At 36.3% G+C, this 288,358-nt stretch overlaps 1 protein-coding gene and 1 pseudogene across 1 annotated transcript; one reads left to right on the top strand and one right to left on the bottom strand.

The window, feature by feature from the left end:
- Positions 1 to 65,292: 65,292 nt before the first annotated feature.
- On the top strand, positions 65,293 to 271,902 carry CFAP47 (cilia and flagella associated protein 47). The gene is made up of 64 exons (XM_058658984.1): positions 65,293 to 65,551; positions 72,726 to 72,877; positions 77,176 to 77,291; positions 78,611 to 78,749; positions 81,012 to 81,240; positions 81,694 to 81,854; positions 83,821 to 83,948; positions 86,393 to 86,628; positions 87,907 to 88,096; positions 88,820 to 89,033; positions 91,221 to 91,373; positions 92,055 to 92,244; positions 92,334 to 92,430; positions 95,380 to 95,596; positions 96,037 to 96,278; positions 99,229 to 99,359; positions 101,310 to 101,432; positions 102,831 to 102,962; positions 104,073 to 104,150; positions 107,490 to 107,634; positions 108,420 to 108,514; positions 115,437 to 115,575; positions 116,610 to 116,704; positions 119,440 to 119,599; positions 122,290 to 122,485; positions 124,081 to 124,299; positions 128,446 to 128,546; positions 131,981 to 132,127; positions 132,557 to 132,788; positions 136,112 to 136,330; positions 140,060 to 140,141; positions 141,300 to 141,431; positions 145,189 to 145,381; positions 148,285 to 148,382; positions 148,676 to 148,792; positions 152,765 to 152,899; positions 156,306 to 156,421; positions 163,581 to 163,731; positions 165,460 to 165,548; positions 171,064 to 171,141; positions 179,292 to 179,362; positions 180,886 to 181,031; positions 188,512 to 188,623; positions 189,245 to 189,471; positions 191,717 to 191,891; positions 198,445 to 198,641; positions 202,328 to 202,471; positions 203,561 to 203,734; positions 208,436 to 208,547; positions 212,814 to 212,942; positions 218,169 to 218,266; positions 219,788 to 219,963; positions 220,281 to 220,388; positions 222,360 to 222,471; positions 223,645 to 223,749; positions 229,399 to 229,555; positions 235,169 to 235,267; positions 243,928 to 244,087; positions 245,950 to 246,044; positions 249,704 to 249,856; positions 255,964 to 256,135; positions 259,331 to 259,492; positions 269,236 to 269,404; positions 271,683 to 271,902. The coding sequence occupies exons 1-64, from the start codon at positions 65,342 to 65,344 to the stop codon at positions 271,893 to 271,895; spliced, it is 9,543 nt and encodes a 3,180-aa protein (XP_058514967.1). The 5' UTR covers positions 65,293 to 65,341; the 3' UTR covers positions 271,896 to 271,902.
- On the bottom strand, positions 162,195 to 162,916 carry LOC118760577 (spermine synthase-like; annotated as a pseudogene).
- Positions 271,903 to 288,358: the final 16,456 nt, after the last annotated feature.

Raw genomic sequence — 288,358 nt, 5'->3', positions numbered from 1 at the left:
ATATCTTCTCTTCCGTTAAGTTCTATATATCGAGCAATTCTCCTAATAACTCACAGAGCATATTTTCCACATAATGTATAAACGCAAATGCATTCTTCTTTGTAGAACTATAACTATTTGGCTACTTCCCCCTTACTTCTGATACATTATTTTTTTTATAATATTTCTTTTTTAAAAAAAACATTTATTTATTTCATTGGAAAGGCAGATGTACAGAGAGGAAGATCTTCTGTCCGATGATTCACTCCCCAAGTGGCCCGAACGGCCGGTGCTGTGCCGATCCGAAGCCAGAAGTCAGGAACCTCTTTCCAGGTCTCCCACGTGGGTGCAGGGTCCCAAGGCTTTAGGCCGTCCTTGACTGCTTTCCCAGGTCACAAGCAGGGAGCTGGATGGGAAGTGGAGCTGCTGGGACTAGAACTGGCGCCCATAAGGGATCCCGGTGCGTTCAAGGCGAGGATGTTAACCACTACGCTATCGTGCCAGGCCCTCTGTTACATTATTGACCCATTAATCTAACTTTCTTGTAACAAAAAAGTGCTTGAAGTACCTCCTCATATTTATATTCATTTGTTGCATAAATACATAAAAACATTGTGGGCAAAAATAGAAAATCACTACTTTTGGAAATTAAGAGTACAGATGATTATTTGATATTTTCTTTTATGGTTTATTTATTAGAAAGCCAGAGATTGAGAGATAGACAGAGAAAGAAGTCTTCTGTCTGTTGGTTCACTTTCCATGTGTAGCCAAAAACGGTCATGCTTGAGCCAGGACAAAGCCAGGAGCCTATAACTTGATTTGAATCTCCCACAGGGGTAACAGATGCTCAAGTGTTTGGGCCATCTTCTAATTTTCTGATTATTAGCAGGGAGCTGAATTAGAAGTAAAGCAGCAATCCATGATTTTTTTGTTACTGCAGCATGACTTAGTCTATGTGGTATTCCTTTCTAGAGTAACCAGGTTATGCATCCAACAAGAAAAATTTGCACTTATATGGCTGTGTTTTTTCAGCTTTATCCTAGTGCATTGGCAAGCAGCCAGATTGGAAGTGGAGCATACAAGATCTAATTGGTGCCGCTATGGGATGCCAACACTACAGGTGATTGTGCTACAGGGCTGGAGCCGAGTTCTGTCTTTTCAATACTTTTTAGTAGTTTGAAAAATATCTTCAAATGTTGCGTAGAATTTAGTTGTATAGCCATCAAGTCCTGGACTTTTCTTTGATGGGAGAATTAATTACTGCTTTAATCTCATTACTTGTTACTGAATTTTAGCTTCTGTAATTTCTGACAGTTGTTAGAAGGATGTGAAGGACCAATCTTGAAACTGCAGACTACAGTAGGGTTTGTATCTAGGACTTACTTGGCTAGTTCAGATGATGTAGGTGGTTTTAAACCAACCAGCAGCTGCAATACAGAAGCAGAGAAATGCAAATAGGGTCATTCAGGTTCCTCTGGGGGATGTGAGTCACTCCAAGAATTGGAGCACCAACAGCCACAATCCAAGAGTTTCAGGACACAGAAGGAAATTCTGCCAGTTCCCATAGGGAATACAAGGGTGGGACTGTGATGTGTGCCCTGACTACTGAGAACCCCTGAACTAAGCGATGTCAAAGGGTGTTTTTCCATGTCTAGTACTCTAGGTTTGTGTATGTGGTGTTGCCAGGGCAAAGTCCCAAGAAGCAGATGGGAACTTCCCTAGACAATGTTGAGTGAGGAAGCATGGCTCTGGGGCCATCAATGTTTCCAATGCAGAGGGACCTGGTTTCTGACTTTGGAAGTGCCCTGGCTCTGGAGGTGCAGTTTATGGAAAGGCCTTCTAATGGCAACAGGGTTGCCTGCTGTCCTGTAATTCATAATGGAGTTTAAAGGTGCCCACACTGCAACAGCTCCAGTCTGGGTCTTGGGGATGAGGAAAGGTAATATGGGTCCCTTTCTGGAGCAGCAGAGCAGTCACTCAAATTCATCAGCTTTCTACACTGGATTTAAAGGCTAGAAAGATAATGGAATTCTGTAGTAAGGGCTGTAATGATGATCCAGGTCACGGAATTTTCCATTTACCTTTCCTTGGCAAGATTGAGTCTCCTAGCTTGGAAACTGAGGCAAGAGCTGCACCATGCTCTTCGGTGTAATGGCATTCTGAGTGTCTCTGTGGTTCAGACTTCCCATCACCTCTTTCTGAAGTTTCCTCTGGAATCAGATCTCATGGAAATGTGGTCCTTTCTTTGTTGTTTTGTTTCTTCTGTGTTGGCGGCAAGTGTAGAGTCTATCAATTCAGTCATCTTGGATCCACTCAAACATCTTTTAGATCCATTTTCCACACACTTTCTAAAACACCCTAATACATATCCACCACTGATGAATAATATCCACCCAGGGACCCATGTTGAGAGAGGTTCGATTACCTCTGCAGCCATTCTGGCAGAAGGTAACATGAAAAATTCTTCATTGGGGCCAGGCGGCATGGCCTAGCAGCTAAAGTCCTCGCCTTGAACGCACCAGGATCCCATATGGGCGACAGTTCTAATCCCGGCAGCTCCACTTCCCATCCAGCTCCCTGCTTGTGGCTTGGGAAAGCAGTTGAGGATGGCCCAAAGCTTTGGGACCCTGCACCCATGTGGGAGACCTGGAAGAGGTTCCTGGTTCCTGGCATTGGATCGGCACAGCACCGGCCGTTGCGGCTCACTTGGGGAGTGAATCATCGGACGGAAGATCTTTCTCTCTGTCTCTCCTCCTCTCTGTATATCCAGCTTTCCAATAAAAATAAATAAATCTTGAAAAAAAAAAGAAAAAAAAAGAAAAATTCTTCATTGGCTTTTAAATTTTAAAATAATACATAGTACTTTTCTCCCCTCGTTCTTCACCAATTAATTTATATGTTCACACATCACTTGTACATTGTTGAGAAAGCACAATAGCATCATGTCCCTACAAAGAAAAGAACATAAAATATGTGAATAGCACTTAAAATAATTCAGTCTGTACATGAACTATTTAACTTCTTCTCGCCTTGTATTACTCTGTTGATGAAAACTAGAGGCTAGACTGGAGTTTCTACTGAAGAAAGGTAATTGCTAGCACATGTTAGATTCCTTGAACTAGTTAGTCATAGAGATATTGTGATATTTTATTCTGGTTATGGTTTAAATTATGCTTTCTTAACATTTTGTTCTTGCCTGGAACTCAGTTCAAAGACAAACATCAAGTGAAACTTTGTGAAAATGTCATGACATTTATAAGTATTATTTTATTATGAAGTATTTAAAGTATACTATGAAGTCACATTGGCAAAATAACTGTCACTTGCAATAAAAACAATTTCTGTGTGCCCTTACAGAGGTCATGTTTTGATTGACTGATTATCCCAACAATCATATAACCTTCCCTATTCGTTTACAAACCCTTAATTTCATTCAGTCATGGGATGAGTGAGGAGGTTTCTCAGAGTTTCACCTGATTTTGGTCAATTGCTTAAAATTTAACCAGTGGGGTATAAACAGAAGTAGTGTGTAGTGCTTCTGGGAAGATGTTCAAAATGGAGAGAACATTCTCATATTTCTCTCTCTCTCTCTTTCTCTCTCTCTTCCTCTCTTTGTGTGTGTGTGGTCTGGTATCATGTACGGAGTCCTGAGAAGAGAGTTCTGAGTTCTGGGAATTCTAGCTGAGCCTTGAACAAGTGCTACATGATCCAGATACTGGAGATGTCATACAGCAAGCATCAGAACCTAAGAAAAGAATATCTTTAACATTACCAGGGGAAAAAAATCCTTTGGGCAAGCTTGTTCAATCTTAACTCAACATATTGTATAGGGCTCAAAGTTACCCCATGACAGCTCCCAAAAGACAAACCAAGAATTTGTATAAACTCACTGACCCTGGTGCTACAGAAATTCTGTGACTTTTGACTTTTCTAAGTACTGTCCTTTCCTTTCTTTGCTCTTCCAGTCTTCACAGAGACACGTAGGAGTAAATCCTCAGTTCTTTACATGAATGGCTCAGAGTTATTCTTTGATATTTAATCTGCAGGACTCCAACTGTTCTTTTTTGGATCATGTTCTCCTTGATCCAACACTCAGTGTTTCAGTATCTTTAAGTTTCTTTTATCACAAGAAAGCAGGGGAGAAGAACTGAGAAAATTCAGTATTTTAAATGTAAATGTAAGAGGGTTTATGGGAAAGAATAATCAATAATGCTTGAGACCACTGTACACTTAGCTGTACATCACGCTGAGTGGGTAATTATTTCAGACGATGACTTCCAAGGTTCCCTTTTTTGCCAAAATTAAATTATAACTGCTTTTGTACTTGTGCCTTACACTTTGTTTTTGGCTTGCCAAACTCAGTAGAAAAAAAAAATACTTTTACCTGTTACTTTGGAGCATATGGTTTCAACAATTTTGAAAGTTTACATCTAATTAAACACTTTTCAGAACACTAAAAGAAATGCTGAAACTAGGTGAGACAAGATTATTATACTGCATCCCCAAATTTGTGAAAATAGACTCGATTTTCTATTACAATGAGTCATTTTCTTATTACTGATGCTTTTAGATACCTACAGCACTACTTTGAAGTTTGACTCTGATTTAATAAGTGCTACTGTGAATTATTGAAAATAAAGAATGTTTCTTGAGGCAATTCAGGCAAAAGCTACACCACAAAGCAAGCATTTAGTCAACAAAATGCAAGAAGTACAACAGTTAAAGAATATCTTCAAATAAACTGGTTTAAAGTATCTGCAATCACCTATGTTTATGCAAGATACATTGCCCCTTAAAGCTCAACAAAGTAACTCACAGTATTAACCTAAAGCCAAAGAAAGCAAGCGTTTGGAATCCCACTAAAGCACAATGCAAGCATTCAATAAAAACCAATGCAGTGAGTCAAAATGGTATCTGTTCTAGTAACTTTTCTCAATGAACAATTAAACTGAAATTGAGTATCTTATACAACCTTCATAATTTCTTAAAACTGTTGATAAGCACAATTCAGTTTTGAAATCAAAATAAAACACACATAATATTAACATGGTTGTCACAAACGTCAAAATAAATTATTCATTTTTAATGAATCTTTAAATCTTTTTAAAAAATTGATATTCATTTTTGTTGAGGAATAAAAGAATTTTAAAATGGACATAATACAAAAAACCTACACTGAAAAAAAGATTTTATGACCCTCTACTGGAGTCTCTTGAAATACATTATATAATATATTGTCCTTTTCTTTTTGATTTATGATTTTTGATTAATATAACAAGAAAGCTCTCCTGTACGTCATATTTCATATAACTTCAAGAAAATAGCCATAATTCCCTCCATCCACAACATCCCTTGCCTCTCTCAACCTCCCATCTTTCATTCCTTTTTTGCTTTAACTTTTTCAACAATATAAATTTAGTTTGCCTCATAATCACATAATGCATCACTAAACAGAATATTTAACAAAAGACCACTGTTCCACAGGAATATCGACAAGGGCTTATAGAGAATAATCAAATCATGAGAGAAGAGTTTCATTCTTGTTTTTATTCCATATTAACTAGCACATATCAGGGAAACATGACTTTGGTCATTTTTTTGGATTGGCTTGTTTCACTAAGCATAATGGCCTCCAATTACATTTATTTTGTTGCAAGAGACCAAATTTCATTATTTTTATAGCTGACTAGTATTCCAATGTGTATATACACACTTTATTCATCCAGTCATAAGTTGATCCTATCTAGATTGAGTCTATATCTTAGCTGTTATGAATTGAATTGATATAAACAAAGGATACAAATAACTGATATGCTGATTTAATTCTACTTGGATAAATACCAAAGACTGTAATAGCTGGGTCATATGATAGATCTGTTTTCAAATTTATGAAGAATCTCCATATTGTCTTCGTAATGGTTATACTAATTTATAATTAGCTTATAATTAGACATCGATTAGATCCATTTGGTGGATAGTTTGGTGGATAGATTAGTTCTATTATTTCTTTGCTGATTTTTTTACCTATTGATCTCCACATTATGAAAGCAGGGTGCTGAATTCTCTCATTATTATTATTATTATTATTATTATTATTATTATTATTATTATATTGGAGCATATGTTTCTATTCCAAATATTTTTACAGCTGGATACTTTAGCAGTGGTTGCATACGCATTTACTATAGTCACATCTTCCTGTTAAATTGATGCCCTAATCATTACATAATGGTGGCTGGTGTAGAATCAAGATTAGGGCTTGATTCATTACAGCAATTTCTTTTCCACTTTTAAAAAAAACATAGCCATATTGAATCATGCAAATGACAAGTTTCATTACTGAGGATATCAGATAGTTCAGAATAAAATAAGTCATTCATTTCTGGTAAGTGTCTTAGGTCTTCAGGTATTTACAACATAATTACAGACTACATCTTAATTTTAATTTATTCAGATTTGGCTCCAGTTGTGTTTACTTCATTTAAAATTAAATCCCTCCACAGCTGTCGGCAACTGCCTATGGTACCTTGTACCTAGGCAAGCCATTCTGCACCTGGTTAATGCCAAATTTGTGTTTAACTATACCAGTATGCCAGCATGGTTGCCAATTCTGGTTTTTTGTTGTTGTTGTTGTTGTTTGTTTTGTTTTGTTTTTGTTTTTTTAAGATATGCAGGAAAGGCAGGGAACACCAGGCCAGGACATGCCACCCTAGCGCCCAGATTGGGAGGCTGTAGATTGCCCAGGGTGGGAGACCTGGGGATGTACTGGAATGGCAGCAACTGTTTGAGGGGAGGAATGACTTCCAGAATTTTCCACAGACTGGGCTAATGCACTTGCAAGTAGGAAAGGGAGCTGAGATAGAGTGGTTTTGAGAGGAAAAAACAGAGGATATGCCTCAGTCAAGCTAAGGCACCCACCCATGTGGGAACAGACCATTTCAGACCGGATCTCAGCACCCACTGGCATGTACAAGATCCAGAGCTAGGAGCAGGTCTAGTAGGGGAAGCTCCAGGAGTTTCCCCTGCTGGGCCGCTGCTTCCTTGGGTGAGTGTGAGAGCTGAGAATAGAGGATGAGCCATGCTGGGCTAGGCTGCTGTACCTGCTGGAGTGAGAGAGCCAGAATGGGTGTGCGCCAGCCTGGCTAGACCTAGGTCGCAGCACCAGCTGGCAAGTGCCAGGCTGAGTGCGACTCATGTCAGCCTGTACCACAGTACCCCATGGCAGGTGCAAGATCTACAGCTGGAGGTATGCCTGACAGGGGAACTGTGGGCACTCCCTTGATAAACTGCTCCTTCTGCTGGTGGGCATGAGAAGCAGGGCTGGGGCCAACCAGGCTAGACAAAGCAGCAGAATCTGCAAGCATACATGAAGGCCATGTCCAGGAGCGAGTACAGTTGAGCTAAGTCACAGCAACAATGGATGTGCACAGGTGCCAGATGGGATGTGGGCTGAGCCAGGATATGCTGCAGCAGAGGCTGGCATGAGCAAAAGCTGGGGGTATTGAGGGTCGCTCAGAACAGGCTATGTTGGTATGCATGAGAACTGGGTCTTTGGTGGGCTGACTGGATTAGGCTACAGTACCCATCAGTTCATGTGAGATGGGACAGAGCTGACCAGGCAGCTGCACCCACCAAAGTGTGCATTGGCTGGTGCACACAAGAATTCAGTCTGGGGTCACTCTAGGCGAAGTTTCATGAGGGACTCCATGACTAGACTACTGTACACAGACCCTGGACACAAGGAAAAGAACAGGATGTGTGGTCCAAACTTGGAGAGCATGTATCAGGACTGGGGCTCCTCAGTTGCTGATGCCTGTGCAATGCACAGTATGCCCATGTGCATAAGGTGGACATCACAGTTGGCTAATCTGAGGCATGCAGTGCCTCTTCAGAGTACAGAGAACAGAACAGGTAAACCAGTCTTCTGGCCAAGCTTTGTAGGATGTTCCTTGGTCTGCAGATTCACTAAGATGGATTTGGTCTACGAATAGACCTTGGAAAGATTTTCTCAACCTTGAAGCCATGAAACTAATGATTTCTCAGAACAATCAAAACCACTCGAGGACCCGGCAGCGTGGCCTAGCGGCTAAGTCCTCGCCTTGAACGCCCCGGGATCCCATATGGGCGCCGGTTCTTATCCCGGCAGCTCCACTTCCCATCCAGCTCCCTGCTTGTGGCCTGGGAAAGCAGTCGAGGATGGCCCAAAGCTTTGGGACCCTGCACCCATGTGGGAGACCTGGAAGAGGTTCCTGGTTCCTGGCATTGGATCGGCGCAGCACCGGTCATTGCGGCTCACTTGGGGAGTGAATCATCGGACAGAAGATCTTCCTCTCTGTCTCTCCTCTCTGTATATCTGACTTTGTAATGAAATAAATAAATCTTAAAAAAAAAAACACTCGAGTAACACCCTTGGAACACTCTTCCCCACATTGGGATCTATAGGGCATCATCAAATGACTGTTCCCCATCCCCAGGTGCTGAAGTGGTCTGACACCAAGGAGAAACTCCCCTCTTCCCTCCCCTGTGCAAAAAAAGAAACAAAACTAAAACATTTGTCCCACTCACCTTCTTCCATACCTTGACCCTCCCTACTCTAATTCAGAGGCCCACATGGGCCTGCACCCCTCTCATCAATGTAAACAACATTGAAAAGAAAACTAACATTTTTAAAAAAAAAACAAAATACATAAAAAATAAATCAAAATGAAAAGTAAAATGAGATTTCTTCGGTCTTATTTACATTACTCCACAACAAATTTCAAGATGGCTTTAAAAAGATTTAGAATAAATATGTAACCCATCAAGGTCAGGGTGTATATATTGCTCAATGAGAATAAAAAAGAGACAGAATGGTTTACTAAAAACATACTCTCACTTTTATGACAGTCGTTTTATGTTTATAGCTAAATTTAGGCACTAAGTCAGAAGGAGACATAAATATTCCCATGCATATGCTGTTAAAGCTATTTAATCTTTTTTATATAAACATTAACTCTTAGGATATAACTTCACAGCTGGCAAAAAAGAGCCACTATTAATTGTGATTTGGACACAATTTAAGACAGGAAATGGTATGAGCTGATAATGTTTTCTGATAATGATAAACCACAGAATTGCTGTTTCCTCATTTTAAAAACTAAATATTTTCCAGTTGCTTATCTAGGTGAATAAAAGCAAATAATCAAAGGACTACTTAATAATACAGATCAAGTCTCTATAGCAGAATTTAACTAGAAGGTATGAATCATTTTCTTCTACACACATATTGTTAACCATTAGTCTTCTCTGAATCTACCCATTGCTTTCTCCAATAACACTCAAGTGTTTCTTTTTCCATTTCACTCTGAATATATCACATGTAAAACCATAATCAAGTTATATCCTCACTGTATATTTGCTTGTCTGCTGTCCTGCTACATTGTAAACACTTTAAGTAACATTGATGTATTTTCATCTTTGCACAGATTCCAGAGGATATTGGTGAAACCTTCCTGTTCTTGATCATCTTTTCTGGTATTCTAGAGCATTGGAGAGAATTCTACTCAGACATTCAGTATCCTCCAAAGTCTTCAGAAAGCCTCTTTCATTGCCATCTGTCACATCATTGAGCAAATCAGTAAGGTTTCTAGCTGCCAAGAAGAGGCAGAAAATCCAATGCCACATACAGAAATCCCTACCACACAGAGAGAATTTGCCCATAGACAGAAATTTTCTTTCTAGGTGCAAAGATAGATGTGTTAGTAAGTATCTCACTCTTCATTTAGTAAATAGATGGAACCATAACAAAGGCAGTAATGGTAAAGACTGCATTAGAAAGAAAGCACAAAGGTCACTTTGCTGTGTTTCTCAGGAGGGTCGAAGCACTTGAAGATCGCTTTTGACACTGATGCGAAAGCATTGCACCCCACTAGCCCCTGCCACGCTCTTGCTGGGTCTCACCTGTGACAGGGTGCTAAGCAGGGAGGAGGGCTTGTTGAAAACAGGTGTTTGTCAACAAAAAGTAGGGCTTGGATTCTGACAGGAAAGAGCTGGTGTGGATTTGCTCATGCCTCGCTGGGTGGGACACAAAGATTAGTCACTCCTCACCATGGTGTTGAAGATTTCTCTGCACACCTCCCCCCCCCCAAAAAAAAACAACAGTTCTGCACCTTAATTGTCGACAAATGTCTTGTTAGAGTTACAAGCCAGTCTAGATTATCCTAAAATCTGCCAAGTTCAGCAAAACTATACTTCAACACAACAAACAGCTACATACTAAAATGAAATAGACACGAGACAGCTGAATAGTACCCTACAGCCATTTTAAGGTATATAGCAGCCGGTTCTGTATATAAACTAAAATTGAAATGTCAATGAGCTAATCATAGGATGTGGTTAAAAACTTGCATTTTTTTTAACATACTGGTTACTCAAAACCATGTCAATTCCATAAGGTTGTAAATTGTTGTTGATGTTATGTTGGGACTCTGAACTGATTGGGATGATATTCTACCAGCTCTACCTTCAGACCAGAAATGGTCTCCCCAAGAAACTGTTCAACCCATCTGGACAATAAGTAGCTGGACTCTATGCTTGGTATATGTTTGTAAAGAAAGAATCTTGATTGAATTTGAACTGTGATACTGCATCAAGGTGGAGGAATCCACCAGGGGGGAGGGGCATGGGGAGGGGTGGGGGGATTCCCAGAGCCTATGAAACTGTCACATATTGCCAATTAATTAATAAAAAAATATAAAAATATGTAAAATAATAAAAAAAGAACAGGTGTTTGTTATTCTTGCTGATTGTGTAATCTTCACAGAATGCAACTATACCAGAGAGGGAGAAGTCTAAAAAGTGCTAAATATGATATAGAAACATAGTCTTAGGGGAAGAACTTTATCCTTGGAGATCTGGAAAGTGAATTGCCAAAGATTTAATGGAAAAAAAAAAGCAGTAGGAGTGCTGGCCGGTGATTAAACGTAATCCTGCACAGGATGAATGGAGTTCAGGAGCCCACACCCGAGCCAGCAGGATAAAACTAGAGTTCCATGCTAAAGTTTCTGGCTAAGATTGATGGGTGCGGCCTTTGTTCCTTCCTACTCAAGTTCATGGAGGTTTCAAAAGATGGAGAGAGAGCTGAAGTCAACGTTGCAAGGAGGGCTAGTTACACTGCAATAACCAATTCAAGTTTGAGTGCTAAGTTCAGTAGCTTCTTCTGCCTCTTACAAATGCTGAGGCAGATTCTTTACTTCCTTTTTTAATAAGGCAGTTACAGTTCTAAGTAGCTGAGGGCTAGAATGACACTGGAAAAAGAAAGTTTTTTTATCTTGTTTTACATGGATGAAATGAGGATTTGTCATCTAGGGAACAATTCAAATGTTCTCAATATAAAACTTAGCCACATAACTTATACTTATGAATGATATCATTCATACACATTGGTTGTATTTATTAAAATTAACTTATGAATTCTACTAATTGTTACTTAGGTCATTTTCCATTTATTAATATGATTTATAGAACTAAAATCAATATTTTGGAGATGAATTATAAAAAAAGAGAAATTCAGATACAGTGGATGGGAAAACTGTGCATCTTAATAAATAAACCATAATTACACATTTTAATGAATATTATAAAAATGGAGTTCCAGGATTTTTCTTCTAGTTCTCACTATCACAAAGTAATGTATGTTAATATCCCATGCATCTACATACTATTCTCTTAGTATGTTAAATTGTAGTCAAACAAGGGTGAGAAAACAGTTGATCACTGCCACCTACTTAGTATTTCCTGTTGTTTAATTAAACAGAAAATCTATGACAACCTCACTCATATGTAGATAGATTTACACAATGATATCCTGAGTAACAGTATATTTCTGGGAATGCTTTAAAATTCTGTTGTGTCAATACAACATTTCGTCTTAACTTACAAAGCAATGATTCCGACACAATTGCCAGGTGTGAAGAAATAGGGCCAAGAGAAGAAAATCTTAGCTAGGAGAAAAATATTGTCCAGAGTCTATAAAAGAAACAACAAACATGCAAAACCAAGTCTGGAGACCCCAGTACAGGATGGCTGCCAGGATTTTATATCTGGAGTTCAACATCATATGGAAAAACACCAAATAGTGAGATGAAAGGCAGAGAGGGAGAATCTAGTGAAAGGTCCAGAGCAGATTTATATGAATATTTTTGGAGAAATATCTGAATCACAATTTTGAACTGACTAGTAGGGACATTTTAGCAGGTAGATCTACTGAATGAAAGGAACAGAGACACATAGCTACCTACCCTACTTTAGAATCCTATTACTTGGGCCTAGCGCGATAGCATAGCAGTTAAAGTCCTGGCCTTGAATGCGCCAGGATCCCATACGGGAGCTGGATCTAATCCTGGCGGCCCGCTTCCCTTCCAGCTCCCTGCCTGTGGCCTGGGAAAGCAGTCAAGGATGGTCCAAAGCCTTGGGACCCTGCACCCACATGGGAGACCCAGAAGAGCTCCTGGCTCCTGGCTTCAGATTGGCTCAGCTTCAGCCGTTGCGGCTGACTTGGGGAGTGAATCATTTGACGGAAGATCTTCCTCTCTGTCTCTCCTCCTCTCTGTATATCTGACTTTGTAATAAAAATAAATAAATCTTAAAAAAAAAAAGGAATCCCATTACTTACCAATAGGTGAGGTATAACTACATCCCTGGTATTACTCAATGATATTAAAGACAGGTTCTTGGAGAGTTATGCATCTTGACTACTCAGAGAATTCAGTGCACCCTCATCAAAGGTCTATGATTAGGAGTATCTTGATGCCTGTTGAAGATTAGTATTTCTTTCTTTGTGGATAGTGGCCCTTCTTGCTAGAGGTGGGGGCCATGTGAACAATTGATATCGGTGAATGGTAACAAACAGTACACAGGCCAAGAGTATAATCAGTAGTAGAAGTGGGTATGCATTTTTGAGAAAGTATTGCTTTCATACTGTAAACCTCCAAGATAATGCTTTTAGGACCTGGGGTAGGAGTTTTAGCAAAGAGTTAAACCCAGATTTCATATCCAACTGCCTGATTCTAATTGCCAATACTGTGATTCTGGTTCAGATTTCTGTTAAATCACCTGCAAGGCAGCCGATGGTGATTCAAGCACTCAAGTCCTTGCCATCCAGATGTAATTCCTGGCTCCTGGTTTTGGCTAATTTAGGTGAACACTTAGCACTTTAAGTTGCGTATTTACCAGAAGTATGGTTTCACATTTTGAGTTGGAGAACATGACTTTTTAGCACTTTGATTCATCCATTCATTAACTAGCAAACACCAAATACAGGCGGAGCAGAATTCAAATGCACGAGAACTCTGGTAAATACTCAAAAAAGTATGCTATTGTTGAAATCTCTGTTTTCATTTTCTCTAAGGATTTGGGCTTCACAGGCTGTTTACCTACCTGCACGTATCACTAAACATGAGGGTAAGACTCTGCCAGCAGATTCCTTTCAATCAACGCATTTTTTTCTGGTGTTCACTGAGACCAGGTAGTTTTAAGTCAGGGATATTTAACTATAACATTAGATAGGTGGCTCATTTCCACTCTCGGGAGGTTTTGGAAATCATGCCAGACTCAATGTGAGTGGTTCTTGGTCACTAATCTATAATTAGCCTTGAGACTAGGTTTTTGTGTTCATTGATTATCAAAGTATTATATAACATTTTAAATTGTGTTCCTGGTAAAAATTCAGTTGAAATAATTACTGACTTGGCTTACTCTAACATTTTCTATTTCCACTAATGACATATATTTACAGAAATATTTTCAATTATATTAGCTATTTCTTGAGGATTTTTTTTTAAGAAATGAAAGACTTCAAAAGACTCAGGAAAAATGATTTTATGAGAAAACTGCACTTATTTTAAACATCACACAAAAGTAAACTTGATATTTAATTCTATCACCCCAAAACATTCTGAATCACCCTCATATTTTGAGTGTTTGAATGAATTGGTAAGAATGATATTCTATGACAGGCACTGTTAATTTAGGGATTATACACAAGGAGTAAGCTACGCCAGAGAATCTCAGTGATTCCAAATTAGTTATTTTCTTTGGTAAAATTGAATAACAAATGTTACTATAATTTATATTCTTTTTTTTAAAGATTGATTTATTTTTATGGGGAAGTCGAATATACAGAGAGGAGGAGAGATAGAGAGTAAGATCTTCTGTCTGATGGCTCACCCCCCAAGCAGCTACAATGGCTGAAGCTGAGCCAATCCAAAGCCAGGAGTCTGGAGCCTTCTGGGTCTCCCATTCGGGTGCAGGATCACAAGACTTTGTGCCGTCCTTCACTGCTTTTCCCAGGCCACAGGTGGGGAGCTGGAAGGGAAGCGGGGCCGCCAGGATTAGATCCGGCTCCCGTATGGGATCCTGGCGCATTCAAGGCCAGGACTTTAACTGCTATGCTATCGCAGCAGGCCCATAGTTGGTATGCTATATTAGATCTATATCTGATATTGTCTGTATAATCTTCTTTATACCTGAACATTATTTCCAGTAAAAAGCTCAATAAAGCATGTCTCAGTAAATTGTTTTGACTTCCCTATTGCATAATAATTAAATTTGTGTTTAAAATTAGCTAGTGTTGATATTCAGTCTTTTTAAATAATGAAAATGTAATTATATATATTTACATATATACACATATATAAACATGCAGATGGAATTAGGAAACTAGCAATTATGCTTAACTATAATATATTACTGCCTAATCTAATTCAGACTTTTCTAATTACCTGTGTATATTAAATAAAATATGTCTTTTACATCTGAAATTTTATCTTGGCATCAAAAGTTACTACAAGGGGCCCAGTGCGATGGCTCAATTGGCTAAATCCTCATCTTGCCAGCACCAGCATCCCATATAGGCACCAGTTTGGGTCCCAGCTGCTCCACTTCCCAACCAGATCCCTGCTTGTGACGTGGAAAAGCAATACAGAATTGGCCAAAGTGTTGGGACCTTGCACCCACGAGGGACCAGGAGAGGCTCAAGGCCCCTGATTTGTTGGCTCTGGTTGTTATGACCCTTTGGAGAGTGAACAAAATGGAAGATCTTGCCTCTGTCTCTTTCTCTCAGTGAATCTGATCTGCCTTTATAATGAAGACGAATAAATGTTTTTAAAGAGTTACTGCAAAAAATGTTGCTGCTCAACCAGTTAGCATCCAAAGTCTTTGAATATGATTGGGATTTGGGTATTATAAAAAATGCTGCAAAATTTTTCTTATAAGTATTCTATCTCATCAATCTTATCAGTCAAAAATGAAAAAAATATGTATGCTAGCAGAGTTTCATGTCCTCCTTTGGGGGAAAAAAAAAAGAGAGACAGAGAATACCTGATTTAAATGTCTAAAGGAAAACTGAATACATTCAGATTACTAGATTGTACTGTAAGTGTCAAACCCCTCATGCATGAAATAGTCCTCAAGTGGCCTGGAAAGAAGGGATCTTAAAAAGTACTTCACCCTCATTTTTAGTCTCCTGACTCCAATTCTTTCATGAAATGCCGCCACAATGTAGTAATGAAAAGGAAATCTATCACTTCAAAATTATTCATTCCACTGGATACTTTAGAGTACAAATGTTTCATTAAGAACAGAAAAATAAGTAAGGAATATACAGAATTACTTCCTGTGACTCTAAATCTAAATGTTAGTTTTCTTTTTTGTTGAGCCAATGTCACAACATGTAGAGCAAGCATATGGAAAGGTGGGCTGACTTGGAATAAATAAGATGAATCATATGGCTTTAGGAAGACAGGATTTTTAGCTTACAAAAAAACAAAGTAAGATGAAGAAATAATAAAGGAAATTCCCATAATCTCATTTCTTGAGTACGTATTATGTTTTGAAAAGTATGTGAGACACAATAGTGGAAAATCTTTTTTTTTTTTCTTCTTCCAAGAGCCATTTGGCTACTTATAACATCATTTGCTGGCCATACAAAAGTATCCGCTTCAAAATAAGCCTGCTATAGATTTACTGAATTTCAAGTCCTATCTGTGATTTCCTTGGTAGAGCCAGAACAAATGACTTCACTGCTCTAGAACTATGAACAATGGTCTGAGTCCTCAACTTGCATATAGACTAGAGGAGAAGATGGACAAGCAGAGAATTACTGTATTTGTGTCAATTCTGAATGACTTGATAAATGCCCCACAGAAGCAGAGTGGTGATGTGTCTGAACTTGGCTTCATTTTTGTCATTGTTGGTTATTTAGAGCTGTGAAAAAGTGTGCAAATTTGGAAAATTGACACAATACAGTATCTGATAGCTTTCACAAATAGGCAGTCCAGACAACACTTGGATGAATCATCTGCTGTCGGCCTTACGTTTTGATCCAAAGCATTGGCCAGATTTAGCAAATATATATAAGTATAGGCTAATTTACACATGAAAAAGAATACAGAACATAAAATACGTACAATAAAATTTTATTTTCCGCATAAAATTATGTGTAGAATGATGTACAAGTCTTTTCTAATTTCTCTTTTCCTTTAAAGTAACATTTGGAGTTTGGCCTTGTGGTTATAAGTCCAGTTAAGACACCTGCACTTCGTATCAGAATTCCTGAATTTGATCCCTGACTTAGCTTCCTGCCAATGCAGACCCTGAGAAGCAGTAAGGATTGTTCAAGTGAATGTGTTCCTATCACTTGTGTGGTAGATCTGGATTGAGCTTGCAATTCCTAATTTTGGCTTAAGTCTCAGTCCAACCCCAACCATCACGGGAATTTGGAGAATACACTAGCATTTTGGGTAATTCTATAACTCTCTATCTCTAACTCTGCCTATAAAATTAACAATAATTATGTAGAAAATTTAAAGAAAAAATGATTTAACTGCATTCTCCAATATAAAAACGTGAAAAATAGAAACTACAATACTGTCACTAGTTGGTGAAATACTTCTGAATCCTCTTATTAATATGCACTTATAGATTTATAAAAATGATATTGTTAATTTATAATAACAAAATAATTAAGCCAATTATTTTATTAGAATTAAAATAATAGGAATGTGGCATTCTAATCTATAACTAATCATTTTAAATAGAATAGCACTTAATTTGGCACCTAAATTGATTAAAACAAGACTTTTTCTTGATAGAGACAGGATTAGAAAGCAAATCATAGAATTACTTTACTGTCAAAGAAATTACATAGTTCTTGCGTTAATGGACTACGTCAATTAAAAATCCTTGTGTTGCAAATGGATCTATTAACAGGTACATGTAGTTAGGGTAAGTGTGTTGAAAAGTTCAATTATAACCCAGCCTAGCTGCAAGCCTACCTATTTGGCTTCTGCTTTAACTGATGGTACTGTAACAACTTTGCTATTAAAAACCACACACTGAAACCTATAAAGTAATTAGATCTTTATTTGTTAGCCTAACCTACATACAACAGAAAAATTTTCTAGTAATGTTACTATCAAGGAAAGGTCATTTGTTTCATTTTAGCTGTATAACTTGAAGTTTGCAATAATGTTGAAATGATTTAGTTAAAAGCTCCCTGTTAGGGAAACACTTCTAAAATGTTGGTGCACAAGACATAAAAATTCTAAAGTTAGTGGGGGAAACCTACAGAAGTCATAAAACTCCATGCTATCAAATGCTAGAAATCCAAAGAAATGTCCATTCCCCAGGAGAATTATGACTTAGTAGCTGAGAAAATATACCTTCTGGAAGGAAAGGTTGATGGACTCCTATACAAATGCTATCAAAACAAAATTATTCCATTTGCCCAAGTGCAACAGAAAGCCAAAATACTAAAGCAAATCTTTTTTTTTTTCCAGAAATAAATTGTATTACAATGTGGTCAAGTAAAGATCAGGAATACAAAGATCATTTTTATAGAATAGGTAGCAGAGAGATAGTATGCAGAAATCATACTGAGACAAGTTCCGATTGAAGAGTCCTGGAATCAGGCCAGCACAGTGTATCAGGTTTTTTTTTTTTAATTAATTATTTTGCATTATGTGACAGTTTCATAGGCTCTGGGAATCCCCCCACCCCTCTCCCTCCCCTCATCCTGGTGGATTCCTCCACCTTGATGCAGTATTACAGTTCAAATTCAATCAAGTTTCTTTCCTTGTAAACATATACCAAGCTTTCCTGGGCCTGGTGTGATTCTCCTCCTTGCAAGCACCTAGATCTCCTGTAGATGCAGGTTCTGTCCTGGCTCTTCCACTTCCCATCCAGCTCCCTGCTTGTGACCTGGGAAAGCAGTAGAGGATGGCCCAAAGCTTTGGGACCCTGCACACAAGTAGGAGAACTTGAAGAAGCTCCTGGCTCCTGGCTTCGGGTCAGTTCAGCTCTGTCTGTTGCTGCAGTTGGAGAGTGAACCAGTAGATGGAAGATCTTTGTCTTCTCTGTCTCTCCTTTCTATAAATCTACCTTCCCAATAAAAATAATTTTTTAAAAAAACAAAAATAGCTTTCCTAATGTAGCAGAAACTTAACAACAACAACAAAGCATGACTAGAGCAATTTTTAAAGCATAGGACTGGGAAACCTGCAAAAGAATGTAGGAATCTAACAAGAAGTTTCTGTCTTTGGGGCATCATGAGGTCATTTGATAAAAATGTCAGTCTGATATCAAATATCGCAATGCATACAGCAATTCGTTGGCCTGACCCTGGGCTCTATCTTCAGTTTGATACTCAGTATGTGAAATATTTTTCAGTCTTTTGTCACAAAGTAGGAAGTCAATAAAACATTACTAAACTCACCTGAGAGAGAGAAAATGAGTATGAAATATGAGCGTTAGTATGAAATCCTGGACTTTGGGCCTGAGTTAAAATCAGGTTCTATTCAGCTGTCTCCCATCAAACCTTGAGCATTTTTTGAGATAACTTAGATTTCTACATAGTGATAGATTGCTCTCCCAGGACTTTGTTGGAATTTTCTGCCTACAACTTTGGTCAGAAATAACTAAGCACAGGCTATACTGATTTCAGAAAGCATGCATGGGAGTCAGCATCTTTGAGAAAATTTGTCTAACTCTACCCAAAGTCAGCTTTGCCATTTCAAATAAATGAATAAATAAATGTAAGTACTACAGCTGCCTAGAAGGACCTATAAGTCTTTCTTGGTGTTTATATCATGAAACAATTTGGTCTAACGGTACGACAGGTCAGCTGTTAAATATATTGACCTCTATTGTGGCCTTATGCCTTATAAGTATCCATTTTACATGATGAATCAAGTTTTTATTTCTATATACAACTAATAATATTTAATTTTATAGATTATACTACATTGCCATTCATTCTTTAGTTGATGGATTTTGGCTTATTTCTACCTTTCGGCTATTTTGAATAGTGCTGCTAAAAACATTTGTGTAGTTTTTGCTCATTGATTTTCTCTGTTGAGAGTATGTATGAGAATTGCTAGGTCCTAGCTTCTCCAAGTGTTTTCTGAATGTGCATCTAACTCTGAATGTGAATACATCCTTCTAGAGTCCCCAACTTTTCTAAGTCTTCTTTACTCCAAGTGTTTCATTTCTCAGCTCATTCTTTTCCTGCCTCTTCATTCCATCTATGGTTTACATCAATTTGTGTTCTTTGCCTCAGTGTGCTGCAGCTAAAACAGTTGCATTTTGTATTTGCTTGCAACCAGTGATGTTCAGGAAGCTGCTTTAGCTCTGGCAGTGTGCTTCATGCAGATGAAACAAACACAAGCCCTTTAGCTGATATTTTAGGAAACCACTAGATACATTAAATCACACAGCCCATTGTCATTAAGAATGAAGTCTGTATGGTTTCTCTAACACACCAGAAACTTTGCCAGTAATGTGCACTGTTGTGTTCATGACTGCCTTTAAGCTACAGACAGTGAGTTCTCAAAGTAGTAAATTTCACAAAAATCACATATGTGGGCCTCCTCCACATTCCTTGACTTTCTCTCGTTTTAATCCCCTTTTTCCTCTATTATCACAAAATCATCATCCTAAAATGAGAGACTTTTTGCTCTTTAAAGTAAGTGTGAGCAGAAAATCTAGAAGTGGTAAATCTGTACCCACTTAGTAATTATTTAACACTGCAGTTTCCTATGAGTTTCTTGTTGGTAATACTACTATTTAGTTTATATTGGTTCCTTTTATTTTTAGTGTGCTAATATTTTAACACCAGAAGAAATCACCTCACGTGGTATATACCAGATGAAGAAATAATAATTCCCATACCCATGGTACTCTTACATACATATTGCTCTTTTTATAACTATTATTTATTTTCTTTGAAAGGCAAACACACACAAAGAAATATAGAGAGTTAGTCCATTTAATGGTTCACTCCCCAAAAGCCACAACAGGTGGGTCATGAGCAGGCTGAAGCCAGGAACCTAACACTCATAGTAGTTCCTCCCCACAGATGGCAGGAACTCAAGTAGTTCAGTTATCCCCTGCTGCTTCTCAGGGTGTGTATTATCAGGAAGCTGAGTTGGAAGTCAAGCCCAGGCACTCCAATATGAGATGTGAGTCTCCCAAATGATGGGTTTCACAACTGTGTTAAATGCAACCCCCCCATCTACTTATTTCAGAAGAACACAATAGAGATTTGTGTTGTTGTTTACATGGTACCATACATGTGACAATTCAAGTCTTAGCTGTAACAATTTGATACAGCTCCCTGCTGTTGCACCAGCAGAGACTGACCCAGGCCCATGCACCCCACACTCTTATGGATGACCTAGAAGAAGCTTCTGGCTCTTGGCTTCAGTCTCGCCAAGCTCTTATGGCTATTTAGGAAGTGAACCAGTTAAAGGAAGAGCTCTCTCTGTGACTCTGCCTTTCAAATAAAAAAAAATCTAAATCTCAATAATGGCACTATAAAATATGGGGAAAAAATACTGCAGTTTTTAAAGTTTACCACTTTCAAGATGGATTCTCAATATCTTCAATTTTTTGTTTTGTCCACTACTCCTTAAAGTTTAATTCAATAATAGCATAATGTGAACTTAGTAGGCTTTGGATGCAAAAAAAATATCAAACAAGATACTTTTGTATCCAAAGTAGTCTTATCCAAGTGAGGGATGTAACCTTGCACAGGCCTGGCCCAAGCAGGTGCCCCCTTGCGGGTGGGTGAGAAAATATTGCAGAGCACTTATTATATTCATAAGAACAAGAATGTATCTCTTGCTTAAGTTGGTTTAACCTTTTGCTGAGACAACCTTGCACTTAAGATGTTCCTTGCAAGGCATAATCTTTCCTAATACAGATGGTATCCTAGAACATGTTCACTACTTTCTATAACATAATTATGAAAACTAAGAAAATTTTTAGAATGTAAAGATGGAGAATGAATTTTTCATAATGATAAAGACAGAGATAATTGATAAACAGGTGAGCTTGGTCAAGACATACGACAGAAAACAATAAGACAGAACTGCACTAAGAAGACTGTAAAGAAAGAAAAATTAGGACCGAGCGCAATGGCCTAGTGGCTAAATCCCAGCCTTGTGTTTGCCGGGATCCCATATGGGCACCAGTTCGTGTCCCAGCTGCTCCACTCCCCATCCAGTTCCCTGCTTGTGGCCTGAGAAAGCAGTAGAGGATGGTTCAAAACCTTGGGACTCTGCACACACACACAGGAGACCCAGAACAAGCTCCTGGATCTTGGTTCCAGGTTAGCTCAACTCCATCTGTTGTTGCCACTTGGGAAATAAAACCAGTGGACGAAAAAACTTTCTTTCCTCCCCTCTGTAAATCTGACCTATCATTAAAAATAATAAATAAGCCTTATAAAAGAAAGGTAAAGTATCTAAGTATGAAATTTATGGACACTTGAGCAGTCAATTCTGAGAGTATTTGGCGAAAAATGGTAGTGAATTGGTTGCATGGGTAAGATACAATGATATTGAGGAGGGCAGTAAATTTTAAGCTGAACAACATAGGGTTTGCTTAATTGAGGGCAATTACTCAATGAAAGGTATTGAGTGTAGACATATTCTGATTTCAACTTTGTTTTAGAGGCTCTTTAACCAATGAAAATGTACTAAAAGTTGTGAATAAAAACTAGAGTGGGGAGACAAGGTAAGGGGCTTTTGAAACATATTTTTCAATGTTTTGAATTTTCCTTCTGTGATTCTGGCAAAGGATATCTAAGAATCAAAGTTTCTCAATTACAGCCAAAAGGTATAAAAAGATGTAAGAATTAGTGATAAGTGAAGAAGTGAAAATATTGGACTTGAGGGACTGAAGAGAAAGACATGGAGAACAAGGAAAAACCATTCAGACAAATCAAGATGCAAAAATCAACCTTGATGATGGTTTATAAATGATGTACACATTTGAAAGAAGACAAAATTTAATTCAACTGGCATAAAATCTTTGAACAGAATTTTTTTTCAAGAAATATGGTAATGATAGGGGAGCATAGGATTGTTAACTTTATTCCATAGGAACTTTTTGAGTCTACTCCAACTTCTTGGTATCTGCTGAGAGAATGTCATATACTCTATGGCTTCATTAAGCAATCCATTTGTACATTATCTTCTCAACAAATTTGTGGAATAATATTACAGACATATATTGTGTAAAAATGAATTTTCAAAATGCTCATCCAAATATTTTTGTGAGTCTTTATTTTACCCTCACTGGATCTTCTAGCATAATTATTCAGTGGAAACATGTTATTTGAAAAAGACAGTAATTATTTTGTCCTAGTCAGGTTTATTATATAATTTTGGGAAAGTCAAACAACCTTGAAAGATTAATGGTCCAGTTCTAGGGAATGCAACTTAACATTTTATAAATTCAGCTTTACTTTCATTTGCCTATCTAACCATCAAACTGATGCATTATGCCTCACAATTCAAACAAATAAATTACAAAAGTTGGCAAGATGCAGGCTCAAGATAAGCACATAAGTATATTTAATCTCTAAAGAAAACATGGATGCTATCTATCTAGGCCATGACTTTTGAAAGAATGATGTTATTTGTATCTAGAGAGCATTCATGACACGTCCAAGGTTACCTACCATTTGTGTTCTAGGTTAGGGCCCAATATTGATTTTCTATGGTTCCTGCCTCTAACTTACAAAGCCATTTAAGCACTGGCACCAACACAGCTTAAGAAAATGGTAAGGTTTACTCAGAAGATGAGGAATACAGATACACGCCAGCCATGTTCAGGGATGTGGGTCAGGAAGGGAAAAGGTGAGGCAGAGAGAGGTTCCTATCTTCTGTCGTTTGAGTCAGTCCCCAGAAAGAGAAGATGGAGCTCCTCCACAATACATGGGCTCTTGAAAAGGGACTTGAAAAGGGAAGTGGTTATAGGATGCCACCACCTCAAGTGTTTGGTAAGGAGAGGTGTTCACAGGAAAGGCATCATTTCTGATAGGTGAGCAGATACGATTGCAGAGGTGGGAGAATTGTAGCTTCCAAACTCATGAACCTGAACTAGCTGCCAGCCTATGTCCACAACACACCTAGTGACAAAACTGGCATTAGAGCTTTCCTGCTGATCAGAGTTTTGGCCCCTTATTTCTGGATCAGTAATAGTTTCTGACAAAGTTGCTCACATTCCTACTATTTTGAAAGTGCAACTAACTGGATACATAGAATGAACAAAGTATTTACTGTGTTTCTTAGCATTTATCTTGCAAATAATGTGCTTTTAGAAATATGAAATTAAAAGAAAGCAAGTGCTAAGAAAAAATCTCCAAAACGGGTTTTGTTATGGAACAAATCATCAGGCCTGTGCTACTCACCTCTTGGCTAGTCAGTTCACCAGACAGGAGATTATTGGTAAGAGGAGAGTTTATTTCAAGGACCAGTATCTTAGAAAAACAGATTTCTTGATTCCCAATGCACTCTTTACAAGCAGGTAACAAGGCAGCAAGAGGGGTATTCAAAGGGATAGGGATCCTAGCAGGATGAGGTTAAATTAAACCATGTCAATTCAACTGATAATTTATACAAAGCCTCAGGTTTTGTTCTGCTGAAGGTCCATCTAGCTCACAGTGGGAAATCCAAGGCAAATCAGGTGGAGGCCATTAGCCAAGGCATAAGCCTTGACACTGACACCCAGCAGCATTGGGTGGAGGCACTCTCGTTTGGTAGGTCAAAGTCAGCTATTCTAAATCATCTCATCCAAGGAGGCTCGTAAAATTCATACGAAAATTTTACTATTCACTACACTAGGCACAGGTAATTTACAATATCAGTAACTGGGTTTTTTTTTAACATATAAAATATGACAAGCAGGGCAAGAAAAAGAAGATGCCTTTGTTACGGTTAGTTTCTCAAGATAAGACTGAACATCGAGATACTATATATGGAGCAAAATGATTGCCTGGCTTCATGACAAATAAGTAGTCCCAAATTTTGGTGATTCTACAAATGTGCTAGGCCGAACATGGTGGTTCATTTAAAACAAATCCCAATCATCACATAATTTGCCCAGAGACAATTCAATACCTGTGAAAGACATTTTTTGACATGTCCGTGATGTCATTAATACTGAAAATGTTTTTAAATTAGCTCTTAAAATCATCAATCCTCCAGGCAATGTTTATCTTTCCTTGATTCTCTCATAGTAGTGTATGCATTTTACTATTTCTTTTAAAAATACCTTTATTTTAATTATATTTGAAAGGCAGAAACTCAGAGAAACAGAAAGACAAATGGAGAGAAAGGAAAAGAAAATCTGAGAGCTCTTTTATCCATTGGCTCACTCACAACAGCCATAGCTGGGCCAGGCTGAAGAAAGGAGCCTGGAATTTCGCCTGGGTCTTCCTTGTGGGTGGCAGGGTACAAGAACTAGTCACAGGATGTGGTTAAGAACCTGCATTTTTTTTTAACATATTGGTTATTCAATACCATGTCAATTAATTCCATAATGCTGTAAATTGTTGTTGATGTTATGTTGGGGCTTTTAATTGGTCGGGATAATATTCTGCCAGCTCTACCTTCAGACCAGAGATGGTCTCCCCAAGAAACCGTTGAATTTATCTAGACAACAAGATGCTGGACTCTATGCTTGGTATATGCTTGCGAAGAAAGAATCTTGACTGAATTTGAACTGTAATACTGCAACACGGTGGAGGAATCCACCATGGGGGGAGAGTACAGGGAGGGGTGGGGGGAATCCCAGAACCTATGAAACTATCACATAATGCAATGTAATTAAAAAAAAAAGTCATCCTCTACTGCCTCCCATGGTGAGGCTTAGCTGGATTCTGAACTGCAAGTAGAAGGTTAAGACCTAAACCACACACTCTGTTATGGGATGTGGATGTAGGCCTCCCAAACAGAAAACTTGTCCATTGCCCCCAAAAGGCAAGCCCCTGTCATTACTGTTTGAGTATCAATAATCAACATTTGAATAAGTGTCATCCTTTGTGACTGCATCACATGGCTTTAGTTTCTTCTTTCTTTCACACACACAAATAACTAGCTTTTTACAAATCAAAGTAGTACTCATCTTTTTTTAAAGAGAAAGAAGCTGGCATTCAAAATTGAATAAATTTGTTCAAGGCCAAGTAGCTAGTAAACATTGTCAAACTGAACCAGTCTTGTCTGCTCCATTGATTCTTCCCTACATCATGTTAATATCTTAAATTTTTTCCACTTTTAGTTCTTCATTTTAGTTTATTGATTTTCTGCCTTCTTATCTATTCTAAAAGATGTTCATCCATGTCCATACTATTTGATACCACACAATTTGCACACCAGACCACTGAGGAGTGAGGCACACATGAACATGTTTGTACCCTTCCATGGAAGGTTAATGAATAATGGAAAATTATTTTTATCTTGCTTGCTTGATAACACAAACCCTTCACTGAAATTTTTGAGCAAAGATTGGTTGTATGGATTTCATAGCAAAGGTTCAGTCACTCACCTTGCATGAGCCAGGATCCTTTATGGGCACTAGTTCATATTCCAGTTGCTCCACTTCCCTTCCAGTTCCCTGCTTGTGGCCTGGGAAAGCAGTAAAACACACTCCAAGGTTGCTGGACAATCTTTCTCTCTCTGTATCTCTTTCTCTCTGTAAATGTGACTTTCCAATACATAAATAAATAAATAAATCTTTTTTTTAAAGGTTCAGACACTTCATTGCTACAAACAGATTGAAGAACTCTTTGTAATTCTTGAGGCTATCACAGAGTAGTCAGTCTGGTTTCTGGGATCTAGATGCCAAAATTCCCTTCCATCCTCTCAAAGAAAGAGCAGAGACAAAATGCAGCATGTTCCCACGAAACAGCAATTCTAAAAACAGAAAGCACTAAGGTTTGTTTCTTTGGAAATAAGAAATAGTAGCTCAAATGATCACATCAAAAGTAATCTCTTTTACATACAGCCTTTCTTTTAACCAACCATAATTCTATATGATTTTTGGCAACAGCTGTCAGAATTGCTTTACTAAGAGCATTTTATCATAGAATTCTGGTGAAATATGCACAGATGATTTTTCAGTCTGTTTTCAAATAGAATTGTTTTAAGCCCTCCTAGCATTCTAGCCTATTTATTCTTTTTATTCTCATTTTATGTTAGAATGAGTAGAAAAGTAGTCCTTCAGAGTGTACATATTAGACAAGTTATCACCATGCCTATTTAAGGAATATCTATGTTCATAGTAAGCTTGAGGATACCTTAAAAAGTTAGTGAAAATTGAGTTAAAATATATTAATTTTGCTGCAAAACTTTTAAAACTCATATCTATTTTTTTCAAAAAGCAATTTATGTAAAGTATGCATTATGAAAAAAGGATATATATATATATATATATTTCTTATTTTTTGCACTAAAATAAACTTACCTTTAATTTCATTTTGCCACAAAAAAATTGCAGATCCTTTATGTAACCTACAAAGCTAGGACAGAGTTTACAAAGAATTCTCAAGTTTAATACTGGTTACTCAAAACCATGTCAATTCTATAATGTTTTAAATTGCTGTTGATGTTATAGTGGGACTCTCAATTGACTGGGATGATATTCTACCAGCTCTAACCTTGGACCAGAAATGGTCTCCCCAAGAAGCTGTTCAACCCATCTGGACAATAAGTAGCTGGACTCTATGCTTGGTATACGTTTGCAAGGAAAGAATCTTGATTGAATTTGAACTGTGATACTGCATCAAGGTGGAGGAATCCACCAGGGGGGAGGGGCGTAGGGAGGGCTGGGGGAATTCCCAGAGCCTATGAAACTGTCACATAATGCAAATAATTAATAAAAAAATAAAAAAAAAAGAATTCTCAAGTTTAAGATACAAGATCGGCGCAAAATGCTATTTGGGTGGACTTTCTTTCAGGTCAAGCTGAAGTACACCAATACATGCATCTTTCTCTTGCCTTTCTTCATAATGGTAGAGTTTCAACTTTAACATAAACTTGCTGGCGGGCTTACACTGTTTGCATATCCATCCCAAGAGGCTACCTTGGAGGAATTGTACAGACCTTAAGAGCTCTCTTTTCAGGATATAACGGCACATAAAATGACCACATCTGGAAACCATAGCCTTCTTGAACCAGTGAAGAGGGATGACAAAAATTAGTAGACTTGAGAAATTACTTAATTTTAATTTGATCAGCTTTTGGAATTGGTCCAGTCATCAAAAAGGCCTGTATGGTGGCAACTTTATAGAAGCTGACCTTTGCTGCGACTGACATAAATCCGTGATTTAGAGCTGTTTCCTTATTAGTTGAGGTATCTCTAAGTTCCAGATCCTGCACATCAGTTACAATGCTGAAACTGAGTTGCTGTGCCTGATCAATGTGTTCTACTTAACTAAACACAATTCAAAAATACTTGAAAAATCTTCAGAAAGTTCCAAAAAGCAAAGCTTAAATTTGACTAATACTACACAAAATAAATGTGAATGAAGTAACAAGGCTCCTGCAGACTAATCCCCCTCCCCTCTTGCATCCTTGTAAGGAACCTGAGGGATTGAAGAGATGAGGGAACTACATAGGGGGAGTTGGGGGAGGCAATGGAAATGGGCACTGGCACCAGAAAGCTGTAGATCTAGTTCCTAGAACTGGCTTCTGGGGCAACAGGGGAGGCTCTCAGCCAGTCAGGTTCACAGACTTGACTCTTTTATCCAGTTTTTAGAGGGTCTGGATCTGGATTCCAGGGACAGGACCAGGTATCTGCCTTTCAGTCTCAGTGTGTGGGGGGAAAGAGGTAGGAGGTAGTGCCCAACGTCTGGTTTGGTGGACCTACACAGTCATTTTACTGCTCTCCTCATTCCCCACCAATGAGGAGGCTTTAGCCATCAGGTTTGCTGGCCTGTCTAAGGTACGCACTCTGCATCTCTTTTAGACCATGTCAGTTATTCTGAGTCCAGAGAACCTGCTCACTCATTAGCTGCGTGCTGCAGGAAACCCTGTGCCCAACTTCATGGGCCTGACTGACTGCACTGACTGCACCAATGTTCCATTTAGCAAGGAGATGCCACTGTTTTGTCTTAAGCTGGGGATTGCTGTCTCCCACGACCTAAACCCCTGCTTCCTCATCATTTAACCTTGAATCTTAAACCCCAGATATGGTTGAGTCTACCTGGGCTTAATCCAAGGATCCTAAGCACCTATGAGCAGAGGATTGAGCTTTCTAGGGTCTGAGCAGCACAAATGTGATGGAAAAGCTCCCAGAAATGACCCAGAGCAGGGCAGTTGGATGGGAGATCTGGAATAAGACCTCATATTTAGATCAACCTGCACAGAGTGCCGCCCCTGGAAGGCTGTGGGGCAGGGTAACTTTATCCAGGTATTCATTCTGCAGGGAGCCCCATTACACGGAAGGAAAAGGATATTCTGAGATGATGCATCTCTCCTAAAATTGGGATCCTAAAATTCCTGAACATGACAAAGCTCTTTTAGAGTCATGCCTTCCTTTTCCCTTTTTGGATCACAAAGAGACTTTTAACTATGAAAAAACCTTAGGTCCATTGCTTTGAACCTACCTACTCAGAAACTGGGAAGCTTAAGAAACTGGTCCTGGAACCCAAGAATCCAATGAGTCAAATGTTAAATATAACATTTGGGTGTTTATAAAACCAACCAGGCCCGGCGCAATAGCCTTGCACGCGCCAGGATCCCATATGGGAGCCGGTTCTTATCCCGGCGGCCCTGCTTCCCATCCAGCTCCTTGCTTGTGGCCTGGGAAGGCAGTCAAGGAGGGCCCAAAGCCTTGGGACCCTGCACCTGTGTGGGAGACCTGGAGGAAGTTACTGGCTCCTGGCTTCGGATCAGCACAGCACCAGGCATTGGGGTCACTTGGGGAGTGAACCATTGGACAGAAGATCTTCCTCTCTGTCTCTCCTCCCCTCTGTATATCTGACTTTGTAATAAATAAATAAATCTTAAAAAAAAAAGAGGAAATAATACTCCAATGTGACAGGCAACCCAGACAACATGGGGCAGCAGTTGCTATAACCAGCACCCAGCAGATTCAGGCACAATCCAGGGGATGTCCTACCATGGCTGGTAGGCCCAAACCAAAGGTGCTACTGTAGCAAGCTGGGAAGCTGAAACAAGGAGTGTCTCTACCTGTGACGTCCGCTTGGTCCTTGCCCTCCACATAACACAGTAGAGCACAGGAAACACGATTGCCGTTGGCTATAAAAGAAAGATGAGGTCTTCAAATTCCCTCACCAGCCTGTATGTGGATGAACCATACCCAGGAACTCAGGCAGATATAAACTTCTTATGCTTAGATCTCCTGGTGACTTTAGATGTTGGAAGTAAAATATCTTCTAATTGAGGTCAGAGCCACTTACTCTATAATAAACTCCCATGCCAGACCCACTATGGTCAAAGAGCTGTGTCACCATGGGAATTGATAGTCAGGATAGATGGGATAATGCCCTTGACTAAGCAAGAACATGTGTAAGGTGGACCTTCCTCTGTCAACCTCTAATAAATAGTAAGGAACAAATATCTTTGAGGGTGATATGGGTTAAGTGGGGAGCAAGCTAATGTGCTAACAATCGAGGAATCTACATCAGTTGTTATTTGCCGTATTCCTGTGCTAATAAAAGCTCCACCCTCTTCTGTTCCTAATTCAGCACAGCCACTTTCCATGGTGCATCTGAGTAAGCCACACTCCTCTATCATGCAGAAGACAACATGAAGAACACGTATGCTGAGCTTTCACATGGAGATGCCCCGAACACTCTCAGAAAGTATTTGATTTATCAGATAAAGAGGTAAATATCAGATTATATAAGGAACTTTCATAGCTTATAATAAAAAACCAAATTTAAAAAAAAAGCAGAAGACTTGGATGAACAATTCTGCATGAACAATATTACAAATGACTGACAATCATATGAAAAGTTGTTCAAGTTTACTAATCATAAAAGAAAAAAAATCAAAACCTCCATGAGCTATCACATCCTAACTATTAAGATTATAACTATCAAAACAATAGAAAATAATAAGCTTGGTGAGGATGTGAAGTAACTGAATGCCTTATACACCACTAATAGGAATGTTAAATTCTGAAATCACTACAAAGAATTCAACAGAGTCTCCGCAATAGATTGAAAGTGGAAATCACATTTGTGAATATTCTGGTAGGTTTTGAATGAGAATGTTAAACTATCTCCAACTGTCTTGACATGCATGTACCTCTCATTCTACATATTTAGCGAAAACTTTCAAGTACCTTTTATGCACTGCATGCTGTAGTGACAGTGAGACTCCAAAATCCTACTTGTCATCTTGTAGAACTCTCCAGGAAATTAATTGTTTCATATTGTCATTTGTATTTCTCTTTCTCTCACTTTCACTCCAGTATTTTCTTCATTACTATTACCTTCAGGTTTTACTATGTTTTAAGGTTTTAATTTCTTTTTTTAAAAAAAGGATTTATTTATTTTTATTGGAAAGGCAGATATACAGAGAGGAGGAGAGACAGAGAGGAAGATCTTCCTTCCGATGGTTCACTCCCCAAGTGGGCGCAATGGCTGAAGCTGAGCCAATCTGAAGCCAGGAGCCAGGAGCTCTTCCAGGTCTCCCATGCGGGTGCAAGGTCCCAAGACATTGGGCCATCCTCAATTGCTTTCCCAGGCCACAAGCAGGGAGCTTGGATGGGAAGCAGGGCTGCCGGGATAAGAACCGGCTCCCATATGGGATCCTGGCGCATGCAAGGCTATTGCGCCGGGCCTGGTTGGTTTTATTTTCTAATTTCTAAATACAACAGTAAAATTTAGTTCATGATCTTAAATAACATACCCTATTAACTGTGTCAATCTCCAAATGAACTTTATAACCACTGATGTTTGCAAACAATCAAACCTGACCTTTTCCAGTACCTTCCTAGACACAGTGCTTTCATGTTACCACTGAAAAAGTCAAAAAGAAGCATCAACAGCAGGAAGTTGAATTAATTTCTCCTTTTGCTGAAATGCCAAAAATATTTTAGAATTTTATTTTGAGAGGTTGAAGTGACACCTGTTTTCTGCACAATCTAAATGTTCCTGTATGTAAATTTTGCAAAACTAATGAAATCCTGTCTTTGCCATATTCAACATGAAGAACAGTGAGTGGTTTCACATTTTTTGAATAGTGAAAATTATCTTTAAACCATTTGATAAAAACTGAACATACATATACAAGAGTCCTTCAACAATTGTGAGAAACAGCATTAAAAGCTAAGTCCATTTTGGTGAAAAAGGCTTGAAACCAATGTATACAGGCAATCTTTAATAAAACATTTAATGGATAACTCCTATTAATGATTTGAACAGTTTTGTACAAAAATAAACTTAATTCTCTATTACAGTTTGTCATAAACCTGCACAGTAACTGTTACTTACATTTTGTCCCCAGTTTTTTGATGTTACATTAGGTTTTCTTTTTCTGGAGAAGGGGGAGGAACATAATACCAAAAATTATTCTAAATTTAGCAACACTTTAAAGCAAATTTTCCTGGTTAACAAAAGTATGCACTGATATCCACAAGACAATGTTTATAAACATACGTTTGCCAGATTATTTAACTGTTTGTTACATATAAATACATATGAAATCTTATTTTTTCTTAGATTTGCATGCCCTTTCAGGAGTTCACAACCAAGAGATGGACAAAGATTTTGTAAGATGATGGAAACGTGTTGAAAAGTTTACCATCACAAGCTTATTGATAGTAACGAGCAAAGATGTTTTAGATAGATTTCACTGGAGTTCATACTCAAAATGAACAAAACAAAAGAACAAATAGAAGCATACCTCAGTTTGTGGGAAATGAAATTCAAAGAGGTTTCGCCAGTGGGAGTGACAAGCACTCAGATTAGCATTTAGCATGCCCACTCTCTGCCTTCAGTGTCTGGGTTTCACACCTTCCTCCAGCTCCTGACTCTGGCTTCCTGTTCTTCCACACCCCGAGAGGCAGCAGTGACAGCCCAAGCAGTAGTTCTTGCCACACACATGAAAAACTTAGGTTAAACTCTTGACCCCACTTTAGCCCCCTGGCCATTGCTGGCTTTTGGGATGAGTAAAACAGTGGATGCGAGTTCCTTCTCTGTTTCTTTCTCTATTTCTCTGTATCTCTCTGCCAAGCAAATAGTTTAATTTTTTTTAAAGATGCTTATTTCAGGGAAAAATGGTTTTGAAAATCATGCTTAATATTTTCATAATATGCATTTCATGAACTATTTTAAGGCATCCATAAATTTTAATCTATCTTCATATCACAGGACTTATATCCAGTGGGAATATTCTGAAAGAGGCCATCTATTTTTGAAAATTAATGAGATACAGTAGATTTATGTTATACTGGAACATCATAAAATTTTATTTTTTATTTCCCTTCTGAGACATTTTCAAATGATCATGGGTTCCCAGATAATCCTTCCTTTGCAATCACATTCTCTCTGAAAATGATCCCAGGTATCACCTGGTTTTACAGCCCAGTTGAACATTTCAAAATGACATTTTTGAGCTAGTTACTGTTCACTTATTTAAGCACTAAGATTAACTTTTAGGTTCCTAATTTATAACCAACAAATACTTTTCTTTCACCTTGCTCTAAACAATGAGAATTAACTTATTGTGGTATGATTTTGGGATTTGATGACTAGGGAAATAGGGCACTTCAAAAAGTCATAAGAATATATCTTATGAAAAAAAATCACAGCATGGTTTTCAAAAGATTTTTGCACCAAAATAAATTTATCTCTTAATTTCTTTTTCCTACAAAGCCTTTGTGCCTCCTAATATGGTAGATTCCTCTACTGATGTGATCAGCCGTAAAATACCTAAGATGGCTACATCTAAAACTTATTTGTAATTATATGAACCCTTTCTTTTCTTTATATCCCTATGCTTTTAATGATTAATACTGAAGAATCGTGAGCAGAGTTAGAAAAGAAAACCCCACGTTTAATATACCATGTGAATCAACATCTCTGTCTTGCTGGCAGAGAAATGCTAAAATTCCCATTGTGATGACAAACACAAATGAACTTGAACTATTCTTTCAAATTTCTTTTTTTTTTTAAAGTTCTTTTTTTTTAAGATTTACTTTATTTTTATTACAAAGTCAGATATACTGAGAGGAGGAGAGATAGAGAGGAAATGGAGCCGTCGGGATTAGAACCAGCGGCCATATGGGATCAAGGCGAGGACCTTAGCCACCAGGCCACGCTGCCGAGCCCTCTTTCAAATTTCTTAATGCTCTTAAGACAGCCATTATCCACTGTGGTTTAGTGAGTAAAGCTGCAGCGTGCGAGTCTCAGTTATTGTTTCCCTGTTAAGTTGCCTGGAAAAGCAACAGCGGTTGGCTGAAATGCTTAGCCAGTGCCCACTTGTAGGAGACCTGGAAGAAACTGCTGGCTTCAGACCAGCACAGCTCCAGTAGTTGCAGCTATTTGGAGAGTGAAGCAGTGGATATAAGGTCTCTCCCCATCTCCCCTGCCCTCTCTGTAACTGCCATTTAAATAAACAAATGAATCTTTTAAAGAGGGAATCATGACTTAGTTATCCAATGCATTCTATGATATTTAAAAATAATCCTCATTTTGTCTCTTAGAAGACTCCAGGATTTTCTAATGAACCTAACCAAAAAAAGACATAGTTATTCATGAAATAGCTGGAACCAAACTATTCTACTGAAGGTATTTTTTTTCTTTTTTTAAAAAATATTATTTTTAGTTTTGATGATTTTTACATAGTTGATTAGGGTGATTAGGGTCAAGGGCTACAGGATGGTGGGTGAGATCACCATTTCCACATTCTCTTTTTCTCCTTCCTGTATGTGGGGGAAGGTGAGAGACAAAGAGAGAAGTTACACCTAGCATCCCAAATGCCTGTACCCTGGGATGGAGGGCAGCCAGGTAATTTTATAAACATACAGTAACACAAAGTTCAAAGTTTGCCTTACAAGTTATTAAAGAAGTTATCAATTCAGTGTCATCTTAGAATTTCTTCTGTGAAAACCTCTCTTACTGAGTTGAAGAGTGCCATTGGAAGAGCAAAGAGCTGTTTCCCATTCGGACGGAGAGTATCAAACTTACAGTCAACAAAGAATTGAATAACTATTTCCAGAAAAACCACACAGAAGATCCCAGTAAAACTGGAAAGCCCAACCAACATTTTGGGGCCAGAGAAAAGCTGAGTTCCACAGAGAAACCCCTTATGTTGCAAGGTGACATGAACAATAGGGGCATCCCCCGTGGTAAGGTCACTGAGCTCAGGTCAGAAACGGCCACCCAGACCCAGCAACTGAAATTTATGAAATAGCAGGTGAATGCAAAGTACTAGGGTTCTGACTTCATAAGAATGGTTACCTTAGAGAACCCACATGTCTTCATGGGTTCAGCAATCCTTGTGACTCGCTTACCTCCAGAGCATCATACCACTCTGGCCCTACGTGGAATACCAGTTTTCCAACAATGGCCTGGAGAACAGGGCACTGTCATGTCCCTAGCTGTGAAACACATGTTGAACAAGTGGTTGGTGAGAGTAGCACTGCCTCAGGCTCACATGCTTAAGGGTATACTACCACAAAGCCAGTAACGAGCTTTAGGAAGATGTGGAATTGAAGGCCAGCACAAGGATACAGCATACTAATGTCTCCACTGGGTATTGGCTGGACAACAAAGCCAACTTCCTCTTCAACTGCATCATAGAAGGCAGCTAGATTACAGGAACAGGTTGAAAAAGTAGTTTCTTTTCTTGTCCCCGAAGCTGACACCTCAGGACTTTCTTAATTAGCACAAGAACAAGTTCCAGAAGGATTTGGCCTCACCTTCGGATAAGCCACCCCCAGTCCATCCTCTAGATGGCACCTCTACTTCCTTGTCTGCTGAGAGGAGAACTGAGTCCCTTTCTCCTCTCTTCAATCCCTACAGGAGAATTAGAGGCAACAGAAATGAGGGGACTTACCATCCTGAGGAGGTCATTCTTAAACCAAAGGACACATCAGGATTCCCAGTACCAAGGGTAGCATGCCAAGAGCTGGGTTACAAGAGGGAATTCGGGAATAGAAAGACACAGGATTCTTTTTTTTTTTTTAAAGATGTATTTTATTTTTATTGGAAAGTCAGATATACAGACAGGAGAAGAGACAGAGAGGAAGATCTTCCTTCCGATGGTTCACTCCCCAAGTGGCCGCAATGGCTGGAGCTGAGCCAATCCGAAGCCAGGAGACTCCTCTGGGTCTACCACATGGGTGCAGGGTCCCAAAGCTTTGGGCCATCCTTGACTGCTTTCCCAGGCCACAAGCAGGGAGCTGGATGGGAAGCAGGGCTGCCGGGATTAGATCCAGCGACCATATAGTATCCCAGGCATGCAAGGCGAGGACCTTAACCACTATGCTATCACGCCAGGCCCAAGACACAAGATTCTGAGTATCAAGGGGCAAGTCAGCCAAACAATCTCAGGGGGTCACATAATGGTATCCACATCCTCCAAAAAGGTCGTGTTCAGCTGCTTTCTCATTTACCCCTCCGTATATATAAATAAATACATATAACATATGCACTTAACATATGTATTTAACATATACATTTAACAGAAAACCGAACAAAAATCAACAAAATATAAGAGGGGAAGAGATGAAAATGAAAGAAATTAACAAATATTTAATATGAAACCTCAAATTTTCAAACTTCATTTAGAAAGACAAGGATAAGAGCTGTTTACATTCAATAATATGGCAGGGAAAGAATTCAAGGTGTGATGACATTAGAGTTTTGTTATTGCCCTTTTAATGCCCACAGAGATAAATGGTAAGACCTTCTACATCTTTTGTAATATTATAAAATTATAATATTTACCATGACATATAACGTAATTACCAGGGCATTCCACTTAAAAATTATGATGCTTATGTGTTGGCGTTTTGTATAGCAGTTGCAATGCCAGTATTATGGTTCCTGGCTTTGAGATCTGAATCTGCTTCAGATTTCAGTTGTCTGTTAATGCGGTCCGTGGGAGACAACAGGCAGTGGCTCAAGGAGTTGGGGCCTTGCCATTCATGCTGGGGACACAGACTGAGTTTGGAATCCTGGATTTCACCTGGGGATTCCATCCCCAGCTTTTGCACACGTTTCTAGATGGACTCAGCAGATGAGAGATGTCTGCCTGCCTGTCTTAGCCTCTTGCCTTTCAAATAAATAAGCATTAATTTCAAATAATTTTAAAATTATGGAGCTTAAAATCATCATTTGCACTTTATTGGTTATTATCTGCTGTGAATTTAAAAATTCTTGAATATTTATGCTTTTGGTTTTTAAAATATATTTGGTTTGCATCCCCTTTTACATGAATAAAGCATGATTTTGCTGCTACAGTCCAGCAGTGACAAATGAAAAAGAGAATTAAAACACTGATGTATGTTTGGGCCTGAGAAAAGGAATACAGTCCTTGTGTGTTCATGGAAGTCTCTCTATGTGTGTTACCCTTACACTGGGATAGACAATTAGGCTAAATCACTTGAAACTGGTTATTTGTATTGCTAGTGATATTATGTGGTTCAATCCAATATTCAGAGAAGCTTTTGACACTCAGCCCTTGTAGTGATCTATTAATTGTTAATGCATCTTCAGCCATAATTCTACATTTAGCATCCCAAAGCATCTTAATAAATACATGCATATGTATATATACATATGAATATATACACTATGCGTGCATATATATATATACATACATATAGATGTGTATACATATATACATACATGAGAAAATTGAAGAGAGATAGAACCAGGTCTATCCCCTGGTTTGCACCTCAAATGGTTGAAGCAACCAGGATTGCACCAGGCCAAATCCAGGAGCCTGGAACTCCAGCCAGGTCCCTGTCATGGGTGGCAAGGGCCCAAGGACTTGGGTGTGTTTTCATAGAGAGCTGGATCAGAAATGGAGTAACTAGGACTCACGTAAGACGCTGGTGTTGGCAGCAGTGATCTAACCCTTTGCATTATTGAGTTCTTTTTTTAGATTAGTTACAGAAATGAGATAATGCATGCTATGTATTCAACACAGTATCCACTACAAATATCCCAAGGCCATTATCTGATTTCATTAACATTCATATCACATAATCCTTTTGGTTTTCACCAGGGATGTCCTTCCTGATTTATGCCTTGGAGACCATTCTAAATCATTTATGCCAGAAGATTGTTATTTAAATTCAGGAAAGAAATTGAAATCCATAATGTCAGAATGTCTTGTCATTTCACACTTCTTGTAACACTAAGTGCTTTTAGAGTAAGTATTCTACAACTATAAATTGGCATAGGGAATCCACGAATATTAAATTGCTTCCTGATGTGGCACCATAAATTGCCCTGTTTTCCAGGAAACAGTCTCATATTTATAATTAAATGTATAAAATATAGAATATTCAGTTTAGCCATGGAAATTCACTTTTCTGCTTCAATGTAAGTTTTAAAATATTGTTTATTTGAGTTCCAGGCACTATTGCTGGGTTGCTAAATCCATGCCTTGCACATGGCTAGAATCCCATATGGGTGCTGGTTCATGTTCTGGTTGCTCCTTTTCCCATCCAGCTCTCTGCTTGTGGCCTGGGAGAGCAGTCTCTGACAGGCCAAAGCCTTGGGACCCTGCACCCATGTGGTAGATCTGGAAGAAGCTCCTGGCTTGTGGCTTTGGATAGGCTCAGCTTTGGCCATGTTGGCCGCTTGGGGAGTGAGCCAGCAGACAGAAGAGCTTTCTCTCTGTATCTCCTTCTCTCAGTAAGTCTGTCTTTCAAATAAAAACAAATAAATAATTTAAAATACATACTGTTTATTTTTAATTAATGTGTGAGGCAAAGAAGAGACACAGAGAACTCTCATTCCTAATTTACTCCTGAAACATCTGCAAAGGCCCCTAGGTGGAGTTGAAGTCAGGAGCTAGGAGTTCAATGAAGGTCTTAGAACTGCATGGCAGGAACCAAGCTGCTTTCCAGAGCATCCATTACCAAGAAGCTAGGAATAGGAATCAAGCCAGAGATGAAACCCAACCACTCTTATATGTGATGCATGCATTCAAGCTGGTATATTAGCTGTGAGGCCAAATGCCCACCTCTGTTTCAATGTAGTTTTAATAACAATATTACCAGTGTATCAACTGACAATATCATCAGGCTGCACAACTTGTTAAATTTTGATTTCTTGTGCTACATGGAGGAATAAATAATACATGGGCCAAATAAATTTTGTGTTTACTAGTTATTCTTTATTTTGTTTAGCATCTGAAGTTAAATGTTATGTTTATTAGCAAAAACTGGTTTTATGAAAATGATACTAATATCTGTATACTCCTATTTGGTACAGAGCATAATTCTACTTTCAACTTTACCTTTTCTTTACTTGATACTGCTTTTTTAACTAATTGGGTATTGTAGAAAACTGTGGATACTCCTTAAGCTGACGAACAGATGAGATTTCACAGGTATGCTAATTTTTTAAAAAAATAGTTCTCCCAGAAAAAGCAATGGCAGAAGGGAAAGCTTGACAGAAAATTAGTAACTCCAAATAAACATGGCATTTCACTCAAGGCATAAGATTTAGTCTGATATTGTAGGATTTAATTCCACTATATATGATCATGGTGTAGTGGTGAATCAAATATTTTATGTGACCTAGATAATCATTAGTTAAAAATAAATCAATCAAGATTTTGATTCATAATTATGCTTAACATATATTGTGAGTAAAAATAATAATTACTGATATCAAGGCATGTTAACTTTCATTTACAAGTACAATCACACATAAAACACCTACACATATGTGTTAGCTCTGAATTGCTACCATACCAAATTATCATGAACTCAATGACTTAAAACAGTTATTTGCTGATTATCTTATAATTTTGTATTTCATAAGTCAGTGTGACATGGCTGAGTTCTCTTTTAAGGCCCTTCAGGCTGAATTCAAGTCAGCTAGGCTACTATGGCCATTGTGCCCTTTCACAAATGTAGTATTGAGACCACATTTTCCTTGTTCTTGGTAGGCAGGCACCCACTAAGCTCTTGAACACTTCATACTCACAGAACACATCACAATGTGGCACTTCATCTATACTTCCTTGATGTCAGTAAGAGCTCATCTCTTTCTCATTTCAGCACGTCCCCCGCCCCCAAAAAAACAAGACAAAACAAAAACCTACTGTTCAGCCATTTACTTGATCGAGTCAAGTCTCCCCAGAAAAATCTCGATATCTTAACAGTGGAATAAACAGTGAATTTAATCACATCTGTAAAATATCTCTAGAAGATTGACATCAACATTTGATTAAAAAACCAGGAGGTTTGAGTCTTGGGGGAATCATCTTCAGGATTTTTCCTACCAGAGCACAAAATGCAAAACAGTAAGTCAGAAAACCAGATGTATGTACTTAGGGTGAACAGTGAAGAATGATTGGCTTATAGAGAATAAATTTTAAAAGAAAACTGCATTTTCAGATTTTTCACAAAAAATTTAAAGCATTCAAATACAAAAAATAAACAGATAGTAAATTCTACAAGGAAGCAATATCCCATGCAGGACCAAAAAAGGTAACAAGTCAGTTACATGGGGCCGAAGTATTAATGTAGTATCCTTTATAAGTTCCATATCTGAGCTAAGATATTTCTCCTAATTTTATAATAGATGAGTAAATGTAAGTAAGAAGTTTGTGAGACTACTGTAGTCTTAAAAATCAATTCATAAAATGAGTTTATATCATTTTCCTTCTAGATGAACTGACTCTGCTCCTCCTTTTTCTCCAGACAGACCAATTATGTACACATGTGTACATAAATGTGAATACATTTGAATGCAATCGCACACACATCTATATATATTAACTGGAAGACAAAAGACTTTCATCATAGCCCATTGATTGATTACACAGCTATAGCAAAGTATCTAGTTGCAGAATCACTGAACGAATTATTTTAATTGGCACAGTATTTTCAAAAATTGCTTATTTGCTCAATTAAAAAAAATCTGTCGCCTAAAATTTTTTTTAGATGGCTGGTATGATCTAGAATAGGAAGTTAAATTACATATCTCTGGGGAAAAGAGGGAAAATTAGGCATCAAAAAATGTGCTAAAAGAGCACTACGAACAGAGTTTAAAATTTTTCAGCTCAGCAACATCATTCAATGATGCCTCAGTCAGTCTAGCAAAAAGTAGTAGGGTCACTCAAAGACTTCAGTTGGAATATACTCTGCCTCTAAATTAAGAAGGAAAATGCCACAAAAAGAAACCATTGATTTAATTAGAGGTCAATGTGATCACTAAAGCCTCAGTGGATTACTTCATTCAAATAATTATCATAGTAGAAATAAGTGTTTTGTATTCTGTGTTCAAATGCAATTAATGGATTGATAACTGTTAAAATCAACAGACCAACAGCAATTGTAGAAGACAGGAAGACCATGGTGATTCAAGCATATTAAACAATTATTACAAGTTTTTAAAAGGCATAGAAGAAACTTGAATTTAGGTTGTTCAATTAGTCCAAGGGAAACAAATGAGGAACCTCAGAATCAGAATCCCAACCATTTGTTCATTGCTCATTGCTAATTGCAGTATTTTCTGCCTTTGTAATTTCTGTTTTGCCTGCTGAGCTAAGAAACTGTGTGAGCTAGCAGGCAAAGCGACCTGCATAAGACAAGTCATCATGACAGAGCCTTCCTCAAGGCAAAGACCCCTGGTGTGCCTTTTAGGTAAGACTTGCTCACTCATAACATGCCCCCATAGCTGTTTCCCCGTAGTTTCCCGCCAATTTGCCTGTTTGAAATCTGTTTGCTGCACCAAGAGAAACCTTCCAACTTGCTATTTTTAAAAGTCAACAGTTGAACTGACCAGTCATGACTGTATAATTGTGTGGAATCGACCTGAAGTATATAAAAACCCCATGTTGTCCAATCTCGAGGTTTCCCAGTCCTGAACCGCTGCGTTGGCGACTGCTGGAAGCCCAGGCTAGCCTGAATAAACTGCCCTTATGCGACTGCATGGACGTTTGACTTCTGGTGTTTTATTTGGGGAACTCAAGACCCAATCATCCAGCATCTCAGCAGAGCTGTCATTGTGGCTATCACCACAGACCCTGGGACAGCAGATAACATTGTCACTGCTGTCCCTGTCACAGCAGATCTAAAGCTGTCGCTGCTACTGCTGCCGTGGTCACGGCAGGACTGTCACAGTCACTCCTGATCCGGGTACAACAGTGAGGCAAGAATGAGTAAATATTTTCACACTAAAATAAAAAGTTAATATTACATGGAATATAAGAATACAGGTATTTTACGATGCAATTACTTCTAGATATTGTTAGATAGTAAAAGCCAGAAATAACAAGTGTCTTATTCTAGGCTAATTCTACCATAAATACCATTAAATGATAGGGATAGGCATGGTGGTATAACAAGCTAATCCTCTGATCTAACACTGCTAATCCAGCAGTGCCAGCATCCCAAATGGATGCTGGTTCAACTCCTGCCTGCTTTACTCTCTGATTCAGTTCCCTTGTTTACGGCCTGGAAAAGCAGTGGAAAATGGCCCAAAGCCTTGGGCACCCATGAACTAGACCAGGAAGAAGCTCCAAGCTCCTGACTTTAGAAGAGCTCCGTTCTGACCATTGGAGCCATTTGGGAGTGAGTCAACAGATGGAAGATCTTTATGTCTCTGTCTTTCTTTTTCTCTGTGACTCTGCTTTTCAAATAAAAATAAAATAAAAATCTTTTAAAAAGAAAATTTAAATCATCAAGGTTTGTGGAAATTTGGAGTATACAAACAAATGAATTGGGTTAGCCAAAGATGTAAAAAAAACCTATCATTTATTTGTTTATATGAATAACAAATATAATATGTTCTTGGGTAATTTAAAATATCATACAGATTTGTTCTCTTTGGATGGCATTTATCATCCATTCTTACATACTAATACGAACATGATGTGTTCTGAACCAGAAACAGAGTCTCACTCATTTAAAATGCAGTCAATATTGTTTGTCAAATTTGATCTAAATGTTCTATATTTATAAAATTTGAAGTCACTATAGCATATATATTTTTTCAATCTAGGTCTTTCTTTTTTCCCTGGAAATGCAAATACATTCATCAGGTTTAGTTCAATGTTGCTGGAGTTCTATCACTGTCAATACAGTCACAATTAATATTCTATGGTTTCTTCTTCTTATCCCAGTATCCCACGTAAGAAATATTTTTTTCCTATAACTCCAACTGAACAGAAAAAAAGCATTTTCTCTATCTTCTTTTATTTACAGTATGCAACACACAATATTAAGTCATTACAAATACACCAAGAATGAGTAAAGTTACAAAGAGTTACAATAGCATGAAACATGATTGTATGTAAATGATGTGCCTTAAAAGAATACATGGAAATATGGAAATAAGCCATATTGACCATTTCTGGGAATAAATTTGGAACATGAAGAATCCTTTGCACAAAGCAAGGGTAGCAGGTGTGAAGTAAACACTAATGCCTTGGATCTGGGAGTATTTTCAGAACAACCAGTTCACTATTCGCTCCAGCAAGGACGTTACAGTCGTAAGAGGGAATGAGAAACAAGCAAGTTGGGTCTTCATTATGTTTCCAAATTCAGCTTATTACTAACGCAGGCCCTGTGAGACTGCAGATGATGAATCAAGTACTTGTGTCCTTGCCATCTATGTGGCTGACTCAGACTGAGGTCCCGGGTTCCAGGCTTCAGGTTGGCCCAACCCTGGCCAATGCAGGCATTTTAGGGAAAAGGCAGTTGAAGAAAGATCTTTCTCTTTTTTCTTTCTCCTCTCTCTCTCTCTCTCTCTCTCTCTCTCTTTCCCTCTTTCTCTATAATTCTGATTTTCAAGTAAAATAAATAAATCTTTCAAAATAAATAAATAAACAGATAAATAATAAATCAATTTAGTTGTTTACCAATAGTTATGCATAGTCATGTTTCAGGTAGATGCAGTCATGTTTTAAGTACAGTACCCAATACATTCTACTTGATGACTGTACGTAGATATAAGACAGAGGTTAGGAATGGAAGTTGGTCTCTTTTTATGTCTTTTATTTTCTGGGAAATGTAGTTATTGCTTTGTTCATTAAGGCTTGTTTCAATGCCTCTAGTCCACTGGAAATGGTTTCTATTTTTGTCCTCACATTCATTTTGTCTCCTTGGCACCTCTCTGAATTTAGTGCTGAGCTTCACACTATTCATACTATCCACCTTTAGTCACACTCTTGAAATACAACAATGTAAACATAATCATGGGAGATTACTCTTGTCCATGTGCATTCCAATCTTGTAATATTGGTGACAAATACATAATACTGAAACCCAGGAAGGAAAAATTTTACATTCTAAGGAATATATAAAATACTTATTAAGTACTCATTACTTTCTGGTTCAGTGAAATTGAAGCTTAAACTCATTTGAAAATTCAATGCTTACAAATTTGAGGCTTAAATATCAGACTAATTTTAAGAACACATTAAATTACTAAAAGATCATCACAATGTCTAAAACACTTATTAAATGTTCCTTATCAAGGTACTACAAAATGAACGCTTTTAATTTCATTCCAAAACTCATGTGTATAAAGAAAAATATAAATGTTATCAACTATATTCAAGCTCTAGTCAACTGAAAATGTAATAACAGTGATATTTTATTTTTTTTAATTTCAACTATCTCACCAAAAATGTTGAAATAGCAGAGTTTTATTTTGTAGAAATGTAGTTCTTTAAACAGACAATTTCAAATGCCCCAATTGCCGGATGTTTTCAAAGGAAAATGCTTATTCTTAGCAGAAATTCCAGTTAACATTATAAAATGTTATTTGCTGCCTTCAGAACTACCAGGTGATAAGAGATTGATAAAATTTCCATTAGCAATGCAGTGTAGCAACTGAAGTAAAGGGTTCAAAGGAATTGCACAGACAGCTATGATCTATTGAAGCTGCCTTCACCAAGGTATAAAGATGTTAACTACAATGGTAATGCTAAAAGTGCTTTAAGCATATAGAATGCAATGAGGTATAGGGAAAACAAGATTGGGTATATACGAGCAAGCACTGTCAAACAATTACAAATGCCCTTATTAATGTGAGCAAGTATATACTAAATGGAATACTTTTTTATAATGTTTGCCATATTTAGAACAAAAGACCTCATGTTATAGATTTTCTTTTTTTTATTAATTATTTTGCATTATGTGACAGTTTCATAGGCTCTGGAAATCCCCCCACCCCTCCCCACGCCCAACAAGCTACCATTCAAAATAACAGAGAAAAGCATGAAATATCTGGGAATAAATTTAACCAAAAGCGTAGAAGACCTTTATGAAGAAAATTACAAAACACTCAAAAAACAAATAGAACAAGACCTCAAAAGATGGAACAACATCCCATGCTCCTGGATAGGCAAAATTAATATCATCAAAATGTCTATACTACCAAAAGCAATATATACATTCAATGCAATCCCAATCAAATTACCCACAGCATTCTTTATTGAACTGGAAAAAATGATACACAGATTCATCTGGAAACACAAAAAAACCCATGAATATCCAGAACCACTCTGAAGAACAGGAATGTTATAGATTTTCAAACAAAACGTATATCTCTTTTTGTTGCGGTTTCTATTCATTACTTATTAATAAGTGACTCTCAACTACTACCTGTCATTAAGAAAGCAAGTTTCTCCAAACCATGATTAATTGCCTGCTATCTTGCACTATGGAAAATTTCTGCGGGAGGCTAAGGTCTAAGACATTTCAGCCAGCTCTCAGCACTGCTGTCAAGCTAAATGCTTATTTTATCATGCAGTCCCCAGTTCATTCATCTCCCATGACTCTTTATAGAATGAAGTTCTAAGACATCTGCCCAGAATAGGTGGTCACTGAGCCAGCTATTCATTACTCACTGCTCCAGTACTTAGCATTGTTCTCCAATATGCCTTTCTCTAGCAAGCTAGCCCCTCATTTGTCATATTTCCTTGTTCCATCCTCGATAAGAAATTTGAATTAGGAGACATATTAAACATGTTATGCAATGCAGAAAACAACTTGTCATGTTGGCTCCATTACTAAACTTTCAAAATTTCCATAAGGGACTCAAAAATAGCTGATTGGGTGTTTCATTTGGCCCAGTCAAGAGTAGAATATTCAGAAACATGATTTTGCCAGCTGCCAACTTAACAGTTAACTCAAATATTTTGCAAACACAACATTTTTGAGAAGCATATTATCTCTTGTTACTGCTCTGTTTTTAAGTGATTCCTGTTTCTGCCAGTGTTAGATGAAATCCGTCTATTGATTTTCCTTGTGTATGAGTAAATAGCTTGCTGAAAATAAACTGCCGGTCTCTGAGTTATTCTTTGTCGTCCCAAATTTTATCTGCTTTCCATTTTCTTACAGTTTTAGAGCCACTCCCTAACTCATCTTTCAAGAGACACTTTCAAAAACTTCCCATCCATGTTGAACTCCTTATTTTACGGATTTTTAAGCACTTACATTTCTACTACTCACTTTGAAGACTTCACAAATAGTCTTACATGACCACCTAGCTGTTTTCTGAAAAAAAAAGGGTCACCATAATGTTAAATGCTGCTCAATTATCAAGAGCATACTGAAGAAATGTTTATCCATCCCTGATGCTCCATCTCTCTTGCAAAGAACTAAGACATTTTAATTGCCTAGTTTCCTCTGTTCCTTTCCTCCTTCTCCATTGGAAATGATTTATCTCATTGGTAAATTTTCTTTCTAATTTTTAAAAACATTTATTTATTTTTATTGGAAAGGCAGATATATATAGAGAGAAGGAAAGACAGAGAGGAAGACCCTCTGTGAAATGATTCACTCCCCAAGTGATTGCAATGGCCGGAGCTATGCTGATCTGAAGGCAGGAACCAGGAGCTGTTCCGGGTCGAACACATGGATGCAGGGTCCCAAGGCTTTGGGCCATCTTTGACTGCTTTCGCAGGCCACAAGCAGGGAGCTGGATGGGAAGTGGGGTTGCTGGGATTAGAATCAGTGCCCATATGGAATTCAGGTGTGTGCAAGGCAATATGACTTTAGCCGCTAGGCTAAATTTTCAAAGAATAAAACAAGTATGCTTTGAAGTGGTTTATATCATTGGCAAATTTTCAAAGAACAAATTATGTATGTTTTGGATATTAAGAGTCTTTGTATTTATTGTACTCATAAAAACAATATAAAAAGTCCTCTTCTGAGATAGAGGCAAAACAGCCTAAAATAGGCTCCATAATAGTAAATATTAAAAAGAAACAAGGTGAGATAAAGAAAATTGAAAAAAATGCAGACAAGATCCTAATTAACATTTAAAATGAAGACTTCGACAATCTTCCATCAGTATGATTTTCTACACTTTCCTAATACATTGATCCGAGGATGGATGCTTGGGTTGTTTCCATTTGCTAGGCTGCTACAAACAGTGCTACAATAAACATGAAGAGTGAAGAGTCTCTTCATCAGACCAATTTTATTTTTCTTGGAAATACATATCGAGTAATAGGATATCTGGATTACATGGTGGTTCTAATTTGCAGAAACTCATATTGTTTTCCACAATTGTTGTACTAGCTTACATTCCCAACAACAGTGTCTAAAGGTCTTTCTCCACACCCCCATCAACTCCTGTTTTCTTGCATCTTTTTGGATATGTACTATTTTAAATTTAGAAAACGGAGACCAGCTTTTTACATTTTATGAGTGTCCATAGTGAGAGCATGAGCATGACTAGTTATTTATCTTTGCCTTAACTAAAGAAGCAGCACTGGAGTTGTACACAGATTTCATGAAAATAAGCACCATACAAACAGAATAAGTTAATGTATGTCTGCAAAATACTTCAGGAATACATTATGTTTAGTATTTTTAATTACAAACTGACTCAATTGAATCCTCTGTTTAAACTTCAGCATCCCAAGTCTTTGAAGATTTAAAAATGCTAAAAAATCATTCAAGCATTAAGTATGACAAGTATACTTGATGTTTACAAAAACATTTTTCATTTTTTATGAACGTTAGGATGGAGATGGTGATGCTCTGTAATTAATGAAAATTACTCATTAAACTTAATCTATGTTGTAATTGTCTTCGGTGTACTTGGGTGCTAATGAACATAACTTTAGAGAATTAACTCAGAAATTGAAAAATGTGCTACGGATGGCCTGGCCCTGCCTCATCTGTGCCCCTCCATAACCAGCCCACACACTTGCCACTGGGTAGAACACCTTGCCCAGCCTGAGCAACACCCTGACCTGGATCACATGCTCATCAGCAGGAGCTACGGTCCACCAAGAAAATTCCCAAGTTCCCCCACCAGGCCCACTCCCAGACCCATATCTCACACATGCCAGCAGGTGCCAGGCCCTTACCCAGCATAGTCTGCCTTCTCTGTCCCAGCCTATGCATGAGCTAGTGCATGTTGTGGCCTGGCCTGCCTCATACTCTATTCTTCGGTGTGTCTGTGGGTGCTTCAGCCTGGACTAGCCTGGTCTGTACCCAACCCCAGTACCCATGATAGTCATCACCCATGGTGATGACTAGTTCAGCTTGTCACCACTCCCAAGCTCCTAAGCAAACCAGCAGAAATTGCAGTTGCACAGGGTTGGGCCCATATACCCCCCTAGAATCTGCTTCCCAGCCCAATTCTTTCTCATGCTGGTTAGTATCATGGCCCAACCTAACCTTATCTATCCCCTGTTTCAACTATCACTGGTGGGTACTGTGGTCTGGCACTTCCAAGTAGATCCCCAGCTTTATTGTATACCAGTGAGTGGTAGTTGGGAACGTTGATGCTAACTAGCTCAGACAACTAGCTCCCATATGGGCTGGTACATTGCTCTGATCCTTAAAAGTGTTCCAGTTCCTCCCTCTAAACTGCTAATTCTCAGCCCCCTTGCTTACGGCAGGTACAGTGGTTTTGTTGATGTATGTCCCTCAGAGGTTATTGCTCACCTGGACGTGAGCCCCAAGGTCTCTGAATGCCCCTACCTATGCCAATCCCTGGCCCCCCTGCAAGCCCACGGCCCCAAGCCCCAATGAGGGAACCACCGGACAGCTCATGAGCTCCGCCCAGTGCCATTAGTGGCTCAAGCTGCCTGACAACCCAAGCTGCTCCCTATCCTTCCAGGGCTCAGGGGCCTGGCTTTCACCATGCATGTGGGCCAAACAACCCAGGCCGCTTGATCTGAGCCACAAGACTGATTTATTTTTATTGGAAAGGCAGGTTTATTGACAGAAGGAGAGACAGAAAGATCTTCTGTCCACTGGTTCACTCCCCAAATGGCCACAATGGTCAGAGCTTATATGATCCGAAGCTAAAGTCAGGAGCTTCTTCTGGGTCTGCCATGTGAGTACAGAGCCCGTTTTGGGCCATCCTCCACTGCTTTCCCAGGTCAGCTGTATCAGATGTGGAACAGCAAGGACATGAACCAGCACCTTGATGGGATGTTGGCACTTGCAAGGGGAAGATTAGCCAATTGAACAAACGTGCAGGGCCCTGGGAATTTTCTTAAGCCATATTTTGCAACACAGTACATCACTTCTAATAGTTTTTAAATGGATAATATTACACTGTAAAAGATTAATTTATATAATAGAAACTGTCCTATTATAAAAATAGTTTCTAACAAAACATAGTTAAAGCCACTGCTATTTTTTGTTTGGTCAACAAAAACTAGTATCCATTTATTAAGGTAGGATCTTAAAAGAATTACAAACCTCAAAGCTGTTAAGTTAATGTTGAATAACTGCACTCCCTTGCAAACTGCGAGACATTTAGAACTAGTCCTCATGGCAGAATTTTGCAATCATTTTGTCACACAGGCCAATGTTAGAAACTCAACATTGCACTATGCTCTTCAACTTGTATAATTTATTTTCATCTATAACATCACACTTGAAATGCATCTCAGACTTTTTCTAACTATAGAATAAGAACAGTGCAAGATATAGGAATCTATGAAAGTATGCTTATAGTAAATTGATGTTGGTATAGAAATCCTTGAAATACATCTTCTTTTAAACTTGTAAGTCAACTACTCTGCTTTTAAAAATTGATATTTGTATACATTTTGCAGCAGAAAATTAACTCGTCAATTTAAAAGACTTAAATTTTATTTTTAAATTTTACTGATGTTTCCCATATTTGCCATCATTTCTAAATAGCTTTTAAAATATTAATCTATCTAAGAGTTTCAGAGAGAGAGGAAGAGACAGTGAGAGATCTTCCATCCTATGATTGATTTGCGAGATGACTCAATTGACAAGGCTGAGCCAGGCTGAAGCTAGGAGCCAGGAGCCAGTAACTTCATCAGAGTCTTGGGTGAGAGTGGCAGGAGCCCAAACTTGGACCATTTCTGCTGCTTTTCCCAAGCCATTAACAGAGAGCTAGATTGGAAATGGAGCAGCCAGGACACGAACCAACGTCCCTAAGGGATGCCAGAGGGTGTCACAGGCAGTGACTTTACCTGCTATGTCACAATACCAGCCCTGTCATTTCTAAAATTTTGTTGCTTATTTATATATATAAATAATATATGAACATATATTTGAGTGAAATGGTGTAGTAATTTGAGTATCCATAGATGCATTATCAACTGAATTAAATAATATTCCCAGTACTTCCTCATTTCTTACCAGGTGCTCTTGCTCTATTCCATTTGCTTATACTTCTTAATGCCACCATTCAGACTTTTTGAGTAATCATGCTTTTATTTTCACTTAGCTATATCATTATGTGGGTATATATATATATAAATCAATATGACGATCTTTGGGAGTTTTATAAAACATTATTAATAACATATCCTAATATACATACTCTGTGAATCAAGTTTTAATGATTGTTATGTTGCTAAAATTCATTGCATAGTTGTTCATTAACTTTCACAGGTATATAAGATCCAATTGTACATTAATATAAATAATTTATTTCTTCTGTGCTTCTAGATTTTATATTTTGAGCAATACTACTGTGAATGAAATTGGACACGACTTGTGCACGTGCCGGGAGCTTTGTTCAAATATACTTAAAAGAGTAAATATTGTAGGATAGATGTACACCACACTTTTCACTGTATTTCCCAGTGTGATTGTATACATTGAGAATATGATGAATGGCCAAAAACATCTGGTATTTTCAGAATTACTTTCTACTAATTAAGGGCAGTTAAAAATAACATGTCATCATGAGAGAGGAGTTAGACGGGTAGTAGGCAGTTAGGGTATTCTGGGTCCCCAAGTCATCATTTTTTTCTCAAATATAAAGGGGTATTTTCCCCACCATGTCTTGGATTCACTTGTCTCCCGAGATAAGTGCATATTTTAACATATCAGGAACACACTTCTCCAAGAGACAAGGGAAGCAATAATAATCAATTTCCCACTTGAAGCTTCAGCCATTGTCTCTGACCATTGTGTGGGAGGGCCTCAGGCTAGTCTCCTTATCATTGAAAAGGGACCAAGGAAGTAGCATGTCTGACACCTTTCTGGGCCTTTTGTCTCAAAGCCAGGTACCATGGCGACCAGGAATTTCCTTTTGTCTTTGGAGAAATCCCTTTGAAGCAAACCTTTAAAAGGTGCTTTCCCCATCAGGTTTCCTCCTGCCACTATGGCAGAGGGTAAGAGTCCTTTCTGTCTCAGAGCCCCCTCCTGTCACTAGGACAGGAGCCTCCTTTCTCAGCTTTTCTAATAAATCTTGTTTTAAAACTCTTCTTTCCTGCGAGACAAGAATTGAGGTTGCCGGGCCTGGCGGCGGGGCCTAGCGGCTAAAGTCCTCGCCTTGAATGCGCCTAGATCCCATATGGGTGCCGGTTCTAATCCCGGCAGCTCCACTTCCCTTCCAGCTCCCTGCTTGTGGCCTGGGAAAGCAGTACAGGACTGCCCAATGCTTTGGGACCCTGCACCCGTGTGGGAGACTTGGAACAGGCTCCTGGCTTTGGATCAGCACAGCACTGGCCGTTGCGGCTCACTTGGGGAGTGAATCATCAGACGGAAGATCTTCGTGTTTAATCTCTTCTCCTCTCTGTATATCTGACTTTGTAATAAAAATAATTAAATCTTTAAAAAAAAAAAAAGAATTGAGGTTGCTACCGTATTCAGGTTAAAAACCCTACAACAATCATAGTCTCAATTTATAGTTTTACAAGCTTATGTTTTCACATATTTATTTTACATACCTGTTTATGTTTTTGGCAAATTTTTCTGTAGAATTGCTTGGTTTCTTTTTCTGATTGCTTCTTATTAGTTAGTTACTTTATAATTAGCACTTTATAATGACTGCTTAAGGAATTCTTCCTATTTATTCCATGAGAAAATGTGGTGTAAGAGGTGTGATGCACAGATCCTGAGGTAGTAGTGGTGACACGAAAACTTAAGTCTGAGGCACCTTCCTTCAGCTGAGAATAATTCTCTGGAAAAAGGGTCAGACATACCCTGTCAGGAGCTGATATATTGTAACTGACAGATGGATATAAAAACCTACTAATGGACAGATAAAAAAGATTGTAAAAGTAACTTCACTTTATAAGTAAGGCTAGCAGTGAATAACAAATAGGCTGGTATAAAACTTCTTTAAAAAGAAAAAAAAAATGTAAGGAGCTTTAGTGGTTAAGATGCTCATGACCCACATAATAATGCCTGTGTTGAACTTCCAACCTTGGTTCCAGTCTGCAGATTCTTATCAATGTAGCCTCTCCCAAAGAGTCAGTGTGGCTTGCCCAAGTAACTGGGTTTCATTGAAGACCTGGATTTCTTACATTTCCAGATCCTGGCTCCATCTCCAACACAACTTTGGTCATTGTGGGCACTTGTGCAGTGGCCCAGCAGAAGTGAACTCTTTCCTTATGTAGGTCCAGCTCCCTCATCTCTCTGGGGGTCTCTTTCTCTATGTCTATAATTTTTTCTTAATTAATGGGAAAAATGGTGTGAAAATAATATTTAAATATGTTTTGCCTGATATGATTTATGAACTGTTAAAGTACTGAACCAGATGATTAAGATCAAAGACAAAAATTAGTACAGAATTTTTCAAAAACAAGGAAGGCATCTTACTAGAAGTGTTTTTGTACTCCTTCTTGCTTTTCTTTTACTGCCATCTTTGCTTAAAGAAGCTAGTTTTCAATGCCCTCACTCTCTGAATTTCATCAAAAGAAAACGTCTGTACTTTACATAGGAGCGGATCTCAGTTTGAAAATTTTCTAATCTGTGTGCACCTAGGGTATCAGGCCTGTCTAACACTGAGATTATTTACATGAGAAATAAGAAAATTACAAAGGCAAACTTATCTAAGAGGAATGAGTACTGAGCAACAGAAAAACTCAGCATCAACATTATTAATGATAATTGTTAGTAAAAACATTAATCAACACTATATGGTAGGTCTCTCCCACATGACAGATATTCTAGTAAGTATTTTAAATAAACTATATCTAATCTTCATATCAACTCCTTAAGGTAAGTATTATTATGATTGCCTTCATATTGCATATGGGGAAATTCAAACTCCAAGACTTTTAATACTTTGCAAGTATTAAATTCAGCATAATTGTAATAGGTATCAGTATAATTCAGCTTAAAAGCATATGGGGAGAAATTTTGGAGGATAATTTTTTTGTTTGTTTTCTAAGATTTGTTTATTTTTACTGGAAAGCCAAATGTACAGAGAGGAGGAGAGACAGAGAGGAAGATCTTCTGTCAGATGATTCACTCCCCAAGCGGCCACAATGGCTGGAGCTGAGCCATTCCAAAGCCAGGAGCCAGGAGCCTTTTCCAGGTTTCCCACATGGGTGAAGGATCCTAAGGCTTTGGGCCGTCCTCAACTGCTTTTTCAGGCCACAAGCAGGGAGCTGAATGGGAAGCAGGGTTGCCGGGATTAGAACCAGTGCCGATATGGGATTCTGGTATGTTCAAGGCGAGAACTTTAGCTACTAAAGTACTGTGCCAGGCCTGAGGATAATTTTATAATGTTCAAGTAAGGAGAATCTTTTGGGAACATTGAAATTTTCCATAAATTTTAAAGAAAATACCCATAACTCTCCCAATTTGTTAGGTGAAAATTGGAACTCTTAAAAGTGGAATTCTAAAATTTGGAATAGAGAACATTGGTTGAGTCCAGATGAAACTTACATTCTTGAACCCTAGTCTTCAACATTTTAAAATATTTTAGCACAAAAATTATGACTAACCAAGATCATAATAGGGCTTACTTACATATTTTTACTTGTAGTGCTTTTGCACATATTCAGACACCATAATTATCACCTTATATATTCAATTCCAGAAAACTGTGAGTGGGAAAGAAAGCCCTAAAGAAGAGTAACTTGTGAAAAGAAAAGAAAGCTTCTACTGTGAAAGATGAATGAAGGAGTGATTAAAGTTGACTAGTGGGTCAAAAGTATATCAATAATTTGAGATCTCCTAGGAGGCCAAAGAATCAGTTAATGACTTAATACTATTTGCTAAAGTTGCCAAAATTTTCAGAGTGACTCAGAACTGCTTTATGCTTTGGCTCTTCTATGAGGTCTTAGCTGTTAGGCAGAGCTGTGATCAACTGAAGGTTTGAGTAAGACTGAAAGATCAGATTCCAAGGCAGCTCAATCACATGACTGGTTTCTAAGGAAAAGAACACCATGCGTCGTCCTACCATGGCTTCCAAGAACAGAAGCACTGATGGTTTCAGATGCACATATATTTGTATATCTAATTCTATATTATTAAATAAAATTTCAATGAAATGAAAGCTAAATAACATAAAGGCTATACTTTGAACTCCTGCCCTGTGTATTTTTCTGCTAATATGTAGTTGATTATTATTATTTAACATGAACTGGTCATAACAGTGCCAATTCCAGCTCATGTCACAAAATATTTAGGATATACGGATACTTTTCGTAGAATTACAAAATCATGAACTAGCAAAGAAATTATTACTGATTCTGATTATTATGCACTAGGTGTAAGGGTACTGTGAAGACATTAACTTTTTTCACTCATTTTAATTAATTGAAATTTTAATTTAAATAACCACATATTTAGTTTAGTGGCTACTAAACAGAACAACAATATGGAACAACTCCACACACTGGCCAAGAAGACATGTGAGTGGCCCACAAAGAAAGGAGAGGTTTGAACGACTTAGAGTATATAAACCATTCTAGATAAGGATGCTGAGTACAGCTGAAAATGCCTACTAGCACTTTTGATCATCCCAAAACCTGATGCAGCATAGGAGAGGAAGGGTTACAACTAAAAATAAATCAGGCCTTTATAGCTGACTTCACACTTCCCTCTTACTTGGGTCAACTAAAACAGCATCCATCAGCAATTTACATTTGCACAAGAAAACAACAGACAACTTACAGCTACCTATAAATACAATGGAGGACATTTAAAATGATGGAATATCAGATAGTCAATCTTCCTGGTTGGCACAAATTTATTTAGCAGATTCTTCCAGGGTCCACTGTCTCTGCAGGATTTTATACGGTTTTCTCATTGTCTGGGTGAATTATAGTCCTATACAAGAAGTAAATTTCTCTTTAAATGCTCAACAAAAGTGAAATGATTTAAAATGTTAGGCAAAGTATTACACTTGCTATCCAGTGATTGTGTAAACATAATGAGGTTTTTGCTTCATTTTATTAACTTATTTTTCAGAGACTCCAGTGTCAATATTTTAGAGGCAAAGAGGATACCATATAAATGTTATTCATTTGAATAAAATTTTATTTAAATTTTGTTTTTATTAAGCTATTTATGGATTTACATGGAGTTCTAAGAAGCAATATAGAGATTCCTTGTGTAAAATTTTCCATGAAAAATAGCATTTTTCAAAACTACTATTTAATATCAAAACCAGAACACCAACAGTGATATATGATTGAGATTATCAGTAAATTTGTACATGTTTTTCTGTGTATACTTAGTTCTGTTTAATGTTATCAAGTTTGCAGGCTCCTATATTCACAACCTCAGTCAAGATAATATTTCCAAAATCACAACAATTCCTTGTCTAGCCCTGTTATAAACACATCCAATTCTCCTCCACTTTACCATAGCCACACCATGTCATTTCCAATACGTTGTCATTTTAAACTGCTACATACAGGAATCTTAAGGTATGCTACCTTTTGAAAAGAGTTGTGATCTTTTTTTCTTTTTTTTTTTTCTAAGTCACCATAAATCTCCCAAGACTCACCTATATTAGTTCTTTTTTTTTTTAATTGCTGAATAGTATTTCCTGTTTGGGATGTATTGCAGTTAAACTATTTCTTTGTTAAAGAACACTAAATTGTTTCCCAGTTTTAGCTATCATGTATAAAGCTTCTATGAATACTCAGATTTTGAGTGAACATAAGTTTATGTCTTTCTAGGAAGATTGTCCATGAATGCATGGTGTATTGGGTTATAGTTACTTACTTAGTTTAGTAACAAAGTGTGACACTGCTTTAAAGAGTGGTTGTAAAAATTTACATTCCTTACATAAATTGGCAAATTTTCAACTTGTACTACATCCCCATCTGCATTTGGTATCTATTTTATTTTAGAAGAAGGTAACAATTTAGTGTTTCTTTACCAACTAGTTTACCATCATATACACACATTCCCAATGTTACAGGGTGTGAGCGAGATGACACCAGAAGTTGTGAGAGGAGTCAGACTGGGTAGTGGGGTATTCTGGGTCCCCAAGTCATCTTTTCTCAAATGGTATTTTCTCCACCAAGTCTTGCATTCACCAGAGATCATTTATCCCAAGAGACAAGCGCATATTTAACATATCAAGAACATGCTTTCCCCAAGAGACAAGGGCGACATTAACATAGTTCTCCACCTGAAGCACCCAATTCCAGCTCCATGCCATTGCCAAGGGGTTAGTGTCAGAATGGTCTCTTATCATTACAAAGACTGAGGAAGTTGACTAGTAACACCTTTTTGGGCCTTTTGTCCCAAGGCCAGGTACCATGGAAACCAGGAATTTTCCTTTGTTTATGGAGACACTCCTTTGAAGTGAAGTTTTAAAAGACACTATCCTTACTATTAACTTGGGTTTTTTTTATTCTTTCTTTCTCTGTGGCAGAGGTTTAAGGTTTTTTCTTCTTTCCTCCTGCCCCCATGGCAGGAGGTAAGGGTCTCTTCTCTCTTGAATCCCCCTCCTGTCACTAGCATGGGAGCTTCTTTTCGGAAACTCGTTCCTGTGAGACAAGAATTGAGATTGCTGCCTTATTCTGGCTTGAAAACCCTACAAACAACAACAACAAAATATCCTGCCATTTACAACAAAATGAATGTAACTGGAGGACACAGTGCCTTAGCCAGGCATGGCAAGACAAATTCAATAATGTTCTCATATGGGAGGTTGAGGAGCAATAAAATTGACCTAAATGAAGATAGAATAGTAATTAGCAGAGGTGCCTAAAGAGTTAGCAAGATAAGCAGGAAGTTTAGATAATGATTGCCAAAATAGTAAGCCAAAATAGTTAACTAGGAGCAAGTTCTATTGAACTACAAGGAAAAGGGTTGACTGAACTTCACAATAACCTACATCATGCAGGACCAGAAGAGAGATGCTTTAAGGTAAATACAGAAATGTTAAGGAGATGGAAATGCATATTATTAAGATTTTGTCAGTTCATGCAGTACAAGCATCTTGAAACATCCACAAATATGTATAATGATTACATGCTAATCAAAAATGCTTAAAAACAATGTAGGAAACCAAGAACACCTCAATCTTCAGCATGCAGATAACCAAATTCCCCCTGAAGGAGCCTTTGCTGAACTGTTTTACTAGTTAAATATCTAATTTGTGCATTTGTAAGAATACATGTCTAGTTTTCACTGGACTTATTATTTTATGAATTTTCTAATTTGTATCCTTTTATAGCAAACTATACTATTTTGTTAGAGTAAGAATGTCTCTGGCCTGCTTTTATACATTTTTTCATCACTGTTTAACAGAGTATTAGAATACACAGTTTTGAGTTACTGAATGACAAGTTGCTGATAAAATCCTGTAGCCTGTTATTATGCATAGTAGTGATCACAGCAATGTAATGCAAACAATTAGATGAGGGTCACAGCTAACTTGTCAGTATTCTTTAGTTGGGCAATTGTAAACAGTGTATTCAATGCCTGTGTTCTTCCTGGTATTGATTGGACATGTTTTCTAATACAAATAACATAAATACATGGACAGGAATATATACAAATGAAGCTTTTCCCCCCACACAGCATAATCTCTGCAGATAATCCATTACTGACTTCAATTCACCTGTAAAATAATATATCAGAGATTCATGCAATTTGTTACTATTTGCATTTATCTTTTTCCTTACTGGTTGCTTTTTTGTGACTGAAAGACTTCTATTGTTATCTTTAGTCATTGCATTCTATTTCAAAGCAGAGAAAATGAAGGTATGTGAATTAGGCCTTGGCATTTTAGCAAAACTTTCCCCAAAGCTGTTATACTCCTCATGGACTTATTCTTAGATGGTATTAATCAACACTGAGTCACAAACAAGCATGGATTCCAAGTTGGCTGGAAAGTCGATGCTCTATTAAAGAACAGGATTTTCATGGTCATCTAATGTAGGACCAATATCTATATCATGGGCCTGGCCACTTTGTTGACAAAAAAGGATTGCTAAATTCCATATTTTATCAAATTAAAACGTATCAGTAAAAAACTACATTGCCAATAAATAATGATCAAGTAAGCAAATTACAGCAAGGACATAAAAGTAAAACTAGACCAACGGTGTTATATCAAGCTCCTAAGCTTTTGCACAGAAAAGGAAACAACAAAAGAGCCATCTAATATAATTGGAGAAAACATTTGTAAGTTATTTCTCTGACAAAGTATGAAAGTCCAGAATATATAAGTAATTCAAAAACTCGGCAGCAAAACATAACCAATTTAATTAAGAAATGAGCAAACATATGGGAAAATGTTCAATATCAATAATCAAAGAGAAATACAAATGACATCACAGTGAAATATCACATCTTTTCTGTCAGAATGCCTATTATGTAAAAGGCGCAGGACAACGAATGCTGGTAAGCATGTGCAGCAAGGGGAACACTTATGCATTCTTGGTGGGAATGTAATTAAGTGCACTCAATGCAGAAAATCGTATTAAAATTTCTTATAGGGCCTGGCGCCATGGCCTAGTGGCTAAAGTCCTCGCCTTGAACACGCTGGGATCTCATATGGTTGCTGGTTCTAATCCTGGCGGCCCCGCTTCCCATCCTGCTCCCTGCTTGTGGCCTGGGAAAGCAGTTGCAGACAGCCCAAAGCCTTGGGACCCTGCATCTGCGTGGGAGACCTGGAAGAGCTGCTGGCTCCTGGCTTCAGATAGGCGCAGTACCGGCCCTTGCGCTCACTTGGGGAGTGAATTGTTGGTTGGAAGATCTTCCTCTCTGTCTCTCCTCCTCTCTGTATATCTGACTTTGCAATAAAAATAAATAATAATAATAATAAAGATTTCTTATAAACTGGAAATGCAAGTTTCATACAATCCAGCAATCCCACTACTGGTATATACCCAAAAGATAAACATTCATTGTATTCAAAAGATATCTGCTCTACCATATTTATGGAGTCAGCCAAGGTACCCATCATCAGATGAATAAAGAAAATGTTATACATACACATATCAATATACAAAGTAATATTATTAAGCTGTGAAAAAGAAGACTATTACATCAGAAATGCATTTATTAGCATAAAAATAGAACAAAAATTTGAATAGCACTGCTTTGGATAACAATTTAGGATGACTTCTTTGTGAAGCTTTTCAGAAAAGCAGATGCCAAGCTTCCACTGCCAATTTACAGAATAGCTGAGGGCATTTACAACACAAGCAAAATAAATGAAATTCTGCTAGTTGCAGCAAAGTGGTTGGAAGTAGCGGACATCAAGTTCAGTGGTTCTAGCCAGACACAGAAAGACAAATACCAACTTGTTCTCCTTAACATGAGGGAGCCAAAATTAAAAAGAAAAACCTGCATGTACAGCTTTACTGCAAATATGTCTCGTCATTTTTAAAATCTTTGTCAAACAATTTGATAGGAATTATTATAGTTTCAATGATTTTGTGACTATTCTAAAATTTACTTTAAATGCATCATTTTGACGATACTTTCATTTGATCATTGTGTATAGCCTATGCATATTTTACTGCACGGCATACAGTACATTTACATTTTATTTGTTAGACTCTTATTTAGCAGAGCCAATAAGCCCTTGACTATATTGTAAATTTAAAATGTTATCTAGAAAGTAATAAAATATTTTAAAAATATACTTAACATATGGAAATATTAAAAACTGAGTATAGTGAGTTCGCTGCCATGTTCCTATAATATAATGGGAATTTAGATGAATAACTTGTAGTTCATTTCAATCACATTTCCCACACTTTTGTGGATAATTGCTTTACTTATTACCAAGATATCAACTTGTAACTGGAAAAATCCTAGTTAGACAGTCCTTTTGAGTAGATGACTGAAAAATTTTATGAGATAAGAGGGTAAAGGAAGAGATAAAATGTGGGATTCTAAGTAGAATGATTAGCTCAAGACAAATAAAATGCTATTGATGTTCTCCCTAATGAATAGTGGAAATAATAGAAGTGATGAAAACGTATATGAATACTACTCTCATAATTTCTAACTTTCTTTTTAAAGGGTTTGTTCATGATGGAGAGTGAGAGAGAGTCAGAGAAAGAAAGATCTTCCATTTGCTAGTTCACTCCCCAGATGTTTACATCAGCTGGTGCTAAGCCAGGCTGTATAGCCAGAGGCCTGGAACTTTCTGCAGTTTTCGCACACGGTACTTAGGCCATCAACCACGGCCTTCTCAGGCTTGTTGCCATGTGGCTGATCTGGAAGCAGTGTAGCTGGGACTTGAACCCGCACTCCAGGATGGGCTACTCTCCAACATGAGACAATCATCCAAGCAGCGCCATGACTTACTGTGCAACAATGTTGGCTCCTATTTTTTATAATTTAAAAACGAATATTGTTATCCTAAAGTCAGAGAGGCACATACAGAGATATCTAGTATCCGTAATTTACTTCCCAAGTCCTTGCCCAACAAAATCACTATATCATAAACATACATGGATGCAGGTGCCAATACAAATCCAGTATTTGAAATACATCCCATACAAAACATGGAGGGGAGAACCTCAGACAACCTCTCTTAAAAATGCTCGCTTTTGGGCCCAGCGCAGTAGCCTAGTGGCTGAAGTCCTAGCCTTGTAAGCACTAGGATCTCATACGGGCTTTGGTTCTAATCCTAGTGTTCCACTTCCCACCTGGCTCCCTGCTTGTGACCTGGGAAAGCAGTCAAGGATGGCCCAAAGCCTTAGAATTCTGTACCTTTCTGGGAGACCCCGAAAAAGCTCCTGGCTCCTGGCTTCAGATTGGCTCACCTCCGGCCATTGCAGCCGCTTGGGGAGTGAATCATCAGGTGGAAGACTTTCCTCTCTGTATGTCTGACTTTCCAATAAAAATAAATAGATCGTAAAAAATGTTCCCTTTTCAGGACTAACATTTGAAAGAGTAATACTGGAGTGCCATTGTTCTAGTGCTAGGTATGTTTCTTATTCCAGATTCCTGGTAATGCAGACCCTCAACGGTAAAAGGTGATGGCTCAACCTGGGAAAACTGGATTACACTTCAGGCTTCCGGGGTCCTGACCCATCTTGGGCTTTTGCTGGCGCTTGCAGTGGATGGAGAATCCTTTCACTCTCTCTCTCTCTGTTGTGTATGTGCCTGCTTCTCTGCCTTTCAGGTAATTCTTATTTTTAAGATATTCCCTCTCCAATTTTTTTTCTCTGAATTTCAAAGTGTGCTGCCTCCCATTCTCCAAAATAACTTTTCAGTTTCTTTTTCCAAGGCTTTGCTTCCATATTTTGGTCGAAGCTGTGGATACTCTTTCAAAACACACATACACCACAGATTCTCCAAAAGCAAACATTTTTTTTCAGGGAAAAGGAAATTTATATAGGAAAATTCCAGGAAAGGGGCAGGGGAGGTAAATCCATCTAATTCATCATTAACCAAAGAACATCTCAGTCTGAAGCACTATTTTATTGTTTCTGAATTTCCCTAAAACCAACGCTTTTCATTGTAGTTTTATATCTTGGCAGATATTGGTAATAATACCTGTCACTTTGAGGCATGATAATCTGGTTGAATAATCTTGTCATTTGATAATTCACCTTTCTCTTGTATATGCAACACACATATATATTTCTGTTGAACATCAGACATTGAATGAGAAGCTGAATTCTAATATGTCTGAATCCAACGATTTCCTTTCTCATCAAACACTACAAACAATTGCCCTTCTGCATGTATATATAATAACATCTTCTCACAGTTCTATCCATATTTTTAAAATAAAAATTTTAAAAATATCATATTTGGAGTCGACTTTTGATGTAGTGGTTTAATTATTGCTTGGGAGGCCCAGATTCATTATCAGTGCTCTCAGACACTCTCTTTCTAAATCAGCCTCCTGGGAATTCACATCCTGGGAGGTAGCAGATGACATTTGGATCCCAGACACCCACATAGGAGACCAGCTGTAGTTGCAGGCACCTGGCTTGGCCCAGCCTTGGCTTTAGCAGGTGTTAGGGGCATGAGTTAGTGGATGGAAGCTCTTTCTTGGTCTATTTGTTACTTTCTGTTTTTTAAATGATATAGAATATATAAATATAATTAAAAGAATGGAAATCTATGCCATTGTAGAAATCATGTTAGTTTGCGTGTAACAAATCATTAATGATTAATCTGAAAAAAGAAAACCTAGGAATTAGGAGGAGAAAGCAAAACAGGAAGGAGGGAGACAGGAATAGGAAGAGACTTCCTGCTAAATAAGGAAACTTCTGACAGTTCCTTCAAAGGAAGGAAGAAGGTGAGAGTTTCTGTTGTATGATAATAAGGGTGGAATGAACTTGAACACATTACAAGTTATATTCTCCTCAAACATTGAGCAGTATAAAAACCTTCCTATTTTTATGTCACTTTACCACCTATCATTCCAAAACTTAATTACTGGGATTCCTGAAACTCTTTGTTTCAAATATCAACACCCCCCATTTCTTTAAAAAAAAAAAAAAAAAAAAAAAGAGAGAGATTTTTTTTTTTTAATTGGAAAGGCAGATTTATAGAGAGAAGGAGAGACAGAGAAAAAGGTCTTCCATCCACTGGTTCACTCCCCAAGTGGTCAAACAGCTAGAGCTGAGCCCTTCTGAAGCCATGAACCAGGCACCTCTTCCAGGTCTCCCACTTGCTTACAGGGTTCCAAGGCTCTGGGCCATTCTCTAGTACTTTCCCAGGCCACTAGGAGTGATCTGGATGGGAAATCGGGCAGCTGGGACAGGAACTGGTGCCCATAAAAGATCCTGGCGGTTGTAAGACAAGGATTTAACCACTAGGCCACTGTTCCGGGCCCAATACCAACATTCTTTAAACAATTGTTATTTATTATGAATAGTCAGCTGCTTACACATTTATGAATAAAAAAACATTCTCAAAATGAATACATTACATTCTTTCAAGGTATGCAATAGGCTAATTCATTACCACCTAGTTTAAAGGTTTTATTTTTTACTTTTCTTTGGTTACAGGATGTATTTTTAAATTGTCTGGTTTACTTTGGCTCTTTCACAAGTCCTGGAGAAATAGATTTTTAATTTTTTACTTCATATGAGTGGCACAAAAGGAGTTCCGAGGTGCACTGAGGTCAAATGAAAAACACAATTAAAGTATTTTATTATTTTTATAACACATTTCAATTTACAATATAGCCAAAGGCTATATTATTAATTGAGAGTACAATGGCAAGTCTATCTGGGACATTCAATATATTATCTTTTGTTTTTTAAAGATTTATTTTATTTTTGTTAGAAAGTCAGATATACAGGGAGGAGGAGAGACAGAGTGGAAGATCTGCTGTCCCATGGTTCACTTTCCAAGTGGCCACAATAACTAGAGCTCAGCTAATCAAAGCCAGGAGCCAGGAATATCTTCCAGGTCTCCCACGCGGGTGCAGGGCCCCAAGGTTTTGGACCCTCCTTGACTGCCTTCCCAGGCCACAAGCAAGGAGCTGGATGGGAAGTGGAGCTGCCGGGATTAGAACCAGTGCCCATGTGGGATCTTGGCGTGTTCAAGACGAGACTTTAGCCACTATGCCACCGCGCTGGACCCTCCCTATTTATCTTAACCTCAACGTCTCTGTAAGACTCTAGTTCATCATTCATTATAATAAAGAGTATTAACTTTATTTATAAAACATAAATTATTCCACTTTGACCATTTTCTTAGACTTTCACATGCGTCCTTGCCAACAATACTGTGAAACTCTGAATAAAGATGAACAGAAACACTTCACACATTTGATCCATAGCATGTAACAATATTTTCTATGAATTCTCCAGATAGTACATATATTAACGATTAATATTTTAATTTAACATTATGTAAAATATCATTTCATTATAGGTTACTGGAAAAAACATTAAAACAATTGCGTACTCATGTATCGTTGAAAATGTTGGCTAGGGCCTGGCAGCGTGGCCTAGCTGCTAAAGCCCTTGCCTTGAACGCCCCGGGATCCCATATGGGCGCCGGTTCTAATCCCGGCAGCTCCACTTCCCATCCAGCTCCCTGCTTGTGGCCTGGGAAGGCAGTCGAGGACGGCCCAAAGCTTTGGGACCCTGAACCCGTGTGGGAGACCCAGAAGAGGTTCCTGGTTCCCGGCATCGGATCGGCGCATATCGGCCCTTTGCGGCTCACTTGGGGAGTGAATCATCGGACGGAAGATCTTCCTCTCTGTCTCTCCTCTCTGTATATCTGACTTTGTAATAAAAATAAAATCTTTAAAAAAAAAAAAAAACGAAAATGTTGGCTAAAGACACACACGTCAATAAAAAAAAAAATCCATATGGCCATTATCCAACAATAGAAATTGGAAATTTGAACGCAAAACATATGATGCAGATGTTGAAATACACGTAACATGTATGTTGTTTGGTCAATTTTTAATATTTAATATTATCTAATGGATATTTTGTATGTAAACGCACACAGGTCTATATAGCATTCATTATATTATATTTCATTCATGCCTCCTGATTATTCATATTAGCCCAATATTATGGTTTTGTAGTATTCTGCAGAATGCTGCCCTGCCTGAGGGCCACCGAGCAGAAACCTGGAAAGCTCTGACTCTATTTCCCCTGAATTCCTCCCTTTTCCGTTATGCCTTGTTTTTGCTGACGTAATAAGCGGACTTAATAGACACCCCCACCACACCATTTCAAACACACACACACCAAAGTCATTACTTTGTAAAGCGAGGTCCTCGGCTAAGATAAAGTGCTTCTGAGGTTGGGCTGCCCAACCCCGTTTTCCAGTTAGTATTCTGATAACATCTACCAGGCCTCAGTTATCGTCCCTCTTGCCTTCCCTTCTTTCATTCCTTCCTTCCTTATTTTTTTCTCTGAAGATTTGTCTGAAAGTGTTACATAGCAAGAATTTTCCAGTTACGTTTCACTTTCCGAATGTACTTACCCAGAGCCAGGAGCTGCTTCAGAGCCTTACACATGGATGTAGGGGCCCGAGGACCTGGGTCATCCTCTGAGGCTTTCTCAGACATGTTAGCAGCGAGCTCGGTGGGAAGAAGGCCAGCTGGGATTCGAACCCACAAGCACGAGGCCCTGGTTCACTGCGTCAGGTCGCGCGTCCCTTCACCCGGAAGGCAAAGCCAAAGTGGGCGTGGCCAAAGTGTGTTGTTCTCGCGAGACGAGATTTGAGACAGAAGGTTGCGGGTCGCCGCGGCGTTCATTGTCCACACTAGTTCCTGGTGGGTGAGGCAGAGTACGGTCGGCCTGCCATGCACAGGGCAAGTATGGACATACAGAGGGCCTCCCTTGTCCCTCCAGACCCAGAGAGTCTGAAAAGGGAACTTCAGCTACAGGTCATCCCAACTGAATTAAAGTTTCTTGACACTTCGGCCGGGAAGGTGTACCGGCTTCCCATTATGCTGCACAACCTTGGCCGGACCAACCAGAAGATACGCTTTCAGGAGCCACTTAAGCCACAGGTGACACACTGAAGGATGTGGGGAACAGAATCTCCACAACTGGGCTCGGGGGAGAGGGAGCGGGTTTCTCAGAAAGCCTAACGACCCTGGTACTTAATTTCTTCTGGGAGGGAGCAGGGGAAGGATGGTACGCGTGCTTTGTGATTTAGACAGGTGGGGTGCCTCTGCCCTCTGCTGTGTCTTCCTTTGTTTTGTTGTTTTCCCTTTTGTTAGAAGTGGGGAGATGAGTAGCACAAGGTGAAGAAAAGCTCATATGGAACTTTCCTGTTTCCTCATCCTATGTTTGGAAATAAGGGTTTCCAGGATCATCTGTGACAACCCCAAATATCTTCCTGAATCTGTAGTTCCTTAACTAAAATGAGAACAAATGGTTGTTAACCAGCCATGAAGTGTATCGTAACTGCATCACTGTAGGATTAGTAGAAAGATTTATTATTTTATGTTTTACCAACTATTTTTTGAGCACCTACTATGTAAACATCAATAGATGTGAGGAATACCAGGACGTTTATACCTTGGCTTGATAGGACTTGAACTCTTAATGAGGGCATTTATTACGGGTCTGATCCTCATCAAAAGAATGTTTTTAGTTGCTGAACTTACCTTACAACTTTAAAACTTTTTATTCTGTCATTTTATGGTTCTGTGTATGAATGGACGGAAATTAATTAGTTCATTACAACCTGTTCTCAGGGACACTTTTAATTTAGGAACTATGATATGTAAGCAGCAAATGAAGTTTCCTGAGGCGATATTGCTAATGCTAAATTGCATTGAACACAGCTAGAATAATATGTGCAGAAATAAAACAATGTCATAGTATTTTAATATTTAAATTACAGATTTATATATGTACATAGAAAAGACTGGTAATGATTAATAGGGCAATGAATAAAGAAATTTCATGTTTTGTTTTCTGCTTTTAAAAAAATAATGTACTATGCCTGTACCAAAGTGCACACACATCAGAAGTAAAGCTTGACAAATGCACACATGGAAACACATCAAGGAAGCTGCATTGTGCATCAAATCAGAAAATAAATGTCACCATTCTCCCTGCCCTGCAGTTCCTGGAGTGATTCCGCCGTGGAAGTCAGCACTATTTTGATTTAGAACACTAGAGGCTACTGTTACCTGTTCATGACTGTCATATAAGTGAAATGATTTTGTTTTTGAATTCTTTTACAAAAGGTTCTTTTTTCCTTTTGATTTTTTTATAAAAAGGTTTCTAACTGTTCTTTACTTGCAAAAGACCTTTTATTCTCCTGGGTAACTGTAAAACTAGGGGAAAATCTATTATTTTGCTGCTTTATCAAGTATGTGATGAATAATTTCATGTCTATCTGAAAACGTTTTCTTTTGCAGTTCAAACTGTCAGAAATTAAAGCAAGTATACAGAAATTCCTGGATGTGTAAAAACACTATTTTATGGATATCCACAGCACACCTGTATATATGATTTCAGTAGGATAAGAAAAAAATAATAGTTTGGTTTGTAGTTAGGGTTGAATGGGAAAAGAAACAGACTACAAATCTTGACCGTGATAAGACAATTGCTAAATATCTTCACTTAATTAGAAACCAATATCATTGTGAAGTCTTCTATGTTGAAAGACCTTGATATACAGTCTTAATCCTTTATTGGCATAAGGGGAATCAAGGCAAAATGGATTTTAAAAAGTTCATCAGTTATCTTGCAGGAAGTAAAAAGTAAACAGGAGCGACCATGTTAGGATATTGTCATCATCATTATTCTAAGTAATTAGAATATTCTTTTTTTTTTTAAAGATTTATTCATTTTATTACAGCCAGATATACAGAGAGGAGGAGAGACAGAGAGGAAGATCTTCCGTCCGATGATTCACTCCCAAGTGAGCCGCAACGGCCAGTGCTGCGCCGATCCGGAGCCAGGAACCTGGAACCTCTTCTGGGTCTCCCACGTGGGTTTAGGGTCCCAATGCATTGGGCTGTCCTCGACTGCTTTCCCAGGCCACAAGCAGGGAGCTGGATGGGAAGTGGAGCTGCCGGGATTAGAACCGGCGCCCATATGGGATCCCGGGGCTTTCAAGGCAAGGACTTTAGCCGCTAGGCCACGCTGCCGGGCCCTAGAATATTATTCTTTTATAAAATTTATTTTTTATTTGAAAGGTAGAGAGGAGACAGAGACATCTTCCATCTGGTAGTTTGTGCCCCAAATGGTTGCAAAGGCCGGAGCTGAGCAGATCTAAAGCCAGGAGTTTGGAGCTTCTTTCTAGTCTCCCATGAGAGACCCAAGGACTTGAGCCATCCTCTGTTGCTTTGCCAGGTCGTAAGTAGGGAGCTACATCAAAAGTGGAAGATGCAGGACATGAATTGTTGGCCCTATAGGATGCCAGCACTGCAGGCTGAAACTTAGCGTGCTATGCCACAGCACAGGCTTCTAAATGAATTATTCTTTTAGCATAAAACAATGCACTGCTGCGCTACTTCCCAGTGGAGATTTGTTCATTACGTAGTATACATAGCCAAACTAGGATGGCTGCAACATCAGGAGTTGATAGAATCTTATGGAACCACCATGTTATATATGGTACATCATGGACCAAAACATTATGTGACACTTGACTGATTTCTTTTTCCCCTCTGCCTCAAAAACCTGCATTAATCATATGTATTAAGTACCTACTACATTTGATCTTAGCCAAAAGGCCGAGAAGCAATATTATTAAGCACCTACTGTGTTTGATGTGCACCATTTATAAAATCTGCTATGGGTTGATGGTAGAAAATTATGGAGATACAGTTGTTATATGCAAGGAAGGTGGAGCCAAGAGTCCTATGCTGGATTTCCAGTGCCATTCTTCAGGCTTGCCAACACTATCCATCCAATTGTGTTTTTTTTTTAAAGATTTATTTTATTTTTATTACAAAGTCAGATATACTGAGAGGAGGAGAGATAGAGAGGAAGCGGAGCTGCCGGGATTAGAACCAGCGGCCATATGGGATCAAGGCGAGGACCTCAGCCACTAGGCCACGCTGCTGAGCCCCATCCAATTGTGTTTTGCAGATTGATGTGTTCCCCACTTTGGTGATGCCACTCTCAATCATAATTTCTGTCTCTGAAAGCCCAGCCTCGTTTAACTTTTCAATTCATATTTTCATCCTATTGACCTGCTAGAATCACCACTTTCAAATCCCATCTATCTCTTAAGGTTAACATTTTCTCTGACAAGTTTTATCATGTTACTCCAAACTATTTCTGCCTTACTTAATACCAGTTTATCTGCAGACTTTTCTTATACTTTGGATTTGTGCTCCTGATGACTCTTGGTAGAAAATTAGTTTTGCCTAAAACATCAGTTCATAAAATGGCTAAAAGTAGTGTAGAAATCACCTGTCATTAGAATCCCTGAATAATTGATTTCAGCATAGCCAATATTATTATTGATTGAGAACTCTTTGCTCAGTGGGTCTTATGTATTAACTGTCTTTTGGAAAGCTGTTTTGCTAATTTTTGCTTATGTTCGTGTCTGAGAAATTCCCACACCGATTCTGATCACCTCATTTGTTTCTTCTTCATTGTACGCATCCCTCTTCTAATGGAAGCACAACTACACATCTTTCACAAATTTTTAATCTACTTAAATCTGCATCATTCACACAGCACTCGTGGGGTATGTAGCCTGCTTCCTTAAGAGAGATCATATATTCCAGGCAGAGACACTTTCCAGTTTCTTTGGTATTGGCTTTCACATTTCCTTTTTCTCCTCTGGTTTCATTAACTTAGGTCTTCTTTTTTTAGATTAGTTAGGTCAATGTCTTACCAATTTTGTATATTTTTTCAAAACCAAACTTTTCATTTCACTGATTTTTTTAATAGATTTTAATTATTGATATTCTATTTAGTTCTCAGTTTTTCAATTAGTTCTTAATATTAGTTTTGGATTTGGTTTGTTCTTGTTTTTCTAGCTCCTTGAGATGTATTGTTATATTATTTGATGCCTTTCCACTTTTTTGATATATGTACTTATTGTTAAAAACTTTCATCTTGACAATACGTTTTTTTTTGTATCCCTTAAATTTTGATATGTAGAATTTTATTTTTCATTTCTTTCAATTTTTTTTAAGATTTACTTTTTTTGGAAAGGCAGGTTTGCAGAGAGAAGCAGAGACAAAGAGAATGATCTTCCATCTGCTGGTTCACAGAGCGCTGCAATGAGCAGAACCGAGACAGTCTGAAGCCAGAAGCCAAGAACCTCCACCTTTCCTCCACATGGTGCAGGGTCCTAGGGTTTGGGACATCCTCCATTGCTTCCCCAGGGTATAAGCAGGCAGCTAGATGGGAAGTGGAACAGCTGGGTCACAAACTGGCACTTGTATGGAATCCTGGCACATGCAAGGCAAAGATTTAGCCACTGAGCCATCAGGCCAGGCCCTGAAGGAGTTTTAAATTTTCATGTTGACTTTTTCTATGACTCACTTTTCATTCAGAAACAAAACCATGCATTTATATATTTTCTAGAGTTTCTTTTATACTAATTCTCACCTTCTTTCCTTTGCTGTCAGAAAAGATCTATGATATGACTTCAAACTTTGAAAAAATTTATTGAGACTTGTTTTATGGCATATTATATGATCTATCCTAGAGAATGTTCCATGCACTAGAAAAAAGGATTTGTATTCTGCAGCTGTGTGATGACATAGTCTATAGATACTTATTAGGTCCATTTGATTTATAATGTAGACTAGCTGTGTTGTTTATTTTTTTTAAGCTGTGTTGTTGCTTTGTTGATATTTTGTCATGCATGATCAGTCCATTGGTGAAAGTGGGGTATTGAAGCCCACAATTATTATTGTATTAGAGCTTATGTCTGCCTTTATATCCACCAGCATTTGTAGTATAAAATGTGGTGCGTATACATTTACTATAGTCACATCTTCTTGCAAATTGATCTCAGTAATTATCTAATGATCTTCTTTGTCTCTTTTAACAGCTTTTTTTCTAAAGTCTGTTTTGTCTGATGTAGCCTTCTCACTGTTCACTTTTGATTTCTATATGATTAGAATATTTTTTCCATTTTTTCACTTTCAGTATGTGTATTTTTTTTAATCTGTGAAGTGTGTGTCTTGTAGGCAGTAAAAAGATTGCTCTTTTTTCTTTTTTATCCATTCAAGCACTCTATACCTTTTAATTGAAGAATTTAGTTCACTTATATTCAAGGTTATTATTAATAAGCAATGACTTAGCCCAGCCGTTTTCCTATAAATATCTCCATTGTTTGTTTTGAATCTCCTTTGTTCTTTTATTGCAGAATTTCTGCTTTTACATTCTTTAATGATGTTGATTATCTTTCTCTGTTTCTATGTTTAGTATATCAAGTATCATTTTGTAAATCTGGCTGAGTGGTGGCAGATTATTAGTTTTTGCTTGTCTTTATTTCACCTTCATTTGTGAATGAGGGCTTCTCTGGTAAGATATTCTAGGTTTGCAGTTTTTTTGTTTTGTTTTGTTTTACTGTATCTTTCCATTTTTTCCTAGCCTATAGATTTTCTGTTGAGAATTGTGATGTCAATTTGAGACAGTTCCTTTAAATGTTATCTGGTATTGCTCTTTTAGAAATGTTAAGATATTTATGTTCTATTTTTCAAGTTTGACTATAATGTGTTGTGAACATGCTTATTTGTGGGTTCTATGTACTTTCTGAATTTGTAGCCCATTTCTCCAAATTTGGACATTTTCTGTTATTACACTGAATGAATTTTCTCAGCCATCAGAAATTCCTAAGACTTACGTCTTTGGTCACTTAATGGTATATCATACATCCTGAACACTATTCTTTCTATTTCCTCTGCCTCCTCCTGCTTCCTCTTTTCCTTCTCTCTCCTTTTCCTTCTCCTCCTCCTCTTCACTCATTCATTCTTCTTCTTCTGACTTTGATCCTGGTTAAGACTGTATTCTATACTGGATATTATTTCTTCTATACTGGATATTATACTGGATATATACTGGATATTATTTCTTCTGTCTTATCAACTCTGTTATAGCTTTTCACTGCTTTTTTCATTTGACTTGTTGAATACTTCATTTCTATATTTCTATCTCTGCATAATTTAATATCCATGTCACGAACTGATTTTCTTTTTCATTTGTTTTTCTGTGTTTAGTACCTTCACAATAGCTCTTTTTAACTCTTTTTCAAGCATGTCATCAGTTCCTCCATTGTCATAATCAATGTTAACATTTTATTGTATTTCTTTTAGGGAGTCATTACCTTCATTGCTCATTTTTGTGTGTATGTTTCTATGTTGATTTTTGTGTTTCTGGAGAATCTGATGTTACTATCTTCTCTGGGGATTTTTTTTTTTGAAAAAAAAAACATTATTTAAGAATGTTTTTGGAATTGTGCCTTGGGGCTCAGAGAAATTGAGTTACTTAAAAAAAAAAATTGAGTTACCTGTATAATGATGGGTCAGGGAGCTCTGGACACCGTCTATGGATAGGGCCGAGTCCATGGTGACACCTAGAATGGATGTGTTGGAGTGTTTCTAGCTGCAGACAGTGTTGAGAGTGATGTTGGAGCTAGTTAGTGTGTTCACAGTTCCAATCCTTTTCCATGCTATGGCAAACCAACTGATTCACAGCTTAGAATGACTTCATGGTGATAGTATGCCTCACCATCACAGTTGCGTGAATGGTACAGATCAACCAAGTCACTCCACAATGCATACCTTACCTTTCCCAAAATATGTCTTCAGCATTTAGGTATCTGCCATCAGATTGAGCAGGTACATGGGACCCCAACCATAAGCAGCAAACCTATTAATTAGAGGACCTGCACCCAGAACTCCCATAGTCACAGGGTACAAGAATCTGCGTTCTGTTCTGCAGGCTGCCCTATCCCTAACCCCAGGGTCCTCTGGCAGCAGTGGTGCTCTCAGCTGTTTCCTGAGTCAGGACGGTGTTCAAGTGTTACTCTACCACAGAAAATTGAGACTGAAGCCAGTGGGAACCATGGAATTATCTCTCACTCAAGGTGCCAATGGAGGGAACTGTGGCCGCCTCCTCTCAATTTACCTAGATAAGATGATATTTCCCAGCCCAAAACGACTTGTTTTAATAACATACAGTCTTATCTACAATATTTTCTTATAAGAAATCAAGATGTATAATTGAAACCTTTCTCTCCCCTTGAAGTTCAAACTGATTTTGAACAGTCTGGACAAAGAACTTGCATCTGGCCTTCAGATGACAGCTACGGTGGAATATCATCCGGATAAAAATATAGACATTTCTGATCAACTACATATTACAATAGGAAATAAAACAATAACAATTCCTCTGATTGGGTATGTATATGTTATATATCATGGTGACATTTTGAACACTTTTTTCAAGAAAAAAAGTCAAAGTAATGTTCTGTATGTTTTTTTTTACTTGTATCTACAGTTCCATTACAATTGAATCCAAAGGACAAATTTTTAGAATATTATAGTATTTGTAACAAATGAAAATATTGTTCTTTTTCTCTTGAGTAAGATAACTTAGAAGCATTGCACAATTATTTCGCACTATACATTTCAAGTATTATGTTAACTTCCCTATGTTTTAAATGAAGGATATGTTTGGCTTCAAAAAAATAAAATACCACTATTTTGTGTTTGGGTGAAAAATAGGATGGTAATGTGAGAATAATATGAAACAAGTGAATGTCTTAGAAATTTATTGAGACAGGGGCTCGGCAGCGTGGCCTAGTGGCTAAGGTCCTCGCCTTGATCCCATATGGCCGCTGGTTCTAATCCCGCCGGCTCCACTTCCTCTCTATCTCTCCTCCTCTCAGTATATCTGACTTTGTAATAAAAATAAAAAAATAAATCTTTAAAAACAAAAAAGAAATTTATTGAGACGAATTATTCATTTGAACAGGATGAATGATGATTCATTTGAGTTTTTTTATAGTAAGAAAAAAATACACATTTCTGTTTATAGTGAAATTGATTATTAAAATTAAAGTCAAAATTTATATTCATATATATATATAAATTTATAAAATATATGTGCTTTGCTTACCTCAGGAAAAAAATTGTTTTGCTGATGCTATTATTTTCTCTATTTGTCCATCACCTACGGAATTAATATTGGAATATTTCTGCTTATTACATGGTACACTAACCATATGCCTTTTTATAATTTCTCCCATGTCATTCCATTTATGTAACCTTATTCAAATCTGCAATTATTTTGGCTGTGTTAAGAGTTTCTAATTTTCCTTTTTGTCACTCATGTGTTGGTTACTCAGTGGCACATTTTTTCATGTTGCTGTAATTTGTTGTTGATATTGTTGTTGTGGCTGTTTTAACTCATACTAGTTGTTGACCTGGTTTTCTGGCTTCTCAGTTATGGAAATGAACAGTGATGGAGTACTGGGGTCTATCATATACAGATGTGGGGGTATAATGCAACATTCATCCCTGCTTCCAGACAAAAGATAGATTCCCAATGAAACTGTTGGACATGTGTAGACAATGGGATGCTGGACTGCCTGGCATTGTCTGTACCAGCAATGTCGGGGCACACTTAAGTAAGAGACTAATATAATTATGACTCCTTATGAAGGACTACACTATTGTAGTAAAATGGGAGAAAATCTGTCGGAGGTGGGAGTTTGGGGGGGGACTCCCAGCCTATACGAAATTGTACCACATAATTCAGAATTTGAAATAAAAATATATTTTAAAAAGTTTCTAATATGTTAGACCATAAACTCTACATAGGAATCAAACAGTTGACTCCATGATAGGGGAGAAATAAGCACATTACACATATTCAATATGCATTTAGAATTGTTACTAGAGCTATTTTTTTGGTGCATTTTACACTTGAAACATCCATGACTGACACTGAAATTTACTTTCTAAAAAAATCAGATATGCAGAGAAGAATTTAAAGTGTTTAAACAGAAATTTTGTCTTATTCCCAGAATGTGTGCCCTTTCTCATCTATTCTCACTTTTTACAGCACTCTTTATTTGTGATGGGCAGTACTGAAGGAAGAAATAGTTGTGGGAGGTGGGCAGGGAGTTGATGGTATGTCATTCTGAAGAAAATTCGGATGATTAAAGATTCACATGCATTTTTAAGAAAGGAAACAGATCCTTTGTGAGTTTGCCCCAGCAGTAATATTTTGCAAAAGCTACAGACTAAGATTGACATTGATACCATCCAGTAATTTTATTAAGATTGCCACAAGTTTAGCTAGATGTGTGTGTGTGTGTGTGTGTGTGTATGTTTATGTGAGTCCACATGTCAATGTTGTTGAATTTTCATGTATTATTAAATTCTATATACTTTTATCAGTTAAGTATATTCTTGTATACACCATCATAGTTAAGACGCATAACACTCCAGTGTCACCTGTTACTTTGTTGTAGCTGCATGTGTCTCCCTTCTGCCTTAAATCTATCAACTCTAAACTGTGGGAGTTGATTATCTGCTTCCCATCTCTGATACCTTATCTTCTCAAATGCATTGTAGAAATTGAATCATAATAGGTCACCTGTTAAAATTGGTTTTTATTTTGTACTTTGAAGAATAATGAGAATCTTTACATCTACCTCCCTGCCTCATGCACACTGACACCCAGGTAGCTATCATCTATGTATCTGTCATCTTTCATCATCTTTAATCATTATCTTCAGTTGCATATATATATATATATATATATAAAAAGAGGTCCTTTCAAATTTTTAAAGTTTTTTTTTTATTTTTAAAATTTTTAGTCAGATATACAGAGAAGAGGAGAGACAGAGAGGAAGATCTTCCATCCGATGATTCACTCCCCAACAGAGCCAGGAGCCAGGAGCTTCTTCCAGGTCTCCCAAACAGGTGCAGGGTCCCAAAACCTTGGGCTGTCCTCGACTGCATTCCCAGGCCACAAGCAGGGAGGTGAATGGGAAGCTGGGCTGCCGGGAATAGAACCGGCATCCATATGGGATCCCAGGCCTGCAAGGCGAGGGCTTTAACCACAACGCTATTGCGCCGGGCCCTCTAATTTTAAAGGGGAATTGATACTATGAAAAAACTGTACATGAATTTAAAACTTTTTGTGCTAAAATAAACTTGTTTTAATTTTGTTTTCCACGAACTTTATGAAATACCCTTCTTTTTTTTTTTTTTTTAAGATTTATTTATTTTTATTGCAAAGTCAGATGTACAGAGAGGAGGAGAGACAGAGAGGAAGATCTTCCGTCCGATGATTCACTCCCCAAGTGAGCCGCAACGGCCAGTGCTGCGCCGATCCAATGCCGAGAACCAGGAACCTCTTCCGGGTCTCCCACATGGGTGCAGGGTCCCAAAGCCTTGGCTGTCCTCCACTGCTTTCCCAGGCCACAAGCAGGGAGCTGGATGGGAAGTGGAGCTGCTGGGATTAGAACCAGCGCCCATATGGGATCCCGAGGCGTTCAAGGCGAGGACTTTAGCCACTAGGCCACGCCGCTGGGCCCTGAAATACCCTTCTAGACAAAAGTATACATGGTGTTTGTTTGTCCAAGTAGTATTAAAATTCATTTATGCTTCCAGCCAGAAATAATAACTTGAAAAAAATGGGAGTAGAGATACATAGTACAATGTATCTTCATTTCTCCAGTGATAATCTCCATTTCTACTCCCACATGAAAAATGGACTCCCAATTAAACTATTAAATACATCTTGACTATAGGATGTTAGACTAGCTAGGATTGTCTATAGCTACAATGTGACGATGCACCTAAATAACAGAATGATGGATTTGTGACTGTTTTTGAAGTACTATGCAGTAAGTTTATAAGAATAATTCTTTGAAGCTTAGGAAAATAAGCTAGTCTCTCCAACATCAAATTCAGATGATTTAAGTTTTTTTGAATTCTTGACTTTTCATTTGTAATATAGAAATGATAATGACATTTCCATAGGTTCTGAGAAATTTTTAGTAACAGACATAATAATATACTGGGAAGTAGTCTGTAAACTATTAATTACTCTCTACATATAAAATGGATGTACCCTTTGAGAAGTACATAAAAGATGATAAAGGATTCTTTAAAAACATGTATGATAACAGATGCTATAATATGTTACAGTGTATCCTTCAAACTAAGAAAATATATGAAAGGTGAATTGTATTATATTTTTACATAGATTTGTTTTAGATACCAAATAGTGCGGTATTGTAGCATTATCTTTAAATCCTTCAGATTCTGCATCATTCAATCCTTTATTTTTTTAAATTCATCATTAATTTTTAAAGAGTATGGAAAGAGGTTAATGTTTAGATGGCGATTCCAAGAAAACTCCATGTTCTAATGGATACAAATGTATAGATAAATAGGAAGCATTTCAAAGTACATATTGAAGAAAAAGTACGTATTTACTCAGCTGCATAAAGTAAGATTTCCTTGTTAAAAATGTGTCTCATAGTTTTTCTTTCATGTGTTTGTTTCATAATTCTTTTGATCAGAAAATTTATCATCAACATTTCTATAAGGAGACAGCGCTATCTTTTAAGGACTTAAAAGAAAAGTGCCTATAGATATGTTTCTCTGTAGATTTTATTATGACATTTTCATAGTTTCTGAAATTAATTACATGGTTCTCATTTCTCCTTCCCTAGGTTAACTCCAACCTGTCAGTTGGAAGTTCAGTCTGAAGTTCATTTTGGCACATTGGTTGCAAATAGTAAAGTATATACTAAAGAGATTAATATCTTCAACCGTGGCAGAGCTGCAGGTAAATACTTTCTATACACTCACAATTTTAGAAGAAATAGTATTATTTAAAATGTATAATGCCATGTAATTCATAGATTCTCTGACTCATCAAAACTTTCTACTCTGGAAGTAAGTCAAAACCCAAGGGAATTTGAAAGTGTAACTGCAAAGTAGTCACATGAACCTATCTTGCTCATGATCCTGATTAACACAGTTTGAGTCTCAGAAGACTGGTGTTCTCCTTGAGGTTAAATGTAATATGGCATCACAGAAGTGGGAATCCTTGGGAGTCTTTTATTAGGGAGTGGAGCCTGGTGCATCTTGTTGGCGTTACACTCAATGAAACTTTAGAAAACAAAGGAAGAAAAAAATGCCATAGATATGTGATATTTTGTTTTCTATAGCATCCTAGTAAACTACAGACTCTAGTCACCCTGGCTTTATCTTATAGATGCTTTAAATCAAAATTCTCCTTCATAGATAATCTATGAAGTTTTGTGGGGGAGGCAATGGGCAACATAAATATGTGTCCTTCATCCAATATCTCTGTTACTTCTCTCGAGAAAGTAGAAAAACCAAATTCAAAAAGCACACAGACTTGTGCAAAGCACTATTCTTGTCATTCATAGTTGTAGGTAACATTACATCTCATTTGCTCTCTGAGAGTTTATCATTGTACAAGTCAATTTATTTTACATGATTTATTAACAACATTTTTTATGTCAATGCTATCTTCTTGGGAAGAAAAAACAAAAAAACAAAACAACATTTTAATTTTTCTGTGGCCCTCCTTCATTATTGTAAATTGAGAGGTGATTAATAACCTCAGGTTCTGGAGTGATGTTGGCCAGGAGCCAAATCTAGCCTGTACCTTTTACTAGCTAAGAGATTCTGAACAAAGAATTTATTCTTTACTAAATATTCATGCTTCACATGTTAGAGAAAAATATAATTTCTTCCTCCTTGAATAAAATGTTGAACACTGATTATTGTTAGAGTTACTATTTTTTCTGCCACATCTCTTCTATTTCCTTTTGTGTACTGCTGTCCTGTACATATATGGTGCTTTAAATCTAAGTGTTCTAAGTTTTGCTCACTAGATTTCCTTCCCTCCTCCCTCCCATACTGTCCCCTTTCCTATTATTCATTGAGTGTCACTGTTAGGGTTCTTGGTAAATCAGGAACCTGGCTAAATCTTTGGCATCTGTCTTTTACACAATGATTGGTGTTATTCTTAATCAGAACAGGCATTCTGCAATGTAGATTTGTCTTTCACTAAAAGTATGAATTCAAAATCATAATAATATAAATATAGCTTATTAACTTTGTTCTCTTTAGGTAAATTTAACATACAATACAATGGAGAATTACCCATCGTTATCCTTCCAACCATTGGCATCGTGCAGCCTAAGTCATCAATGACTATCAAAGTTGATTTCTGTGCAGATAAGGCCAGAAATGTAGATGAAATTGCAATGTGAGTGTGTACTGTTTTTGTTAACTCTGATATGAATTTCCATGTTTTTATGTTTCATATTCCATGTGCATTTTTGCTACCTTCTTCGTTCTTTCATTCAAAATTAATTGATTCTCTGTTTGCCAAACACTGGGGTCTTAGAAAAGGGAAGAACAGGATGATGGCATATGGGTACACATACCGCGTGCAAGGGGGTATTATTAATAATGTATGAAAACAGTGATTTCTGCTAGATCAGGTAACAGAATTGGACTTTTAGAGGTAAAAGGGCAATATTGTATCATTGAGGGAGACATGATACATGGTAGATGCAAAGAGACAGAGGTAAGGAATGATGGGGAATGAGCAGAAAAAATAGAAAGCACAGTATCCAGTAAGGGACATTGTAGGGCAGTGTTGTTGTTGTTGTATACCTCAGTTCATTAAAAGAATGTGCGATAAATATACTGTGTCAAAAGTATTTTAAAATTGAAATGGAATATATCAAAATCTGTCTTACATATTAAGGTTAAATGATGTGTTGTAAAACTGCTTTCAATTTTATCTCTGTATGTGTGTTCCTACTTTGCAATGTAAAATAAATTTCCTATTGAAGGTCACAGTCATAAATGTATTAGAAATTGTTGCAAATCCTAATGGTAGTAAAGTCTCAAGAAAGTTTTAACATTGGAATATCTTGAGTGGTTTACATTTCAGATAGTTCATGCATGTAATACTCTGCAAATCAGATTAGGGGAGTACAAAGATGGCATAAGCAGCCTGGCTGGAAATTGTAGCAGTGAAGCAATATGAAAATGATTAAGTCCTGAGTTAAGGTAAAAAATAGGAAAATTGGGGGAAGTGTGAAGACTGAAGATATATTAAGGAGGAGGTATAATTAGATTTGGTGACTGTAGTAAAGGAAGTTCAGAGAAGACACAGGTCTGTGTTGGGATTAATTTGCACTTTAGGATCCCTGGTGAAGCTAATTAGAGCCTATGAGATGTATGAGATGCATTTGTTTTGAGCCCTAGAATGAAATTTCATTTATGTGTTAAGTGGAGGATCATCAGTGTGTAAGTAGCGGATGAAACAAGTAAATGTTGATAGTAACTGTAAGGGAGGAGAGTAAAAAATGGAAGACTAGGAGAGAAGCATTACTGTGCAGTTTACAAAAGAGCCAAGTTTTAGAAAAATGGGAAGGACCTGAGTGGGTTAAAAGGTAAATCAAAAAAGAATATTTTAAAGGAAGTTTAAAAAAAAAGTAGAATAAACACATGGCATCAAGAGTGGCCAGGGTTACAGGATATACTATGAAATGAAAGCTTAGGTAGTTGTTTGGGGGAGGTGATTGTTTTTTGTATCTCTTGGGACTATATTGAAAATGTCACAGGAAGGATAAATTTAGGAAAGTCACTGAAAAACAGGATTGGAATTCATCTGAGAAGTGGTACTTTTTTTCTGAGAAGTAGTGTTTTATGGGAAGATACTTATTTCATCAGATATGGGTCTTTGCTGTGATGCCTTACACTGTTCAGAATTGAATCACTAGAAGGAGATTGGTTACTTAATTGGAAGGCACAATGAGTTAGGAAAAAAGCTCAAGGGGCTAATGGTATGGCATAGTATATAAATTTATGCCTGTGATCCTGGCATCCTTTAAGGGGTCTGTTTGGGTACTGGCTGTTTCACTTTTGATCCAGCTCTCTGCTGTGGCCTGGGAAAGTAATGGAGGATGGCCAAAGTCTTTTTGCCCTTGCACCCACATGGCTTCTGGCTTTGGATTGGCTCAGCTCTGGCCACTGCAGCCATCTGGGGAGTGAATCAGCAGATGAAGGAAGGTTCTCTCTCTCTCTGCCTCTCTATTTCTCTCTCAATCTCGCTTCTCTCTGTAACTGCTTTACAAATAGAAATAAATAATAAAAAACCCTCAAACTCATAAAACTAAAGTTAATCACTTGCGTCATTTATCTGGCATAATTAATGATATAGACATAGAATTGAATTCTTACTGAAGTCTCTTCATGAGACTGTTTTTCCAACTTTATGAATTTCTATAGATTATAAATTAGGTTACACAAATATTTCACTATGTAGTTTGAGACACTCTGAAGGACTTAATAACTTAATAACCACTTATATGAAGGAAATTACTGTCACTGCTGGATTTTAATTATGTGATTTTACAAAATTTCTGTTTATTCAGATTTATTATTATTAGAAGAAAGTAAATAGAATTCTTATTCAAATATATGAGTATATGTGTATAACATTATCTTGCAGACTGAATTTAGATCGTCGTCCTGCTGCAGTCTTAAATATCAAAGCTCATGTGGTTGAACAGATTATTGAATTGTTAAATATAAATGATGGCTCAAAGTTGGAATGTATACAATTTGGCTCTATTTTCTTTGGAACATCAAAAATAGAACATGCAGTTTTATTCAATAATAGTCCAGAACCCATAAATTGGGTGGCCATAATGCAAGATGACTCCGTTGGAGAAGAGTTGGTAAGTAAATAGGATGGCAGAGTTAGATCAACTATTATGCTCTCAAACACATGATGTTGAATCTTCAAAAAATCACTTTTAATAACCAACCACTTTCAATAACCACTAAGCTGTTTATTCTGAATGTATTTTAACGTTGGTAGATAAAATTTATTCCATGTATATCCAAAGGTAGTAAATAAAGCTAAAATTTATACTAAGACATTTGAGACAAGTAAGATAAGTCCTCCTTATGGATCAGTGGCTGATTGTTGGGGTTTCTCTTCTCATCAGTCTTTGAGTACCTCTTTAAAGTCTATGATTTGGTCAGATTCACTCATATGTGTACTTTTTATTGAAGCACAGATGTTCTCTAGTTTTTAGATTATGAAATTTCAGTAATTATTTTGCAATCTCTTCTTAAAATATTTTGGTTTGCCTGAACAGTCTTTTGTTTATGATTTTATGTTACAGGGTACAAATATTCTACAAAGAACCGATGTGGCTTTGAACAATCTCACCTACTTACGCAAAATAAAGGATATAGATGTTACAGATTTTATCTCCTGTGTTCCTAATGAAGGAAATTTACAACCTTATGAAAAGATTATAATTACACTTTGTTTCAGCCCAAAGTAAGCAAAATTTATCCCGTTGTGTATAAATTATTAATAGAAAGCCTATTCACCACATGTTATTCAGATTTGCTATAATATTGTCAGTAAAACTGCCAGAAGGCACATATTAGATGCTTCTTGTTATGGTTCAATGTATTTTTCATATGGTTAATATTTTGCAGTGTCTCTAAACTTGGTTCTAAACACTTAAATTAAACATTTCTATAGATCCTTTTGAAAATACGCTTTGATGAAGTGCAAGTTTGGAATTGTTTTGAATACTAGCCCCAAACCAACTTGTGGAGTCAACACCTTATTTGTCCCTGCAGGAATAGTCAGGTGCCTTCAGCACAAGATGTCTTTAAAAAGTTTATATTCAGCACTCAAACTTCTCTTCAATCCATTTTCTACAAACTTCTTGACGTACCCTGTTATATTCTAGATGACTCTGTATAAGATGTAGTTCTCCTGGCAATGCAAACTCCTTGCTGGCAGAATATTATGAATATTAAACTTACAGTACCTGCTGGGATCAACTAAACTTGATTGTAGCAATTTTGCCAAAATATTTTTATATATTTCTGTGTACTTGAGTTTGTTATTTAGTTTGATATTAAACTTCAAATATATAATAACACAAGGACACCTTGGTGTGTTGCAGCATGAATAAATGATCAATCAAACTGCAGATAGACTTATCTTTCCTGGAGGGTAATGCTTAATGTACTTTTGTACCAACAGTTAATTGTTTTGCTTAGTTATGTTTTCATTTATGAGGTTAATTAGTCAAGTAATTGTTCTATTCATGCAATCTATAATTGTCTTTTGAAAAATACATTTGTTTGCAAGAGGGAAAGAGAGGAGCGAGCACTGGCATCTACCGGTTCACTCCTCAGATGCCTGCAGTGGCTGGGATTGGGCAGTGCTGAAGCTAGAAGCTGGAAATTCAATCCAGACCTCCCAAATGGGATGCAGGGATTCATATAGTTGAGTCCTCAATACTGCCTCCCTGGGGTTTGAATTAGCATGAAACTAGAATCCTGAGCCAGAGTTGGAGTTGAACTCAGGTTCCCTAAGGTGGAACTTGGGCTTCACAACCAGTGTATTAACTGCTAGAGTTAAGTCCACCCCAACAACTGCCTTTGTAGTAACAGTTTCTTTCAGGAAGTTTTTTTTTTTTTTTTTGATGGACTTAAAATGTTTCATTTAATAGACAAGATTAGAATATTTCAGATATTCTTTTCCATGGCAGCATGTTAGTTATTTTATTTAAGCGTCTATCCTGAGCTCACTGGTACATGGTTTGAAGTTCTAAATGTATATTGAACCATCATTTGTATTCCTATTTAATATAAAAATTCAGTGTTTAGCAAACGTATTTGAGTGTCCATTGCGAGCAGAGCTGATTTACTGGTCAGGCAAGTAAAGATGTTCAAAAGGCATGCCAATAGTGTGAGTCATCTCTCTTTGATCATAACTCCCTTCTTCCTATCTTTCCCTCCCTTCTCTCCTTTGATAAGATTTAAGTATTACCAAATCTTGTTCTCTGAATTAATTCTTTTCCGTGAAGAAGAATGCATATGGTGATATGCACTTAGAGCACTTGGGGTAGACAAATATGTATGTACCTCAGTTGCTCCAGGGTTAAGATGGACTAACACAGAGAGTTGAATAGAGTCCCTTATCAGCAATGAATTTTGCTTTGAAAGAATCCTTTATGGAAAAAATTCCATTTGAGCTAGATCTTGATGACTTGGGATATTTAAATCACTCATATTGAGATGAACTGCTTTTCTGAGCTTTACACTCTGAAATTCTCTGGGAAAATCTCATTGTTAAGTAATGTTAGAAAATGGATCGGAGTTACATGTTTATCTCTTTTATTTACTTGCATAGATCTAAAGATTGAGTTGATGCTTTCCATTTAAGAGGTGACAAGATGTATCATCTCTGCTTTAAAAATAACTGACCATATTTTATGCAGGCTAATCATTGATGGCAAAAAGAATGTTGATCCTTCACACAGGCAGGACTATGCTGTCTTTTTGAGATTTGAGTTTGTAGGAAGTAAAGACGGATTTTTGAGAGATGATAACTATAAAATATTCAAAAGTAAGTACAAAATCATGAAATTAATAGCACCCTGAATAATTTAACATTTTGAATATAAGTATATGTAGAGGCAATTTAATAAAAGCATATAAATCGTTAAATGAAGATGCAAACATTCAACAGACATGTCATCTATAACGTACTAAAATGAAATCAACAATAGGATCATTTATACAATAATCATTTTAAATTTTATTTTATTATTTTTATTTGAAAGGCAAGTGCATCCACACACAGAAAGGGAGAGGGAGATGGGTAGTAGCAAGAGCACTGGGTAATTATCTGTTGCCTCCCAGGATATCTTAGTACGAAGCTAGATCAGAAGCTGAGTAGCTTGGACTCAAATAGGTACTCTGATATGGGATGCAAATGTCCCAAGAAATGACATAATAATCCATGCACTACAGTATTTGCCTCTGAATTTACAATTTTTAAATGCCAATAGATGAATATGATGTAGAGGTTAAAGAACGGGGAAAAGCTGTTTTTCTGGGCATGCCTAGCTTTTCTATTAAGGGATGATATAGGACAAATGATACATTTTATTTCTATCAGACTGTCAGCCATCTTAGACCTTACATATAGAAACAGTCAAAGAACAAGAGCTAGAGTTATGGTAAACAGGGTGAAAAACACCATAATAGAATTACGAAAAGATGTTTGGTAGGCCAAATGTCAAGAAGCATTATACTTTTTACATTCTCAGATAATATCAGGTTGATTGAGATGAGGAAATAGTGATAGAGCATTTGGAGTTCAGTTTAAAAAGACAGGTCAAAGAAGAAATAAAGAAATTACAGATGAGAGATCAATACAGAAAAAGGAGCTGCTGCAAAGAGGAGTAGGTGTTCCCTGGATGCTTCTGAAATTAAGAATCACAAAAATTTTCATGTCAGCACAAGTGACACATTAAGCAAAACTTAATTGTGTTCCTAGGGTAGAAATTCATTTTATTACTGTTACGGTCATAGTTTATGGCACTGAACTATTTCTGATGAACCTTACGTTCATATAATGGACATGTGTGTGGATCTCACAGGTTAATCTAGCTGGGGTAACTAAAGATATAGGTACTAGTTATGCCTTGAAGGTAATTTAGACTATAGAATTGGCCAATGAGAGCTTCAGTGAAGAAATGTGACCCCTCAGAGGCAGGGGTAGAGCGGGGCAATTGTTTCACTCAGTTGGAGCCTATACACAGTTCCTAGTTTATTTCTGATGCATCAAAACCTTCATGCTCTTATTCTTGCTCAGCTTATTTCTATTGTCCATTATTATTTCACTCATTTTTTTTTCCATGTACACCTGAATCTCGGCCCATTTCCCTAGTTCCTTTAGGGAACAATTTCTAGTACTATTAAATTCATCTTTCACTATATGCTGGGTTACCAACAGGAAGTCTATTGTGTTGGGGAAAAAATATAAAACCATGCTAAAAGATTTTGCTTTACCTCTATAACCACTAAGCCAAGTGATTCAAGATGTTTAACATTCTTACTGTATTCTTTCAGTTTCTCCCAATTCTGATGACTTACACACTTTCCATGCACTTCGCTAGCCTCCAATCTATACTCCTTCCTGTTCATTATGAGCTGTCACATTGAATGTTTAGTAGACATTTTCATTAGCACATTTTCTAGATATCTGAAACTAACATATCCAAGACAGAATTCCTGGTTTTCCACAGCATTTCACTCATACAGTCTTTTCTTCCTTAAGAACTGTAATTCTATCACTTCAGAATAAAGAGCTTAGTTTCATCCTTTATCATTAGTTCACTTTCCTGTACTTTATACAATTTATCAGTAAACTTTAACTTTACCAAATAATTTAGATACCTAAATTGTATCTATAAATTCCACAATGTTTTCACCACTTTTTCTGCTACTCTCCTGTAACCATATTTGCTTCCTCAGGATTTTTTTTTTTTTTTTGGATGTCAGGGAGTCCCCACCTTGGAATTTTTGTACCTGCTATTCACTTTGCCTAGAAGACACTTTTAACAGATTTCACATGATTTTTATTCTAGTTTCCCTTTAAATATTTGCTCAAATAACTCCCAATAGGAGACCTCTTTTTGAACATTTCTGCATAAAATAGCCTCCTCAAGACCTTGTGCTGCAGCTATCCTACTCTGCTTACCTTTACTCAGAACATTTATCTTTTTTGAAATGCTGTATGTTTTTTTACTTATAGGTTTATTATCAATGTCATCTTACTAGCATGTGAATTCCATGAGAGGGTGGTCTCTGATTAATGTATAGCTAAGGCCTAGAAGAGTACTTGGCATAGAGAAGGTACTTAGTAACGATTTTTTATATAAGAAGAATAAATAAGCTACTCAGTTCCTATATGCTCTTTCATATGACACTCTTTGGGCTAAGGAAATGTATTCTGGATTTGCCAAACACTTTTTCCATTCAGTAGATACCACCATTTTGCAGGTGATCGGTTTCAGAAAGTGGAATTAGCATTGACAGGCACAGGATTTCCTGTTGCTTTACACTTTGATCCAGCAAGAATCCTTGATTTTGAACCTTGTTTATTGGGTGAACATTCAGATATTCTCTGTGTTATGCAAAATCAATCCAAATTACTTCCTGTAAAGTACCTCTTTGAAAAAGTCGCGCATTTCAAAGTTGATCCAGAAAAGGGTAAGCTTGATCAAGGCTGTATTCAGGTAAGATCATTTTTTGCTTTCGCATTGTTTCAAAGATTTTAAGGCTTGCTTAAATGAAATGCAGAGGACTAAAACTACATTTGTTCTACCAAAATTTATGAATTGTATGTCTTCAGTAGTCTATCTACGAATACTTTTCTATTACTACTGATGTGGAATTCATAATGGTTTCTTATAAATTCTTTTCATAACATCAGGGAAAGCGTTTGTCACTGTAGGGAATTAAAAAATACAGAACAGCTCTAAACATACTTTAAAAAAGCAGATTTGTTTATTTCAAATACAGAGTTAGAGAGAGAGTGCTACTCTGTAAGTTTTTCAGCATATGTCTTGGTGTTCTGGCAGGCAGTTAACAGGTGTTTATCATTATCAAAGTCAGAAGGAGAGATTAGAACTCTCCCAAGTCTTTATTCAGCAAATAGAAAATCGTTCAAATATGTTTAATAATATCAGTTCCGTGAATGTGTCAGAGAATAGCATATGATTATCTTATTGTCTGATGTTTTTATTTTTATTTTATTTATTTTAATTTTATTTATTTATTTATCTATTTTTATTGGAAAGTCAGATATATAGAGAGGAGGAGAGACAGAGAGGAAGATCTACCATCCCCTGATTCACTCCCCAAGTGGCAACAATGGCTGGAACTGAGCTGATCCGATGCCAGGAGCCAGAAACCTCTTCTGTGTCTCCCAGGCGGGTGCAGGGTCCCAAGGCTTTGGGCCGTCCTCTACTGCTTTCCCAGGCCATAAGGAGGGAGCTGGATGGGAAGCAGAGCTGCTGGAATTAGAACCGGCGACCATATGGGATCCCGGTGCGTTCAAGGCGAGGACATTAGCTGCTGGGCTACCACGTGGGGTCCTTATTTTTGTATACTAATTTATTAAATCATTTTATTAACTTTTTAGCCTTAAATTATAATGCCACCTCAGATTGTTGTGATGTTCAACAGGGGCTGCATTTGTATCTATATTTATATTTACATCTGTATCTAATGTATATTTCTATATATTTTTTTAAAAGCTTGAGAAGGTTGTTTATACAGAAGGGTGTTTGAATCAATTCAAGGAAATACTTGACCTCATTAGGCTCTGCAGCTAGTTATCAAACCAAATAAATCAATAATAAATGAACAAATCAGTGCTTTGTGTTTGTAAAATACTTTCATATCACTGTGATACACTAGCTTTCCTTGAAATTTTGTATTTTTTCAGATTTGATTTTTTCTCTAGCACTACCATATTATTTTTCCTTTTTTTCTTTCCTTTTTTTTTTTAGAATATCAAGTGTTCATTTGTCCCACATCAGATCGGAATCTTTAAAGTGAAGCAGCCAATAGCAATTATTGGTCCAGTTGTAGATGAAAATTCAAAGACAATATCGATGAAAATTTTTCATCATATATATTTAGATTTCAGCAGCATTTGTAAAGCTTCCACAAAGAATGTAGTGATGAAAATGAATCCTGGTATGCTATTTTGTGATACTCATCTAATTTTGATGTTGTTGTTATAAATTTAGGGTTATTTTAACATGCTAAGATAATTCACTCATTTTCAACTTTTAGCATGGATAAAGTCATCTGGAAGGCTTGTTCAAACAGGTATCAGTGAACTACAGCTCAATATTAATTACTACAATGTCTATTTTGGAGTCTAATTATATTTGTTTCTACCGTAGCATCCAGAAGTTACTGATGCTGCCATTCTGAAGATTTTACATTGAATAGCACTGGCATCTTCACCTATTCAGTTTATTAAATACACTAATGGCTTTATACTTTATTTCTCTATTTCCTTACATGAGTTTATAGTACAATCTAGTTTTCATTCCATGGATTTTCTTGTTGCGGTATTGCCTAACCCACTGTCGCTTTTTATATACCAATCATATTAAATCATTAATATACAATTTACATTAGCTTATGAACACTTCAGTTTCATATAGGTCAGCATAAATCCTTCAAGTTATCAATGTTTTATTTTTATGTTTCCATTTTTATTATTTTTTCTGCATTATTTTGCTAAATTGTTTTGTGTGGGCCCATATATTAAGTCTTTTCTATTTTCTCAATGTGTTTGGGTATTTAGAATATAAATTAGAAGCAATTAGCTAGCAAATTAATTCATGGATATTATTTGGAAAACAAATTAAAAATATTATATGTAAACAATATTCAATTCTTTAAAAGGTATATCACCTTTCGTCAGTAATCCTGTTGGAAAATATGTGGTTGAAGACTTGGTGAAAAGCAAGAATCCTGTACCTGTAGCCATGCTTAGGTCGGCCACGACACGCCTTCACCAGCACCACACAAGTGAAGGGTCAGTGACTAAAGCACTGATAGCGTATCCCAATGATCGAACTGCAAGCATCAGGCCGGGAGACCCACATAAAAATTTCAGGTAACAGGCAATATTAAAAATTGTTAAGTTAGAAAAGCATAGTGATCAATATGATGTGCGAAAGTCTGACCAGATGTTGCTGTGAAAAGGTAACGACTATAATAATAATAATAATAGTATTTACTCATGTTATATATGGAGTAACGTTCCTTTGAATGCTGTTTAATTTGGTTTATTTAACTCCTCATCACCTCTGCTGTCAGGAAATTTATGATATAAGAAATGATCTTTTGAAAGAAATATTGACAAGCATAGAAGAATGTTAGAGATAATCACTTTTGGAAATATAGCAAGTCTTCAAAATAGCTATTTCATTAAGTATGGTTGGAAGAATGAATGTATCTAAAACAAAATTAAATTTTGGAAAAATGTCATTGTCGTTCTACTTATCATTTTTGTTCCTCTCACACTGCATATTTCCAATAACTCCCCAAACTAAACTAAAATCTCTAGTTAGAATCATAAAGGGCAATAAACCTCTATTTACATTTATCCAAATCTGAACATTATCCAAACCTCTAATTATCTTGGTAGTTGTTTGTGTGGAGTGACCCAGGTACTCCTACACCTTTGTCTAGGTCTTGAGCTCAGGAATGGCTTTTGCACATTTGAGGCTGAAGTAGGTCGTCTTTTCTGCCTCTTTCATTCTATTGGTGAGGCTTTCTGACACGTTTTTATTTTGCTCTATTATTTAAAGTGTTTCAGTTTGGATGTTTTATTGTTTCTATCTCTATTATGGTATATTCCTTAAATTCCTTGAGTTCCAGCTGTTGTTTCTCACTGTCTCTGAAGAGTTTCATAATGATTTTTTTCTGTTATTTGGAAGATCCTCGATGTCTTCTTCATCCTGTAGCTCTACTATTGAGATGGTCTGTTGCTCATTTTTGAAGGAAACATTGGCTTCCTCATTTATTTTGCATGTTGTTTTTCTGTTTCCCTTTCCATGGCCTTTCAGATCTGTGGACTTTTCTTTTCCAGCCAGTTTGTGTCTTTACATTGTGCTTGTAGCTTCCCGATTTGTGTGTAGGGGGCTTGGGCCTCAGTCTGCAGTCAGTGGTGGCCTGCCTCCAGCTGCTTGGGCCTTGTTTCTGTCTAATTCTCCCTGCAGTCTATGGAGCAAATGGGAGGCCTGCTTAAATGTGCCACCAGGTGGTTCCTTTTGCAGGTGTGCTGGGCCCCTGCAGGTGTTAATGAGGTGTTGGATCTCAGCTGCTGGGTCTTAAGGTTCCATGAATGAGTCTGAGCTTTCCTTGGATTTCACTCAGTTGATCCTGACCCAGTCTCTGCCTCCCTGGGATCCAGCCTCTCCCTCCTAGTTGGCTCCCTTACCTCTCCAGGGATTTGGGGTAAAAGCTCTCTGGGTGTGGGATAGATACTCTCTTCCTTCCCTGAGTCCTGCCCTCAGCCAGCTCACTTTCCAGTGGCTGGCTCCTCAGCAGCGGGTGTGTCCTGTCTGGGGTGCGATGGATTTGATGGTGCTGTGAGCTTTTAGTCAGCCTTGCTTCGCCTCACCAGTTTTATCCTGTGGCTCTTTGCCTCACACTGTCTCTTTGGGGTAACTCCCACCGTGAATTCCCTTTCTGCTGGCTCCAAATTCACCAATCCTTTGTGGGTTGGGGTGTCCTCCTGTAGCTCGCCTGGGCTTACATTGCCCTTGAGCTGCTGGCTGCAACCTGCTACGTTTTCAGCAGCTGTTCTTTGTCCATACATCTCCGCCTCTCCGGTGACCTCCAGAGAGCTTGTCACCCAGTCTGGCAATTTTCTTTTTCTAGCTCTGCGCCCCACCTGACTTTGTCTTGTGTCTCTCTTTGCACCCTAGGCTACCTTCCTACCCCGACTGGCCATCTTAGTATGAAAGCAGCTCATTTTTAAGAAGCACTGCTCAAATCCAGATCAAGTTTCTTAAAGTCCCATTTTTAATCTAGAACTTTCCAATTTTGCGCTTGACTAATTCCTCAAGGATGGGGTTTGTGTAAGTGCCAGTATATTGTAGCGACCTGTGGAAAAATATTGTGTCTCTCTCTATTCCTGCATACAATGTCTTGGTACAGAATGGTATGTCAGGGAAAGGATTAATATATCTTGGTCATCATATTCCTAACAAGCCTTGGCTAGAAGGCACTCAGTAAATTCAAAATGAATAAATGTTTATATGTAAATATTAACATGATTTTTCTTATGTTTTAGGACAATTTTCACAAAAACTCCAAGATATAACTATTTGGATCCTGATTTTGCATATACTGATTTTGAAAAATTTGTAAAGAAAGCAAATGAAGACTACTATATAAATTATATTAGAAACATAAGAGCTCTACGCCTAAAGAAACAAGTGGAGGGGTAAAAGTTCAATTCCTTAAGTATTGTGCATGGTGTCTACGGGGCCAGAATTGTTTCGTTTTATTCTCCGTTTCTTCCTTTATTTACTTTTAAAATTTATATTGCATTTTAATATATGTTTAAAGCAAAAGATTGAATTAATGAACCTACAGGTTTTTTTCTTTAATATGTTTTAATTTAGGGATGTCTTAGGTAGGTTTCCTATAAACAAATCCTGAGATAGGGATTTGAGTGCGTGTGTTTGACAGGCAATGTGCAGTTAGGAGAAATCTGTACAGAGACAAGGAACAGAATGCCACAGAGGAGAGAACTGGGAACATTGCGTTTTGAATACAATCTGCATTCATCCTCATGCCTGGAGTCTCTTGAACATAAATTTTACCACATAGTCATTCCTGCCTTGACTACAGAAGGCATTGTGTTTTGTATTCCATAGCAATCATTGGTTGTGACTGTCCCTGAGTGTGGTAGAGTGGTGCATATAACTTCCTTGATGAGGTGTTTAAGGAGGGAGGTTTGATGGCAGAAGGTAATTTTCTATAGGTGAATGCACTGATCTTCTTAGGCATATTTGGGTCGGGGCAGCAAAAACTTCCAGTATGGAGAGCAGCTGAATTTGCAGACGTGTTTGGTGAAAGACCTTGCTTCAATTACATGTTATTATCATTATTTTTGGCACAGGGAATGTGTTTATTCATGTAATGATGCAGATATAGGTCTGCAACCAGGATCAGGGTTAAAATCACCCATGCCTTCAGTAATGGAAATACGTGAGGAGACATCTTCCAAGGATCGTCCTCCAACTACAGCTAAAGGATTACTAAGCACCACAAAAATGGCCTCCAAGGAGGCAGAGTCACTGAGCAGAAAGGTACTTTATATTTGATTTTATCATAAGAATTCTGAAAACATCTTTTGCTAAAATTGAATGATTAATGTTGGAAAAATTGATTCTCACAGGTTCTCAAAAGACTTAAATCACACCCATCCACGCCACAAGAAAAACGTGATTGTAGTTTACGTTTGACACCAAAACAGATTCATCAAGTAATTGTTGGTAAGAATATATATTTTTAAAAGTCATATTATAGTCTTGGTTCTTATAGACAGGCATATTTAAGCATAATTTATATTCTATAATTTTACCAGTTTAAAATATGTAAATCTACAAATCTTCGTAAATTTATAGAACCGGGCAACCACCCTCACATTTAATGTAAGAAGGCAACAGTCACTCACATAACCATATGCAATTTATTTCCTCTTTCTAGCTCCAGCCCTAAGTGACCACTAATCAACTTTCCATCTCTGTAAGATTTGCCTCTTTTGAAATTTCCTGTAAATGGAATCATACCATATATAGTCTCTCATATTTTGCTCCTCAGCATATTTTTGAGACTCATCCAATTGATAATCTGTATGACTATTTTGGTCTTTATATAAACGCTATATATATATATATATATATATATATATATATGCACACACACACAAATACACACACATATATAAACACACACACACACGCACACACATATAGCATTCCATTTTAAGGATATATCACATATTGTTTTCCCATCTCCTAGTTGACAGACCTTTTAGCTGTTTCCTGTTTGAGGCTATGATAAATAATGCTGATCTCAACATCCAATAAATTTTTAACATATTTTCATCTCTTTGGGTTTAATTCCTCACAATGAAATTGTGGGGATGTATGCTAAATGTATATCTAAGTTTTTTAAAAAAACTTTGGAAGTGTTTTTCACAATGATTGCATCAAGTCACAATCCTACCAGCAATGAATAAATGTTAAAATTTCTCCACATTCTGACGAATACTTCTTATTTTCTCCTTAATCGTTAAGAATCGTGTAGGTATTACCTCACATAGATTTAATTTGCACTTGTCTAGAATGATAAACATTTATTTTCATTTGCTTAAAGACGTATCTACTTTAATCCTATATCTTCTTGGAGGAAACATCTTTTAATTCCTTTGCTCATTTTTAAAAACTTTGAATATTTTATTTTTGTTATAAAATTATGAGAATATTATGCATTATGAGTCCTTTATCAAATACATTCTTCACAAACATTTTCTCTGTGCTATGGCTCCATAGGTTTTGTATGATTCCTTGGTCTTTCTTGTTTCCAGATCTTGATTTTTAAAATTTCTGGTTCTTCATTCTATCAGTTTTCTGAATCAGTATTGAGATTTCAGGTCACAATTTTGGCCTTACCAAAAAGTAAGATCATTATGATCTGCTGAGATTGTTATTACTTTGACAATATCTATATGAATAGAATTTTATTTTCCACCTTTTTTTCCAATTAAAGGTAACTTTCTCCCACTGCAGGAGGTAGCACTTCTGCACCGTAGTGTTGATCATAGACAACAGCAGCCTCCTTCAATTAGCACTCTCCAGACACATACAAGTAACAAATTTTAGTATTCCACAACACAGTAAAATGACCATTTGTTCACAACAGTATGTTATGCACATACTGTATGAAGAACTAGAAAAGACAAGCTGGTAGAAGCTAAAAAAATAGAAAAGCTAGCCACCTGGTTTCATACTGTATATAAATGTTGAATCATTTTACTAAACTCTTTATAAAACATTAATACCTAATACCTACCATATGATTCAAATTCATCCATTCCAATTTGAGATATTAATCCAGGAAAAACGAAATTATATGTTGAAACAAATAATTGTGTAATAATGTTTACAGAAACCCTAATTATAATAGCCAACAACTGAAATCAACCCAAATGAAAACCAACAGGTGATCACATCGACAGATACAAACAGCATTATGGTACATATACACACAGAATTACACAATGGAGTAGTAATATAGTAGTAATATAAAAGATGTTTATTTTGATGCAAAAATTTGAAATTTCTATGTGTGAGTCTTCAAAAGCATGTGGAAATGCATATGATTAAAAAGCTATGAATAGATTTCAAAATTTGCTACAGAATGGAAACTGATCCACAGTGATATAAAGAAGTTATATGGTGGGCCCAGTGCTATAGCGTAGCAGTAAAGTTTCTTGCCTTGAATGCACCAGGATCCCATATGCACGCCGATTCTAATCCGGGCAGCTCCACTTCCCTTCCAGCTCCCTGCTTGTGGGCTGGGAAAGCAGTCAAGGACGGCCCAAAGCTTTGGAACCCTGCACCCGCATGGGAGACCCAGAAGAGGCTCCTGGCTTCTGATTGGCTCAGCTCCAGCCATTGCAACCACTTTGGGAGTGAACCATTTGACAGAAGATCTCTCTGTCTCTCCTCTCTGTAAATCTGCCTTTCCAACAAAAATAAATAAATCTTTTAAAAACATATTAAAAAAAAGAAGTTATGTGGCTATTTGGAAAGTGATATGGAAAATGGTGGTAGGGAAGAAACCTAAAGAGCAAGCAACAACTTTCTGCAGTAATGAGTTCACTCTACATTTTGGTTCTTTCACAGGTGAACACATATGTCAACACTAATACATTTCTATACTTTAAGTATATTCAGGTTATGTCAAATAAAACTAAGTTAAGATGTTAAGAAAAGACAGGGCAAGGTGTATGTATAAAAATTGTTATAATGTAAAACCTTTTGCATTTATAGGGGAAAACCTGAACCAAGAGAAAATTACCAATTTTTAGAAATTCTAGATAAGTGGAAAAAATGATTATGCTGATAGAACGAGGTCGTTTGTGTATTGAAAATTAATGTGCTAACATAAATTATAAAGAGTTCTTAGTATAATTTCCCATAGTTGGAATATATTTGTATCTTAGCTAATTTTAGCTAATGATTTCCAAATATAAAATTATGGCCATTTGTATTAAAAATGTATCTATTAATTTCTGATGTAATTGTAAAGTATTTTTCTGTATCACATTTATATAACTGGAGTGACAAAATATTTTTTAGAAAGTTAAAATATTGAAGAAAGTATTGAACACATTTGCCAACATTAATCTGAAAAGCTTACTTTTTATTTTTCAGGGCCTTCTGTCCTTAACTTCGGAAATGTCTGTATCAATTCCTCAAATACTGGTCTACTTCATGTTATTAATATGCTACATATGTATATTTTGATCCATTTAGATGTTAATTTAGATGAGCTTCAAAAAACCAAGCAGTTTTCATTTGTAATTCCACCTACGTCCAGTGTTAATATTTCAATGATATTTGAATCTTCTACCATTGGAAAGTTTTGGAAGTAAGATTTATTTTTGAATTTTTCCGATAGAATCAAGGAGTCCTTCAAGGAGAAATGTATTCAGTTGTCTAAATCACTGCAATATAGCCTATATTTGATGCCAAAGAATGCAAACTATGGGTGCATCAGTTTGTAGACATAGATTCTTATTTCACAGGCAGTATAATTCTCTTTCATGAATATTTTGAAATATTACATATTGAATCATCTGAGGGAACTTCAAAAATTTCATTGAAAATGGAATAAAAACATCAGTTTGTTTTGTTGCAAATGTTTTGGACTTACTGTATCACGATGTACTTTTTCCATGAGCTTTTTTAAGAGCTCTCATAAATTGTAAATGGTAATCAGTAGAATAAATGTTTTTACAGTTTTGTGTTGAAATCTACAATCACAAATATCTATTAATAGTCGAAATTATGTGATTTACTGTGTTACAGATCCTTCACCTTTCTGGTAAACAGAATACCCAGTGGACACATCCTAGTGATGGCAGTTGTCCAGCCAGTACAACTTGAGCTATCTTCTAATGAGATAGTATTGAAATCACAAGGCTTCCTGGTGCAAGCATGTTTTCGGGAGACACTTGAGTTGTTTAATCGTCAGAATTATTCAGCTAAATTTAAATGGCTACCAATAAACTCAAAAAGTGGGATGTCTTTTTCTATTCGACCAGCTACCGGTAATGGCATATTCTGTTTGATTTAGGCATTCATTTATGAATTCATTCATGTGTTTAGGCATTAGTCAGTTTTATACTGTGCACTGGTGCTAAGATTATAGAAGTAAATTGGATATTGTCATAGCGATGTTTATTTCTAGATATCTGAAAACAGTTTTAAACTGTGGATCATTTACTGGTCACAATGAATAGTTGGTAGAACAAACAAATTAACAGAGAAGAAGTGGGATGGAGGGGAAGAGAGGGAAATGTTTTAAGACTGATTCTGGCCCCCTGGGTTGTGTGGCCTGAGACATCTGAACTTGGCAATTAAGGCTAGCAGGCTAGAGATCAAGAATAGAGTTAATGGTGCAATCTTGAATCCAAAGGGATTTTGAAAACAAATTTTTCCTCAGAAGATCCCAGTCTTCCAAGATTTTCAGTTTATTGCTTGAAGCCCACACATATTAGGGAGTGTAATCTAAATATTGGTAAAGTTGCTGATGATAATCCCTATAAAGTATGTACATCTCAAATCATCACATTACATACCTTAAATATATATCTTTTGTAAATTAAATATATTAAGTCTACTTGTTTAAATGTGAGTCATATCTTTAAAAAAAAACCTGAGCCCACATTCTGAACAAATTGAAAATAGGATTAACTATTAATGATACTGGTATTCAAAGCAATTTTTGTTTAGTTTTAGTTTAATAATGATGATAATATGGTTTGAAATGACTTCTATTTTCTCTGACTGTGATAGGTTTATTTATTTATCTGAAAGGCTGAATTACAGAGAGAGGGACACACACACAGAGTGTTCCATCCTCTGTTTCTTTCCCCAAATGGCCCCAATGGTTTGGGCTGGACCACGCCAAACGCAGGAGCTTGGAATTCCATCCTAAGTTCCCAAGTGGGTGGCAGGAACTCAAGCACTTGGGCAATCTTTCATTCATTTCCCAGGTGCATTAGAAGGGAGCTGGATCAGAAATGGTTTAGCTAGGGCTCTAATCAACCCTCATAATGAGATTGCTGGCATTGTAGCCAGCAGCTTAACATGATATGCCACAATAGGATTCCAGAGAGTGATATCTTTAGAAGGATTTATAAATTATTTCTAGTTAATATTTAATATAGCTAACAAAGTTCATTTAATAAAATTAAGAATATAAAACTATTAAATCATGAAATTTTTAATCAGTAAAAATATTTGGGGACCAACATGATAGCTTAGTGGCTAAATTCTTGCCTTGCATGCACCAGGATTCTATATGTGCACCGGTTCATATACTGGCTACTCCACTTCCCATCCAGCTCCTTGCTTATGGCCTGGGAAAACAGAAGAGGATTGCCTCTTGGGCAATGTCCCAGCTGGTGGAATATCTTTCTCCCTGTATCTCCTTTTCTCTGTAAATCTGCCTTTCCATTAAAAAATAATATAAATCTTTAAAACAATTTGAGATTTACTGTTTTTTATTTTTTGGTATTAGCATCATTTTTAACCTTATTTCTATCATTCTCTGGGATCTGTAATTCTAAATAATATACCTGCTGCTAAACAAACTCTGGTAACTGCTAAGCTTTGTCTTAATCCAGTAGTCTGCCAAATATAGCAAACATTATAGGAATGTGCTGTTGAGAACTTGATGAGGACACAAAATACCATTGATTGAAATAAAATAGTAAACTAGAAGTTAAGTGATAAAGATGGTATCTTTTTTTTTTTTTTTTTTTGTACATGTTATGCTCTCCCAGCTAGGTGAAAAGATGCCAGCTATTTGTGTCTGCACTGAATCATGTGGTACTTTATAACTAGTTGACACTCAGTACTGCATGAATGGTACATTAAAAAAAAAAAAAACACCCAGAAATAAGAACTAAATTTTGGGGTCAACTAAACATGATTTCAAAACTTACCTTAATTTCTTCCTTGTTTTCTCTTGAAAAAGTATTACTGTATGTAATACTAGCTTACTCTAGTAGCTTACCCTAGGTGTTCTCTTGACATAATACACTGTGTCAACTCTCTTTGTATAGTTGCTTACTTCAGATGTGGCCATTGCCACACCAGGAGGTAGGTAGGTAGGCACTTCTGTCCATTCAGTATCCTGTGCCCCTGAATATCCTAAAGCAAGAATTTCTAATTATATCCATGATATATCCTTACTTTTACTCCCAGGATGATGACAGATTCAAGTGGATAAACGGACTCAATACCAAGTGTAATGAATACTATATAAATTCTCAATAAACTTGAACTATAGTAATATATTGATTACTGATAATTATATCACAGTTACATTTCCTGGATATATACATTTTAAAACAAAAGTATCTCACAAGGAAAAATGAAGAACAAACAGAAACTATCTGATAAGGATACTTCCTCCAAAAGTCAGATGTCTGTGATATTAGTAAATATTTCAGAATATTGAGAAAGCACATGGAGAGTCAGTTTGGTCATGAATTATAACTTATTTCCTACTGTTTACATGTGAAGACATAATACTAGAATGTTTGCTTCACTGATAATTTTTTATTGTTTTTTTCAAGCATTGCTCTACTTTTGTCATATATTTTCATTGCGTACTGACATTGGAAAGTAAAATATGCATTACAGATTTTAATTAGACCTTAAGGAACTGTGTTCATTTGCTAATCTTTCACTTGCTGTTTCCCCATTTTTGAAACTTAAATTTATTATTTAAGGAAGTATATATTTATCTGTTTGAAAGGCAGAGTATTAGAAAAAGAGAAGGGGAGACAGAGGAGAAAATGTCTCCAGCTGTTGATTCACTTAAATTCCTGAAGTAGCCGGCGACCAGACTGAAATTAGAACCTGCAACTATACCTGGGTCTCCTGAATTCCAGCACATGTTTAGGCCAGCTCTTATTTTTATATTGACAGAAGCAAATATCATCAAGCTGTAGTAAATATTTCATTTTGTCTTTATATTCTCCCTAGGCACTGTAGAAGCATACTCCTCCCTGATGTGTGAAGTATTATGGCAACCGAGTTATAGTTCTTCGGATAAGGGAGAATTTCATCTGCATGTCTCCGAAGGAAACACATCGATACTGAAATGTGTTGCACGTGTAATTATTTCACATGAATGTGATTTTTATTTTGAGGGCTATAAATTGGGTTGTATATGTTTCTAGAGTTGTATATGTGCATATTTGTGTAAAAACCAATTTTTCATATAACTTGTTAAATTGTCTTAGCTCCTTTATGTCATTACTATGATGACTGTCATAATTGGAAGACTTTTGCAAAAAGAGTTATGCAAACTAGAATTAACCAAGAAATTCATGTATTTTTTGCCAACAGTATTGTTGTACCCTATGCAAATCCATAATAACATCATGGAAATCATTTGAAATTATTTATTTCATGGACACCAAAAAAAAAGAAAATTTTATTTGGCCTGTTCTATTGCATTGTTCATAGTCTAATAGAATTTAATAATTCACTATGAAGTGAATCATGCAATTTACATAGCAAAAATATAGGCCACAAATTTTTATAGAATATGGCCCAACACCATGGCCTAGTGGCTAAATCCTCACCTTATACACCCGAGATCCAGTATGGGTGCCTGTTCGTGTCCTGGCAGCTCCACTTCCCTTCCAGCTCCCTGCTTGTGGCCTGGGAAAGCAGTCGAGGATGGCCCAAAGCCTTGTGACCCTGCACCCACATGGGAGGCCCAGAAGAAGCTCCTGGCTTGTGGCTTTGGATCAGCCACTTGGGGCGTGAACCAGTGGATGGACAATGTTTCTTTCTGTCTCTCCTCTCTGTGAATCTGACTTTCCAATAAAAAAATTTATAGAATGGACTTAGAATAAAAAAAATAGAGCATAGTACAACCCCAGAAGCCTTAACTTCATTCTCGGTCATCAAGAGTTATGCTTCACTTGCAATACCGATTTCCCTTCCAATATTCTTAGAAATTTAATACACGCCAGATGCTGTTTTGCTAAATCACATCCAAAGCCTCCCACATATTTCAGTCGCTAAGAAGTTTATAGCATTAAGGCCCACAAGATTCATCCCCTTGGGTGATCGTAAGTTACAGTCCAAACATAGTAGGATCTTTACCCTGCTCCAAGCTTGAAATACGTTGGACGCTACTGCCTTTCATTATGCATAATTGCCTTTCCTTCTATATAAATTATGTATTATTAAAGAAAACATCTTTGGAGTATAATACAAAGAATGTTTCATTATAAATCATGAATTATAAATCACTCACTTTGTCTTAAACTGATACTACCTTTGTAACCCAATTGTGGATCACCCTGATCAAGAAATGGAACATATTTAGTACTGCAAAAGACCTCCTCTGCCCCTGCCAAACCACATTTCCACTTGCTATGTACCCCTTTCAAAGTCAGCATTGTATTTATTGTAAGAGAATGAATTAATTTTAAAATTTTATATAATTAGAATCCTATTTCTCCTGTAGTTATTTCCTTTGTGTTTTTGCATTGAACTTCACCATTTTATGTTTTGCATTTCACAAGTACTTTATACATCTTTTGATTCAAATGTAATAACTATACATATTTATGGAGCACAATGTGACATTTTAAGATGTTGATACAGCATATACTGATCAAATCACAGTAACTAGCATCATTGCCTTAAGTTTGAGGTTTCAAGGTCTTCTCTCCTAGTTCTTCATACAGCACATACTGGCTATCATGAAGTATAGTAATTCTACTATGTGGTAGAATATTAAACATAGTCCTTTCCTCTATCTAAAACCTTCCAGTATCTATTTTACAACATTCCACTATACTCTTTCTGCTCATCCTTTTTGACCACCAGAAATCACTATCTTAGGGCTTTTTAATTAAAACTGAAGTAAAATAAAATTATGGGATTTGTTGTTTATGTTTTACCATATTGAATGAGTAATAAAGGGGAGATGATAATTTTTCTTTCGGTAAGCATATATTTGATTAGCATGTATTTTTAATTCAATATTATGACCAAAACATTTTGCTTAAAAGTATTTTTCCCTTTCCTACTCTCATTATTAGGTTGGTCCTACTAAAGTCACATTTTTGGAGCCAAGGATACTCTTCAATAATTGTCCTCAAGGTTTAACAACTTGGAGGAAAGCCATTCTTCATAATGTAGGGCCAAATCATGGTTATTACAAGGTACAATGAAGTGTTGTTCATTTTTTATTTGAATCAGATTACATTATGCTTAAATTCATTTCTGTGCCAAATATCCCAGGAAATTTATATCTTATTCCGTAATAATAGATTTTTCCTACTTTTAAAATATTTAATATGAGAATTTATTGAATACAGTTCATCTAATATTGGATATTAACTTTGTCTAAAAATTGTTTATTGTGTCTCTTATTTGTTTCATTTTTCCTCTCCTACTTCTCTTTCCGTCATTTTTGTCTTTATTTGATTTTATTGAAAAAACACAATATTTGAAATAAATTGAAATGTTCATTTTTAATTAATATTATACTTCATATTTAATTCAATAATTTTCCTTTCTCTTTGCACCATACAATCAGTACTGTTATGGTAGCAACTGGCGCCTATATGGAAGCCATTCTAAGGATATTCTACAAGTATTTATGCTTGTTGCTCTGTATTTAACTTGAAACAGGGTCAGAATGGCAGTCAATATTTTTTTCCTCAAAAAAAAATATATTAAATCACCTGCTGCCACGAGTAGTGGTAACATGAGGCTACTTCAAGACATTCATGGAAAATAGAATTGAAAAATAAATGAGTTTTTAGTTGAAAAAAATTTTTGAAATCCGTGCACAGTTTTCCCACACTAAGCATTTTTCCTGTACTAGGTGAAGACCTCTCGAAGAGGTTAGTGTTTCAGATTTTTCATTCAACTTTTCTGTTATCATGTACCACACCAACACTGCCCAGCACAAAAACACGAGGAGACTGTTTTGTATTCTACAGCATCAGAACTAGCTCTGATTTAGTCTGTTCCTCTTATTTCAAATGATCTCGGTCAATTCTACTAGTAAATTGTTCTGGCTTAAAGCATGATAAATGGCCTAAATTGGCTTTTTGACAAGCCATGCCGTAAGTCTTTAATAAGTTGCTTGTAAGTTTTTTGAAGATTAGAACAATAGATTTAATGTTAGGCTTTCTTTCGTGGAAATAATAAAAAGGGGTTACTTAATCATACTGCTTCCCATTAACTTCGCTTTCAGTTTTAGGATCCAGAAAAGGCAAAATGTCAAAATAGGGTGTTGTCATTTTCTTTAGCTGTTATATCTCATCCTTGTAAATTTTACAGTTTTGCAAGTTCTTCAGGCAACACATTTCATTTTTCTATTTGAATTGGAAGGGACTACTATTGAAAGTACTCCTTGGTGGATTTGAGCTGTAATTTCTTGCTGTAGCTCAAACTACTGATGCATCTAGTATTTTCAAACCCTATTACACTAAGATCTCATGTCCTATATATAGCATTCTCTAGTTAGTAGTGAGTAAGCTCTCCTATGAAATCTTTCAAATGGCAATGTTCAAAGATAACATAGAATTTGTACAAATGTTTGATTATAGGTTTGTGAAGAGAGCCTTTTACCTATCGTTGACATTGTTCCATCAGAAGGAATAATTCCATTTGGGGGAATAACTATTCTCAATATTTCTTGTAAACCCATCACTGCAGAAAGGTTTGACACTAGAGCAAAGGTATCTGTATACACACGTGTTTTTTATATATGACTAAGTTGTTTGATTGTTTAAAGTATTTATAATAGCAGGCATACTATCATAAAGTGCAAATATGATTATTTTTGGAAAATTTATTTTAGTTATGTTTTCTATTCATAGTGGCTTTTAAAGTTATGATTACTAAAAACTAGTTTTTAAATTTTCTATTATTTTCTTAAAATTTAATTAACTCTGAAAATGTATACTCTTTGGGGATCTAAAAGTAAATAACCTTGAGGCCTGGCACTGTGGCACAGTAGTAGTAAACCACATTCTGTCACAGTGGCATCCCATAGTGGTACCACTTTGAGTCCCTGGTGTTTCATTTTTGATCCATGTCCCTGACAATGCACCTGGAAAACAACATAACATGGGTCAGGTCACTGGGCGCCTGCATGGATGTGACAGAGCAAGAAAAAGCATCTGGCTCCAGGACTCAACCTGGTCTAGCCCCAGTTTTTGTGGAAATTTGGGGAGTGAACCAATGGATGGAATATTTCTCCCTATAACTCTGCCTTTCAAAAATGAAGTATTTTTTTAAAAGCAGCATTATGTGCATCATGTAATATAAAATTGAATAGTAGAACTTGGAGGATATTTGCAGAAAATATTTTAAAGATTTATGTTTTTGAAAGGCATAGTAACAGGGAAAGGGAGAGAGAGAATCTTTCATATCCTTCTGTCAAAATGCCCAAAGCATCCATGGGTGGACCAAATTTAGGCTAAGATCCCAGAACTCCTTCCAAGCATAGCATTATCCACTGTCTTCCCAGGCCCATTATCAGGAAGAAGAAACAGAAGTGGAATATCCAGGAATTGAACTTTAACTCTAAATGGGGCATGAGCATCTCAAGTGGCAGTTTATCTTGCAATGTTACTACATTCATGTAAACATTCATTTTTCTTTGAAATATCAGTTCCGCAAAAGAATATACGTAATGCCAACTTCTGAAATAGCTGTTGTAGGTTTAGGTGCTGTTATTTTTAAATTAGAAAATGTTGTGTAAACAAAATACAATATTTATTTCAGCATTTTCTGATTTTATTGTAATGTGGTTTCTAAAACGTTTTTTGTTTCTCCACAATCAGGTTGCTATTCGTCATGCAAATGTCATAGATCTTAGGATTGGTGGATCTGTGGAGATTCCTGATGTGGAGATCAGGCCTGTGAGTATGGGATCCATTGTGGTCAGTTTATAAACGGGGTGACTTTTATTAGTTAATACACTGCTAGCCATCCCAGTTATGTACAAAGTGTCTCACTACATTGTAATTGATACGGTATAAGTGAAATATATATACACTCATATATAAGCATATATATATGTGTGCATATATGTTTATGTGTTTGTAAGTGATAAAACAGGACATTGAATGAAGATTTTAAAATTCTCCACTGATCGGGGCCCGGTGGAGTGGCCTAGCGGCTAAAGTCCTCGCCTTGAACGCGCCGGGATCCCCTATGGGCCCTGCACCCGCGTGGGAGACCTGGAAGAGGTTCCTGGTTCCCGCCATTGGATCGGCGCAGCACCGGCCCATTGCAGCTCACTTGGGGAATGAATCATCGGACGGAAGATCTTCCTCTCTGTCTCTCCTCCTCTCCTCTCCTCTCTGTATATCTGACTTTGTAATAAAAATAAATCTTTAAAAAAAAAATTCTCCACTGATCTTAAGTATCATCTATATGAAAGTCACCTGTAGGCTGCATCAGGATCCTATCCCTCATAAGAGGTAACCGCATGCCCATAGAGACACCATGTTTGTATAATTCATTCTGCTGTCCAGCCAAATATTTCTTTTTGTTAATACAAATACTCTGGTTGTGACCATTCACATACACATCATTTGAGGTACATGTCTAAGAGATTCTCTAGGAGTGAACTTCCTGAGCTCTAAGTAGAATACCTACATATTAACTCCATAAGCTAATTTTTAAAGTTTTTTCACAAGATTCCCTTGCTCTGTAAGTTGCATTGCTATATTTTAATTTTTGCCTGTTAAGAACAAAATGTTATCTCGCTGTGGGCTTGAATTCCATTTTCTAAACTACAGTCATACTTATGTTTGGAATTATTATCTCTACACTGTTAAAATTTTGTTCTACATTTGATAGAGTGCATGCATGCACAGACACAAGCACATACTTATATTTCTGGTCAGCAATTCCAGGGTTAGAGCTGGTTTCATCTTTCCAACAAAATTATTCTTGATTCTTTCCTTGATTTTCTGTCACGTGTCCCATCTTGTCTTTTTAAAACATGATTTATCTTTATTGGGAAAGTCTGATTTACAGAGAAAAGAAGAAACAGAGAGAAAGATCTTCTGTCCACTGATCCACTCCCTGGTTGTCCACAGAGCTGAGCTGATCTGAAGCCAGGAGCCTGAAACTTCTCCTGGGTATCCTAGACGGGCATAGGATCTCAAGGCTTTGGGCCGTCCTCTACTGCTTTCCCAGGTTACAAGCAGGGAGCTGGATGGGAAGTAAAGCAGCTAAACATGAATCAGTGCCTATATAAGATCCTGGTGTTGCAAGGCGAGAATTTAGCCACTAGGTTATGGTGCCGGGACTGCTCCTTTCTTTTGACATTTATGATATGTTCAGAAATAGCTTATAGCCTGGAAGCATCTCTGATGTAGTAGATGTCATATTTTTTGTGTTATCTGCATCTTTTAGTTTTCAATACAGATCAACAGTGTGGCACATAAAAACAAAGACATGGGCAGGCAGGAACTGAGAGATGGGCAAGGAGAAGGGATGGAGAGGTAGGAGATTCCATCTGCTGATTTACTCCCTATTTGCCTGCAACAGCCAGGGCTGAACCGGGAGTCTGGAACTCCATCGGTATCTCTGATGTCAGTGGAATCAAGTATATGAGCCATCATTTGCTTCTCCTCAGCGTGCACATTATTGGAAAGGTGGAAGTTGAAATGGAGTCGGAGTTGGTACCCGAATATTCTGCTACGAGATGCAGATGTTCCCGGCAGCATCTTAAAAAATACACCATAATACCTGATCCAATTGCATCTTAATTTTTTTCTCCCACTACTGCTTAACACCCAGCAACATTCTAGTGTCGAACTAAGTTGAGCAAAAATACATGGTGATAAATTTTAGGTCCACTGACCATCTCAGATAGGGCCTTATGGTGGTTTTTTATTTTTTTATTTTAAAAACAGATTTATTAATAAATTGGAGTCTCAGGGTCACAGGAAATGGTTGATAACTACTACAACATAATATTCAGGATTTATCATGGTAATGTGACATTAATACAAAAAACATTCAGTGCAATTTACAGGCAATTCTAACAATATGTTTTACTCTCTTTTTAATTTTTGAGATAACATTTTAAATTTACACTATAGTCAAAACAATAATACTTCACAGAATAAAAAGTTCACCAAAATTGTAGTGTCTGATTTTAAGTTATAATTTTCTAATCTCTTTCATTCCATGATGAATTTTAAATACAAATAGACTGACAAATAATAATGTAGCTTGTCCAAAGCTATGGTGATTTCTGCATTTCTGCATATTAATGCTGATTTCCAGAGTACTTTTTTTTTTGCAATTGATGTGATGTATTTCTTTGAAAAATTCAAGTCAATGTTGAGAATTTTTCACTTTATTACCACATCTTAGAGGATGTGGGACATGCATTGGGTGTTATCATATAAGTGAATAATTTAAAGGAATTTTGTGTTATATATCAATGTGCCATTATGCAGCTGAATTTTAAAAATAACATTCTAACAGCAAAAGAGACTTTTGATAATGTACTTACCAACTATGGTAAGAACTATGGCATTGACTGTGTGATTTAAATGACTGTACATATAAAATCAGAATGAAAGTAATTTTAAAAAAATTTCAGCAAGCTGGTTGACTTGTCGTATCCAGTCAAATGCTTGACTATTATATTTGTGCAAAACATTAAGTTTTCAATATACATTTTGTATTTGATAAATTTTACATAATAGAATTGGATTGGTAGCCTGTTGGTTAAAGTCCTCAGCTTGCGTACACCAGCATCCCATATGGGTGCCGGTTCGTGTCCCGGCTGCTCCACTTCCCTTCCAGGTCCCTGCTTGTAATCTGGGAAAACAGTCAAGGATAGTCCAAAGCCTTGGGACCCTGCACCCACATGGGATACTCGGAAGACGCTCCAGGCTCCTGGCTTCAGATCAGCTCAGCTCCGGCTGGCCATTGTGGCTGCTTGGGGAGTGAATGAGCTGATGAAAGATCTTCATCTCTCTCCTTCTCTTTGTAAATCTGACATTCCAATAAAAATAAATCTTAAAAAAGAAAAGAGGTGAAGGTTTCACAATTACTTGGATTCTGTCATTAATTACATATGGGAGATAGGTGGAGGAGGGAAACTTGATTAATTTTCATAGAGTTCTGATTTACAGTTGTTAATTTCCTTGACAATGATTAAAATTTTATTTTGTAGTTTATTTTTAAAATACTCTAATTTATAATTATTATTCATTTTTAAATTTTAGAATATGTTTGATTTCAATGGCACCTATATTGGTTCTACCCATATTATACCATTTGTAGTAAAGAACAGAGGTATGACACCTGTCCGAGTGGAGTTCAGCTTAGAAAACATCCGATATTTTTCAATGAATCTTAAAGATAAAGCAGGTACCTATTTTATACTGTAATTATAATGGTGTAAAAGCAAAATATTTCTTATGTTCCTATGGTGTAATTCTTAAATATAATATATATAAAATTTAAGTCAAAGACTATTATGTTTAAATATTTACTTATTTGAAAGTCAGGGTTACAAGGAGAAATCTTCTATGTACTGGTTCTCTTCCCAGATGACTGTAAAGAATTTTTAAAATATTTCAGATGACTTAATGCATGTTTTTTTTCCCATTATGTGTAAGGACTCATGGTTTTACTTCTAGAAACATACTAGTTTTTAATATCAGATCAATTTTTAATACATGATGTATGCATGTTTATCAGTTTGGGTATGTATGTTATATTTAAGTGTGTACAATATGTGAAAACAAAATTATTACTGGTTTTAGTCATTCAATATTTTTTGCAAATATTCTATGGAGAGTCTATATTTAACCATTAGTTATTTGTATGTTAAATTAGATGTAAGGGAAACATGCCTTACATTAACAGCCTGTTATTTCTTTCCTGCATCTTGTTCAATGGATTACTCTTAATTATTCTACAGAGCTACTCTATAAAGTGCCTTTCCATAGCTCAGCATTCACACTCAAGCTTCAAGCCTCTGCTTTAGGATACTGCACCAACCTTTGAAATGTTTTTCCTGTCTCCAAGTCTTGTTTTATCATTCCTGCTCCAGAGAATAGTCTTATTAATTAAAAAAAACTTATGTGCTTCTTCTCAGATATTTCAGTAATTGCACCTATACATGTTTTTGTTTTTTTCTTTTTTTTTAGTGAAATCCACAAATCCTAAAGCTCCATACATATATTCCTTGGAGTTAGAGGAGAGTTCATCAGCGGAATGTGAGCTGATATTTTCTCCAGAAGTAGTAAGTTCAGCTTTTTATCTTACTCATTCTCCTGGAAAGTATCAGTATTACACATAATACTAACAAAGAACCTGTCAAAGATTACCTAAGTTCTGCTTATAATGTGTCTTTGTCTTATTTATGAACCTATTTGAATATAGCCCATCATTTAGTGAAATGATTGCTAGTGGGCCTGGCTTGTGCTCTCAGGAGGTACAGAGGGGAAAAAAAGAAAAAGGACCAATGATTTTATGCTATTTTTATGACCTGTAAAAAACTCGAGATATGACATGCTGTGAAGATGAATTCTATCTTATCATGAATTCCAAATGATAAGTTTGTATGGATGTGGTGTTGTCATGAATAATGATACTCAGATAAACACAGTTTAGTAAGTTTGACAATGAAGAACATTTTTCACTTTTGGAAAATCATCTCAAGGATTATTTTTTCTCTTTGATCTAGCTTAGGCTATCAAACATTGTCAAAACAGAAACATTATTTAGCTTTTTCTTTTAAATTTTCAATGAATGGTTTTTAATGCATGAAATACTGCAAATATATTACAAAAAATGTTGAATAATGTAGTCTTTCTTTTGCCCATAAAATTTGAAAAAAAAACATAATTATCAAGTTGCTATGGTATGTTTCCTAGGATGTTCTTAATTTTGCCAGTATTTTAGATTCTTCCAATGACTACTTACCTCTCACACCCTATGTGTACATTTAGTCAGCATCAATTTACATTTTACGTCTTAAAAATATATATATTTTATTTTTGAGAGCAAGAGAGAGAGAGAGAGCGAGAGAAGAGCCCATTGGTTTGCTCCTCAAATGTGTGTAATAGCTGGCGCTAGGCCAGGTAGAAGCCAGGAGCCTGAAACTCGGTAAGAGTCTCCCATGTGGTTGGCAGAGAACCAAGAACTTGAGCCATCACCTGCTGCTTCCCTGGGTACCCATTAGCAGGAAGCTGGAATAAGAAGCAAATTCACAATTCAACTCAGCCACACTATGATGGGGGTGCAAGGATCTCAGGCAGCTTATTAACTGCTATACTAAATACGCACTATTTCTCATTAACAGAAATTTAAATATTGTGTAACAATGATGTTATCTGTTTGATTACTTAGGTCTACTGTCAAATATAAAATTTAGAACTGAAGAAAGTCTGAGTGAATCACACCCTAAATCCTAATGGATTTGTCTATGCCTATATTTTTTGCATTTTTAAGTTTCAAGAAATAGTTTATCATCTATTTTAATTCATTTTTATTGATTATGTCCATTAAAGTATCATTAATTCTTTTTGTTTTGGTAAATAATTTCTGACGTTCTGCACAATCATTTTGCAGATACATAGAGTTACGCAGACAGACACAAACTTTTCAATAAGGAAAAAAGCCCTGAGTTTAGTACACCAGTTTAATCCATATATTTTAATATATGTTAAGACTGAATTATAACCTTATAATATAATTCTATATTATGATTTTATTTTTTCATATACAATGGAAATGTATAGAAAAATTATACTCAAGGGTCACTGAAAATAGGAAAACATGTAATTTAACAAATTTCTTACATTACTTCTTGGGAGAATAAATATGTATCATAATATTTTTATTCCACTTCACTATTTAACAATATCAATGAGTGGAAGTTTATACATCTGTTAATATTTAAATTGTGGCTCTTCCAAGAGACTATATTCTGAATACAAAATGAAAATACATATATTTACAGTTCTATAGAGAGCCATACTTTGCTTAAAATTGTAAATCATTCCTCATTGACCGGATGTTATAAACAGAGATTTACGCAGCATATGGGAGCGTAATTCAGTCTAATGATGAGAATCTTATATAAAATCCTGCAGAGACAGCACACCTGTGAGAACTTGCTCCATAAGTTTGCATCAGAAAGGCAGATTTATTATATCTAGTCTCTAGTCATTTCAAATGCCCTCCACTGTATTTATAGCTAGAAGTCGTCAGCCTTTTTTGTATGTATGAATGTAAATAAAGATTGCTCTCTAGGTTAGCCTGCTGTATAGCAGAGAAATGAGACATCAGCAAAACAAGATTGATTTATTCCTAGCTATAACCCTTTCTTAAACTACACTGGGTTTGAACACAATTGAAGATAAATGTGGGCAATTACACTTTCATTTGACATCCTTGAAGGAATTGGTTCCTTGAAGTCAGACACCTCCTTTCTGTGTGCACCATTCATATGTGTTGCTGTTCGGTGTATAGAGTTGTACTTCCCTTGTACATGTTAGTCACTACCCGCAGGTAGTTACTTCAAGTTTAGCTGATTTTTAGTGACATTCTATGAAGCTATCTAATGCTCTTATATTTGCTGCGTTACATTTGTACTGCAGTTGTTAAATATGACAGAGAATTGTTTAGACTTTATTTTTTCCATCAACCCTTGTCTGCCTTTGAAGGCTAAGCAACCGTTTAGTTAAATCTTTCATAATGATTATTGAGTACTTTCAATTATTCTTACAGGAAAGTAAGGATAATCTTGTAAGGATTAAAAGAGAAGACATTTGAATGGCAGCTGTTTCTGATTAATAAGCATTTCTGTCTACTTGCCCTGGCTTAGAAAATGCAATACTTTGCTCACCAGAATACATTCTTTCACTTTGTCTTTGAACCACTGTATCTGGAAAAGTGCTCAGACTAGCAGATACCACATAACTCTCAAATTTTGCTTCTTCATTAGATACTTCAGTAGTTTCATTAATTACAAGCTAATCTTTTTTAATCTTAATTTTTCTGTAAAGGTTAGTCTTATATTCTTTCAATTTTGTTAAGGGGATATGTCTCTCATGGAGAAGAATTCATGGAAATTTGACTTTGTGTTCTGTGTAATCAGGGATTCTTTGGGTAGATATTTTCTATGCAAATTGTGAGGATGTGAGATAAAGAGAAGACAAATGGAGTACAAATTTCCACATATACACAACTGTAAATTAATTCATTTTTGTGAATTTACCACAGTACTTGAAATATATACATATATATGCTTGTGTTTCAAAAGATAGAAGGGTTTGTTAGAAAAGTTTTAAAGAAGAGGAAGTTAAAGACTGTAATTACTATTTTTGAACTATCTTGATAATCACCATCATCATCAAAAGCAACATCAGGGGTCAGCACTGCGGTACAATCGGTTTTGCCACCATCTGCAATATTTTGGTCCTATAATTGTGCCAGTTTAAGTCCTGGCTGCTCCACTTCTGAGCTAGTTCCCAGCTAACAAGCCTGAGAAAGCAACAGAGGATGCCCCAATTGCCTTGCCCTATGCACCTGTGTAGGAGATACTGAAAGAAACTCCTTACTTCTGACTGGCCCAGACCTGGGAATTGTAGCCATTTTGAGGGTGAACCAACAGATGGAAGATTCTCTCTCTTCGTTTGCCGTCTCCCTCTCTCCATCTCTCCCCTTCTCTCTCCATCTTCTCTGCTTCTCTCTCCGTGGGTGTGTCCCACTCTTTGTAATTTTGTATTTTATACAGATAATGAATCTTAAAATCATACATTCTTTTTTTTTTAAAGATTTATTCATTTTATTACAGCCAGATATACACAGAGGAGGAGAGACAGAGAGGAAGATCTTCCGTCCCATGATTCACTCCCCAAGTGAGCCGCAAAGGGCCGATGCGCGCAGATCCGATGCCAGGAACCAGGAACCTCTTCCAGGTCTCCCACGCGGGTGCAGGGTCCCAATACATTGGGCCGTCCTCGACTGCTTTCCCAGGCCACAAGCAGGGAGCTGGATGGGAAGTGGAGCTGCCGGGATTAGAACCGGCGTCCATATGGGATCCCAGGGCTTTCAAGGCGAGGACTTTAGCCGCTAGGCCACGGCCGTCGGGCCCAAAATCATACATTCTTAAATGAAGTCCACCGTCATACTCTGTGTTGACCCTTTGTCATAATTCTAACTTTGCAGTCCTTTATCCCTTTTGATCCAGCATTAAACTCCATCACAGTCAAGACTCAATGAAAATCGTCAGAGCTGAGTTCATCATAACTCAGATCATCCTTTACTCCAGTCATCATCCAAAAGTAGGATCTGTTGTGATTAGATTCTCATCCCTGTCAGCTCTGATTCCCCCTCACATCTAACATTCTTTCCTGCCTTTACTATCCTCTAGGCTCCTACATTTCCATAAAGCATCCATATTTCTCTGGGCTTCTTTTTCGTTTATGCTTTGCTTTTACTGGGAATATGGCTATCGTACGGGACCTGCTTTCATGCTACCTTTCCCTTTTTATTTAAAAGAGTTACACAGAGGGAGAGACAGAGAGTAGGATCTTTCATATGCAGCTTCACTTCTCAAGTGTCCACAATGACCAGCACTGTGCCAAACTGAAGTCAGGAGCCAGGAACTTCATCTAAGTCTCCCATGTGAGTGGTAGGGCCCAAACCTTAGGGCCATCTTCCACTGCTTTTCCCATGCCGTTAGCAGGGAGCAGGATCTAAAGTGGAGCAGCCAGGCCACAAACCACCACCCATAATGAGATGTCAGCAATGCAGAAAGTGGCTTTATCCACTATACTGCAATGCCCCTACTGTGGATCATGGTGTAAGTCTAGAAGTGATGATTTCTGGAAGCCTTGCTCCTTGCATTGCTATTTTGAGATAATTCTTACCTGTTAAACATGCCAAATTACAAACTTCACATTACTTAAGTTTTCTGCTTCTAAGCACAGCAGTATCTGAACAAAGGCTTGGTCAATAACAACCATTTTAAAATTTATTTACATTTATTCAAACATTTAAATTTTTTTACAATTTTTATGTGAAAGGTAGAGTTACAGAGAGAGAGATAAAAATCTTCTCTCTGGTTCTCTTCCCATATGACGAAATGGCCGGAGCTGACCCAATCTAAAGCCAAGAGCCAGGAGCTTCTTCTGGGTCTCCCACATGGGTTCAGGGTCTGAGGTTTTGGGTCGTCCTTGACTGCTTTTCCAAGCCATAAGCAGGGAGCTGGATGGGAAGTAGAACAGAGGGGACATGAGCTGGTACCCATATGGGATCCCGGGGCTTGTATACAGTTGATTAATCAATAGAGCTATCATGCTGGCCACAGTCAGAACCTTTCAGTTTTGCAATAATTTGGGTGTCACTATGGAAGTGTATCCAAGACTGTGAACTTTCAGCTTCTTGCCTTAATATTTCTATTGATCTCTTCCTTGATTACCCTCAATATATTCTGTTGGGAACCCACTGTCTTCAGCATTCAGATAAAGATGACAGTTTGAGGTATATACTTTTAACGTATTGTTTGACTCTAAAATGTAGTCCACATTACACGTAAAAAACATTAAAATAGTCGCCTGAAAATATTTCCTTGATCCTCCATATCCAAGATTATAAATCAGCAGATTCAACCAATCACAGAATAAAAATACTGAATATGTATACATTTTTTGGTTTTGTTATTATTTTCAAAACAGCGTATTATGGTGAATTATGTATAGTATTTATGTTTTATTATATATTATAAACAATCTGGAGAAATTACCTGACATGGAGGGAAGGGTTATACAGCTTATATGAAATATTATCTCATTTTTCTGTAAGTACATAAGAATTCATGAATTTTGATGTTCACAAAGTTTCTGGAAGCAGGACCTTTGAAGAGTGGCTATAGGTAATGTTAAAGCATGTATGATAGATAATTCTGATATATACTAATATGCAAAATTAGAGTGCTCATTTTGGCAGCACATAAACAAAAAATATTCAAAATTAGAGAAAGAACTAATGAGAAGAGGGAAACTAGAAGATGACGCTTAAAATACAGCTGCTTTTTGGTGGCTAAATAGGTAGAGATCCCAGAAGACATAAGACCAAGTAATGTCTCTGGGTTTTTCCTTCGGATTTGCAATATCAAAATATGATGAATTTGTACGTGACATGCTGCATTTTTATGCAGTTTACTCCTTGGCATCCATGTGCTGCTGCCACTGCAAAAAATACATTTTCAAGGGAAGGAACTTGCTCTGTTTTGTCAAAAGAAAGGAAATATCTATTAAAGTAATGCATGCTACTGTGTTTTATGTTTCTGTAATTCTGTTATGAGAACAGAGTGTTTATATAAGATCTTATAACAAGTGTAAGAATTGGCAGGAGAAGGGCCAGCTGAAATTAAAAACAAACAAAATGAAACCTCAAAATATTTCTCGTCTATTCTAGCTAATACTCCAGTGCTGTGTTGAAAAGAAGTAGTGAGTGAAATGTTCCACCAAATGTTCCACCAAAAAAAGCTGATGGGACTATTAAACAAGTTTAGTAAAGTTGCAGAATACAAAATGAACTTTTAAAAAATCAGTTGCAGGCTTTGGCTTCTTGGTACAGCAGATTAAACTGTCAGTTGTGACATTGACATCCCATATCTGAGTGCCAGTTTGAGTGCCAACAATTCTATTTCCCAGCCAGGTTCGTGTTAATGTGCTTGGGAAGGCAGCAGAGAAGTTATTCCATCTGCTGGTTTGCTCCTCAAATGGTTGCAACAACCAGAGCTGGAGGAGCCAGAAACCCCATCAGGGTCTCCACTGGCGGGTAGGGACCAAAGTTCATCCTTCACTGCTTCTTCAGGTACATGTGTTAACAGGAAGCTAGATGTGAAGCAGAGCAGTGGGATCTTGAATCTGTACTCTGATATAGGATGCTGACACCCTCACGAGCAGCATCTTAACCTTCTGCTCCAAAATGCTGGCTCTTAAACTTTTGTGTAATTTGCCTGAATGGAAATTATTTTAAATGTATTTCTTTTTGAACCTGCAGAAAGAAATCAAGTCTTGGTTTTATAAAATGTAATTTAAATATCACAAGATAATTTTATTTTTGCAAACTGATTTCATAAGATAGCATTTTGCCAAATCACAGCAAAATCAATCACAGGTATAATGCACTTTTTCATCTCACAGGTGGAAGCATATGAATTTTTCATTCCAACACAAATTAATTCTTTCAAAAATTTACAAGTTTGTACAGAACATTTGTCAAAGACTGCTTTAGTGTCAAAAAGAGCTCTACATTTCCGACCATGTCATGTTCAAGTTACAGGTATGTAATGGGAAACAGTCAATTGATGTGTACATGTCAAAGATTTATAAAATAATTAAACATCTAAATGTTTAAAATTGTAATTGTTTTCAAAAGTGGAAATATTATAAAATAAAATTATGATGTGATTCCTCTGTGTGTTGCTTGAATTATGAATCTGTGAGATTGAATATTGATAGCAGCACAGATATATTTTTAGGCAATTGACTTTTACTAAAAATGAAGAAGAGAATAAAAAGGTGATTTAATTCATTGCAGAAGAAGCTCTTAAGTGATTAAAACAAAATATAAATTATCAAAACACATTGAGAAGGATGTGAAATATTAACAAGGCCAATTGAGAACTACTTTTATTCCAAAGCGATCAGTTGCTAAATACTAAGTGCATATAAGAAAAATCAAACTAAAATTTGCAATTGTTTGTTGACTGCCTGTTCACTTTCTAACATTCAGTGATAAAACCAATGTCTGCCAACTGTACTTTCGACAAACTTTGGAGATGCATTTTCTGGTATTTAAAATTTTTGCATGAAATGTCAAGCAGTTTGTTTTCCTTTTGTTTTTATATTAGATTAAATTCATATAAATTCTGAAATAATTATCAGTGTCATGTCAGTTAATTGCACATGACAAATTGTGAGAGACGTCTCATTGATGTAGAATGTACATGACAATTATTTCATTCTCGCTTAAAACCCAGAATTAATACTTCCCAGTTTCTTTGGAGGCTCTGAGAAGTTCAAATTTTCTTCTTTTGTTTTAAAATATCTTGTCTTGGAAAAGAAGACAATCTGTGTAATCTTCTTTTCCAAATTAGGTCAATTGTATTTCAGAATAATCTATTTACATTTATCTTTTCCTACTTAATGTAAATATTTCCCAGGGTTTTAGGTTTAGGTTTATTCATTTGTCAGTAGATGTCTTTTTCAATTTAATGGCGATTTCTACTTTTTCTCTGTAAAAAGCGTATTCACAAGTGCCTAGGCCTTTATATTCATTAGTATTTCATGAATATATTTACTCTCCTGTCACAGTATTGGAAACTCCATTGACAATATCCAGCACCGAATTTGTATTTGCAGTATCTATAAATGAGATGAACTTTCAAAAGAAAATCACAAAAACTCAGGTATGAATTGAGAAGTGATACAGTTTATAACTATTTTATGATTATGGTTTTTAGCTTACTTAGTTTATTCTGAAGTGTTAGTGGTTTTAATTATTCCACATTATTAACTTTCCTCCAAACATTTATGGCACTTGGAATAAGAATATTTAGACAACTTGTATATTTGTGTATCTGTAAGCATTTATCTAAATTTCTTATATCTATTTGTGATCTCCATCTAATATCTTTAATCAACCTAGTGAAGGTGCATTTCAGTCTCTCTTCCTTAATCTTTTTAGTTCATTTTATTTTTTTTAAAGATTTATTTATTTTTATTACAAAGTCAGATATACAGAGAGGAGGAGAGATAGAGAGGAAGATCTTCCATCCGATGATTCATTCCCCAAGTGACCATAATGGCCGGTGCTGCGCCAATCCGAAGCCGGGAACCAGGAGCTTCTTCCAGGTCTCCCACACAGGTGCAGGGTCCCAAAGCTGGGCCATCCTCGACTGCTTTCCCAGGCTACAAGCAGGGAGCTGGATGGGAAGTGGAGCAGCTGGGATTAGAACCGGCGCCCATATGGGATCCCGGGGCTTTCAAGGCGAGGACTTTAGCCGCTAGGCCACACTGCCGGGCCCTCTCTTCCTTAATATTTATCACTCCTTTCTCTGACAGTAAAAAAAAAATGCCTCTCATTATTTACAATTTACTTACATTCCAACTTGGTGTGCAAGAAAGTAGTTTCAGAGTTGCTAACCTGTAGTGCATTACAACTGCTAATACGTTTACTGGAGTACAGCGTTTATGTAGGAGGGAGACACAAATACCTTTAGAAAACTTGATGCAGGATCTGAAGATCAGTCTAGTAGTTAAGATGCTAGCTCCTCATATTAGAGTGTGTGAGTTCAAGTCCTAACTGTGGCTCCTGATTTCCGTTTCCTGGTAATGTATGCTCTGGGAGGCGGTGGTGATGTATCAAGAACTGGGGTTCCTGTACCACACTTAGGAGACCTGTGTTGAGTTCCAGACACCACACTCTGGAGTGACCTAGTCTAAGTCACTGTGGGCGTATGGGGAGTGAACCTATGGGTGGGAGTTCTATCTTTGTCCCTATCTCATTATTTTTCTTCTTTGTGTGTGTCTCAGCCTACAATATATTTTTAAAAATGATGGAAATTTCCCATATACTTTTTTTTTTACTCTTTTTTTTTTTTTAAGATTTATTCCATTTTTATTATAAAGTCAGATATACTGAGAGGAGGAGAGACAGAGAGGAAGTGGAGCTGCCGGGATTAGAACCAGCAGCCCTATGGGATCAAGGCGAGGACTTTAGCCACCAGGCCACGCTGCCGAGCCCCTCCCATATACTTTTCAAAGCTCATTTGTACAGTTGTTTTTTGTCATTAGCTTTATACTTTTCATTTGGAAAAAACTGTCTTTCAAAGCTATTTATGTTAATTCTTCCTCACCATAACTAGACTCTAGGCATTTACATCAATCATATGCTTGTTGTTTTTGTCATCTGTAAATTTTATATTTATTTATTTATGTATTTAGTTTTGGAAGGCAGACAGAAAGATGTCTTCCATCCCCTGATTCACTTGTCAAATGGCCACAACAAGCAGGGTGGCCCAGGCTGAATCCAGGAGCCAGGAACTGCATCCAGGTCTCCACTTGGTGGCAGGGGAACAAGAATATGAATCATCTTCCTATGTCCTCCCAGGCGCATTAACCAAAAGCTGGGTTAAACCAGAGTAGCGAGGATGTAAACCAGCCCTTCAATATGAGAAGTGTGCTGTAATGGCAGCCCTGAATCTAATATTTGTAATGTGGTTTACTACAGATCACAGTCCACCTTGGGGTTTCTACCATCTTGGTTGTCCATTTGTTTATGATTTGCACAAATTTAAATTTATTCTTTGTAGTGTACAGATCTGTTGGTTTTGAAAAATTATTAGAATAGTGCACTTACTCTTTCAATGCTATAAAGAACAGTTTAGCTCTTTTGTGTGATTCCTTTCCACATTATTATTGCTTCTACTAACATTTGGCAACAGTAGGTCTTGTTTTTGTGTAATATTGCTTTTCCAGCATGTCAAATAAATATAAGTATAATGTATGTACTCATTTGTATCTGATATCTCTCACTTAAAAAGTATGTTTAATATCCATCTGTGTTTTACATGAATTAGCACATGCGTATTTTATCACTGGATTTTATTCAGTTGCATGAATGTACCATAATGCATTTATATCCATCCTTTACCTTAAATGAATCCTGTGGATTTTGGGGTTTACTTGTTTGTTTTCCTAGTGTTTGAACAAAGCTGTTCTGTAATGGATACATATGTTTTCAGTTCAGTCAAGTTAATGTTTAGCAATGACATTGCTAGATCAAATGGTATGATTAACATTTTATATAAACTGACCTGCTGTCTTCCAAACTGAATGTTTATTTTGTATTCTGACCATAAATGAATAAGGAGTTTTATTACTCTCCATCTTCATTAAACAACACAGTAGATTGACTTTGTTGTTGTTGTTTTACCTTGGTCTCTATTTTTGTAGGTATTTTATACATTCCTCAACAGACTGAACATATTTTCAGATTTGCTTGTCTGATTAAAGCCTTTAATCTGTAATTATATTTTAATCATTTAACTTGATGCATAGATACAAATTCATGCTATAGAAATAAAACTGATTTTTAATAACATATTACAATTTTCAAATGCTTCATCTTTTGTGTTAAAAGGATCTTGTGATTAAAAATATATCAACACAAAGTGTGAAATGGATTTTGGATTTAAGCAGTGCTGAAAAACTTTGCAAAGATGGTATATTCCAGTTTAGTGCACTGTCTGGGACACTGGAACCAGAAGAAACGTTTAAGATTTCCATTTTTTTCTGTCCAAGTAAGTACTTTTCTCCTGTACTTGTTGTTAAAATGTAAATTTGTCTTTTTTGTTTTACCATGAATGAAAACATGCTCTTTTTAATTTGAGTAAATATATATATAATTGTATCTTATTGATATCATTTTTGTGTCTTAAAAATATTTATTGACAAAATGGTATCTAAGGTGTACATCAATACATTTTGATACATGTACATCATTTAATTAGTGCCACAAGTTAATACAGATTTTCTTTATCAGTGTTAGATCTCCATAATTTTTTGTAAATGAAATTTAGTGTTCTTTTACTAATATATTCCCATTTCTCCCACACCCAAAGTTATGCACAATGATGCTTGTTCTCTGCTCTCGTGAGCTCAATATTTTACATTCCAAGCAAGTAAGACTGTGTTGTGCTTATCATTCTGTGTCTAGCTTCTTTCCCTTAACATGATTGTTCTCTAGGTTCACCCTGTAAATAGCACTATTTCCTTTTTTTCTGTTGCTGAATATTTAGTCTAGGTATGCATGTCACATTTCTTTACTCATTCAGTTGTCTTTGGATACATGTTATTTTTCCATAATTTGGTTGGTTATTGTGAATAAGGCTACGGCTGCAATGAATATGGGAGTACAAATTTATTTTCAATGTAGAGATTTTGTTTCCTTTGCGCGTATGGAAGTAGATCATATCATAACACTATGTTTAATTTGTTGAGGATCCTCCATAAGGTTTTCCAAGTACCAATTGACATTCCCATCAACAATGTGCCAGTTTTACTTTTTCTTCACATGACACCCATTCTAACCCTATGCATTGTATTATCTCCTTATGGTTTGGATTTGAAAGTCACAGATATATTTGGTGCTGAGTACCTTTTGCATACCTGTTGGCGCTTTGTGCGCTATATTTTGAAAACTTAATTTTTAGGTCTTTTACCCATGTTTTGATTGGAGTACTTTTTGAAGTACTCTCATATAACTTACACATCAGATGAGAGAAAAGGCATCTCTCTCTTTTTTTTTTTTGAAGATTTATTTATTTTTATTGCAACATCAAATATACAGAGAGAAGGAGAGACAGAGAGGAAGATCTTCCATCTGATAATTCACTCCCCAACTGACCACAATGGCCAGAGCTGTTTTAATCTGAATTCAGGGACCAGGAGCTTCTTCCAGGTCTCCCACATGGGTTCAGGGTCTCAAGGCTTTGGGTCATCCTCAACTGCTTTCCCAGGCCACAAGCAGGGAGCTGCATGGGAAGTGGAGCTGCTGGGATTAGAACCGGTGCCTATATGGAATCCTGGCGCATTCAAGGCGAGGACTTTAGCTACTACGCCACCGCGCCGGGCCCTAAAAGGCATCTCTTTGTTTTCCAAGGAATATTATTGATCCCAAGTACACTGGAGTAACGTAAGAAATCTCCTTTTTTCTGTACCCCAGAAATCTTAAAGATTTCTGAAACCAGGTCTGAAACCTGGAGGTCTGAAACCAGGAAATAATCCCCAAATAACCTTTTCAAAACTTAACCTTGAAATAAGTCTCAAATTCCTGTTTTAGTCTAAAACCTCCCCCAAATAATTTTAGCAATATAAATGAATATTAAGTTCCTTTAATGAATGTATAATATTTAAATTACACAAATTCCACTTTGACTCATGTTATCCAGTAGATTGTTCAATTTTTTACAGAATTTTTCCAATAGTTTTTTTACTATTAGTAGGAATTCCATTAGTTCCATATGCAGTATCTATTTTTTCCTTTTCCTTTTTCCCAAGAATGTCAGATTATTTGTCCAAATGGTAAGTTTGTTTAATAATCTAAAGACATCCAATACCAAGAGAACTAGTTGGCCTGATGAGATCAATGAATGTGTTCCTTTTGCTGTGGTTCTCAGTACTCCTTTTAAACACGATCTTTCATAGTCGAGTGCATTCTCATCCTCTTCTCCGATGAAACCACAGTTGCTTCAATCCCTGTCAAGTCACACTAGTCTGTCATTTTTGCTTTCCAAGATATAAGCTTAAATTCTCCACCTCCAGCTCAATTTTTTTCTTCCATAAGATCCTGTGCTTGGGACTCTGGCTGTGAAAGAGTGTTGACTGTTTACTGAGATAGGACCCATCCTCAATAATTAACTTGTGGATTGCTGTGTTGAGGCCAGTTCTCCATGGCAAACAGCCGTTCCTCATATTCACCAGCCTTACAAGAATTCCCTTCCCAATAGGTTAACTTCATCAGTTGTCCCTGACAGCCTTTCCTAAATTTAATAATCTGGGAGAAAGCACTTTATCTTCACCTCAACATATCCTTTTTCTGTCATTTCTCAGTAGATCTTTATGGCAATTCTCTGACCTCATCTTAATACTTTATATACTAATGATATGAGCAACTTCACTCACAGAAGAGAAAGCATGTGCTTTTTAAGTCTTGTTCCACTGACCTATCAATGTGTACTTATTTTCTCAAAATAATGAACATCTGCTTTAAGTGTACTCGTTTCATTTCTAAACAGGATACACCTTAACATACTTTTATGTTTATATAGCAACTCTTTATCTTGTTTCTCAGCAGGATAAATTCAGTCTCTGTGTCATCTATTCTACCCCATAGAACTAAAATAATATAGTACACTCTAATATTTATTAGACTAAATTATGCAAATATTTTTTGTGTATATAAACTGATGCAAAATATTTTTTTCAATAGAAAAGACTGCAAAATACATGGCTAATATTCCTATATATTTAAATGATAATCCTATTCACTATCGAATTTTATGTCTGACTGGAGAGGTAAAATCACCCACGTTATTGTTTGACCCACCATTTATATTTTTCACTCCTGTTCCTTTGGATGTAACAACTGTAATGGAGATTAAGATTTTACCCCAGAGCTATTTCAGGTAAATACTTAATAGGAACTTACCACATCACATTTGTATATGTATTTTTGTTTGTTTATGTTTCTTAAGAGGTACAAATAATGTCTGGCTACTAATTGTACATTAAAATAAAAAAAAACTGTGGGTTATCTCGCAATTTTTGTATTTCCTTACTGAAAATTTGCAGTCTTTTTTCCATTTTTTCTACATATAAAAAGTCAAAATCGCCGATATGGAAAGGCAGCATCAGTTAGATTCACAAGTAGTCCTTCTAAGATGCCCTAAGGAATTCAGTTATTGAAAGTATGTTACAACGAATACTTAAGTATTTAGATAGTCTGTGATGATGAAGTACATGACACTCAGCTAATGAGACAGTTAGGAATCTTAGAAACAAAATATTGAAATAAATTTAAAGTAGAGCAAGTAAAGAAAGGTATCACTTCTTAATATCTTCCATATAAAGCAAAAACAACCAAAAAGCAAAACATTTTTTAAAGTTAGAACTATATGCCCATTTGTAAACACAGTTTGATTATATATTGGGCTATAATTATTTTTATCAAAAAAACATTGCTTAATATGTGAATTAAGCTTTAAATCACTCAGTTTCTAAATTAATACGTAAAGGTACTGATTTTAAAACTACTTCCACTCAAAAGCTGGATCTTGCAAGATGCAATGTATAGAATAAGGTAAATATTAAAGGAATGGAAGAGATGTTGTAAGCTAACTGCTTGTTATAAACACATGGTAAAACCCATAGCACTAATGACTTATCCAATTTCACATAGCTATTCAGCAACTTCACTGGTTTTAGTTTTGCTTTTTATATTTTTATTGAATGTGCTATAGAATTGATTAATCAAATTGAAATTTGAGTTGCATTTTCTCTTTAATTAGCTGGTTAGTTTTCACACCGATTAAAATACTAGAGTATATGAGTCCTATTTGTTAATATTTTAATATTTATTATAGGCCTGTACATATATAATAAAATAGTATGCTCAAATATTTATTGATTACTAAAAATTAGAAATAGTAATTTGATTTTAAAGTGAATATTACAGATTATAATTACAAATATTTTATACCAAATATTTCATATATATTATTAAACATGAATGTTAGCATAATTTTAATAGAGATTGGGAAATTATTCTTTATACATCTATGCAAGTGCTTAATACTACTGAAATTTAAAAACGTGTACCTGCATAAATATTTGTTGAGATTATTTAGTCTTCATTCACTAAATTTGTCTCACAGTGCTAATTTTTGCCAGATTCTTGTCAGAATATAGAACAATATTATTTTTGAACAATGATATTTATATAATGTTTATGGTTAAAATATTGCTTTTCATCAAGTGTTCTTTTCTTTTTTAATCCTCAAAGAACAAAAGGAACATTTGATCATCTCAAGTGGTTCTTGGTTAACTTTACACATTGCAAATCTTATATTGCTATCTTAAAATAAGACAATATAAAGATGTCTTCAATAATTCTTTGTATTATAAATATTTGTTGTTTTGACATTAATTTTTAAAAATGTATTTTAACCCAATTATTTATAAGCAATTTAAGCTAAAAACACCTTTTTAAAATTTTAAACAGACATTCAGTTATAAATGTCCAGATTCCAACAGCAGAGCTTCTTGTTGATGACGAGTATAGTGAAGTTTACCCTCTATCTGTGGATTTTCCGAAAGGGGCAGTCATCACAGGCTCTCCCTGTGGAGTTAATGATGAACTCCTCTGCCTGCTTCGCTTCAAATCATCTAAACCTGTATCGTTTTTCATCAACCTTTTTTTCTACGATGACAAAGGCAACTGGTAAGACACCTAAATTTTGATTCTCTTAAATCTGACAATGAAGAATAGTAGGTTTATATTCTGTATCATTCTTAAATATTAAAAGGAGAGGCATCTGATAAAAGCACTTTGGACATAAACATTTCTTTAATGTTCCAATTGGCAAGTTTTCTCTCTCAGTGAAATAGCATAATCATGCTTACCAGTGTGTATTCTGGACCAAGGCTGCCTGGGATCAAAACCTGGATTTTCTAACTTTACTTTTGATTTTCTGTTTCCTGCTCTATGAATTAAGGACAATTGCAGAATCTATCTCAAGTGTCATCATGAAAAGCTCATTGAGTTAATAATTGTTGAGTAATTGAACAAAAACTGGGACAAAGAAAATGGCCATGGCAAGTGATTATTGACTCGCAATGAGAAACAGTATCTTAATAACTTCCCAAGAATAGTACTTCATTTCCAACAGATTACTTTAGCAAGCTCAGGGAAATTCAAGTACACACTGGTAAAACCATATTTCTAAACTTCTTTCCCGACATTTCCTGAAATCCACTTTTGCATTATACCTTGAGATGATCTGATTAATCAGATTGTCAGAAGTTAAATGTAAAGTAATAAAGTTTATTAAAATATGTGCAATGAGAAGTAACATTAGGGTGAATTGTACACCAAAGATTGGTCCATGTCTGCTGTTTATGTAACCATTTAATTTTTTAGAGGGATAATCATTGGTACATATGCATAATAAAAAACAAATACATGTGGTTGGAATTAGAAGAGAGAAAGATATATGAATATAGCTGTATCTAGCACATTTGTTCATGGAATTCTCTTGAACCCTTTCTGCATGTCTTTCTTACACATATTGATGGACCAAAAAAATCTAAGTTATACAACTCAGACTTCCATTTTTCTCTGATGCTAACAGAGACTGAACTTGTTCTGATGGACTCTAACTGCAAGGACTTTGGCTTTTTGAAGTAGGTGACCAGGGAAGATGGTAGTGGGTGCTGTCTTCTGGGGGCTCCCGGAGCTGATCAGGACGGCCTTGGCGGGTGAAGCTGAGACAGGCGGCAAGCGGTGGTGTTCCCCTGAAGAGGCTGGAAAGACAGTGGACTTTTTCTTTTCCTTTCTTTCTTAAATCTTAAGTAAACTCAAAAGACAATTTAGGCACTGAAGAAATTGCTGTTATTTTGTATTTTCTCCTAGCCTGGAGAGATGTTTTACCTGAAATTCCTTGCCTTTTAAGTTAATAACTTCTTTTAAGCATCTCATCTTTTCCCCGAACTCCCATTTCATTTTGAGTTAATTTGAAATAGCTACAGCAAGAGAGGGAGTCAGAGAGAACAGAGATTTACTATCCACTGGCATGCTCTCCAGGTAGCCTCCATGGCCAAGGCTGAGGCAGTCCAAAACCAGAATCCGGGAACTTCATGGGGTCTTCCACAGAGATAGTAGGAGCTTAAACTCTTAAGCTATGCTCTGCTGCTTTTCCCAGGCCATTAGCTGCAAGCTGGATTTGAAGAGAAGCAGCCAGGACACAATCTGATGCCCGCATGGGATGACTGTATGGTGTCTTTACTCAGTACTCCAGCCCTTCAAACTCCCATTTCAATCCTCAACATTTTTAGGATAAATTATAAGCATTGAAAGCGATTTAGGAACTTTGCAAATCATATACTTGGGCAATAGAGGCTTTTCCATGCAAGCAGATGAACAAAGAACTCAAATCATGAACATTCCTTGGACCTTTGATATGGGCAAATCCTTTCATTGGTGGATTGTTTTCATTTTATTTAATTTTCCAAAGTTAGCATGATTAGATCTTCTCTTAAATCGGCAAAGCTGCCCTGGCCTTTCGCTCTTTAGGCATTCCACCTCTGATCTTATAGCGGTTCCCAAGAACATCCCTTTTCACTTCTGAATTTCTGTGAGAGATAATGAACTCATTCATTGCTTTTAAATATTTAAATAAGTGAATTTTTTTGGTAATTAAAGTTGTATGTGGAGTAGTTTGCTAGTAGTAATTATATTAAGAAACATTTCCAAAAGGCTTGGAAAAGGAAACTGTAAAAAGGTTTTCCTGTGAAATTTCTTTAGTAGAAAAAATTCCCAAGGAACAAATACAGTTATCAAAAATCACTTAAATGATTTTAAGTCTTGAATAATGCTTCTTTTTCTTGTCGATAGCATTGATAACAGTGGATTTCACAATGAAAAACATTTTAAAGGGCTTGTCCAGCTTATTTTCATGCCCTCCTATTTTTCGCTTTTACTTTGCCTTATAATGGAAATATACATCATTAACCTGAAATAACACAAGCAGTGAACACTTTTAATCTTCCATAGCCACTCTCTGTTTTGACAACATGTGATTTTTTTTTCTGGTTGTATTGTAGCAAAAGTTCTGCATAGACAACACAGAAGTAGAGAGATATATTTCCCAAAACATATTGGCTTCTTTCTTCTTGGTTTTCCTTTTTTTTTTTTTCTGTGAATCGGAAGCATGTTCAGTACAGATATAAACAGAATCTTTTTCAAAAAGGATTATTTTTTCTTGAAAAGGCAGATTTACAGATAAGAGAGACAAAGAGAAAAAAACTGTTCGCTGGTTCACTGCCCAAGTGATCACAATGGCCAATCCGACGCCAGGAGCCAGAAGCTTCTTCTGGGTCTCCCAGACAGGTGCAGGGTCCCAGGGCTTTGGGCCATGCTCTGCTGCTTTCCTAGGCCACAAGCAGGGAGCTGTATGGGAAGAGGACAGCTGGGATATGAACAACTGCCCATGTTGGATCTTGGAGCATGCAAGGCGAGGATTTAACCGATAGGCTAATGCACCAGGCCCAGAAACAGAATCTTAATAAATATAGTAGATGTAAAATAAAACAATAATATTTCTCATGGTGGTTGATGTATATTTGACAGGTCATTACAATATTGCACATGATCTTTGAAAGTGATAAAGTATGAATAATTATCAGATTATGACAGAGATTTAACCTGGTGCTTCAGAGTTTCACCTATAATGATATTTGACCAGGGAAGCATAAGAGTTTGTCTTCACTAATGATTCATAAATAGAAATATGTGATTAGAATTCATTATTCATGAGCTAATTAGTACAGGAGTGAACTGTGAGACCTTTCCTCACCTTATTTAATAGATTATATGTATTCACCATGTCATTCAATATCAAGATATGAAATGTTGGTGAGAGAAGAGATGTCCAAGTGGTCTTGATAATTCAGATTTCTTATTAATTGGTGTGAAATAAAAATTTCTATGAAATATTAGAAAACATGACTGTATTTTAATATTTGAAGGACTATAGTGAGGGTTAAGATTGGGGATTTTATTTGATTTTTGTGTTGCTCTTGAGTAGGACTTCTACAGTTGCAGTTTTCCAGATGTGAGATGGGCTGCTGAGTTGTGTCATTGGGTAGTCTTGGACAATGACATCCAAGGCTAGATCCCATTTTGAAGGAATTTTAAAAAATATATGAGTACATTAATTCTGAGACATCTGCAATTCTAAATATTGCTGTGTGCTTTACCACACATATTTACAATTTGTGTTCTCAGAGCATATTTAATAGTGAAATTCACAGTGTTTTTAAAACTGGAGAAGTAAATACTTTTTAAAAGATTTATTTATTTGAAAGAACTAATCAAGGAGAGAGGGACACACACACACACACACACACACACACACACACGGAAAGAGAGAGAGAGATTCCAAATACTGGTTCACTTCCCAGATGGCTAAAATGGCCAGCAGAGAACCAACCTGGAGCCATGAGCCAGGAGTGGATTCTGGGTGTCCTATATGGGTGCAGTGACCCAACTACCTGACCTATCTGCTGCTGATTTTCCCAGACCGTTAGCAAGGAGCAGGATTTGAAACAGCGGCCAGAACAAACCAGTGCCCATTTCGAATTCTGGTATCGCAGATGGCAGCTTTACCCACTATGACACAATGCCACCCCTAAAAGAAAATATTATAAAATCATTAAAATACAAGAAGTAATTAGCAAAAGCAAAGTAAAAGAAAATGTAATAAGTAATTCATGTTTTCATCATTGAAAGCAGCTTAGGTACTTAAATCTTTGTGTTTACTGCAGCTAAAAATTGTATTTTGTTTAAATACATTATTTTTACTTTTAGGTTTCCAATCCCAGTTAGTGCCACAGCAGAAAACTGCATTCTTACCCTTTACCCATTTATGGCAACACATCTTGATAAGCACAAAATTGTCTTAAAGAGTGGTAAGTCACATGTGAAAGATTTCTAATTCTTACTGTATTGGTTATTATTGACATCGCAAAATAATATCCAAACTATGAAATAGACACGAGACAGCTGAATGGTACCTTATAGCCATTTTAAGGTATATAGCAGCTGGTCCTGTATATAAACTAAAATTGAAATGTCAATGAGCTAATCATAGGTTGTGATTAAGAACTTGCTTTTTTTTTTTTTTTTTTAACATACTGGTTACTCAAAACCATGTCAATTCCATAATGTTGCAAATTGCTGTTGATGTTATATTGGGACTCTTAATTGACTGGGATGATATCCTACCAGCTCTAACTTCGGTCCAGAAATGGTCTCCCCAAGAAACTGTTCAACCCATCTGGACAATAAGTAGCTGGACTCTATGCTTGGTATACGTTTGCAAGGAAAGAATCTTGATTGAATTTGAACTGTAATACTGCATCAAGGTGGAGGAATCCACCAGGGGGGAGGGGAGGGGGAGGGGTGGGGGGTTCCCAGAGCCTATGAAACTGTCACATAATGCAAAATAATTAATAAAAAAATAAAAAATAAAAATAATATCCAAACTGAACACCTATTTCTGACATTTTCTTATCTGTCTATATACTTTGTTCCTGTAGATATACCTACATTTTTATTCAGAAACTTGAGTGCCATCCCCTGGACAGTGTCTTCTCTCTCGCAACCCGCTTCTGTTCCATCAATTCATTTCACTTGTTTCCCCTTCCATTGCAATCAGACAGATTTAAACTACCATAATATCTTGTTTAGATCAATGAAAAAAGTCTTTTTAACTCGTTGTCATTATCTTCTGTGAATTATCTGTTACATTGTGGCCACAGTAATCTTTACAAACTGAAAAACTAATCCTCTAGTTCCCCCGTAGTTTTGCAGGGAACACCCTTAGTAGTATGATGGAGCCTCTCAGACCCCACATGACATAACCCAAGATAATGGGTTAATTCTCATTTCTGGACATTGTTTCTTCTGTGCTCAACCACATTAGACTTCTAGCATATAGAACTTAATTGGCAGGAGAATCTTCCCTAGCATATCCCCCATAAAGCTACAAAAGATCCTTGCCTCTACATACAGGGATTTTGTGTTTCACTTACGTATTGCCACAGCTTTGTGCAATTTCCCTGTGACAGCCCTTACCGCACTTTGGTCTAGCCGGCCTATTACATTTACCCTTACTGGATGGTGATCACTAATGAAATTTGTGAGAGGAGAAATTGTCTCTGTCCTTTTCACCCTGTGTCTACAGTGCCTTATACAGTGCCTGGCAGACAAAAATTAATTCAGCATTATATAATGGGCATCTGAATTTTGGATAAGAACAGCCTCTATTAATTATGCATTTCAATAAGTGGTTGAACTAAATGTGAAAGAGCGTTATCTGAGCACCAAAAATAGCATTTAAAAACAACTTATGGAATAATCCAATTGGGGCAGGGGAAGATAGAGAAAGAAAACAAAAATAATCCTATTGTCACACTTTAATGTTATTCTAAGTACTGGCGATTGAGTGAAGGAGAATTTAAAATAATACAAAATAATTACAACAGCAGTTAGATGAGTGGTAACACAGACTGAATGAAAATTCTCTTCTGTGTTCTAACCCCATAATTTTCCTCATGGTTTATCTTTAATACTTGGATCCAAAAATGTCTACTTTTATTAAATGTATTTATTAAATGATTTAAATTTACATGCCAAGAGAGTAGCAGGATACTATAAATATTCATTTTATCTCTTTAAGATGGCTATATTTGGAACTCATAGACTATAAATACCTAGAAAAAATTATTAAAACTACCATTTCATTACTGTTTTAACTGTGGTTAGCATTACTTCATCACTCCTTTATGTTAGTGAGATACAATATATATCTCACTTTACAGATTAAGAATCTGAGTAATGTAGAAATTGGGCAGCTAGTTTTGGAGTTCTAAGCATGTTTGTGAGATTTACACACTTAGATACTATGCTGCATTTATGATGTATCAATAAAACTGAAATTTTAAATGTATTCATTATATTCAAAAGAAAGTTTGCATTACTAATTTGCTATATCTTGCATGCATCATTAAAATATGAGAATCATTAACTTTAAGCATAGTGGTAAGGCTTTTGCTCTCCACAATTTGATCAGTTTATGGGAAGTTAGAATTGCACTGTCTAATGCATACACAACAAGTCGTTCTACCATTAAATTTTCTAAGGCTCAACTTCTTTGAAGTCTATAGTGGTGTAGCAGTCTAGAGATGTACATGTCTATTGGATAGAAGTTCTCTGGAGATTTTTCATTGAGTTCATACAGAAAGGACAGAGGAAAGTTAGTAAATACAGCTCATTTATACTCACAATTCCATTTAAAGTAGTCTTCACATCACACTTACAAGCTCAGAATCTTTGGTTCATTTTATGGATAAAAGCTTTGCACCACTATTCTAGAGCAGTTAAAGTGTATAATATGCCCATGCTTTAACTGCTCTAGAATAGTGGTGCAAAGCTGTCAAGTCAGATTTTTTTTTTAACTGTACAGGCAATGCCTTTCTGAACAGAACTAGATGACGAAGACCTATAAGTTGCACATTAAAAAAAAAAAAAAAGATTTATTTAACTTGAAAGAGAAGAGAGAAAGATCTTCCACCCACTGACTCACTCCCTAAATGGTCACAATGGCCAGAAGCTGGGAACCACGAGCTTCTTCCGGGTCACTCATGTAAGTGTTGAGGCAATTTTCCACTGCCCTCCAAGGCCATCAGCACAGAGTTGGATCAGAGATGAAGCAGCTGTAGCTGGAACTAGGGCCCATGTGGGATGCTAGCGCCAGGTAGAGGGCTATCCTGATATGCCACCATGGAGGCCTTTGCATATTTGTTTTTAATATCTGTCCTTGATATATCTATTTGCTTTCCTTGGATTAGATTCAGATTCCTGTTGTTGCAATTTCTGATGCATGTATTCGAATAGCAGTTCTGGGGATTTAAGTCTGTTTGAAAGGTATCACTGCATAATCAAGGAGTGGTTTGCATTACAGAGAATTAACTAGGGAGTAATTACTTTTGTTGGTTATCCTTTTGAATGTCTTATTTTGAATATAGTATGTAATAATTCTGTATTTGAAAGTGAGGACAAATGTAAAATAGTTTTATATTCTTTAATAGTGTGAAATTGAGCACTGTTCATTCTGTTTTTTAACTGTACCATAACAGTTGCCTTATCAAATGAATTTCATTTAACTTGAAAAACCATACAATCTTTTATGCTTTTTTTCTCATTTTTCTTTTGATGTACAATGGATCTTTAGATATTATTTCTCTTTGTTTTCACATACATGTATGAAAATCAGATCAAATAGTTTGATAGTGAATTCCTTAAGTGTTTATTTTATTGTGACTCAATTTGTCAATTACAGAAAAATGTCGGATTCCCATGAGGCATAGAGGCAGTGCTTTCCTTCCTGCCTTGGACTGTAAAGTATGCTCTCCATCTTTAATTAAAATGGCAGCCACTGCTACTAGATTTATTGATGCTGAACCTACACATGGAAATCTATTTGTTGGTATGTGGCAAATGCATAGTGTTACTCTAAATTCAACCTGTGGCATGATCTGCTTAACATAATTTAAAGTTAGACTTTTCCAGGTGACAGAAAATCTATGATGAAAGCCAAGAGTTTGTCATTGGTCTCAGCTAAGTCACCTGCTTTGAGATTGCTCTTCAATGACCAATAGCAGAAGTTCTGGGAATATTCTCATATACCCATTATGACAAAAAGAAAATGAAACTGTTTTAATGAAAATTGTGCATTTAAAATATCTCTGCTGAGTTTCTCATTATGGATCTTATTCATATAGAGTAAATTGACTCAGAATATCTAAAGAATATGGACTGTCTGGTAGAATAGACTCTATTTGACTATTACAGATGAAAATAGGTAAGCACTTTATGGCCAAATAAACCATTTTTTTCCTATGAATATTAATTCTAGGATTGGAAATTATGCCGGAAAACATGAGCTTAAATAAATGTGAGTCACAAAAGAAAGAAAATGATAAGTCTAAGGAAAAGGAATTTAAAAATGAACAGTTCTTTTCTCCTGAAAAAGGAACACAGGCGTATGACTTCATTCAGAAGGTTGTAGATGCAACCCAGATCTGGTTCAGTCTCTTTGGCTGGCCTGAAGGACCCCACCTGCTTTCTATTCCAGAGACAATAAGAAGGTAAGCAACCGGTTACTCTAAATTCTTTCTAGTATATCATGTTGTAAAATATAATTATTAATTGAGATGCTTTTAAGTAAAACACAATATCACATAATTTACTTAGAATTAATAAGTTATTAGATAACTTATAAAAATATATAGACAGATAAAAATTGTTTTGTATGCATGGAGTTTCTGGTTTCCTGAAAACATTTGATGCAACTACTAAAGTTTTCTGAACCTCAGTTTCCTCGTCTGTGAAATAAGAAAACATAAACCATGGGTAGGAAAAGCTCTTTTATACTAGAATATTTTTGGAAACCACACACAGTTCTAGGGAAGTAAACTGACATCTCTCTACTGCGGAATCTAGTCAAGAAGACAGATGTGGTATTGAGCAAACAGGTAGGGCTCTCTTTTCTTGCTATCATCTCTTGGACAATACTTTTACCTCTCATCTTTGATGTGTTGCCTTTACCACATAAATGGTAATTTCTAAAATAATTAAACTACTTTGGTTATATCAAGTCACTCAATTTCTTTGGTAATTCAAGCAGAAATTTGGGCTCATTAACTGTTGTGCTCTTGTAGTCGTACGGGGTTCTCAGAAGTTTTCTTCTCAGCACTTGAGTAAATTCCTGCCATCACAGGGAGAATATTCATCTTTATAGCTACTAGTTAGAGCTGCATCTAAGCAGTTGCTCCTTAATCAAAAATAGTCCAATGAAGCTAAGTGTATCTTTTTCCTATATGTTATCTTTTAAAGTTTTTTTATAGAAATTAGTAAAAATTTTCCAATTTTCTAAAATGTTTGTATTAATTTCTACTCACCTTTAAATCTTAAGAAATGTTTAATATTATCAGTCTTTTTAGCATTATTTGATTGTTATGATTTGAACTGGCATTTTGCTGTTATTAAGAAAAGTTTTGCCACTCCTTGCTCATTTGGATATACTGTGCTTAAAGTTTCTGTGTCAATTTTCTTCTCATTTAAAGGTTGAGTCCTTCCCTCCCCCTTTTCTTTTGCTTATTTATTTGTAGAAATTTTGTGTGATTTTCATTGATACCTTTGTTGGGTTTTGTGTAAAAGCAATTTCTCAATAATCAATATTATCTTCTAATTTTGTTTTCCAAAAACATTTTGCAGTGATTTCACATCAGAAACATATTTTTTCTAATTTATGTATATACCAATTTATGAATACGTATCTCAATGGTGATTACTTCTATCTGTCTTTATGAAATCTTTCCCTCAGACATAAAGATATCCTCTTTTGTTATTTCTAGAAGCTTTGTTGTTTATTCTTTCATGCTCGATATTCAATCCTCCTGGAATTTGCTTTTGAGCACAGTATGAGATAAAGGTCAAGATTTGTTTTTCCCTACTTTTCAATCCCAATTGACTTGATATCACTTACGGCATTTATCCAAGAGATTCTATACTGCTTGGTGTGCGGTTTATGCAGTTGACTCAATTCCATTTAAGGAAAAGGCCATTGTTCCTACCTCTCCATTCTCCAATGCATCTTTTTTAACATCTTTCTGATACATTGGAACTTTTAATACTATGAAATTTCTTTCTATATTTCAAGTAATGTTTCTGTCTTAAATACTATAAATCTTATATGAATATAAATATCTTGCTTTCATTATGTTTAATATTTTACATAAATCTGTTTCCTTTATTTGTGCTTGTGTCTCACTTTGTACCTATCTTTAGCTCATTTCATTCTCATTGTTTCAATATTTGAATTTGTACTCTATTGAAATAACAGATAGTTGTGATTTTAAAATTTAGCTTCTTTTCTTTTTAAACTTACTATTTGCTTTCTTTCTGTTTTTGTCTATGCCTGGATTAACTGTTTTCTTTCTTATATTATGATTTTCTTATTTTTATTTTTTATATTGGATGATGCTTATGTAGTTGATCAGAGTCGGAATGACTGAGGGTGAGGGAAGAGTGGGTGTGATTATTTTTTCCCAATTTTTTTCTCTTTCCTGTTTCTGGTGGAAAAGGGTGTCTTATAATTTATACTTTCATAGCTTAGGAGTTAGACATAATCGTCTTAATCTTCTATTGATTGGCTTAAACATCACAGCATACATTTTTAGCTCACTTGAGTTGTAGTAATTAAGAATCTAATCTAATTCTTTGAATTTACAAGACCCTTTGTTTTCTTCCTCCCTGTCATGTACTACCACTGTTGTATAACATAATCATACATATTAAAATACATATTTTATATGTATAAATAGATGTTGATATTTAGCAATGTTATTGTTCTTTGTGCTTTTTGCATGTTTAATCTACACTGTGAGATGATTTTTCCCTCTCAAATACAGTTATTTTCCGATTTAAACAGTGGTTGAGTAACAAATTTCTGTATTTTGTTTCTGAAACTGTGTGTATTTTGACATTGTACAGAATTTGTTAAAAATGGCATTTAAGCTGCTATTTCCTTTCAGCATTTTGAAAATACAGTATTTTTCTTTTCTATGCCTTAAAAAAATCTTCAGAACTCTTAAGTGTCTCTATTTTGAAGGTACCATTTTTCTCGGAGTTCTAGTTTCATGGAACTGCAGCGTGAATTTAGTTTTACTAATTGTGCTGTTGTGTTTGTTTCAGTTTAGGTTTCAAGAAGAACTTTTTGTATGTGTCCTCTATGGTTTAAGTTATAGTTTTTGCCAGTGTTTCATTTCACATGGAATCATAGTACTAATTTCTTTCATAAAATATTACACTAGCTCTGTTATGTAATATTTCTGCTTCTGAGAAGCAGAAAGGTCAAGTAGCTTCTAAAAGGTTACGCGATAAATGACCGCCAGGTTTTGATCAATGTTTGATTAACCCTTATCCCATACAAAGTGCTTCTTCCTGTATTATACAATACAAAATTTCCATACACGAAACTGGAGATCCTCCATACAAAATGTCCTCTTGTATAATTTTTATTCATCATTCTAGTCTAGTGACAAATTTATGACTGTGATTACTTATCAAAATTAAGTGGTACAGTATGACAAAAATGTGATAAAATTTGGATGGCAAAAAAAATTTTTGCTTCACTCAAAAATTGACATGTATAATGAGTTGATACAACAACAGAACAGGAATTAGTGGCCCCAGAGTCTTATTTTAAAAACACAGTAACATTACATATGTGTTTGCGTGATATACTAGAAACACCTAGGAATCTTTATAAGCCTTATTTTGACTAACAATTGATGCCTGAGTTGTGTGCATTTCTTAGTTGGTTTTAATACAATTTTATTTACTCATGGAACACTTTTTTATAATGTAACATTTTGAGACTGCTTTTTAAATTTTTTTACTCCCATAGGGATGTACAAAAAATACAATATTACTCCCCCTTATCACCCAAAAAGTATACTAGACAGAATGACTTTACCAAATATAATAAGACTATTTATGATGTGCTACTTCATCTGAGTGGACAAATGCCACCAGAAGTCAATTCAAATCAGTCTTTACCTGTGGATATCACCGAACGAGTGATTCAGCTTCATCTACAACATTCCTCACTTCTCAACTTGCTCAGGTAAAAACATGGGTTTTCTACTCATTCAGCCATGTAATTGTGGCTTTTGTAGATGGATAATGTGTATAAATATATATGTATATATAGTTATAGAGCTAGACAAACACAGATAGATTGATAGCATATGGTACTGTTTGTCTTTTGCTATATACACTAGTTGAGAGAAAATAAAATATTATCTTTTGATCATAATCTATGTCAATCATTCTCAAATTTCATTATTATCCCCAGTTGTTGGTAGTGTTTGTTTACAAGCACTTACCCACAGAGTTTATGATGCTGATTTGCATTTTAGCAAGTTTCAAGGTGATGGTAATATTTCATGTTCATGAATTCATTTTGAAAATTCTGATTTTACAACAGGATTTAATCCTGATTTAAAACATTTCACTTGAATTCACTGAAGGATAAAAGATAAAAACTGTAGCTATTATTCATTAGAATATTATCAGTACATTTTCAAGTTATGGTTTGGAACCGTTTAGTCTTTAGTATTAAAACCATAGGCTTAGGAAAAGCCCCATAAATAGTTGAGACACACAATAGGAAAATAATTGGCATCAAAATGTTCATGTTCCTCAGTAAAGATTAAATAGCAAGTGGCCAAGAAATAGAACAGCATAATTCATTGAGAGCTTGAGAGAGTATGATGAACTTGTTTCTTTTGCTTACACTTGCAGCATCCTTGTCCACTAAACTCTCCACATCTCTTGGAAGTATAAATGCTTCATATTCCACAGTTATATGCCACTGTAGTAACACTTATTACCTCTGATTATTTGTGAAATAAGATGAAATTACTTTACAGTATATTCATGTGTTTTTCACTTTTGTTTTATTGTATACAAAATATGCTCCACAGTTGGCTAGAGTAGACATGGAGGACAAGAAAGAAGACTCTAAGATTGAGCATGTAAATGGAAAATTTGACATTCAGATTTTTTGAGTCTGTAGAAATATTATATATTAAAAGCCAGGTGTGGTACTGAACAGAGTATTTTCATTAATTTCTTAGGGTTTTGCTGTCATGGTTATAGTCAAAACTGTCTTGATTTTGGGCTTAGAAGGGAGCTAGAAGTTTCTAAATCACTAAAGGAGATGGAGCAAAGATTGAAGTGGTCTGCCAGGGAGATTGCTGGTTGAAACATTAGTGAGACCTCATTGTAACTATGGCTATCATAAGACTATAAAACTACTATAACTTACATTTAAAAAATTCCAATGAAAATAAATGCACATGAAAAAGCAATTCACATCCCTTTGTAAGTAAATTTAATCACACAGTGTTTTTCATTTTTTTTTTTTCTTTAAAAAATGTCCACTCTTATTTCTAATGCATTATCACTATGGGAACTTACTGAATGGGATTGCAGCTAAGAATGAAACCTTTTCAAAATACCTATCTAAGTTGTTCTGGAAGAGCACACTGGGCTGTAGTAAAACAACAAGGCTTTGGAATCAAGCAGCCGTATATACTAGCTCCTTATGTTCTTATGACCTTGCATAAACCTATTCATCCATTTTAACTCCACATTCAATGTATAGAAAATTGAGAGTAATTCCCAAACTTAACGGTTGATAAAATAATTTTATCCCTTAGCTGAAATACAGTAGATTATTTTGGGTAATTTAAATAAACATAATTATGGTTAGGGCTTCAATATACTATTTCTCTAAAAGTCCCCCAATATATGTGGTGATTGCTAGCAATATTCTAGAAAATTCACTTTTATGATAACACTAACATTATAATGGAATATTTGAAAATGCATTCTTCTTTTAGAAATGAATGTCTTGTTGGTATGAAAAATGTCAGAAAGCTGGTATTTATCGACTGTGTCCTTATGTGTATTAGATGAAATGACAGCTTTGTTTAAATCACTATGTTTGAAATATAAAGTACGTGTTTTACAATTTTATCTCATGCTGCCCTGGTCTTAATTGATTGCTTTAATAAGGCAAACTTCCCAGTCTGACAAGGCAGTGATTGCTTTAATAAGGCAAACTTCCCAGTCTGACAAGGCAGAAGTATGAATGCAGTTACTTGAGAAAGTTAGTTGTGCTCTCAAAGTCTAATGGAATGTTAATTGTGTGTGAAAGCAGATTTGAATAATCAAATACATATTTATTGTATGTATAAATACTGAAATCAAGCAAATCTGTGATAGCATCATTAAATCTTATGGTACTTGTGAACGTTATTATTTTTCTAGCATGCTAGTTGTCAATAACCCCAGTAGTCTTGACATTTTATGATGTGAGGTTGCAGGTATGGAAGAATGACTTGGGCATTAAACTGAAGTCATTAGAAATGAATTTTTTTTATCAGTAAATACATGCATGTAAGCATATGTTGACTGCGATAAAATTAACATTTAGAAATTAGAAGTAGAGTTAATAAAAATAGCTCATTAATTCAAGATATGTGCTCATTTTATCACAGAAATAAATATTAAAATTGAAGATAGTCGTAAATGTATTATCTTCTCCAATTAAAACTAATGATATACTAAGTGAGAATTTTGGTACAAGTGAAATATCTAGTTTCTGTAATAATTGAGAAACATTTCTAGCAATTCAGTTGGATTATTTAAAAATAATTTTTGAGGTTAAATTTAGAATATAATAGCTCATTCCACTCAATTCTGCTTTAACCTACACAGTGTAAATTTGGAAGGAATATTCTAATAGAAAATATAATATGCAAAAGTGTGACTAAATCAACTGTTAAAGTCTACTCTCTGGAACTATTTAGCAAACAAAATCCATTGATAAGACATAAGTGGAAGTATTTTCTTGTGGACTGATGAAGTTAGACACAGAAGTTAAGACACCACTTGGAATGCCTGAATTCCGTGTTTCAGTGCCTAGGTGTCAGTCCCAGCTTCCTTTCTGATTGCAATTTCTGTCTAGCGCACACCCTAAGAGGCAGCGAGTGGTGGCTACTGTACTTGGGTCCTCTTAGATCTATAGGAGAAGTCCAAATTGAGTTCCTGGCTCCTTGTCGTTGTCCTGATCCAAGCCTGACTATCACAGGCTTTTGATAAATGAAGCAGTGAATCAGCAGGTAGAAGATTTCTCTCTCCCTTTCATTCTTTCTCCCTCATTTTTCTGCTATGTGAATAAATAATTTTAAAATGTATTAAGCAATATAAATATGCATTGTCTACTTCAGGTATAGTATCACAAGTATGCAGAGTTCACAGTGCTTAGATACACTTTCAAAAATATATTTATATTTATGGTTGTGCATATTCAGATATATGTGATGACAGACATTCAGTAAACATTGGATGAGTGTATTTCTCTATTAGACATTTTATTGTGTCCACACTTTATGTACATTTTGAAAATTGTATAATTTATTTAGAATTGATTTAGATTTATTCATTTATTTGAAAGGCAGAGTTACAGAGAGAGTGAGATAGAGATCTTCCATCTATTGGTTTACTTCCCAAATGGCTTCAATGGCCAGGGCTGTGCCAGGTATAAGCCAGAGACCAGGAGCTTCATCCAGGTCTCCCACATAGGTGACAAAGGCCCAAATACTGTCCATCCTCCACTAGTTTCCATACCATTAGTAGTTAGCTGGATCATAAATAGAGAAGACAGGATTGGCTTATCAACTAAGCCACAATACTGGCCTCTTAATTTGAGATAATTTAGTTGAAGTTTTATGCAAATAAGCATTATGTTTTAATGATTTAAATTTTTCTCTCTTAATTTTAGAGAGCATGGGGGATGTGTTTCTCATATATTGCCAGAATTTCTGCTTGAACCAGAAGATTACAAAAGGTGGATTAAAATGAAAGTAAGAGAATACAATTTAGGAAGCAGTTACAAATTGCTAATTAATGTTTAATGATTGTTGTTAGAAGATAAAATTGTATTTTATTATTAAGGAATGACCAACATTAAAATTGTATATATTGTATACCGTATGATGTCTTACTACATGCATATATTATGTAACATTCATCGTAAATATTGTTTTCAGCTATTTAGCATTGTTATAGTGAAATCATCCAAAATCTTCCATTTTTTAAAGAGATGTACTATTATTATCATTATGTCTAGTCACTTTATTGTGTGAAGCTTCCATTTTCGAGCACTTGATTTTTATATTTGAAATGTCCTAAATCTGTGTCTCTCTAGCCTTATGTTTCTGTGCTCTTGTTAATAATTCCTTTTGTGTTTCTGTACAAAAATGATTACATTTCTGAAATATGTGAGTATTTCATTCTTTGGGAAAATTTACTATTGAAGAATGTGGGATTAGGTAAATTTTTTTCTTATAAATTTTTGGAATATACATGTGTTTCAAAGAAAATAATGGTTCAATTTCACCACTTTTCTTCAGCTTTAGAGCATAGAGAGAAATTAAGGAAAAAATATATAGTTTGCTCATAATATACAATTCATTATAAGGTAATCTATAGAGAAGTAATAAGGTGAGTGTAATGACAGAAACACACCTACAGCTGTGTAAAAACCCTCAGACTCTTAAATTTAGCCTGAACTCTCATCAGTAACTAGAAATCTGCTAAAGTGGGGCAGAAGTTGGAAAGGGGCAGTGAAATTTATGTGTAGAATTTGTCTAGGAAAACCAGCTGCTTGTTCTTTGGCGCTAGGCTGAGTTTCTGTCGCCAACTCCGAAAGCTGGGACTCTTCCTAGACTCAGGGTTCATAAGTATTTTTCAAGTCATTCTGCCAGTTACACTATAGGATGAGCTAATGTGCAGATATCATGAGTGAGTAAATCTGTGACACAAATATGAGACTTGTTGCTCTTATTGATAGTTTACTATAATTGGCATATGGGAAATTATAACACCTGGTGAATGTATAAAAAGGGAATGTGGATTTTTTTTATTGGAAAAAAAAATAGTTTCATAAGTACATCACCAAAATTTTGGACTTATGTATGCATTGTATCTTACTTATTTTTGAAATATTTTATTTCTTAAAGCCTTCCAGGACTGACAGCATGCCCACTAATTCCTCCACACCTGAGGAGGAATGTTCTGTCATTATAGACATGAATAAATTTGAAGAATTTAGTAAACGGGCATGGACAGATGTTTTCCTTCAAATCTACAAGGTAACACTTCTTTTTGTTAAAAAAAAATGCCTTAAAAATTTTTATTTGAAAGAGTAGCAGGAAGAGAGGGATTTTTCATTTACTGGTTCACTCCCCAAATGTCTACAACAACTACCGTTAGGCCAGGCCAAAACCAGGCACCAGGAGCTCCATTTGCGTCTTCCATGTGGGAGGAAGGAATGCAAATACTTGACCCATCACCTATGCCTTCCCACAATGCAAGAGTAAGAAGCTAGATTTGAAGCAGAATCGCTGGGACTTAAACCAGCACTCTGTTACAGGACAAAGGTAACCCAAATAGCAGCATAACCCAGTCAATGTACCACAGGTCTATGTCAATATTTCCACCCCTGTTCTTTGTGCTGTTTTGTCTACCTAGATGTTTTAGTTAATGTATATGCAGTACTGCCACAAAAGCTTTAAAAACAGTAGTTTAAAGAGATTTTTAAAAAATTTGGTTCATAACATATTTCTTCCATCTTCGTGTTTTAGGCTTTTATCCATGAGTTCGATTTTTCAGACCATGGAATTATATAAGGGAGGAGTAGAGAACAAGAATATGGCTTTTAAAAACGTATCTTGGAAAATGTAACATTTTAGTTTCCCATTCTGGTGGAAGAATTTAGTTACATGGTCACATCGTATATCAAGAAAAGTTGAGAAATAGTTTATAGAATGGATAGCTATAGGAATATTCCATCATTAATAGGAAGAATGAAAAATGAATACTGTTGAAAAGCAGGCCTCTGTCTACCTGTAACACACCATAGATTGTAGCTATAAAGTTATTCTGGAATGATATTTACCAGAATTCAAACAATTGAAGGTGCAATCAAGTTTTAATAAGGTTTTGCAATTTACCTGCTATCAAATTGGATTTGTAGATAGACTAAAAGCCATAAATTATGTCATCACACCTAAAAATGAGAAAGTAAATACTAAGACAATACAAGCCCCCCCCCAAAAAAACCTATGAATGAGAACTTGTAGAAAAGAATATAGCCTTTGATCCTTGAAAAAGGTGTCAAGGAATATTATAAATTTAATCTGAACCATCATCAATAACCAGGAATTTGCTAAGGTGGGGCAAAGTTGGAGAGAGGTGGTGAAATTTATGTGTAGAAGGTGATAAGTAAGTTTTACTGGAGAGTAGGATAGCAAAACTTTTCAAGACAAAGGGAGTTCAATATGGAATACTGTTTAGATATAGAATTGTTATTTTCTGATGAATAGATATGATTTGGGAAAAGGAAAATATACTAGGGGGATAGGTAATAATAACAAAGTTGATAATGTTTCACTTACGTTAAAGAAAAACCGTTCAGTAATACTTGCTAAAGCTTAGTAAGACAAACTTTGTTAAGGACAATCACAATTATTTCAGAGACCACTGAAGAGGGATTTTGCAGTGCAGAAGAGAGCTTGGGCTCAAATGCAAATGCAGCATGGGCAAATGGGAATTCATAGACAAGGACCAACTTTGGGGTTAACAGGTAGAAGCATCACAGAGGAGATACCAGGAATGAGGGAAATTCTGCTTTAAAATCCTTGCTAAAAACAATTCAAGGTGATAAGGATTGTTATAAATATCAAAAGTGATCAGTTGTTAATGATAGGGGTTATTAAATAAATTGACTTAGCAGAGTTGTTTCTAAAACTGGATTTTATAGGCAAGTGCACGGAGGTGCCTAGGAGAAACTTTGGGAGCCTAGCTACAGTTTAGTCCGGAAAAAGTACTGGTCACTGCATAAGCTAAACTAAGAAAACTATTTTTTATTCTGATAAAAGAGCAAATGAAGCATTCTAAATACGAGAGTGATGCGATGTGTTTTGCATTCGTTGACACAGTATATAAAATGTTGGGTGACATATTTAACTTTCTGGTGCTATAATTTACGTGGTGCCAGTTATGGGAGAAAAAATGCGTTTGGAGTAAAATTCAGTTACATGTACTCAATGACTAGATCTTTGAAACTGGCAAAACTGTCAAAGATGACCAGGTTTCTCGGTTGGATACTAAGTAGAAATTGATCCCAGTTATTGGAATACAGGACATAGATAAAGAATAGGATTTGTGGTGAGGGAGCAGAAAGTAGGACAATGTAAGGGGTCATGATATGCTAACTTTTTCCTACTATTTAAGATGTCCTGCATACTTATCAGGATGATAAATTCCTTAGCCATGAGAAAGAACTAGGTGGCAAAATATGGGCTTCTTCACTGGTTCAATGAAAAAGCCAAAGGAAAGGGTTGGACTGTTCATTTGAATCAGCTGCAAGAGGCTATATTTATGCAGTATGTAGTGTGTCCAAATCACAGGCAGCTCTTCAGCTATATTAGAGCAGACGTGTATTTGCAATTAAGGAAGAAAACGATGTTATGTAGAGGTACTTCACAAGCTAGAAATAGAAAGTTGTAATTTCAGCACAAGTCACTTGAAGTTGCAATTTTAATATTAATAGAACACATATGTACACAAAGGAATTACTTTCCAAAATCTTGGCAAATAGTTAAATAATGAAATGTATCTTGTTCCACTTAATTTGATTTTGTGTCATGCTGTTATTTCTGCTTGCTTAATCACTATATTTAGTTGTAGTTATTTTCATGCACTATGTTCCCAAGTCACACAAATTATTAATAGTTAAACAATGGATCATCGAAGCATTAGAGAGGTGAAAACATTTACAGAAAGACTCAAACTCCTAAGGCTGTTCTAAATGTATACAAAAAGGATTCCCACATTGTATAAAGGTAGATGCTATATGTGCTAAAGGAAATGTATGTCATATTTTCACTGAAGAAGAGGAAAGGAAAAGATCAGAAATGAGCATCTGAATTAGTTTGACCAATGTATTAATTTACAGTGTATTATCTGACATAACTTCTTTTTAAAATAGTGGTGCAATTCTGTCAACTATTTTCATATTTTCAAAGAGCAGTGGTCTTTTTCATAGAGATTGTCCAAAATCTCCCATAATAGAACACAATTGGAGTTTTTTCTAAGGGTACACAAGATGACAACCTATAAGGACATTATTCAGAATTGCATTTACATTACTTAAGAAGTATCTAGTAGGGTAGTGACTATGAGACTGATTGAGCAGTATAGATCTGCTTCCCTTCCAAATAGTATTCATTGCTTAGGTTAATTTTTCTGTTTTAGTGATTTTTTCCCAGTGTTTTGGCATATTTCTATTATCTCTGTTGCTTTTCATAGCACTTATTAGCATGGACACTTACTATGGTTTTCCTATTACTCAAATTCATGTGACTTAAAACTCTAGATATCCATACTCATTGCAATTGCTGGAGGTGATAGCATGGTGGCACACTGGGTTAAGTTGCTACCTGTTAAGCTTGATGCCTGTATCCCACATCAGAGTGCCAGTTTGAGTCCCAACTGAGCTACTGCCAATCCACCTCCCTTTCTGTTTTGATTGAATTGACATTCTATCAGAGTCATCTTCAAATACAGTTTTTTAAACTGGATAATAGGCTCATCTTGTGAATTACATAGTGTCCATAGTGTCATACTTATGAAGTAAATGCTATAAAAGAAAAGTTGAGTGTTGGAATGATTTTCAGTGAAACACATCTTATTTGTTTTTCTCCAAAATAGTGGATACATTTAACCAGAAAATACTGGGATCTTTCTTTATTTACTACCTGTCATATTTTAAAATTTACTCTTAAATAATAATTTTCTCTTTCTACATTTGAATATTTTAAATGTATCTTTTTTGTCCAATTTCAGGTCCTGATTCTTTCCAGAATTGCACCACATTGCACCAATGATATGCCCCCCAGGCACGTAAAAATTACACCAAAAATCAATCCTGATTTTACATCCAGCAACATATATTCCATTTATGAAAGAATTCTTCTTAGTTGGATGAATACAAATTATGAGGATGCTAGACATATTATATGGGAAAAGGGTCACAAAGGTAAGATTTTATTTCTATTTGTATAAATTATTATATAAATAAATAGTGTGTCCATGTAGAAGGAGCCATGATATCACAATCAGAATCCTTGAATCCTACAAGTGATGTTTACAGTTAGTTCTGCCATCCACAAAAAGGCTCTCCTTTTAACATCTTCAAGGTATGTTCCTTCACATATAAAATGAAAATAATGAAAGATGATTCTTTAAATTGAAGAATAAATAAAACATACAGAGATGCTCTAGAACTGAAAGATCACCTTACTGTTTCTAGGAGGTCAACTTAGATTTAGAGGTGACACTGCTCAAGCCTTGTATATGATTATATGAGAACAAGTGAAATTGAATGATAGGATATCTCTAATCTTACACAAATATGAAAGATGATATTCAAAATCACAATAAGCAAGAAAGTTTCATGAATTTGGGGGCACGTGAAGAGTAGGTTATGTTAGATTCACATATTAAGACATGTAGGTATTCTGAGACAGATCAACCCCAGTGTTTCAATTGTACTACTGCTCTACTCTTGCAGGGTGAGACACAAATATCTACCCCAAGAGCCTTAAGTTCCACTTGAAAAGCTCCAATTACTAATGCAGTTATGCCTTTAAGAAAATATTCCATTCAGATAGCAATTATGTCAGCTGTTTAGACCACTCTCTGCTCAATGTAGGCCAGTCTATCAAGTATGTTTGCAATATCCAGATACTTCCACTTTATCTTCCCATTTCAGCATAATAATCAGTTCTGTAATTCCCTTTATTAGCCCTCCAAGTTGTATTGTCTTCTGTAGGTCAATTCTGATTTTAAAAAGCAGAGGTGAGGAACTATTTTTCTGTCAAAGACCATTTGGATAATGATAACATAATTTTCTGGCTAGACAAAATTGTTCACATAAAAATTAGCCTGCTATGGATTTATTGAACTTAAGTACCACCTTGAAAGGACCAATCCAAAAGATACATCCCATAGACTGAACATTTTTCTCACTCATGCATGTATACCATATGTCTCCAAGCCTCTTCAGCATGCTTACCCTACATAGAATCTCTGCAACAGACAGGGAAGCCAGAATATAATTCTATAGCTACAAGTAATCCCCTTTTGGGCTTTCTTACTCATGCATGTTGGTTTTCATTGATCTCAGATTACAAAAGCAGTTCGTGTAGAAATGAAGAAAACATCTTGAAACTTGCTGCTGTTGTCGTTAGGAGGAAAGTTTGTTTCAAGAAGCCAGTATCTTGGTGAAAGCCTCCTGATGGCAGCCCAGAAAGCTGGCAAGAGGGAGTTTGAAAGGGACAGGAATAACTACAGGGTGACGTTGGAAATAAAACAATGAATAAGGGCAGCACCATGACTCAACAGGCTGATCTTCAGGTCTGTGGCACTGGCATCCCTGTGCCAGTTTGTGTCCCAGCTGCTCTACTTCCTATGCAGCTTCCTGCAGATGGCCTGAGCAACGCTGGTCCTTGGGGCATTTGGGGAATGAACCAAGGGATGAAAGACCTCCTTTCTCTGTCTCTCTCTCTGCAAATCTGCCTTTCAAATAAAAATAAAAAGTTTTTTTTTTTTAAATGAGTCTATTCAATTGTTAACATCAGTGATCAGCCTTAGTTCTGATGAGGGTCCCACCAGCCCATGGAGAAGAGTCCTGGGCTTCAGCCTGGTGGAGGGAGGCCCCTTGACCAGGGATCTCTGCCGCAGTTGTGACTGCGTGAATGTTGTCCATTCTAAATCCACTCCCCACAAGGAGGCTCCTGAAATTCTTATGCAAATAGTAGTATTCACCAGATTAGGCACTGGTTAATAGGTAGTGCCCAATATCAGTGCTCAGTTTTCTTATATCAGAAACAAGAGAGGGGAAAGAAAGATGTCTTTAAGGACACATATTCTCCACTGTCAATCTTTCTATTCCATTTTGGACACCTTGCTCACTCTTTCTTGCTGATTGAAGGCAAAGTGGAGGATTTTTCTAATGGAAAATTTTGGCATGGTGCAAAGCATCCTGCTTGATTTCCCATGTTATGCAAGAGCAAAGTCAAATTTGCCAAGTCTCCATATAGGTAATACAGTGGTTGAAATTTCTTCTAAAAACTTAATGACAGGGTCCTGGTGCGATAGTGTACTGGTTTAGGTCGTCACCTTGAATGTGCCGGGATCCCATATGGGTGCCGGTTCTAATCCCAGCATGTGGCCTGGGAAAGCAGTTGAGAATGGCCCAAAGCATTGGGACCCTGCACCCGTGTGGGAGACCTGGAGGAGGTTCCAGGTTCCTGGCTTCAGATTGGCTCAGCACTGGCCGTTGCAGCCACTTGGGGAGTGAATCATCAGATGGAAAATTTTCCTCTCTGTCTCTCCTCCTCTCTGTACATCTGCCTTTCCAATAAAATAAATAAATCTTAAAAAAAAAAAAAACTTAATGATAGGGCTTGGTGACCTGGCATAATATACTGAGCTTCTGCCCATGGCACCAGAATTCCACAATGCTGGTTCATGTCCTGGATGCTCACTTCCTTTCCAGCTCTCTGCTTATGACCTGGAAAAGCAGTGGAAGATGGACAAGTCCTTGGGCCCCTGCACCCATGTGGGAGACCCACATGGGTGGGTCTTGGCTTTGGACTGGCTCTGTTCCAGTGGTTGTACCTATATGGGGAGTGAACTAGTGGATGGAAGATCTCTGTTTTCTGTCCCTCTCTCTGTAACTCCATCTTTCAGATAAAAATAAATCTTAAAAAAATAGACTTAAATATATATTTCATAGCAGTAAGTCTCTGAAACTTACATTTTATTTCCAAAATTGCATGCTTTTTATTTTCCTAGCAGAGAAAAAGTTTTCGTTTACTTAATAATTATTCTGTAAGACATATTTTGACAATTTATTGTTATATTTACTCTAAACAGGTACCACTCCTTCTGAGAGATGGATAATAAATTTTGACAGTGACCTTTCAGATGGCCTTGTTTTTGCAGCACAATTGGCAACCTATTGCCCATTTTTGGTAAGACTATTTTTATGCACAGCAGTCTTTTATTTTGGAGAATTTAGCGATTAAAACTTGGAATGGATCTTCTATAAATGAACTCTTTCAAATGCATTAATTTTAACTTCACACCTCATTTTGGGTGGCTAGCACTGTCTTAATTCTTAAACTTCGGTTGCAATATTGTATTACTTAGGAATGTTAACAACAACAACAAAAGAAGTGTTACCATTTAGATTTTTTCTGAAGTGCAGTGAACGCTTTTAAAGCAGTTTTTGTTCCATTAGTAGAAGGTTTGTTTTCTATTCCAGATTGAGTCCCATTTTGTAAATATGTACACTGAGCCTAAAAATTGTGAACAACGTCTACACAATTGCCTGATTATTATAAATGCGATTCGGGATATTGCCTTTGACATGGAAATACAGGTAGGTACCTTTATAGTATAAGGAGTATCGTTTTGAGAAGAGACTCTAAAAAAGTCTGGCCTAGAAGAATAAAACAATTCCCTTCAATTCAACCATTTATTGAAATTCTTCTGTGAAAGATCCTGGATAGATCCTGCAAGTGTATAAATAGTAAGATCGCAGTTATGCCTTAAATGTACTAAAAAGTGATAATGGCAAGTATATATAGACAAGCTAATAGAAGGTCTCATGGATTCTGCAACACACCTGGGAACAATGTACCATGATACAAAGGGACATTCAGTCAGTTTAATAAGGAAACCAGGAAAAATTACAAGGGATAGATAATGCACTCTAATTTGCTCTAATAAACTGGTGATTTTGTTAGGTTTACTATGTAAACTTTTTTAAAGCTTTATTTATTTATTTATTTATTTGAAAAGTAGAGTTACAGACAGAGAGAGAAGGACCAATGAAGAGACAGACATCTTCCATTCGCTGGTTCACTCCTTCAATGACCACAATGTCTGGGGTTGTGCCAGGCTGAAGGCAGGAGCCAGGAGCTTTTTCAGGTCTCCCATATGGGTGCAGGTGCTATAGCACCTAGATGACCTCTTGCTGCTGTCCCAGGCCATTAGCCAGGAGCTGGATTGGAAGTGGAGCAGCCAGGACAGGAATAGATGCCTATATGGGATGCTGGCATCACAGGCCGCACTATAACCCATTATGCCACGATGCCTGCCCCAAATGCTGGTGATATATTGAAAGCATAGCATAGTAAATCCTCCGTAAAACTTCCTCTGATTATTAGTGAGGGTATTGAATTTAGTTTACCAAGTCTATCTTTTTTTCATTATAGTTTATTTATTTTTTGCATACTTTCTCATGTTTTGTTACTCTGATGAGAAAATACTCTCTTCAAGAGAGGACAAAAACCAATACAGTTAAAGTTCTATTTGTTTAAACATTAATAAAGAAGTAATGATTCTGTGTTTGAAAGGAATGCCACATGTATATCTTTATTAAAAAGAAACAACTTATTTAAAAACTTTCTAAGCACAGCTAACAACTACATATTTTTGGGGGATGTAGCTGGCATTTTAATATGTAATATTTTGATTTTTATGCCTAGATTGATGAAAGTGTAACTGTTTTTAGTTTGTTTTCACTTAAATGTAAGAAAAGGTAAGGATGCTGATTTTTGGTATAGTATTTCAGGCCAGTTTCTTAAAAAATATAGACCTTTCTATTAAGATACATATATTTGAATGTACCAAACCACTGCATTTTCATCCTATTACATATTTTTCAAATATGAAATTTTGAGGTAGGTTTTATATCATTATTATTGTCATTTTACTTAATAGACACTAAAACAGTATTCAACATACTTTATTACCTGATTCCAGATTATTCTATCACTAATACTTCCTATTTCTGAAACAAATGCATCTCCCCTTTCCTTCTTTGCGTTAAATTCTTAGGTTAATTCATCATAAGGACCTCTCAAGGAAATATTTTTCACTTTGAAATTTAACATTAAAGTTTGAAATTAAACATTAAAATTGAACATTAAAATTGAAATTAAAGTTTGTGTTTCATTTCTCTTGCCTTAGTTTACTTCCCTGTATACGTTAACCAATATTGTCTTTATGGAAAAATGTTATACCAAGTATTGTTATAGTATGAAAGAATTTGCAGGTCGAAGTTTTTCTTATATCACACCATTAGGCAACTTTCTAACCCAGCAAACCTCTCTACTTAAGCAGCACAGCTCCTAATACTTAACTATCTGTTTGTCTCCAGGCACTTTCATTAGTAATTAAGCCTTAGTCCTAATTGTCAAAAAAAAAAAAAAAAGTCGAACAGACCCTTTTCTGTTTCATAGAAGGATCCAAGTGCCTGAAGAAATGTTGATGACAGATGACCAGAGGGGCTGTCATTATTTGAAAACTGCTGCCAAATTTCAGAATCCACTATCCTGATTCCATGGAACGTATTAACTCTCTTGCACTGTATTCCCAAGTCACACCCAAAATAAGTTTAATTTATAACTTGACTACTTGTGATTAGATAATAGCAAATCTGCATTTCCATTTTAAGGAAGCATAGTGAATTTCCTGTACCCTGAGAATGACAGAGTAGCTGGTTTATTCATGATGTTTTGTTATGTCTTTGAATACCTGCATTATAACAGTCCCAATGTTTAGTTTTGGTGAATAATCCTCCCCACTAGCTCCTCCTTTTCTTTTTTTCTAAGAGATCATAGCCACTGAGCTATGGGGCTGTGATGGAATTGATCAGGTAGCTGCATCTACGGGTATGTGCATTGGCTGGTGCAGGTGACAGACCGCACCTGACTCTGCACTGGCTGGCACACACAAGATTCAAGTCTGAGGTCACCCTACATGAGGTTTCTTGGGGGTCTCTCCAGCTAGATGTTTGGACTCAAATCCTGGCCACAAGGAAAATCACAATATATGTGGTCCCACCTTGGAGTACATGTATCAGGACTGGGCCTATTTCTCAGTTGCTGATGCCTGTGCAGTGGACAGCGTGCCCAGATGCACACAGGGACATGACAGCCAGCTCATCTAGGCCTGCAGGGGACATCAGAGGATGACCAGAGGATGGAAGGCAGAACGGGTTGGACAATTCTCCTGGCTAACTCTGCAGCATGCTCCTGGGCCTGTGGATGCACTAAGGTGGAATTTGTCAACCAATAGACCATGGAAAGCTTTTCACAACCATGGAGCAATGAAACAAACAAGTTCTCAGAACTATCAAAACCACTCAAGTAACACCCTCAGAACACTTTCCACATCAGAGTCTCTAAGCCATCCCTCATCCCCAGATGCTGATGTGGTTTGGCAGCAAATAGCAACCCAGTCCTTCTCACTGCAGACATAGGAGAAAAGGGAAAAGGACTGAAACATTTGTCCCACCCACCTTCCTCTGGTGTCTGATCCACCCCATCCTAATCAGTGGCCCATGTGGGCTTGCATCCCTCTCAAGTATATACACAATATTAAAAAGAAAATTAAAATATTTCTTTCTTCATTTCCCAACTTTATGTTTTAGCTCCAAGTTACTTTCTAGCTGTTCGTTCACCATGGTACCTAATTCCTCTATAATTTTAACATATAAATCAAATATATTGCAACAGCCGTCACTGATTTAACTTGCTAATAATGTAATTTTATTTTCTCCCTTATCATTTGCTCATTCTGAAAGATTACTTTTCCAACTGTCACCTGCAAGATCCACCTTAGTGTTGCTTAGTTCAGAAACCAAGTTCCTCACCCTGGCAATCCAAACCCTCCACCATAGCTGTGGCACTTTTTAATCTTTTTCTGTTATTACTTGTCCCTTCTTACCTTACACATAATCTACACTGTATTTCTTCCTTGAATAAACACTATGCTTCTCTATATGAGACCTTCAGAAAGTTAATGGAAAATGTGCATTATCTTCTAATCCCATTTTCCATGAACTTTTGAAATATCCTCATGTGTGTCCCTATAATATTGTACATTCCTGATACAACACACCTATTTCTTTTCACCAGAAGCAAGAGGATGAGGTAGATATAAATGCATTCTCTCTGTGTCTCTTTCCTTCCTTCTTTTCCTTCCTCCTTCTCTCATTTCCTCTCTGTCTCCCTTCTTAAATAAAAAAACATTTAACATGGGATCTTAATTTTTGGATGTATTTCTAGTGTGTGGTATAATTTTGAGCTCTAGCTTTCATACAGTTTGGAGTTGTGTGGTCAATGTTCAACTTAAAAAAGGTCTAATTTATCTTTTAGCAGGTGAAGCTGTTATAATCCAAAGAGATATTCATTTTACCTGATATATGTATTTTTCATTATCATTGCAATCAGAAGCATTTAAAAATGAGTCAGAGTGTTTCAGTAATTGGTGTAACATACTTTGCTTCTTTTTATATGTTTTAGATGCTTATTCTGTAATGATTTTTCATTTTTCGTACTAGGCCACAGACATCTGTGATCCAAATCCAATCCTGATGCTAATGTTTTGTGTCTACATGTATGAGAGGCTGCCTTCGTACCTCCCCAAGAAAGTAGTGCCCTTTTACTGTACTCTACACGACACTGTGCTAAGTGAGGTAAGGGTATTGGGGGTGGGGCGTAATACACAGAGTTGAACACATTAAGAGGGGTTTTAAATATTTATTTTCCGGTGGTTGACATTGTGATGTAGCATGTTGTCACCTGCAATGCCAGCATCCCTCATGGCACCAGTTCAAGTCCTGGTTTTCCACTTCCAGTCCAAGTCCCTGCTGATACTTCTGAAAAAGCTGTGGAAAATGGCCAAATACTTGGGCCCTGCACACCTGTGGGAGACATGGGTGAGGTTCCTGGCTCCTGGCTTCCACCCATTTGGGGAGTGAGTCAGCCAGTAGGTGATCTCTCACTCTGTGTCTCCCTGTCTCGCTGTAATTCTGCCTTTCAAATAAACAAACATCTTGAAAAAATAAAATAAATATTTTCCCAACCCAAAATAAAAAGAAGGTTCTATAAGATATCATTATATTTTAATTGAATAAACCTTAATCAAAAGGTGCTTCTTTTAGGCTGAAGGTCTAGAACTGTCCAAGAGATATTTGTTTATCATCACCTACAATTGAAGTATGAACCTTTCTTTGCCATTACAGTTTTGCCAGTTTTGCGCAAAATAGCATTATGTCATGTAAAAGATAGTTTGCCACTTTAGTAAGATTCACATTTATTTTTTTTCCTAAGTCTAGATTATGTGTTTTTCCTACATTTTATTGAGAAGGGGGATGATTTTTGCTATATTTCTGATAGAAGCTTTCCTATCTTTGGTCTTCAAAATATATGCCCTGATAATCTTGAATTTGTAATTGCAGTCTTTTTGAGAAGATAACTGTCTAGATTCTATGATTGTTTGGATTGATGGCTGATAATGATGTGGGTAAAAAATTTAGAAATACTAAGATTGTTGCATCAATAGGGCAAAACTTATTAAAAGGAAAGCTTCTAATATTTTATGAGAAAATGTTGAGAAAGAATCATTTGGTTTTCATTTTCTTTCTCTGTTTTTGTTGTTAGAGATATTTCACTGTGGAGAATGTAAACAGTGTTTATAGTTGCTTATAAAGGGTTTGGGGTACTAACTAGCCTTGAGCTATAGTTAAATTGGAGAGGACCTTTGACTTAGAAATAAAATTTCTGAAGAATTAGAACTATTTTGCTTAAGCCTGCAGGTTTTAAGAGTCTCAATTAGACTAAGTAGTGATATAATGTAGTGAACTATTCTTACTATTCTCTATTTCTGTTGACATGTTGTGCTTCTTTATATTGTTTTTCTCACTTTTTAAAGCAATTAACATTAATATTAGCTAATGTTTAAACATAAACTTTATCTTGTTGAAAACAAATTAAAACATTTTGATGAAACATGATTTCTCTCCTCATTTATATCTTAACTACAAGCAATGTTAATGTCTTAAGTTTATAAAGGAGAGAGATACAACTTTTGTTTTTCATGTATGTGAACAGTCCTACTGTAAACATGGTGGAACAGGTATCTCTTTATAGATTGACTTCATGTATTTTGGACATATACCAGACAGTAGGATTGCTGGATTATACAGCAATTCTGTTTCAACTTTCTAAACAAATCTCCATATTACTTTCTATGGTGCCTGCACTAATTTACATTCGTATCAACAGTATGTAAAGGTTCCCTTTTTCCAAACATCTTGATCAGAATACTTTTTTAATGATAATATCCTTTTTGAGAGGAGAGAAGTGGTATCTCATTGTGGTTTGGATTGGTATTTGCCTGATGGCCAGCAATACTGAGCATTTTTTAGATATTTTTATTGATCGTTTTTTTTCTTTTGAGTTCAGTCCGTTCATTTCCTTTGCCCATTTCTTAACTAGGTTGGTTGCTTTTGTGTTAAGTTCTCTAAATTTGTGAAATTTCTTGAATTAATTCCTTGTCAGATAAGTAGATTGCAAACATTTGCTCCCACTCTTTTCCAGAGGTCTGTTTGCTCTATTAATTGTTTCTTTTGCTGTACAGAAGCTTCCAAGTTGGATATTATCCCATTTCTCTATTTTTAGTCTTGTTGCCTGAACTTTTAGTATTTTCTAAGAAATTGTCACCTACATCAATTTCTTGGATGGCTTCCCCCATTTTCTTCTCTCAATTTCTTAGCTCCCAATGTTACATTTAAGTCTTTGTTCCATCCTGAGTAAACTTTTGCATTGGAGAGGTAAGCATCTCATTCCCTTCTTGTAATTGTAAATGTCTAATTTTGTCACCATCACTTATTGAAAAGGCTACCCTTTTGATAATGTATGTTCTCATGTTTGTCAAAAATAAGTGTTCTGTAGCATGTGAATTAATTTTTGAGCTCTCTATTTGATCCTTTGATTTATATTTCAGGGTGTTATTTGTTTGTTTGCTTTTTATTGGAAAGCTTTACCTCTGGTTCCAGGGGCTCAAAGACTTGGGCCATCCTGTGCTGCTTTCCCAGGTCACAAGCAGGAAGCTGAATGGGAAGTAGAACAGTCAAGTCTCAAACTGGCACCCACGTGGGATGCCAACACTTAAAGGTGGAGAATTGGGTCATAGAGCCACTGCATCAATTCGCTTATTATGTCTGTTTTTATGCAAGTACAATACTATTCCAATGATGATAGATTTGCAGTATGGTTTGAAATTAGGCATTTTTATGCCTCCAGTTTGAAATTTTTTCCTCAGGATTTCATTGACCAGTGTGAATCTTTTGTGACTCCATATGAATTTTAGAACTTTCTTTTCTAATTCTTTATATAATTGATACTTTGATAGGAATTACATTTGAATCTATAGACTGCTTTAGAGAGTACAGGCATTTTAATTATATAAATTCTAATTAAGAGCAAGCAGTATCTTCCCATTATTGTGTGTCCTTGATGATTTAACAATGTTTGATAATTTTTTTATAGAGATCTTTCACATCTCTGGTTAAATGTATTTCTAAATATTTCATTTTTTCCAGCTATTTTAAATGCATTTTTTTCTTATAATAGTCTCTACACTGAGCAGCTAGTGTGTCCTTTTTATAAATTGCATTATGTAAATTGTCTGTTTTAAATCCTACAATGGTTTTCCATTTCATTAAAAATTAAATAGATTTTGCTAGTTTTCTTTTTCACATTTTTTGGTGAACAGGTGCTTTTTTGACTTACTTCTTTGAAAAGCTCTTTCTCCGTGGCCACTTTAGAGGCAAAACACACACACACACACACACACACACACACAGTATTCAAAACTTTAGGTAGAATATGTATTATGAAAAAACTCAAGCATGAATTTCAAAAGTTTGGCAATAAAATGAGCTTTTTAATTCAAATATTCATAAATTATCCAATGTGTTTTCAAGCACTGTATTTTCCAAATTTAAAAATGCATAAATTTTTACAACACTAAGAAATAATACAGTTGTGTGTGTTTTAAATTCATGATTATGTTTATACTTTTTTGTGCCTACATAGATTGTAGTGAAAAATCCCAGCCTAAAAGCCATTGTATATACTGCTATAATTGTTGGAAAAGATGCTGTTGATTTCTCTCTTCAACGAGCAGGGACTGTTGTAACAATTTCTCCAAGGTGAGCAGTTTTTTAAATTGTACATTATTGAACACATCAAATGTGTAGATTTAAGTTATTTTAATTATAAAAAAGTAACTAGATTTTTATTTAATAGGGATATGATGAAAAGACTTACTTTTACGTAGTAAAATACTCATAGATGTAAGAGTCCTCACTAATTTGTTAAAGCAACGCTGACATCAAACATCTGGTTTTCTCTGTATGCATTTAATTTTAGCTTATTTTGCATGCATGTGGTCCATATAAAGAAGACTATAAATTATATATGTAATATGGTTCAGCTTATTGCAAGAAACTCGTAACAGTGTATATTTAAATTATAAGTGTGCTATATATATTGCATTATATGTTCAATATAGAAGATCTAGAAGCTATAAAGAGCCAAAAAATTATTAGCATCCTATGTCACAGAAATCAAATTGTCATCATTTTTCTTAATTCCCTCATAGGATATATGTGTTTAGCTCACAGATAGATACACACACAAATATAATATGTCAAGTGCATACTCCCAACTTGTAGTATTCAGTGAAGTCTCATTTTTATCTAACTGTATTCTCATTTCACTTATTTAAAGATTATATATACTATTTTCCCCTCTCAAAATGAAACTTTTAGGGCCTGGCAAAATCATAGTGGCTAAATCCTAGCCTTGCATGCACCGGCATTCCATTTGGGCACTGGTTCATGTTTTGGCTGCTCCACTTCCCATCCAGCTCCCTGCTTGTGACCCGTTAACTCAGTAGAGGATGGTCCAAAGCCTTGGGATCTTGCTGGATGAAGCTCCTGGCTCCTGGCTTCGGATCAGCTCACCTCTGGTCATTGCAGCCACTTAGAGAGTGAGCCAGTGGATGGAAGATCTTTGTATCTCCTCTCTGTATTTCTGCCATTCCAATAAAATATAAAATAAAATAAAACTTAAACAAATACTCATAGAAAATTAAATGTATCTTCTCAGATTGGCCAATGGCATTTGTTATGCCAAAATTGTTAATGATGGCAAATATTCTTAATAAATAACATAAGGATAATGTGTTTTTGTTTTTGTACTGTTGTGGGATCTGTGGGGTCCAAGACCTCTGTTCTATAGAACAATCTAGATTCTGTTAGTGATAGGTCCCTGGCTTGTGCTGTAGGAGTTAGGGATAATATAATATTTCCTCTCTAAATGAAAGTATTTGACTGTGAGATCTCCAGGCAGCTTTTCTCACTAGGCTGTTAGTCAGTGGTGCCTGTCTATTCCTCTTGCAGCTGGGATTGCCAGCTCACGTAACCATGCATCAGGGGTCCCACCTCAAACCATAGGAGGCACTCAGGTGCTCAGTTGCTCTCAATGGCCAGGCCTTTATCAGGCAGAACTCATTCCAGGTCTCCCATGTGAAATAAGGGACTCAAGTACTGGAACCATTCCCTGCTGCCTCCTGGAGTACACATTAGTGGGAGGCTGAATAGGTAGCAGAGCCAGGACTCAATTCCAGAAACTCCAGTATGGGAGGCAGGGAACCCAAGCAGAGTTCACTGCTGCCATCAAATGCCTGCTTCACTATATGTAAATTTTTAAAGAATGTTTAAACTTCTTTAAACAGTGTTTAAAAATTAACTTGTCTACAGAGTATGTATTTTTCAAATCACTGTATCCTTAACTTGAAGTATAATGTCTTTATAAAAATACCTCTCTGATACTAATTCCTCTTCTGTTGTCTGAGTTATCTATTTTAAAGATCAATTCATTTCTTTCTCTTGATTCAGTATTTCAGTCGAAGGATTTAGTCTAAGGTCTTGTGACACTTTGTTTTTCATTCCTCCTATCAGCCCAAGCATTTCTTTTTCATCAGCTTCCTTGGGGATCCAGTTCCTTACCGGCTTGTGTAATAATAGCGCAGTAGAAAAGTAAATTATATTTCTGTACGAGAAAAATTTTGTCATTTTGTAGACTCCAATTTACAGTAAAAACATATTCTACTTTTATGTCAGATTGTCTGGAATTTAGTAATGCCATTGGTGAGAGAAAAATTATCTCAATCTCATTCTTTCCTGTTTGGGATAATGTCATCCTGGTAATAGATCCCATTTTAATTCTCTTTAAGTTTAATGATATTTTTCTTTGGAAGTAATATGACTATTCATGGTTCAGATTCCATTGTGATATATAACTTATCTCATTTAATATAAAAAATAAATTCTGGAGACTTGTGGTGTAACCAATTAAGATGCCACCTGCAGTGTCAGCATCTCATATGGGTGGATCAGAAATGGAGTATCTTGCACTTGAAGTAGCACCCATATGGGATGCCTGCATTGCAAACAGAGGCTTGGCCTGAAATAACGCCATGCTGGCCCCATATTTTGTTTCTTAAAGAAGAAATTGTTTTTTTTGTTATCAGATAATATATGATTATCTATTTATGTGTTTCACATCCTGTTAGATTATTTCTCAGTCACAATAAATAATGATTATTTCCACCAGCTATGAGTTGGAATTCCAAGAAACAGCATTTATATAGAAAAGATTAAATAGCTATACCAGCAAATAAACAAAAATATTTACTTCTGCATCAGTTTAGTCATACCAACAGAACAACTGTCATGAAAGTGAAAATATCATTTAAAAAAACAATTTTGCTTATTTGTTTCCTCATTTTCCTCAATGGGCCATATGTTCACTGACACTGTTGTATTATAAATTTATTTTCCATCTATTTCAAAAATCAATTGATGGTGGCTTACAAGGTATATATAATACTGATTTTTTTTAATGAGTACCTCAGCTGGAGCAAAAAGAAAATAGGAGGTGAAAAAATAAAGGTGAACCATCTAATTATGAAATTCATGACTAGGAGCTAGGATATATACATGGTTCACATACTTAATTCTGCAGTTTCTAATAAATTCAGAAAGAACTGTTAGTCACATTCTTGAGTACAAATGTTAAGAAAAATAATTATGTGTTTATAAAAGAATAGCCGAAATCTCCCTGGTCCTGAAACCTCATAAAAAGGATAAGTTGTTGGCAGGCTTTTTCCTGCTGGTAATGATGCCACTTGTGATAACCATATCCGATACTGGAATACCCATACTTGAGTCCCAGCTATTGCACAGCCGGGGAGGCAGGAGGTAATGATTCAAGGACTGGAATTCTTGCTGCCTATTAGGGAGACTCAAATTGAATCCCCGAATCCTGGCTTTAGACTGGTCTAGGCTTGATCACTATAGGCATTTGATAAGTGAATCAGCAGATAAATGATCTCTCTATTTGTGTTTCTCTAAATTTAAAATGAAATAATAATATGCACTTTTTAATAAAAGAAGAATGCTTTATTATGGACTGTATTTTATAGAAGTAGAGGACCATTGCATAATTCATCAGATGAATATAATGTAGGTTATGATCATTTTTAAAAAGATTATTATTTATTATTAGAAAGAGTGACAGAGAGGGAGGGAGAGACACTGATTTTCTACAGGTTCACTTTCTCAAGAGTCCACGGCAGCCAGTACTGGCCCAGACCAAAGCCAGAAGTCACGAACTTGATCCAGCCCCTCCGTTATGAGTGGCAGAAGCCCATCTGCTGCTTCCCAGATGCATTAGCTGGCTGCTGGATCAGAAGCAGAAGTGGACACTGTCCTAGACACTCATGTATAGAATGGGAAAATCAAATGGTGGTCTAATCTTCTGTGTCAAAATACTCGCCCCAAATTAACATTTGCAGCTTTTTCTTTTTTTTTTTTTTTTGGCTTTTTCCACCCTGAATATTTCTTTTTCATTAACTTCCTTGGGAACTCAGTTCCTTACGTATTTGTGTCTTAATATTGTTATATTTTCCCCTTGCATATTTCTTCCACCCTGATTTATCTTGACATTATTGTACTAGACCGCCACAATAGGCAACCCATCCTCTGTATTACTATGACAACTATTTTTAGTGTAATTTCAGATATTACTGTTCTTTTCAAATATTCCAATAGCTTCCCATCAACATTAGAATGTAGATTACCCATTTGAATTGGTCTAAAGTATACTTTCTGTAACTTTTGTGACAGTCACTGTAATTTCAGAGTTAACTTTCAAGTACATCTTGTACTACTAGCCTCCTTGCTCTCTCAGGTTCAGCACTACTGTCATTTTATTCAGGAAGAGTAGGGCTTCACCATTGATCTCAGAAACCTAATAGTTGTGAATTATCTATAAATATTGAATGAATGACTATCTAATAACTTTAAGATTACCTAAAAATCTTAAAATCGCAAATCACTCACAGATACTCTAACAGAGCATTTGAGCCTACGTGCCTAGAATGTAAGATCAAATATTTCCAATTCTTTTTTTAAAAGATTTATTTTATTTTTATTTGAAAGTCAGGTATACAGAGAGGAGGAGAGACAGAGAGAAATATCTTCTGTCTGATGATTCACTCCCCAAGCAGCTGCAATGGCCGGAACTGCACTGATCTGAAGCCAGGAGCCCGGACACTCTTCTGGGTCTCCCACACGGGTGCAGGGTCCCAAGGCTTTGGGTCAAGCTTGACTGCTTTCCCAGGCCACAAGCAGGGAGCTGGCTGGGAAGCAGATCCACCGGGATTAGCACCGGCGCCTATATGGGATCCTGGCACGTGCAAGGCGAGAACTTTAGCTACTAGGCTACCTCGCCAGACCCCAAATATTCCCAATTTTAAAATTAATTGGAACCCGTGAGCGTCTTCTCACCATTGTCCTTTTGAAAAAATGAGATTTGTAAAACACATGACAATGAAAGTAACTCCTGGTGTTGCTACATGCGAGCTGTAAATATTCCACACAAAATGACTTTCAAAACATTTCTATGTGTTAGTTCTTTATTTACTTTTTATTGATGTGAATGTGGAGGGGGAGAAAGAGAGAGACAGAAAATGAAGTAGCCAGCCTGGTACCTGATCAGACAGCGAGAAACTGGCTGGTGGCAGACTCTTGGGGTGCAGAGGGAGGCAGGTGACAATTGCTTTGTAGCAGCTCTTCCTGAGTCTCTTGCTCACATGTTGTGGGAAAATAAATCAAGGTGCTTTCTGTGGAGACTTGCTCAGATGCAGTAACGTCTGTGTGGCGGTGTGGAGTCACGCGGGGTCGCCAGGGTGGAATTGTGCAGTCATTTGCCTGCCGATGAGCATGGAATATCTTCTAAACCCATTTTCTCTATTATTGTACTATATGTTATACTACAAAGTTAAAGATGAAGGGAAATGGACACTTTTTTTTCTTCATTCCTTTTTTAAATTTAAAATTTCTCTCAAATAACATGTATGCCACTTATGCACCATTGTTTGGTTTTCATGTTTGAATTTTATTTTCAACCATGATTTCAGGTGTTTTTTTTTTTCTCTTACAATTTTAGTTGAGAAACTGATGTTCATTTTTTAACTATAAATGAGTCAATTGAGGGGCAAGGAAATGCCATCAGCAACATTCCTCCAAAACAGAACTACACTGTTCATTCTTGTAAACATCCAAATTCAAAGTGTACCAGAATCAAGGTTAAAAATTTCACATAGATATAAAAAGCAACAAAAATCGCATGGGGAGCAATGCATTTTGAATCTTTAGATTGACTTTCAAAAACAAAAACAGCTTACTTCTTCAAAATACACATATTCTAATTGCTTTTTTAAAATTAAAATAACGTTTAAAATCAAATTTAAAGCAATTCGCAGTCAATTGCATGACATGTTTTATTGTCATGCATCACATGTAGAGGCCAGAAATTCAGCATGCAGCACACATGCTAAGGGGATAGTTACAATCAGGGTTTATCTTTTTTCCACACAGGCTATAGCACCCACAATTCCAAGTCAGAAGGGACCCAGGACCCAAATTATCTCCTTTGGGAACTCCACTGGACAACACAGGTGTCCTGCATAGAGCAACGGAATACCTGTCAAATTGACACATTCCCCAGGTTAAATATTCAGTACTTTCATGTAGAGGTTAGGAATCCTGAGAAATTCTTATGTGAAATCTTGTAGAAATGTGGAGGTTGGAACAATTCTCAAATCATTAATCAAATTATCATACTCTCTCCGTTCTGTGGTATACCTCTTCATCAGTCCAGAAACACAATCTATTAGAACTTGATTCTCGTATGTTTCTTACATCCATCAATCACCAGTCGGTCAGCCTCCACCATAATGAGCACCTTTGGTTTCCAAATTGCTTCAAATGTAGATATGTAATGTTCTGGGAAAGTGAATCTTACTCATGTAAAGCTATATTCACCTAGGCACTCATTAGCAGTGGGCCAATATTTGTCAGCAGCTCCTTCTCAAACTGTGGGTGGTAATCGCTTCACCTGTGTAGTACTATAACAAATCAGTTCTTTTCATTCTTTTTTCTGCTGTTTAAATGACTGCCTTTTTTTTTTTTTTTTTTTTTTTTTTTTTTGCTGCCCTGTGCATCAGTGTTTTAACCAAAGACCCAGTCATACCAACTGTATGGGCAAATGCTTGCATTGGCAAACCTGCCCATTTTGGCTCATTTATGTTGCTAAGCAACTGTGGTTCTCTGTGGTTCTGTCACATGCACACCGATTTTACAATTCCCTGCTGCTGAAAAATGGACTAGGAGCTTTCCAGATTGGTCTCACCATTAGCTTTGTCACCAAGCATAAAGTGCAGCATGCTGTGCCTTGCTGCTGCCCTAGTGAGGCGATGCCATGTGCAGGCAGCAGCAGGAGACTGCAGTGCTTACTCTGTGCCTTGTCAAGCTGCAGTGGTGGGCAGTGCTCATTTTAAAAATTCTTAGTCTTTATCATGTTTTTTTTTCTTTCTTGTGACCAGAAGCACACAATGTAACAAGAATTTGCCTCTACGGTAGCAAGGAATATACTATGAATTTTATCCATAATATACATGAAATTTCCTATGGCTCACAGAAAATCTAATATTTGGTATATTATTTACTACAGTTTACATGTGGGAGTAAAGTTTGGATTTTATGGACTGGTCAAGATATCTTAACAACAGTAACTAGATGGTAAAATTCTTGTGCCTACATTTTTTTTTTCATTTTGTTGTCACAGTGAATGTACATTGTAAAGAATAGACACTAAGCACATGATTTATTAACAAAAAGGCCCCTGTTGATTCCTTTTGTTAATGAGATGTTTCATCTTTTATCCTTTATTAAAAAGAAATCAAACTAACATCACACTGAAGTTCACCAGTCGCTTCCTCCATCCTGCTGAGGCGTCACTACTGCTGATTTCAAAAACCAAGAATGCGAGAGGAGGTCCTACTATGGCTTTTGCTCTTAAAGGCCAAGTCCGCCATTTCAGAGCCCTAGTAAGTAGACTTTATCTATTTCATATGTCTTTGCTTCTATTCTCAGAGTGTCATAAGCATGGCTGTTCTTGCGTATTTTATTGCCAGGTAGTTTTCGTTCCAGGAGATCACGTTTTGCATTGTTGTTAAATCAAGGCTTCTGATTTAACTTAAGCTTATGTCTTCATTTTCATTTTGATTAAGAATTGATTGTTCAGGGCTAGCATAGTGGTGTGGCAGGCTGATTTCCCGTCTGCAGTGCTGGCATCCCATATGGGCACTGTTTTGAGTTCCAGATTCTCCACTTCTGATCCAACTTAATGCTAATCGCGTGGAGAAGCAGAGTAAGATGGACCAAGATCCTGGGATCCTGCACCCACATGGGAGACCCGGAAGAACCTTCTGGTTCCCAGCTTCGGATCAGCCCAGCTCTGGACTTAACGGTCATTTGGGGAGTGATCCAGCAGATGGAAGATTGCTTCCTCTTTCTCACCCTCTCTTTCTCTGTGACTCTAACTTTCTAGTAAAAATAAATCTTGAAAATTTTAATGGTTCATGCAACAAGAAAGACTGCTTTCCTCTCTGATAGGAATACTCATCAATATATCTTCAGTGTCAAATCCATTATAAAATCAATGTTTTACTGGCAGTTATTGAAAGATAAAGATATTCTCAACAGAGTTCTAAGTGTTTACATCTCAAAATATACAGAAGAAAGATTTTTAAAATCTCTGTAAAATTATTGTGACATTGTTATGATGGATTTTTATAGCTGTTATCATGTTTAAATATTATTTTCCACCATGGAGGTATGCTAATGAAAGGCAAATTCATTATACCAGATTACCATATGGATTATAAACTTAAGTATGCAGAGGATGAATAGGAAATAGAATGACTCTGAAGAAGGATGAGTGGTAGAGAGTTCTGTATGGAGAATGTCAAGAGGTTCACATGAACAGACTGGCATTGTCTATCAGATGGGTATTGTGGTCTTTTGATTTCCTCCTGGATAATGAATACTCACATTTCCCAACTCGCTAATAAACTCTCAGAAATATAGTGCTTTGCAACATATGGTTAAGAGCTGTCGTTGGTTTCAGCCTGCTACTAAGTCGTTCCCTGGGCTGAAAAGCTGACACCTGAAGCACACGCAACTCTGCTTCCTTCTTAATTGACCAGGAAATAGTTTAGTTAATAAAAGAGAAAAAATAAATCAAGCTAAGAATATGATCATCCCCCTAAATGCAGAGCTCCTAAAAACCTTACCTCCATAGAATTCCCTTGGGTAATTTGAAGATTTATTTTATATTTTTTGCTTTTTATTGTCATAAAAATGTCAAGGCAGCCATCACTTATTACAAACACAGGCATGCCACACTCACACACACTCTTACAAACAGATATCCATGCATACACACCCCTACCTCTTCCTTATATTGTGTGTACAAGGTATATGTACCAAAGAAATTTGAAAGTGCAAAGTCATACTTGTTCACTATCAAAATCAAATTTGAGGAAAAACAGTTTGGGATACACTATTATTTATAAATAATTTAATTACTAGCACAGAACTGTAGACATGCTTTCTTACTTAAATTTCAACAGTATAATGGTTGTGGAAAAGGGGATATCTTATTATCACAGTAATATTAAATTTGACAGTTTGTGGTTTTAAGTTTCAATTTCAAAATTAAGGATATTTGTTTTGTGTTACCATTATACAATAAGATTTTCTTTTTACTTTAGAAAATTTTAAAGTGCCAAACTCCATGTTATCAGTGGAAGGAAATAACAATAAAAATCAAAAACCCTTTTCAAGTGGCAGGCTATTTCAAGTAAGTCAATATTTGGTGTAAGTTCATTACAAATAACTGTCTACACTCTTGGAAAAAATGTAATTTTCTGTACCTGCTCAACATAATTAATTTAGAGGAGAAATTAACATATGTTTACATTCTTACAAACTTATGGTCATAATCAGGTAAAATAGAACTTATAAATAATGAAACTAAATTAGCTTTCCATGGACATTTACTTGATCTTATCATATTTATACATGGTATCTATATGCTTTCTGCTTGATAATACAGTGTTATTTCTATTTATTTAAAGATTACAAATAGCACTTTTCTCTCTGGTTGTATTCCATCTATTAATCTCCAAAACTGAAATATTGATTTGATCAAAAGTTATATTTTTACCTAAGGCATTGTGATTGAGTGAATGTTGCATAATAAATGTACATGTATCAGTCTGGACATTTGATAACTACAACACAAATTTGAAATAAAAAGATAATATAATTCCTAATGATTATATAGTACAATGGAAAAATAACTTGGAAATTTACATATTGAAGGAGACACTGCACTATTTAAATTGGAAACTGTTTCCTCCAGCATTACAAATCACAACCATATCTTCATTTATTAAAAATATACATTTTATTTTAGTGTTGTATAATTTCCTTTCATCACCATTTCCTAGGGTTTTGGTATTTTCTAATGGATAATCTAAGTGATTGTTGATAAGACAACTATTATTTTATTTAGAAACTTATTGAGTTTGTGACTTCTGTCTGTTATTGAGGACTTTTTTACTGTATATATCATATGTAAGAAACAAAAAAGTCATAACATGTGTTATGAATCTAGTATTAAAGTAGTCCCTAAAAGTAATCAAATTATTGCAGTTCTTCAAAGAGAAGCATGATGTATTTAGTTTTATATTGCTGTCAGGAATTGGAAGAATACTATAGTTACATGTTTCTCAAAAAATAGTGATGTTTTCATAAACCTGTTTGCATTATTTCAGATTGAGTTAAAACTGTTACTTTTATGGAGGATCGTGTGATTTAGTAGGGGGTAAGATTATTAACTAGGGAATTTTGTCTCTTCTTTCATTCCTTGTACATACATGGTTTTCAAATTTGAACAATGGGCAAATAAACTACAAAATGTGAAGCTACTATTAGAACTTGTAAATCAATATTTTTAATGGGCACTATATTATATTATTATTACATATTATAATAGATATTATATTATTATTCTAGAAATTTGAAGTACCATAATAAAATGGGGTCAGGTCAGGTGCCTCACATATTTGTTAAGATGTTGCCTGAGATGCCGGTACCCCTTAATGGAGTGCCTGGGGTTGAGTCCCAGCACCACTTCTGCTTCCAGCTTCACATAATGGACACAGTGGGAAGTAGCAGGTGATGACTCAAGTACTTGGATCTCTGTCTCTCATGTGGGAAACCCAAACTTTTCCTGGCTTCTGACTTTGGTTTGGCCTTGTCCTGGTTCTTGTGAGCATTTTGGGTTTAAGATTGCAATCAGTATATCTACAAGTTACCTAGTTTATATTGTTAAACTTACAAAAATGATCAGAACTAGTTATTAACAGTCTTGTGTTACTGAATGGTGGCCTGTGGCACTCAGCATCCCATATAGGCAATGGTTTGTGTCCTGGCTGCTCCACTTCTGATCTAGTTCCCCTGCTTTTGGCCTAAGAAATATCTGTGCTGGCTCTGACTTCATCTTCCTGATGATTCAGACCCTGGGAGGCAGCAGTGATGGCTTAAGTAAGAGTCCCTGCCACCTATATGAGAGACCACAGGCCCTAATATTAAGGGCATTTGGCAAAGTTTCTCTACATGTCCCTTTCTTTTTGTCAAATATATAAATAAATATTTTTCAGTTATCATAATTAGCTGCACATATATTCTAAGTTAACTCCAATGAGATTCACAAAGTATTGTTCTTATATAATTATTATAAAGCTTTTCTGTCTTTTTGTGGTATTGTGTCATACATGTTAGTAATGGTAGAACCTGACAGTAATTGCTATTGTTGATATTTTATATTGTTTATATGATTTTGATAAAACTGAGAAAGTTAAGGCAAGTGGATGAGTTTATTAGTGTTATCAAAGCAAAATATCACAGACTAAATGTCGTAAAACAGAAAATGTTCTACAGTTTTGGGACCTTAGGAGTCCCAATTCAAGGTATTGACAGGTTTGGTTTCTTCTTGAGGCTTATTTTCTTGACTTGTAATAACTGTTCTTTCTGTGTCTTCAACTGGAAATGTATATATGGTAATATATAGTAATATTGGAACTCTGGGTACTAATTTCATACACCCAGAGCCTGATAATGTTATTTATTATCCTAACTGCTTGCTGACTGGTTGTGTTATTTCAGTGATATCTATGTTCTGCTTGTCAGAAACCATAACACTTACTATACCCAAAGTCACCCTGGGATGACTGGTTTTGACAGGGCTCCCTTAGACTTAATCCTTTTCTGACTATATTCAGCTACCAAATTCCATTAATCCCAATGTCCTGAGGGGCATAAATTGATGTTCAGACTAATCTCATTAAATTCACAGTCTTTTGGAATAACATTTTCTCTAAGTCAGTGTTTGAGATTTGTTCTGACTCCGAGAAGACTCCTCCCTAATAGTCTCTTGTCCTTATTTTCTACAACTGTTGGGTCTATGTTTCACTTGCCTCTTCATTCAGTCTCCCAATCCCCCAGCTGTCTTTCAGTAGGACCTGTACTATTTTTGAGAGTACATTATGGCTTGAACTCCTTCCAGAGCTGTTGAAAATGAAATCAGTTCCTTCAGAAATAGATTTGGAGTTTTCTCTTTTTTTTAACATTTTTTTTTTTTTAAAGATTTTTATTGTTATTGGAAAGCCGGATATACAGACAGGAGGAGAGACAGAGAGGAAGATCTTCCATCCGATGATTCACTCCCCAAGTGAGCCGCAACGGGCCGGTGCGCACCCATCCGAAGCCGGGAACCTGGAACCTCTTCCGGGTCTCCCACGTGGGTGCAGGGTCCCAAAGCATTGAACCATCCTCAACTGCTTTCCCAGGCCACAAGCAGGGAGCTGGATGGGAAGTGGAGCTGCCGGGATTAGAACCGGCGCCCATATGGGATCCCAGGGCTTTCAAGGCGAGGACTTTAGCCGCTAGGCCATGCCGCCGGGCCCTGGAGTTTTCTCTTTTTATGGCCTGATTCACTCTCAGGGTAAAATGGCTGATGTGTCGATTTGGAGCTAGCACTAGGGACAATGTTGCACTTTTTTGTTTGTTTCTGAGTAAAACCCCAGTTTAGTTTCAGAGTACCAAGTGGGATATACAGGATTTCTTGTCTGCCTTCTCCCAATATAGAATCACAACCCTGAAAAGTGGGGCAAGGGAAATTGGGGTTCCACTGCTATCAGCAGGGACCCATATTACAGCATGTCACAGATGTGGGTGCTGTATAGAGAAAAGAAGCCCCTTGGCCTTTTTCAACTGGATTTTCTCAGCTATGTAGATTGGGGGAATGATGAGAAATCATTGAACTATTCTTGCCAAAAGGTTAACTGACCAAATGGGAGCCTTGGAGAAGGGGAACCTGTATCATTTAACAGTCTAGCGGTCTTGTTTTTTAATGCATGATCTTGGATTCAACAATACTGGAGAACTTGTCCGAAAAATGGAATCTTAGACCCACTCCAATCTAATTAAATTGGAATTTCAATACAGGACCATCTCCAAAGGATGTGTTTGTATATTAGTATTAGAACAATGTCCCAGGTTAGCAAACTGTGGACAAACTGTATCAAAGCATATGGAGGACTTGATTTAAATGGAGTCTTCTGGAACCCCGTTCAAGACTTACTGAGTCAAAATTCAGGCAAATGGCACCTCAGAAATGCATATTTTGACCAATTGTCTAGGTTGTTGATATGTACATTGAAATGTGAGAATCACTTACAGAAAGAGCAGTTATGAAATAATTTTTTCATTTTGTTAGGTAGTTAGTATTTCACTTTTACAATTAATATTTGTGTATATGTTATAGAAAATGCATTAATTATAATTCAGAAGTCACTTTTTAGGCAGTGTATAGGATATTATTTTAAATCAAAACTGTATATATTCAGCAAATGAAAAACCTGATATTATATTGTCTTTGTCTTTTAATGTTTTTGTCAAATTACAGTATTCTTATGACTGTTTATAATCAGAACAAGTTATTAGTAAAATAAATTTCCCACTGATTCACCTTGGGTTCATAAAAAAAAGAAGAGCAATTAGAAGGGTTTTCTGTTTCTTAATTTTATATGAATTTTAAATCACAATAACTTATTTAATTTTAAATCATTGTCTGAAGAAAACATATTTTATACGTTTGTCTAATTGTAACTTTGTAATGATACGAATGAATCTAGAAGATTGCCAGATTGCCATGTTTGTCACAAAGTACTTGATTTGCATGTTAGTACAGTTAATTTTGTTTGTTAAAATTTTTAGCGCTTAAATATCCTCAAAAAATTCTTACATTAAAAAGCAGATTATCAATCTGAAACAAAGATATCAAATCTGTTAATCAGAAAAATCGATCTAAAACACAGGAGTCATATTTGATGCAGTATTCAAATATTAGGAGAAAATAAAGTATTGTATTCTGTTCAGTGTATGCTGTCCTGCATATGCTTGTGTATGTGTATTTTATCAAGAATGAAATAACGTAGTAGGTGTAAAACACTGGTTCGTTTTTTATTGTAAAATTAGTATGGTGGGACTCAATAACTCTCATGAAACAAATAGTTTATTTCAATAAACCGAGTTTGGATAATCTGTTAACAACATTATGGAACATTATACTGTTCTCTGAAGGTAGAATTATGCGTTGTTGAGAACACTTTTCATGATGATATCATTCACCTACTCCTAGAGTACCGTTTTTGCACCAGCATCCTCCTACAATGTAGGCAGCCTAAGGCAGAGCAAATAACATACTCACTTTCACATTTTCCCATACATCATCACATACCTCTAAGTTTTTTGCATGAACATTATCACATTGTGAGGACTGAATTACTGTGTGAGCCCAGAAGACAGCACAATTATGAATGCACTGATTAGCTACTTACATCTCATGAACACTCCTAAAAGGAATACCTTCTTTGGAAATAAGGTGAGAAATTATGAAATGTTTATGACTCTGGGTATGCCTTAAGATCCATGCGTGATTTCCTCTATGTTTGTAGAACAGAATTTGGGCAGTTATTTATTTTGATATTTTCTTGCAATAATAATTCAATGTTGCCTTCACATATAAAAGAATATTAGATATCACACATGTTCATCCCAGATCTTTCCCTTCTTTCTATCATGCATATGTGTTAAGTTATAGAATAAGAACACATGGATATTTTAGCTATTTATTTTTATTCAAATTGTGTTTTACAAATGATGGAGAGGAAGTAAAAAACTGTTTTGTGCCTATCTTAACTTTGTTGAGGTGGAATTAAAAGTAATTATTTCCTCATTTGTTTCAGTGTCATTTTGGTTGAATCCCCAACGTTTTTGTGTAAACCATCACAATTATCTGAATCTGGACAGTTTGTCAGCTACGGGTAAATATTTTGTGCTCCATGAGTTTCAGAGGGATAGTTCTAAGAAATAATTTGCAGTCAAATGTTTATCTTTTACTAGATTCATGTAAGTAAAAATTGACAAACTACATACTTGATTAAATATAAGAGATTTTCATTATCAATGGTAATCATATTCCATAAAATTGAGACAAACACCCAATTAGTGAGCAATGAACTATTGCTCCTTGGATAAATCTGTCTGATGATATAGATTATAATTGTAAATCCTAAGACAACTGATCCTGGAAGATTGAATTTTTTTTATTTCACACACACAAAAAAAACCAAGCAAGATGCAAAACTGTGTGATGACCAACAGGTGCTAGAGCAGGGCCTCAAACCCAGAATTTGGTCTCAGCTGGGAACTGGAACAATCAGTGGCTAGAACTGTTGCCTCTCTTCACATGTCCTTGAACATTGTAGAAGTGACACAAGTATTAATATGAGGGCTAAAAATATATTTTAGCAAGTAGGAAAATTTGCAAATATGAAATGAAGTGGAATAATGATTCCATTTTACTTAATCTACTTTATGAGCTCTGTAGTTTGTAAAGGAATCTTGATTTCTTTCTGACGATAGAAACAATTTTTAAAATTTAGACTGTTCTGTATTTTTTATCTACTTTAAATGATAGAGTAGTTCTTTAAAATGAAATATTTTAAAAATCTATTCCCAAGGTTAAAGAAATTTAGGCAGAAAGAAAATTATATAGGTCTTTGTTATAATTAGATTCAAAATTCTAGAATTATTGAATACAAGGATTCCAAAGCTACAATTACAAATATCATTTTAATGATATGCTTCCCCAATCAAAAAGGAATGAACAAGTATAAAAGAATTTCACGTTTAATTTTAATCGAAAATGAAACCTTGCAAGTACTAATCCAAAATAATTACCAATTCAGCATCAAGTACAGCTTAAGAAATGTTGTCTCCAGTAGTCCCATTGTAGATGATTCTTTTCCATGTAGTCTCTCCTATTTTATTTAAAAATATTATACTTCCCGGGCCCGGCGGCGTGGCCTAGCGGCTAAAGTCCTCGCCTTGAAAGCCCTGGGATCCCATATGGGCGCCGGTTCTAATCCCGGCAGCTCCACTTCCCATCAAGCTCCCTGCTTGTGGCCTGGGAAGGCAGTTGAGGACGGTCCAATGCTTTGGGACACTGCACCTGCGTGGGAGACCCGGAAGAGGTTCCAGGTTCCCGGCTTCGGATGGGTGCGCACCGGCCCGTTGCGGCTCACTTGGGGAGTGAAACATCGGACGGAAGATCTTCCTCTCTGTCTCTCCTCCTCTCTGTATATCTGGCTGTAATAAAATGAATAAATCTTTAAAAAAAATTATACTTCCCTAGTTCTTTTATCAAGATTTCATGTGACAAAACAAAAGCAACTAAAAATAAATGAAAACCGGTAAATGTGCCAAGTCAGGTTTAGTTGGTCTCTATGACAATGGAATGCAGGAAAGCATTTATATCCAAATAATACAAAGTAACCTAATGTTTTATCTGTCTGGCTTTATTAGTATAAGTATAACTTTTAATTTGTAAACCTGTCTTAATAAAATAATATTCAGTAAGGCTATACATCATACTTGTCTTAAAACTCTCCTTAAATTATTTCTTGAACAAAGTTCCAGATACATAGAGAAACTTTAAAAATATGCATTTTAAATCACAAAACCAGAATGAATCTGGCATAATAGTTTTGTGATTCTTTAATATCATCTGTCATATAGTAAGTATTACAGTACTAAAACTCTAGTCTGATCACCAGATTTAATCAGCAGGATAATACATGAGAACAAGAAAAAGCTGACAGAAATTTCTGTATATTAACTGGATTTTTTAATTTAAAAATTTATTTATTTTTATTGGAAAGGTAGATTCACAGAGAGAGAAGGAGAGAGACAGATCCTCCATCCTCTGGTTCACCCCCCCCCCAAATTACCACACCAGCTGGTGCTAACCCCATCTGAAGTCAGGTGCCAGGAGTTTCCTCTGGGTCTCCCATGTGGGTGTAGAAGCTCCAAAACTTGGGCCATTCTCTGCTCTTTTCCCAGGGAGGATAGGATCAGAAGGGAACTGGATCGGAAGTGGAGCAGCCAGAATCACAACTGGCCTCCATATGAGATGCCAGCACTAGAAGATTTACCTGTTGAGCCACTGCACCAATCTCACTAACTGGAGTTCGTTAGAGGTGTTTAACGGATGTTTCATTTTTCTTCTTTTTGTCCATGCATTTGCATTCAGCTGATAGCATGTGAGGAAAAGTACTGTATGTTATTTCTAAGAGGTAGCTTTAAGAATTGATGAGGAGATTTTCATGGTCCTTTCTCTTGCCATAATTTTATAGAAACATAAGGAATAAAGGCTCTTTCGCCAAGGATCTGAATGTACTTTCTATCTAAGGTTGGGCATGTAGTGTGGGCAAGAAATAAGACTTCTGAGGCTGGTTTTGTGGCACCTCATATTACTTTGCTGTCTGTGAAGCCAGCATTTCATACTAGAGTGGTGGTTTGAATTCCAGCCTCCCCATTTCTGATTCAGCTTCCTTCAGTTATATCTACGAAGTCAACAGAAGATGGCCCAAGTACTAGGATCCCTGCTACCCATCTGGGAGATGGGGATAGAATTCCTGGCTGCTGGCTTCAACTTGGCTCAGCTCTAGCTATTTCAACCATTTGGGGTGTAAACCAGCAGATAATCAATCTTTCTCTCTCTCTCTCTCTCTCTCTCTCTCTCTCTCTCTCTCAACTAAAAAAAGCCAAACATGTATTACAATAGGAAAGAAACTCATATGCTAATCTACTAAGACATGGGCTATGACTATATAATGGCATAGCCTAAACTGATACGCCTTCTCGGGTTCACTTTATAGTTAATTTCTCCTCAAATAATAATTTACTTCTTAAATGAGTAAAATGCTGGAATTGTCTTTCACTTGACATAAAAAATGGAATCTCATACTTGAAAAATCAAAAATGTCCTATATATAAACTGCTATTTAATCTAGAGATATGTATAAAAAGACATTTTCATAACTGCAAGGATTATGAAACTTTATATTCCTCACACATTTTACTTCATGGAAACATGACCTTTGAGCATAACAAGAGCATTAAAGAAATTCATATTATAATCAAATCCAATGGGATTATCAGACAAGGATCAGCACAGGAAATTGATTTTAGCCACACTTCAAATTGATCTGCAGAGCAACTGTGCTCAGAAACGAGTACTTTTTCAATTGTTTCTTTTGGTGATATGACTTTATGGTTTTCTTCAAGTGATATTGAGTTATTCAGGCATTAGAGAGTTTCTAAGTAGCACTTCAAACACTTTTCTCTGTTCTGGAGAAACATGGGATAAATTAGACATGTGGCCATTAAGAAGGCAGCCTTCAAGTAGAGGAGGAAATGGAAATCTGTATCAGTGGAAATCGTTTTTATGGCAGAGCATTGACTGTTAAATTGCATATGTATAGTGCTCTGTGGTGTAATTGCTTAGGAATGTCATTATTTAGATATTACAGAAAATTTCATTAGGAGAAGATGTATAAGGAAAATTATTTTTTTAAAGAATGATTACATTGGAAAGTCAGATCTACAGAGAGAAGGAGAGACAGAGACAAAGATGCTCCATCTGCTGGCCCACTCCCCAATCAGCCACAACACTGAGCGAAGCCAGAAGATTCCCTCGGATCAGCCATGGGAGGCACAAGGTCCCAATACTTTGGGCCCCCTCAACTGTTTTCCCAGGCCACAAGCAAGGAGCTGGAAAGGAAGTGGAGCAGCCAGGACATGAACCGGCGGCCATGAGAGACTGGCACATGTAAGGCATGGACTCTAGCTACTAGGCTATCACAGCAGGCCCATATAAGAAAAAATTCTAAGGTGCTTATAATGTTTTCCATGCTTGCTTTATACTGCTTTGTTTTCCCTTGTTGTCTGCAACTTTGGATCCTAAATGAGTAAGATTTTGAAATCCAGAGCCTAAAGAATTAGGATCTGAAATGAGTAAAATGTTGGAATCCATAGCCTAAAGAATTTTCCCATAAGAAAAAGGAGCGTTGGAAAATGCAATTTCAGAGGCAATAGGCAGACAGACAAGGGGAAACACAAGGCACAGATGTAAACATAGGAGCTGTGGGGTGAGCAAGAGGTGCATGGCCTTGAACAAGGCACGGTAAAAGGAAAGTGTGATTGTCTACTTAGAATTGAACCTACGAAGTACGTGAAATCTATTTACTTTATATTAATGAAAATGAAAAACAGAAAAGTCCATAAAGGAAAAACAAATGTTTAACGATTTATACATCTGCTATATTTATTGCCTTCCTTTGAGAACTCACAAATAATGAATTCCCAAGAGCCACCCAAAAGAATGAAGACCTCACAGTATGTGTTTTTTTTCTGGGTCTTGACTCATGTTAAACCTTAACAAATTGGTTCCAATAGAAGCAGGATTTAAATATTTATTTCCATTAAACTGAATAATTAGGAATAGTTATATGAGTATATTAGTTTATTAGGACTGCTGTAGCAAAAATATAGAGTGGATAGCTTAAATCATCAGTAAATATTGTTCATGATTGTAGAAGATGGAAAGTTCCAAGTCCAAGGAATGAACAGATAACTTGTCTGGTTAAAGCCCACGTCTTTATTCATGGATTTTTCACTATATTTTTACATGGCAGAATGGGACAAGAAAACTCTTTGTGGTTTCCTTTTCAGGGCAGAATGGGACAAGAAAACTCTTCGTGGTCTCCTTTTCAGGGACACTACTTCAATTCGTGAGGACCCACCCTCTGGATCTAATCTAATCACCTCAAAGCTCCTCCCACCTCCTAACCCCATCACTTTGGGGGTTAAATTTCAACGTTGGAATTTAGGGGAGGGAGCATAAACTTTTATTCTATAGCAGCAGAAAATCTCTAAGGAAAACAGACTGAATTGAAGACCATTGAATTAGTGATCCTCACAATCTTTAAATTACAGGTTTTTAACTTTAAAATGTTTGTCAGACCATTTTAAGATTTCATGAAGCCTATTGTACTTCATGTAATGATATTTTCTAAATTCATTAAATAAGAAGCAAGTATTAAACAGTGCACAGTTTGCTCACATTGTTATAATACAGTATCATAGACTGCGTGACTTAAACAATAGAAGTGTATTTCTCACTGTTTTGAAGGCTAGGAAGTCTGCCATCAAATACCACAATGTAGGTTTCATTCTGAGGCTTCGTCCTAGTTTTGATAGGACCACTATCTCCTTGTGCGCTCACACGACCTTTTCTTCCTATGGACACAAGAGGAAAGAGAGGAAGAGCTCTGGCTAGTTTTTCTTCTGATGACAATGCTAATCCCATAGAATCAGGATCCCACTATTATAACCTCACTCATTCTTAATTATACATTGAGATCCTCCATCTCGCAATACAGTTGCATTGGAGGTTATTATTTAAAAACACAGGAAATTAATATTCTAATAAATTATAAAAATGTATTTAATGTAATAAAACATTTACAAGAACACATTGGATATGAGCTTGCGGTAGAACTAATACCTGTTATGCTTTAGAGGTAGTGATCAGTGGAAATAATGTCTAAAAATATGTTCAAGGGCTGAATTGTGCTATAGAGATGTCTATTTAGTGATCAAGATACAGCTACTGCTGTTATGATTTGACTTAATTTACTATAAAAGTTCATAGAAATCAAGATGGCCTTTTCCCCCACTAAAATTTAGATTCACTTGGTCTTGGGCCTCAGGTCAGGGTCCATGGTTTTAGCACTTCTCAACTCCCCAGTGGTGTCAAAAGCAGAAAGTAGGGTTGGGTGTTTGGCACAGTGGTTAAGAGGTCACTTGGAATGCTCATGTCTAGTATCATAGTGATTTGGCTCAAGTCCTGTTTCAGCTTCTGATTACAGCTTTCTGCAAACTTGCATGCTGTAAAGCAGTAGGTGATGATTAAAATAATTGAGTCTCTCCCTGCATGTGGGAAAACCAAATTAAGTTCTTGCTCCTAGCTGTGGCCTGGCACAAGCCCCAATGTTGCTGACCATGGGGGAGTGAACCAGAAGATGAGAAATCATGCTCTACATTTCTCTTATTTTGTCTCCCCGTCTTTCAAATAAAAATTACGTTTTAAGAACTAGCAAGCTTTATTCTCAACATGTTCATTGGGCCCTTCTTTAAGCAACTCATGAACACAATAAAGGAGAGAATGTATCGAAAACTTGATCTTTTGATGTATTTCCCCACTATGCATAAAAACGAGGCTTGAACCTATTATTTTGTTCTTTGGCTCAGACATAACTTTGCCTTGTAATAACTTCATGAAAGCTATGATAAAGACCTTTCCACCTTTTTGAATAATATGTCAGTCACTCCAAAGAGTATTTATTCCAATTCAGTGACATTTCATTCATTTTACCTTAAAAGGAGTCTCACAGCACTGCTTTAGAGTTAAAGGAATGTCATCTCTTTATACCTCAAAAGTAGGTTTAACTTCCTGACACTGACCCACTACTAGATTGCCAGGAAATACATTATTACCTATTCCAAAGTATTTTATATTATTGTAGCATATTTGATGCAGTTTCTTCCATAAAATGAAGAGCTTCAACATGCTTATAGTAGCTTCAATATTAATCTATGCACTTCTAGGAAAACTGCATAAGAAGTAGCTAAACAATAATAAAATTAACTTCCTTCCTTATCTGACTTTGGAATATCCATGAATCAGATTTTGTGAATAAGTTGAGTTTGGCATTCAGTTTTTAGAAACATTCATCAGAATTTTTCCAAATAAAATTATTTTGTCAAATTACTTTCTGATGTCTGTAATAATTATATTAGTCATTAGTTTTGTCGAAGAGGTAATACTAATCTATAGGTTCTATTTGTATTTGCTATAAGAAAATAGGTAATTCTTTTTTTCTGGATTAAAGTCGTCCTGAGCGGGATGAAGCAACTGTTTGGTTTCTTCAAAAAGACACTTTTGCACTTGTTCCACAAAATAAGAAAAATAAAAATGATGTGATCTACAAATTTATCAGCTTTACTGTGCACTATGACAGAAATGATTAAATGACTTGTTATTTGAAGAATTGAACCAAATGCTTTAAAGATTACCTGTGGATATTTATTAAGTATTTTATCCAGACCTCATTATCCAATTGTTGAAGAAATATGGAGAAATAACAAATATATAATAATAAATATAATATAAATAATAATAAATATTCTTTGTAATCTTTTCTACTCTGTTTATTATATCCTTGATAAATGCTAAAATATCTGTCTTTGATGTTTATAGCAGCCTTAAAGTGTCTATCAAATGCTCAAGTTATATAAAATATTACACGTTCAATACTTTCAAAAACGTTTTCTGAGCTGCTACTAAGAATGCCTGTGAGCAGAATTAAAGCATAGGATAATTGCAAAAAAATAAATTTGAGAGGCAAATGACCTCATTAATGGGGTGAAATAAAGAAACAGTGTTGTTTATAAAAATCAAGCAGAGAAAAAATGGGAGTGTTTAAAATAACTTATAGATAGTTCATATTTTTACAGCATCAAATTGAGGCAGATGCCCAAGTGAGTAGGCATGGAGTTTCTGTATTCTCCGGGGGAAGGGGGGGAAGGGGGAGCAGACAATCAATATTTATAAGCTTACATATTAATTGACAGCTTGTTGTGCAAAGTAATCATGAATACTTTAGAGGAACAGGAAAACCTGGAGCTTTTCAAGGAAAGCAGTTACTTCAAGCTAAGCTCAGTTAATTCATTTTCAGAAATCTGACTGCCACATACTCTTTGTGTTTCTGCGTTATGGTCATTGTCATCAAATGTGTAATTCTTCATAGCATTTGAAAGTGAAAAGAAATCATTTTTTTTACCAATTATTTTGAAAACATTGTAGAAATATGATGGTTATTTTTAGTGTTTTCCTAAATTTTTGAATCTCTAAAATGATATGACATTAAAAGATATTCAAAATATACCTATGATGTTTGCAAATCATATTGCAGGTAGTCATAATTTTTAGGACTCTAATTGAGATAGAATTGTTTTTGAGTTCTTCCATCATTTTTGATGCTGTTTTCCTACTTTCTCTTGATAGTTCTGGAGTAAATGACAGTGAGTGTGAAACAGCTAAGGGCTGTCCCAATGCCCCGAATTGCTTAAAGACATGTAAGTACCTCAAATGGAAGGTTTTTGTTTGTTCTGATATCTGATGTGTATATGCAAAGCATGAAAGGAAATGAGACATTCAACAAGTGATAATCACATCAGATTGAATGGCAAGCCTGAGGATTGCTGGCAGAACAGAGGCTCAGGTGTCACGTTCTCTAACTTGTCTCTTAAGATATTTCTCCTAATTTATTCAGGTGACAAGTGTCACAAGCTTAGCACTGCAAGTGAAAATACAGATTTTCTTTTTAATGCAGTATTCTATGAAAGATTAATAGAATGGATAGGAAAGTGAGTACAGAAAGACCCTGGTTCCCCCATGGCAGCAGAACAAATCATCCCAAAGTAGTGGCATAAAGCAACAAAAATCGATAATGATGCTTATTTCACACACTTCTGGGGTGATTTCATGCAGCATAGGATCTCTAAAGCAGTTGCAGTCTGATTGGATACAGGAGCTCACATCATCTCAATGGCTTCTGCACTCACATGTCTGATGATTAATACTGTCTTCTAGAGGGGTCCTTAACTGAGGTTGTTGACCTGGTCACCTACACAGGACCCTTCCATGAGTCCCAGGCTTCTTTATGGGATGGCAGCCTTGCTCTAAAGGCAAATGATTCAAAGAAGATAATTAAGTGGAAGTTGTGTTGTATTTTTTGATCTAGTGTCCAAAAGCACATTACTTCACTTCTACTGAATCCCACAATACTCTTTGATATCAGGTCACTAAAACTAGCTACCATAACACCATATTCAAGGCCATGTCAAAGAATAGATGGCCTTGTTTCAGAACGACCAAAAAGAAAAATATGAACATGTTTGCAGATATAAAACAGGCCTTCATTGCCAGTTCAAGTCATATACTCTGCTGTGTGTACTCCATATGAGCAATACTGAAATCCACAAAATATTGGAGACACATGAGTAACTCCTTTGCTGTATATAGTGATTCATTTTCAACATGAATGAGGTTCCCTATGGAATGAAATGAAGTTTTTCTGATTAAGTATGTCCTAATTATGCATCATTTTATATCAAGTTGTGAAATCACAAATGTGTCACCTTCTAATCTGGTTGTGAGTGGCTTTGAACTTTTTAAAGATTTATTTGTTTTAAAGGTGTAATTGCTGACAGAGTGGGAGAGACTGAGAACTTTCGTCCACTGGTTTACTCCTCAAATGGCTACAACTGCCAGGGCTAGGTTGGGCCAAAGCCAGGAGCCAGGAGCTTCTTCCAAGTCCTCCCACATGGGTGCAGGAACCCAAGTACTTGGGCCATCTTCTGCTGCTTTTCCAGATGCATTAGCAGGGAGCTGGATCAGAAATAGAGTAGTTAGAACCTGAACCAGCACCATACAGGATTCCAGTACTGCAGGTAGCAGCTTCACCCACTACACCATAAGACTGGCCCTCTGAACATAGTTTTATTGATATTAGACTTCACTAAACTGAATCAGCTACTTTATTTGAATGGAAGCTATAGCATTATATCTAAGCAAGTCCTCTGTCATATTTTGGTAGCAATTAGATCCAGTTTCATCAAGGAATTCTTTTGCTCTATGCATAATATGTACCTGGAAGTGAAAGGAAGTTCAAATCTGGAGCTCTTCTTCCTTCCCTTCGATATGCATTTTCGTTACTGTGTTATCATCTTGACCAACGAAAAGGTGAGAACAACTGTGGCCTTTGCTTTTAGCAAAGGTGCCTCCTTACTAGAGTAACAGATCCAGACAACTTGAAAGCAGCAAGAGACAGAATGTAGACAATTTCAGTTCCCAAATTATTAGACCATTAAAGAATGTATGAAGAGTTATAGTAACTGTGAGTAAATTTTATAATGATTGCAAAGGGTAATCGCTGCTTAGACCTTGCTGAAGCTTCCTCAAAAGAATAGACAGGGCTGGGTTCTCTGTATTAATGACATATAAAATGCAATAATAGTATAAGAATAGGTATTGAATTTGCCATTTACACATGGAAAATAACAAGTTCATTAAATACATAAAATGCAGTTTAATTTTTTTTAATTATTTATTATTTTTACTTCATTAATTATATTGTATCATGTGACACAGTTACATAGGTACTTGGGTTCTCCCCACCCCTCCCCAAACCCTCCCACCATGGTGGATTCCTCCACCTTGTTGCATAACCACAGCTCAAGTTCAGTTGAGATTCCCCCATTGCAAGCATATACCAAACATAGAGTCCAGCATCTTATTGTCCAGTTAAGTTCAACAGCTTCTTAGGTATACCCTCTCTGGTCTGAAGACAGAGCCAGCAGAGTATCATCCCAGTCAATTGAAAGCTCCAACATACCATCAGCAAAAATTTACATCATTATGGAATTAATTAACATAGTAATGAGTAACCAATATGTTAAAAGTAAATGCGAGTTCCCAGCCACCTTCTGTGACCACCTCACCTACACTTCAATTTTAGTTTATACACAACATATAACATTCATAACATAACATGTTATACATAACATCATATCATCTTAAATTAAGGCAAACATGTGGTATTTAACCTTTTGGGATTGGCTCATTTCCCTTAGCATTATGGTTTCCAGTTTGGCCCATTTGGCCACAAAGAACTGCATTTTGTTTTTTTTAATAGCTGAGTAGTATTCCATGGAGTAGATGAACCATAGCTTTCTTATCCAATCCTCTGTTGATGGGCATTTTGGTTGCTTCCATGTTTTTGCAATTACTGATTGTGCTGCTCTGAGCATAGGAGTGCATGTTGGTTTCTCATAAAACAATTGTTCTGGATATATTCCTAGGAGTGCTATTGCTGGATCATACGGTATGTTGAATTTGAGTTGTTTGAATATTCTCCATACTGATTTCCATAGAGGCTGTACCAGCCTGCAGCCCCACCAGCAGTGGAGTAGGGATCCCTTTTCCCCGCAACCTCGCCAACAAGTGTTGTTGGTGCTTTTATTCATGTGGGCCAGTCTTACTGGCGTTAGGTGGTACCTCATTGATGTTTTAATTTGGATTTCCCTTATTGCCAGGGAACTTGAGCATTTTTTCATATGTTTATTTGCCATTTGGGTTTGTTCCTTTGTGAAGTGTTTGCCCATTTCCCGTGCCCATTTCTTGAGTGGCTTGTTTGTTTTGACATTTTGGTTGTTTTGTAGCTCTTTGTATATTCTGGAGATCAGCCCTCTATCACCTATGTTGTGTGCGAAGATCTTCTCCCATTCTGTGGGTTGCCTTTTTACTTTGTTGATTGTTTCTCTAGCTGTACAGAAGCTTCTTAGTTTGATGAGATGGCAAACAGGAAGGTCTCCCCACTAAAGTCCACACAAGGAAGGGCAATTACACAGATATCAACACCCACAAAAACAAGTATGGCAGGGCAAAATCACAACCTCTCAATTTTAACTCTTAACACAAATGGCCTGAACTCACCAATCAAAAGGCATAGATTAACAGAATGGATTATCAAACAGCACCCAAGTATCTGTTGCCTACAAGAGACACATCTAACCAGAAGAGATTCGAAGAAGCTGAAAGTGAAAGGTTGGAAACAGATATTTCATGCCAATGGATGAGAAAAAAAGGCTGGGGTAGCTGTCTTAATTTCAGATGATGTGGACTTCAATCTGACACACATCAAAAAGGACAGGGAAGGACATTATATATTGGTGAAGGGACTGATCCATCAGGAAGTAATTACCATTGTGAACATATATGCACCAAATTCAAATGCACCTAGCTACGTGAAGCAATTACTCACGGACTTAAGGGGAGACATAGATATGCACACAATAATAGTGGGTGATCTTAACACCCCACTAACAACAATAGACAGATCAACAAAACAAAAACTCAACAAAGAAACAACAGAGCTCATACAAACAATAGAACAACTGGACATGATAGATATTTATAGAATTTTTTACCCTAAGGCCACAGATTATACATTTTTTTTCAGCAGTGCATGGCACCTTCTCCAGGATCGACCACATGATAGGACACAAAGCAAACCTAAATAACTTCAAAAAGATAGGAATCATACCATGTACCCTCTCAGACCACCACGGAATGAAGCTGGAAATCAGCAATTCAAAATGCCCCAGGAAATACAGAAACTCTTGGAGGCTGAACAATATGCTACTAAACGAACAATGGATCAGAGAAGAAATTAAAGATGAGATCAAAAAATTTATGGAAACCAATGAAAACTCTGACACAACATTCCAAAATTTGTGGGACACTGCCAAAGCAGTGCTACGGGGTAAACTCATCGCAATTGGAGCTCATGTCAAGGCCCAAGAGAGGCGCCAAATACAGGAACTAAACACACACCTCCAGGAATTGGAAAAACAACAGCAGAAGAGCCCCACACACAATAGGAAACAGGAAATCATCAAAACAAGGGAGGAAATCAACCAGATAGAAATAAAAAAAACCATACACAAAATCAATGCAGTTTAATTTTAAAATTAGCACTTCAGTGGGGCAAATATATTTTAATAATAATAATGCTACATATTGTTTTTAATTCCTTTAAGAGTGTTCAGCATTTAACTCAATTCCTCTCTATATAAAATTTCTGAAAAAAAAAATAACCATAGTGTGATAGTAGTTTAATCAAATACTTTATCATTCCTTTCAAATTAATTTATAATGTAGCCCTAGAAAATACTAGAGTTCATTGTCAGTGATGTCAATTTTATCTTTTGAAATAGACTATCAGAATATTATTTGTATTTTATTACCTAAATGTCATCTAAATTAATCAAAATATATAATATACTTAACTTGAAACCTTAATCTATTAAAACATGATTTTTGATTACATATATTTTGTCCTTGTCAGAGAAAATATTAAAAAATAATAATCTTGAAATTATATTGTTAGCAATTAATAAATAGTGTCACAATCTAAAGCATTGCATTGAATTATAATTTCTTATGTGGAGAAATTCATCCATTAATTTATGCATTCAATTATATTGAAAAATGCAATTACACGGTTAAATAGATCATCAAACATTGAAGCTCACCTAGTTAGAGTTCCTGTCCTTATTAAATGTGTGATGACTCCTTTGCCATTAAAAACCACCTGTTGAAAACTATAAAGCAATTAGGCCTCTATTTGATAGCTTTCTGTATAAAAAACAGACACATTTCTGCTAGCAATTCTATCAAGGAAAGGCCATTTGTTTCATTTTGACTGTTCCAGTTGCTCTTTCAAGTAAAAAAAAAAAATTTATGTAGCAACTATTTGAACAAACATAGTTTTACAAAACTTCCTTCAGTGTTCATAAGACTTCTTTCCCTAGAAGGAAAACCCATAAAACCCTAAGTCATGGTATCAACTTCTAGAAACCAAAGACAAATTTATGTTTGAGTCTGAACTGGGACATATTGAATGGAGTAACGTGAAGCAGAATAAGGACTGCGCCCCCGAAAAACTGCTTCATCTGGGAGGAGAGGTTAATAGATTCCTCTGCCCTGCGCCCAGCACTGCAAGGCACACAGAATTCTATTGACTCAACCATTGGTTTCTGTCCTCACCATGTTGCCGAACATGTAAACATCTTTGTCTACTCCTGAGTTCAGAAGTAGCATACCACCCTGCATTGTCGAGTTCACCTGAATGGAGCTGGTGGAGAAGTCAAGAAGGTATCATGCATGCCACCTGGGGTGAATTAAGTATGTTTTCCAGTTGTAGTCATTTGTTGTGGCTAAATTAGCATCCTCTACCACTAAAATTTGAGCTTTTTCATTGACCCAACCCAGTGTCTCCCCTCCTCCCAGTAGATTTTTTGCTTAAGAATTTTCTTTCCTTCTCTTTCTACAATCCTTGATGAGAAATAGTTGAGATGATAGTCCAGGCATTGTGAACTTGAAACCTGGATGGGAGTCAGCATTGTGCAACTTGAACGGCTGGTACATCTTACACCAGGGCTCCACATAGCACAGTGACATTCTACCTTGCTTTGTCAAAAGAAGTTAACAAGACCAAGTGTGCCCACTCTCAAGTACAAGACCCTGCAAGCCTTTTCTTGTTAATTCATGGTCTAAAGCAATTTAGTTCACACTACTATGTGCCGGTCATTTAAATACTATTTCTCGTGATTCAAAAATTAAACTGTTGACCTCTAATATGTATATGTTCAAATAGTCTAAAACAAATATGCAATATTTTTCTGTAATAATTAATGTGCAGAATTTCATAGTGTTGATTTTTGCTGGTTTATTCAATGTGAGAATTAAAATATGAAATCATGTTACAGAAAATATTTACCTAACTTTATACTTAAACAAGGTAATTTGAGTTTTATGGAAGATATATTTATAGCCTGAAGGATTGAGTATTATTTTAAAATGGTTTCTTTTTTCTAAGTGTATTTGCTTTGAAAGGGTAGTAGAAATGGAGAGACAGACACACACAGATCTCCCATCTGCTGGTTCACTCTCCCAGTGCCCATCACCACATCAAGGATTGGTCTTTTACCTGGGTGCAGGGTCCCAAGGCTTTGTGCCATCTTCCACTGCTTTCCAAGCCATAACCAGGGAGCTAGATACAAAGTGGAGTATCCAGGACACAAACTAGCATACATACAGGACTCTGATTCTTGGAAGTGGATCAGCCAGTTGAGCCAAAGTGCCAGCCCCAATATTTTTTTCCAGTTTTTTAATATAGGTACTTAATGCTATAAACTTTCCTCTTAACACTATTTTTACCACATACCATAAGTTTCGGTGTTGTTAAAAATTTCATTCAAAATATAAATCATGTGATTATCTCAATATCTTCCTAGAACGCAGTTGATACAATAAACATGACTGTTGCAAATAGTTTGATATTGAAACAAAAATAGACTAATGGACTAATGGAACAGAATAGAAATCTCAGGAATTAATCTATGCATCTGCAGTCAACTAGTCTTTGAAAAAAAAAAACAGCAAAACCTTTTGTTGTTGATAAACATTGCTAAAAACATTGTCTCTTCAATAAACATTGCTAAAAAATTGAATTTGCACATGCAGAAGCTTGAGGCAAGCCCCAACCTTACAACCTATCCCACTCTTGGAACTATGTCCCCCCAAAATAATAGTATCAGCCTATGAAAGAGTTTCCTGGACTCCCATGTTTATAGCAGCTCAATTCACAATAACATATATGAAATAAGTCTAGATGTCCATCAGTTGGTGATTAAATACCAGAAATGTAATGTGTATATATGCACACACAATGGAATCACTCGGCCATAAAAATCACAAAATTCTGACATTTGCAATAAAATGGATGCAATTGGAGATTATTATGCTGAGCAAAATAATCCAAACACACAAAGACAAGTTTTACATGTTTTATTTGTGGAAGCTAGCACATAGAGTATAAAAATTGTGTCTGTCATATCATCTTGTATTTGTTTATAAACACTGCTTCACTGATTCATACTCTGTAAAGGACAACATACTCTTTCCTTGTTGTGATCATTTTCATGAATTCCTCATTCTGTAATATTAACATCACTATTTTCAAGATAGTTTGTATGTGTGTGCAGGTGATACCTACAGTTGAAATGAATGTGGCAAAGTGTTAAAAAGTGTCAAAAATGTAAAATAAAATTTTAAAAAAACCCTAAGTACATTTTTAAAAAGAAAAATGTCACCAGAAAATCTGAAAATGAGAATTTTTACCTAGTTGGTAGTTATTTTTTCTTGGCAATCCTCAAGTGTATGTAACAAATTAAAGACGAGTAATTACTACATTCCAAAATTCATGATATTCTGATAGAACCTTTCTTTAAAGAAATTTTTAACATTTGCAACATTGATACTAGATTTTAACAGTTTTAGCTTGTTGTTTAGTCTTTACTGTTCAGTCTTCCAAATAAAGTTGAATTCACCAATGAAATAAAGTCAGTTTGCTAAGTATAAAGAAAGTGGACCCCACAGAAAAGGCACGATGCTTACACTAACGGTAAACATAGTACAACGGAGAAGAAAAGCTTGCATTGGTCTGGCTTATTTCACATAGAAGCTTTGTGTGGGCAGGGGAGAGATGTATTCTGGAAAAGATTCTAAGAACATGAGAGTAAGAAGCTATACTTGAAATTTCGCGGACGCAGGAACTATCAGTTCTACAAATGGTCTTATGGAAGTGATAAAAAATGAGCTGAAAGGGTAAATAAGAATGATTTATTAAGGAAGGCAATGTATTTTAAGCTCAGTTACTTGGTAGTGGTGTTCCTGTTATTACGAATGAAAACAGGAAGTCAGTGGAAACATAGGAAGCCTCTAATTTCATCTTTGTTTCAGAAAGCATCTTTGATGTCAAAACATTAACTTTAAAGAGACAAAAACTGGAGGCATAGAAATTGTCTAGAATACTTTTTGCAATATTTTACACCACTCTATACACCTCTGTTTTGTATTGCATGCTGTAATTCTGTTGAGCAATGTCAAGGAACACCATTCAATTATTAGCAGTATCACTATCACTGTCATCTCTATATATCTTCCTCTGTCACTCTGCTTTTCAAATTAGAAAGCAAAACAAACCTTCATGCATTTCCATTCATCTTTAACTATTTCACGCTACTGTCCTTGCATGGTGCCTTGTCTTTATTTATGCCTCTCTATTTAACACTTTTTTTTTTACTTCATGACTAACTATTCTAAAAGATTTTAAGACCTTCACATGATAATTTGGAGAGCTCACACTTTTGGGAACTCAGATTCTCTGCAAAAATAAGTTAAAGGATGAAGGATAATATTACTAGCTTATTTGTGCATTTTAGAATAGTAATTAGAAAATAACTAATAGTAAGTTAAGAAGTGAAGCAGAAATTTTACTTGCTTGATCGTACTGTTTAAGACAGCAGCTTCAAAAAAAAAAAAAAAGATAGCAGCTTCACAAGCATATTTGTATCTGTAAAGATTGATTTCTGTCAGTTCCATCCTGGGTCTTAAGCAATCAATCTTTATATCTGGTTGCACACAAATTTTCCCCTACATTATGGTATGGTTACACTTCAGCCTCAACTTTTTCCACATTTTTAAATCATAGGTTGTGTAGAAAAGTGTGATGCATTGTGGTATGCATTATTTCTTTGTATCATATTTACTATGTTTATAAGTTTCTAACATTTAATGTTGTGTGCATGTGTTTTAGATTGGAGAAATAGTATATGCTGTGGAAGGAAAAGGTGAGATCCCTTTGCCTTCTACTTTCCTTCCAATGAAACCATCAACCCCAGTTGACTACGATGTTTCACCAGAAGAAGGTACAGTACATGTTTTATTTCATTCATAGTGTTAGAGGATGAGCCTACTCAGTCACCGAAGCATCTTCAAAATAAGTCCATTCAGCATGTAATTAGATTTTGGAAGGTCCTCTTTTAATTTTATTTTGTCAGCACCCATGAAATAGAGCATCATGTTACTAATTTAAAAATGTCAATGATTATTCTTTTCTAAAATTATTACACTCCAACTAAATATTAAAATTTGAAAAAAATGTTTACTCAGCAAAATTTCAATTTTTCAAGTACTTTGGAAATTAGTGCACTCTAGCAAACTATGTATTGTTGTTTCATTTGAAACCCTATGCTGCCTTCTAGTTCCAGATAATTAATTCTTGAAGATTTATACATTTTAATGTAAAGTTATTAGTGAAAGAAAATGGCAACTCTTGTCATCTATTTGTATTCCTCCTCCTCCTTGTCACTGTCCTTACTGTTCTCCTCACTAATTTAGAACTACTAAAATTACTCATTCATTTTCACTCTGTTTAATCATGACTTGCAGGTTCATCTTCCAAACCACTCAAATGAGTACTGGATAATGTCATCAAAATTCCAGGCATAAAAGTTCCATGTATTCATGAATGTTTTTGCTTCCCCTAGTGCAAAGGAAGGAAGATCCAGTTCTGTACTTAAAGTGCAAACTCCATGGTATTCTGGATATGAACCTTAAATTGCCACTGACTAATGAGGCCAAGGAAAGGGCCTTGGCTTTTGCAGCGCAACAACAGATGTCAAATATGGAGTATGAGAGAAGACTACTGACAGGCACTCTGGAGAGCAGTAGTGTTCGTGTGGCCATCGCCCTTTTGGGTCTGACCAAGGTTGAGGTGGGAATGAAGAACTGCTGATGCACTTAAATTGCTCTCTCTTTACAAGTATATAATTAATACTTGTCACCTAAATACAATAGCGTTTCTACACAAATAAATTATGTATATTGTTTTTTCTCCAGAAAGACAGTTCAGATTTCTCTAGATTTCTTTTTCCCATTCTCTCTGTTTATGACTGAAACAAGGTACAATCTGTTTTCATATAGCCTCAAAGCATTTCTTTTAAGTGCAAATCTCTTATTACTCCTCTGTGCAGATTTCTCTTCTGGTTTTGTAGCCTGTTAGGATGAGTCTATGTAATCAGCTTGGCCAGTCTGGCTCCTCTCCACCTCTCAGCTCCTCTACTAGACACTGTTCTCTTGTGCCACTCCCTCAGCACAAGACTCTTTGTAACTCTCTAGACATTCCAGTCATGCTCCCCACAGCCTTTGAACTACTACTTTTCCCTAGACATGAAGGTTGCCAAGGGCAGTTAGTTCATGTCTTTGTCAAAATGCTGTCAGTAGACTTCTGATTTAACTACTTATACGTTTTTATATAATTTTTCCTTGTTTAAGACTTGTCATATATACATTTTATAAAAAGAAAACATTTGGCATTGTGTAAATAACGTGTTGCTTTTCTTTGTCAGAATACTAGACCCAGTGCAGCCTAATCACAGATTTCTTAGAGCTACTTGACGGTATTTTAAAGATGATCTGGATTCTAAGCTGTGATTGGCCTGAAGCTTTGAAGCCCTTTTACTTACCTAGCCATATTGTGCTTCTAAGCAACTGATAATTCTCTCCAGCTTAATTTGTAATGCATACTTCTGTAAAATGAAATCAGAAATGTTCATATTCAGCCTTCAGTACAATCACTACTATAATAAGTTTAATGAGTGGCCATTTCAAACATTAAGCTATCGAAGTTATGTATAGTTCTCTCTCCCTATCTCCCTAGTTTTCCTTTCAAATTAATTTTTCCTCAATCAAAATTCTTGCAAAGCAATCTTTTTAAATTAAAAAAAATTGAAGGAGGTGAATCTTGTCCACAGCCATGCATAACATTATGTGCATGCATGCAGTGTGTGTTTTTCTTCATTTACTTTAGCTTTCTGTCTTCATTTAGCATGTTTGTTGGATTTACTGTTGCACTTAATATACTGTGTTTTGTATTATTTTGCTTTTACCTTTGCCTCTTTATGCCATCAGAGTACGAGTTCCTAGCAATTTAAAGATCTTATGTAATGTTGTCTATTCCTTAGCATCCAGTGCATAGTTTGTGCCTGATAACCATCTAACTGAATTTTAAATATGCCTAACAAAATAAATGTCATTTGTAACTTCCTTCAATTATGCTTGGAGAACTGAATTTATTTTCATGGTCTCATTTGAGGTAGGACAGTATCTAGGGAAGTGTATGAAAACAGCAAGTAGTAACCCACGTTATTATACAATTAGTAGTTGAAGGAGCAAAAAATATTAAAGTTAGGGCCCGGCGGCGTGGCCTAGCAACTTAAGTCCTCGCCTTGAATGCCCCGGGATCCCATATGGGCGCCGGTTCTAATCCCGGCAGCTCCACTTCCCATCCAGCTCCCTGCTTGTGGCTTGGGAAAGCAGTCGAGGACGGCCCAGTGCATTGGGACCCTGCACCCGTGTAGGAGACCCGGAAGAGGTTCCTGGTTCCCAGCTTCGGATCGGCGCGCTTATCGGCCCTTTACGGCTCACTTGGGGAGTGAATCATGGGATGGAAGATCTTCCTCTCTGTCTCTCCTCCTCTGTGTATATCTGACTTTGTAATAAAATAAATAAAATCTTAAAAAAATTAAAGTTAGATAAGAAGGATTTTTGTACATTTTAGTTTTGTGTATGTATACACATAACTTTCATTAGTGGAAGAGGAGAGCTCAGATTCTACTGCCTATGAGAACTATGTATGTGAAGGAGTTCAGATTTTAACTCAAGGAGGAAAGCACTTTCTCAATGCTGTTCACCGGAGGAATCATTTCCTGCCGAGGCTATCAGTTCCTCCTAGTGAAAGCTTTAGATCAGGGAACATTGAGCATTCCATACTATATCGGTCCTATGAAATGTATTACTTCTGTCTTTCACCAAGTATATGATAATGTCTCTAAAGAAATAAACAAATTCAATCCCTTGGTTCATATTTTCCCAAAGTGTATTCTAAGTGTATGATATTCTTTGTGTTTTGGATATAAAGATTAAGAGATTTACATTTCATTTTCATTGTTCATTTGCAGTCTTTTGTGCTGTTTAATATTTCAAAGTTGAAGAAGCCTAAGTCTGTTTTATATTTGACCGAGTTGAGCCTTCCAGAGCATTTTACTATTCCCAAGAAAGTCTATATACCTCAGATTCTAGAGCCTCCAACTAAATTGACTCAGTCTGAAAGAATCCAACCTACAACAAAACCAGGTAATCAAAAATGTCTGCATTAAAATTTCTACCTCTGTCCAGGTATTTAATGGCAAGAGGGTGTCTCTGGAAAACAGCACTCCATTTGTGATGTACTGCTACAATCTTAAAGGAATTATTTATGATGATAATTTTAATATCTTTTGAGATAATAAGATAGCAACATGTATTTTAAAGCATTGTTAGTATTGTCAATAAATAGATTATTGATCTATTCATTCATTCAGTAGAACCAATCTTTCCTCTGGAAGACTCACAGATAAAACAATAATTAATATGCCAACTAGATAGGATAATTCAAATTTCAAAAGCATTTTATTTTGCGTAAACATGACTTAGGCTATATAGAAAAGAATACAATTTAAAATTTATTTGATATCTAATTGAAAGAGTTAGAGAGGGGGATAGACAGACTGAGATTTGCCATCCACTGGATCATTCTCCAGATGACTGCGATGGCCAGGGCAGACCAGGCCAAAGCCAGGAGCCAGGAGCTTCAGCTGGGTCTCCCATGTAGATGCCGGGGCCCAAGCGCTTGGGCCATCCTCTGCTGCTTTTCTAAGGCTGTTAGAGAGCTGGATTGGAAGTGGAGCAGCCATATCTCTAACCAGTATCCATATGGGGTGCTAGCATCGCAGGGAGTCAGGTTAGTTGCCAGACTAAAACATTGGCCACTATACATGTCTGGCTCTGTGTACGTATACACACATTATATATATATATAATGTAGAACACACACACACACACATATATATGTGTGTGTCTATATATATATTATCTATTAGTTCACTCAGCCAAATGACTGTGGTGACCAAGGCTAAATAGAAGCTGAAGCCAGGAGCTAGGAATCAAATTCGAGCGTACTAGCTCTCACTGTGACACTCTTTTAATGAGATGCTGCATGTTAAGAATTTAAATGCCAAATGCTGTAACTGATAAATGTAGCTTTAATATAAGGAATATTCAGTTTGATAAATGGCTCACTTTGCTTCTTATTGTTTTATATCTATGGACATAGAAGCCATTGTTTTTTCCCAGTGATTTTTTATAAAACTGTTATTGTTTCTGTTAGTTCCTCTCTGGCAACACATGTCTACAATAATATATTTAGCGAGCCATTTAATCAGACATCTTTATAAGCCTTTTACACTAGTTTAAACCCTGAGAACATCCTATTTATTGGCTTGCTTGCAGCTCATCTAAACTAATTTGCATACTTAGTAAATCAAACTGCAACAACTTAAAAATGAACTGTGTTCAAAATGGATTTTATTTTTAATACAAGACAATTAAAGAAAGTTGATGGTGTTCAAAAATGAACATGTAGGGCCCGGCGCGGTGGCCTAGTGGCTAAAGTCCTTGCCTTGAATGTGCCGGGATCCCATATGGGCGCCGGTTCTAATCCCGGTGACCCCACTTCCCATCCAGCTCCCTGCCTGTGGTCTGGGAAAACAGTCGAGGACAGCCCAAAGCCTTGGGATCCTGCACCCGTGTGGGAGACCCGGAAGAGGTTCCTGGTTCCCGGCATCGGATCGGTGCAGTACTGGCCGTTGGGGTCACTTGGGGAGTGAATCATCGGATGGAAGATCTTTCTGTTTCTCCTTCTCTCTATATATCTGACTTTGCAATAAAAATTAAATAAATCTTTAAAGAGAAAATGAACATGTAAAACATAATGTTAATTTGCTATCAGCCATCCCTTGTTTCCTTCCACGTGGAGGAGTTAATTAAGAAAATGGAATCTTTTTTCAGTTCATTTTCTAGGAAATTTTTTCTTCCTAGAAAATTACATATTAAAAAGATAACTTTTTAGTTAAAAACTAGCAAACGAGAATTCCTTGATAGATCTTCTCCTAATTTTCCTTTAAATAATCCATGAGGACATAGAGACATTCAAAAATTCAACAGCAGTGGGAAGGAAAGATAGCAACCAGCCGTTTATATGAATCCTATGAGGAATTACTGCTAATTACTGAGCTGATGTGGCCAGATTGTAAACCACATTTAATAACCTCCACAGCCACAAGCTCATTTAAGACATAATTTAGATATAAAGAGGAATGTCTTGTGCTATGATCTGCTTTTTCCTCAGAAATGTATTTTCTGCATGTTTCAGAAAACCAGGAAAAATATTTTATTGCATATTTCCTAGCACATAATAGGTGTTCAAAAATGTTTTTTGAATGAATGAATAAATTCATGAGAAATGCATTCCAGGGTAACCAGAGTCTTGCTTTGCTTGTTGCTCTTACAGACTATTAATTCTTCCCTGTTTGCAACTTTCCAGGGAGAAGGAAGGTGTTGGGATACAAATAATGACAGAAGGCAAAGTGGAGGAACTTCATTCTGATAAAGCTTGTATAGAATCTTACCTGTAGGTCTGATAGTATAGATATTGGTGGCAGAAATCCAAAGAGTTTGATTTTGATAGTTTAGGAAAAATATTTCCTAAAATGTTTATTTTCCCATAGATTATTAGAAAACCATTAGTAGATGCAAAAAAACTGCCTACCTAATGTAACATGTGACTGCTTGTTTGATGTAGCAGTTAGTTCAAGGGCTATGCAGTGAACTACCTCCAAATTGGATTTAAGAGACCACTGCAATGTGAAAGGTGACTCAGATCCTGTCTGATTGCCTACAAAAGATAAATCTCTTCTCTTCCTAGAAACAAACAAGAAAAACAAAAAAAATTTCTTACAAAGCCAAAAGATAACATAGTGACAGAAAATTTCACATGTGAGATGGACTATAGTAAAGAAACAAAATAGAAAGACAAAAAATTTGAAAAGTAATGAGAGAAAAAGGTTATTTTCAAAGAACAAAACTTACACTGGAGGCAGAACTGCCAACAGTAGTAACAGAGGCCAAAAGACAATAGAATTTTAGTGCTCATGCAGATAAACTGTCAGGCCAGAAGTTTTTATTATAGTAAACCATGACTCAAAATTAAGGATGAAATAAAAACATTTTTCTCTTAATACTGAAATTGAGACAATACTTGCATATATCTGCTAAAAGAATATATGGAAGGCATACTTACAGTGACAGAAACTTAATTCAGAAGAAATAATTGAGATCCAAGACCAGTAAATGTGGGTAAATCTCATGAGTTTTACCTACAGAAGAAAGAATGTATAATTTCCAAGCAGGTAGAGGCATAAAAGAAAATAAAGAGGGCCCGGCGGCATGGCCTAGCGGCTAAAGTACTTGCCTTGAATGCCCCGGGATCCCATATGGGCGCCGGTTCTAATCCCGGCAGCTCCACTTCCCATCCAGCTCCCTGCCTGTGGCCTGGGAAAGCAGTTGAAGACGGCCCAATGTATTGGGACCCTGCACCCGTGTGGGAGACCTGGAAGAGGTTCCTGGTTCCCGGCTTTGGATAGGCGCGCACCGGCCCGTTGCGGCTCACTTGGGGAGTGAATCATCGGACGGAAGGTCTTCCTCTCTGTCTCTCCTCCTCTCTGTATATCTGACTTTGTAATAAAAATAAATCTTTAAAAAAAAAAAAGAAAAGAAAGAAATCCTGATGAATCAGAATACAAGTACAGAGAAGAGCTAAAGAAATAATAGTGGAAACAGGAGGAAAATGCAGCATTAACGATAAATGCAAGGATATAACAATAAATATAAACAGATTGTAATCAATTGGTATTATTACAATGTAAAATATAGCTTTATACTTTTTATAAAATTACCTGAAAAGATATCCAAAAATATCTTAGAGGTATTTACTAAACAAAAATAGCTGGGATAAATATATTAATATTAGAATATATACAGTTACACCTCAAACAAATATATATACATGAAAAACCCAACTTATTTTCATCTAACCACATGTTGTCAAAAATTAAAGAGAAAATGAACAAACACAAAAGGAGAAATAAACATGTGCTCAATTATCATAAAAGTATCTTTTTATAGCTCTCCATAATTGATAGATTAAACCAACAGGAAACTTGTAGGACTCTAACAGATTTGAACAACAAAATTATTAATATGAAGCTTCCAAGCCTAACCTGGTTATGCTGAAAACAATTGGTAATCTATGTCATTTACTTTAGATGGCATTTTGAAGTCTTTTTCTCCTGTGCTTCTGACCTAATCCATATGAGGGACTGAGTGACATTCTGTGGCCTGAGAGAACCTTCAAGAAGAAATTCACAATTTTCCATATACCCATGCCCTGCGGGAATATCTGAAGGGACTATGGCAGGAAAACAATCTGCTACATTGTGCAGTTTGGAAAGCACTTTAAGATCCTGGTGTGATGGCTCAGTGGCTAAATCCTTGTCTTGCACATGACGGGATTTCTATATGGACACCAGTTTGTGTCCTGGCTGCTTTACTTCCCTTCCAGCTCCCTGCTTGTGGCCTGGGAAAGCAGCAGTGGATGGCCCAATGCCTTGGGACCCTGCACCCACATGAAAGATCCAAAGGAAACCCTTGGCTCCTGGCTTCAGATCAGCTCAGCTTTGGCCATTGTGGCCATTTGGGGAGTGAACTAGCAGACGGAACGCCCATCTCTCTGTCTCTCCTTTTCTCTGTAGATTTGCCTTTTCAATAAAAATAAATGAAATCTTTTTTTTTTTTTTTAAAAAAAAGGGCTTTGAGAACACATGTCTCTAAAAGAGAGTAACAGCATGACAGGAAGATTCCCAAATTTCTAAAGGTCACAGTGGTTTGCATCTATGGGAGCACAAGCCCCTGTGGATAAATATCTTAACCTGGGGATGCCCTGTATTTATGCTGTCCCTACTTACAGATACTTTTAGCAAGAATTTCTGTTACAACGGATTTTAAAAACATGTGATGGAAAACGCATGGCTATGCATAATCTTTAGGGTCAGTGTGCACGAACATGCCATAAAGTAGTGTCCCTTGATTTAACTTTCAGACTCAGAAATCATTAGAAAATGCACATTTTTAGCTAGAAAAAAATTATACATAACTTAAGGTTTTTGACAGAAGCTTTACACTTGTGCATTTCAAAATTCATTTGTGCACTTAAATTACTGCTTATTTTTAAATGGCTAGATTTCTTATCTGGATAAAAATAATAATCTTGAGAGCACAATAGGGGAACCTTTTATCTGTAGGTTGTTGCTCAACAAGAAGGGGTCAGGGAATGCTTACAATCACAAGACCCTTCCTCAGACCTTTGGTGTCTCTCCTTCTCTCCTTTCTCCCCCCACCTCCTGGTTGTCTCCTGGGAGCTGCTCTCCCCTTTCTTCTTCTTTCCACTTGGACCTGGTCACTTTGCAAATGAAACTCCTCTGTCTTCAAATTTGGTTATCTTATAACAAATATGGTTATCTTATAATTTTGTCTATGAAAACACAAAATATTTTCTCTTTATATTGACAAAATTTTTAAAATATTTAAAACATAAATTATATTAGCTATTAAGGTAAATAGTAGAGCCATGTATTATGAAAAGGATAAATTAGATATGCTTCTTTTTGCGTCCCTTGCACATTAACTATGAAAAAAACTTTCTCTCTACAAGCCAAGTTGATAATTACTTGGATAACTATGTATGACTGAATACTCCTAAGTTATAGAAATTTGGCAAGTAATAATGTTTAAAAAATAATTTCTATATCCACTTTATTTCTCAGTCCCATGTTAGATAGAGCCATGTGATTATCTATGGCCAGTTAAAGTTGTAAACATTAATTTTAGGCAGAACATTCAAGGTCCCTTGAACAATTTTCCAGACATTCATGTTTTCCCCTGCACTGTTCAACCAAGGAGGAGAGTTGTTTCTAATGATACAGATGCAAGTCAGTGATATTGAAGCAGAGTGAAAAACCTTATCACTTCTGCCTTTATAATTGTGTTTGAATCCTTTGCTACCTAACCTTTGAGTCTGATCGTTTATACTTCATGCTTGTAAACAGTCATTAGATGGATTTTGCTTGCTTCTGGTTTCTGCAAATAGGCCCTTACTTAGAAAAATGGGGAGACATGCACAGAAATAATGAATAATGTTTCATTGAGGATTTGAAAGAGCAGTAGGACCAGAGACCCCTCTCTTCAAAGTTAACTAATCAATGAGAGTTTCAAGGGGCTTCTTGAACTCCTGCTGACACTCAGATGTCTTAACCTTACCGTCTCCCCTTTTTCTACTACTTGTATTTTAACAGGGCCTATCACAAGACACAGGGTGGATAGTAGTAGTCCCTCTTCTTTATGATGCATCATTACTGTCAAAACACTCACTTTCCTTGCTTTAACACTTTGTCCTTGAGAGTGGCAAGCAGGGGAACTTGGACTTAGAAACTGTGTGGTTCAGAGCATGGAGCCCTGAGTAACTTTATGAAGCAGACTTTCCTCTGACCTATGAAGAATATATGCTGTATTTGGTAAATAGAGTGGCATGATAAGCTCCAGAGATTTGGGGATGGTATATTTCTTCAACACAAGAGTCTCTTCCAGCTTATTGGACAGAATTTAATGCAGTAATATTAGATAGTACTTACCAAAATGAACTTTCATTTTTATACCATTTTAAATGGTTGAAGTTGTGTTGTAATTATTTTTATAGTTTCAGATGGATCTGTTCCACTTCATTTAAAATTTGTTCCTATCTGTCCTGGTCGATATCCGTGTAAAATTTTGTTGATATCAAGATATGATGTGCGTGTCTATTGCATTGAAGGCATAGTGAATGATGAAAATCCAGAGGCCACATTTCAGTTTATAACACCAGCATTCCAACCGCTTACCCAGAATATTCCAATAGTAAGTATGACTTTTTTCTAGTGTTCTTCATTTTCATTTAGGAAAATTTTAACCTACTTTTTTTCTTTCTGAAACCTTGACACTTTTAGTCTATGAACCAAACTGACAACGAATAGGGGAAAACCTACACCAAATGTCTTAACATGCAGAAACATGGATGCCATAGAAAATGTACAGAATTGAAAAAGAGGCAAAATAATTCAAGTTTATATAGAAACTAGAGAATGGGAAGGGGATTGAGCTTCTGGGAGGGAGAGAGTGGTGTTGAACACAGATACCCAATCAAGCTTAAACATTATGCACTTTAACAGCCACATCCTACCTGGTAATGTACAATAGAACCGTGCAAACAGGTACTTCCATGTACAGAAAACAAAAAAAGATCTCATCCCAGAATGATATTTTTCCTTGCAGTAAACACTCTCACTCTCCTTTTGGGACCTTCCAAGAAACCAAGGATATTTCAAAGGTTAGGTTATGGAAATGTCCCAGAAATGTTTCAGAAAACCTAGTCGTAGTGTCGCCATTTTGGTTGTCTGGGCTGTCAAATTCCTCACTGATTTTTATTCACAGAGTCAAATCTTGGACTTGTCTATGTCCAAAGTCCCATACCTGGTGTAAATGAATATCATTTTTTAAAGGATTTATTTATTCCTATTGGAAAATCAGATTTACAGAGAGAAGGAGAAACAGAAAGATCCTCCATCCACTGCTTCACTCCCCACATGGCCACAACACTGGAGCTGAGTTGATCCGAAGGCTCCCCATGTGTCCCAGCTGCTCCAGTTCCCTTCCAGATTCCTGTCGGTCGCCTGGAAAAATAGTTGAGGATGGCCCAAAGCCTTGGAACCCTGCACCTTCATGGCCCACCTCCTTTCTGAATTATAATCCCAAATTTGGTGGGAGACTGGGAAGGCCTGTTCCAATTGCCTCAAGTCATTGGCACATGACCCAACTGGAACCTGTAAGGTCTTCCGAGCCCCGTGGAGTGTATGGACTCGATTTTTAAAACTCTCCCTACAAATTGGATTCCTAACCTGTAACACAATACTGAGGGATATTATTTTCCTAGAAAATATTTAAAGTTGAATCATTGCTATACCTTCATCTCCCCATCTGCTGCCTCTCCTCTGTGAAGAGAGTTTGGAAGGGTTATTGGCAATCTTCTCAAGTTGGTTGAAACATGAAAAACATTTTTTTTCTTTTTTAAAGATTTATTAATTTGTTTTGAAAGTCAGATTTACAGAGAAGGACATACAGAGAGAAAGAGCTTCCATCCACTGGTTCACTGCCCAAGTGGCCACAACGGTGCTCCCAAGCCAGGAGATTTTTCCAGGTCCCCCATGTGGGTACAGGGTCCTAAGACTTTAGGCCGCCCTCAGTTGCTTTCCAGGCAACAAGCTGGGATATCAACCGGGCCCATAGGGGATCCTAACATATGCAAGGTGAGGACTTTAGCCACTAGGCTAAGGCGCCAGTTCCAAAAACACAGTTTCTAATAGAGAAATTAAATCTTGAGGCAGCTTTTCAGAAAAAGAGAAGCTTTAATTTTTTTCTAATTACACAGTTCGGAAGTGGAGAAAGGAACATAAAGCATAAAGTATGTTCCTTCTGATGCCAGAGCCTAGCACAGTGGCAGGAAGGGAACAGGTGATATTGATGCAGAGAGTAGAAGGGGAGGAGGCTGAGGCAGGATCCTATAGAATGAGTCGTTTTGCGTGTATGATGGGCTGAGTTCTGGGTTATCGCAGTTTATTATCTGACATCTGCTGAATCTCTTTAAGAAATAGACTCTAGTATTCCTAACTTAAAAACTGTTAACCTGGGCCCAGCGCAGTAGCCTAGCAGCTAATTTTTCCTCCTTGCACACACTTGGATCCCATATGGGCACTGGTTCTAACCTAGCAGCCCTGCTTCCCATCCAGCTCCCTGCTCATGGCCTGGGAAAGCAGTCAAGGCCTTGAGACCCTGCACCCATGTGGGAGACCCAGAAGAGGCTCCTGACCCTGGCTCCTGGCTTCGGATAGGCTCAGCTCCGGCCATTGATTCAGTGGGGACTGAATCAACAGACGGAAGATCTTCCTGTCTATCCCTCTTCTCTGTATATCTGAGTTTCCAATAAAAATAAAATAAATCTTTAAAATAAAAAGTGCCTTCTGGTTCCACAAAACTGAATTATCCCGATGTTCCAGTGGCCATTATGTTAGGTTTTAGGATTTTAGGGTTCAAAGAAAGAGAGGAGGCAACTGCTGAAAGTAGAGAAGCTTTTAGCTAAGTGGGGCAGAATGGAGGAAGGGGAAAGAAAGATCCAGGTAGAGCCTGCGCAGACACAGGGCAGGGCATTTGAAACTAGGCTTCATTCCATTGAAGTAACAAGCAGAGTCCCTTCTTAGCAGCTTTGCCAGGGGAGGTGCAGAGCACTACAGGGACCCTGGTGAGGTGGGTGGGGATCTCCTTGGTGAAGTTCACAGTGCATTGTGAATGTTCCTAGGGACAGGGTTTTCCTGGGCAATAAACATTCACCTAGCCTTTAGTTTAGCTGCATCAGTATCGTCAGGCCTGAGGAATTCAAGCCCAGTGTTCAAACACCTTTCACTCTGCTCCAAATTGTGTTGTGACATTAACATTTGGTTAAGGTGGGTTCATAGACACTCAGAATAAAGAAAAATTGTAGTTTGACTGTTAGTCAAAGTAACCATATAGCTTACTTACAAAAAGGCAATGTAACAATAAGGAACTATAAGAATGACAGATTGCATTTATTCATATAATTACTAAAAACTAAGTCTTCTTGAAGCATAAAAATCTATTCTGATAAGATATGTAATCTGTTGTTTGAGGAATCCACAACTAGAACACTTTATTTTCCTTAATTAAAAATAAATCTTGTTCTCTAAGAACATTTTGTCATTTTAACAGTAAGTAGAAAGTCAGACACTGGGATATTGCTCTACCATTCTTGAATAGAACCATTAGGCAGTGCTGTTCTACATTTTAAAAAAGAACATGTAGTCACCCTTTATCTTATTTCATGCTTTTCATTGTCTTCCTTGACAAATATTACTTGCAAATGATGATTCTTAAGATATTTAAGAACACATTATGTACTTCTATGATTAAAAGGACCAGGAACTGATTTTTTTTTTCCCACACAACACCCAAGAGTGGTTGTTATAGAACCACCAAACTGTTCTACTCCCCTAACATGCAGAAAGCCAATCGCTGACATGAGGGTGGTGGAAGAAAGCAGGCATTTATTATAAAGGGCAGAGCAGAAGGGACAACTGTTAATTCGCGGGTTCTCTGAGGAGTTAGCAGTGAAGGTTCTTATACTTTAAAATTGGCCCAGAGAGGTACGTGATCACCTTACGTCCAAGTTCCTGGTTGGTCATTGGATCACATGATCTTCCTTTGATTGGTCAGTGATGCAGTGCTTTTTAGGAAATTTATGATGGCCAGGTGAGCTCCAATTGATCTGGGAGTAAGTCAATGTGGCAGTCACATCCTGCACATATCTGTAATTCCCCTACCCAAATCACTCTGGGACAATGCTGGCCGTTGATGTTTTTATCTATTGCAGAAGCAAAGGACTGCCTGAGTCCAGTGATTAGAAACTTGTAAGGTTAGCTGGATCACTCCCTTAAGTCAGTGAATTCTGATATTTTGCACCATTTTTCATGCTTTAGGTTAATAAAACACGCAAAGAATTAAAATGTCAAGTTATTATAGAAGGCGATTGGTTTGATGGACCTTCTGTTTTACACATGGAACCAGGAGAAACTGTACAATATCCCCTGACATTTAACCCCATTTTAGAATGTGAGATTCAGGTATGAACTCATTGTTTTTTCTTCCTCATACATTAGTATTTAAATAAATCATTATGAGATATGCTTATTTACATTTTCTTCAGAAAAACTGTTTTCTATGATATTTATATTTTTAGAAATTGAATATTTTATTTTGGAATATTCTGAAAGTAACAATGCCATTGTCATGTACCCAGACTTTTTATGCAATATGTAGAACAAAGTAAAAATTTTGCTCCTTTTGTTTCTATTCATTAAGAAAATTCATACCCCGGAAAATACTTTCCTAAGATCATATTTTTTACATGAAAGTAAGCATAAATATAATCGCTTTGTATTTGACAATTCCTATGTAAACTTTATACCTGTTGTGGTCTAGGTTTGGGTCAAATATTTATTCCTAGGGTTTTATTCTTACTTAAAAAACATATTAATCACAGCCACTGACATGGCTGAACCAAGTGGTAAAGTTTATTTAGAGGGTGAGGAATACAAACTCACATGGGCATTGTCCAGGGAGAGTGGGCCAAAAAGCAAAAGGATAAGGGAGAGAGAGTGCTACCTTCTGTCCTTGGAGTAGGTCTGCAGGAAGCAAGAGAGCTAGCAGGTACACAAAAAGCCAAGAGTTGGAGTGCCGTGATGAAGCACGCATGGAGGCACACAACTAAGACAGTAAGCTCCTTCCCAACATGGGCTTTTATGGGAGCTTGAGAGAGGGAGTGGTTATGCAACCATGCAACACCGCCCCACCCCAGGTACCAGGTGATGATAAGTGAATGTCATTTGGCTCACAGCTGGGCAGAAAGGAATACATAGGCAGGGGAAAATGTGGCTTCCAAATTCCTGACTGAACTAGCTAGCTGCCTGCCTAGACCTTACCAGAACTAGAGAAAGTTACATCTTTTAGAAAGTAAAAAGAAATAAAGAGCTTTTCTTTAGAAGTTTTCTAAGTGTTTTCATATACAGACTGGAAGTCAATGACTAATGCCTGTTTACAAATTCATTCCATTAACCAAAGTCAAGATTAATAACATAATAGAGGTTATTTGATATCAAACTATGACTCCTGTAGCGCTCAAATTAGGCTCTTTTTTTTTTTTCAATATATAGGGTAAACTTATCCTACAAAGTGAAATAGATGGTATGGAACGTTTCTTTGCCGTGACAGGAATTGGGAAAAAACCACTGGCCCTGGAGCATTTCATTGTGAAATGTCACGTGGGGGATGTGGTAAATAAATCCATAATAGTACCTAATAAAACAAGGACTATTCTGACATTCAAGGTAAGATTTACGTCATATGTATTTTATTTGAGGAAATACACATAATAAAAGATGTATTTCTTAATTTAGAAACAACCTTAAGGTTTTTAATACAAAATCTGTAGTACAAATTTACGAGTAAGTATTCTAGTATTCAACAGTACGAATAATTGTAGAAATGTAAAGAAATATAGAATTATTCACATCCTTAGTTTTTTGAAGTTCTGAAATCTGTGTTCCTCACATGATTTATTTAAAACAATCTGCTCCTTTTTTTAATCTCAAATTATATGTGCCCAAAAGGTCTCTCAAAAAAAAGTTTTAAACATCTATCCATCATAGGTACCTGAATTCAGTTTTAGAAGGAAAACAGGAGTTTTAGAAAGCTCTGGGTTTGCCCTAGTTTTTTTTTTTTTCAATTTTGAAAAATATGTGCTTTATGGTTTTGTTCCTCTTTCCTTACTAGATTGCAACTGGAGTGTACTTTAAAGCGTAAAAATTTAATCTTGGCTTTCTTTCAATGGCAACTGTTACCTGTAGAATCCAGTCCACTCTCTTTGAATTGGCTCCCACTGTCCTTCAAAAGTATATCCATGCTTATCTGTTCAGCCTCATCTCTTGCCAAGTCTGGCTCCAGCAATTCAGGCCTTTGTAGATTGTTCCTACGGGGTAGATGGGGGCGGGGAAACGGGTGGGATGCAGAGGAACACTTGGGTTCTTACATGAAAGAAGAATTTCCAATTCAGTGAGCAAAGTGGGATTTATTAAGTCAGAAGTCTCCCACTGCAGCAGTCAGGAGGAGAGCTCTAAGAGAGGAAAGACCAGAATGTTTGTGATGTTTTATTATTATTATTATTATTATTATTGGAAAGCCAGATATACAGAGAGGAGGAGAGACAGAGAGGAAGATCTTCCATCCAATGGTTCACTCCCCAAGTGAGCCACAACGGGCCGATACGCGCCAATCCGATGCCGGGAACCAGGAACCTCTTCCAGGTCTCCCACGTGGGTGCAGGGTCCCCAAGCTTTGGGCCGTCCTCGACTGCTTTCCCAGGCCACAAGCAGGGAGCTGAATGGGAAGTGGGAAGTGCAGCTGCCGGGATTAGAACCGGCGCCCATATGGGATCCCTATGGGATCCCGGGGCTTTCAAGGCGAGGACTTTAGCCACTAGGCCACGGCCGCTGGGCCCTGTGATGGTTTTTTAAACACACCTTCCAGGAGAGAAAAAGATGGAACAGCATCTAACAATCAATTCACGGGTTGAAAAAAAAACAAAAATAAAAAACAAACAGCAAAACCTCAAAGGTCTTGAATCTGTTAATCTTATCTAGCTTGCTCAAAACAAAGCCAAAGGTGTGAGTAGTAACTTCTTTCTATTCTCATGATAAAATGAAAACTCAGACACTGAAAGCTCAAGAAGCAAGGAGATTGCTTTCTCTTCATAAAGCTGGAAGCCCAGAAGAGTGGGAATTGGCACTTGAATCTAGCAGCTTTGGGGGAGGAACAAGCACTTTGTACCTTCTTAAAGAGACTTTACCACTTCTTTTCTATACTGGTGAAACTGCGAAGTCGGGAGTGGGATTATTCCAAAAACTACCTATCTGTGGTTTTTCCTTGGGGTTGTACTTTGATCTTGCTAAATGTAGCTTTGGTGGTGAACAAGCATCCTCACACTTTCAAAAAAACTTCCCCTTTTCCTCATTTCACCAGGGACATGACCCAGTCTATTAGCCTTGTGACGGCTACATTATGCTTCCTTTTTGTTGTTGTTGCCTGCAAATCTTTATCCACATCCCCTATCTTCCATCTCTCTCTCTCTATTTTATTTTGTTTTATTTTTAAGAAAATGTCTTAGAAGCCACTTTTCCAAAGAATACTTCCTACCAACTTGCATTAGAGAACTTTTGTTTGTTACTGTAGATCTTTTTTAACATCCCCACAATTGTATCTAATTTATCATAATGTGATTATCAGATTATAAATTATGAATTCATACAAATGACTAATTGTCAGCATGTATACAGAATAAGCACATGGCACAAGATGACCAGTCCTCCAGCAGTCTGGGTGTTATACAGTTTAGGGGGCTTAGAGGTCGAGAGTGGAGGGCAACTGGCAGAGCTGAGTTAGCTTTTCCCTACATTTTCAAGCTCAGAGGGCCTTCAGTTGGAAAGGAATACAGGGAATGAAGTGGGAAACAATACAGGGTGTGGGTTTGAGATGGTTTGGGGGATACAGGGGTAAGACTCTCCTGGGGATTGGGTCTGTTTTCACTGTTTTAAGGCCAGGGAGCTAAAATAGCTGAGCTAATATCATTATTCTGTTAATGGCTATACAAAGCCCACTTGGCAGTTTCCTGACTTAAAAAAAAAAAACCAAAACATTATCTAGGTATAAATGCCAAGTTCATACTTTTTCTCAAGATGTGTATGTTAGCTCCAGCCCATTATTTTCATTTTACTATATTCCCATCACTGTAAAAATTTGCTACTGACTTAAACTCAGTACATTATTTTCAAGTTATTTCCCTGTTGTATTTTTCATATGATGCTTGTGATGAAAAGATAAAAGGGATAAGTTCATAGAAAATGTGATGAAAAGATGAATTTATTTTGGTGTAAAAATTCAAATTTATATAAGTTTTCAAAGTGTTTTTGAAGACCTCTGGTATGTTTAAAAATATTTTAATATGAAAACTTTATCTTATTGCTACCAAAACCATTTGAAATTGAAGGTTGAGACTTCCTTAATACATAAAAGAAATTTTAAAAATCAGAGAATGTAACTGATATACAAGAAAAGTGGTATGAAATTTTGCCACAATGACAAAGTAGAAGAAACTATACATATGCATCACATAATGATGAGATATGTTCTGAGAAATGCGTCATTATATAGCTTCATCAATTATGCAAACATCGCGAATGAACCTACTTAAAGCTAGAGTATGGATCATTCAATCACTCCACATAGCCTCTTGACAGTGGTAAATACAAAATGTATGAGGTTACTGCTGGTGTAACATGACATACTGTTTATAGCAGAGTTTTTTTTTCACTTAAGCATATGAATATAGCTTAAAAAATAAAAACTGTATGCTATGTAGCATATATGAACTACTAGCATAGCCATTTATGAATATCATTTTTGTATTCGAAATATTCCATGTATGTGCTGCACTTTTATGACTGGTATATTTTGATGGGTTTGTTCACACCAGCATCACCACAAACATTTGAGTAATGCAACCTTCTATGATGCATCATTATGTAGCATCATTATCAGTGTCATTAGGCAATACATTTTTCATCTCTATTAGAATCTCATGAGACTACCATTGTAAATGGTTGACATAGTTACACAGTGCATGATTGAAGTTATGCAATTAGGAATATAGGAAATATAGAACTTCAAAAAAGGTGGACCAAGGTAGCTTTGCAAATCAATTCTTCCTTAAGCAATGAAAACACTGAAAAAACTGTCTAAATCAAGCTTTTCAGAGATTTGTACACTCAAAAAAAGATTCAAAACAATCTGACAAATATATATCAAACAGAAATTGTGAGTTCTGGTGATATCAGGATGATTTATGGAATTCTCACTTGGCTTGTCCCTATGTAACTCTCCTCAGCTGTGCTTTCCCATAACTGTAATATATGTTTAAACGAACAGCCTTGCAACTGAGAGAATGGACAGACAATACAGATAACAATTTGACCTGTCCTAGAGTTCTGTAGCAACACCTCACTACCAAGGTGTTTTCATTCTTTGGTTTGTCTTAGAGTGTTTTTTCAAAAAGATTCAGCAGCAATACTTTTTTATAGAAGCTGTCTGAGGCTAAAATAACAACAGTAACAAATAAGAAAAACTTGCAAGGAAGATATGAGATGTCTTTATGGGATTTTAAAACCTCTGAACTATCCCCTAGCAATCAAGTAAAGCACGTATTCATTTAGGGTTGTGTGTGTGCCCAAGGAAGATGTGAGAGGTTTTCAGTTTTTCATATCTACTGACATAGAGACACCACGTGCACCGGCAAGGATATAGACAAAATGGAACTCTTGGACACTGGTGTTGGGAGTGTAAATTCATTGAAATTAGTCATTTTGTATATCAAATTGCATAAGGAAAATCACATATAATCTGTATAGGATATTTAGTTTTTAAGTATCAATGATTTCTTTTTTGAAAAGCATATTTATTTGAAAGGCAAAGTTATAGAGAAAGGGAGGGACTGTAAGATAAATCTTCCATCTACTGCTTTATTCCTCAAATGGTTGCAAAGCCAAGACTGGGCCAGGACAAACTCAGGAGCCATGATCTCCATCTAGGTTCCCATGTGGGAGTAGAGACACAAGCACTGGGGCCATCTTGTGTTGTTAGTAGGGAGCTGGTTTGGAAGTGGAGCAGCCAAGGCAAACTCGTTGATCCCTAACATTGACCCCAGTATTAATTATCTTGATAGAAATAGCAACAGAAAACAAAAATCGTTCCTTTTTAAGTTTCTTTTTCTTTGTTCTGTATTTTTCGTAGGAATTTTCTCATATTTTTTTCTTCTACTGTACGTATAATTTCTCTGACTTGCTTTTTACTAAAAGCAAATACTTTTAATTGAGCAATTTGAATTAAATTTGCGTTTTTTCTATGCTTTCGCAAGTAACACTACATTAATACACAGAAAAAGCTTTCATGTTGCCATTTTTCTCAATTATTTCTTGTAGGTAACATCAGATCTTCCAATAGTGTGGGGAAAACAACAAATCACCATTGACCCAGATAATGTAATTCCATACGTTCTACACCTGTGCCCTTGGAAACGTGGTGTATTCAAAGGTATCACATCTATTAAAATATTATTACTAACTACCCTACACTAGGATGGAAATATTACAAAAAGAATATATATATGTGTATATGTAAAGTTTATATTTTCTCTTGCACGTTAGTGATCATCAGTGAAATTTAATTTTCTGGAGTCTTCCAAATATTCAAGTAAAATGAATACTGTGGAAAACTATACATGAATTTCTTTTTTGCAACAAAACAAACATGAATTTTAATCCATTTTTCCACAAACTTTTTGAAATTACCTTGTACATTTTGGCTATTAGGTTTCTAAATATTTGAACTTTGGGGTATGTATTTTATACCTAATACATATTATTAACTTTATTTGTGGAACAAATTCCTTTAAGTAGAACTACTTAGTTAAGGATATTTACATTTAAAATCCGATAATACTTTTAAGTATATCAATTTATGAACCTAGTAACTAATATCTATGAGATATGTGTTTACAGGTGGGCATTAGAAAAATCTCTACATGTGCTTTAATTGATATATGAAAAACAGGTTAAAATTATGCTGTGTGTGAAGTTTTCTTTCTTTGTCTCTAATATTCCATTATAAAAAATTACCCCAGGTCATAAAAGGGAATTACTTCGGGAATGAAGGTGGAAGATATTACTACATGGTTTTTTTTTTTTTTTTTTGGTTGTTGTTGTTTTAAGTGAGAAAGGTAAGAAGTGTAGATGATAGTGAGTAAACAAAGGAGTTATGGTTCATTAACGGAATTAGTCATCCTGTTTTGGAAAGACTTAATTACCTTACTATTAGCTTAATACTGCAGAGGAAATTATTGTAATGTAGGCATTTGAGCACAATATTAGAAGAATAGAAAGCATAGACATTAATACTTTTTCTGTTACCTGGAAATCTCAACCTGTTATTCCTGTGTACCTCAATAAAAAATTGTTCAAGTCTATAACTAGCAGAGAAGGCATAGTGAGTATACTTATATACAATTACTTATATACATAGTGAGTATACTTATATACTCATATACTTTCCACAAAGAGGAAAGTGCAGAGAGTAGACAGGATACCAACACCAAAACAACAGAAGTAAAATTTGAGAATGCCATCACAGTGATGTAATTATTACTATGTTGGAAGAACCCACCTGCCCATCCTCTCTCATTACTTCAAGTTAATAAAATTCAAATGATACTACAGGAATAGTTGAAACTATCTTCTGAAATATTTCTACCACTTTTGAGAAGTTTTTTTTTCATACAACTCATTAGTAAACCTTCATGTAATAGATTTGTGTTATAAGCCCTTTATAGAGCCTTTTACATGCATTTCAATGAAGTAATACTTTTAAAGATGTATTTATTTTTATTGGAAGTGCAGATTTACAGAGGGAAGGAAAGATAGAAAGAAGGTCTTCCATCCACTGGTTCAGTCCCCAAATGGTTGCAATTCAGTCAGAGCTGAACTGATCCAACCTGGAGCCAGAAGCTTCTTCTGGGTCTCCCACATAGGTTCAGGGTCTTAGGGTCTTGGACAATCCTCCCGGCCATAAACAGAGCTGGATGAGAAGTGGAGCAGCCAGGACATGAATCAGCACCCATATAGGACGCAGGCACTCAGAGGCTGAGGATTAGCCATTTGAGCACCAACCCCGAAGTAATACGTTCTACCATTTTATTAGTTAATCCAAATGTTATATTAATGTTATATTGAAATTTAATGTTCAAGTTTCATTTTAATTGCCAATTGCAGTTTTAACAGTTGGTGAGTTTTTTAATCATCAACTAGTCTTTCCTGAATAAACAGCTTCTCTAGAACATTGATTATTTTTCTTAAAACTCAATATAATTCATTTTCCTCTTCTATATTGAGGAGGTTCAAAACATTTATGGGAAGTTTAATTAGGAGATGATGTGAATTTTTCATGACTTTTTAAAGTTCCTTCATAGAAGGCAATGTATTCTTTTACTATAAGGAACATAAAAGGAACCTTAAACAGTGGGGGTATCATTGAATTGAAAATATTTTTGACCATATATCCATTGGTCTATGAATCCTATGCTTATAAGTTATTGGTATACGCTTGCAATGGGGAAATCTCAACTGAACTTGAGCTGTGGTTATGCAGCAAGGTGGAGGAATCCACCATGGTGGGAGGGTTTGGGGAGGGGTGGGGAGAACCCAAGTATCTATGTAACTGTGTCACATAATACAATGTAATTACTGAAGTTAAATAATAAATAATAATAAAAAAAATAAGTTATTGAAATAGACCTAAGGAAAAATAGATAATTCTACTTGACAGGTACATCAGTCAGCTTTTCTTTAAATAGAATATCTGAGACTACTTCTTGAGCAGAAGAAATTTGTTTCAGCTTATCTTTTTGAGGCTAATGGTTCAAGATTGGGTAGCTACGTTATTCTTGTATCTGGTAGATGCAAATAATGGGAGAGTGTTTATGGAACAAGGGTCACCCAGTAAGACAGGAAACAAGGAAAAAACACTCTCATTGGATCATGAAACACCACTCTGACCGCTTCATCCAATGCAATCACTTCCAAAAGGCTCCACCTTAAAATAGCAAAATTGAATCAAACCTCCTCCATAATCCAGGATTTTGGAGCTAAAACCTCTGGGTACACTGAGGAAGCCAAGTCTGGTGTAATCCATAAAAAACATGCTCTCACTGATTAAATCATGGTGGGTTTTTTTTTTTTTTTGGCATTTTATGAGCTAATGAAATTTGAATACTTATCTTCCCTGATAATACATAGACTCTTACACATGCTGTGTTAGGGTGACTCAGGGACCATGATCATGACTCTTTTCTGATTGGCTGGAGCTGGATTATAGGTTTGTTAATTATTTTAAATATTCTCATTAAATGCAAAAACAGTTACAATATGACACTTGCCTTTTAGGAATTCATATATGTGGCAATAGGCAGTTCATCTTGCTCACAGTACAGTGATATGTCAGAAGTTTAATCATGTCACTGTTTTAGAGGTTTATTTAAATTTTTACAAAGAAAGGAAAACAAGCACAAACAGGAAAAAGAGAGAGCGATATCTTCCATAAATTGATTTATTCCCCATTGGGCTGGGCCAGACTAAAACCAGGAGCCATGAGCTTCTTCTAGATCTCCCATGTGGGTGGCACAGTCCCAAATACTTAAGTCATCCTCCACTGCTTTTCTCAGGCCATAATCCAGGAATTGAGCAGAAGTGGAGCAGCTGGGACACGAACCAACCTCCATAAGGGATATTGGTATCATAGTCAGCAGCTTAAGTGGCTGTGCCAAAAAGCCTGCCCAAATGAAAGGAAATTTTAATTCCCATGTTTGGGGGTTTAGTGGGTTTCAAAAGAGATGATTGATTTTATCTAAACCCTGCTGTGTTAATGACTGAATGCATTAAAATATGATAGCTTGCAGGGCCCAGGTTGTGGTACGCCATCTTAAGCTGCTACCTGCAAGGCCAGCATCCCATATAAGCACTTGTTCAAATACGGGCTCCTCCACGTCTGATCCAGCTCCCTGCTGCTGCCCCTGCAAATGCTGCAGAAGATGGGCTAAGAACTGGTCCCTGAACCCATGTCAGAGATCTGGATGGAGTTCCAGGATCTTAGCTTCCACCTGGCCCAGTCCCAGCTATTACGGCCATTTGGGGTTAAGAACCAATGGATAAAAATATGGTTTCAGAATTAAGGTGATGTTGGACTGACAGAAAAAGTTTGGAAAGTTGCCTCCCTTTCTATTATTTTTAGTTGTTTATGAAGAATTGTAGTCAGTTCTGCTTGAAATGCTTTGTAGAATTCAGCAGTGAAGCCATCTGGGTCTGGGCTTTTCTTTGTTGGGAGGGCTTTAATTAATGATTCAATCTCTGCCTCAGTTATATGTTTATTTAGATTTTTCTGTTGCCTCTTGACTTAGTTTTGGCAGATGGCATGAATCCAGGAATCCATCCATGTCTTCTGATTTGTTGGGATATGGTTGCTTGTAGTGATTTCTGATTATACTCTGTATGTCCGTGGTATCTGTTGTTATGCTCCTCTTTTCATCTTTGATTCTATTAATTCTTGTCTTCTTCCACGTTTTTTATCAGTTGGGCAAGTGGGATTTCTATTCTGTTTATTATTTCCTTATTTTAACCCTTATTCAGATACACGTATTTTTACTTGGCTTTGTAAGTTTCAAGCCAGAATAATCTTAATACCTAAAGCCAATATTTCATTGTAGAAAATGAATTCCTCACTAATCTGACATCTTTCGCCTATGTGTTGCAGGTAAACTTTTATTTTCTGTTAAAACCAAGGAAGACGATGAGTCATCTGATGAGCTATATAAAGATATTGAAGGCTCCATGGAGACTTCACTTCCAGATCTTCCCCCTATCTTTGTTGAGGAAAACACAGGTAAAATTATTAAGATTGACCATTTCATGGTCAGGCTACATAAGTGTACATTATCATTCACCTTTAAGTGAACTATATACTTTAAATGCATGATACATAGGAAAGTTTGCATTGGTTATAGAAGAATGTTACTGTGTATAGTTTCAGGATTAACTCTATTTTGCTCACTTTCTCGATTTCTACTGTCATTACTGTCAGTAGATTATAGTGCTTCATGTTTAAAACTTATTCCCTCTTTATAAAGTGAAACTCTTAATATGCTTTCTGTTCTTAAACAAAAATACTGTAAGTTTCTGATAAAATATTAAGTGTACACTTACAGCAGTTATATACTTTTATTTCAATGTGCAACATAGCAATCTTCCTCAGTATGCTAAAGAAAATAATGTATTATAAACCTTTATTTGGCTACTGTTAACTGTCGTACTTTTTTTTTTTTTAGCAAAGTTCAAACGAAAAATGAAATGATATAGAATTGGAGTATTCAGGAAAAGTTTCCTAGAGAATGAATGAATGAATGAGTTGTTCTTTTATGGATTAGAAGCAGGGACCATAGAAACTGTTACCGAAAAAATCATTCAACTGGAATAAAGTTGTAGAGAAAAACAAGTATACACCAAAGAAGAATGTCTTATTTTAAAATCTTTTTGTTTATATGAAGGGAAGAGATTTTGTGTAGTTCATATGTACAGTGATAGTTTCCACCTTTCCTCTTCCATCTTTCCTTTCTTACGTTTTTCCTCTCTCTCTCTCTATTCATTTTGAATATGCACCCATACGAAATGCTACCTGCTGCATTTTAGCTAGTGGTTTTACTCACTATACCACATTGCAGGCCTTTTTATTTTTCTTTAAATTTTTATAATGACATGCTTTCAAGTTACTTTATATTTATAAGCTTAATCCTCCATAAATTAAAGATTCAACAAGTAGCAAGTAGAAAAACTACAGTCCCTCAAGAGTATAGGCAAGGGATATAAAAAAAAAATCTCAATGTCAGTTTCACTCATATACACAACTTTTTTTAGTACTCTATATAGTAATCATCACAAATCAGAGAAAACATCTGGGACCAGTTTATTTCTCTAAGTACAACTGGCTCCAATTGTATCCATTTTGTTGTGAAGAATAGAATTTCATCCTTTGTTTTTATTATGACTAAAATCTTATTGAGTGAATATGTAATAGGATTCCTCAGAGAAACAAACACATATAATGAGCTCTAACCAGTGAGTGAGAAAGAGACAGGATTTAATCGATTGTCTAATGTCAATGCGGTAACTGGAATGTCCAAAACCTTAAGGACAAGTCAGTAGGTTCAAAGTTTAGACAGAAGTTGAAATTTCCAGTTTTAGCACATGCTGGAAACTCAAGGTTTCTGTGGTGCAATCTTGAGGAATAGCTGTTTCCTTGAGCATCTCAGTCTTAACAATTAGGGCCTACAAAGGGTTGCATGAGGCCCATCATACTATGGAAGGTAACTTTCTTTACTCAAAATCCATGGACTACAGTGTTGTTACATTTTAAAAATAGATTCACGACATGTTGGCTGGTATGTGACCATATTACTAAGCATTATAGCTACTCAAATTAACACATGAACGTTAGCATCACAGAATGCTTGAATTGGTGGAATTTAGACAATAATTCAAAATGGTTTAGAAAGGAAAGAGCATTTAGAGCCAGTTAAGTCACTGCAACAGTAACATGGATTTAAAGTGAAGATAACCAAGTGTTGTTCGATGGTAATGGGGATAAAAAAAATATTATGGAAGATGAAAAACACCTCAAAGATTAGCATGGAATGACTGTCCGGAGAGAGGAAAATGAGAGGATTGATTCCAAATAATAATGAGGTTTCTTTGTATCTTGGTGAATAGAAGAATGATCACAATTTAAAACAATAATCACAGAAATTTGGAAGATTGAGAGGGGCCTGAATTGTGGCACTGCAGGTAAAACAGCTGGTTGCCAGTTCACATCCCAGCTGCTCCACTTACGATTCAGCTAATGGCCTGGGAAAAATCAGTGGAAGCTAGTCCATATGTTTGAATCCCTGCCACCCACTTGGGAGACCTTGATGAAGCTCCTAGTTACTGGCTTCAGCTTGGCCCAGTGATGATCATTACAGCCACCTGGAGAGTGAGCCAGTGGCTGGCAGACCTCTGTTTTGCCCTCTCTTTGCAACACTTTTAAAGTAAGTAAATAAATCTTGAAAAAAAAAATAGAATAAGAAATTCTTGGTGATTATAATGCTTAGTATAATTTTGTATTCCCTAATGTTGATGTGGACAAGAACTTTATATGGCATTATGCAGTTATCAAGTAAATCTTTGGATGTGAGACTAGGTGAAAAGAATAGCAAAATAGATTTAAAAGTTTAGGGCTTCTTTCTGAAACCATACGAATGAAGTTCAAGAATTGATGAATACTGTGAACTGATTATGGTAAGAATTAAACCCTAACCATTGTCTATGGTAGAAGAGCTATGAAGGGAAGGAGTAAAAGTATTTAGAATAATTTGGCAGAAAATGATGTTATGTTAATGCTGAAAAACACAATCATGTCTAATGAAAAAAATTAGGCTGCATGATGACAGAATGCAAGGATATTAACAACTGCAAAGATGCATCTAATAAATTACAAACAGCCCCAAGTTTTCAATCAAGCCTTCTCATATTCTTACTCTCACACAGGATCAACCTTTCCATCTCTTATAGTATCCTGGATCCTTTTTCACAAGTTACTCAATATCACATTTCTTTTCAGTTAGAGAAATTATCTAGTTCTCCCCTCATCAAACAAATGGAAGCAACAGCTAAATAGGAATTTTAAACCTTCCAAGTAGGGAAACGTGGAAAACAAGTCAGTTTTAATGAAAATCAGGGCAAAAGAGGCAATCTCACGCATTGTAATGGAAATTTGAATTGATACAAAGTTTTGAAAAGAACATTTACAATATGTCTAAAATTTTTTAAGAATTCCTCATTTCTTTTCATAAAGTGGCCCACTTTAAAAAGTTTGCCAGAGATAAAAGAATCTAAAATATGCACAAGATATTTTATGTAAGAGATCACATGCAGTTAAGCATCGCAGAATGCATGAATTATAAATTTAGACAATAATTGAAAATGGTTTAGATAAGGAAGAACAGTTACAGCTCTTATGTAATCTATTATGTTGAATAATTAAAGCAAATTTAATGGTGAATTTTTGAGTAATATGTGTATATTTACATAAAAGTGTATGTCAATGATATGTTCCCTGTGCATCCAGTATATTCATATATGTAAATGGCTATCCATATCCTTATAGCTTCACTGATATATTTAAATCAAGTCTGTAAATTTATATAAAGATAGAGTAGCTTTCATTTGATTATGAGATTTTAAGTGATTTGTATGTTTTTCAGGAATTTCTCAAATTACTGTAGTGAATATTAATGATTTTTATAATGAGAAGAATGTTTAATATGGTTGAACATTAGAGTTAATGTTCAGTAGTTATTATTTTTATATCCTGATTAATAAACTATCCTTATATTACTCTATGCATTTGATGCACATTTGTAGAACTGTAGGAATTAGATTAACGGCTTCAAAATGTTGCCACATATGATAGTCACAGCAATTAAAAATAGCAGACATCATTGTCCCCAGGGTGATTAATTTCATATATGAACTCTGTTGGTCCATGGTGAGCAAATATTTGGTTAAATTTAATTTGAATGTTTCTGTGAAAGTGTATTTTGAATGAGATTACTTTGAATAGATTACTTTGCATAATGTGGTTAAGTTTGAGTTTCCTCGCATCAGTTGAAAGTCCCAGTAAAACAAAGGCTGACTTCCTGTAATATATTGCAGAAGTTAGATTTACAAAGCTTCTATAAATGTGTGAACCAGTTTTTAAAATCTCATTCTTCTCTGAATACATGCACACACACATTATTCTGCTCTTCTCCTCAGAAAAGCCTTGGCTGATAAAATACCCATTCCACAGATGAGCAGACTGGTGCATTGCTTTGCCAATTTTCACAGGAAATTATCTAATTTGTACTTGAACCCTTGTATTCTGGTCCAGAGTCATTTTATTGCTCTCTGTACTAACCAGAGTCACAGAGAAATATCCTTAGCCATTGACACTGTTTCTCTGAATGTCTCTTATCACCAATTTTCTGTTTTTGATAACGAATTTAGTAAAATAGTATGGAATGGAATGCAACCAGATACAGAACAATACAGTGCAGTAAAACACAATGTCATGTAATATAACACAACACAGTGCTGTGCAATATGAAATAGTGAAATGCAATGCAAGGCAATGTGTTCATGGAGAAGATTTTTAGAAGATGGATTTGTGAGCTTCCCTAGTGTAGACCTGTTTTTTTGTAACTGGGGACTGTGAAGGTTAGTGATCTAGCAATAATTGTTCTTGAGATCTTTTAAACATTGCAATACTTAACATGCATACATTTGCATGTGTGAATATGCATACAGTTTCCTGAAATTTGGAGGACATGTTAAACCACGAACTAGTTCAACACTGAATATCAAAGAATATCAAAGAACCAGTACAGATTAAGGGGGGAACAGAAATAATATGGGCTTGATGCAAGCACAACCTCAGTCTGCAGGGCCTTTATGGGGATCACATATTCAGTTTCAGGGTGGACAGTGTACTTTAGACATCACCAATGACAAATTTGCTTTGTTCCCCCCCCCCCATGTGTAAATATCATTCTTACCACTTAGTCCCTAACCCATTCTGAGTTTTCCTGGGCAAAATTACTAGGATCCTTTTACCCACTTCCAGGAAACCTGAAATCTTACGTTCCTGACCTTTCTGCCTTGACTACATGTTTAAACTGTTGAAAATATACCTGTGGGAACTGAATACCTTATTTTTTAAAGGAATTTCTGTGCACAAATATGTGAATGATTTGTCAATTACCAGAAATATTTCTTTTTAATCATTAATTTTTGTCTTATAGCATGAATAAGTTTAACATAATGAGCTACTGGAACAAATACAGTGCCAGGAACATTTATAGGCTGTTCTTGTGGTCACACTCTTCTCTTAGTGTTCCCAGGCAGTAATAAAAGCAGCTTTTCATCCTTTCCTTGGCTTTCTTGAGAGTTTAAAAAATGAAAGTGTTTCGTGATTCTCAGATTTATATGTTATGAATGATATTCTGCAATTTATATTAAGAAATGTTTTGTTTTTCAGCTGATGATTTTAACAATTTAAAAATCTGGTATCATCTTGAAATACAGAGCTCTCCTAGACCACCCACTAAAGTCATGGAAATAAAATGTGTTGCTCTGGTAAGTACCTGTTACATGTTCATAGATTGTCTTTTTACAAATCACTTGAGCTATTGTTGCATACTAAATTACTATCCCTAAGAATATACATATCAAAGGATTATGTTGAAATAAATTATTCAATTATAGCAATTTCTTTTTTAAAATCTGTTGCATGGATCTTAACTGTATCTGGAGAATATATTTTTTGTTATACTGTATCCCATAGTGACTGCATTGATTGACATTCTGTTTCAAGAGTGACTAGAGTAAATTTAACCCCTACTTTTGATCCAGATAGTGATGTAAAATGAATTATTCTGGGTTGTATTTAAAATATTTTGGAATTCAGTGGTTTATTTTGATAAAGCTGTGGCATTTTCTTGAATGGACACTGATCTTTGACATTCAAATATCTAAGTAATAGACTAGAAACAATGTTTAGACCAGAAGGACTCATTTCAATTTTCTATCTTAAACTCCAGGAAAGATTTCTAGTGATTATGTAGCTGGTAATATTTTGTTATCCTGCCCTATCTCTTTCCTTTACGTTTTGTTTTGTTTGAGGCTAGGAAGGTTTCTAGCAGGCTAAGTATCGTAACGGTATTATAAAATATGTCAGCTTGCCTAGAAAATCACTGAACTGTGACATAATCTCATTATTGAGTTACTGCTAGAGCAAACACTGGAGAAATGAAACCCATAGTAACAATCGTACTGGTGACAAATATAGCTTAAAATTTTTTTTTAATTTTTATTTTGAATTTTTAAATTTTATGGAACCATTTTGTAGAGACTGGGATTTCCCCCCCATCAAACTCCCACGCCCTAACAGATTTTCCCCACTTTGCTACAATAGTATAGTCCTTCATAAGGAGTCGTGATTCCATCAGTCTGTTACTTAAGTGTGTCCCGACTTTGCTGGTACAATGTCAGAAATTTAATTCTGTGAATGGTTGCCTACCATCTAGTTCCATGAATCTTGTATAGTATTTACTGTTGAAAAAGAGTATTATTATTTATGAAAATTAATCAACGAAATATAAAAAAGTAATGATTATGAGATATATTTAATATTGGATCAAAAAATACAGGTAGGAATTGGTATGTTGATATAGCAGACTAATCCTGTCATGCTAACATCCCATATGGGTGTTGGTTCTAGTCCTCGCTCCTCCACTTCGATTCAGCTCCCTGCTTATGGCCTGAGAAAGCAGAGGACAGCCTAAGTACTTGAGCCCGCCCCTACACTCACATAAGAGACCTTGGAAGAAGATCGTGGCTCCCAGCTTCAGATCAGCTTAACTCTGACTGTTGCAGCCATCTGGGGAGTGAACCAGCAGATGGAAGACCTCCTCTCTATCTTTACTTTTCTGCAGTATCTGCCTTTCAAATAAAAACAAATCTTTTTAAAAAATTAAAAAAGAAATGAAAGTAAACCAAAAGGTCTCACAATGGTTCCCTTTACATTTGCTTCAATAAATCAATGACTCATTGTTGATGATACTAAAAGCTGATTATATGTTTGTTTTCTAATTTTAGGAGACAGTGTGCATTGAAATACCTATCACTAATCCAAAAAATTCTGTTGTTCATATGGAAGTTAAATTAACAAGTATTGCTCTCAATGGAGCTTTGGAAGTTACATTGGATCCACTAGATTATACCAACTATATTGTATGGTATTGTCCAGCAAGCACAGGTTGTAAAGAAGAAAGGTATCACCTGAGTCTGGTTTTATTATTAATATTTTGAAATTAAACTTTTTAAATGATCTTTTCTTTATCTATGGTAATCATTAAAATGGCATGTAAGAAATTAGCAAGACCAATTCCTACCATTTTATAAATGATGAAATTAAAACCCGAAAAGCTAAGCCACGAGCTCTTTCTCCACCCAGAATAAAATGTATCACAAAGTAGTTTTTAAATATTGCTTTTAAAATCAACTATATCTGCCAATTTGATGTTTTTGTGCTAACTTCACCATACAAACTAAAACCACTAACGGGGTTTTGTTTATTTCTCTCCACTAGTGTGATTTTTCAGCCTATAATGGGTGAAGAATTCTGGTACTTACTGAAATTTACTGTGGAATTACCAACACCAGTAGCCATGCCAGAAGTGAAGTGTGATCTTGGAAAGTAAGTTTTGTTTAGCAGGGAAAACAAATACTTCATACAAGACAAAAAAATCTAGCCTGCACTAGCATTGTTAGAATGTTGTGGCCATGTGAGTCCCAGGAAAAATCAGGAGGGATCCTCCTTATTCTTTTGCAGGTGTGCTTTCTTAGTCTTGGGGATCAACAGAGTTCAGCAGCTGATAGAAAAGAGAGAAATCTTACAAAAGTTCGGTGAAGGCAAAGTGGAAGGCAAGCAACAGGCAGCTGTGAACATGTACTGTGACAGTTGAGATTGTGTTGCCTTGAGATAACACACCATAGTTAGCTGCTTGAGTTCCAAATTGCATGTCTGGAACTGAATGTGGTACTGATAGTAAGTGTGGGTAATGAATGAAAGTACCTATTTTAAAGAGTTTGTGAACTAGAAGGCAAATTAGTGCCTTTGAGTTAGTTTCTTTCCCTTAACATACCAGAAAGAGTACTGAATTCTACCCATATAAAATATTCAGCTGTCATTCCCAGTAACTCATTAAGGAAATAATCCAATAGAAATTAACAGGAGAATAGAGGAGGCAAGATAAGGAACCGGAAGAAGCCAAGGATGAGCATGAGTGCGGGTTCACTCCTAGGCTGACCCTGCTGCACACAGTGACTTGTGTCTGCAAGGGTTTGCCCTCTGTCTAAGCAAGGGAGCTGCACCTTGTAATTCCCATCTTCTTGCACATGAGGTTGAGTATTTTACTACATGTTTAAATGTCATTTTAGTGCAACTTTTTGAAGTGTCTCAAATATATTTCACTATTTAATATGGAATGATGTTTCACAAAAAACAATCAAGGTGAACTTAGTATAATGACATTAGTTCCTGACATGATAATTCTTATATTAAAACTCATCAATTTCATTATCTTAGTTTTGGGGGGCTATTATATCAAGCACTATAAACAGGATGGTATAGGACAACATTAGCTGGAGCCAATGTGGCATAGTGGGTTAAGCTGCTGCCTTTGATTCCAGCATTCCATATGGGGCACCGATTTCAGTCCTGAGTGCTCCGCTTCAGATCCATTTCTCTGATACTGTACTTAGAAAAGCAATGGGAAATGGTCCAAATACTTGGGCCCCTGCCACCCATGTAGGATATACAAATGGAGTTCCAGGCTTCCGGATTCAGCCTGACCCAGTCCTAGTAGAAGGAAAATCTTTCTCCATCCCTTCCTTAATCCTGCCTTTCAAATAAAGAATTCATTCTTTAAAAAAATTAAATAAATTTATTGGCTAATGATTCTGGAGATTAGCAGTCCAAAATCATGTTACCATCTTGGCCATGCTCTTTCTGAAACCTGTAAAACAAAATCATCTTTAAAAAAAGGATTTATTTTATTTTTATTGGAAAGTCAGACACACAGAGAGGAGGAGAGACAGAGAGGATGACCATCCGTTGATTCACTCCCCAAATGGCCACAGCTGGAGCTGCGCCAATCTGAAGCCAGGAGCCAGGAGCCAGGAGCCTCTTCCAGGACTCCCACACGGTTGCAGGGTCCCAAGGCTTTGGGCCATCCTTGACAGCTTTCCCAGGCCACAAGCAGGGAGCTGGGTGGGAAGTGGGGCTTCCGGGATTGGAACTGGTGCCCATATGGGATCCTGGCGCATTCAAGATGAGGATTTTAGCTGCTAGGCTACCGCACCAGGCCCAAGAAAATCATCGTTTAGCTTCTGCATTTTGACTAGTTGACGTAGATGATAGATTGACAGCATTGTATTGTTTTTGTTCAATATATTCTAATATTTACTTCCGAATGCTGTTTGATCTTTATGTCTTGTATGCATGAATCAAAAACCACATAACACCCTCTAAATATATCCAACTATTATCTGTCAGTGTATGTTTGTAAGGATGCAATTCAACCCATAATGGTTATCAATTTCTTGAAATTATGATTGAAGAAATAAATGAATGCCACCAACTTACCACCTTTCTTTTTCCTCCCAGGTATGTTTCTCAGACAATCTCCTTAGAAAATCCTACATATGAAACTTTAGAAATGCGTGCAACAAACAGTAATCCTGCAAATTTTATTCTGGATATCAATAAAAATTCATCCGTAAGTACTTGTGGAAATACCCTGCTACTGTAGCATTTTCCAGTTCTTATTTGTAGACACTGATGGAGTATTAATATTTTAATTATTTATAAACTTTTGAATTCCTAAAGTTTTAAAATAGATTTTCTCTTCTACACATCTCCACTTGTATTTTAATTTATCACAAAAATGTTAATATGAATTTTGAAATTATATATGATAGATTTACTCATATCACTGAATTTTAGATTAATTGTGTTTAAATATTTTTTACTTTAGTGTTTACTTTTTTGCGATTTTTTTTCTACAAACATGCTTTTGAGTGGAGTGTTGTTATACACTTGTAGAGTTCCAAGAGGCCAGTTCTAACTGAGTCCTTCCTAAGGACCAGCCTCCCCCGTGTATTCTTCCAGACCAGGGAATAGCTGTGTTCCTCTCCGCTTCTTCCTCCTCTACCCCATTTTCTCATTCTTGGGATGTAGTGAAGGGTTTGCTTCTTCAAATGGTACATGGCAGAAAATATTAGTAAACAATAATTGACTTAACACATATGTCAATCATACTGTGAGCCTAAAAGTGTTGATATTAAATATATTATTTCCAGTGGAAGTTTGATTATATACAGTAGTAAAGCGCTTACTGTATGTGGTGGAGCCATTGACTTCCTTTACATCTGCATAGTCGTAACTCAATATAATATTGTAAGAATTCAACTTATTCCAGGTCCTACTTATAATGTGCATATGATTGAACAAAGAGAAAAATAACACTGCACATTAGAGAAGCATGGCTTACTTACATGTAGGCTTGGGAGCAGTTGCTTTGATTTGACATAATCACTGCTGCAACCGAAGTCTCTGGTGCCTTAACATGTTGCATGAAATGGATGATTAATGATGGGCTCTTAAGTTGAATAAATATTTTTATTATTGAGCTTCCTCAAACAGTTTAAATATTAACCATGCCTTTCTTTTTCTCTGTGATTCCATGTAGTCATTGTTTGGGGGAAGAGCATCACAAAACATGATCCTTTTACCAATATCAATAAAGCAGGAATAGTGAAAACAAATAATGTATTCAAGATAATATTTTTATTACACAAATCTCAACCCACATATCCTACCTCTCAAAGATTCTGCCTCAAACTAAAGTGTTTGTTTTGTTTCTAATTTGCTTCTTTCTGAATTTACACAGGTAACTTTACCTCCTCACTCCAGCAAAAGCTTAACAGTTTACTTTTATCCTTCTGGACTTGGTAGAGCTGGTCATCAAGCTTGTATCAGTTTCCACTGTAAACAGGTAAGGGTACACTTGAACCAAGTCAAGTTAATTAAATTTCAGAATCAATATATTTAAATCATCCAGTTGACATATTTTATAATTAAAATATGTTTGTTAAAAATTAAGAAAACTTTTGAAAAAGCAAAATATATTATGTATACACAGTCGTCTAAAGATATATTTTAAGTCTTTATATGGCTTACATAAAGGAGAGTATATACTCAGATTTAAAATACAGATTTTTTTTCACATTCAATTCAAATGTCAAATTGTAGGCATATACATTTATTTTCTGACTTGAGTTTTGCTACTCAATTTGCAGGGGACTTAAACATAAAAATGTATGGAATGCAATCTTACAAATGCTGTGTTACTTTTTCTATTCCTTCTGTATAGTGTTTCTGAATGATAATAAAATTTTAGTATACTGAATATTTTTTCTGCATCTCCAAATGTGCTACATGTTATTCAAAGAGTTAATTCACTCTTACTAAAATCTTATAAAGAGAATGATGCTATCAATTGTATTTTGTGGATCTTGGATCTGAAGCATTTAGAAATTAAGATCAGTTCACTAGAAAAGGTTGAACAGAGACCTGAACCAGGCACATCAGACTTCAACTCATCTTCATGAGTGCTTTCCACAACTACCTCCAATTGGCCAAATGGCCGTACCTCTCTGGCTGCCAATGCAAAATTTACGCAACTTTTTACATTTAATATTTTGAGTATTTTAATAGTATTACTTAATATTGATCTATTATAATAATACAATTTAATATTAGTGTAATATATTACTAATGTTTATTTTTAAATATTATTTTTCACTTCCTCTAATCTTTTTAAGGTTTATTTATTTTTATTGCAAAGGGAGATTTATAGAGACAAGGAGATACAGAAAGATCTTCCATCTGCTGGATCACTCCCCAAATGGCCACAATGGCCAAAGCTGAGCCAATCCAAAGGCAGGAAACTCCTCCAGGTCTCCCACACAGGTGTGCTAGGGGTTTGGGCTTTCCTTGCTGCTTTCCCAGGCCACGAGCAGGGAGCTGGATGGGAAGTAGAGCAGCTGGGACAAAAACCAGTGCCTATATGGGATCCTGGTGCAAGTAGGTGAGGATTTTAGCCACTGAACCATGGTGCCAGGCCTACTTCTTCTAAATTTGATGAGGAAGAAAATAAAAAGAGAAATGTACTTAACCTAGGGACACGAGGAGCTCATAAAGCCTAATATCTGAAGGATAATGAAATAAATATAAATTGGGTATCCACTTGCTAGTGTAGGCTCTATGGGTAACTGCAATGTCCTCATTTCAAAACAAATGTGATTTCTTTCCAGAAGCCTTGTCTTGAGGCTGTTAAATTTCCTAAATAGTATCTGATTTATACATGACTGCAGCATATAGTGTGCAAGGATGCTTGATTTTCAAAAGCATGAAAGAAAACAAACAGTAATAATCCCTTTGATGTGGAGCAAACGGTGTGGAAGATTATTTATTTATACACAATTTTACCAAAGCTAATCTTTTTTTAAAAATTTTACTTCTTTTTATTGTTAACATTTTATGATAGAGCTCCCTAGATCATGGGATTTCCCTTATCCCCTCCCAAATTCCCTCCCCCATTCAATGAGTTCTCCTATATTATTACTATCGTATAGTTCTTCATACACAATGTATGTCCATCATTGTAGGCAAGGACCATGGCAAAGAGTCCAGCATCCTATTGTCAAGATATAGTAAACAGTTTCACTGGGAGTCCATCTTTGTCTGGAAGTAGAGATACACATTGCATTGTATCCTCACATCTGGATATGACAGTCTCCATTACACAGTTACTGTACATCCCGTTAAATGAAAAGCCACAATATAAAATGAACAACAGGAAGAAAAATAAAAATTTACAATGCCATGAAGCTTGATAACAATGCTGCTAGATAAGAAAATCTCCATTACATGAATACTGTACTTCCCCTTAAATGAAAAGCCACAAAACATAATCAACAAAGGAAGAAAAAAAATAACATAACCAAATTGCCACCTATTTGTATTAACCCTGAATGTAAATGGCTTAAACTCATCAGTCAAACCTCATCGATTAGTAGACTGGATTAAAAAAAACAAAACCCATCTATTTGTTGCCTACAGGAAACTTATCTCACCAAGAAAGATCAGTGGAAACTGTATCTCATGATTTTTTAATTTTTTGTTAGTTTCATCTCTTCAAAACGCTTTGTTCTGATTAAATTCTTCAATGACTCATAGATCATACATTAACATCATTTTCTTCAAGAAGGTTGTTGATTTTCTTTTTCATTTCTTCTGCGACACATTAGTCATTTGGTAGCATGTTATTTAACTTCATGGTGTTTGTTAATTTCTTTTTTTTTCCTTCCTGTAGTTGAAGGCTAATCTTTTAAGTGGCCACTTTATAGCAATATTAGAATGCCTTCATTTATTTGTTGGGGACAACTTAGTTGCTTGCATTTCTAAGTCGAACAGTAAATACTCAAAGATAGGCTTTCATGTGAGCAGGATTAGAGTTACGGTTAGGGATTTTTAGTTCTTTATCTGAAGAACTTCATAGTAGCCTAAAATTTAATGTTTTGTTCTTTATTATCTGCAAAAGAGCTGAAACAAGTAAATAATAACTTCAAATCTTTTGTCAGTGGAATATAGTTGCTTGATTTCAGGAACTCTAATCATCTCCTTCCAAGGTTCAGAACTCCTAAGAATTCATCTACAATGAAACCTGACTCAGTGATTCGTGCATTCAGTCCAGTCCCCTTCAAACTTTCCAATATCTATATAACCTGTGCGATTTTTCTATCCCTGAATTATTCAGGTCCTCCTCTTTCATTTAATTCATCTTGTTGACATTTTTTACAAGCAGAATCAGATCATCATAAAATATTAATTGAATGAACTTTTCAAAAGTTATTAGGAAAGAACAGACATCTATAGGGTGGTCTTTTTTTTTAAGGCCTTAGATTTTTGTTTCTAAATCTAGCAGTTGCAAATAACTTTTTGCAATTAGGAAGAAGCCCACATACAATTGTGTACCTCTCAGCTTTAACTGATTAAAAATCAAAGAACTAACTGATGAACCTTAAATCAATTCTCAGCAGAGATTATAGGGTAAGCTTTAACAGTTTCCGATTATGCCTCACTGCAGAACTGAAGAATATAACTGGTTTACTATCAATGTCACTTGCTGCTGGTTTATATCTATATGAAGAGTTTTGTATTGTAAAAAGCTAACTTTAGGCTAAAGTTATTTGCGCAGATTCTGAATCTAAAGATTAATTGGTCTAGAATATCACAAATGCAAATATTGTGAACTCATTATGCCACCAGAATCTTTTAATGAGCTTTGGTACTGAACACCAGAGTAAGAACTATAATCTGGCCTGGCGCGATAGCGTAGTGATTAAAGTTCTCACCTTGCATGCGCCAGGATCCCATATGGGCCCTGGTTCTAATCCCAGCAGTCCCGCTTCCCATCCAGCTCCCTGCTTGTAGCCTGGGAAAGCAGAACTGCCCAAAGCCTTAGGACTCTGCACCCATGTGGGAGACCCGGAAGATCTCCTGGCTCCTGGCCTCAGATTGGCTCAGCTCCAGTCATTGCAGCCACTTGAGGAGTGAACCATCTGACAGAAGATCTTCCTCTCTGTCTCTCCTCCTCTGTATATCTGCCTTTCCAATAAAAACAAATAAATCTTAAAAAAAAAACTATAATCAGCAGTGTGGTAATTGGACATTCTCTTTTCCCTGAAACATTCTGTTCTGGGATTTTCTTAGTTTCCAACATGTTTAACTTTTACTTTCAACCAGTCATCCTTGTTCATTTCATTTATTCTTGATTGTGTGATCGTGTGTGACTCATTTAATTTCAAAGCCTAAATAGCAAAACTGAAGGGAAAAGATACATAATCAGAATGATTTTATAATCCAACAATAGTCTGTGATTCTTGTAGCTTGTATTTATATAAAGCTCTGTTGATTTTCAGCACGCTTCAGTCCTATCTATTCAGAGTACAATCAGATTTCCTGTCTTTTACCTCCATTTGTTTTTTCTTTTAGAAACACCAAAATTGGGTCTTTAAATGTTTACTCTTTAAACAGTATAAGAAGTTAGAAATAAAGATGGGTTGAAAAAAAATGTTACTTCTTTAATTCACCTGTTCACAGAATTGCTTGCTAATTTCCCTCTCTGTATTCAAGCAATTAAGTAAATCAATGATAGGATAACAGCTGAGTATCAAGTGTTCAATAGTAGTGAGATGTGCTTTAGCATAGCAACTGCAGCATTCCAGGCCACTTGAGAAAACACTGAAACACAAACTTCTTTCCGTAGTTTGGCTCATTCCTAATGGTTTAAAGCAAACTAGTTTCATTTCAACCAATTGGTTAGAATCAAGTTATGACATCATAACTGAAAATGTAATAAAATTTTATTATTATGTTATTAGAATATGTGACCAACAGTAACACCGTGCTTTGAAAATAATATGTAAATAAAATTCGTCTTGAATCCTGTAAGAAACAGCATTTTATGGATTTCTGTCGTCACATAGAAAAGTTATCTTATTGGATTTAAACAGAAATATCTATGTAGTGTGAGATAGTAAACTAGGAAATTGTTAAGTTGCTTATCAATTTTTCTCAATGATTTTTTCATCTACAACATTAACAAAGTTTTTTTGATTCAGAATTATAACTCATCTGGCACTCACTCCTAGTTTGTTGTACTTCCAAAGGACTTTTGTTCTAATCTAAATGAATTTGAAGAGAATGTTTTGAAGCAAACTTTTTTGCAACTTTGTGAAACTCAAGTAAAATTATCTGCTTTCCTTCACAAAATGTTTATGCCATTTGTCAATATTTTGTAATAACAGGAAATGTACTGCACTAGATTATGGGAATAAATAATGCGGTATGCAGTTACACATATTTCCGTTAATGAGAATTTAGTTTCTGTCTCACCTCCATTGGCTTCATGTGACAGTTATCTGGCTTTCATTTAAAATGCATTCTAAAATTTTGGAAACTTCATGCTGTGTTTAGCATCCAATTTTCTTTAACTTAATTCATCTTTTTAAGAAACACCTTAGAAAAAAATGCAAGATTTTCATTAATGTTTCACCTTTCTGTTGCTACAAGTTTTCTTAAAAGTAGGCCCAGCATGGTAGTTTAGTAGCTGAAGTCCTTACCTTGCATGCACCAGGATCCCATATGAGCTCCGGTTCATGTCCCAGATGCTCTACTTCCCTTCCAGCTCCCTCCTGGTTCCTGGCTTCAGATCGGCTGAGCTTCATTGTGGCCACTTGGGGAGTGAATCAGCAGATTGAAGATCTTTCTCGCTGACTCTCCCCTCTGTAAATCTGATTTTCCAATAAAAACAAATAAATCTTAAAAAAAACTTAAAAGTATTGAAAATAGATTATTTAAATATTGGTCTTTTACTCCTTTTTCCTTACAAAAAGTATATAAAGTAGTTTCAATAAATCCAAAAGATTTTGAAAAGAAAGGAAACAAGGAATATTAAAACTTAACAGTAAAGCTTTTCTTATCTGATAAAGTTTTTAAGTGTATTAATTTATTAAATATTGCACATAAAATATATTCAATTATCATAAATATGCCTTGGTCGCTTGTCTTCAAACAGTTCAAAGAATGGAATTTTCACCTCTCTGGAGTAGGACTATTCCCCAAGACTATGGACACACAAAGAGTAATAACACCTCTCGGCTATCATTCATCTCTCATTATCAGTTTCCAAAATCCCACCCTGGAGTGCGTCATCATTGACATCATACTAACAAGTATGTTGTTTTTCTTACTTTTTACATGCCATTTTGAATATAACACTCAGAATTTTTTTTTTCAGAGATGCTAAACATTTTGGAAGTAGTGGACACTTTAGAGATCTGTTAGTTCAGCAGTATCACTTTATAACAGAGAAAACCAAATTCAACTGAAATATGGTGGTTAAAATCATAGCTCAAAAATTGTGTAGTCAGAATCATAATTAGGTATCTATGCATCAGGATAGGTCCTTCCAATATTATCTGTGAACCAAAATGTGTTATTTGTTAGGTTTATAACATTTCAATTATGCTGTTCAGTATCACAGTGCACATTCCATAAAAATTTGTAGGAATTGTTTCTTTCTTCCTTTCTTTATAAACAGACAATATGATTGATATAGATTTTGGTTCTCCATAGACATGTCCTTTTACTCGTGTCATACTGATGATTAATGCTTTAAAACAGTTGTGTGAAGTGTTTGGTCACTTTGTTTGAAATGGTTTAGTCATGTTCATTGGAAATAAAAATTAACTATGAGTTTTCTAACCACATTTAAAATCTAAAATTTGACATGACCCAGAAACCATTCCAACTATCACTAAACTGTTACTAGTACAATTTTTGTTCCTGTGGTACATATAGTTTTTGCTGTAAATGACCAACTTATTCGCCCAGATGATTATACTACTGTAATTCATGCTGCCATCAAGAGTACATTGTAGATATTACCTATTTTCTGAACTTTTAAAATCCTAAGTAGTCACATTTCTCTAATTGTATATTATGATCATTATGAATTTTTGCTATTTTTAATTAATGCTGAAGCTCACACTTTTATCATTTACATGTTGGAGTTTTTGTCTCTTGATTATTGTTTCACATTGTTGTTACAATTCTTAATTTAAGAATATTAGGTAATGTGTTAAAATTGTTTTCATAAATATTTTATATTTGCTAAAATATGTTTTAAAAATTTATTAATATTAATTGTACATATTTATGGAATACAGTGTGATATTTCAATATATGTATAGCCACTCTGCTGGTCAAATTAATGTAACCTACATTTTCATTTTCATTGTTTTATGATTGTAGACTTACAGCTCCTTCTTTTTACTCATGCAGGAAATTTGTAAGGGATTAATGTGAACTATAACCAACTCACTATTCTGTGTAACAAGGAATTTACACCTAATATGTAGTTCTGCTTTGTCACCAGCATCCAATTTCATTGTAATGTCTCTAGTAACTACTGTTCTATACTCAGACTGAGGCATTTTTTAACTTGTACATATGAGTTAATAACATTTGGTATTTGTATTTCTGTGTTTGGCTTATTTTACTTTAAACAGTTTTCTCCAGTTCCATCCATTTTGCTACAGATGGCAAGATTTTACTGTTTTTTTCACAGCTCAGTAATACTGACATTTTCTTTTTCCATTGGTTTGTTGACGGACACCTTCACTGACTCCATTTCTTGGCTATTGTGTATGGATGCCCCAGTAAATGTGGTGGTGCACATATCTCTGAAAAAAATGATGACAAGCCCTTTCAAGTGTATACCCAATAGTAGGATTACTAGATAATATGGCAGTTCTATGTTCTGTTTAAAAGAATCTCCATACTATTTACAAGTGTGGCTATACTAAATTACATTCCCATCAGTAGTGTTATCTTACGGTTACATTTGCTTCGATGAGGACAGTCCTGTAGTATTTTGTATAAGTTGACTGCAGGCTCAAGAAGTCAGCAGATTAAAGTGGAAGAGCTTTGGACATAGTTATAAGCACAGAGAAGCAGCCAGGGCTGAGCACTGGTGTAGGTTTACAGGAGGTAGATCAAAGTATCAGGAATAGGAGAACATTTGTTGCTTTTGGACAGGTGAGGTTAAGATAAAAGAAACATGAATGTGGGTAATTTAGTACACAGTAAATGAGCTTTGGGATTAAATTTCTGTCTACTGAGGAAAGGAGACAAAGTAAGAAATTTGAAGAGGGAAACGGTGGTTTGCAATAACTGTTAGAGGGAAAGGAAGATGGAGCTGACAATATTGAAACATCTAAATGTGTTTTGTGGGATTGGAAATCATAAATTTAGATAGCAATCCAAAAATATGTGAAGTTTGTACCAACCTTAAGGCTCAGATTTTTGATGTAGAAAAACATGAGTTAGAGTCATGGATCTTTTCAGGGAAAGGAATTTTTAGAGACAGCCAATAACTTCATAACTACAAGAAAGAAAAACACAGACTTTTTTATGAAATAGTAATGCATTAATTTTAATATTTTTGCACCAAAATCAATTCATTTTTAATTTCATTTTTCCCACAAGCTTTTGAAATTCCCTTGTAGATTTGCTATTTCAGTATCCAGTAATGTTTTACTACATATTTTTTTAAAAAACAGAAATAAAAACACACTAACATTCAAAAATGTGTGTGGTGGTATATATATATTATATAAAAATGGAAAAATTTAAAAGGAAAAGTGATTCTGTTAATTTTAAAAAGAACATGTGAGGAAAGAATAGAGATTGACACAGACCTTTAATATTTCATTGGGCACTCTCTTAGTCTCTCTTACTCTCTTGCTCATTATTCTTTGTGAAAAGGACTCCTTTTTTTTGCCCCTGAGGTCTCCCTCTTTGTCATATTCTCCTCTGTCTCTCTTTTGTGGACTCTGCATTTTCCTAGGCATCATCTACATACCATTTTGTGTTTCTGTTGCTCGGAAGCTAAGCTTCATAGCTGGTCCTGAACCGTTGAAGGCCTACAAGGAAACAGGACTGATAAGACTGAAATAATTACCATATATGCAAAATATCATGATTAGAAAAAGTAATACATTAATATCCTCTCATTTAAATAACTTGAAGTTAGTTGACACCATGATAAGAATGTGCAATCTCTTGTTATCTCTCCAAAGAAAATGATGCAGTTATTCCTGGAGATGTTACAATTTGAGAGGATCCTGTTAGGGAAGGCAATAGCAACAGTCTTAGTACCAAGAAGTCAGTTGCTTGTGTGAAAGATATCACATTTCAGATTTTACATTCCTCCTCCTCCTCTTCCATTTTCTCTTCCTCCTTCATTCTTGTTCCTCTTCTCCTCCTTTTCCTTCTCCCTTCTTTTTCTTGTTCTTCCCCTTCTTCCTCTTCTTCGCCCCCACCTCTCTTTTTCCTTCCATTATCTGCTTTCTCTCTCCCCTCCTTCATCCCTGTACCAACTAAGACTAGAATGGTTACTCCTTCTATGCTATATCACAGCAACTCGTGCATACTTGTATTTAAAGATTTGCCAGAAGTCTCTCTTTATCTTACCTATAATGTTTGTGGAATCCTGGTGTGTAAGGTGTGCATGTTAGTCACTTTTATAGGAAAAATGAAATTTAAAAAAAGAGCAAGCTTTTAAAGCTTATCTGCTGAATGACTGGAACACTAACAGAATGTTAACACTCTGGTGATTTGGGGAGAGCACACAGCAGAAATAAAATGTCAAAGATCTTTTGAAAAAAGGAGCATTGTTTTTGGAAGCAGTGATTTTTTTTAAAGGAGATAACCAATGTATCAGCGAGAGAGAAAATATTACAGAATTGGCCAATCCACAAATTTAATGAGTTTATAAATGCAGTTTTCTTGGAAAAATAGTAAAATCCAATTGTATCTGTACATCTTACATGTACTTAACATATTTAAAAATATTTCACTCTATTTATGAAGTGCATGTTCTTTATCTCACTACAACAGGTATTTCACTGGTCTTTGGGCCCTGTTCAACTATCAACAGTTGTTAACTCTGAGTATTTCCTTTGGCATGCAGAGCCTGTTCTGCCTGCCTGCCTACTAAGGACTAGAGGTGTTATTGAGTTAGTTTTCTGTCCATTTATAGATACAGTTCCTGTGCCCCTGGGGCAGTATGCCTTTGAGATGTGTATTATGCACTGGTTCTGAGAGTTCCCCAGCAGCCTTGAGCCACACACGTTCACAGTACTAATTGTTTGATAATCCACCAGGCACTGAATTCCTTCCTTTTTGCCCCGCTTCCTTCTGCATTCCAAAATATGCTTCCTGATAGCACTCAGCAAATAATAGCTTTTGAGGAAACCTCAACTTAGACAGGAATTCTCTGAAATAGGCATTGTATCTGTTTTCAAAGTGGGAAAAATGGAAGAATAGAGAGGCTTGGCAGTTTGCTCATGATCATAGCTGTTAAATGCAGGAACTGAATAAAAAAAAAAATCCAAGTCCAGAAAGCCAGTTCCCTGAATCACTTTGCACATGGCTTCTCACATAACAGACAAAACTATTTCTCACTAACTGTTCATTGCGGTATATACAATATACATACAAGAAGTTGTTCAGCTGAAGAAATCGTGCCACTAAACACAGGAGAGATTCACAACCTATTTCTTTGAATATCCTAAATAATACTCATATATTAAATGAAAGGAGCCAAAAAATCGTATACCTGAAATGTGTCACACCCTCCCCAAACCATTCAGTCCATTAACACTTTGCTGTGATGTCCTTACCCGCAGCATCACGTTACACAAGGATCCTCTAAGGGATTCATCTAAGTCCTTCTTGTTTCACTGCAGTCTTTTCTAAGAAACCTTTAGGAGAACGTTCTTTCAGTTATAAGTATTGGCAAGAACTGATGTCTTTGCTGAACATTCTTCAGAAACTAATGGTGTCACCTCATTTTTCTTCTGCACAATAACTGACAGAAAAACACTTTGGCTTATCCAATAAAGCTGACATATCTCAGCCATGACTGCAGGTTAACATTTTGGTACAATTTTCTCAAAAAATATTTCTAATTAATCTCCTTTCGCATTATATGCCTTAGTTATATTCTGAAACTTGAGTTTTATAGTCAGATAAATTAGTAGCAAATATATTGTCTCTTTATAATTTATTTAGTTAGATTATTAGTTTTAGTTTACCCATCACAAAAAGCTGCTTTTTTTCCCCTAGGAAGAAGTAAATGAAACTCTACTTGCTTACAAGTACTTTAAATGTTTTCACATAAGGTTTAGATAGCTAAATATTTGGAACTTCTTTCACATGATTCTTCATCAGTAACTCCCAAAATTCAATAAGCAATCCAAATCTACACTCACTCATTTTCCTTGACTGTAAGGCCTTATGGTCACGAGCTGTTCCAACGCAAATTATCAGAAGACTGTTATTTATCAAAAACATGAATCTTGTCTCAAATATTTTTTAAATAACACACCTCCATTAAAATTTTCAGCACATTTTTTTCAATTGGTGCATGTTGATTTTGGAGGGGGATATATACATGTAGCATTACCCCCATATTGTCAACAGAATTTATTTTATTTTTAGAAAAAGCTGTCAACTATAATCCACTTTCAAATGATGATTTCAAAGAGGCTTTCAAAAAAATTACAAGGACTTTTTAGTTGATATTTAATACTTTTAATGTTATAAAACTTAAATATGTTCTTCAGAAATACTGTTTAAATTTCATTTCAAAATAGACATTAAAAATATTTATCAGAGAAGTTTCCAATTACAAATACTTTCATTCTGTTTCTATCTGCACAGGTGTTTTTCTTCCGGAATGCAATAATAAAGTTCAATATCTTTTGTTTTTTAATTAGGCCAGGAAGATTCTAGGCAACTTGTTGCTGATCAATGCTGGGACAGTTTCATGCGTGAAACATCTGCCTTCCACATTAGTACTATGAATCGTGTACATGGTAAAAGATTTTTATTTTATAGTATATTATCGTATATTCCTTCATATTTCAGAAATGATGCATTTTTTCAAATCAATATTCAAAGAAATTATAATTTAGAAAAAATTTAGCAGTAAAGGATTATAGAATATGCATGCTTGTTTATTAAATATTTCATTTTTGAAATTTTGAATGATTAAATAGTATGTTACCTAATACATGTGTGTTTGAGTCAAGAAAATTTTTGAAATATTAGAAATAAGTGTGATAAAATATTCATACTTATGAAAAATAGCACATCTTTGCAAAGCCAAATATTACTTGCAAATGTATTACAAGGTACACATCTTTTCTATTACATATTAATCATGCCATTTGAGTATTGATGAATATGAAATAAATCTTAGAAATGGTGAAATTGTGAGGTCAATATTGTGATGTAGCATGTATAGCTGCTGCCTAAGATGCTGGCATCAGCTCAGCTCAGCTCTGGCCATTGTGGCCACTTGGGGAGTGAACTATCAGATGAAAGATCTTTGTGTCTTTCCTCTCTGTAAATGTGCCTTTCAAGAAAAAAGAGGGGAGGGTGGTTGGCTCAATCCACTGTGCCTTAGTACCACTTCTTTTCTTATTTGAAGTAAAATTCCCAAAAAAGAGATTAAGCAAAAGAAAGTGGGTTTTTTGGGGGCCCGGCTGCGTGGCCTAGCAGCATAAGTCCTCACCTTGAACGTGCCGGGATCCCATATGGGCCCCGTTCTAATCCCGGCAGCTCCACTTCCCATCCAGCTCCCTGCTTGTGGCCTGGGAAAGCAGTGGAGGATGGCCCAAAGCTTTGGGACCCTGCACCTGTGTGGGAGAACTGGAGGAAGTTCCTGGCTGCTGGTTTCAGATCGGCACATCACCGGCCGTTGAGCTCACTTGGGGAATGAATCATCGGACAGAAGATCTTCCTCTCTGTCTCTCCTCCTCTCTGTATATCTGACTTTGTAATAAAAAAAAAATAAATCTTAAAAAAAATTGGTTTTTTTTTTCGCTTTTTTTTTTTATTTGAAAGGCAGATTTACAGAGAGAAAGAGACAAAGAGGGAAAGATCTTTAACTGTTGGCTCATTGTCCAGATGGCCACAATGGCCAGAGCTGAGCCAGGAGCATCTTCTAGGTCTGCCATGTGAGCGCAGGGTCCCAAGGACTCGGGCCATCCTCCACTGCTTCCACAGAAGAGATAACTAAAAAGACCATTATAACGGGCCATGAACAGAGGTCTGGATGGGAAGTAGAACAGCTGGGACACCAACTCGCTCCCATATAGGAAGGATGCTGGTCACTTGAAGGTAGAAGATTAGTCTGTTGAGCCACAGCACTGATACAAGCCTGAAATCAAGTGCACCCAAAAAGAGCACCAAGAAATAGGAATAATAGGGGAAGCTTAGAGTGAGAGTAGAGATGTGACAGCATTAATATATTTGTGCTATTTGGGAGACTCAATGTAATTTTGTAAACTTAACATTTTAATTTTTGGCATCTGCAAACTAAAATATGTCCTAGACCAGGCATTGTGTTTTGTCTGGTACATTCTTAAAAAGAAAAAAAATCAAAAGTTCTTGTATGATGCTATACAAATATTGAATTTCTCATAACATTTAGTTTTTATTGAAAAAAATACAATATCAATTTCCAATTCCAAAGTCAATTAAAATATTCTATCACCTCAAATCTGGTTTTGGTTTAAAATTAAAAATTCTAGAAAACATAAAGCATATCTGATAAGAGTTTCAAATGAAAATCATTATGAATCTGTCAAATATAACTGGAGCTCTACCTTATGTGTCAAAAATTCAGTTATTTCTACAGTTTTTACTGACATCTAGATGTGTATTTATCTCTGAAAGTAAGATCTAATAAATATGATTTGTGATAATTCTATGAATAGATAAGGAAATAAGTACACAACTGAAACTGTCTACGGTCACCATCTCTATGGTAAAAATGTAACCGTATGGAGAGTTTAGATTTATATTTTTCTGTTGCCTCAGAAAAGAGGAATGAGTTCATTTCTGCAAATATTCTTTCAGAATTTCCCGGTTTTGATAGGGCATAGCTGTGTGTTACTTTTTGCCACTTTTATTCTTATATTCTGTGAGTTATAGTGGTAGGAGGTAGGAAAGATATTATCTCTATTCTAAATTTCTGCTTTCAGATCATTCTTTTTCTCACCTAAAAACTCAGTCTGATCTTTCTGCCATTCAACAAAATAGTTCAAGTTGCAACACCGCATTTGTTAAAAATCCTTGCTGACTTCGATATCTCCATAAGTGACCTTTTCCATAACTGACCTGCTTTCTCTCAATTACCTTATTCTTCAACCAACATTAGCCATGCCAAGGTTTATAGTCCAGACACATTTCCAATAGCTTTAATCTCTCTATCTCAGTTTTAAGAATTCCATTCTCTTACTGCCACCTCCTGTCTTTCACATGAATTCTCTATAGGACTGTATTTCTGGTAATTTCTCTAACCTTATCCTGCTCATGGTTTTACTTTACCACATCATTTCTCTGGTCCATAGCATATATTCTCATCTTCATTCATTTTCTAACTTCCCTTCCTCAGTCTTGACACATGGCATGTTAAGGAACAGCAATTTTTTTGCAATATCCTTGCGGAATTTCAGGAAAAAGTCTGAGGTGAATAAATAATTTAGTTGAAATCAGAGGACTGATTGAATGCAGTAAGCTAAAGACTTTATTGAATGAACTCGAGAATGGAAGCCAGGTAACCGAGTCAGTGAAGGTGAGCACTGATCAACAGCATCTGTGGAATGTGAATAACAGATAAGACATAAGCTTCTAAAACATAAACAGAGAGTCCCTAAGAAAGGAGCAGTGAACTATTACTTTTATTGTCAGATTTCCAGAGAGAAAGGAGAGAGTAGTTCTGAAAAACTACCCAAAGAAATAATGTCTGAAAACTTGTTGTTGAATTTGATGAAATATATAAGCCTTCAGTTTCAAGAGGCTGAGTAAACTCCACTCAGTTGAAAACAAAAGAAATCCATGGTAATACATACATCATCATTAATTTCTGAAAACTAACAAACAGTCCTAGAAGGCAGCCAAAGAGAAACAGCACATTGCTTATAGAGAAGCCCTGAATCAAACGCAGGATATTTCAGTTGAAACCATGGAGGCCAGAAAGAAGCGGCACACATTTTCAAGTGCTGAAGAGAAGTTAACTATAAACTGAATTCTGTGTCCAGGCACTATATCCTTTAAAAAGGAAGGAAAAATGTACAGACTCTTAGGTAAAGGAGAAGAAAGTCACTTTGCTATAGGCAAACTAGTTTCTAAGCTATGGGCTGAAGAATGTTTTCTAAGCAAATAGGAAATAATACAATAAGAAAGATGGGAACTTTAGACAGGAAAGAACATCAGCATGAGTAAAAATAAGAACTAATGTAGTAGACCTTACTGCTTCTCTGGTCTCTTATGTAATATTTGATGATTGAAATGAAAATTGTAACACTGTGATATGATATATGTGTATATAGAGAGATAATATTCAACAATTATATGTAGAATGTAGAGTATAACATAATTTAAATGGAAGTAAACTGCATTGACTGTATTTTCTCGTTTTCTGTCTTCCCTCTGGAATCCGAGGTCATGCCCCTTCTAGGATTAGCCCATTCCTAGAGACCTAAGGATTCATCTGTAAGAGCACCTTTCATCTGCAAACCAGCCAGGACACTTGGGGGAGGATAGCTTGCAGGCATCTCTGGCTCAGCAGATCCTAAGTTAGTTGCCTGCCTTTCCCATATCAAAAGGATTAACACTGGGAATCAATGTATGATTCCATTACTTAGGATGGTTCAATACATCCAGGGACCAAGTGGTAGAAAATCAGATAATCCTGTTATCTGGACTTGTAAGATATGGAAGATAACCTTAAAATAATTTCCACCTAACATCCAATCTAATCGCAGATGGCATTCAACTTTCACAAAACTAAGGCATGCTTACTCCCTCAGTTTCTCTTTCTATCCAAATATATGTAAACACACACACACGTATATAGCTATACTTCTTAACCTTCCTCACCAAGCACACTCTCATGCTTATAACTTCCTCTGAAAATTTCTTTCCTACCTATTAGTTCCTGCAATTTACATTCTGAAATAGTCCTTTAACACTTCTAAGAGTAAAACATCTTTTTGAAAAAACATACTATGAATTGGAAATTGTCTTCAAGAACTCAGTGATTAGTGATATTTAATGGTGTGTTTCTGATAGCATAAAGCATGCCCGTGTCTCCAGATAATTGACAGGCACGCTTATTTAATTATGTTGGCAGCTGAGTGCGGTTTTATATTTTTAAATAAAGTTTTCCTTCCTGTTAAGTCAGATGACCAATCTTCCACCCAACTGAACTCAGGTTCCAATCATATAGATTTGTAATTATGATTTATGGTGTAAAGCAAATGGGTTTTGTAGCTCTCCCTGAACCTAGTGATTTCCTTGTAAAACACAAGGCTATACCTCTTGATATGCAATGATGTCTGAATACCTGTTCTTCAGGAAAAAAATCTATAGCCTGGAATTTACCTCTTTATGCTAATGGAATGTTTCTATGAAGGTGAAAAAATGAATCCATTAAATAATTTGTAAATGTCTCGCTTTGTAAAATGGAACACGAGCAATAGTATCATTTCTTCTGTCATTTTATGCAATTTCTTGCATCCAGAAATACAGATTAATATGGTGACAAACAAAGTACAAATACTTATGAGGTTACAAAATGCCAGACCTTTACAAGAGGTTATTAGTAGATGGAGTCACTAGTTTGGTTGAGAGAAAAGGAGATAAACTGGTATAATGTGTTCGATAAACTTTTCATGGACTAGTATTCTTTTAGCAAGATTTGCTACGGTGTTATTTCCTAGAGTGAATTGAAATCTGATGACTGCTAGTGAAATCCAACACTTCTTCCCCCTTTCTCATCTGATAATCTTCCTATCTATCTCATTCATAATTTAGAGACAAAATAGATTCATATTGGTTCTACCATTGCATTAGAAACCTGATTTTATTTAAGTCCATTTGCCTTGCCTTTTCCTGAGTTACACTGGAAATGTTGTCTGTGCGCTTCAGGCCAGCCCTCCTCTAGTTTACTCAATCTTTCACTCATTCAACTTTGTGAAGCTTTCTAGTTCTCTTCTGTGTCTTCTATAATAAACAATGGATTATTCCAATTAGCATATACATGCTGTAATAGCTTCTAATGTTAAAAGATAAGTCTCTCTTATCTCTCATTATGCCATCAGTTACCATCCCATTTTTCTGATTCTTCTTGATAGCAAACAAATTGAAAAGCTGTCTGGGCTTCTCGCCCTCACTGTTTATACCACTGTCATTTGAACCTGGGATAATCCAACTTTATACTCTGTTCTGCTGATTCTGCTCCTTCATTTTATCAGTAAGCAGACTCTGCCAGCAATAATGATCTGTATTCAACTCATCTTGCTTACTGCATGAACTCTAGTTGACACAGTTGATGCCTCACTGTTTTGGAAACAGTTGACCCTCAAGACTCAATTCTCCCTTGTTTCTTCTATTTCTATATTAAGCCCTGCTCTTTAGAGATTAGGCTCAGTCCTCTCTCCTTCTAGTAACTGTCCACATTCCGTCCGATAGGACCTCATTTGGTCACAAGTAAGAGATCCACTTCTAAACTGATAGCCCCAGCCCGGACATCTCTAAATCCAGGCTCACACCTCTGTTATCTCTCAATAGCCCTCCTTTAGATTTCTATGCTGCTTCTCAAACTTCCTTTGGCACTCTGCTCAAGTGATACCACTTGTCAGAGAAGACTTCCAGGAACACCTGACATTAATATCCGCATCATTCTCTACCCTCTCATTGTTTCACTTCACACCATATATATTATGTATCTGATTTAGCGCTTCTATTCTCATCACCTTCTGGAATCCATTGCTCGGGCAAGCAGGAGATTCGTTTTCTTCACTATTTTGTTTTCAGACTTATTATAATGCTTAAATAGCTTCTAAAAGATCATGTGAAAGAAAAAATAGTACAAGATAAAAGAATACTATAGAAAATTGATTTATCTGGATATAGCTTTGCCATAACAAAATTTTGGTGCCTATGAATATGTAAGCTTTCCTTTTGATAAGAGAAAAATTTTGTGTAGAAATTTAAGTAATTTTCTCAGCTTCCTAGGGCTTAACTTTTTCCAGATTCCCAGAGCCAGTGAAATATAGAACAGAGCTTTAAAGTTGTCTTAATATGCTATACAGGAAAAGGCATGGTAAAGGATCAGTAAGATATAATGGTTTTATCCATAGTAACAAACATAGTCAATGACATTATCTCATAATTTCTTGCCAGTAACTTTAATTGAATTTTTCTTTTAAAAATATTTATTCCTTTATTTGATGGACAAATTATGCAGAGAGATAGACACACACATACACACACACACACACACACAATGAGAGAGCTATTTTATCTGTTGGTTTACTCTACAGTTACAGCCATGGATGAGTCAGAACAAAGACAGGAGCCTAGAATTCCACCTGGGGCTTCTACATGGATGGTACAAGTCCAAGCACTTGGTAATCTTCCACTACCTTCCAAGGATCATTAGCAGGGACCTGGGTCACAAGTGGAACTGCTGGGACATGAGTGGTTTTCATATGGGATGAAGCATTGCAAGTGGCATTTTAACCCACTGCACCACAAAACTGGACCCATTAATTGAAATTAAAAGTAGATACTTTACGGGCTTGGCAGCATGGCCTAGTGGCTAAGGTCCTCGCCTTAATCCCATATGGCTGCTGATTCTAATCCCGGCAGCTCCACTTCCTCTCTATCTCTCCTCCTCTCAGTATATCTGACTTCGTAATGAAAATAAAATAAATCTTTAAAAAAAAAGTAGATACTTTACAAGAAAAATATTCAATTTCTTAACATTAATTTTATAATCTTGGCCATTTTTTTTCAATTTGTAAAGAAAAAAATATATACTAGGATATTAGGGTGAGAAAGGAGCATTCAGGCAGTCTATTACAGGGATGGGCATTATAACCAACGCCTCTGTTTGGCACTCCAGCATCCTGTATCCAAGTGCCTGATTTGAGTCCTGGATATTTTGCTTCTGACAGCTCCCTGCTAATGTACTTGGGAAGGTATCAGTTGATGCTCCAAAGATTTTGCTCCTTGCCACCCATATGGAAGACTCAGATGGAGTTCCCAGTTCCTGGTCATATGCCTCAGGCATTTGTGAACCAGAGGATGAACTGTTGCAGGGCGTGAACCAGAGGATGGAAGATTCTCATTCATTCTCTCTCTCTCTCTCTCTCTCTCTCTCTCTCTCTCTCTCTCTCTCTCTCCCTGTCAAATAAATAAATACATATTGGTTTAAAAGACATCCCAAGCATTCATGCAGACCTAGTGGCTATACCCTCTCCTTGAATGTGCCGGGATCCCATATGGTGCCGGGTTCATGTCCGTGTCCTGGCTGCTCCACTTCCCTTCCAGCTCCCTCCTTGTGACCTGTGAAAGCAGTGGAGGACCACCCAAAGCCTTGGGACCCTGCACCCACGTGGGAGACCCAGAAGAGACTCCTGGCTCCTTGCTTTGGATTGGCTCAGCTCCTACCATTGTGGCCACTTGGGGAATGAAAAACCAGCAGATAGATCTTTCTCTCTGTATCTTCTTCCCTCTCTATATGTGCCTTTCCAGTAAGAATAAATAAATCTTTAAAAAAAAAAAAGAACACTGGGAAACATTTTCAATTTGTCTTCTGTTTTTCACAGTTGGAAATAGATGCTCCTTCTTTTCACACATAACTGGTTTTGGCTTTTTCTTGGATGAGTTAATCAATGAACACTGTTTATTCTGCCAGTACGAAGCAGGGACCTGGATCTATTATGGTCTAAAACATAATAAACAAGAAATTAAAGAACAAAAATTGCTATTTTCTTCTCCCCTATAAGATGTGATAAGATGTGAAAAGACTCATGGGTTTTATGGTTCTTTCATTGCTCTGGGAAGCACCAGCTATTACTCAAAAATATTTCTTTTTTTTTTTAAAGATTTATTCATTTTATTATAGCCAGATATACACAGAGGAGGAGAGACAGAGAGGAAGATCTTCCGTCCGATGATTCACTCCCCAAGTGAGCCACAATGGGCCGGTGCTATGCCGATCCGATGCCGGGAACCAGGAACCTCTTCCAGGTCTCCCACACGGGTGCAGGGTCCCAATGCATTGGGCCGTCCGTCCTCAATTGCTTTCCCAGGCCACAAGCAGGGAGTTGGATGGGAAGTGGAGCTACCGGGATTAGAACCGGCGCCCATATGGGATCCCGGGGCTTTCAAGGCGAGGACTTTAGCCGCCAGGCCCTACTCAAAAATATTTCTTTAGTCTCTCCAGTCCCCTCCAGAGAAAATTCTTACCTCAGGATAAAACACAGCTTACAATAAGGCCGATGATATTTGAGGAAAAATAGTGAAATGTACTTATAATTTAGCATACTGTATTATTTCTTTCTCAAAAGCAATTTTGAACACTTGATGATCAGTAATTAGGTGATTATTTTCTGCTGTTAAAACTAATTTTGTGTTATATTACACTTTAAAATTATTTTTGCATGTTTTACAGGAATATCGCTGCCTCCTAGAGGAACCATAGATATCCCAGTGTTTTTCGTACCTAAAACTATGAAATTATACAAAACAATGATCATTATTCAAATGATGAGAGCTAATAAAGAAAATTGGCACATAGACAATTTTGATGAATTGGATGAAAACACCAAAAGGTAATATTAAAGACAATTGAAGGAGAATGATCTCATTTTTGACTGGCACTGTTGTAATACATTTCTTTTACAAAAGGAGTAGGCTTATGATTTTATACTCTAAAAAATTACTGGATTTTCTATGTTCAGAGGAGTCAAACTTATTTGGTACATGAATATGTATTTATGTAATTACTAATTCTAGTTGCTGAGTGACAAAAAGTTGAATCCTAAGTATCTTTAGCAATATGTTGGTCAGAGACACAGAAAGGAACTCTTGTTTAACTAGAAAAAAGAAAGTGAATACGAAAACAAATGCTCAGCATCAAGAGGACATCCTAGAATAACTTGTTTGGGCAAAGACTTGTGAATTGAGTGCTCACTAGTGATGACACTGTGCCAGATGGATGTGGCATCCTTCTGAGAAATTGCCAGGACTAGGAACTATTGTTCTACCGCCAGAATGCAGGTAATTTGCACTCTTGCAGCCTACCTGTAGTTTAACCAAACTTCAATACTGGTGCAGAAACTAAACATATCTAGTTTGTCCAAATATTTTGAGACCCAATGCAAAATGAGGATGAGATTATCCCTGTTCAAAACTTACTAAGAACTTCAAGATATTTATGGTATTGTATGAATAAGCACAGAGCCCTTCTAACTACAGGGTCTTGCATGATTCCTCATGTCACAGGTACAACAAGCTCTTTTTGCACTGTGTTGCATTTTACTACTAAAAAAACACAATCTTCTACAATGACAAAAAATTTTAAATTTGTTTTATTTTTATTTGAAAGGCAGAGAAACAGAGAGGAGAAACAGAGAAAGAGATCTCCCATCTACGGGTTTATTTCACAAATGCCCATAGTAATCAGTGCTGAGCCAATCCAAAGCCAGGAGCCAGGACTCCTATGGGCCTCTTATGTGGGTTCAGGAGCCTAAGGACTTGACCCATCCTCTGATGATTTCACAGACCAGAAGCAAGATGCCAGACTGTAGGTGAAGCAGCTGGGACATTAACTGGTGCTTATTTAGGATGCTGGCACCGCAACCAGAAGCTTGGCCTGCCTGTTACACTATGGCATCAGCCCCAAACAGAAATATATTATAGGATTTATACTCCTAGTATTTTATGATGGATTCAGACTAAAGCTTCCAAAAATATAATTCAAGGGATTTTGTTTGTTTTGCACTGTGCCTGTCCTGTTTGGAATATAATCTATGAAGACTGTCATTAACCCCAGTTTAGTCATACCAAAAAATACCAATAGAAATATTTTGGGGGCCAGGAGTGATAGCCTCTTGGCTAAATCCCCACCTTGGATGCGCCAGGATCTCATATGGGCTCCCACTCATGTCCCAGCTGATTCACTTCCCATCCATATCCCTGCTTGTAGCCTGGGAAAGCAATAGAAAATGGTCCAAAGCTTTGGGATCTTGCACCCACATGGGAGACCTGGAAGAAGCTCCTGCCTTCTGGCTTCAGATTGGCTCAGCTCTGGCCTTTGTGGCCAATTGGGGAGTGAACCAGCAGATGGAAGAAATCTTTCTTTATCTTTCCTTCTCTTTATAAATCTGCCTTTCCAACAAAAATAAATAAAACTCAGAAAGAAAAATATTTTAAAATAGGGGAAAATTCTTATAATTTAACTTACAACTTCTGATGATTTTATTATAGCTTTCTTTGTGATGATTTTGCAAGGTTTCCTTTGAAATGCTAAGTCAACATTTTCAAAAACCATTTTTACGTCATTTTCTCTACTAAAATTTAAATAACTAAACTATATTACTAACACATTACTGGATTAATGAACAATGAACTATTTAAGGCTAATATATAAAGCATCTTTTTATCCATTCTTCTTATTTTAATTTCTATTTAGAAATTTGGTAATACGTAGCGAAGACATTCCCGATATACATTGGGTGTACCCTATTATCGGACTTCCACAGGCGCCATTCCCAAAAGGCCCTCAAGGTAGGTATATTCTAATATCAGAAAATCCCAACAGTCCAAAGGACTTTAAGCATCTTCTAATCCTATTTCTTTTTTGCCTGGATATGAACTTTGAATTCCAGTTGAAATAAGTAGTGCAGTGATCATCACTGCTTTAGAGAGTATTGCGACATAAACATAATCCCAGTAACTTTTCCACAAAACCCAGCTATTTCCAGCTGTTCCTGTTGGTGAACTCAGATACCAACTCACTTGAAATGAAATTAACTTCAGACATCTTTACCCATCGAGCTCTGCACTAGATCTGCAAGAGCTACATGATTCCAACATCCTTTGTTTTGAGTTCACATTTAATCATATTTCAGCTTTTGTTTAATTCTGTTTCATCTAAGAGTTGTCATGTGAGTTTGCTAATTCATTTATTTAACTGTCCTAGACCCAAAATTTTTATGATATTCTCCACAACCAGTCAGAAGATACTGAATTTTTCATGGATATTTACTTACTACTCTGAGTTAAACACAACAGAACCTTCTGCCTTTAAATGGCTTTGTTTTTCTCAATTTCTTCACATGCTCCAGACTTCTCAAGTCTCTGTGTATTCTCTTCCCTCAAAACACTCTTTTCTCTTTTTTTGTAGTTCTTCACTTTTCCCAGTGTCTTCCCAGAATTAGCATAACAAATGAATTTCCTCTTAGACAACCGTACAGTGAAATTTAGTGTTCCAATCCTACCAATCTCTAGCTATAGCAAATGGGCATCTATTTTGGTTCTCTCCTTTGAGCCAAAGATTTGAGTTAAAACAAGCCTTGAAATTGTGCTTATTCTTTTTTCTTCCCATGAAAATCTCTGCAAATAAAAAGGATTAGACTTCCATTGAAATAAAGTTTGTCACTACATTCAGAAAGAGGGTAAACTACTAAGTTTTGTTTGCAAATAAATTACTTCTCTAGATACATTAGTTATAATAGAAAGCCAGAAGTACATATTTCCTTACGTAATTTAATATTAACTAGAACAAATATCCAAATACACAGCTGTATCTCTGACAAAGTTCATTATTTTACTTGAAGTATTTTTTACTCTTGAATTAAAAAATCTGTGCATACATAAATATTTCAAATATACTAAAGTGTCTTCAAAATGTTTCACAACATGTCAAAACATTTCTTTTCTTCCTTCTAGAAGGTAGTTGATCTTATACTTTTCGTAGAACCAAACTGTTTAAAGTTTCTAATATGCTGTTATTCAATCAAAGTGATGTAATGAAGCCTAGACACTACTCTGTTGGAGTCCTAGTAGATAGAATGTTGCAGTGCCTTTTGCAGGCACAATTTTGCTTTTTTCCCGTTAGTAAAAGTTTAAAACAGACTTTCCCAATCTAAAATAAAGTCTGGTAACCTTAAAACGTAAGTTTGTTACATGTTTTTCTTCAAAGAAAGTGAAGATAGTTTCAGAGTATATCCCTTTGAGTCTCTTCCTTAGTAGTTACTTGATTTTAAAATTAAATGTGAGTTCTGTGAATTACCTCTGTGAAATTAGCATATTCCAGTAGTAATATTCAGTATCTTGAGATGGACTTGTGTTGGTTATTAAATAATTTTGCCCCTAATATAAAATCTGTGCTTATAATTATTTTTCCCTATAATGTCCTTGAGAAGCAAGCAGTATAGTTTTATGAATGTATATTGTTTACTTTCTGTGCAGTCTGTATTTTTTTTATTTAATAGCTCATCAGACAGAATGTACTCTTTTCCTCACTCAACTGTATCACTGTCAAAGTTTATTATTTCATTCCTTTTTCATGTTTATGTCACTCAGATTATTCTCAAGCCCAGGATACTTTTGTTATTTTATAAGCCACTTTTTCTCTTTGTGAATTCCTGTTTATTGCTGTCCAATGGGGCAGATAATTGGAAAAGGACCCTCTACTTGTCACAAAAGACAGTGGAATGTAAATCCATTGTGATTAAGTGATACTTGCATTGCCAGGGCAATAAGTTCCCAAGAATTTATAAGACAAAACCAATGATATACTAATTATAATTTTGATCACTCTAATTTCCAATGTAATGCTTTGAGGCTGAAGCTAATTGTAACTGGAAAAGTTTGTACATTTCGCTCAGCCATTCAGCCTTTTTATTTTATATCTAACTCTGTGCTTTTATTCTACATGTAGCATATTCTTTCTAAAATATTAAACAAATATAAATTTTATGATAAATTAACTCAATCATATTTTATACTGTAAGTATGATGTGCATTGTGAAAACACATATCTAAAGACCTCACCTAATTTTATACTGTATGGGAATATAGTATTAATGCATATATATAGTTTATGGATTGCTTGATGCATTTCAGAAGCCTTTTAAAATATTATGATTCCTCTTTTTCTTTACATTCAATTTACAACTTATCTGCTCTTAACTGGATAAAAGTTAAACAACTGATGTATTTGGAAATGACAGGTGCTGTGATGTAATGGTTTAGCTACCACTTGGAATGCTTACATCCCATACCTTAGTTTCCAGTTCAAATATCACCTCCACTTCTGTTTTAATACAGCTTTAAGGCAGCAAATTATAGCTCAAGTACTCCTAGCCGCCCATGAGGAGCCCCTCATGGGGTTCCTAGCCCTTGACTTCAGACTGGCCTAATCCTACCTACTACAGCTAGGATTTGAGGAGTGAATCACAAAATGAAAAGTGTCTTTGACTTTTTCTGTGGTCCTGCCTTTCAAATTAATAATATAAAATATAAATAAATGATATATTTGACATATATTTGATATATTTTAATGTTTTGGAAGATGAGTGATGGCTTCACACACTTGACATAGAAACACAATTAAAATGAATATAAATGTTTAATGCTGTATATTATTAACACTTGATTTCATCTTAATTTCAGATGATTCATTGCAATTATATTTTTACCTATGGAAAGGTGTATTTTTTAATTTAGACATAGTTAAAAATCAATTTTAAATGTTTTAACTAAATATTTTAAATAACAATTTTAAGATATATGTAAATACATAATCACATAGAATATATTTTAAAACAATTTTACAGAATAAGGCACAAAGTTTATTTATTTATTTAGAAGATTGTTTTTGCTTGAAAATCAGAGTTACAGAGAGAGGAGCAGAGACAAAGCGAAAGAGGAAGAGATATCATCCATTGGCTGTCTCGTTCCCCAAAAGGCTGAAATGGCCAGAGTAGAGTTGGTCTGAAGCCAGGAGCCAGGAGCTTCTTCCAGGTCTTCCATATGGATATAGAGGCCCAAAGCCTTGGGCTATTCTCTGCAGCTTTCTCAGGCCATTAGCAGAATTTATTTTTCAAAAAGTATTCAAAGGTATTTACTATATTATAATAGTAGAGCTTGATATCACTACATTGAATAGAAAGATTTTATAAGGTAGGAATTGCCACTTCAGTTACTGATATAGTCATCAGTATTTAAATCAATTTCTATATGCTAATACAATCTTTTCTAATGTAATGTTTGTCTTATAGATTTATCTTTCCACATGCTTTTTAAAGATATTCATTAATATCCGTGTTTGCTTCAAAATGTAAATCTGTATAAGTTGAATATTAAGGCCAGGTGCAATGGCAAATCAACATATGCCAAAAGAATTAGTCAAATTAACTGAAAAAATTTCTGTCTTGCAGCTGTCATAAAATGTCAATCCAAGAAACAGGTGGAACACGCTGTAGAAGTTACACTGACTGGTCATTTTTTTGGACCAGATCCTACCCCAGAGTTGACGGAATTTTCAGTGATTCCAAAGAAACAGCCGTATAACTTTTGTGGAGATTGCCATGGTAAGAGAACCACGGTCACGGATGTAAGAAAATCATAATAAACGGAAACTCAGTTTCCTGGAATTGCAAACTGCAGATTGCTCTATTAGAGGAAGATCTCTCTTTTCATTTCCAGTAGGGTATTCAAGTTGGTGCTTAACGAGTACTTGGTTGTTATTTTTATTTTCACATAGTCATTAACTACAAAAATGACAGTTATGTTTATTATTGGTTTTGTAAGACATAGATTTTGGTGCTGTCAACAGTCAAAAGAGGTACACTAACAGTTGTCTCCTCTTCCATTCAAAGGAAGGAAATCCTTTTCCTGAATTAAAGAATATGATTGAAGTCATTACTAGGTTTACATTTAGGAATATAACCCTGAGTCTTTTTTGTCTGTTTACTTACTTAAAGCAAAAGTAAAGTATCATAGACATAATACTCAGATAAAAATTGTATTGTAAGCTTTATTGTATATGTTTACATTATATACTAAGTTTTTATGTAAAATCACTCTCATTTTTTATAAATTAAAACCATTTAAAATATGTTACAGTTTAAGCATCCCAATCCAAAATTTCAACAGTTAAAATGCTTCAAAATCTTAAACTTTTCAAGTGCCAACATGATGTGTCAAGTGGAAAATCTCACATCTGACCTCTTGTAATATAGTCACACATCAAGATATAGGCATTCTGAAAATACTTTATAGTGTAACCTTTGGGTTGTATGGTTGAGCTAGTTATGTATGAAACATAAATGATATTTGTGTTTAGACTTAAGTCTCATCCCCAAGATACCTGATGATAAAAGTGAAAATATTGCAAAATGCAATAAAGACACAAATCCAAAACACTTCTGATTCTAAGCACTAGTCAGCAGGGCAACACAATTCCAAACCACACTGTGGCAGCACCTCACGCCTGTCAGCATAGTTATTTAAAAAAAGTATTGGCAAGACTACGCAGAAATTTATTGAGAATGTAAATTGGTGTATCTGCTATGGAAGACAGTATGAAGGCTCCTTTGAAAATAAATACCCCAAATTCCAATTTTGGGTAGTTATCCAATGCAGTTGAAATCATGATCTCACAGACACTCCAATGTTCACTGCAGCATTAGTCACAATAGTCAAGGTATGGGAACAATCATTTAGATTGATGGGAATTTAACCCATTAACAGATGAATGGATAAAGAAAATATGGTATATACATGAAAAGGAGCAATATTTAGCAATCAAGAATATGGTATTTCCATTATAGGTGACAATCTGGTGAACCTGGAGGATATTATAATAATTGAAATAAGTCAAATCACAGAAAGATTGATATTATAAAATACTGTTTAAGTTATGAATTTTAAATAGTCAAACTCATAGAAGCAGAGTTTGATAGTGATTTCCAGGGACTGCAGGCATTGGGATGATTTTGTTCAAAGATTATAAGATTTTAATCATGTGACAAATAAGTTGTGGGATCTGTTGTATATCATTGTGTCTAAGGTTAACAATTTTGCATTGTGCAATTGAACATTTATTAAGAAGGTAGTTATGTAACATTAAGCATAAAGTAAGAAAATGCTTGTATATAGGAACTATGTTTTTAAAGATTTATGTATTTTATTGGAATGGCAGATTCACAGAGAGAGAGAGGGAGGGAGAGAGAGAGTGCACGTGCTACAGAGATCTTCTGTCTGCTGGTCCACTCCTAAGTAGCCAGAATTGAGCTGATCTGAAGCCAGGAGCTAGGAACTTCTTCTTGGTCTCCCATGTGGGTTCAGAGTCCCAAGTCTTTGGGCCATCCTCTGCTGGCTTCTCAGCTCACAGGTAGGGAGCTGGATAGGAAGTGGAGAGCTGAGACATGAACCAATGTCCATATAGGATGCTGAGTGCGTAAAGATGGAGGATTAACATGTTGAACCATAACATTAGCCCCATCTCTTCCTGAAAACTCCTCCTATGGCAAGTCATGATGAAAATATATTGAAGCCGAGATTTTTTTCCTATATATTTTCCCTTCTTTTGTGGAAATAGGCATCTCTGTGACAACTTGATATATAGGAGGTAAGAATCTCAAGATTCTCTTCCCATCAACCTCTACCAAATCTGTTTCTTGAGACCAAGCGAACTGCCAAACCTCATAAAATGAAAAGACAAAGACCTCTCTGCTGTTTCCACTTTGATTTATCACGCACACTTTTGAGTTAACTGGGATTGCTGACATTTATATTTAGTCATTCAGCAACAGTGTAGCAAGAATATTTGCTGCTAGATATTGTACCCAGCTCCAGAAATGACAAAAATTTAACAAGACACAGGGGTTCAAAACAATACACCTGTACTATTTTAATCAAGGCATTATTCTACTTGGATATTTCTATACTTGGATTTTGAGACTATGCTTTACAATGCCACTTCTATAAGATAAATCTGGACAGGACTGAAAATTGTGTTCTTTCTTCCTAAGTAACTTTAGGTTCACATGCTTGTTATAGGTTTCTGGGGATCACTTCAGGGATTTTCTGTGACTTCTGACCTGGAAGTGGTTTATGGTATAACTGCCTATCAGTTCATGCCTCTTTTATTTCTTAGGTATTTTCCTAAAAGTTCTTTTTTTATTGATCTGTTATCTTCATCATGTCTGATTTGCTGATTGTAGTGTCACACTTATCTCAGTTCCCACTAAGCAAGTCATCTTGCTTTTTTTTTTTTTTTTTTGCATGGTGTAAACTGTCAGGTAGTATTTTGTCTTTCATCACAAACAATCCAGATAAATCTGTCATTGGGCTTCCTGGACCCCCGCTTGCTTCCCACCTTCAATTTGTTTTCTCTGAATAATTCACTCTATCAAAGCTCTTCATCTACAGCTCTTAGTAGAATTATCTTGCAAAGATTGTCGGCTTTTTGCATTATTACTAATATAATGGTCAGATTTGTGTTCTGAGTTTACATGCTAATAGATTTCACATCTGGCCTTATTAATATAGCATCTCTTTGGCTGTTCCTTTTGCATCTGTGTCTTTGTTTTCTCCTCTTTGACCAATATCTAAATATTTGAGTGATGCAATATTTTTATGCAGACCTAGTGGCCCATACACTTTCAATGATGCTAATGACACTTCTTTGGCAATCCAGTCTTGTAACAAGTCCCTAGTCCAAGATTGTAAAGCCCAAAGTCGTATGGCTTGGATTCTTCCATTTAGTACAAGAACTCTCACTTAAATTAAGGCCTTCAAATTAATCGTTTCTGCATGAATACAGACATTGAAATAAAAATAAATAAATATAAGAAATAATAATAAAAACTGTTTTAGAAGTGTATTTAGGTGTCAGGTGTGGAAAAAAATCATCTTCACCATAATCATGAATAAGGGCCTAATTAGAAAATTTAGTTGAAATGAAATCTGTAGTTCTTTATCAGTAGTTCATGAAAATTCTTAGACAAAGGGAGACAGTTGACAAAAGTTGCATTGAGAACATACACACAATAATCATCATATCAAAATATAGAAAACAGTCTATTCTGAGCAGATAAGAACTTCATTGTATGTAAAAGCTATTTTATTACTTGCCCAAATACACCTTATTTTGTTGACTATAGAAGTCATTTCTTCTTTTTCTTGCGTATTAAATAACCAATTTTCTGGCTGTAGCTATTCTAAATACCTTGTATTTTAACTTTTATATTGAGATTAAAATAATTTATGTGCATTTATATGGTATTACATTATTCTACATTTGTATATGTATTTATTTTTACCAAAAATATATACTTTCAAATGTTTTCATATTGCTTTTGAGCATCCTTCCATTTCTATTTGAACTCTTTTTTTAAGATTTATTTATTTTTATTACAAAGTCAGATATACAGAGGAGGAGAGACAGAGAGGAAGATCTTCCGTCCGATGATTCACTTCCCAAGTGAGCCGCAACGGGCCGGTGCGCGCCGATCTGAAGCCAGGAACTTGGAACCTCTTCCAGGTCTCCCACGTGGGTGCAGGGTCCCAATGCATTGGGCCGTCCTCAACTGCTTTCCCAAGCCACAGGCAGGGAGCTGGATGGGAAGTGGAGCTGCCGGGATTAGAACCGGCGCCCATATGGGATCCCGGGGCGTTCAAGGTGAGGACTTTAGCCGCCAGGCCACGCCGCCGGGCCCTCCATTTGAACTCTTTATTAGTATTACTTCATATAAAGCAGGTCTAGTAGTTACAGTTCAAGATTTTGTGTGTGTGTGTGGTCTCGGAAAGTCTTTGCCTCTTTCTAATTTTAAAGATCAGTTTTGCCAAATATAGTTCTTTGGTTGTCATTTTTCTTGACCCTTTAAATATTTTATTCCATTTTTATTAAACTGCAGAATTTCTGCTGGGACATCATGGTTTTATGGAAGCCCACTTATGTGATGATTCAATTTTCTCTTTATATTTCAAAATTCTATATTTCTTTTTGGTTCTTGACAGTTTAACTATGTGTCTTAGTGTAGGCTTGGTGTCCTCTCCTACACACAAGCATGTAGCAGATTCTTTGGGAGCAGACCATACAATCAGACCTAGGACAAAGTTGGATGTATGCTTTCCTCTCTGTTCCCCATGTGACAACTCCTGAATTAAGCGACTTTCTCTCAGCACTGAAAAGTGTGTGCTGAATTTTGGAACTTTTCAAAAGGTATTTTCAAGTGTTAATGTTTCAGGAATTGGTGATGGAATGATAGTTTAAAGTTCCTATTCACCAGCTCTACAGAAAGAAGGCAATACCACCAGATAGAGAAAAATCCATCTAAGGGTTCACTCCTCAAGTGGCCACAATGGCCAGAATTGAGCCAATTTGAGGCCAGGAGTTTCTTCCAGGTCTCCCACATGGGTGCAGGATCCCAAGACTTTGGGCCATCTTTAACTGCTTTCCCAGGCCACAAGCAGAGAGCTGGATAGGAAGTGGAGCAGCCAGGATTAGACCTGGCTCCCATGCCAGGCGAGGATTCAGCTACTAAGCTACTGCACCGGGACTACCTGTTTACCATTTTGTTGACAGCACTTCCTCTAGAGTGTCCCAGGAAAGATTTGACTTTGCCTCCAATAATGAATTTGCTACAGTAGTTCCAATTTCTATTTATTTTTATCTGTAACATTGTAATATACACAACTACATTCTTAAAAAAATTGATGAGTGGGTTAGGGGACATTTGGCCTAGTGGTTAAGATGCCAGTTAGGTTTGTATTGGAGTACCTTGGTTTGACATACACTTCATTCTGCTGACCCCCACCTTCCTGATAATTGCAGATCATGGGTTGTAGTGGCAATGATTCAATTGATTGGGTTCCTGCCAAACATGTGGGAGACCAGGATTGTATTTCTATCTCCCAATTTTGCCTTGGTCCATCTCTGGCCAATGGTCACAACCATTTTGAAAATAAATCAGCATGTGGAAGCTCTGCTGTCAAATTAGCGGATGATTTTTAAAACTTAGGAGCTGTGTTTAGCATAAAGATTAGTTTTCACAAATAATGAACTTATAATTGTACAAATCTTGCATAAATTGTAACCACACAATCTACATAAAATACCTAAATAGACTTTCTTCAAATTCAAAGTATACCAAAAGATGTATTGCTTACTTGGTAGTATGACTTCACAAGTTAATTGTAGACATCATCATATCAGTTTTAAAACACAATGAAGACTAACAATTTATTATAATTATGTAAAATATGATTCTCCCATTTTCCCTTAGGAGCTTATAGCAATATACTTTGTTATAAAAGAAAAAATATATGTGTATATATATTGAAAAATATGCTTAGTTTCCTAATCTCTTTTCTTCTCTCTGAATATGTTGACTGCATTTTGTACCAAATGGGCTTTAGTATGAATGGAATTACTTGTTTGGTAGCCATAGCTATAAATCTACAAGGCATCGATGCTCCTGAAACTAACAGTAGCTTCTCAATCTCTAATTTAATTCTGACACCACCATTCCTCTGAAAGTTTCTATAATAAGCCAAAAAAATAGATGCAGATCTCAACTACAACCACATATATGCATTCCCACATCCATCCCCTAAAAATGCATTATGAATAGCATAATCCTTAATTTCACAGTTAAATTGAAGCAAGTTTTCATTTTGATTTTCCTAGAAATGCCTCAAATACGTGAATTTGAGTATGAAATTCTATATGATTCTGAAATGATGAAGTGTAACTTGACATCCTGTCTGTCTTTACATCTGATCAAGAAATCTTACAGTATCAAGAATGAAACAATATCATTATTCTTTGCTGTGAAATTTGCTCCAAAGAGACCATTGAGGTAAACATGGTTTCCTTTCTCTATTCTTTAAGAATTTTATGGGTCATTTGAATCAAATAATGTTGCTTTTTATTCCCATATTTCATTATTTTGATACTTCTTGTTTGATATTGCAGATAACAATCTTTGAAGCTAGATTAGTTCTAGATATTAAACTATGAAAAGTATCCTGATGAGAAAAAAAAATGCTCAAATGGTTGGAAATCAAACTGCATTCAAGCATTCTGATGAGCTCCCTAATGTTATCAGCATATCATATTAACATAAGAGTAATTTGTTGTCTAAAATATTGAAAATAAAAATTTACTTGATTAGGTACTTGGGGGAATCACAGCTGATGGGAAAATTGAAAGATGTTTATTTTTCTGCAGAAGATTTTTATATTCACTCAACTTTTTTTTTGTAATATGCACTTTCCATGAACTCTTTGAAGACAACTTATATGTTAGCAACATGATGCCATATTGATGCTACTTCTCAGAACCATTTCAAAGGATAAAACTATTTAGACTATGTCCAACATTACAACTGTTCTCAGTAGTTTTCACCACCCAACACCATAATGTTCACATCCTGTTAGTAAGACATAATGGATCTATGGGAATAGTGGGCTTTTGGTGTCCTTGGAGAAACCTCTTTTAGTAGCTTGTATTTGCTTTTGGGGAAGTATGTTAAGCACCTAGAAGTTTTATATGATATGTGACATCTGAAACAGAACTGTTGGTATGCGTACAAATATAATCACCACCTGACATACACAAAATACAGCATTCAGTCTGGCAAAGAGAACATAATTAAAAGTATTCTAGCTTTAATCATTTCTGAAATTCAACTGTGCATTTATACATAGCTGTGCATATTTAAAGTGGCAATGAATATGTGATCCAATAACTAAGATACAAAATTCATTTTCAGGATGCAGTAATAAACCTACAAAACAATACCTTCTAAATGCTGATATTGTTCACTTTGAACTTTTCTTTCATTTTCAGTTTTCTGCTTCTGTTTTAGTATTTCTCTTTTCTTAAAAGATGTATTAAATATTTGAAAGTCAGTTACGAAGAGAGAGATTGAAACATAGAAAGAAATATCTTATGTCCATAGGTTCACTCCTCAGATAGCCCAAATATCCATAGATTGGCCAGGATGAATCAAGACCCAGGAGCTTTATCTATTTCTCCCTTGTGGATTGCAGGGACTCAGACAGGGGAGCAGGGCCTTGAATCAGTATCCTTGTGTGATTATGTGATGTTGGCATTGCAGGCAGCAATTTTATTTGCTGTACCACTCTGTCAGACAATCTTTGTTAGTATTTTTCACACTTTATTAGTATCTTATTAATTTGGAGATATAGAAACTTCCAGAAATAACCAGATTGGGAGCAAAGTAATCATTGTTGAATATGGGCATAGCCTCTGAATTTATATTCATTCAGAATTTTGTGGATTTAGACTTTCTTGGTGAATATTTAGAAAACTGATTTATGACAACATTGCTGTATGAATTAGATTCAGTGTTATGTGATGCTCTAATATAGGTTATGAATTCTGTTTCATTATATATGCCATAGGTTTGTTTAACTGAGAGGAGAGAGAGTTAGAGAGAGTGAAGTAGAGCTCCCATTTATTGCTTCCTTCCTCAAATCCAGTTCTGTCATGTAAGTGGGCAGGGACTGGATCCATTACCGGCTGCTTTCCAAGTTTGCATCCACAGGATGCTGGAAAAAAAGATGGTGCCAGGGTAAAATGCAGGCCCTCTGATGGCAATGTAGATTTCTCATAAAGCAAATCCCCCGATAGGCATAATACCCAATTCCTGGATCTTTGCAGTTTAGTATGATATACAGGCCATTATTGGCTAAATTATACTGTGTAGTATTCCACTGTTTCTGTGCAACACCCCCCCCCTTTTTTTTTTACCAGAAATCTATTGCAAGAACATTTTTATAATTGTGGCCCAATCTTTTTGATAGTGTATGTAATGCCGTGATGGACATTCTCATATATAGCTGCTTTTTGATATCTTGGAGATATATATCCAAAGGAAGTTACTAGTAGTGAAGCTGCTTATTTTATTGTCTGCAACTCTCAAATTTGGTAAATGTCATCTTACTGCTTCCCAAATAGTTGAGGTTAATAATTCCCCAAACTGTTCAGCTTTACTGATAAGAGGGTTTATATTTTGTTTTTCAATCCTGATTTAGGTTATTGCTCCCAAATCACAACACATATGAGTGATTTCCATCCTAAGTAAGCAAACATATAAAAAGTTATTTTTCAGTTGCAGCTATTGCTGTATTTATCCACTTTTCATCATAGCCAAATGCTTTGAAAGCCTGTCTCTATTAACTTTCTTACCACAGTTGCTGGTCAGTCACATGCTTTTCTGCAAAGATGCATCTGATCTTTGTCAATCATTTCATTTTTAAATGCTTCAACTTAAGGCAATTACATGGGGTTTTCAGGTTTTCACAGAAAATGTAATTTATCTATGTAAAGAAAGAGTTGACCACACTTTCTGCCAGTGCTTCCTTCTGAAAATCTCTCAAAATATCTGTTAACATAATACTTGGGTCCATTTGCCTACCACTTCTTAAGAACTGTGATGTTCTACAGAAATTTTGGATGATGTGGCATAGTGGGTTAAGCAACCACCCACCATGTCAGTGTTTCCTATAAATGCCAATTCAATTCCCAGCTGCTCCACTTCCAATCCAACTTCCTGTTATTGTGCCTGGAGAAGCAGCGAAAGATGACCCACTGCACCCTTGTGGGAGACTTAAGAAGCTCCTAGCTTCGGCCTGGCCCAGCACCACACTGGTGGTTGCCAGCATTTTGGAAGGAATCACAGGGTGGGAGATATTGTTTCTGTGTCTCTCTGTGTAACTCTGCCTTTCAAATAACTAAACAAATCTTTTTTATTTGTATGTTTTGTGTTTTTTATGAAAGTAACTTTGAGTAGATTGGATGATACCTGAAAAGCAATTGCCTCAAAGGAAGAATGATAACATAAACTATAAAGCAAAATCATTTGTGAAATGTAATTATCAACTAAATTTTCTTAAGAATTAAATGTTCTGTTATTTTTGCTGGAACCGTAGGATTTGCTTACATTTTGAACTTAGATAGGAATTTACTATCTTTGTACCCTTTGCTTGATTTTCTGTAGCACCCATTAAAATCTTTTGTGTTCAAGGGCTCATATCACATTGAAAATTGAATGCTTAACACAAGGAATTTGGAAGTTTCCCATAATGCTGATTGCTACTGATCCTGATGTGGACGACGTTATTAACATTAGAGGAATTGGTTTATTTAAGGAATCTGTTGTTACCTTCAGGCTGACAAGTCAGACAAGGTAATACATAGAACAAATTTATGTAAATTCATTCTGTGAGTGTGATTTATGCTAAGATGTGGAATGAAATTTAAGATGGAAAATCTTGTAGATCACATTTCATTGAGTAAATCAGGATAGTGCTGCTTCCAAGATTCAAAACTTTACACACATATTAAATTTTGGCTAAAAATGGAAAAATATAGTAGCCAAAGTGAATACCAAAAGAAGAAGCAAAAGTAAACAATTGGATACTAAAATTTAGGGTAATATTTATATTTTTATGTAGGGATAAAACTCAGTGAATGTTTTAAAAAATAGATGGATATTTTCTCAATAATGTTGTATGAATATCAAATGATTTAATCACTTAGAAATGATTCTAACATCTCTTTTCTGTCACATTTATCTATCCTACCATAACTGTCTTTGTTATACTTGAGAATAACACAGATAGTATAACAATACTTTGATGAGTCCAAGATAGAGAATTTTTTAAACCTTTTTAGAGACATACATACCACAAAATTTGTCCATTGTATTTATCTCAATAATCTATTGAAATTATATAGTTTGTTGCCATAACTACATTTTAAATTTAGAACATTTCCATTTCCCCCCACATTTTCCTACAAATTCTTTACAAACAACTCCCAGCATAAGATTCAGGTTGAGATTATTTTATTTATTATGTTTAGCAGCATTTTAAGAAGACTGTCTTTCCTCCATTGGGTTGATGTTGCAGCATTGTCAAAAATCAAGTGAATGTGTCCAACTTCTTACATATATGGCTGATATCAGAAATTTTTACTATATTCTACTTAATATGTCATACAATGTATGGTGCATCTCTCCATTTATTTAGATCTTCTTTGGTTTCTTTCCATTGTATTTTATAATTTTCATTGTATAGCTCATGTACAAGTTTCGATACATTTGTACACTGAAATTTATTGTTAGAATGGTTGCAACGATGTTATAAATTTTACTCTCTACCTATTTATTTCTAGTGTGTACAGAGATACAGTTGATAGTCATGTGCTTAGACTGGGTATATATTTTTTGATTTTTTGAATATTGTCACTGGTTGTAAGAATTTGAGTGGTAACATTCCAGTCATGGTGAGTTTCAGAGAGGGCAAATTTATTTTCTGTTTCTGAGTCATTTTTTCCAGGGAAATTGGTAACTACCTGCTTCCCTATATAAACTTGTTTTTGACTTAGGTTAGATGGCTTGATTATGTAAATAACCTATTGAATAGATACAGCTTACTTTTCAGTCCAGAGGAGGCTTATCTAGGTATGTATAAGCAATGTTAAGTCACTTCAAAGGTCTAGAAAACTAGTGGAGAATATAGATGGAAACAAGATAGAAAAGCAGACTAAACTAAATTTATTGTTTGAGTATTCCCCTACAAACACATCTCCTTTTTCTTTCGATTGAAAGTAAAATAACTTCTGAAAAGGAATTACCCTTTGCCGTGGTGACTACTTTTTTTCTTATTTGCTCAGGCTACTGTACGGGAAGAGTTGGAGGGAAAATATGCAAAGAAATACTTGAAGTGATAGCCTCTGTATGTCATGAATTAAACATGTAAAACATGAGTGTCCCTAGGGAAAGGGAACATTGGAAAAGTCAAAGGATGTTGTTTCAATGAATACATTTCATTTAATGTTTTCAGTGTTTAAAATGACCACAGTTTATCAAGGATCATGAAGTGTTATGAACAATTAGGATAAAAGCACAACAGTATCTTTTTATTTAAAATATATACGTGTAAATGACTAATAGCAACAATTTTGAGAGATTTGATATTTCTTATTTTTTCTGAATGTCTTAGTTTTCACCCATGTAATTGCACTTAAAAAGTGTCTCTTTAAAATTGAGTGAACTTTATGAATTACACGAAAGCTTATGATGTACATCCAAGGAAACGAGAATATGCAATCTCATGGTTGTTATCACTAATTGCAATTCAGTTCTATCAGAAAATGGGAATTAGAGACAAATCCCTAACAATATAAGTTAACTATTTTTTAAATACTCAAATAGATCGCTGGATATGGAAATTTTTACATTACAAATTGAATATCTACTGTAGATGAGCATTTTTACTAAAAGAACTGATATGGCTTGTGTATATTTAGAAGTATCTATATATACATATCACAGGCATAATACAAGGATGCTCAAAAGGTTCATGGAAATTGAGTTAAAATAAATTTGCTGATGCAAGAAAATTCAAATCAGTGCATAGTTTTTCCATAATGTGCATTTCCATGAGTTCTTTGGTGATGCTCCATGCGTACATATAATTTCAGAAATCTTTAGTGAATAATGTTACTCCCATGACATAAATCATCTCTGATTCATCAACTGCCTTACACCACAGCTTGGATCTCAATTTATTGCTAACAATAACAATAAAACTACTGTCCTTAAAATGATGACATATAAAGAATACTTGACTGATTTGTTTGTAAACAATTTTCTCAGGGACTTTCTACTGAAATAATGACTTCCAACGGTTCCAGATAGAGGACAAAAAGTACTTTTAATATCTTTTAAAATCTCTAAGGTCTAATGATTTTTTTTCCTTTTTGAAATCTTGTCTCTCCTGTAAAAAATTAGCCTCATTTGTCCAGAGTCAATTAATATTTGAGCAGCAATTTTAATTTTCTGAATACAATTATTTTTGTCTTTGAGAATGGCTGCCACATTCTTATCACAAATGTATGGAATTGACTGTTTCCCCATATAGTTATTTATTATGCTTAATAGTACTTTTACCAAGAAAATGAACTGGAAAGAATTTACATCTAGTAAATATCAATTGTGTCAAACTTAGGAAAATGAGTCCACTTAAGTGATTATTCACAACCGCCAGTTTTATTATTTCCTTGTTTGCTTGACCTAAAAACAACAAAAAATAATAGTAAACATTTGGTGTGTGTCTAAGTATTTAGAATAGATTGAATTATTTAATAGTTATGATACTACAACATGAGCACCATTGTTTCCAATTATGTAAACTCACAAACACATACACACATGTACATAACCATAATTATACAGTGAAGAATGAAATTAGTTACCAGATTTGGATGTGCTTAATGTTATTTTTAAACCATGCTCTAAATGTCTACCTTAAACAATGCACATTCTTTGTGTTGAAAGTTCCATTTTCATCTCATGTCTTCATTTGTGCTTCTAACTTTCTTAAAAAAAAAGAATCCATACATTAAAAACTTAAGTCAATAATCATATTCCTGCAAACCACTAGATAAAGACGAGCCTCTTGTAAGTCACAGCAACCCAATAAAGCGGAACTGCTGGAGTTATGTTTACATATAGATGCATGCAGACCTTCACATGTTTAGAAATCACATAGAAGATGATGCAAACAAAGATAAAGAAAAGCAGCCGTTCTTGACCAGGGCCAGTAACATCTCTTTAGGTGGTGTTTGAAAATTAATGGAGAGTATAGACTGGGAGTGGAAAATAAACCTTACGCCATCCTCAGAACTCGAGAAACTACCTAAGCCTGCTGATTGAAAAAGTATTGCCTCACTATTTCCACTCAGCATTGTTGATTTCTCTGTATAATTCAGCAGCTTAGTAAAAGATGTTTGTATTTCATATTAGAGACTGATTTTAATTTTTTTCAATTCTATATTACTGTATTTTGGGAAGGAACTAGTATGATAACAGCATGAAGCTCGTTCCATCATGATGTCCTCTCCTATTCTTTGACACAGTTACTAAATTACACTGTAGTAATCACCCTCTCCCAGAACGTAGACCTATCAGACTGGCTGTTCAATGTCACTCCTGCACCATCTCCGACATGGTCCTACATTGCTTTCATGCCCACACAGAGGATGTGTCCATACTATCACCACTTACACTGTCTGCATCCCACTGTCTTTGATCTCCTCCTCTTTCACTGGTCAAAAATTTCCACATACTTTCCGTTGTTTTTTGCATATATCTCTAAACTTTAAGCATCATAGCACCCCAGGCATTTAATCTTTGTTTCTATCTACACTCCCTTACTTGAATATCTCACCAATCCACAGATTTCACTGTCCATGCTCTAAAAAAACCCCAAAACTATATTTCCAGTCGGTCCTTCTTCGACAACATCAAATATAACAAGTTGCTACTTATCATCATTATTTGAATTCTTATATTTACAATTAACATAAAATTTTCAGAAACAGCTACTTTAATTTTTTTTCCAAACTAGAGAAATACTTGTGACCGTCTAATTTTAGGAAATAGTAATTACTGCATTTACTCTGTTCAAGTATCTTGGGGTAAATTTTGGTTCTATGGTCCTATGTGATCGACTAGCAAATTTGTCAACACATTCTATAAAACACATACAAATCACAACTACTTGCCACCATTACTGCCACTTTCACCTTAATTTAAATCACCAGTATCCTTAGCCTGGGTTATTGCAAAGCTTTACCAGTTTTCACTTTTATAATTTTCCCTTGTGTTCTATTCTCAAGAAATGTAGAATAAGTCTCTTAAAATAGGTTTACAACATTTATTTGATCACTTTACAGGTCACTTGGTTCTGTGAATTTCTGCTGCCCTTATTCGCCATAACATTCGCTCAGTAGTCAATAAGTTCTGTCTTTTAATCGCTTTTATTTGTTTGTTTGCTTGTTTTTGTATGGCACCATTGTTTACATAGAGGAGCCACTTGGGTTTCAAGAAACAGGCTTATGCATGGATTTCAAAATGTGTAACATATCTCATTTTTCTAGATCAGAGCAGCTCTCATGTCCCATCTGGGCCTCTGACAGGGTGGAACACCTTCTACCCTCTTAGCCTAGGGGCTTCCTGAAGTATTTGTGGGCTACTCATGCTTCTGTCTTCTCAAGGCTAACGCAGGCTTTTGTCAGGTTTGCTACCCTTGGGACATTGGGTCTGACTTACAGTGGGACACAGAAAAGTTGGCACACATAGATCATCAGAAAAGAGACAGCCATGGGACTCTGTTCTACCTCAGGTAGTGACTTTACCCCAAGTAGCAATGACTGTGTTCACAAACAGCATTTGCTATTGAGCGTCAAAGACAAAGGACAAGATCAGAACTGGAACCCAATCTTCTAATCCAGATAGCCACTGTCATGCCAGCAGAGCAAGTTGTAGCTACTTTATCCTCAAAGGCAGTTTTGCACCCCAGTTTTCTTCCCAGCCTCCTCCCCTCTGCTGAAGCTCAATCTAAATCTGTCTACTTTCATTGAAGTCTTTTCTCAAGTTTACTTAAGGGATTTGATTGAAATCAGACTGACAGAAGTTTAATAAATATGACTATCACTTTAATATACACACAGAGCCATCTGACATTTGTTTCTCTCAATTCAAGACCCAGTTTTATATTTTATGTAAACTTTGTTTTAAAATATACCAGTGTATTACAGATGCACAAATTGCACATCATACTGCTGGCCCTAAACATTTCTTTCAGAGATCCCAGACTTTATTCCAGTATGTCTCCTTTATAGAAGAGCAGGTCATAATTTTCTGTCGCTGCAGGCAGTGGTTTAACTGCCACAGCTCCAGCCTCTGTAAGGCACTTTCCATGATCAGTTGCCTTCAGTGGTCAGTTGCCTCTAAACAGGCACTTTAAAAACACAGCATTTTATTCATTTTCTTCAGGATGAGCTTTCCTTTTTACGTTGTAATAATAGATGTATCTTCCTTACACAATTTCAAATGTACAGTGCATATTAACAGTAATCATGTTGTACAGCAAATCTCTAAAAGCTTTCATCTTGAATGACTTTTTCAGATACCTCTTGTGTATCGTCATTTTCAGTGAAGTCTGTTATACCTTTGGTTAAGATTATGCATAAGTAAAATTTGTAATGGTATTATAAATGGGATTTTTCCTTTTCAAATTGTTAGTATTCAGAGAAGTAACTTGTTTTTCTATATTGATGCTATATCCTGTTCCTTTAAATTCACTTATGAGCTCTAAACAGTGTTTGTATGAACTCTAGGGGTTTTTATATACAAGAGTATCTCAAAATTTATGGAAACTGGAGGTAAAAGATAAGTTTCCTTTGGGACAAACAAGTTTTGAACTCCATTCACACAAGGGATCTTCAAAACGTTCGTGGGAAATGCATATTATATAAAAACCCGTATGTGGATTTTAAAACTTTTTGTGCCACAAATGAATTTTTCTTTTAATTCCATTTTTCAAAAATTAAAACATGCTATCAGTTTATGTTATGTATTTGAGAGGCAGAGAGGCAAAAAGCTCCAAGCCTCTAATTTACCCCCCCAAATACCTGAATAGTTGGGGCTGGGCCAGATCAGAGTCAGGGAGCAGGAACTCAGTCCTGGGCTCCCGCAGGGGCAGCAGGGACTCAGTTACTTGAGCTGGTTCCCTAGACACACATTCACAGAGCTGGGGCTTGAAGCCAGACACTCCCATGGGGGAAGCACCTATATGGATGTCGGTGCCCTACATGTCTTAACTGCTAGGCGATCTGGCCCTCTAATAAAACTCTTTGAAGACTCTTCCATTAAGATTACATCATCTCTACCTAGGTGTGTGTGTGTACATACATACAATATATAATTAAATATAAATAATATTCTTGTTCTAATGCTTTATTTTCTATTCCTCATTAAGCTGTGGCTAGAAATTCTAATATTGTTTTCACTAGAAATGGCAAGAGTTTCTGGTCTTGGAATAATAGCTATATAGTTTTCACTGTTAAGTATGATATTCGCTATGGACTTATCATATATGACTCATCATGACATTATTTCTATTACTAGTTTTAGTCTTACATCCATAGTGGGTATTGCATTTGTGAAATGCTTTTTTTCCTGCATCTATTAGGATAATCAAGAAATTTTAGACTTTGTTTTGTTAATGATGTAACACCATTGACTGATTTTCCTATATTGAAGAGTTCTTACCTCCTACAGATGATCTCATTTGGTCATGATATATAATCCTTGAAATCTGTTGTCACATTTGTTTTGTTAGGATATTGTTGACATTTTCGCCTGTATGTTGACCAAGAATATTCGCCTGTAATTTTATTTTCTTGTAGTGTCTTTGTTAATAGGATTATGCTGGCCTCATAAAATGAGTTTGAAAATGTTTCCTAGGGGTCTTTTTGTTTAAATTATTTATAGTAGTCATAGTTGTCTCATCCAAAATTTGTATTTATTGGCCTCACTGATTTTATAGCAAACTGTTCTTCAATTTTTTCATTTTATGGCAATTTCTCTTTTTTAAAAAAAGATTGATTTATTTATTGGAAAGTTAGATATACAGAGATGAGGAGGAGGAGAGACAGAGGAGGATCTTCCTCCCGTTGATTCACTCTCTAAGTGACCACAATGGCCAGAGCTGAGCCGATCCGAAGCCAGGAGCCCAGATCCTCTTCCAGGTCTCCCACATGGGTATAGGGTCCCAAGGCTTTGGTCCGTCCTTGACTGCTTTCCCAGGCCACAAGCAGGGAGCTGGATGGGAAGCGGGGTTGTTGGGATTAGAACTGGCTCATGTAAGACAAGGACTTTAGCCACTAGGCTACCAAACTGGACCCATAGCAATTTTTCAAATATTTGATGTATGTACGTATGTATGTATGTATGTATTTAAAAGGCACATTTACAGAGAGAGGGAGAGACAGAGAGAAAGATTTTCCACTTGCTAGCTCACTCCCCAAGTGGCTGCAGTGGCTGGAGCTGAGTCAATCTGAAGCTAGGAGCCAGGAGCTTCTTCTGGGCCTCCCACATGGGTGCAAGATCCAAGGTTTTGGACCATCCTCTACTGTTTTCCCAGGCCACAAGCAGGGAGCTGCATGGGAAGTGGAGCAGCCGGGACATGAACCAGTGGCCATACAGGATGCTGGTGTATGCTGGTGTATGCAAGGCGAAAATTTAGCCACTAGGCTATTGCACTCAGCCCCATTTTATTACAATTATACTATTACAATTATACTATTGTCTTATTTTATAAAATTCAGTGATATGCATATCTATATATGTATATATGTGTGTGTTGTATATACCCATATTTGTGTGTATGCATTTTTATCTGTGTATTCATTGACGAACACTTAGGTTTTTCCATAACTTGACTGTTATGAATGATGCTACACTAAACAGAGAATGCAAATATCCCTCCAACATGATTTCATGTCCCACTTCTTTTTCTTGCTTTCACTTCTATAATGCATCATATATTGTAAGCCTGATGGTATCCCATAACTACTGCAGGCTTTCTTCAACTTTTAATTTTTTTTTCCCTTTTGATCTTCTGAATACTTTCAAGTGATCTGCCACAAAGTTAACAGATCCTCTCTGCCACTTGAACATTTTCCATTTAATTCCTCTTGTAAAGTTTTGAGTTTATTTATTGAATCTGTCAATTTAGTTCTTAACTATTTTCTATTTCTTTGTTAATATTCTAATGTTGTTCAAGCATCATTTTTCAGAGATTGATTGGCATCCTTAAGATGAAATTTGTGTTACGAATATTAAGAGGCAAATGAAGGAAGGAAGGGAGGAGAGAAGGGGCGAGGGAGGATTCATGGCGGGGAGGAAGTGTGGCTATCTTAGCATTGTGTCTATAAAGTACATCAAACCTGTTCTCTTTATATTAATCAACTTTTTTAAGAAAGGTGATTATTTTGAATTAGTCTTCAAGCTGTTCATATGCATCCATTTCCTTAGGGTCACTTTGTGGAAATTAATTTTATTTTTTATTGGGTCATTTATTCTCCCCTGTTTGGTAATGTTGCCTGTAACACTCTTGGTAATAGCCTTAAAAATCACTTTCTATGTGTCAGGCATTGATCTAATGGCTTTATATCAGTTATTAATTTTAAAATGATAAAACTGAGGTACAGAAAGCTTAAATAAATTACAAGCCACACATCCATATAGAGGTATAATTCTGTTCTAAGACTTTTGTATTCATAATCATGTTCTCAAATCTTCTGCCTGATGTTCAGTACTTATTTGCTGAATGAGTCAGTAACTTATAATCTGAATATTCTCCTTTTTTCCACATTTTAATGTGAATTCTGTTTGCAAAAATCGTACTTGATGCTTTCCTCTGTCAATTTGGATTTTAGATGCCTTACTTGAAACCGTTCGTGTTGTGTGCCTAACTCCTGCTTTACCCTACCAAGAATTTCTTCAGTTTTCTTTACAATTTTCCTCCCAGATGCAATCAACCTTGACATAAATATGGGTACTGGAAGCTTAAACATCAGTGAGTTCAACAGAGATCATTGCAACCCATCGTTATACCCAAGAGTCTTCAATGAGATTGTGTAGTGTTTTCATCTCACTCCCAAATGGAAAGCTATAGGAGAGGGAGAAAACATCCTGAAACTGTTCTAGAGACAAACTACTCTATGATAGCTTTAGGGGGATCAGTCATTTTACGTAAGATTTTATTTACAAATGACGGAATTTACTTTTGGGGTTTTGAATTCCTTCCATTTTTATAGAGACCATAATTGTTTCTCTGAATATTGTAAATAGAAGGCATTCTTGGAAAAAAATGTAAAATTCTATTTGGCCACACTCTGAAAAATGGCATCTTTTTAGTCATTCTAAAGGTGCCTGCTCACTCTGTTATCAGCATTCCACATTGATGTTTCACTGCAGGCCCATTTCAGAAAGATTCAAACTGCATTCCTGAAGCTCTCATTGAAAGTGAACCAATGACCGCATGTGACAAGTTATTTGTACTTTTGTTACAGACATCCGGAGCCATTTACAACATTTTTCCTACCTGGCAGTGATGAGGAATTTTTTGTAAAACCTAGAGCTGGAGAACTTCCCTCTTGTAACAGTGAAGGGACTCTAATTACTGTAGGATTTACTCCTCGAATGTACAGTAAGGCACACAAAGCCACATTGGTAATACAGGTGAGTGGCATGAGGCAATAACAAAGGATTCTTTCTGTCACTGAAAGCATTCTATGAATTCCTGGGGAGAGAAGATTTCACCCAATGGTCACAGATCAAGAATCTTTACATTACCACACAAAGGCCCTCTTACTTCAGCTGTTCTCATTTTACTTCTTGTTTGTCAAACAACAGAACTTAAATATGAGTTGAACCAAAAGGTTATCAACACCAGGTAAAAGTAAGAAAAAGGCTGCCCCTTTATATCAACAAAATGTGCAAAGGGATTCATATGGTCACGTATCATTTACTGTAATACAACTATTCAATGACCTACTTTTGGGTAGCTTAAGATGGAAATTTTAGAACTTTTAATTAAGGCATAGAGTATTGTCAGAATGTTGAGGTCTGAAATGAAGAAAATAAAACAAGATAAAATTATATTGTAATGGAAAACACTATGTGAAGCAGACCTATTAAGGTGTTTATTAACAGTTAAGACATTTATCTTTCTGAAAATGCATCTAGTAAACAAAATTTCTCTGAAAATGTTCACATATTTGGGAGTAAGTACATTCAGGCTATAGACACCTTTCAGTTTCTGAAAAGGAACCTCTTCTCATTGCATGCTTTCAGTACCAAAGGGAACAGTGTGCTGTGCAGTACACAATTCCTGGTTCCAGAGTGATTTCTGGATATCTAAATCAAACAATAATTAGGTTGTACCAAAGGCAGAAAATGGCTTTTGTTTTAGTGAACAAAGAAAATAAGATGCTGTTTGAGAATGTTTTGCCTAGGTTTTCATCTAAGAGTCTGCGCCACCTAGCTGGTGAGAAGAGAAGGCCCTGCTGCACATTCTGTTGCTCGCAACAATACTTGGTTTGAAAAGAGCCTTGGCAGCTGCTTTAAGAACCATATGCACAGCACAACCTGCTGCAAAAGTATTTGAATCTTAATTAAAATATACAAAACACAACTGACAATTTCATAATAATCTTTATGCATAATTGCTTTCAAAGGGTCTTGAATACGAGTGCCAGGTCGATACTTGCAATTTACATTTACATACACGAGTTGCTGGACGAAAGGGCATTGATCCCTTCATGTAGCTCACTCCTGGCTACTCCGAGCTGCCAGCCGCGGGCACGACTAGTTTCTAGTTAGTAGTTCACATCTTAGTACTAGCTGCATTACACATCAAGTCTACTATATACTGCAACAATCACTTGTCCTGCGCTTATCCTTAATGAGTTGTCTAAGCATGCATGGTACAAATCTTAGTGCAAAAGAAAAGACCTATAATAAAAACAAGCGACTTCAGGAAATTCTGCACATGCAGTGGAATCCAGAATACATATGCTGAGTTGTGGACATAAACATACGGAAAAATGCTAGTCTGCCTAATTCCTATGCATACATACATTTTTAAAGATTTATTTATTTTTATTGGAAAGTCAGATATACAGAGAGGAGGAGAGACAGAGAGGAAGATCTTCTGTCCAATGATTCACTCCCCAAGTGAGCCGCAAGGGTCGGTGCTATGCCAATCCGAAGCCAGGAGCCAGGAATTTCCTCCAGGTCTCCCACACGGGTGCAGAGTCCCAATGCATTGGGCCGTCCTCGACTGTTTTCCCAGGCCACAAGCAGGGTGCTGGATGGGAAGTGGTGCTACCAGGACTAGAACCGGCGCCCATATGGGATCCCGGGGCTTTCAAGGCGAGGACTTTAGCCGCTAGGCCACGCTGCCGGGCCCTTATGCATGCATACTTAAGAAATGAAGAATTCAAAAGAAATCACCATAGAAAATGTACCGACCTGCACCTAGGTTATGAATGTCAAGAATGATACAGCACCTTCCTTGGTATATTCAAATGGTTTTATTTCATATGTTCATGATATTACAAAAGAAGCTCAGCTTATTTTACCAGTGATTTTTATGGCTACAGTTAAATTGCCATATATAAATTAATTGTAAAGGGCACTGTTCCTACTAGTTATAGTTGATTCTTTTCCCTTATGTGAAGTGGAAGCTTACTTAGTCCACCACAGGACAGACTTCAGAAAATGGTTCTAAATTTATAGAGCAAAGTGCTTTTCTTAAGTTATTTTTTCATACATATCATTTGTCATTATAGGTGCAGTTTCAGTTTTATACCTTTTTCATATTCCATATCGGGAACAATGTTAATTATGGGAAATATTAATTATGATAAACATTTCCATACATTCTTCTGAGTTCCTGGATATTTCATATAAAATCTTACTCTCCCCATCCCTCTTCCTGTCTCACTCTCTCCAGACATCACATATGTACTGGATGTATGAGATCAATGGACTACCTCCGAAAACCGTGCCACCACTACACATACAAGCCAAAGTTCAGTCAACAAACCAGAAATGCTACAGCATACCAATTATTCGGCGTGACTTTCTGCATGAAAATGCCCAGCTCATAAGGACTGGAGTGTCCTCTACCATAAAGGGTGCGCCTTTGGTGACAAAGAAAAAATAAAATTTTCCAAAACATTTCTTGGTCTTTAGCACTGCATATTTTCCTTTTACTTAGTTCATCTTTTGAAATATTTCTGAGGAATAATGGTTTAATTATGATAGGTATTCTTTATTTCATTGTCTTTCCAAATACTGCCAGTCTGCTCTCTGAGTATATCATACCTCATTTGTGTAGTTTGAAAACTGAACTTTGGTTGCAAATACTGGGATAAGTTCAAGTTCAAGCTGCAGGAGTATATTCACAGTCATTGAAAACACAATTTTAATCACAATACTTCAAACATCAGTGTTACTATTAAAGTTACTAAAGTTCAGTTTGTCATGTAGATGTGGCTTGTGAGTCTTTAAAATATTAATAACAAAATCAGCATAAAGACATGATTTGGCTTTTCTTACATCTGCTATTGAAACTACTGTGTAATTTGGTAAGTAATTCATTTTAAATCCATGCACAAATGTGTATGCAACCTACATGCTCCTGTATCGGAGCCTTTCAATAATCTGTTAAGTTTTCACAATTCACACTTTTCATGACCCTTTTGGAGATTCGTTATATGCTATAATTTCAAAAATGCTTTGCATCAAATAACCATGACTCCAGGAACTTTTCAATACACTGTCTATCTCAAAGTGTTGTAGGAGGAAGCTCATTCTAGTGGGGATCCTTGAGTATGAGTCAGCAATCAAAGTGAAAGAATTTTGCTTTGGAACCCATCATGGGAAAAGTGTGAAAATAACAGCCAATATGAATCAACCTTATGACATTTTGACACAAAATCACAAAATGTTTGGCTTTGCACACAACTCATTCATATGATGTTAAATAAGGGTATGATGCTTACCCTTTTGAACCCTATATTCTTATGTACAAAATCAAGAACCTGTGCTGGGACCAGAGTAGGGACAAATCTAACCTATTACCTGCTTTTTGTTACATGTAACTGGGAATATTTTTAAAAATATTTTAAATGGTTTTTTAAAATCAATAGATGAATAATGGGTGACACATAATTATATAGTATTTAAATTTTATTTTCCACAAATAAATATGCATCGTAACACAGCACAATCATTTCTCTTGTGTGTTTCTTGAGCGCTGTTACTGTGACAGCAATGCTGAACAGACAGTTAAAAGCTTCTGGCAAAACCCCTTGGTCACTAATGTACACGTGAAGGTTACGAGCCCTATGTCCTAGCTCTTTGGGTGGCAATGGCTCTGATGTGTTGCCCCAAATGCCCTAGCAAGATGCAGCTTCCAGGGTCTGCAATAACGACCTTCTCAGTAGTTGATCCTGGATTCACTTTCTATCCTTCCCCACACACTTGCAGTGTCTGCTATAGTCACCTCCCAGATAAACTATCTGCAAAAGCATTTTTCTTGAAGATTCACTTAGAGAATATCCATCAATGATTCATGAACCTTGGCATTCAAAAACAATCAAGAGAATCCCCCCTTTTCCGAAACCAGTGGGCAGGACGAGCGCTAGCTCTGTCATGTTAGCTGATTTGCAGTTGCTCTCCCTCTCAGTTATGTTCCTAAATCCAAAAGTAGTTTTACTACTGAATCGAAGTAACAGAGAAACAGGAATAATCAACAAAAAATAAAACTTTATGGCTATACTCCATGCTTGCTTCAACAGCACATGCAGAAAAATTGCAACTATAGCTATGCTTCACTATGGTGACAAAGTAGGAAAGTTATTTTTAAAATCCTAATATATAAATAAGATGCAAATGAGGCCAAAGATGTTGGGGGTATAAGGAAACATACTTTTTTTAAGCAGTGTTTCAAACATTTGGTTCAATGTCATAGATTTTCTGCAGATTACACAAAGACTAGCTAAAGTTCTCAGAATCATTCCAATCCACTTAGAAGATGATTTGGGCCCAGTGAGGTAACCTAGCAGCTAAAGTCCTCGCCTTGCATGTGCCAGGATCACATATGGGCGCTGGTTCTAATCCTGGTGACCCCGCTTCCAGTTCAACTCCCTGCTTGTGACTTGAAAAGACAGATGCTCAGAGAGAGAGAGAGAGAGAATCTTCCATCCAAGTCGTCACAATGGCCAGTGCCAGACCAATTCAAACCAGGAACTGAGAGCCTACTGCTGGTCTCCCGTGTGGCTACAGGAGCCTGAGAACTTGTGCCATCCTCTGCTGAAAGCACGTGTTCAGGAAAATATTCATTTCTCTGATTAGCGTTTTTTAATTGATTTGTTTATTTTAGCAAACTCTATTGATTCATTCTCTACAGAGGTGTAACCCTTCCTTTGCTGATGTCTTACAACTTCCCTGTTCAGGTACAGGTGTCTGCATGGTTGCAGGCTGGCACTCTCCAAAACATTCAGAAGACCCCCACCCCCATTCTCTGCATCGGTCATAGTCACAATTTGTCCGTCTCCTGCATTACAGAGTGGGTACTCTTTCTCAGTTTGAATTTCAAAGGGTTGAACAATCTGTCCTTCTTAAACTTACTGTCTCATCTCCACAATCCTGTGTCCTTTTCTGCCTCAAAATCAAACCTGGAACCAAAGTGCCACTGAATTCTTGCCCACTGCGTTTGCTCACACAGTTGTGTCTGCCTAAGATAATTTCTCCCATCTTTCAAACCAGCTCAATTTCTTCTTCCAACAAAAGGGGTGTGTGTGTGTGTGTGTGTGTGTACTAATTTTAGCTACCATACTCTGGTTTCTCTTCAGATTGTATAAATCTTTCGCCTTTTACTGATTTTAGCTACCAGATGATTTCCATCTGAGTAAACTGGAGCTTTCTTCCCCAGCACTTTGTCTACTTCCTAGTGCTAGCGTACTACTGCTCACATATTGTGCCTCATTATTACCTGAGATTCAATGTTTTGGAACTTGGTTCCTGAGCTCTTAGCAGAGAGGGATTTTTATTTCAATTATATTTGTATCCATCATGTTAACTGTTTCTTTTACATATGGTTTTCATTTTCTTTTAATTTGATGTGGGTAATGATATTCACAATCAGTCCTAGCTAGTGTGAGAGGCAATACTGGAAACTATTGTTAGTCTAGAGATTTTTTTTTTACCCATCACACTTCTGGGAAACAATAAATGTGGTTTTCAGTACATTACCACAGACTCAAATATTTCTAAGCAAAAACATCACTTACAAAGAAGTAAATTAGTTAAATATAAAACTGGTTTTTCTCTTTTCACCTGCACTGCTTTATTGTCAGTTCGGCTGCAGCACAGGGTGAAGTGAGCCCATAGCTCTGTTTCCCTGGTTCAGGAAACTCCCTCAGAACGCCCCTGTCCCAACCCCAGGCACTTTCACACTGTTGAATGTGTTCAGCTCAAACACCCAATCTTGCCAGGATCCACGGCGCCTCTTGCTGCTGTCAACCACCTTGCCCCCTGAACAGCTTCTTCGGATTGAGACCTTGCTATCCCACTTGGGTATTGAGTTTGATTTCTCTGCCTAAACTCATCCTGCCACTCATTTTCACTGTTGCTTCATACCATACCATGATCTAGTCCCAGCACCCATGTGTTCCTTCAGAAAGGAGCAAGACACATGAAGATGAGGGATCCATACTTTTCATCACACAGGGATGATTTTTGAAAATTTTTAAAACTGAAATTTTAACCTCAATTCTGTGGACTACCAAGGGGACTCAAAATCTTGATGTTTGATGCTGTTTATGTTTAAAAGACCCTTCTGTACTGTATAGAGGAGTGTGTATGTATATCCAAAGAGAATGGGGTATGAAAATAAAGGGAGGATTCTCAATGAAACAGTTAAATATACCTTGACAATATGATGCTAGGTGTTCTACCTTTATATATGCCTACAATGCCATGATGCACTTAAGTAGCAGAATGTTAAACTTGTAATGGTTACTAAAGGACTATACTACTATAATAAAATAGGGAAAATATTGGGAGGAGAAAAGGGAGGGAAAGTGGGGAATTACTATACCTACAGATCCATACCAGGGAAGATAATAAAAATTATTTTTAAAAAACCAGAGTAATAGTTGTAAAGTGTGCCAAGAACCATAGCAAAATAGAAAATCCACTGGAGATCAGGCATGGATGCTTAACACCATCCATGGAGGCACAAGTTTCCAGGAATCCTGCAATGTTGTGTCCCTTTTATTATTCTGTGATTATTATGTAGAGAAGAAATGGTCACATATCAATCACTTTGCAAGAAAGAGAGCACAGGTAAGTTAATGGACTATAATCTAATGTTCTAAAAATGATGTTTAAAGGGCTGACTTTTTATTTGAAAGAGTTACACAAAGAAGAGAAACAGAGATGGGGGAGAGATCCTCCATTCTCTTGTTCACTCCCCAAATGGCTGAAATGGTCGGAGCTGAAACAATCTGAAGCTGGTGGCCAGGAGGTTCTTCCATGTTGCCCACTTGATCTGTCCTCTGCTGTTTTCCCAGGCCAGAAGCAGAAAACTGGATTACAAGTGGAGTAGCCAGAACTAGAACTGACACCCATATGGGACACCAGTGCCACTGGCTGAGGCTTAGCCTATTATGCCATGACATCGGCCCCTCTACAAATTCTTTATTAGTGAAATATGATGGTACAGCTCTTGAGCATTAATCAAAAATCAGTTTGAACATGTTTATAGCCCTATTCAATAGCCTAGCGTTCAGTACTGCTTTGAGTTGTGTTCTATATTCATTGCTAAGATTAAAACAAAGCAAAAAAAATAGCCCTCATAAAATCTTTTCTGCATGTGCTCCCTGTCCAAAAACAAACAAACAAAAAAAGATGTGTGTATGTAAAATGTAGATAAATACAACAGAAGCATCATGTTCAGGAATCAGTGGCTTGAGACCAAGATAGACAGGTTGGGAGTATAAAAATGGGGATAAACATGTCATGGGAACAGAGGGCCTCAGTAACTCACATTCTTACCTCAGACACTTCATGGAATAAGAAGTAAGAAGATGTGTCCGTATTTGAATGCATTTAAACCTGCACATAGGAAATACATGAAGGTCCACCATACACAAGACAACTTAATTAAAAAAGGAAAAAGTCTTGGTTAAACTAATGATCTGAAATTAACAACATTAAGAGATGATTCCTGTTGTGATGTTTGCTTTCTTGATCGTGTTTCCTTACTCTTTGAAATGAATTCGCTTTAATTGAAAAATGAAGGCTGGCCTGGTGGCATAGGGGGTAAAGTCATTGCCATCCCTTATGGGTATCTGTTCAAGTTCAGCTGTTGCACTTTGATCCAGGTCCCTGCTAGTGTGCTTTGGAAGCCAGTGAATGACAGCACTCATGCTTGGGCTCTTGAACCCACATGGGGAACCTGGACTAGGCCCCCGGCCCCTGAATTTAGCCTGGTCCAGCTCCAGTCCTTCTGGCCACTTAGAGAGTGAATCAGAGACAGCAGATTTCTTTCTCTCCCTCATTCTATAACTCTGCTTTTCAAATAAGTCTTATTTTAAAAAAGAAGAAATCAAATGCATTTATTGTGGTCTACATGTTGTATTGAAATATGTATACATTGTGGAATGGATAAATCAATTAGCTAGATAATATTAGAATTACCTCACCTACTCATTTTTTATGGTGAGAATGCTGGATGAATAGGTTGTATTGCTGAACTTTGGATTTCTGCATGCATTTTAGAATTGTGGACCACAGGATTATTTAAATAGAACATACACGTTTCTGTAGTTAGTGAATTTACTTTGCATTCTTCACTTAACTCTCTTGGCTCCTTTCAGACAAGAAGTTATGAAGCAACTTTCCTGAAGAAGGCTTAGGAGGTGAGGGCTGGAATTGCTTAGCAGCCTCAGGCAGCCCTGAGTTCAGGCCATGCCAGGATCCTCAGGCTTACATCGCCTGGCAGCTGCATAGATGTCGTGGCTGCAGGCAGTGATTGTTGATCTGTTTTCACCCTGTGCTGTGAATCACAGCTCCTGGATTTAAGCAGTGGGGCCAACTCCATTTTCCCATTTTACACAGGAGACCTCTAGTCCCTGCTACCCCACAGGAGGTGCAGTTGCGACTCCCACTGTCTGCTTTGAAATAGGGACCCTGGGCACTGCAGTAACAACTGCAGCATTTTGTCTATTTCCAGTCTATGAAAATACTTGCACTACCTAAGTCTCATTCACTACTTTAATGCTGTTTCCATGTTGGCTCAATTCAAAGAACTGAGAGAGGCTGCAAGTAGCAGCCAGCCAGATTAACTCCATCCCCCACAGCTCCTTGGCCAGCATACACACACTAAACAGAACAGGATGGAAGCCTCTTCTAACAAATATTTGCCAATGGACAGCAAGATTTTGGTTTCAACAGAAACGAGTTAGAAAGGGCTCCATTAAAACTGCCCTGCCTTCACAGTAGCTAATGTTTAACCAGCCACACTTGCTCCTTGGAGATAATGTGCCACAGATATACAAATACTCTTAGACTATGAGACCTCAGTGACTCCAACCTCGTTTCTACCAGCCCCTCCAATTATATTGTTATTGCTCGAGGCACCTCTTTCTCACCATTGTGCCCGGTCTAAGAAAGTGTCATGGGCACCAAGAAATGACCCTGGACTCATCTTACCAGTTTTCCTGCAACAAGAGCCGAAGAGGATACTTTAAACAAGAAATATGTTGTGCTGTTATGTCTGGGTTAATTCAACTTAGCACAGTACACATTTGCCAATATAATTCATGTAAGAAATCTTGCTACTTTCAAATGCAAAAGATCATGGAATAGTGTCCAGAAACTTTCCTATGTAATTATAATTGGTTAATTAAAGTTGTTAATTTTTTGCTCTATTTTAAGGAATGCTTAGTATTTAAAACATTATGTGAAAATTCTCAGTTCAGTCAACAATATTGGAATGGTTTGCTTTCCATTACTTATCAACTAGGAAGAGAGAAGGTATTTACAGTTTGGGATTTGTGTGTGTGTGTGTGTGCCTTTCTCCACAGAAAAAAAGAAAGTGTCACTGAATATATGATTGTTAGATCTTTGCCTATAAATTAACATGTACCTGAATAAAAATCTAATCTGGAGTACTCTATTTGGGTATGTATTTGGGAGACAGAGAGATGGAGAGCGAGAGCGAGAGCGAGAGCGAGAGAGAAAGAGAGAGAGAGAGATCCCATCTATTGGTTCACTGAAATATGCACAACGGATTCAATTCGGAGTAGAAAGTGGGAGTGAGAAACACAATCCAGGTCTCCCAAATGGGTGGCAGGAACCAGTCACATAAGCCGTCCCCACTGTCTCCAGGCTCGACATTAGTAGGAAGCTAGAGTCAGGAGCAAGCCAGGCATCAAATCTGTGTTCTCTAATGTGAAACACACGAGTATCTTCATCAGCATCTTACTCCCTAGGCAAAATGCCTGCCCCAGTGCTGTTTTTAAGCTTGTGCCTATAAAACTGTTCTGTAAAGCTTGACACTAGAAATTCTCACTTTAAAAATCATATCTACAATGAAAAATTATTTCTTATTGTGAACAGGCTCAGGTAAGAGATGGAGTATGTACTAACAGACAGCATGAGCTTATTGAAGAGAAACAAACTCACGGACGTGGGCAACTGTCAGCATATGGAGCAAGCACTTGGCAGCGGCAGCAGCAGCAGGCCAGATCTTACATAGTTTAGGGTGGCTTAGGGGCTTGGAGGTGAGGGCAGTGAGCAGAGGTGAAGTAGCTTTTCCTGGACTTTTCAACTATCTGGGCAAATGGAGACTAAGGCGGACTATGGCAGCCAATGGACCTTGGAAGGATTTCCTCATCCTTGGATTGACGAGATTGACAGAATTTCAGAACTACCGAACTGTTGAAACCACTTGAGCAGAACCCTCAGAGCACGCTCCACACCAGGGACCAATGGGTGGCCATTCCCCATCTCTGAGTACTGAGCCAGTTAGGAGGCTGGACGCAGCTTCTCTCCTTTTCTCCCCTCTTCCCTCAGATACAGGAAAAAGAAGGAAATGTGGAAACAATGGTCTCACCCACTTTCCCCCAACCCTTGACTCTTCCTGCCCTTATCAACTATGGAAACATCATAAAAACAAAATAACTTACACACACAGATATATATGTATATGTATGTATACCTAGCTATATATATATAAAGCTTTATATATATAAAATGGAGAGAGAAAGCAACACATGCTATGGGTTAACTCACTTTCAACATTATCCACAGGCCTGCTTGATATTTTTGTTAACTGCCTCTGCTCTATGAATATTCAAGAGAAATTCCAGAGTCCAGGGGCTTGAGTTCAACCACAAAGCAGCGAAGGTGAAGGACCTACACTTGGGCTGGGTCCACCTCAACCACCATCTGACACCCTCCTCACACAGTAGCCCTGAACAGTTGGTAGCCTAAAGAATTACTTTAAATTTTGTAAACTTATCTTGGTTTTAATTTTTTTCAAAAGGAAATTCATATTCCCTAACCTTAAAATGTACTGACACAAATGACAAATTCTTTAATTAAATGAAATTGGGGAAAAAAGCATGTTTAAAATTCTACAAGAAAAATTTCAAAAATTTGTCTCAGTTTTTGCCTCTTGGGTGTTCGATACTATATATGTGTAAGTATACATATATTTTTTGTAATGTCTTCTTACACTAAAAGGCTGAGGAGTATCTTCTGCTGACACAGATCACAGTTTCTTGCTAATGGAATGTTAACTGTTTTTTTTTTAAAGATTTGTTTAATTTTATTGTAAAGTCAGATGTATAGAGAGAGGAGGAGAGACAGAGAAGAATATCTTCCAACGGTTGATTCATTCCCTAAGCAGCCACAATGGCTGGAGCTGTGCCAATCCAAAGCCAGGAGCCTCTTCCAGGTCTCCCAAACGGTGCAGGGGCCCAAGGCTTTGGGCCGTCCTCTACTGCTTTCCCAGGCCACAGGCAGGAAGCTGGATAGGAAGTGAGGCTTCTGGGATTATAACTGGCACCCATATGAGATTCCAGCATGTGCAAGGCGAGAACTTTAGCCGCTAGACTGCTGTGCCGGGCCCGTTAACTGCTTTTTAAGTAACTGAATAAATGTGTTGATCCATAAGAGATTAATGTCAAATGATTCCGACTCATTTCTTGGCCTTACCAGTTCTGACATAAAAAATTTGCCATATTCTACCTTATTTCAGTCATAGTAATGCTGACAATGGCATTTGGCTTGTAACAGGATATTTTAATTGGGAGAGATGATACATTTAATAAGAGGTTACAGTTACCATTTGGGGCCAGATAATCCTCAAGCTATAAATGATATATAAGTATGTTTCTGGCATAAAAAGCAACCACAGGGAGTGAGCATCTGATGTATTTTAAAGATCAGAAAGACAGTGCTGAAAAGGTGCTCTGAGGTTTCTGAAGACAAACAAAGCCTGTGCCTGCAGCTTTACCCCCAAAAAATTCATTCCCTGTGTGACTCAATCGGGGCCATGCCTTCACAGAGGATTGTGTAAAACTAGCAAAAGCAAGACGCAGGGCTTCAGTGGAAAGCTTGATGAGCTCAACTTCCTAGAGTGTAGCGCCTCCTCCGTGCTGTGTGCTGTGGCAGGACAGTCTAGCCCAGGTATAGTCTCATCAAGAACATGCTGTGGAGACTAAAACTGTACTTTTCTTTGAGGTATAATATAATTTATACATCACTTATATGTGACAATGAAACTATTAGTATTTGAAAAAATGATAAGACATTTGAAAATGTGACATGTGAAAAATGCAAAATGTGGCATTTATAAGACTTCTTTATGAATCTCCCCATAGATATGAACAGTTTATAAAGCCCTTCAAGAATTGGTACATCTAGCAGTTACTTAATATCTTACAAGAAGTTGTGTAAATCAGAAGGACATATACATACATTCTTACAAGTTATAAATCATTGTAAGTTGTTAACTTCTGTGTTAAAGAACATAGATAGTGATGAGTTGCATGACTGAGTGGCATTTTGCAATAAAAAGAGGTTGTACTAAATCTACGTTTCAGCATCTCTTGCTCCAGAGAACAGTATTTAAATTCTATTCTATTGCCCATGTAGAAGCTCCAAAGCACATGACCCGCTGACGCATAAAGGTCACTTGAAAATCAGCCAGTCCAAAAATGCCACTTCTGTAGGGCAATGAATAGTTAATATTATGTTTGTTAAAACAATTTGGTGGGTAAATAAATCTCAAGTGTAAGTTCAATGAAATTTTAAATATGTATATACTTGTGAACCCAGATCAAAACCCAGAATGTATGCTGGCATGCAGAGAGCTTCCTGAGCCCTCTTCGACAGTAAATACAATCGTAAATGCTTTTATGATGGAGGAAAAGTTTTGTCTGTTTTGTACCTCACGTGAACATATTAATACTGTTTGGTTTTCAGTATAATATTTTGTCAATGATACCAATATCTTGCAAGTACTAGTAATTGTTTTTATTACTAAAATCCACCCTGTGTGTGTATGTGTATATATATACCTTTTCAGTTGAGGATGAATATATTGCTGTTCCCAGTTTTTAGTTATTACGTATAAAGCACCCAGGTACCTCTTTGTCCCTGATTTTTGGCACACATGTGTATTCATGTCTGTTATGTGTATAGACAAGCATGGGATTGCTGAACGCTAAAGTTCTTTTAGCTACACTATTTTCTATCAGAAGTTTTCCAAAGTGATTTTTTTTACTAATTTACTAATCTTCAACTAGAATAGTGAAAAAGTTCTAGTTACTCTATACTTTTGCCAGCATGTGGTATTGTCAGTCTTTTTAATTTTAACAATTCTGGTAGTGTTCTGGTGATAATTTACTAAGATTTGAATTACTTCTCTTACTGACTACAATGTTGGGGACCTTTTACTGTACTAGACATGTGAATTATGGGCAAGCCCTTTTACTTTAATAGATAGTTTAATTTTTTCTACACATAAATAAGATAGTTACCATTTTACAAATTTCCTATAATCATTCATGGTTATTCCACATTAATTTGAAGATATAGACACATAATCTATCAAGACAGAATCACAAAGAAACAAGATTTTGCATCAGATCAATAATGAATAAGGAAACTGAAACAGTAATAGAAAATGTCCCATCAAAGAAAAACCCATGTGTGAACAGTTGCTGCTTAATTCTACCAAATACTGAAAGGGGTACTAATAAAATTCTTTTCAAATTCTTGTAATTTATCTGTCCCTTTTTCTTTTAAATTATTTATATAAGACCAAATTTAATGTGTTTATTTCTACAGAGCTAGGACCATGATGATATCTGGCACCCTACCCTCCTTACCAACTGTGTGTGCACCCTTCATTCTCCCATTCTTACTTTTCAAGTTTTATAATGACATACTTTTAGTTTATTTTAAAACCAAAGGCTTAACATTCACTAGATTTAAAACACAACAAATAGTGAATAAAAAATGTTCTGTAAGAGTACAGACAGATGATGTATCAAATAAATCTTAAAATGTCAATTTTGCTAATATATATTAGGTTTTCTAGACACTTTATATCACTTATCATAAATCAGGAAAATATTATATTTGTGTTTCGGGGACTGGTTTATTTGACTAAGCATAACAGTTTCCAGTTGGATTCATATTGCTGCAAAATATTGGATTTCATTTTTTATGGCTGAACAGTATTCCACTGTGTATATAGGCTATATTTTCATTGTGTAAAAGTGTATTTATTTGAAAACTAGGGTGTCAGAGAAAGAGAGAGGGAGAGAGGGAGGGACAAAGAAAAATACACTATATATCTGTTGGTTCATTCTTCAAATGACAATAGCCAAGGATTAACCAGGCTGAAACCAGGAGCCTGGAACTCGAGCTGAGTCTTCCACCTTGGTCGCAAGGGCCTCAGCACTCAAGCCATCCACTACTGCTTTCCAGGGCATTATTGGATCCAATGTGGAAGATATGGGACTGGAGCCAATACTCAGATGAGATGCCAATGCCTCAGGTGACAGCTTAATCTAGCATCTCATCTTACAAAAAAACTTTATTGAAGGTAATGCTTAGAAACTGCTGCCAGGTTGGCATTAAGTCTATAACAAAGCCAGACAATGGCACTACCAGGAAAGAAGAATTACAGGCCAACACCCCTGATAAACATATGTGCAAGAATTCTCAACATAGCAAATTAAATAAAGAGCATTTTAAAAGATTCGGATGGCCTGCATTATGGCATAGGACTCTAACCTGCCCGTATTGCTGGAATGCCACATGGGAGCCAGTTTGTGTCCTGGCCACACCACTTCTGATCCAGTACTCTGCTATTGGCCTGAGAAAATAGTTGAGGATGGCCCAAAGTCTTGGGACCCTACAACCATGTGACAGATCCAGAATAAGCTCTTGGCTCCCGGCTTCAGATCAGCTCAGCTCCATCTATTGCAACCACTTGAGGAGTGAACCAGTGGACAGATCCTTTTCTCTGTCTCTCCTTCTTTCCGTAAATCTTCCTTTTCCAATAAAAATAAATCTTTTTAGAAAATAAAATAATAAGAGCAAAATGCTATAGTATAGTGATTTTCAGAGACATTTCCAAGACCAGCAACACCAGCAACTATATAGAATCTGGCACAAAGAGAAAATTCTTAAATCATATTTAGATCAATTGAATAAGAAGCTTTGAATGTGGGACCCAGCAGTCTGTGTTTTAATATGCTCTGCAGATGATCCTGACACATTATTAATGTATGAGAGTCATTGATGTAATGAAAATCGAATTTGACTGGGAGTTAAAGATATTTGAATTTTAATTCAGTATCAATTGGTTTTTCAACCTTGAATAAACCATTTACCTTCTCTGAGCATCAATTTTCTCATTTCTAGACGAGGTCTGAATCATATGACCTCTTAATACCTTTCTAGCTCAGCCTGCTAGTATGGTTGTGATACACGCAAATTAGTTATGGAAATGTGATCTCTAAGAAACAGCTCTCCAGAGCTTGCTATATTATATGACTTGGCTGATTACCCAAACTGCAAACAATTATGCCAATTGTGTCTTTAATTAATAGGTTCTTTCTGTAGAGCTGGAGCAGAGTCCAGCTTCATCTCCAAATATAATTCAAAATGTAAATATTATTTTTCAAACAAAGTATTTCTGGTTTTTCATTACAATGGGCATTGATGTTTAAATTTTATTATTAAGCATCGATGATTTGGAACGATTTACTTATGATTTTGTAATTCTGCATTCCAGTTGATGCAGAATGGGTGTTTACACTTCCCCATAACAATTTAAGAAACTAGTTCTTGATTCCTAATTATAATTATTTATAAATAACAGCTTAGTGTGAATCTGAAACTTATCTTTAAAGTACTTTATTTACCTGTGGGTTTTTTTTAACTTAGTTTTTTAAGGGTTTTTTTTTTTTTTTTTTTTTTTTTGATAGACAAAGAATTAGAGAGAAAGAGAGGGAGAAAGAAAACCTTCCATCTGCTGGTTCACTCCCCAAATGGTTGCAATAGCCGGAGCAGAGCTGATCCAAAGCTGGCAGCTAGGGGTCTGCCACAGGGTTGCAGAGGCCCAAGAACTTGAGTTACCCTCCGCTGCTTTCCCAGGCCACATGCAGAAAGCTCAATGGGAGGTGGAGAATCTAGGACATAGGGGAAGGTGGTGCCACAAGGCAGAGGATTAATTTTTGAAACATCCAATCTTGTCCGATGTTTGTGAAAATATGCCTCCCTCCTCAGGCTCAGCAACAGATATCTACAAATTCACAATGTTCTAGAACTTTGGCATTTTGAATCATCTTTAGGAAGAACACAGAAAATCAGCTGGAGGGTAGAAGTTAAGAATTATTTCTCTGAATCTCCATTATCAATTGCTGGGAACACCCTGAGAATCAGCACTTGAAAACGCAAAGAAAGTAATGAGGAAAGTAAAGCCTTTTGGGCTGGGAAGGATGTAAGCAAAGTCCACAACAGAAGCACAAGAAAGAGAAGCAGAAAGTTCATTTTATTCTCAGACTTGGTTGTTATAAGGAGTCAACCAAGTTTTCCTTTGTGTTCACTCCCATGTAATCCTACCAATATTGATAGCTTTTCTAGGGCCTCGTGGCTCTCAGAATTGTTTATTTTTTCCAATGCCTGGTACAGAGCAGTGGAATGGGAGACTAGGACATGACTCAGGTCAGTAGGTGCAAAGAATATAGTATCCAAGGCTGAAAAGACGGGTCAGCCTTGAGTAACAAACTCCAGGAAACCTCTTTGCACCATGGTACATTATTTGTAGATATGAATGTCTTACAGAGGCAAGAGATGTTTAACTTCAAAAATTTAGCACTTTTTAAATTCCTGAACAATTTGACAGCAATAGACTGGAATTAAACCACACAAGGAGCAAATATGAGACTTTAATAACCGGATGTATGGGATTTATAACAAAGGTACAGACAGATGTTTGTGCTTTAAAGCAGGTTGAATCCCCCTGGATACAGAAACTAACGAAGAACAAATAAGTCCAGGTGTTTAAGCTGATCAGAGACTCTAGGTAGGCATTATTATTCACAGAATAAATGAGAGGATAACGAAGCAGTGTGGACAAAATTGGATGCTTGCTTTGTTCCTATTCATGCAGAGGGAATAGGGATTGAAAAAGAAGGCTGCTAGGAAGGTGTCTAATCTTGAAACATCTCTATGATAAACCTCTTGTATTTGACTTATACAAATTGGAAAGGATTTGCAAGAGAGCATCAAATCTTAATTCTTTTGTACTGAAAGAATTTCCGGTTCCCACCAAGATGGAGGCTCTGTTCTTTCTTATGGGTTCTCCAACTTAGAACTAAAGCCCTGAATATAACATAACAAAGTGTGAGAAGATTCTGAAAGTAAGAAATACGATGTAAATTCATTTGACTGCTTCCCTTTATAGCACTTTGCAGACATTGTTCTGCAAGTTAAAAACATGTGGTAGGCCTGAGTTAAGTAAGTCTATCAGTGGGCTGGCATGTGGCACATGGGTTAAGCTGCCCCTGCAATGCTGGCATTCCATATGAGCACTGGTTCTACTCCTGTCTGTTCCACTTTAGATCCATCTCCCTGCTAATGGGCCTGGGAAAGCAATAGCTGATGACCCATGGGCTTGAGCCCCTGCACGGGAGACCTGTATAGAATTCTTAGCTCCTGGCTTTGTCCTGACAGGCTAATCCATTGTGGCTATTTCTAGAGTGAATCAGTAGATGTTTCTCACTATATTTCTCTATAATTCTGCCTTTCAAATAAATATTAAATTAATCTTTTTTTAAAAAAAGAAAATTGTATCAGATCTTTCTTCCAACAACATGTGTTCTCTCCATGTCATTGTCAAATTTTACTAATTCTCACACTATTTCAGAATTTCCCTTACTATTAGAAATGCTGTGGTGATCTGTGATCAGTGTTTTTTGACAACACTGTTGTCCTTGTTATGGGGCCCTGTCAACCAAGCCCATTCAAGACAAAAATTTTAATCTACTGGTGTTGTATGTCCTCTGGTTTCTCCATCCCAATATCTTCCTCCAACTCTCTCTCCCTCTCCTAAGTTCTCCCTACAAGCTGAGACACACAATGTTGAAATGAGGTCCATTAATCACCCTAAAATAGCTGCTAAGTTTTTAAGGATGATAAACAGTCACAAGCCTCTTACTTTGAAAGCCTAAAAATGATTGACTTAGGGAAGAAGACATAACCAAAGTTATGAAATTGAAGCCAGCACATGACAGAGTTATCTGTACCCTGATGTTTATAGCAGTTCAATTTACAATAGCTAAGATAAAGAAACAACATAAATGTTCATCAACTGACGACTAGATAAAGGAAATGTGGTACATACATATGTATTATGGAAAACTACTCAGCCACAAAATAGTGCTGAAATTTTGTCATTTGAAACTAAATGGGTCCAGCTGGGTTCATTCCCTGATGGTTAGTGAAATAAGCCAGTCCCCAAAAGAGAAATGTCATGTTTTCCCTGATCTGTAATGACTAGCACCCAGAGTACAAATCCATATGAGCAATACTGGCATTTTGGCATTTGAATTTGATTATTGTTTACAAACTGTGTATTTCTGAGGAATAGTAGGGGTTTTTTACACTTTCTATGTGTTGATAGCATTAAATAACAAAGTATTAACCCTACGCTTGGGAATTCAAATGAAAATACACCATTGGATGGGCCGATGCAATAGCTCAGTGGCTAAATCCTTGCATTACAACTGGGATCCTGTATGAGTACAGGTTCATGTCCCTGAGGCCCCACTTCCCATCCAGCTCCCCGCTTGTGACCTGGAGAAAACAACAGAGGATGGCTCAAAGCCTTGGGCCCCTGCACCCACATGGGAGACCTGGAAGGAGCTCCTGGCTCCTACCTTCAGATTGGCTTAGCTCTGGCCATTGTGGCCACTTGGGGAGTGAACTAGCAAGTGAAAGATGTTTTTCTCTCTCGTGCTTTGGCTCTCTTTCTCTCTGTAAATCTGACTTCCCAATAAAAATAAATCTTGTTTCTATTTTTAT

The sequence above is a fragment of the Ochotona princeps genome, chromosome X, assembly GCF_030435755.1.
Source record: "Ochotona princeps isolate mOchPri1 chromosome X, mOchPri1.hap1, whole genome shotgun sequence".
In the NCBI taxonomy this organism is placed as follows: Eukaryota; Metazoa; Chordata; class Mammalia; order Lagomorpha; family Ochotonidae; genus Ochotona; species Ochotona princeps.
This window is presented reverse-complemented; position numbering and strand designations above follow the sequence as displayed.

Coding starts and splice junctions, on each gene's coding strand:
- CFAP47 (XM_058658984.1), top strand. CDS start 65,342: ATGCACAGGGCAAGTATGGACATACAGAGGGCCTCCCTTGTCCCTCCA. Junction 148,793..152,764: donor CCTTTGACATGGAAATACAG/GTAGGTACCTTT, acceptor TTTTCGTACTAG/GCCACAGACATCTGTGATCC. Junction 269,405..271,682: donor AAGCCACATTGGTAATACAG/GTGAGTGGCATG, acceptor CACTCTCTCCAG/ACATCACATATGTACTGGAT.